The sequence below is a fragment of the Sturnira hondurensis genome, unplaced genomic scaffold (genome assembly GCF_014824575.4).
Source record: "Sturnira hondurensis isolate 20B ecotype Veracruz unplaced genomic scaffold, ASM1482457v3 Scaffold0013800, whole genome shotgun sequence".
Lineage (NCBI taxonomy): Eukaryota > Metazoa > Chordata > Mammalia > Chiroptera > Phyllostomidae > Sturnira > Sturnira hondurensis.
Window position 1 is genome coordinate 175744 of NW_028086431.1, and position 288358 is coordinate 464101.

Genomic DNA, 288358 nt, shown 5'->3' on the forward strand with positions numbered 1-288358 from the left:
GTTACATTAAGGTGATGAAAATGCTCTAAAATGGACTTAAGGTAATAGCCACACAACTTGGAAAGTTTACTGAAAACCATTGAATTGTACACTTGAAATGGGAGGATTATATGATATAAAATATACATCAATAAGGTACATTTAAAAAGCTAGTGGCTGTTAGGGGTGTGTAGTAGTTACTGTTATTGTACTGCCCAGATTTTCCCCTATGATATCGTGACACAATAAGAAATATACATTTACACCATGGTTGGTGTGGCTCAGTGGATTGAATGCCAGCCTGTAAATTAAAGGGTCACCAGTTTGATTCCCAGTCAGGGCACATGCCTGGGTTTTGGGCCAAGTCCCCAGTAGGGGCACATGAAAGGCAACCACATATTGATGTTTCTCTCCCTTTCTTCCTCCTTTCTCCTCTCTAAAAATAAATAAATAAAATTTTTCTTAAAAAAGAAATGTATATTTGGTCTTCCTCATGATTCCTGGCATAGACCTCATAAAACCTTGAAATTTTTGAGGAGAGAAAGAGAGATTGAGGTATTTTTTGCTATTCACAATAATCCCTGCAAAGCACACCTTGTTTATCTTAATGAGGTGACTTTAGGAAAGCTGCTAAGGGTGGGGCTTTGCCAGGGAAACCCATCATGTGATTAGAGGATTAGACGTTTCTGACCCACCCTCCAACCTTCAGGGATGGGAGAGACTAGAGATTGAATTAATCACCAGTGGCCAATGATTTAATTAATCATGCCTATCATGCCTAAGTAATTCTGAAGCCTCCATAAAACTCCCAAAGGATGGTTCAAGGAGCTTCCTTGTTGGTGAACACATGGAGATGCAGGGAGACTGGTATGCCCCGAGAGGGCATGGGAGCTCTGCATCCCTTCCTACATACCTTGCTCAATGCATCTCTTCCATGTGGGCTGTGGATGTTCCTGAGTTGTATCCTTTTATGAAAACCAGTAATCTATTAAGAACACTGTTTTCTAGGCTAGCAAATTAATAAACTCAAGTACAGGGTCATGGGAACTTCTGATTTATGGCCGATTGGTGAGAAAAACAGGTGACCACTTGGACTTGTGATTAGTGTCACGTGGGCACTGTCTTGTAGGACTGAGCCCTTAACCTGTTGGGTTAAAAAAAGACTATTTTAAAAAAAGATTTTATTTATTTTTTCAGAGAGAGGAGAAGGGAGGGAGAAAAAGAAGGAGAGAAACATCAATGTGTGGTTGCCTTTCGCATGCCCCCTACTGGGGACCTGGCCCACAACCCAGGCATGAGCCCTGACTGGGAATCCAACTGGTGACCTTTGGGTTCACAGGCCAGTGCTCAATCCACTGAGCCACACCAGCCAGTGTGACACTGTCTTTAGAGTATCAAAATTGAGTTATATTATAGGACATCTTGATGGTATTGCAAAATTGGAAACCACACACACACACACACACACACACACACACACACACACACACATTTGGTGACCAATATTGAGAGTAGTGAATGTGTAAAGGCATAAAGGAGTGTGTTTTTCTATATAATTTGATCCCTTTAACAATTCCTGATTACCACTCCCTCCTGGCTTTTGTGTGTGTTTGCTTCTCAGGGTGCTCACCTATGCCTCTCTAATTCTCTTGGAAGCCTGTTTTTGGGTTAATGGAGCTGCTTTGCTTGCACACACAGACAGCTGGCAATACCTATGAGTTTACAATCACCCTTACCCACCTCCTTTCCCTCCTCACTTGCAAGCTGTGGACAGCCTTTAACCAATGTGAGTATGAGAAATTAGTTCCTTTGTGTCAATCAGGGACAAACTCTGAGGCAGAATTTACACTGTGTTCCCTTGTTGGGTCATGCTGAAACAACCTCAACAAGATGTTGCCAGAAATTACACAATTGCTTAGCTTCTTCCCTTTCCTGTCCTGCTTCCTCCCGTCTCTCAGGTTCTCCTGGGAGCACTTCCTTAAATTAATTACATGTACATGAAACCCTATCTCAGCAGCTGTTTCTGGGGGAATTTAACCCAAGAAAAGCAGGTTACTTATTCCTTATTCCCCCAGTTTTCAGGTGGAGGGACATATATTGAAGTAAATACTGCTGCTTTTATGTTTCCCTCACTTCCCATCATGAGAGAAGTGACATGCTGAACTTTGAGTTTGAGACTAGGAATATTGATAGGTCAGATACTCTGACCTATCAAATAGTGGTGGTGGCTGAGTCCTTGTGGACAGTAAAGGCAAATTCACACTTGGCATAGGCATCTCTCTGTCAGAATGAACCCCTGAAACAAATGGAAAGGGTTGAATATAGTCATTTTGACACCATGTGTCTTGTTGATATCCTCAAGGGGCAGTGCCATACTGGGGACTTGGTGTCAGTCTCTGTTGCTGGAAGCATTTTGTCACAGAAATATGTATATGAATCTTGATAAGAGGAAGCCCATGCTGTTGGGCCAATGTAAAACTTTCATCTCTGCCATTGTGGCTACTCCATTGTCTAAGCACTGGAATGGGAGAGGACAAACTAGCTGATATCAACTGTCCAGGCCATCCTGTCTCCTTGATGGTTTAATGACACTTCTGTAGTGGATGATCTCTGGTGGGCATTAATGCAAGAAAACAAATACCTTCACTTTCTATCTATTCCCCCAAGTGCACCCACATGCCTCTACCTCAGGCCTCCTTGACCCCAATCTTTCCATCTTCCCTTTTTAAGCCCCTGACCAACCAAGCAAGCCATTTACTGTTGCCCATGAATCAATTTTAGAACCTGAGGACACTTCTTCCACACAAAGCGGATGACTAAATGCACCACCAAAAGTTCTACCACTATTTTTCAAGGGTATCTTTGAGAGGGGCCATAGGAAAGCAGCTGCACATTTTCAGTTTGTACCCAAACACAAAGTCAGACCCCATCCATGAAATGTTTGAGGTCTTTCCTTTTATGTCAGCAAATCATAAGGGATGGTTACCCTTCCATGTGCCCATAGGTGTGAGTTGAGTGAGAGCCACCAGTGAAACAGTGGTGGGTGAAACAGCTGTCTGGACCACCTGCTCCTACTGCTTACTTGTGCCCCCTGTACCTGCTTGAGTCCAATCCTGCTAATGTACCACTTTATCTCACAATTAAATTATTTTGGGCCTGCCAAAACTTATGACTGGGTAAAACACACAGAACCCAACTCATGATGGGCAGTTCTGGGAACATATTCACGTGGTGTATTAAGTTCAGGTGCTAAATCTCTAGCAGGACACAGTAGCATGCCAGGAGATCTTTTTCAAATGGTACACAGTCTGTGCTTCCAAATGTCATATCCTCACTCCAGAACTCTAAGGGTCTTACTGTACTGTTCCTATTTGGACTAGTCAGAGACCACTCATCATTTGTTTTTCTTTTCTTTTCTTTTCTTTTCTTTTCTTTTCTTTTCTTTTCTTTTCTTTTCTTTTCTCTTCTCTTCTCTTCTCTTCTCTTCTCTTCTCTTCTCTTTTCTTTTTACTACAGATACCTCTAGTATCATGGCTCTTTCTGAATCAGATGATCTAAGTGTCAGTTTTGCATTTACTATAGTTTGTACTCACTACAGAACCCTTTCTTGCTCTGGGCCAATTCAAAACTAATAGCCTTCCATGTCATTCAGTAAATGGACCAGTGTAGCATTCCCAAGAGCAGCACATGTTGCCTCTGAACCTAAGGAGGCCTACTTTTATTCTCTTCCTTAAAGTTAGGAGGTTCAAAGTGCAACAATATGTCCATCACTTTGGAGCAAGTGCCCTGGCATTTCTCAGACCCTAGTTCTCTGAAAATGTAACTCATGTGACTTAACCCTGAATCTTTGTAGAGTATTCTCTAACTCTGTAGAATGCATATGTCTTATCATGGCATCCAGGGTACTTTTGCTTCTTGTTCATCTGGTCCAGTTAACATGATTCTATCAGTATGGTGGACCAATATGGTATTCTATGAACTATCCAGATGATTTAGGTTCCTTTGTGCTATATGATGAGAGAGAGGAGAAATAACATAGCTTTGGATTAAGAATGAACATATATTTGTGTCTATCTCACGTGAATGGAACCTATTTTTTATTTCTTTCCTGATGGGTATGTAAACAATATATTTGTTCAAATCTGTACTCACTTACCACCTACCAGAGGCTGTGTTAACCTGCTCTAGTAAAGATACCACATTCAGCTTGGTAAATGTAGTTGGGATGATTACTGGGCAGATGTCAGACTGATTAAATGGAAATACAATGAGGACCATGATTCTTGCGTCATTTAATGTTTTGAGGGTGATACTAATCTTTATTGTCCTCACATCCAGGGTTGTGATATTGTTTTTTATTTAATGTCATGGCCATTGCAGGGTTCTTTGGCGGAGAAGAGTTTCAGAGGCTTCCATGGGGCTTTTCCTATTACAATAGCCCTTACTTTATACATCAAGGAACTGATATATAGATTCTGCTAACTGCTAATATATTCATTCTAAGTATTCATCTGGGAGTCAGGTATATGACTACTAAACCTACTGTGAAACAAATCAAAGCCAATTCCCTATTTTTTTATTATTACCTGATCCCCATAAAGCCCTCTCTAACAGGGCAGCCACAGTTGAACTCCTGGGTATCAGTGTCTACTTACTTCCTGGTTCCAATAGACCACAAAGTTCTGGGTATTTCTCTTTCCCCAGATATTTGAATAAAGAGTTATGGATCCTTTTAGAGAAGGAATGAAGAAATCACTGCCAGATATACTTATCATATTGTTGTAGGGTCCTTCCCTATGGGGACCTGGCCTCTCCTTCATTTTATGGGTTCTGGGGTCTGAAAACTTAGTTCTGGAAATTGGAAAAGAGTAGTAACTTTCTTTTCTTAGTTCACAGGCCCGTGCTCAACACTGAGCTACACAAGCCAGGGCTCTTTCTTTTTTTAAACATTAAGCTTCAGTCAGAAATATATTTCTTATTTTAGGGTACAGGATTGAAGGACAAGATGATACAAGTAAAGAAAATCTACAAGAAAAAAATGACAAAACTTTTTCTGTTAAAGTATTGTAACATTCAAACTTGAGTTGAAACTTAACAAAAGAAACAATTGCATTACAGTGGCCTTGTAATACAGTTTGATATCAGGTATTGTGATCCCTCCTACTTTGTTCTTCTTTCTCAAAATTTCAGCTGCTATTCAGGGTCTTTTATGGTTCCATATAAATTTTTTTAAGTGTTTGTTCTATGTCTGTGTAATATGCCATTGGTACTTTAATAGGTATTGCATTGAATCTGTAAATTGCTTTGGATAGCATGGACATTTTGATGATGTTAATTCTTCCAGTCCATGAACACGGTATATGTTTCCATTTGTTTGTGTCTTCCTTGGTTTCTTTCTTCAGTGCTGTGTAGTTTTCTGCATACAGGTCTTTTACCTCCTTGGTTAGGTTTATTCCTTGGTATTTTATTTTTGTTTTTGCTATATCGAATGGGATTTTTTTCTTGATTTCTACTTCTGCTGCTTCATTGTTGGTATACAAAAATGCCTTTGATTTCTGGATATTGACTTTGTATCCCGCTGTTTTGCCAAATTCATTTATTAGTTCAAGCAGTTTTTTGATAGAGGCTATAGGATTTTCCATGTACACTGTCATGTCATCTGCAAACAGTGCCAGTTTTGTTTCCTCCTTTCCGATTTGGATGCCTTTTATTTCCTTTTCTTGTCTGATAGCTGTGGCTAGAACTTCTAATACTATATTAAATAGAAGTGGTGAAAGTGGGCAACCTTGTCTTGTTCCTGATCTTAGTGGAAAAGCTTTTAGTTTTTGCCCATTGAGTATGATGTTTTCTGTAGGTCTTTCATATATGGCCTTTATTATATTGAGGAATGCTCCCTCTATTCCCATTTTGCTGAGTACCTTTATCATAAATGGGTGTTGTACCATATCAAAAGCTTTTTCCACGTCTATTGATATCATCATGTGGTTTTTGTCTTTGCTTTTGTTTATGTGGTGTATCACATTTATTGATTTGTGAATATTGAACCATCCTTGCATCCCTGGGATGAATCCCTCTTGGTCGTGGTGCATGATGTTTTTGATGTATTGTTGGATGCGATTTGCCTATTTTGTTGAGGATTTTAGTGTCTATGTTCATCAGCGATGTTGGCCTGTAGTTTTCTTTCTTTGTTGTGTCTCTATCTGGCTTTGGAATCAGGGTGATGCTGGCTTCATAAAAAGAGTTGGAAGCAATAATGCTTCCAACTAGATGCCCATTGGTAAATGACTGGATCAAAAAGCTATAGTACATTTACACAATGGAATTCTATGCTGCAGAAAGGAAGAAGGAACTACTACCCTTTGCAACATCATGGATGGAACTGGAAAGCATTATGCTGAGCGAAATAAGCCAGGTAGTAAAAGACAAATACCATATGAAATCACCATTAACAGGAATCTAAACAACAAAACAAACAAGCAAGCAAAATATGACCAATAACACTCAAATACGGAACAGGCTGACAGGGTCCAGAGGGGAGAGGGGAGAGAATCATAGGGGAAAAGGGGATGGAATCACATGAAGAAGTATAAAGGACACATGAACAATAACTAAAGGTGGGGAGCGGAAATGGGAGGGAGGTGGGGAGCACTGGGCGGGGGGGGGGCGGCTGGGCTGGGAATATAAGACCAAAAACTGAATTTGAACAAGAATTAAATTAAAAAAATAAAAATAAAAATAAAAAAGAAACAATTGCAAACAAAAATGTCTCTAGATTTTTCAAACATAAATAAATACTGTTTAGCTCATGCTGATGGATAGCAGGAAGTATCAGAGTGTAATCTACTTGGAAAAATTACTAGTGTACAAATAACAAACCCAAATTATGACTACAGCAGTTAAATCATCACTGCCATTTTTTGCTTACATTTGTTTTTAAAATAAATTTATTGATTGTGCTATTACAGTTTTCCCAATTCTTTTCGCCCCTTTATCCCCACTCTACCATGTAGCCCCTAACCCTCTGGCATTCCCTCCACTAAGTTCATGTCCTTGGATTGTACATATAAATTCTTTGGCTTCTCTGTTTCCTATACGATTCTTAACCTCTCCTAATCTATTTTATGCCTACAAATTATGCTTCTTATTCCCTGTACCTCCCCCCTACTCTTCCCTTCCCCCTCCCCACTGAAAACCCTCCATTTTACCTGCATTTCCCTAGTTCTGCTGCTCTTCTAGTTGTTCGCTTAGTTTTTGTTTTCATTTTTTTAGGTTCAGTTATAGATAGTTTTGAGTTTGTTGTCATTTTACTATTCATAGTTTTTTATCTTCTTTTTCTTAGCTAAGTCCCTCTAACTTTTCATATAATAAGGGCTTGGTGATGATGAACTTCTTGAACTTGACCTTATCTGGGAAGCACTTTATCTGCCCTACCATTCTAAATGATAACTTTGCTGGATAGAGTAATCTTGGATGTAGGTCCTTCCCTTTCATGATTTTCAGCTAATAGTCTTATGGGCACTCCTTTGTAGGTAACTCTCTCCTTTCCTCTTGCTGCTTTTAAGATTCTCTCTTTATCTTTAATTTTGTGTAACTTAATGATGATGTGCATTCCTCCTATGTTCCTCCTTAAGTCCAACTTCTTTGGGACTCTCTGGGCTTCCTGGGCTTCCTGGAAGTCTATTTCCTTCACTAATTGGAAAAGTTGTCCTCCATTATTTCTTCAAATAAGTGTTCAACATTTTGTGCTTGTTCTTCTCCTTCAGACACCCCTATGATTCTGATGTTCAAGTGCCTAAAGTTGTCTCAGAGGTTCCTAAGCCTCTCCTCATTTTTTTGAATTCTTTTTTTTAAAAATATATTTTATTGATTATACCATTACAGTTGTTCTATACCCCCCCTTCATTCCCCTCCACCCTGGTCAACCCCTCCCCCACCATTCTCACCCCCCCCTTAGTTTATAACCACGTGTCTCAAGTTCTTTAGATTCTATATTTCCCCTACTATTCTTGTCCTCCCCCTATCTATTTTCTACCTACTGTCTCTGCTATTTTCTGTACCTTCTCCCCCCTGCTCCTCCTCCCACTCCCCTGTTGCTAACCCTCCATTTGTTCTTCATTTCTATGGTTCCACTCCTGATCTAGCTGTCCTCTTGGTTTGCTTTTGTTTTAGGTGTGGTTGTGAATAACTGTGAGTTTGCTGTCCTTTCACTGTTGATATTTTTCATCTTCTTTTTCTTATATAAGTCCCTTTAGCATTTCATATAATAAGGGCTTGGTGATGATGAACTCCTTGAACTTGACCTTATCTGAGAAGCACTTTATCTTTCCTTCCATTCTAAATGAAAACTTGGCTGGATAGACCAATCTTGGCTGTAGGTCTTTGGATTTCATGACTTGGAATACTTCTTTCCAGCCCCTTCTTGCCTGTAAGGTCTCTTTTGAGAAATCTGCTGACAGTCTGATGGGTACTCCTTTGTAAGTGACTGTCCCCTTATCCCTTGATGCTTCTAGAATTCTCTCCTTCATTTTAGTCTTGGCTAATGTAATGATGATGTGCCTTGGTGTCTTTCTTCTTGGGTCCAACTTCTTTGGGACTCTCTGAGCTTCCTGGATTTCCTGGAAGTCTATTTCCTTTGCCAGACTGGGGAAGTTCTCCTTTATTATTTGTTCAAATAAGTTTTCCACTGGTTGCTGTTCCTCTTCCCCTTCTGGTACCCCTAAAATTCAGATGGTGGAATGTTTAAAGATGTCCTGGAGGTTCCTAAGCCTCTCCTCATTTTTTTTTGAATTTTTGTTTCTTCATTCTTTTCTGTTTGGTCATTTTTTCCTTCCTTCTGGTCAATTCCCTTGATTTGAGCCCCAGTTTCCTTTCCATCACTATTGGTTTCCTGTGCATTTCCCTTCATTTCAATTAGTTTAGCCTTCATTTTTTTTCTCTAATTTGTGACTAAAATCAGCCAGTTCTATGAGCATCCTGATCACCAGTATTTTGAACCATGCATCTGATAGGTTGGCTATCTCTTGGTTGCTTAGAAGTAGAGGCTCTGGGGCTTTGAGCTGTTTTTTTTTTTGAGCCATAATGTTTTGGTCTTTTTGCACCTGTTACATATGAGAGGCAGAGCCTTAGGTGTTCATGACGGTGAGGCGACCCATTCACTGGGTTGTGATGCTGTATGTGGGGGCAGGGTCAGAGAGGGGCCATGACATTTGTTCTGCTCTCTCTCAAATTCTGGTACCCTCTGTTGCTTCCTGCAGGTAAACTGGGCCCCCCTTGTGCCAGCTCCCAGGTGTGTGGGCCTATGAACCCTCCAGGACTCTGTGGGTCTCTCCAACAAACTCTCTGTGAACCTGGAAGCCTCTCCTGGCACCTTGACCCTGAAAGTTCTTCCAACTGGTGCTTTTAGACTGTATTTCCTGTCATTGGGGCCCTAGCCTGGGTGGTCTGTCTCACTGCTTTCTCCTTGGCCTGGTTTATCTGTGTGCAAATGTGTGACCGTGGTCAGCCAGCTGCCTTTTGTCCGCACTGGGTCCACCCATTGCCACCCCATGCTTGGGGTCTGCCAACGGCCCCTTGCACACCTGGGTGGGTCTGGCTGCTTTTTCCTGCGCGACCCCACTCTACCAGCTGCTGATTCCGCCCTTCTTACCAGTCTGGCTGAATGGTTCATTGCTGTCAGACTTCCATACAGTTCAATTTTCTGTGTTTTGGTTGAGGTTTTTGTTACTAAAACTTTGTTGTCTTTAGACTTGGTTGTGTGAGGAGGCACAGTGTTTCTACCTATGCTTCTATCTTGGCTGGAAGTCCAACAAACTCCTATGTGAGCCTGAGAGTTTTTCCTGCCTTGACAACCCCTGCAGTAGTTTACAGCTAGCTTTGAGTCTTTAGTTTCCCGTTCAGCCAGCTCCACCACACTGGCCCAGTCTGCTGCCTTGCAATGCACCCTTTTCACTCAAGGGCTGGTCTCTTGTCTCTGCCTCTCCTACTGGTCTGGGTGAATGTTTCTTTTTTGTTCGTTTGTTTTGTCTTTTTAAATTTTTTTTGTTTTTTTTTTGTTGTTATTCAAGTACAGTTGTCTCCATTTACCCCCTACCACTCCCCCCACCCCAGCCATCCCTCCCTTCTTCCCCTGATCCCAGCCCCCTTGGCTTTGTCCATGCATCCTTTATACACATTTCTTGACAACCCTTCTCCCTTTTCCCCCATTATCCCTTCCCACTTCCCCTCTGGTTACTGTCAGTTAGTTCTTTATTTCAATGTCTCTGGTTATATTTTGCTTGCTTGTTTCTTTTGTTGATTAGGTTCCACTTATAGGTGAGATCGTATGGTATTTGTCTCTCACCGCCTAAATTATTTCACTTAAAATAATGCTTTCCAGTTCTATCCATGCTGTTACAAAAGGTAGTAGCTCCTTGTTACTTTCTGCCGCATATCCATCGTGTAAATGTACCTTAGTTTTTTGTTGTCAGAGTTACATGCAGTTTGATTTTCTGGCACTTTTGGTTGTTTATTGTTTTTAGATTGGTTGTTATTCTATTTTTGGTTGTGCAAGGAAGCAAAGCATTTCTACCCACACCTCCCTCTTGGCTGGAATTCTCATCACTGCCATTTTTTGTTCCAAAATAAAGCCTTGATTAAACTATTAATATTTTATATTACTTATATCTTAACTTCAGAGATTGAGGACTATATACAAATGCATTTATTTTTACCATAGGGGTAACATATTGTACTTCTTTGCCAATGTTACTTGAAAACTTTCCATCTCAAAACAATTTGACAGCAGATATAAACAATCCAATAAATACGCAATGTCCATTGCAGTCCTTTTAAGATGCATTTTAATTTGTGCCGTTAACTTAGATCACAGTTCATAGAATCCAAATAGAAATGATTTGGGTAACTTTCAAAGTACAGTAATGTTGGATCCCTCACTTTAATTCAGTCCCATTACAACCAGTAAATTCATGTCATAAGCCCTATCATGCATTAATCATCAGGTGGCAGGAGTTAATGAAAATGTTTCCTGTTATGATATTCATTGCTGACACTGAATATCCTGAAACCACCAAGAAAGTCATTTTTAGTGCATGATACATGAGGACCTGGAACTGTTCCAAATGCTTAAAAAATAAAAAGTGATATTATGTTTGACATTTCCTGACATCTACATTAATACTGTTTGATTAATAAAAGCATGTCTATTTCCTGGACCGAACCAGCAATCAACATGCACCCAGAATGCACAGAAGAAAGTATTCTTCATTGCATATGGGTTACTTCTAGTCAAAGGTTAAAGTTCAAATACTGGATGATCATTTTTTCAGCAGGACTATTCTTCTAGGAGTATGATAATATTGGCATCAACACATATCGCTATGATACCACCATTTTGTTTTCTTTGGATTCTTGTTACATTTTTAACATAAAAAGAATTAGCTACTAGTTGTGTCTTTGCAGCTGTAAAGTATGCTGATAATACTGAGACGAATTGATTTTACCGACAGCACTGGGGACCAGTCTTTTGTTAGAATGGATAAACAGATATAACCATTGCCATAAACATGAAAATAAATGGAGATGTTTTCACCAATAAACATGACCTGAAGGGAGTCAAAAAGGTATGGACTTAAATTGAAAATTTCCTTCTTTATCTAAGGTACCTGAGACACCTTCCATATATACAATCCACTGTGTAATTAAACTTTGTTTTTTGTTTTTGTTTTTTTATATTTTAATCTTTTTTAAAATATATTTTATTGATTATACCATTACAGTTGTTCTATTCCCCCCTTCATTCCCCTCCACCCGCACACTCCCTCCCCCACAATTCTCCCCCCTTAATTTATAACCACGTGTCTCAAGTTCTTTGGATTCTATATTTCCCCCACTATTCTCGACCTCTCCCCTATCTATTTTCTACCTACCATCTATGCTATTTTCTGTGCCTTCTCCTCCCTGCTCCTCCTCCCACTCCCCTGTTGCTAACCCTCCATGTGTTCTTCATTTCTATGGTTCCACTCCTGATCTAGCTGTCCTCTTGGTTTGCTTTTGTTTTAGGTGTGGTTGTGAATAACTGTGAGTTTGCTGTCCTTTCACTGTTCATATTTTTCATCTTCTTTTTCTTAGGTAAGTCCCTTTAGCATTTCATATAACAAGGGCTTGGTGATGATGAACTTCTTGAACTTGACCTTATCTGAGAAGCACTTTATCTGTCCTTCCATTCTAAATGAAAGTTTTGCTGGATAAAGCAATCTTGGATATAGGTCTTTGGATTTCATGACTTGGAATACTTCTTTCCAGCCCCTTCTTGCCTGTAAGGTCTCTTTTGAGAAATCAGCTGACAGTCTGATGGGTACTCCTTTGTAGGTGACTGTCCCCTTATTCCTTGATGCTTCTAGGATTCTCTCCTTCATTTTGGTCTTGGCTAATGTAATGATGATGTGCCTTGGTGTGTTCCTTCTTGGGTCCAACTTCTTTGGCACTCTCTGAGCTTCCTGGATTTCCTGGAAGTCTATTTCCTTTGCCAGACTGGGGAAGTTCTCCTTTATTATTTGTTCAAATATGCTTTCCACTCGTGGCTGTTTCTTTCCCCCTTCTGGTACCTCTATAATCTGGATGTTGGAACGTTTAAAGATGTCCTGGAGGTTCCTAAGCTTCTTCTCATTTTTTGAATTCTCATTTCTTCATTCCTTTCTGGTGGGATGTTTTGTTCTTCCTTCTGGTCCATTCCATTGATTTGAGTCCCCGTTTCCTTTCCATCACTATTGGTTTCCTGTGCATTTCCCTTCATTTCATTTAGTTTAGCCTTCATATGTTCCTCTAATTTGTGACTTTGTTCCTCTAATTTGTGACTATAATCTGCCAGTTCTGTGAGCATCCTGATAAATAGTGTCTTGAATTGTGCTTCTGTGAGGCTGGCAATTTCTTGGTCGCTTAGAGTTATTGGGTCTGGGACTTTGAGTTCTTCTCGCCCCATCTTTCGGGTTGTTCATGCCTGTTCCATAGCAGGATCAGAGCCCTAAAGTGTTCACTAGAACAGGGCAACTAAGTCGCTGGGTTGTGACGCTGTATGTGGGGGCGGGGTCAAAGAGGGACTCTGGCGTCCCGTGTGCCGCCTGCCGCCTGCTGCCCCGGCCCTCACCGGTGCCGCAGTTGCTGCAGTCACCGGGCCCACGCGTTTCGTCCCAGTGCACGTGAGTGTGCCACCGCCGTCAGCCCTCGCCCCCTGGGGCCTGCGTGGTCTGTCTCACTGTTCGCGAATATGCGCCCGAGGTCTGCCCCGCACCCCAACTGGTTCCCATCTGCCTACGAGCCTGGGTCGGGGGCCCTGTCCTGCCCGACCCTGCTTGCTGCTGGCTCTGCCCCTCTTACCATCCCCGTTGAACGGTTAGATGTTGTCGGACTTCCGTATAATTCAATTTTCTGTCCTTTTGTTGTGTCTTTGTTTCTCCAGACCTTTGTTGTATTCAAACTTGGTTGTGGAGAAGGCACAGTGTTTCCACCTATGCCTCCATCTTGGCGGAAGTCCCACTGGGTAATTAAACTTTGAACACTCTTTTCATTCAAAGTCATCCTGAGAGGTGGGTTATTTTGCAAAGCCAACAGTTTTTTTTTTTCTACAGTCACTTCTGCATTGATACTCTGATGAAACCACCTCTGCCAAGGGAGGTTGTGACTTTTCCCTGGGACAGTGGACCTCTGTCTTATTCTATTTTGGCTACTGTAACAAAACACCAGAGACTTGGTGGCTTGTAAACAATAAACATTTATTTCTCACAGTTCTGGAGGCTAGGAATTCCAAGATCAAGTTGATGGCAGATTCCCTGCCCAGTGAGAACCTGCTTCATGATTCACAGAAGGCCCTCTTTTTGCTGTAACTTCACATGGTGGAAGGAGTGAGAGAGCTCTCTGGGGCCTCATTTATAAGGGCACTAAAACCATTTATGAGGGCTCCACCTTGATGACCTACTCACCTTCCAACATATAAAATTTGGGAGGGACAGAAACAATCAGTCCATAGGAACCTCAGACTTCTGCCTTTGTTAATATAATGAGAATGGTTTGTGTGACATTGATGTAACCCGATAGTCAGGGAGAGTGGACTGGAACGCTCATGCATGAACAATGATGACTTCACTATACTAGTCAGTGGGGGCAATAGATGCCATTGAGTGAGCATGTGTACTGTGTGGCCATTGCATTCAAAATTACTGAGTGAATAGAACAATGAATCTGCATCAAATTTTGCATTAAGTTTGAACATTCCTCTGTGGAAACTATTTGGATGATTGACAAGGCTTCAGCTATGCACAACTGGTGATTGGCAGCTTCATCATAATAATGCATCCTGTCATGCATCATGTTTTGTGCAGAGGTTTTTGGAAAAACATCAAATCACTCAGGTGGCTCAGCCCCTATACAGCTCATATCTGCCACCTTGAGACTTCTGGCTTTCTCCAAAACTAAAATCACCTTTGAAAGGGAAGAGATTTCAGACCATTGATGAGATTCAGGAAAATATGATGTGGTAGCTGATGGCGATTGGGTGAACTGTATGAGGTCCCAAGGTGCCCACTTTGAATGGGACTGAAGCATCATTATTCTATATACAGTGTTTCTTGTATCTTGTATCTTCTTCAATAAATGTCTTTATTTTTCATATTACATGGCTGGATACCTTCTGGACAGACCTTGTATATTGGCTGTTCTGTCTTGCTCCCTAGGAAAACATTGTTCCATGAGTTATCTCATCTCATTAGGACCTGTGGGTCAGGCATTCCTTGGTGATATTCCAAACTTGCTTTTTACTACAGTAATTATGCCAGCTTTGCTTCTGATGATTAAGTACTACCACTTGGCCTCACACATTACAGAATCCTATAATTTCTATTGCCACTAGGGAGCCTAGTCCTATAATAGCATCTCCTATATAGGACTACTCTTGTAGTAGTCCTCCTATTATAGGACTACATCTCCTACTCTTGTCAGCAGCCTGGCTCACATTCCTCTCTTCTTTCCTCCCTGTCTCTCTCCATCCCTCCCTCCCTTACTTTCTCTCTCTCTCCCTCCCTCTTTTTGTTTCTCTAGTGAATAAATTCAAATTCTTGTTCATTTCTTCTTTTGAAGGAATTTTGTATTTATGGCAAAGAATTTCTCAAGGGTGTTTAGATTTCCTACTGATTTTTTCTAGTCATTTAGAGAAAAACTTAGAGCAATTTGTTTCACTAGAGGGATCTATAATTTTCAAAGTGTGAGTAGTTTGCTGGTGGCTTCAGAAACCAAACAGCAAAGTAAAACTGATTGATGCTTTGGCTTTATTACAATTCTTTGCTTTAAAAGGGAATAAGGCCTCACTAGACAAATTGCAGTATTGCTTATCTGAGCTAAAATATTTAGGGCATCTGTTGTCAGCTGTAAGCCACAGAGTATGACAATCTAGGAGTCAACACATTTTGCAAGTCAAACAGCCTATAAAAAATCTTAGACAATTGTGAAATAGACAGTGGATTCCAGTTTTTTTTTGCAGTGGCTAAAACCTCTGATGAAGCAATTTCATGATAATCCTCCAGAACTCTTGCTTTGGTCCCTAAAATCTGAAGAAGCTTTTGAACAAATGAAATTGACTATGGCCTCTTTCCAGCTTTCAAGAGTCCAAATTTTGAAAACTTTGACCCGAATTATATGGTATTCTTGTTCAAAATGCAGATTTAATATTTAACAATACACAACATAGTGTGGCTGAAAGTGGCCCACTTAAGGTCTCCTATGCCGTAATGACTTATATAGCTTTGGAAGCTCATATTTTGCTTGAAGTTTACCCTGTATAAGAAAGACAAGTCTAATACCAGTTATAAGAGCTGTAATTCTTGGTTCTGGACTTACAATAAACCTCAAATACAAATTACTAATAAATATATGTTTGGTGTTTGTGATGCAACAGGACAATTAAAACAAGAGATAATTTTTACTTTATTAAAAACTAAATGTAATTATGTGGGAAACTGATACCTGATTGTTTAGGGGATTTATAGCTACTTGCTTGGATACCAGTAGTTAATCTTTCTGACAGAGCTGCAAAAGCTATTGTTAAAATATGACAGACTCTAAACTTAGAAGCTTCATTCTTTTTAAAAAAGATTTTATTGTCCTGGCTGGTGTAGCTCAGTAGATTGAGCACGGGCCTGTGAACCAGAGGATCACGGTTCGATTCCCAGTCAGGGCACATGCTTGGGTTGCAGGCCACTTCCTGGCAGGAGATGCACAATACATTGTGTGTCCTTGGCAGAGGCAACCATACATTGATATTTCTCTCCCTCTCTCCTTCCCTTCCCCTCTAAAGATAAATAAATAAAATATTAAAAAAAGATTTTATTTATCTATTTTTAGAGGAGGGAGGGGAAGGAGAAAGAGAGAGAGAGAAACATCAACTGGTTGCTTCTCCCATGCTCCCAACCAGGAACCTCTCCTGCAACCCAGGCTTGTGCCCTGACCAGGAATCAAACAAACAACCTTTCAGTTGGCAGGTCAACACTCAATCCACTGAGCCACATCAGCTAGGGCAGAAGCTTCATTTTTAAAAAAAGATTTATTAATTTATTTTGAGAGAGGGGAAAGGAGGGAAAAGAGGTGGAGAGAAATATCAATATGTGGTTGCCTCTAGCGTGCCCCCCCTGGGGACCTGGCCTGTAACTCAGGCATGTGAACCAGGTACATGAGCTAGATTGGGAATCAAACCAGCGACCCTTTGCTTCACAGGCCTGCATTCAATCCACTGAGCCACACCAGCCAGGGCAGAAGCTTTATTCTTAATAAGAAATATTTTTTCAATTGTTCATTAAAATATGTGTTTCACAAAAGGAAATAGGCAAATGGATTGAAAAGGGAGCTAAATCTGATGGGGCTAACAATAATCCTAATGCCCCAGTCAGTGTGCTGTGTCATCAATGAAACCATCTGAATAAAAAAGGGATTTTAAAGGCACTAGACTCTTACTACCCAACAAAAAGATGAATTTTTCAAAACATATTAAAGAGATGTGCTAATTGTCAGCAAAATTTTTTATAGGCAACTCCATTGTAAACACAGGAAGATCTCTTTAACTGACTTGACTTGACAAGGAACCTGATGGCAGTTGGATTTCATAGAATGTATGCTTGTAAAAGCTAAAGGGTTTTATATCCTTATGGTATGTGTGACATTTGGATGGCCTGAAAACTTTCCCACTTCAAAAACCAATGTTCAGGCAGTGATAAAGCCTTTTTGATACACATAATTCCCTCTTTGGGGGTATTAGAGTACATTGACAAGCACAGAGGAAATAATTTTATTTTTCCTTTTATCCAGGAATTATGCAAATGTTTGAAGATTCCTGTAAGCCTCAATCTTCTGGATATGTACAGCAAATGACTCAAACTCCTTGGCTAAGATTCAATAATTTATCAGATTAAAATGACCTAGAATCATAAAAATTAGAATGAACCCCTGCAACAAGCAGGGAAGCTTTCCCTCTGAACTTAGTTTGACAGGTTGTGAATTTTGGTCTGATACCAGGTACTGTAACTCATTTAACTGAATCCTCTCACAATCATGTTCATTACTTAGAAGGGCTCCTCTCTTCTCTAGGAATCTTAAGACTTAAGGTCACAGTACCTGGAAAGTTGCCTGAGGAAGTCTGCCACCCCTACCAACTGGGAAACTTCATATACATAAAGATATTCCAGGAGAAAGATAGCTGTTACCCTCAGAGTTGAAAGGGGTACTTTCAAGTGCTGCTGATTACCAACAGAGTTATCAAAGTAAAGGAAAAATTCAGCTGGATTTATACTTTTCATATGAAGCCAGCACAGCATGAAGACTGTACTGTGGTCCTCACAAGTGAATTTTATAGAGTAACAAATTTTGATACTGAACTCACCTGAAAAGTGATCCTGGAAAGTGGATTACTAAGAAAACAAATGTTGTTACATCATTTTTCCTTTCTGCTCTCCAACCACATATTTCCAACCAGCTCTGAATTGTGTTTCTGGAATGGACGTGATTTGTATTTATAAATACAGCAATCTGGTAATTAGCAAAGTACAAGTGTAACCCTCATTACCAGTGATTTGTAACAAAAGAAAAGTAGTACACATATAGGTACTCAAGTCTAAATTGAACACAGAAATGTTTTGTTAACTGATTTTATAGAAAGGTTGATGGAGAAAAGAAAAACATTTAATCTGTATTAAAAGAAAAGCATTTTTATCTACAGATCTGCCATCTACAGATAAAAACTGCAGAAGACAGGTTTGATATCACTAGATTAACATAGGGAGGCAGGTTCTCTCCAGTCACAGTATAGATGGATAAACAAAGGTGGATGATTGTTATTTACAGAGATTCAATTGACTGTTATAATAATATAAGTATTGATTTAGACCAATGTGAAAGGTGGCCCATAGAATGGGATTGCCCTTAAGACTTAAAACATTAGAGCCATGTACATTAAACACTGGGACTTCTGTCCGTATTCTTGAACTGGAACCTCCTAAGAAGACTTTAATTCCAGCTCTGGCTGGTGTGGCTCAGTGGATTGAGTGTGGGCCTGCAAAGCAAGGGGTTGCTAGTTTGATTACTAGCCAGGGCACATGCCTGGGTTGTGAGCTGGGTTCCCAGTAGGGGGTCGCACACCAACGTGTGATTTATGTTTCTCTCCCTCTCTTTCCTTCCCCATCCCTTCTAAAAATAAATAAACATTTTTTTCGAAAAGACTTTGATTCCAGATGATGTACAGGGACATTTTTGTATTTCACATCTAAAAAATATGTGGAAAGATGAACAATTACTAAAGTACCTAAGTTACCATTTAAATATGATGTTACTTATATGGCATAATTGATGGAACCTTGGGAGAAATTTATGGGCCTTAAAGGTAAACTCTTTTTTTTTTAGCTCCAGACATGTTTTATTAGAATCTTATACAGTCTACGTATATTTGAAATTGTACTGATTTGGGTTCAGTTATAACATAACATAATAAAAATCAGCTCTGACTGGTGTAGCTCAGTGGATTGAGTGAGGGCCTGCAAACTAAATGGTCAAGGGTTCCATTTCCAGTCAGGGCACATGCCTGGGTTACAGGCCAGGTCCCCAGTAGGGGGCAAACAAAAGGCAACCACATATTGATGTTTCCCTCCCTCTCTTTCTTCTTCTCTTCCCTTCTCTCTAAAAATAAATAAATGACATCTTTAAAAAAATCAAAGCACTGGGCCTCTGAAATAAAGTAGGCAATCATCATTAAATAAACACACTTGATTTATTTTGAATAAAAGGGCTAAGTTTACTTCTGGCCAAGATGGAGGCGTAGGTGGAAACACTGTGCCCCCTCCCACAACTAAATTTAAAGACAGCTAAGTTTTAGAAACAAAAACACAGCCAAAACCATGAAAATTGAACTGTATGGAAGTCCAACAACAACAAACCACTCAGCCAAACTGATAAACCAAGTGAAGGAGCGAACAGTGAGACAGACGGCTCAGGCTAGGACCTCAGTGACTGGAATTAGAACCTGAAAGCACCAACTGGAAAGACTTTCTCAGGGTTGAGGGGCCAGGAGAGGCTCCCAGGCCCACAGAGAGTTCACTGGAGAGACCCACAGGGTCCTGGAGAGTACATGGGCTCACACACCCAAGAACCAGCATCAGAGGGGCCCAATTTACTTGTGGGAAGCTGCAGAGGGGAACAGAAATCTAAGAGAGAGCGGAGTAAAGCGCAGCACCATTTTTTTTCCCTCTCTGACCCGGTCCCCAAATACAGCGTTACAACCCACAGCCCTGGTGAACACCTAAGGCTCTGCCCCTCATACCTAACAGGTGCGAACAGACCAAATATTATGACTCAAGAACAGCTCAAAGCCCCAGAGCCAATACTTCTAAGTGACCAAGAAATAGCCAACCTTTCAGATGCACAGTTCAAAATACTGGTGATCAGATGCTCACAGAATTGGTTGATTTTAGTCACAAATTAGAGGAACATATGAAGGCTAAACTGATTGAAATTAAGGGAAATGCACAGGAAACCAATAGTGATGGAAAGGAAACTGGGACTCAAATCAAGGGAGTGGACCAGAAGGAAGAAAGAAACAACCAAACAGAAAAGAAGGAAGAAACAAGAATTCAAAAAAGTGAGGAGAGGCTTAGGAACCTCCAGGACATCTTTAAACGTTCCAACATCCAAATTATAGGGGTACCAGAAGGGGAAGAGCAAGAGCAACCAGTGGAAAACTTATTTGAACAAATAATAAAGGAGAACTTCCCCAATCTGGCAAAGGAAATAGACCTGCAGGAATTCCAGGAAGCTCAGAGAGTCCCAAAGAAGGTGGACCCAAGGAGGAACACACCAAGGCACATCATAGTTGCATTACCTAAGATTAAAATGAAGGAGAGAATTCAAGAAGCAGCAAGAGATAAGGGGACAGTCACCTACAAAGGAGTTCCCATCAGACTGTCAACGGATTTCTCAAAAGAGACCTTACAGGCAAGAAGGGGCTGGAAAGAAGTATTCCAACTCATGAAACCCAAAGACCTACATCCAAGATTGCTCTATCCAGCAAAGCTTTCATTTAGAATGGAAGGGCAGATAAAGTGCTTCTCAGATAAGGTCAAATTCAAGGAGTTCATCATCACCAAGCCCTTATTATATGAAATGTTAAAGGGACTTATTTAAGAAAAAGAAATAGGCCTTGCCTTTTGGAGTTTACTTTATTACTTAGAACAATTTGCTGTAGTATCCAAAATGTGGCAGTTATTCATCCAGATGACCTCAGTGGTCTCAAGCTTTTCTTGGACTAGGCTGAGTTCCTAAAATTGCTCAGGGTTCTTTGATTTTTATCAGAATATGTGAGTGATTCCTCATAACCCTGCCAAATTTACTTGTCTGTAGAGTACAATTTTGATGAGTAGTTGTAAAAACTGTCAAAATGACATATAAAAATATGTTTAAGCCTGTCAAATTTGGGGATTTCATTTACCAACAAATGGATTTTGTTTTTATTTACATTACTTAGACTTGACCATATGTCAAAATTCAATTAAAGCTTTTGATTGATTATATCTATTTTGCTTATAAGTGTAATTAGATCAAACCAAACATTTGGAGGTCAAATCTTTGTTATAGAATTACTGACAGATACAACAACATGAATGAATCTAAAAAGGATGATGCTGATTGAAAGACCCCAGACCAAAAAAGGTACCAAACTGTATGCTTCCATTTACATAAGATCGTAGAAAATGCAAAATAATCTATAGGAATTGAAATCAGATTAGTGGTTGTCTGGAATTTGAGGTGAAGGGAGGGCAGAAGGGGTTAAAATGTCACAAGGCCACTTTTGGGGGTGAATCAGGGAGTCTTTGGTTCAATCCCCTGTTGGGATGCATGCCTGGCTTGCAGGCTAGGTCCCGAGTAGGGGTTGTGTAAGAGGCAACCACATGTTGATGTTTCTCCCCCTTTCTTTCTCCATCTCTTCCCCTCTTTAAAAATAAATAAATAAATCTTAAAAATAGGTTGTTTTTTTTTAAGGTAGTGCTTCTGCAACTTCTGGCCAAGGTGGAGGTGTAGGTAGACATGCTTCATCTGCTCGCACAACCATAAGAAGGATCACAACCAATCTCAAAACAAAATACACATTTTCAGAACTGCCAGAAAATCAAATTGTATGAAAGTCTGATAACCAAGGATTTAAAGAAGAAACATTCAACCACATGGGTAGGAGGGCAGAGACACGGAGCCCAGGCAGAGAGGATGTGGTGTGGTGGCAGTGGCAAAGCAGCAGTGGCAATGGCCAGCAGAATTCCACATTCAAGTGTGGCAGATATAAACCTGGAGGGACACCTGGGGAGTGAGTCATCCCAGGCCAGAGTGTGCAGCCCAGAGTTCCAGTGTTAGGAAAATAAAGCCTCATAACTTCTGGTTGTAAAATCCAGTGGGGGTTGGGTGGTGGAAGAAACTGCCAGTATCTCAGGAGAGTCTTTTTAAAGAACCCACATAGTCCTAGAACACACCCACTCTGGGAACCACCACCAGGGCAACAGCTAGAAGGGCACCAGTTGCATACAGGAAGTGGGTGAAGTGACTGGGATTGGGATGAGAGCAAGTGGCATTATTTCCTCTCAGACTTCTCTCCCACATACAGTGCCACAAAGCAGTGAAGCAGGTTGCTCTACCCTGGTGAATACCTAAGCTCTACCCCTTACAACATAATAGGTGCACCGAGATGGAGTCAAAGCAGCTCTACCCAATACACAGAAACAAACATAGGGAGGTTGCCAAATTGAGTAGACAAAGAAATATGGCCCAGATAAAAGAACAGAACAAAACCCCAGAAAAAGAACTAAGCAAAATGGAGATAACCAACCTTTTAGATTCAGAGTTCAAAACACTGGTGGTCAGGATGCTCAGAGAAGTCATTGAATATGGTGAAAGCATAAGGGAAGAAATGAAGGCTACACTAAGTGAAATAAAAAAATATATACATGGAACCAATAGTGAAGGGAAGAAAGCCAGGGTTCAAATCAGTAATTTGGAACATAAGGAAGAAGTAAATAGTCAATCAGTACAGAATGAAGAAACAGGAATTTAAAAAAATTAGGAGACAGAAACAGGACTCTGGGACATCTCCAAAAGTGCCAACATCTAAATCATAGGAATGCCAGAAGGAGAAGAGGAAGAGCATGAAATTGAAAACTTATTTGAAAAAATAATGAAAGACAACTTCTTTAATTTGGTGAAGGAAATAGACATACACGTCCAGGAAGCACAGAGAGTCCTAAACAAGTTGGATCCAAAGAGGCCAACACCAAGGCACGTCAAAATTAAAACGCCAAAGGTTAAAGATAAAGAGAGAATCTTAAAAACAGCAAGAGAAAAGAGATAATTTCCTACAGAGGAATTCCCTTAAGACTATCAGCTGATTTCTTAAAAGAAACTTTGCAGGTCAGAAGAGACTGGCAAGAAGTATTCAAAGCGGTGAAAAGTAAAGGCCTACAGCCTAGATCTCTATCCAGAAAAGCTGTCATTTAGAATTAAAAGTCGGATAAAGTGCTTCCCAGACAATGTAAAGCTAAAAGAGTTCATCATCACCAAGCCCTTATTATATGAAATGTTAAAGGGACTTATTTAAGAAAAAGAAGATAAAAACTATGAACAGTAGAATGACAACAAACTCACAAGTATCAACAACTGAATCTAAAAAAAACAAAAACAAAAACAAACTAAGCAAACAACTAGAAGAGGAACAGAATCACAGAAATAGAGATCACATGGAGTATTATCAGTGAGGACAGAGAGGGAGGAGAATAATGGAAAAGGTACATGGAATAAGAAGCATAATTGGTAGGTACCAGATAGACAGGGGGATGTTAAGAACAGTATAGGAAATGGATGACCCATGGGCATGAACTAAGGGGGCGGGAACTGCTGGAGGGAGGAGAATGCAGGGCTGAGGGGAATAAAGGGAAGGAAAAAATGGAGCAACTGTAATAGCATAATCAATAAAGTATACTTAAATAAATAAACTTCATCTTCTGCATCTGTAAATTTTTTTTTTAATTCTGAAGCTTAAGAAGACCATATGTATGAGGATGGGCAGTGATGGTAAATTTCATGCATTTACCAATGTGAGGCAGCTATACTGTTAAAGTTGGCTTTACCATAAATTTTCCTGTAGTATGACTATTTTACCTGCTTTTAAAAATGTTCAAAAAAGTAAATATTTGTTCTTATAAACCAGTTTTTTTCTAGAGAAGCATTTTTAATGCAAAGTGCTTATTGTTGGGGAAACATCAACCTTCCAGATTGTAAGATAGACAGAAGACAAGTGCTCTTTCATTCTCAAAAGTTGTTTTCAGGACTTCTGACTAAGATGGAGGCATAGGTGGAAATACTGTACCTCCTTGCACAATCAAAATTACGGGCAACAAAGATTTAGAAACAAAAACCCAACCAAAACAGACAGAAAATTGAACTGTACCGAACTCCAACAATGAACCATTCATCCAGACCGGTAAGAGGGACGGAGGTGGTGGGTCACAGCAGAAAAAGTGGTGGCTGCCAGACCAACCCAGGCACACAGGTGGTGGTTGGCAGACCCCAGGCATGAGGTGGCAACAGGCAGACCCAGTGAGGGCACAAGGTGGCTGGCTGACTGCGGTCACACATTCACACGCAGATAAACCAGATGAAAAATGGACAGTGAGACAGACCACACAGCACAGGACACCAGCACCAGGAAATAAAGCCTAAAACCACCAATTTGAAAAACTTTCAGGGGTTGAGGTGCCAGGAGAGGTTCCCAGCCTCACAGGAGAGTTTGTTGGAGAGACCCACAGGGTCCTAGAACATACACAAGTCCACCCACGTGAGAACCAGCAACAGAAGGGCCCAATTTGCATGTTGGAAGCAGCAGAGGGGACCAAAATCTGAGAGAGAGCAGAACAAACACCATGCCCCTCTCTGACCCTGCCCCCAGTCACAACCCAGTGACTGGGCTGACCCACCCCAGTGAACACCTAAGCTTTTTCCCCTCATACGTAACAGGTGCAAACAGACCAAAACATTATGGCTCAAGCAGAAGAACAGTCAAAGCCCCAGAGCCAGTACTTCTAAGTGACCAAGAAATAGCCAACCTATTGAACGCACAGTTCAAAACACTGGTGATCAGGATGCTCATAGAACTGGTTGATTTTGGTCACAAATTAGATGAAAAAGCGAAGGCTACACTAAGTGAGATGCAGGAAAATGCACAGGAAACCAATAGTGATGGAAAGGAAACTGGGGCTCAAATCAAGGGAGTGGAGCAGAAGGAAGAAAGAAACAACCAAACAGAAAAGAAGGAAGAAACAAGAATTCGAAAAAGTGAGGAGAGGCTTAGGAACCTCCAGGACATCTTTAAATGTTCCAACATCCGAATTATAGGGGTACCAGAAGGGGAAGAGCAAGAGCAACCAGTGGAAAACTTATTTGAACAAATAATAAAGGAGAACTTCCCCAATCTGGCAAAGGAAATAGACCTGCAGGAATTCCAGGAAGCTCAGAGAGTCCCAAAGAAGGTGGACCCAAGGAGGAACACACCAAGACACATCATAATTGCATTACCCAAGATTAAAATGAAGGAGAGAATTCTAGAAGCAGCAAGAGATAAGGAGACAGTCACCTACAAAGGAGTACCCATCGACTGTCAGTGGATTTCTCAAAAGAGACCTTACAGGCAAGAAGGGGCTGGAAAGAAGTATTCCAAGTCATGAAATCCAAAGACCTACAGCCAAGATTGCTCTATCCAGAAAAGCTTTCATTTAGACTGGAAGGGCAGATAAAGTGCTTCTCAGATAAGGTCAAGTTCAAGGAGTTCATCATCACCAAGCCCTTATTATATGAAATGTTAAAGGGACTTATCTAAGAAAAAGAAAATGAAAAATATGAACAATATGAACAGTGAAAGGACAGCAAACTCACAGTTATTAACAACCACACCTAAAACAAAAGCAAACTAAGAGGACAGCTAGATCAGGAGCAGAACCAGAGAAATGGAGATCACATGGAGGGTTAGCAACAGGGGAGTGGGAGGAGGAGAGGGGAAGAAGGTACAAAGAATAAGCATAGACAGTAGGTAGAAAATAGATAGGGGGGAGAGCAAGAATAGTATGGGAAATGTAGAAGCTAAAGAACTTGTGACACATGGACATGAACTAAAGGGGGGATGGGGGAGGGGTGTGCAGGGTGGAGGGGAATGAAGGGGGAAATGGGACAACTGTAATGGCATAATCCATAAAATATATTTTTAAAAAGTTGTTCTCAACTGTTTTTACCCTCTTATATGACTCTTTATGAGCCTTTGCTAAGGATACTGCAGCTGGATTGTGTAGTGGAATCAAGTCCAGAAAAAGAATTGCTAAAGAATGCAAGTAAACAGGATGTCAGATGTTATCCTTAGCCTATTTCCCTAAACATAGCTTTTTGGCTGCAAAATAAAATGCCATTCTTCTAGCTTCTGCTTATATACAGTGATGGCTGACAGCAGGCACAATAGGTGCAATAGGCACAATATTCCTTTGCTTGGCACTGTGTCACCATGCAACTCAAAGTGATTTGCAAGGAATGATCATGATGCACTATCCATGTGAGACACTTTGAGGACATCTGGTCATTTTGTAGAAGAATTTTCGGAGCCTACCTTCTTTGAGCCATGTTGTGCTGGTATAACTCCCCACAAGGCTCAGACCTATCTAACATAACAGACATTTATCATTTTCCTCCTGACAGAAGCTAGATTTTCACTGAGGCTAAAGTATTTATTGACAGCATTTTCCCAGACTGACCCAACAGTGTTTCATTTCCAAGGTTGGGGCTGAAGTGCTAGCTCACCTCTGTTTTCCAAGAGCACTTGCTTCCTTCTTTCTCCTCCCTCCCCAGCATCCTCCTCACTTCCTTCCTTTACAGCTTCTTGCACTGTTGTGTGTGTGTGTGCATTTCTTCTTTTTTATTCTAATGAATTTGTTTTGCAGATTTTGGAAAAAAAAAACAGTGTTATCCAGATTTTTACATTCATTCTCTTTCCACATCTTTGAGTGTGATCTCTGTGGCTTTGAAATCCCATGATTTTAGTGGGCTCCACCATTGTCTAAGAAAAGTTGTTTTAAAGCTTTGCTCTGCAAGCACCAGAAGAGAACTCATAAAAAGGAAGACAACAGCAGATGCAATCGCGGATGTGGCTTAGTCCTTGCAGCTGCCCCAGAAAGCTGTTCGGAGCACACAGTCCTCAGTAATGAATCCAGAAGAGCAAATCGTAACATGGCTTATATCCTTGGGAGTTTTAGATTCCCCCAAAAAGACCATCTGTGATCCAGAGGAGTTCTTGAAGTCTTCACTGAAAAATGGGGTAGTGCTGTGTAAACTGATCAACAGACTGAGGCCTGGTTCTGTAGAAAAGGTAAGAAACATTTGCAGTATCTTTGGGAGTGCTTATGACGAGAGAGCAATAATGTAACTCTTGAGATTTTCTATTGCCTTTTTCCTAGGACTCTCCTACTTTAATTTCTTTCTGAAAGTTAGGCATTCTTTCTTACTGTTTTTATACTTTGAAAAAGTCAGAAAATGAAACATTATCTTTTAGTAATTGGCCACCAAGTATTAGTATTATAAAACCTGTTACAACATGGATACTAGGAGCAAGGAGAACACCTATATCACAGCTTGGTCTATCATAGAGATAAGTGTTACACCTCTTTGTGTACCAAGGACATGTTTTGAATTTGGGGTGTATATGAGTCTGTGCAGTAATGGGATGATTTATAACAGATGTTGATAATGTTCAGTGACAGCTTGACTAAAATCAATGTAGATTTTCTCAAACAAATAAAATATCCATTGAAAGAGAGACTATTTAGCAACTAGGAGAAATAATCCCAAATGTCACATAGGTTTGTTAAAAGAATAAAAACCAAATATATTTCAAGTGCAACATGTTTTCAAAGTGAAACTACTTTTATTCTCTTTTAAAAATCAAAAATTTTTAGTGTTGGAAACCTGTGATCACAAGATGGATAATTTCTAAGACAGACACCTTAAATGAGTTTAAAATTAAAGTCCTACACCCATATTCTTAAGGTTGGCAGGCAGTGTGTCCGTGAGCACAGTTCTTTTGCCTTCATGAAACAGTTTGTTTTTTTATCAAAGAAATTGATTTACTTATAATTTCTTAAACTTGAAAACCAGTGAGAAAAGGGTAGTAAAAGGTATCGAAATGCGATAAAATGCAGAGAACAACAAAGGGGAAATATACTTGAATAAATTATCATGAAGAGGAGGGAGCAAGGAAATAAGTTGAAAGCAAAACCAAGCTCAAAAAAATGTCTGGGTTTCTCTGATTTGCTATCACCACACTTAGGCAAAAATAACATGAGAAAAATTTTATAAGTAGAGATAGCTTGAGACTAAGGTTTGGTGACATTTGAAATAAAGACTAACCGTTTAGATTTTTGCATCACTTCCTTTAGTGGTTATTTCTCTTCCTGGATTGACAGCAGTGTTGCTCCCTGCCTCAAAACACCTGTCTATGTAGTTGTTAGTGAATGGCATATATAGTACGCTCGGTATGAGATAACAGATTCCAAGTGACATTTGACTATGTTTCTCTAGTACTGTTTGGAGCCCCAAACAGAATCTGACTGCATCAACAACATCAATTACTTCCTGAAAGGATCTGCAACCCTTCAAGTGGAGGTAAGCCCACCCAGATTGCCTTCCTTGTTATCATTGGTTTTTCACTCTGCTAGTGAAGGTGGTGTTGTAGTAAAAGTCCTTGGTTTATTTTCTCTGTTAAACAGAAAAAAACATTTTACAGAAACCATGGTTGAGATTGGTGGCTCCAGTGGAAGCTTCCTAGTTTGGCTTTTCCAGGAAGCATTTTCAAAACAGAACAAAACTCAAAACACGGTATCTTTCAGATAGAGCATCCAAGCCTTGAAAGCAGGCTTCTGGTGACAGAACTTTTGTGGTGTGCTTTTCTACTAAGGGGAACCAAAAGTGGGCCAATGGCTGCTGTAGAAGTTCACTGCATTCTGCCTGAGTTGGGAAGAGAGGAAAGTCTATTGTTATTTTTCCCCATTAACAACACTCTAGAACAAGGGCTTTGAAAAGCTGAGAGAACCTAGTACTGAGGTAGAAATTGTATATTAAATTTATGTTACATTATTTTATATTATATGAATCCTTACTGTACATATAGGGGATTTACTGAAGCACAGTTGGTATTTTTGCCTGTGTGCAAATTTACTTAACTTCTCTATGACTCTGTGTTTTTATGGGCACAATAATAGGTACCTCGTGGGGTCGTTTTAAAGATCTAATGAGATACTGCATAATAATTTAGAATTAAGAACTCCAACCTCAAAAAACAACTATGAGATAATGTATGTGGAGTGAACAGTACAGGATCAGAGACATAAGAAGTGTAGACATACATTAATAGTATTATTTGAGGAGGAGTATTAATAGTAGTTTGAACATGGACTCTGACTGACATTAGACTGGCTGAGTTCAAATCTCAGTTCTCTCTTACTAGTACCTTTGTGATCTTTGACATGTTACTTAACAATGCCTCTATGCCTCATTCTCCTTAGCTGTAAAGTGGGAATAATAACAGCACCTATCTCGTAGGATTGGTATGAGATTTCAGTGAATACATGTTCATTGAAAAATGCATGACACATAGTATTCTCCAAGTGTTAGCTATTATTATTAATAGTAGTACAAGTAGCTTTGCCCCCACATAAACATTGCTTGCTTTAGAATTTTCCCCATAGCATCAGAATATTTTGCCTCAGAATATTTTATTCCAGGTTTCCCTATTGCCCAATTTTAGCTCTCTCTGTGTGTGTATGCACACACATGTACATATGGGCACATGTGTGTGTACACATTGGCTTTTGAGGTAGGTAAGGCCTGAGCCCACTTTATATCCCTTATAGAATGATGGTTACCACGGAATATATCATGGTATTTTCATTTTTACTAGTCAAATGAAAACATGGTGAAGTTGCCAAAGACTTCTGTGCTCTGAAACTGCCAGAAGGTATACTGAGCTGCTTTGCAGTTCTGAGAGTATTAGATAATACAGAAACACATTTTGGATTTGGCAATGCTGGAGAATGAGTTGTTTCACAAAAGTGGATTTTTTCTAATAAGTAATGCTTACTTCTTTAAGCACTAATGCTTAAAATATTTTATCTACTTTGATAGAAGTATTTCTAAAAAGTATATCATAATTTTCATTTTCTTAATGAAGGCACTTGTAATGTTTTTATCTTTTTTTGATAATTCAGGCTGGCTTGAACCTTATATGTATATTGTAATAAGGAAATATTGGCACCATGGTTAAAAACATACCTTCTCCAATTTGACAGACCTGAGCCAGAGTCTTGGCTTGGTCAGTTAATGACTATGTGACTCTGGGAAAAGTTACTTGGCCTCTTTTCAGGGTAGATGGGCGGAGGTGCTGAGGTCTTACTGCTTATTCTGGCTTCTTCAAACTGCTCTTGGAATGCATGAGCAGCTCCCTGACAGGGAATTGGGAAGAGTGGGTATTGGTAGCTGCTAGCTACAGTGCTAAAAGAGAAAATAGACTAAATTAACTTTGAATAGACTCCAGCGCTCTTAATAATTACATCAGACAGATTCTGCCAGTACAGTTGCCATCCAGGTGGGAAAAAGGATTCCTAGTGTTTCCCAGACTTCCCAGAATTTTCTCTCTAAATCAATTATTCATTTGTTTATTTTGGGGAGAGGGGTCTCTATTACAAACAAGGTACTGTCCTGTGCACTGGAAATAGAGTGATGAACAAGAAAGTTACTTGGTCTCTTTAAGCTCCAGTTTCTTCATCTGTATAGTGCAAACATTAATAATATCTATTGCATAGGACTTTTTTAGTTGTCCAATGAGAAAATACATCTAAGGCACTTGATATATCACTGTACATAAGGCATACATTATAACTGCTCAATGTTACTGTTATTACTAGGCAGTACTGTATGCAAAATTATGCCTGTAAAAGGTATGTAAGAGCCATATTGAGGCACTTCTAGAACACCTAGGAAAATTTAATAAAATAAATACGTGAGACTGAAAACTGAGCAAGTGTTCACCCAGCAACCAAGAATACTGACCATACAGTCTCGAGATCCTAGACAGGCTTAAAATCTTTGCAAATTAAAAAAAATAATAACTTGCCCTGGTTGGTGTGGCTTGGTGGATTGAGTGTGGGCCTGTGAACTGAAGGATTGTGGTTTGATTCCCAGTCAGGGCACAGGCCTGGGTTGCAGGCTAGTCCCCAGAGGGGGACCCACGAGAGGCAACCATACATTGATGTTTCTCTCCTTCTCTCCTTCCCTTCCTCTCTGAAGAAAAATAAATAAAATATTAAAAAATAACTTATTTTTATCATATTTTATGGATTATATTATTACAGTTGTTCCAATTTTTCCTTTGTACCCCCTTACTCCCTCAGGCAATTCCCCCACCATTGTTCATGTCCATGGGTCATGCATATAAGTTCTTTGGCTACTCCATTTCCTAAATGGTACTGTACATCTCCATGACTATTCTGTAACTACTTAGTAACATTTCTTTTTTTTAAACTTTATTTTTTTATTTTTAAGTATTTTTATTGATTATGCTATTACAGTTTTCCTAATTTTTCCCCTTTATCCCCCCTCCACCCTGTATCCCCCAACTCTCCAGCATTCTCCCCACTTAGTTCATGTCCATGGGTTGTACTTATAAGTTCTTGGAGTTCTCTGTTTCCTATACCATTTTTATCTCTTCCCATGTATTTTATGCCTACTAATTATGCTTCTTCTTCCCTGTACCTTTCCCCTCCTATTCCTCCCTTCCCCCTCCCCACTGAAATCCCTCCATGTAATGTCCATTTCTCTGATTCTGTTCCTGTTCTAATTGTTTGTGTAGTTTTTGTTTTAATTGTTTTTCTTTTCTTTTAGGTTCATTTTTTGATAGTTGTGAATTTTTCATCATTTTGTTTATATTTTTGAACTTCTTTTTCTTAGATAGGTTCCTTTTATATTTCATATAATAAGGGCTTGGTGATGATGAACTCCTTTAACTTGACCTTATCTGTGAAGCACTTGATCTACCCTTCCATTCTAAATGAAAGCTTTGCTGGATAGAGCAATCTTAAATGTAGGTCCTTGCCTTTCATGACTTGGAATACTTCTTTCCAGCTCCTTCTTGCCTGCAAGGTATCCTTTGAGAAAGCAGTTGATAGTCTAATGGGAACTCCTTTGTAGGTAAATGTTTCCTTTTCTCTTGCTACTTTTGGATCCTCTCTTTATCTTTAATCTTGGCTAACTTAATGATGATGTGTTTTGGTGTGTTCCTCTTTGGGTCCAACTTCTTGGGGACTCTCTGGGCTTTCTGAACTTTCTGGACATCTATTTTTTCACCAGATTGGGGAAGTTTTCCTTCATTATTTGTTGAAATAAGTTTTCAATTTCTTGTTGTTGTTCTTCTTCTTGTACCCCCATAATTCAGATATTGAACATTTCAACCTGTCCTAGAGGTTTGTAAGTCTCTTCACTTTTATGAATTCTTGTTTCTTCATTCTGTTCCAGTTGGATGTTTATTTTTCCCTTTTGTTCCAAATTGTTGCTTTAAGTTCTGGTTTCCTTTCTGTTCCCTGAATATTTTGCTTTATTTTGGGGGGGTATCTTTCATTTGTTTCTTCATTTTTCAACCAAGCTCAATCAGTTCTGTGAGCATGTTGATTACCAGGGCTTTAAATTCTCCATCAGATAGGTTGGCTATCTCCTCATTGTTTATCTCTTTCTGAGGTTTTGCTCTCTTCATTCATTTGGCCATATTTCTTTGTCTCACTGCATGTGTTAAGTTGTAAGGGAGCAGGGCCTTAGTTATTCACCCAGGCTGGGCAACCCTCTTTGCTGTGCTGTGGCGCTGCCTGTAGGGGAGGGGCCAAAGAGGGAACAATGCAGCTCACCTGCCTGACTGTAGCCCACTTTTCAATAAATTCTCATGTGAGATTGGGCATTTCTCCCACCACAACAACTGCTGTAGTCCACAGTCAAATCTGAGTCTCAGATTTGCCTTTAGCCAGCCCCACCTGAGCCATCCACTGTCTTGACATGGGTTCTCACTGGTCTGGTTGTTCTGGTTGACTTTTCTTTAATTCCTTGGCTGTCAGAGTTCCATGTAGTTTGTTTTTCTGGCACTTTTGGTTGTTTTTGATTTTAGATTGGTTGCTATCCTCCTTTTAGTTGTGCAAGGAAGCAAAAGGGTTTCTACCTGTGCCTCCATCTTGCCTGGAATTCTACCTATTGGAATTTCTTAATCTCCCCACCTCTTCACCCATTTCTCCACACCCCCTCCCATCAGCCAACCGTCAAAATGTTCTCCATATCCACGATTCTGTCTCTCTTCTTCTTGTTTGCTTAGTTTGTTTTTGAGATTCAATTGTTGATAGATATGTATTTATTGCCATTTTATTGTTCATAGTTTTGATCTTCTTTTTGTTAAATAAGTCCCTTTAACATTTCATATAATAATGGCTTGGTGGTGAGGAATTTCTTTATTTTTTTTCTTGTCTGGGAAGCTCTTTATCTGCCCTTTGACTCTAAAAGGCATTTTTAGCTAAGTAGAGCAATCTTGGCTGTAGGTCCCTACTTTTCATGACTTTGAACATTTCTTTCCAATCCCTTCTAGCCTTCAAAGTTTCTTTTGAGAAATGCACTGACAGTCTTTTGGGAACTCTCCTGTAGGTAACTAATTTCTCTCTTGCTGCTTTTAAGATTCTCTCCTTATTGTCAACATTTGGCATTTTAATTATGATGCGTCTTACAGTGGGCCTCTTTGCATCCATGTTGTTTGGGACTCTGTGCTTCCTGGACTTGCATGTCTCCTTCCTTTACCAAATTAGGGAAGGTTTCATTATTTTTTCAAATAGATTTTAAATTTCTTGCTCTTTCTCTTCTCCTGCTGGCATCACTATGATGCAAGTGTTGGAATGCTTGAAGTTATCCCATAGGCTGCTTACACTATCTTTGATTTTTGGACTCTTTTTTCTTGTTTTGATTCCTTATTTCATGCTTCCTTATGTTCTAAATCATTGATTTGATTCTCAGCTTCTTCCACTCTACTGTTGTTTCCCTGTAAATTGTTCTTCATTTCAATTAGTGTATCCTTTGTTTCTTACTGGATATTTTTCATGCTGCTGAGGTCTTCGCTAAATTCCTTGAGCATCCTTATAAACTGTGTTTTGAACTCCACATCTGATAGATTGCTTATCTCTATTTTGTTTAGTTATTTTTCTGGAGTTTTGAGCTGTTTTCTCATATGGGCCATGTTTTTTTCTCTCCTCATTTTGGCAGGCTCCCTGTGTTTGTTCCTATGTATTAAGTAGAGCTAATTTGATTCTGTGTCTTGGTAGTGTGGCCTAATGAAGTAGGTGTCCTATAGGGTCTGGTGGCATGGCCTCCCCTATCACTGAAGCTGAGTACTTGAGGTGTACCTTTTGTGTGGGCTGAGTATTCCCTCCTCTTATGGTTGAGCCTTGGTTAGTGTCAGCAGGTCAATTGGAGGGATTTACCCAGGCCAGTCAGCTGCTAGGACTGCCTGTGCCCACTGCCCACCAACCTCTGCCCTCTGTGGATGATCAGCTGTGCAGGGGTAGGGTGGTGGTGTTCCAACATGGCCTGTAGCTGTTCACTGGGTATGCAGGTTCTGGGGTGTCCCAGGTGGTGTAGGCCAAGGTTAGCCTACTCTTATGTTTCACCCAGGGCCACTCTGCATGAGCTATAAAGCAATCTGAGATGGCTGCTACATGTTCTGTTCTTGGAGATTTCCTTGCAAAGCCAAGCTGTGAATCTAGGCTGGCTGCTGCTAGTGCTGGGCCTGGTGCCACTTAACTAAAGGTATAGGAACTAGGAGCTTACTGAGGCTAGTTCTCAAACAAGCTTTTGCTTGTTTGAGAGGATTTAGGAAGTTTTGAAGCACTAGCCAAGACCAGCTATTAATATGGAAAAGTCACTGTTAACAATTTGGGTGGGCCCATAACTTGGATGGAATAAAGTCTTCAGGGATCTCCAGGGTGGGGCCTACAGTTTTAGCCAGGTTGATGGAGTCTCAGATACGGCACTGGCCTGCTTGTTCTGTGACTCTGTTGGGGGAGGGCTCAGGAAAGGGGCAATGGCCTTTGTCCATCTTTCTTTCTGGGACAAAGCTGTCCCCCAGTTCCTGACTTGATGCCAGGCCCTTCAGTTCCTCCCTGTATGCCACTGGTGTCTTTCAAGCTGCTACCCCAGTGCTGGAGCTGAAAGGGAGAGTCTGAGTAAGTCTGTGTATGAGTTATTTAAGGGGAACTGCTTGGGAATCCAGAAGTTTCTTCCACTGTCTAGATCCCTGCTGGTTTTTGCAGTCAGAAGTTATAGAAACTTATTTTCCTGGCACTGGAACCCTGGGCTGGGGGTGTGGTATGGGGTTGGGACCCCTCTCTCCTGAGATATACCTCCTGAATTTTTATCCACGACACATGGATATGGGACCACCCTGTTCTACATCTCTGCCTCCCTTACCAGTCTGAATAGATGTTGTTTCTTTAATACTGTCATTGTCAGACTCCCATTCAACTCAATTTCTGATGGTTCTAATGATGTTTCTTCTATATTTTAATTGTAATTTTGATGTGGTTGTGTGAGGAATTGGGCCATGTTTACCTATACTACCATCTTGACTGGAAATCTAAAAAATTAACTTATTTTTAACTGACCATATTTGACATACAACATTGTGTAAATTTAAGGTGTACAATGTGTTATTCTGATACATTTATATATTGTAATATGATTGCCCACATTATGTAGTCATAGTACAATATTGTTGCCTATATTTATTCTACTGTGCATTCAATCACTATGGCTTCTTACTACTCATTGCAAGTTTTTACCCTTAAACATCAATTTTTATTCCCCCACCCCATTCTCTAGTGACCATTATTCTTTCTTCATTTTTTTCAGATTTGACTTTTTTTAGATTGCACTATAAGTGATATCATACCCTATTTGTCTTTCTCCGACTTATCTCTCTTAGAATAATGTGCTCAAGGCCTATCTATTGTTGTAGATGGCAGGCTATCCTCCCTTTTCATGGGTGAATAATATTTCATTGTATATATACATCACATGATTTTATCCATTTATCCATTGATGGGTATTTAGGTTGTTTCCATATCTTATCACTTTATATAGAATATTTCCCAGGCCTGAAATACTTTGCACAGTACCTGGTATAGATTTTTATTGATGCTATAAAACTGTTAATATACAAAATACAAAAAGGACAAGGCTTGACTATTGCCCAGAACCCACTACTCTTTATCTAAAAAAAAGTATCCACTTGAAATGATCAGTTTGGATATGCAGAAAAATGAAGCCAGAGATGCAACAGTGCACTGACAATTTGAGTATTGGCTGTGGGACATTGTAACCATGTTAAAGAACTGCTGCCTGTAACTCTTTGACTGGCCAGTTGGTCTCTCCAAGTGACCTCCATCTTTGTGTTCTCATATGCTGATGGTGTCCTAGGGTCTCAGAGGATCACACAGCTAATAACTGGTCAGGTAAGTCTGCTGAGACACCTGGGAAAGAAAGCACTCTCTGAAGCACCTCCCCAAATTTGATAGTATCCTATGAAACACAATTTATTTTTTAATTTTGATAAAGCATAATTCACTTATTTTTTCTTTTGTTGCTTGTGTTTGGGTATTATATCTAAGAAACCATTGCTTAGTGCAAGGTCATGCAGATTTATTCCCATGTATTCTTCCAAGAGTGTTATATTTTTAGCACTTATATTTATGTCTTTGATCAATTTTGAGTTAATTTTTTTATGTGGTGTGAAGAGTCCAAGTTCATTCTTTTATATATGGGTATCCAGTTGTCTCAACACCATTTGTTGAAAAGACTATTCTTCTATCCATTGAATTGATTAATGTAATTTTGTAGTAAGTTTTCAAATCAGAATGTGTGAGTTTTCCAACTTTATTCCTTATTTTCAAAATCATCTTAGCTATTCTGGATGCCTTTTGTGCCCATATGGATTTTAGGATCAGCCTGTCCATTTTTGCAAAAAGTCAGCTGGAGTTTTGGTAGGGATTGTGTTCAATCTGTATATTACTTTGGTGACTAATGCCATTTTAACAATATTTTTGGGTGGTTAAAAAGATCATATTTATTTGTTCTTAGAGAAGGGGTAAGGGAGGGAGAAAGGGAGAAAGAGAAACATTGATCGATTGTCTCTTGCACACACCCTGATGGGCAACCCAGGCTTGTGCCCTCACCCCAAATCAAAACAGCGATGTTTTGCTTCACTGGATAGTCAGGGCATTTCTGGTTTGTTTTTTGTTTTTATTGTTGTTCAAGTACAGTTGTCTCCATTTCTCTCCTTCCACTCGTCCCACCACCCCAGCCATCCCCACCTCCCACCCTCGATCCTATCCCCCTTTGTCTTTATCCATGTGTCCTTTATACGTGTTCCTTGACAACTTTTCCCTCCTTTCCCCCTGTAATCCCCTTCCACTTCCCCTCTGGTTACTGTCAGTTTGTTATTTATTTCAGTGTCTCTGGTTATATTTTGCTTGCTTGTTTGTTTTGTTGATTAGATTCTACTTATAGGTGAGACCATATGGTCTTCTGATCCACAATACAGAAGACATTTCTATGTATTTAGGTCTTTTAAAATTTTATTCAACAATGTTGTGCAGTTTTCATTGCACATGTCTTGTACCTCCTTGGTGATATTTAATGGCTTTTATGCTTATGTGGTGTAATAAAATACATTCGTAGTATTTTATTCCTCTTGATGCTATTGTAAATAGAATTGTTTTCTAAGTTTTACATTTGTATTGTTCATTGCAAATGTATAAAATGAAATTGACTTTTGTATACTAATCTTTTTGAAGTAATATTTGTATACTTCAACCTTGCCGAGCTTATTTATTAGCTATACTAGTTTTTTACATTTCTTGTGGTTTTCTTGTATATCATGTCATCTGTGCATAGAGATAGTTTTACTTCTTTCTTTCAAAATTGGATGCCTTTTATGTCATTTTTTTACCTAATTTGCCTGGCTAGAATTTTCAGTACAATGTTGAATAGAAGCAATGAGAATGGACATGCTAGTCTTTTATGTTTGTTTGTTTACTTATTTATTTTTAGAGAGTGGGAAAGGAGGGAGAAAGAGAGGGAAAGAAACATCGATCGGCTGCCTCTCCCACTCCCCCAACCCTAATGGTTCACAGGCTGGCAATCAACCCACTTAGCCACACCAGCCAGAACATGCTAGTCTTGTTTTTGATCTTAGGGAAAGTTTTCAGTCTTTCACCATAAAGTGTGTTAGCTGTGGGTTTTTCATAGATGCCCTTTATCAGGTTGAACAAGTTCCCTTCTATTCCAACTTTTTTGAATGTTTTTAATCATGAAAGGATGCTGGATTTTGTCAAAGGGTTTTTTTTTTTTCTGCTTTTACTAAGATGGCCATTGATTTTTGGCCTTTATTATATTGATATGTGGTATTATATTGATTAATTTTATATGTTAAATCAATCTCGCATTCCTGGGATAAATCTCAGTAGATTATGTTGGATATGCATATAGAGATTTGTGCACACCTGTGATTATTCTTGAAACATCTTCCTTCATAAAAATACAATTACTGTGTCAAAATTCTATAGAAACTCTCAAATTCCTCTACAAAAATGCTGTACAAAGTTCTACTTCCACTAGTAGTATAGAAAGTGCCTTCTTACTCATGTCTTTGGCAGCCCTCGATATTATCTTTAATGTTTGTTAAATTGTTGGGTGAAAATGGTATTTCATTTATTGCTATATTTTTGTATTTCATGATTCCAAATGAGTTTGGGCATCTTATTACTCTTTTTTATTCCATTTGTATTTCCTTTTCTGTGAACCAAATATGTATATCTGACCTATTTCTTTACAGAATGGAGGAGGCGGGGAGGACACACAGATCTCAAGATAAAATCTTCCAGAACATATGAAAAAATCCTCAAGTCTAGGTAGAGTGTCACTAGTGTGACTAGGAAGTCCCTTCACAATAGTAGTCTAGACATGGTAGTTTTGGTTTTGTTCTGCCTTTGAGCTTGGTAGGAGTTGGGGATATATACAGTTCTGGTTGGTTGGAACTGTATGTCCCCAGAGTGGCCTGGTTGGTTGGTACATCTATGACTGCATTGTTCCATGACTGGTTTTCTTTTCAGCTAGGATTCTCCCACCTCACTTCCAGCAGGTTCTCCTACTTTGTCCCCTGTCACCCTTACTACCAATCCATTTCTAAGGACTCCTTACCATCTCCTATTGTCCTGCTGGCCCAAGCCTACTTTGTAAAAAGATGTTTTGTTCATGAAGGATTTCATTGAATACATATGAGTATATCTATATCTATATCTATATCTATATCTATATCGATATCGGCTCAGTTAGTGCCTCTTTTTTCTCTCTTCTCTTCTCTTCTCTTCTCTTCTCTTCTCTTCTCTTCTCTTCTCTTCTCTTCTCTTCTCTTCTCTTCTCTTTTCTTCTCTTCTCTCTCTCACCAGCTGGTATCATTGTGGCTTTTTCTCTTTGCCCTCACCCCCTCACTGCCTCCTGTCTCCCTGACTCACTCCATATGCCTTGTAACTGGAACAGCATGGGTGCCCTCCCCAAAGTGAGGCCTGTGGGATAGATGCTTTGCCATTTCCCAGGGGCTGCTCTGAAGGGAAGCAGTTTTGGAAGGAATGCAGATCTACTAATGATCATAAATCAAGGCTAAATCTCCCACAAAAGAGCTCCAGCTCAAGGAGAGTAGAACTTCCCTAGAGGAGTGAGACATAAGGCCAGGCAACTACCCAATAGCTGTAATAGGTATCAGCAGCTTCAAGCCCTGAGCCTGCCTTCACATGTGTGAAGTCAGAGTCCCCTTCTCTACACCTCTGTTGACTCAGTAGTAAAATGAAGAGTGTAGAGTAGGGATTGATAATGTCTAAGTGTTAGACACTATTTTTAACTTGTCCCTTTCCATCAGTTTCCACTGGGAAAAGCTTTGTGTATTTAGCTGCTCAATTTGAACTAGTAGGAAGACTAAAGAGGATTTTCCTTTTCTGTTGAACAAATCTGGCACCTAGAGCATTCTGTGAGTTACATTAAATGACACCCAATGACTCTGGTTATCCTAATATTTTACTGAATGAATGTATTTCTTTAAATGAATTGTGTTTCTTTAAAAATTGGATTTCAATAATGTTGTAAATATTTCCCATCTATTATGAACCTTTTTTATTCTCCCTCAAAGAGACTATTTGATTTGGAGCCTGTTATCAGAGAGCCCAGGAAGGGCATCCAGGATAGTTCAGGGAAGGGAGGCATGTGGAAGGCCACTGTAGAATGCTTCTTTCTTTGGGTGTTACACCAGCTCACCATAGACCTTGGGTCCGGGGGATGTCGGGGATTTGAGGAGGAAGCAGGCCACTAAAGCAGGCTAGTTTGTGAGGTCAGACCAGGCGCCCGCAGCCCTGAACTCAGGGCTGAAGCAGACGCCAGCAGCATGCGCAGTGTGGCCGCAGCCGCTACACCGGGGTTCTGCTGCTGCCACAGCTACTCGGGTTGCTGCTGCTGCTGCTGCTGCTGCTGCTGCTGCTGCTGCTGCTACTGCTACTACTACTACTACTACTTCTCTGCCCTCTGCCTCTGTCACTTCCAGTTCCTACTTGGGTGATCCAAGTCCGGGTCATTGCTTCCCCGCTGCTGGCCCAGTCCCTCCAGGCCAATCTTTGTCCCAGGCAGGAGGGGGCCAGTGTGGTCAGCTGAGCAGAGTCCGGAGGAACCACAAAGGCTCGTTCCCCAGGCAGCTACTCCCAGCCCAGCGCCTCCCCGTGAGCCCTGGCCCAGCTCGCCTCCAGCGCACCTAGTCAAGCGGGTCTCCAGCCAACACCTTCCACCACCCCTTTATTGACCCGCAGTCCTCCACCCGAGGGGTACAGCTCTGGAGGCAAGAACTTGAGGGCAAGAATCTGGTTCCTTTTTATGTTAAAAAAAAAAGGCATAAAAAATTCCTGGACCGGAAAGGTTACAGGCGCAGCACGGAGTTTGGAGTCGGGCGCCCCCTCCTCGCCCGTGTCCAAGACCAAAGTTGCAGCTGCCCCTCCCTGCCCCACGGAGCCGAGCCCAGCTCTCCAGTTTCACCCTGGTGACAGCAGTGCTTAGGGCAGTGTCCCAGCTCCGGCTGTGTTGAACGATTCCCGCAGCCTTGGCACAGGCTAGCCCACCCGCTTGCCTGCCCTGTGACTCTGGAGGACGAGCTGCTTCCAGGAGGCGGCGGCGGTGCGGCTGGAGTGAGCAAGCTGCAGGAGGACAAGCGGGCTGCGGCGGAGCCAGGTGACTTGCCTGGGGGGTGGGGGTGGAGGCGGGCAGCGGGTCAGGGGAAAGGAATAGCGTGAGGGCTAAGAGTGGTGCCCCAGGACCCCCCCCCCTTAGAGAGGAGCCGCCCTTCCTCCTACTGCCTTAGTTCCCAGCCCTAGTCGGGGTTCCTTCTCTGCCAAGGCCTCCCAGTGCCCTAAGATCCGGGGTGCCCGGAGGGGGGTAAAGAGACTGAGGGCTCAGAGGGAGGACGCGACAAACTTAGTGGTGAGTTGTCTGGCTCTGCTCTCAAGGTTTGCATCATGCCAGATTCCTCTTACCTCCTCCCCAACCAGAGCAAGGAGTCAACAGTTCTATTTTTGATACTAATTTGATGCCTCCCCTTCCCATCTCCAGCATCCGTACATTTGGGGATATTTTCAGCAATGAGTACACAGGTCTGTCGCAGAAATGGTTTGTGGATGGGGAAAGACCTGTATTCTATAAGACATTCCAATGTGTTCATAGTTATTTTTGAGTTTTCATTTTCCAGTCACTTAAAAACCCAACAGGTATTTGAGGTATTCGTTTCTTATCTGTAGAGTGAAGAGTCCTTAGGTTGATCTCTGTCTCTTAAAAAATCTTATGTTTATATTGTTAATTTGTTATTGGTTTTGGCTAGAGGTGATTCACATGACTTTTTTCTTAATGTGTAGTGGGAATAAAAACAGAGTAAAGGAATATATTTTCTATCCAGCTGAATATATTTTTGTCAATAAAAGCTTCACATAAAAATATACAATTGAATAAATTTCAGTTGATGTTTTGTAAAGTGTTAACAATTTTTAAAGCAAGATTCTAAGGTCTCAACTGCTTTTCTAACATATATTTGCCTTACAACCCCACAATTTGTCCTTGGACTTCCTATCTTAATTCTGACATTGACCATGGTAAGAGGAGCTCTGATGACATCATTTGCTCCAGCAACAGTTCTGGTGTTCCGTGACTGAGAGCACCTTTCTCCAGAACATAAGGTCTGGGCCTGCCCTTGTACTTCAGCTGAGGCATTTCCAAGGATTTCTTTTAAGCAAAATATTATACTACATGCCAGCCAATGCTGCATTCTCTTTTTACATAAACAAGCTTCAGGCTATTGTAGTCTCTGGGTGTACTTGAAGCAGTTAATATCAGAGAGTTCTCAGTCCTGGGGGGCAATGGTGGTTGGTGATTGGAATTTGGAACAAAGTAAATTTCCAGCTAGCATTCTCATCTTGCATTTCTTCGCTGCTTAATTTTTTTGGAATGTCTTCTGCTTATCTGCAACTCACCAGGCCTTTGTAAAGGATGTGGGAGAGATGGCATTGCTTTCATTTGACAGAAAAACAAAAGTTTAGTTCAACAAAGTCAGGAAGCTAACCAGTGGTAGCATCAAAACTCTGACCTGGATCTCCTGTTCTCAGCTCAGGGTTGTGTTTGTTTGTTTGTTTGTTTTTACTAAAACATGATATTTTATCCAAAAGTATTCCATTTGGTATGTGTTTTATAGATCTTTCGAGCTACTAATATATTTTTCTTTTCTTTGTGCCAACTCACATCTTGACCTTGTCTTTGCACAGGGCTGGCTCTATTCTTAAGTGATAGCACAGGGGCAAAGCTTTCTGAAGGAGGGTCTGTGGTTTGTATTTTCCACCATCAGCCTCCTCTTCATTCACCTTCAAGGATAAAAGGTACTGAATAGAGTGAGTCACTAGGGCACAGAAATGTCCGATATTGGTCTGATATCCCTAGTTCAAGTATAGTATTACTTCAGTCTTTACAAAAAAACAAAAACAAAACCTCGTTCAGGAGGAGAAATTGGAGAGTGTGATTTTGTTCATTTACAGCAATCTGCTCATCACTGTATTTAAGGAACTTAGGTGCAAAAAAGGAAGGAGAGTTGAGTACCCACCATTTCTCAAGCATCTACAATGTTCTAGGTACTGTGCTAGATGCTTTAAGTATATTATTTTATTTAATACCCCAAACAATCCTGGGACAGAGGTGGCATTGTGCCCATTACACAGTGCTGGTCTAGGGATAATCTATATAAATGTCTAATACTACTAGTCTCCCAGTGCCAAAATGTTATCACTCATGTAAATAGTCCAGAAATCATTATGTTTGCCATGTGTCAAGCTGTCTCTCCAAAGGAACTGATGATATACAGGAACACCTAGCCCCTTGGTTTTCAGACATGGCTGTAATTAGAGTGACATGCTGTGCTTTTGAAGGATACAAATATTGGAGGGGTCCTTCCCACCAAGCTTCTGTGTAAACTGGTCTGCAGTGTGGCCAAAGCCTTGGTGTCTCTTTGTATTTTAGCATTTAAGTAAACTTTATATTAACTATAACATGAATTCAGAACACTTCCATCTCTCTCCAAAATTACACTCTTCCCCTGGCAATCACTGACCTGCTTTCTGACCCCATGGTTTTACCATTAAAGGATGTCATATAAATGGAATCAGAGTGTGTATTTTTTTGAGTCTGGCTTCTTTCATGTATCATCTTGCATTTGAGATTTCATCTGTGCTGTGGAGTGTATCAGTAGTTTGTTCCTTTTTGTTGCTGAGTAGTATTCCATTGTATGAGTATACCACAGTTTGTTCATTCATTTTCCAGATCAGGTACATTTGGGTTGTTCTCAGGTTTTGGTGATTAATAAAGCCAATGTAAATATTCATGCACAGGTTTTTGTGTGAACATAAGTCTTCATTTCCCTTGGGTAAATATTTAGGAGTGGGAAGTTACCACACAGTAATTTCATTTTTAACTTTATAAGAAACTGCCAAACTGTTTTCTGAAGTGTCTGCACCATTTTGCATTATGATGGTAGCATCATTAGAGACTGAAACCTCAATAAACCCATGTCCCTGAATGACTATTTGGAACAAAGGCACGAACCAACATTCACTGGACAGATAATGTAAGAAATAAACTTCATTTTGTTAAGAAAAAAATATATAACATAAATTTAGGAAATTGCACAAATTCCAAGTATATAGTTTAATCGATCTGTACAAATTGAACACATCCATATACTCAGCACACCAATTAAGAAGCACAACATCATCAGCACCTAGAAACTACCCTTGTGCCCCTTTCCTGTCACTACCCCTCACCAACAGATACCACTGCCCTGATTTCTAAGACATTTGATTCTTTTTTCTGTTTTGCAACTTTATATGAGTGGAATCATACAGTATGTAGTCTTTTGTATTGTATAAGGCACAGATAGCAAACACAAGGCCCGAAGGCTAAATCTGACCCTCCATCTTGTTTTATCCGGCCTGGCACCATGTTTCTACCTGGTAGCAATGCCGCTCTTGATTAACTGTTAAGGAGTAGTTACATTTAAACAGTCCTAAAATTGTTTTTTTTCCTCAGTAGCATACTATTACTGTTTATTTCTATGTTTAAACTGGAATATGTTAAAAATCCTTAAATCTCAAGTTGTTAAATTGCTGTATGATATATTTCCCTGAAAAGCCATTGTAATATCACTTTGTAGTGACTTTATATTTCTTTTTTTTGTATAAGTAGTGCAGTTTTATTTTTATTTATTTATTTATTTATTATTTAATTCTTATTCAAGTACAGTTTTCTGTTTTATATTCCCTGCCCTGCCCCCCCTAGTGCTCCCCACCTCCCTCCCATTTCTGCCCCCCCCCACCTTAGTTATTGTCCATGTGTCCTTTATACTTATTCATGTGAGTTCCTTCCCTTTTCCCCTATGATTCTCTCCCCTCTCCTCTCTGGACCCTGTCAGGCTGTTCCGTCTTTGAGTGTCATTGGTCATATTTTGCTTGCTTGTTTGTTTTGTTGTTTAGATTCCTGTTAAAGGTGAGATCATATGGTATTTGTCTTTCACCGCCTGGCTTATTTCGCTCAACATAATGCTCTCTAGTTCCATCCATGATGTTGCAAAGGGTAGGAGCTCCTTCTTCCTTTCTGAAGCATAGAATTCCATTGTGTAAATGTACCATAGCTTTTTGATTCAGTCATTTACTGATGGGCATCTAGGTTGTTTCCAACTCTTGGCTATTGTAAATTGTGCTGCTATGAACATCGGGGTGCATAGGTTCTTTTGGATTGGTGTTTCAGGGTTCTTAGGATATACTCCTAATAGTGGCATTGCTGGGTCAAAAGGCACATTCATTTTTAGTTTTCTTAGAAAGTTCCATACTGTTTTCCATAGTGGTTGTACCAGTCTGCAATCCCACCAACAGTGAACTAGGGTCCCCTTTTCCCCACAACCTCTCCAGTACTTGTTGTTTGTTTCTTTGTTTATGATAGCCATTCTGACATGTGTAAAGTGGTATCTCATTGTGGTTTTAATTTGCATTTCTCTGATAGCTGGCGATATCGAGCATCTTTTCATGTGTCTCTGGATCCTCTGTATGTCCTCCTTGGAGAAATGTCTGTTCAAGTCCTTTGCCTATTTTTTAATTGGGTTGCTCATCTTCTTTGAGTGGAGTCAAGTGAGTTCTTTGTATATTTTGGAGATTAAATCTTTGTCTGAGGTATCATTGGCAAATATGTTTTCCCAAACTGTTGCTTCTCTTTTTATCTTGATACTTAAACAGTCCTAAAATTGTATTCAGCCCTTTGAAGGCAACTGCAAGGCTGATGTGGCCCTTGGTGAAAATGAATTTGACACCCCTGTAAGTTTCCTTTCACCCAGGGTAATGTTTGTATAAGTCACCCATGCTATTGCAGATAGTAGTGGTTTATTCATTTAAAAAACTTTATTGTTTTTCAAGTACAGTTTTCTGCCTTTTCCTCCCTACCCCATCCATCCCCACCACCCTCCTTTGGTTTGGTCCATGTGTCCTTTAGAGTTGTTCCTGAAAACCCTTCACCCTCCCCCCCCACATTGTCCCCTACCATCTCCCCTCTGCTTACTGTCAGTTTGTTCTTAATTTCAATGTCTCTGGTTATATTTTGCTTGCTTCTTTGTTTTGTTGATTAGGTTCCAATTAAAGGTAAGATCATATGATATTTGTTTTTCACTGCCTGGATTATTTCACTGAGCATAATGCTCTCCAGTTCCATCCATGCTGTCTCAAAGGATAGGAGCTCCTTCTTTCTTTCTTCTGCATAGTATTCCACTGTGTAAATGTACCACAGTTTTTTGAACCATTCATTTATTAATGGGCACTTCGGTTGCTTCCAGCACTTAGCTATTGTCAATTGTGCTGTTATGAATATTGGGGTACATTAGTTCTTTTGAATTGGTGTTTCAGGGTTCTTAGGATATAATCCTAGCAGTGGAATTTCTGGGCCAAAAGGCAGTTTACTGAGGAAATTCCATACTGTTTTCTGTAGTAGCCGCACAAGTCTGCATTCTCACCAACAGTGCACTAGGGTTCTTTCTTCTCCACAACCTCGCCAGCACTTGTTTGTTGTTTTGTTTATGATGACCATTCTGACCAGTGTGAAGTGGTATCTCATTATGGTTTTAATTTGCATCTCTGATGGCCAGTGATGCTAGGCATCTTTTCATATGTCTCTGGACCCTCAGTATGTCCTCCTTGGAGAAGTGCCTGTTCAAATCCTTTGCCCGTTTTTAATTGGGTTGCTTGTCTTTCTAGAGTGGAGTCCTGTAAGTTTTTCATATATTTTGGATTCCATCCATTTTTATTGCTAGTAATATTCCATCATGTGAATGTGCCATTTTTTTCTCCATTCACCTGTTGATGGAGATCTAGGTTACTTCTAGTTTTTGGTTGATATGAACGATGCTACTGTGAATAAATTTGTGCATGTTTCTGGTGCACATTTTTGTTGGGTTTGTGTATATGTTCACATTGTGTAGGTACTTTCCAACAGTTTTCAATAGTGTCCATGTCTTGTTATTATTTCATTTTTGAAATCTCCCCAAGTGATTGTAATGTGCAGCCATAGTTGAGAACCATTTCACTGCTTAATCTATTGAGTTCAGCAATCTAGCAACCTCCAGTGTCTGCCACCTAGTTGAGAACAACAAAGAGATAACAACTTCCTTCTCAGCCTCAGATCTTCTAGAAAATTTATGCTGAATTGACCTGCTATTGACCATTTTCTCAAAATTCCTTGTGCCAAGCTACCTTTATGTTTTCTGCTCATTCTCACTATGGTAATCTGTAGACACCTTTGTCTCTCCACTAGTTTTGGGACTTCTCAAAGGCAGGAACCAGAACTTGATCATCCCTATAACCCCAATACTCAGTATTAGAATATGGCACATAGCAGATGCTCAGTAAATATTCATTTCATGAATGATTCATAGAATTACTGAATGGTCAGAGAAGGTCTGGGCTGCTAACGAGATGCTCGATTTTTGAACTAAAACTAATGCACTTTATTCCTAGGAGAGTGCAGTAAAACCCTCACTTGGAGCCTAAATTACTTTTACTTATCTAAATGTGTTAGAATTCAAAACTGATTAGAAATAATAAATTAGATTTGATAAAATAAGGTATGTGTAAGCACTTTGTACAGTGGAAAACAGCATATAAATAAGAACTTGTGATAAAGGGAGAAGAGGGGCTCCTATAGAATAGATGTACTGGCAATGAAAGAAAGAATATATATCTAAGTATAGGATGGAAGAAGTGAAATCAACATCATGTCAACAAAGAGACAGAACAACTATAAGAAGCAGACACCCAAACATATAACCATATGGAGCCTTTCGGTGTGGGATCAGGCAACCAGATACATCTTGTGTGTTTGGTCTAGTGGCTAGAATTCATGACTTTCCTGTCTCGTTCTGGGTTTGATTTCTGGTGAAGGAAACCTTGCTCTTGAGAAGTAGCATAGTACTACAGTGGCTAAGAGCTTGAGCTTTGGACTTCAACTGACCTGGGTTAGCCAATTATTAGGTATATTCTAACTTCCTTGCTGGTAGTAGTACATAATATTAAGTATCTGGTACTTTATTATTAGGTATACGCTACCTCTTAATGTAAAATGAAAGAAGGCAAAGCACTTAGCACAGTGCCTGGCACTGGGTAGGCTCAATAAAATTTAGTTCCTAATTGGAATTTTAACATATTTCAGTAGGCTAGTGTTCACAAATGATAACATTGTATTATTTTAAAAAGTTCACTCAGTACAGTTATTCTAAGCAAGCTCCATTTAAGAAGTGACTCATGTTTTATAGAAAAATTGCCTTTTTAAATCTTAACATTAAAGAAAACTTGGGTACAAGAAAAAGTAAACTGTGGATCCTGTGAAGTGATGGCTTCTCCAAGGTTTCTGAGGTTTCACACTATCTACATTAAGAATTTAGATAGGGATAAAACTTAAAATAGGGGGGAAATACAGCTATCTTGTTTCTCAGTTCCAAGGTTTATTTGGTAGAGACCATTTGTTCTTGGAAAAATGTTCTTAAAAAATGAAGTTGAAGGTAAAAACCCTACACATTTTCTAATACTTAACACCTGTCTTCTGAAAGACAAAACAAAGTTAATTGTTTCTGGGAATTTTGGATGAATAGTGGTGGCAGACTTAGCCTCTGTTCTCATATTAACAGCAGAAATTAATTTTTCAACATTATTAACATGTTTCACTCACAAATTTAAGTGCTTTTCTATTAGACTTGACATTCTTAGTACTTCGCATCATAGAAAATAATTTGAATTTAGTTGAGATGATGTCAAAACATGCTTAAAATTATTTGTGTGATATTTAACTTGTTTATACCTTCTATTTGCAAGGCTATATAAACAGTGTAAATTTCAGTGCTATTGTAGCCCAGTGACATCCATGAAACAGAGATTGGAATTTTTAACTGTAATTTCTGACAATAAATGTGTAACCTTAAGAGTTTTATGAATTGGTTATAAAAGTTCATGTTAAGTCACCAGCTGATTGTTTTGCTGCTGTTGTCAATACTTAGCATGGCCAATTTTGAACTGATGAAACTATTTGCATATAGTTTTCTTTATAACAAGACTAGAAATATGTTTGGAGATCCAGTTGAAAAGAGGAACTGGAGTAGACAAAGCAACTGAATTCTTCAGAGACTATGAATTATTCAGTTGTTAACCACAGTAACTTCTTCAGCTACCATTTTGTGTGCTAATAATAGAAACAGTTTGGTTAGATTCTTGGAATTGAAAAATCAAGAAAGCTTTTCATTCTTTTTTTAGTCTTTGCATAAAGTAGAAGAGTATGAAAATTTTTCTCATGTTTATCTGGATAAAATAGTTTAATAAAATAGTTTAATCTTTATGTCTTTTAAAGCAAACATGTTTATTTTATATTTATGATAGCTTAAGATTTAAAAATATACCCCAGAGCAAGATGCCTGTTGTTTTAGTTAAACAATTCCACAAAAATTTATTTTACTTTTGCTGATAACCGACAAAAACATTCTCTCTTTCCCCCAGGAAAATTAGTAATAAATCGGTTGAATTGGGCATAATTGAGGGGAAAAATAAAAAATCAATTGTCTCCATACAAAAAACACAGTATGTAAAACTTGAAAAAGGAACAGGTCATTTCTGAATGGGTTGAATGTATGTTGATAATACTAAAAGAAGTATATTTTGTTAGAAAATTTAATCAATTGAATCTTCCTTGCAGAAGATGTAAAGGTTATGTTGTTCTAAATCTAACTCTAATTTAGTTTTAATATTGTATTTAATCTAGGCTGTTTCTGGGGGCAATGGAGCACAATATATCTCTTTATTAAAACCTCACAGTCTTGACCAGCTATTCCTACTTCAGCCCCATGCTAATTTGGTCATGTGTTATCACTGAGGCAGCCCCCAAGGATCAGTTTGAGAGGTGAAGAGTTGCCAACATAGCATAAGGTCTGCAGAGCCATTGGTGATGACATTGGAGTTAACACCAAAAGATAGTGCAAGGTCTGGCCTTTGAATTGCAAATGAAGAAATGTGAGGGGCCTTGCCAGTTTTAGGGCCTTTGCTTACCAAATTTTTACAAAAGGTATATGTCCACTTAGTCCAGAAGCTGCTCCATTTCTGCATTTCAACATTGATATTGCCACTTCCTCTGCTGTCATCTGGAAGAAAAACACAACGCCAGACATCTGATTGGCTCCAGGCATTGTCATACCCTGGCTGGCCAGACCCTAAAACACAGAGGGCTGTGTGGGTTTGAGATGTGGATCATCCAAAATAGCATATACTCACACTTCATTTCTATTTGACTTTTGGCAGAAGATTTACCTTCCTAATTAATTTCTGCTTAGACAAATAGAGTAAAATTCCAACTTTATACTTTCCTGGCGACTTGAATATTATTACAGAGATCAGACACATCAGTTGAGGGATTGAATAGGGCAACAGGGAAAAGAAGGAATTAAATTAAAGTGAGACAAAATACAGCAGTTTGCAAAGAAGTGAGTTGTTCAGGAATTGTCTCACCCTAAACAATAACATACAAGCTTTTCTACTCCTTGGAAGCATGGGCATTATTTTAAGAGGTATCATTAAGATGTCAAGCTCTTAATATCTTTTAGGAAGAGCCCAGCCTTTGAAGCAGGCTTGACTGCTAAAGAATGTTCTATCTTGTAATTTGTCTGTTCTTCATGGCTAGGTCTCCAGCAAACTGGGGATATTTACCAATGATTTCTGAGAAATGTATGTGAATAAACAGATTTATAAACTTTAAAAATTTTAGTTTAGAGAGAAAGAAGGGGAGGGAAAGAGAGAGAGAGAGATTTGTTGTTCCACTGATTTATGCATTCATTGATTGATTATTTTATGTGCTATGACCAGAGATTGAACCTTCAACCTTGGTGTATTGCGTATTGGGACAACCCTCTAATCAACTGAGATACTGCGCCAGGGCCCTCAGAGATTTACTTAGGCATAATTAGTGTGCAATATCAAGAGAATATAGCATTTTACTAAAATAGAAATTTAACCACTTCTTTCAGGAAATGTATGTTGCAGATGTGTGAATAAGCATTTGTACTATAATATAACCAGTTTGCATTCTTCGAAGACATGCTGGTGTTTGAGAATGTGTTGTGAATTGGGGAAAATCTTGATTTAGCATTTAAAAAGTGACCTTCAAGGAAAGACAATAGAATGGAGAACAGTGGTTGACAGTTTGTGCACCCATAAGTGACTTTTTTATATAGCAGTTTTTTCCTCAGCTTAAAACAAGTGTTTGTGTCAGTTGCCTGCCATATGCCAGAAGATTTGTAAATATTTGTTGAGTGGATAAAAACCAGATGAACCTTAAACAATTTATTTTAAATAGCTTGTATATCTAACAGTCTATATGTAGATTATCAAGAATTGATTTTGTTATCTGTGTACTTTGGGGGCCTGTGGTGTTCTAGGCAGGATATCCAAGCTTAGGGTTTAGTCCCCATTCTTCTCAGGGGGATCAAACAGGCCACTTAATTTTCCCTCCAGTGCTGCTGCCTGTGGGCACCTTGCCAGCCCTCTCAAGTCTCCACCGCACTCCCTACCAGACAGGTTGTGCTGAAACTAATTCTTCTGTCTGTTTGAGGTTATAAGGCTTCTCTCTTACTCTGGTTCAGTTTTTTTTTTTTTTTTTTTTTTTTTTTTTTGTTCTGGGTGATTTCTCCACAATTTAGTTGTAATCCAACATTGATTCCAGGGGGAGGTTAGTATTCACCCCTCTTTCCCTCAAGGGGGAGGGGCTTGCATTCACCTCTCTGCCATCTTGCCTCAGCACTTTATTTATGATGTATCTTGGTGTGGGCCTCTTTGGGTTCATCTTGTTTGGGATGTTATGTGCTTCTTCAACTTGGATGTCTCATTCCTTCACCAATCAGGGAAGTTTTCTGTCATTATTTTTCAAATAGGTTTTTAATTTCTTGCTCTCTCTCTCTCTTCTCCTTCCAGCACTCCCATGACACAAATATTGACACACTAGAAGTTGCCCCAGAGGTTCCTTAGACTATCCTCATGCTTTTGGATTATTTTTACTTCTGCTGTTTTGATTGGGTGGGGTTTTTTGTTTGTTTCCTTATATTCTAAATCACTGATTTGATTCTCAGCTTCCTCCACTCTACTGTTGATTCCCTGTAAATTGTTCTACATTTCAGTTAGTATATCTTCATTTCTGATTGGTTCTTTCTTATGGTTTTCACATCCTTTTTTATGTTCCTGACATTCTCTCTGAGTTTATCTGCTCTTCCTCTAAGTTCACTGAGCATCCTTACAACCAGTATTTTGAACTCTGCATCTAGTAGATTGCTTGTCTCCATTTTGTCTAGTTCTTTTTCTGGAGTTTTGTTCTATTCTTTCATTTGGGCCATGTTTCTTTGTCTTCTCATTTTGGCAGCCAATGTGTGTTTGTTTCTTTTTATTAGGTAGAGCAGCTGCAACTCCCAGTCTTCATAGAGTGGCTAATGAAGTATGTGTCTTGTAGAGTCCAGTGGCACAGCTACCCATATTACCTAAGCTGAGTACTTGATATGCATCCATGTTGTGGGCTGTGTACACTTTCCTGTTATAATTGAGCCTTGATTGCTATTGTCATGACTAAGTTCAGCTGCCAACAGTGTTCTGTCTGGGGTCATACAGCCTAAGCTACAAAGCAATCTGCAGATGGCTGCAACTTGTACTGGGCTTGGAGGTGCTCAGGAGAGGCCAAGCTGTGAACCAAGGCCAGCTGCTGCGAGTGCCAGGCTTGGGGCAACTTAGTGAGAGGTATGGGGCTTGCTGAAGCCAGATGCTGCTTGTTTGCAAGAATTTAGGAAAATCTGAAGCATGGGTCGAGACAAGCCATTTATGGAAAAGCCAGTGGAAACAGTTTGGGTAGTCCCAAAAGTTGGGTGGGGTGGAGCCTCAGGCAATCACCAGAGTGGAGCAAACAGAGAGAGCCAGGTGGCTGGAGTATCAAATATGGTGCCCACCTTCTCACTCTGTGGTTCTGTGGCTCTGTGGGGGGAAGACTCAGAAAAGGAACAATGGCCTCTGCCAGCATTTCTGTCTGGGAGAAAGTTGACTCCCAGCTCTTACCTTGGTGCTGGACAATTCAGTTCCTCCTCATATGTCTCTAGTGCCTTTCAAGCTGCTGCCATGGTGCTGGAGCTCAGAGGCAGTGAGTCTGGGTAGGTCCATGCACAGGCCTTTTAAGTGGAACTACCTGTGACTCCAGAAGTTTCTGTCTTCCACAGCCTCAGTCCCCACTGACTTTTACAGCTTGAAGATATGGGAACTTCTCTTCTTGGCACTGGAAACCTGGGGTGGAGGCTCTGGTATGGAGCTGGGACCCCTCATTCCCAAGATATCCCTTTGCTTTTTATCTACCACATATGGTTGTGGGTCTAGCTTATTCTTCATCCCCACTTCTCCTATCAGTCTTGAGGTTTATTTTTTCTTTAATTCCATAGTTGTAGGATTTCCATTCAGCTTGATTTTGGATGGTTCTTAAGGATGATTGTTCTCCAATTTAGTTGTAATTTTGATGTGGTTGTGTGAGGAGGCAAGTTGTGTTTATGTAGCCTGTTCTCTTAGCTTTCTCTGTATGTTATTTTTAGATAATACATTTCCTGGAAAGCCACATGGAATTTTTTTCTTCCTTAATAATATATAGATGTATTTATTTCAATTTATTTATTTAGGTATAATTGATACACAACTCATAATAGTTTCAGGTGTACAACAATATTATTGACTACATTCCCCTTTCTGTACATTGCATCCCCATACCTTAATTATTTATAATGGAAAGTTTGTACTTCTTAATACCTAAGATCTTATGATTTTACCACTCATTTCATCTCTGTAACCCCCTTCTCTTCTGGAAACCACCAATCTTTCTTGTGTATCTATGAATCTTGGTTTTCTTTTGTTAGCTTTGTGTTTTAGATTCCACATATAAGTGAAATTATGTGGTGTTCATCTTCTGTGTATGACATTTCACTTAGAATACTACCCTCAAGGTCCATACATGTCACAAAAAAATCTAATTCTTTTTTACTTTACTGTAGTTTCAGCAATACTTTTTCTTCAATTATAATTAATCACATATTGGTGAGAACTTCTAAACTTTCATTAATCCATCAAATATTTATCGAGCATCTACTAAATCACAGGTATTCTTCTAGACACTGGGAGTACAGAGGTGAAAAAAATTTTAAACTGTCTTCATGGGGCTTATATTCTAGGAACAACTTAAGTTTTTCTGATAGTATATCCTATTGATCAGCCAATGAAAGGTTTTTATCAAAATGCCTTATATATGTTGAATATTGGGCTAGGGCTGCAGGGGCAATTTGGACTTCCAAGAGTCTGTCTTCTAATAGGAAATCCAAGACTAATCTTAACACCCACACAAAAAATAGAAAATATCACAGCAGTGAATGATTGAGGGCTTAAATGTGCAGTATCTATACAGACTTTAAGGCTGTAACACTCCAGAAGTAAACAAACAAACAAACAAACAAACAAACAAAAACAATGAAGGTAAGTTCAACGGAAGACTTTAGGGAAGGCTTCAGATGAAATTGCCAGAGAATCTTCTGCTTAATACAACTGGCAGGGGATCTTTTTATCATTGTCATTCCCCCACCCTAATTTTGTGTGCGGTTCATTTAACACCAGTCTCTCCTGTATATGGAAGTCATAGTGAAGCAGTTGCTTCCACTAGACTTACAGGTTCTGACCACAAATCATAGTAGGATCCTAGAAAAGTGGGGATTGCAGGAGCTATCTTCACAGCTGAATTTCTTCCTTAACTGCCTGGACTGTTTTATAGGCAGGAACTGTCAACTATTATAATTTCTGAGGGTATTCTCATAGTTTTCATACAAATTGCTTGATTCTCTCATTATGAAGAGTTCTAAAGTAAATAGCACTTAGAGTGTCTAGGGTATTTGTTCATCCTTTATTTTACATTACAAGGAAAAACTAAGGATGTGGACATTGATTTGGGACCATATATTCAGGCCTTCTTCAATATAAAAAATGGATTATTTTCCAAAAGTTCATTTGTAAGTTATTGTTAGGAACACAGAAAACATTTTTCCACAGAAACTAGGTTCTACATGATTATTATATTTTCTTGCTGGCTCACAACAGCCTGCTTAATAACTAATGTGGCTAACATAGAACTCACAGAAACTAAATAACAGGTGTGATGGTATGTCTCTGGGAAAATGTGTTCTGCATTCCAATTTGGAACATTAGGAAGTAAATCCCCTTCTCTGAAGGCTGGGCTGAGGGTTTTGAGGATGACACCCCAAGGTCTGGCACACAGATGCTTCAGCAGCTGACGCATCACTTCTCCACCCACTACTCCTCAAAATTGTCAGCCAGTATGGCTCCTGTAGGGACTCTAGCGACAGGAGCACAGGAGGGGAGGGGTGGGCAGGCCGCATTGGCTGGTTGGCTGAGGGGAGCTGGTTCTAGGCCTACCACTTCTTATCCGTGGTTTGGCAAGCATTATTTATAGGTTTTATTTTTTCCCTTTCCTTTATGCCTATTTTCTTCTTGGTGAGATTATCCAAAGCCAATTGTTCTCTCTCTTTCTCTTTTTAATACTCTGAAGGTCCCCACCAAGATGCGGCTATCATTCTTCATTCATTTCCCTCTTTCCAGAAATTTAATACTCAACTAGATAAATCTTTGTTGTGGAGAAAGTGTTTTTTTTTCTCTTAATGGAATGTAGCAAGGAAGAATGGAAGTCATAGTGTGTGATCTGTTAATGTTAGTCATGCTGATATGGCCATCAGGGAATGGATTTGGTGACTTTGCAGTGAAGAGTGAGCAGTGAGGGATTATGCTTAGATCTTTGCTCCTGTCACAGAAGCTCTATGGAGCTGAACTTCCTAGCTTTGAATTCTGTGAGGTCCAAGTTATCTAGAAGCATGTAGTGGTTATGTAAGGTGATTATATTAAATCCACATAGACAAAAGAACACAGATGGTTAAAGCCATCTACAGTAACAATCCAAGTCCCACCAGGCAGGGGCAGAAAGATAGAGCCAAAATTTGTAAACAGGTCTTTTTAAAATGATACTTTGAAAAAGTCAACTTATAAACAAGTAACAATTATGGTAGGCTTTGCTTTGATTCTATACTATCTAACAAATTTCCAATTTTAATTTGGCTTTCCATGTAGAATTCTATGTTGGGGAGAGAGTGATCTGGTCATGAAATTGGAGTGTACAATCTTCTTTTTCTTTTTTAAAAAATTGTTGTTCTATTACAATTGTTCAAATTTTCCCCAGTTGTTCTCCCATGTCCTGTCCAATCTTTCTTTCTTTCTTATTTATTTATTTATTGTTAAATTTTGTTCAAGTACAGCTGTTTCCGTTTTTTCTGCACCGCTCCCTCTGCCCTATCCTACCCTGTCTTCCACCCTCAATCATTTGCCCCTTTGGCTTTGTCTGTGCATCCTTTATATATGCTCCTTGATGGCCCTTCTCCTATTTTGCTGCATTATCCCTCTTCCTCCTCCCCTCTGGTTACTGACAGTTTATTTATTTTAATGCCTTTGTTTATATTTTGCTTGTTTGTTTTGTTGATTAGGTTCCACTTATAGGTGAGATCATATGGTATTTGTTTTTCACCACCTGGCTTATTTCACTGAGTATAATGCTCTCCAGATTCATCCATGCTGTTGCAAAGGATTGGAGCTCCTCCTTTCTTCCTGCTGCATAGTATTCCATTGTGTAAATGTACCATAGTTTTTTTATATACTCATTTACTCATTAACTGTTCATTTTTAAGTAAAAATTAGCAAATTGGTATTTTGGTTTATGCATTGATTTTCTGTGAACTTGGTGTGAGTCCATTTTCAAGAGCTGTGACATTTGAAGACCAGATTTTGGACCTTGGGCACATAGCCAAGGAACTGCATTTGGGAGCTCCTATTCAGATGCTGGGCCAGCACATGTCTCATTTTCTAGATGAGAAACAGCCACAAAATGTCAAGGTCTTCTGACCCTCACAGCAGTACTCTCTTCAATACACCAATGTTATTGCAGCTACATGCACATGTCAGATTTTTTCTAAATTGCTGAAATGGAGAGAAAGGAAGGAAATGAGAGTTGAGAGTAGGGTTTGCTTTCTTAAGTTTGCTCCATATCAAGTAGGAACTGTTATTATTCAAAACCAAGCAGGTACAAATACCATCCACTGCATTCTAGTAAGTGGAATACCAGTGGATAGTTAAAAGCATTCTTTGTTGCTGACTTTGTGACTACTTTTAATAGGGGCTATGTGGAAGCATCCCAGGTTTCATTCACAGAGCTAGGAACGGTGCCACACAGTGAAATATGACTAAGCAGCTCAGATATGCTTGTTCTGTTGCACTATGTAATGACATTTCTTCCAAAGTTCAGGAGTTAACAGAGGCAGAGTGCTTAGCTATGAGAATTAGAGAATGTGATTGAAAATGGCCTGTTAATTTGAGATTTTATTCAGTAGGAACAATAAGAACAAGGAAGAAATGGAATATTCCTAAAATATATGTATTTGGAATCTTTTCTTTTTAATGGGCCTGAAACAGCCCTGACCCATGTTGTTCAGTGGGTTGGATTGTATATTGTTCCACAAAGTGAATGGTTGTTGCCTGTTCCATTCCTGATTAGGGCACATGTGATTGCAGGTTCAGTCCCTGTGGTGTGTGTGAGAGGCAGCCAATTGATGTTTCTCTCTCACATTGATGTTTCTCTCACTCTCTTTCTCTCTCCCTTCCCCTATTACTATGAATAAATAAAGTCTTTAAATTAAATTAGTAAGACTGAAACATGTAGTCCCACTGAATTCCTTGCTTTTCAATTGAATAGATTTTGATAGTTGAGTGATGGAAACTATTGTGATTACTTCAGATCCTAAATCAACTTTTTAAAAAAACACGAACAAGTATAAAGGACACATGGACAATAACTAAGGTGGGGGCTGGAAATGGGAGGGAGGTGGGGATCACTGGGGGGGCAGGGCTGGGAGTATAAGACAGAAAACTGTACTTGAACAATTAAATAAAAAATTAATCTTTATCGTATTTTTTATATTGCCTTGTAGTTCCCTTATACATCCTTGCCCCCAGAAATCACCACACTGTTGCCCATGTCCATGAGTCCTTTTTCTATTTTGTTCAATCCCTCTACCCCCTAACCTCCCCACCACCCACTAGCTGTTACCCTGCTCTCCATCTGTGAGTCTGTACCCATTTTCCTTGTTAGTTCAGTTTGCTCATTAGGTTCCACTTATGAGTGAGATCATATAATATTTGTCTTTCTCTGTCTGGCTTACTAAATTAACTTTTAAAATGGAAGTCAATTGAGTAGGACTGTAGCCACATGACATCACTGACATCACCCAGTTCTGAACTAGTATACAATGACTTCTTTTAACAAATATGTGGCTGGGCTGTGATTGTTAACTTAAGTGGTTAGAGCATGATGCCAAGGAAAGGTTTAGCTTGGTCCTGTGACAATGGGCTGAACCTTCCCCCCCAACCAGCACCTCACAAATATGGATGGTGGCTTACAAGGTGGAATCAGATGGACAAATAAGAGTAGCTCAGTACAGCCTTTCTCAGCTTCTGGCAAAACGTGCCTGCTGGGTCAGGGCCAAACCTTGAAAGTCAAAGGACTGCACAAGAATTAGGAAAGATTCCTGTGGTGACAGTCTTGTCATGTGGAGATTTTCTCTTTGCTGTGATTCATTGAATTGGTCATGTTCAAGGTTATAACAAACTTGCTGTAGATGGTACAGATGCTGTGTGTACTGACAGCAGCAAAGGATTTTATTGTGTGTAAACCCCATGGATTCCATTTTCATTTTCTAAAAAACATTTTCTTTTTTTAAAATATATTTTATTGATTATGCCATTATAGTTGTCCCACTTCCCACCTTCATTCCCCTCCAACCTACACACCCACTCCCTCCATTCCCCCCTTTAGTTTATGTCCATGTGTCACAAGTTCTTTAGATTCTATATTTCCCATACTATTCTCGCCCTCCTCCCTTGTATATTTTCTACCTACCATCTATGCTATTTTCTGTGCCTTCTCCCCCCTTCTCCCCCTCCCACCCCCCTGTTTCTAACCCTCCATGTGTTCTTCATTTCTATGGTTCCACTCCTGATCTAGCTGTCCTCTTGGTTTGCTTTTGTTTTAGGTGTGGTTGTTAATAACTGTGAGTTTGCTGTTCTTTCACTGTTCATATTTTTCATCTTCTTTTTCTTAGATAGATCCCTTTAACATTTCTTATAATAAGAGCTTGGTGATGATGAACTCCTTGAACTTGATCTTATCTGAGAAGCACTTTATATGCCCTTCCATTCTAAATAAAAACTTTGCTGGATAGAGCAGTCTTGGCTGTAGGTCTTTGGATTTCATGACTTGGAATACTTCTTTCCAGCCCCTTCTTGCCTGTAAGGTCTCTTTTGAGAAATCAGCTGACAGTCTGATGGGTACTCCTTTGTAGGTGACTGTCCCCTTATCCCTTGATGCTTCTAGGATTCTCTCCTTCATTTTAATCTTGGCTAATGTAATTATGATGTGCCTTGGTGTGTTCCTTCTTGGGTCCACCTTCTTTGGGACTCTCTGAGCTTCCTGGATTTCCTGGAAGTCTATTTCCTTTGCCAGATCGGGGAAGTTCTCCTTTATTATTTGTTCAAATAAGTTTTCCACTTGTTGCTGTTCCTCTTCCCCTTCTGGTACTCCTATAATTCGGATGTTGGGATGTTTAAAGATGTCCTGGAGTTTCCTAAGCTTCTCCTCAATTTTTTGAATTCCTGTTTCTTCATTCTTTTCTGTTTGGTCATTTTTTCCTTCCTTCTGGTCTACTCCCTTGATTTGAGTCCCAGTTTCCTTCCCATCACTATTGGTTTCCTGTGCATTTCTCTTCATTTCACTTAGTTTAGCCTTGATTTGTTCCTCTAATTTGTGACTAAAATCAACCAGTTCTGTGAGCATCCTGATCACCAGTAATTTAAACTGTGCATCTGATAGGTTGGCTATCTCTTGGTTGCTTAGAAGTACAGGCTCTGGGGCTTTGAGCTGTTCTTCTTGAGTCATAATGTTTTGGTCTGTTTGCACCTGTTTGGTATGAGGGGCGGAGCCTTAAGTGTTCACCGGGGCGGGTTGACCCAGTCGCTGAATTGTGACGTTGTATGTGGGGGCAGGGTCAGAGAGGGGCAATGGGGTTTGTTCTGTTCTCTCTCAGATTTTGGTCCCCTATGTTGCTTCCCGCAAGCAAATTGGACTCTTCTCGTGCTGGTTCCCAGGTGTGTGGGCCCGTGTATTCTCCAGGACCCTGTGGGTCTCTCCAATGAACTCTCTGTGAGCCTGGGAGTCTCTCCCAGCACCTCAATCCCCGAAAGTTCTCCCAGTTGGTGCTTTTAGGCTTTAATTCTCAGCGCTGGGGCCCTGGTTTGCATGGTCTGTCTCACTGTTCGCTTCTTTGCCTGGTTTATTTACATGTGAATGTGTGACCTTGGTCAGCCATCCACCTTGTGTTCCCACTGGGTCTGCCCATTGCCACACCATGCCTGGAATCTGCCAACCACCATCTGTGCATGTGGGTTGGTCCAACAGCAAGTGCTTTTTCCTGCCGGGACCCAGCTCCATCAGTCACTGACTCCGCCCCTCTTACTGGTCTGGCTGAATGGTTCATTGCTGTCGGACTTCTGTACAGTTCAATTTTCTGTGTTTTGTTTGCATTTTTGTTACTAAAACTTTGTTGTCTTTAAACTTGGTTGTGCAAGGAGGCACAGTGTTTCCACCTATGCCTCCATCTTGGCTGGTCTTTTTTTTTTCTTTTATATATTTTTAGAAAGGGGGGAAGGGAGGGAGAAAGAGAGGAAGAGAAGCATTAATATGTGGTTGCCTCTCACATGGCCCCCACTGGGGATCTGTCCTGCAACCCAGGCATGTGCCCTGACTGGGAATGAAACCAGCAACCCCTTGCTTCACAGGCCCTCACTGAATCCACGAAGCCACACCAGCCAGGGCTCCTTTTTCATTTTTTAAATGTCTCATCAAAACATAAAGTATACATGCAGGGCTAAAATGCCCTTCACATCCCGTTGCTCTGTATATTTATTGGCTTCATCACTTTCTTGCTGTGTGACTTAATTACTTTGAGTCTCAGTTTACTCATCTATAAAATGGGGGAAATAATTTTACTCACATTACAGGCTTGCCAGGAGAATTAAGTGCAGTGATGGAGATCTATCTATCTACCTATCTATCTACCAATCATCTATCATCTATTATCTCCAAGCATGGTGTTAGCTTGTAACACACAGCAAGGGCTCTGTAAATCAGTAAATTGTGGCTATAAGATTAGTGAGGGAATTAAACAAGGGGTTGTGGAAGTTTCTTCTCATGTGCTTCCTTGTGGTTGTCACTTTAGGAAAAATGTCATGAAGCAGCATACATGTTGAAAGTGAAAACTAATCTGCCCTGGCTGGTGTAGCTCAATGGATTGAGCGTGGGCCTGTGAACCAAAGGATTGCAGTTCGGTTCCCAGTCAGGGCCCATGCCTGGGTTGCAGGCCAGTTCCCAGCAGGGGACACATGAGAGGCAACCAAACATTGATATTTCTCTCCCTCTCTCCTTCCCTTCCCCTCTAAAAATAAATGAATAAAATCTTAAAAAACAAACAAACAACAACAACAAAAAAACTAATCCAAAAGGATCTATATGTAAGCCCATAAAAATATAGAGGTAGGCACATACTTGTGCCTTATAATTGTGAGTATGTGAAACAGTTTATTCTTATGCTATTATTTATTAATTATTATTTATTTGCATCACAATTACATATTATATATAATTCTATATATATTCGGGTAGGGCAAAAGTAGGTTTGTGGTATATTGTTCATACAGAAAATAACACATTAATAGATGGCAGCTAAATGGTATTTGTAGCATTTTTATCATACAATAGATTCCATCCATTCACTATACGTTTCTGAGTTATCCTACATGCAAGTATGTTTTTAATGTTCTCTGTCTTCTGTGCTATTCCTGTAAGTTTGCTATTAAAATGCATTAAACTATAAAAAAGAATAACACAAGAATAAACTGTGTGTTTTGCATACACACAACTGTAAACCTACTTTTGCCCCACTTTGTATTAACTTCTGTACAGTTTATACTGGCAGATCTTCAACATTTAAGAATTAACAGCTGGTATTTAGTAGATGGAAAATAGGTTTTGCTGTAATTTTAGATGTCTAAAATGGAAAAATGTGGGGAAATATTTAAAAATTAAATGCTTTGTCTGATTTGAGCTGCTGATGTAGGACTGGCCCTTAGAAGGGCTGTATACATAAATACTTTTTAAAAATCTTCAATGAAATTTAATCCCTGTTTCTTCCATGGCTACCCAGAGTAGAGTAAATATTTTTGCTGTTCTTGCTATTATACTTGAATCTTGCCTCATCCCATTGCAGGAGTGGTACCTTGAAACCATCTAGCAATAGTCTAAGAAGCAGTCCTTTCTTGTCTGCATCACAGTCATGGTAGATGGAAGGAGGGAATCTTGCTGTTCACCTGATGTTCACAGATCCAAATGGAACTAACCAGCTAATTTCTGGACCAAAATAGATATACAGAAAATTTAGTTTCATACCACATTAAACAAGCTAGTGAGGCTTGCACAAAGTACCAGTAAATGAGTATCATCATATACAGCATAAATGTGCAAATTTGCATTAACTTTTAACAAGCCCCAGAGTGCTTTGCAGATAGGAAAGGGGAATTGGCTTTTTATTTTGTATGTATAAATTATAGTCCTAGGCAAACATCCTGTACTGTAACCTATTTTTCCTTGTTCTTACATTCCTAACACTGATGGGCTTTCCTTAGCTGTTTCCCAGTTGGGCACCAGTGACCTTGGCTTTTTCCACATGTTCATTTCTAAACTTGATTTTGTGCTCCTTATTTCCACTAACATATAGAAGACTAATAATGGATGATATTGTTGTGCACACTCCAAATAATATTTCCATTTTAACAGGGGACCAGTCTCAAGTGCATTGAAGAAAGGTCTGGGGTGGAATTTTCAATAGCATTCAGTTTGGGGCTTGAAAGGGTGTGGTGCAGTGGAGAGTGTTCATGGTTATATATAATTTTCCAAATGCTCTGCAGTCATAATCCTTAGGCGTTGCCTTCTCTACTAGTCCCTAGAGACCTCTTCCAACTTTTTCCTGTGTAGTTACTAGTAGTACAGAATAGGCTTGCAGTGAGAAGAACAGTGTCTGTGAGGAGACTCTAGTTTTCTGAAAAAGGAACTGTGCCTAGTCCAGGCAACTTCCCCCAAGCAGACATAATGAATCTTACTGATGCATGTTTTAATTTTCCATCAGTTTATTGTTTTCATATTTAGTCAGGTACTGATACAAGTGAATAATGCTATGCCACACATAGGCAGTCAATTAACCTGGATAGGAAGCAGCATAAAAAAGAGAGGGATGTATTTATCACACCTTTTGCTCTCATGCCTTATTCTGCTGATATTTACCTTTGCTTATTATTTTAGGCTCCACCCATATTCACCACACCTATCCAACACATGCATTCATATACACATACATATTCACACTTCTGTGAGAAATTCTGAGCTAAAAACAAATAATGTTTTTGCCTTGTTACTCTTTTGGTATACATGTCACTAATTCTTTCCTATTATCATTGTTATTTTTTAACATATATATTTTATTGATTATACCATTACAGTTGTTCTATTCCCCCCTTCATTCCCCTCCACCCTGCACACCCCCTCCCCCACCATTTCCCGCCTTTAGTTTATGACCCCGTGTCTCAAGTTCTTTGGATTCTATATTTCCCCTACTATTCTTGCCCTCCCCCCATCTATTTTCTACCTACCATCTATGCTATTTTCTGTACCTTATCCCCCCTTCTCCTCCTCCCACTCCCCTATTGCTAACCCTCCATGTGTTCTTCATTTCTATGGTTCCACTCCTGATCTAGCTGTCCTCTTGGTTTGCTTTTGTTTTAGGTGTGGTTGTTAATAACTGTGAGTTTGCTGTCCTTTCACTGTTCATATTTTTCATCTTCTTTTTCTTAGAGAAGTCCCTTTAGCATTTCATATAATAAGGGCTTGGTGATGATGAACTCCTTGAACTTGACCTTATCTGAGAAGTACTTTATCTGTCCTTCCATTCTAAATGAAAGTTTTGCTGGGTAAAGCAATCTTGGCTGTAGGTCTTTGGATTTCATGACTTGGAATACTTCTTTCCAGCCCCTTCTTGCCTGTAAGGTCTCTTTTGAGAAATCAGCTGACAGTCTGATGGGAACTCCTTTGTAGGTGACTGTCCCCTTATCTCTTGCTGCTTCTAGGATTCTCTCCTTCATTTTAATCTTGGGTAATGTAATCATGATGTGCCTTGGTGTGTTCCTTCTTGGGTCCAACTTCTTTGGGACTCTCTGAGCTTCTTGGATTTCCTGGAAGTCTATTTCCTTTGCCACACTGGGGAAGTTCTCCTTTATTATTTGTTCAAATAAGTTTTCCACTCGTGGCTCTTTCTTTTCCCCTTCTGGTACTCCTATAATTTGGATGTTGGAATATTTAAAGATGTCCTGGAGGTTCCTAAGCCTCTCTTCATTTTTTTGAATTCTTGTTTCTTCATTCTTTTCTGGTTGGATGTTTCATTCTTCCTTCTGGTCCATTCCACTGATTTGAGTTCCAGTTTCCTTTCCCTCACTATTGGTTTCCTGTGCATTTCTCTTCATTTCGATTAGTTTAGCCTTCATTTGTTCCTCTAATTTGTGACTAAAATCAACCAATTCTGTGAGCATCCTGATCACCAGTATTTTGAACTGTGCATCTGAGAGTTTCTCTATTTCTTTGTCGCTTAGAGTTATCTGCTCTGGGGCTGTGAGTTCTTCTTGAGCCATATTTGGACTGTTTGTGCCTGTTACATAGCAGGATCGGAGCCCTAGGTGTTCACCAGAGCAGGGCAACTCAGTTGCTGGGTTGTGATGCTGTACGTGGGGGCGGGGTCAAAGAGGAGCAATGGCAGTCCTGTCTGCCGCCTACCACTGCTGCTGCTGCCACCGTAGCTGCCACTGTCACTGGAGCCTGCGCATTCTGTCCCACTGCACGCAAATGTGCGACCTTGGTCAGTCTGCCCCGCACCCTCACTGGGTCTGCGCTGCTACTCCAGCTGCCTGCGCAATGCTACCCCAGCCTCCTGCACACCTGGGTTGGGGGAACTTTCCTGCCTGACCCTGCTCCGCTGCTGGCTCTGACCCTCTTACTGGTCCCGGTTGAATGTTTCGTTGCTGTCGGACTTCCGTATAGTACAATTTTCTGTTCTTTGGCTGTGTCTTTGTTTACTAAACCTTTGTTGTATTCAAACTTGGTTGCGGGAGAAGGCACATTGTTTCCACCTATGCCTCCCTCTTGACAGAAGTCCCCTATTATCATTGTTAAGGGAGAGTCAATAAGTGTGGAATACCTTGGAATGCTAGATATTCTTACCATAGTCAACTGGATCTTCTTCACCCAGGCTTTGTCCATCAGTTTATTCCTGGAAAACTTTAAAATATACAGTAGCATTGAGAAACATGTTAGGACTGTAGTATAATTCACTTTAATAATATTAGCATTAGCCCTTTACTAAAAGTATATTAGTGTATCATTTTTAGATGTGAGAGCATTTTTTAATCATTTTAAGTTTCAATGCAAAACATTTATTGATTTAATGAATAGGACTTCCAGCCAAGGTGGAGGCATAGGTAAATGCACTTTGCCTCCTTGCATAACCAAAAGGACAACAACAAATTTAAAAACAAAAACAACCATATCTGCCAGAAAATCAGACTGTATGGAAATCTGACAACCAAGAATTTAAAAAAGAGGCCTTAGCTAGAGTGGCTCAGGGGACTGAATGTTGGCTTGTAAACTGAAAGGTTGCTGGTTTGATTTCCAGTCAGGGCACATGCAGTGCACAGGGTTGCAGTGCCAGGGTTGCAGGCTAGGTCCCTGGTTGGGGACTTGTGAGAAGCAACAGATTGATGTATCTCTTGCACATAAAGGTTTCTCTCCCTCTCTTTCACTTCTCTAAAAATAAATAAATAAATAAATATGTGATAAAAAGTATAAAATTTCACTTTAAAGAAAAAGAATTTAAAAAAGAAGCATTCATTCAGACTGGTAGGAAGAGCAGAGATGGGCAGCTCGGGCAGAGAGGAGGTATGGCAAGGCAGTGGATGGAGGACTAGACAGACAAGGTGGTGGCTGGCAGTCTCACATTTGCACGTGTATAAACCTGGAGGAACAACTGGGGAGCAAGACAGACCATGCAACCCAGGGTTCCAGTGCATGGAAAGAAAGCCTCAAAACCTCTAGCTGTAAAAATCTGTGGGGATTCTGGCAGTGGGATAGACTCCCCCCCTCATAGGAGAGCTTGTTGGAGAGCCACAGGGTCCTGGAACATACACAAACTCACCCACCAGGGAATCAGCACCAGAGAGGCCCAATTTGCTTGTGGGTAGTGGAGGAAGTGACTGATAGCCAGCTGAGAACCAAGCAAGTGGCATTGTTCCCTCTCTGACCCCTTCCCCACATATAGCATCATAATCCACCAATGAGAGTTGCCCCACCCTGGCGAATACCTAAAGCTCCACCTCTTACAATAAAACAGATGTTCTGAGAAAAAGAAATATGGCTCAAATGAAATAATAGATCAAAGATCCAAAAATAGAACTAAGCAATAAAGAGATAGGCAACCTATCAGATGCAGAGTTTAAAACACTGGTGATCAAGATGTCCACAAAAATGGTTGAGTATGGTATGAAATAGAGGAAAAAGTGAAGGCTATGAAAAGTGAAATAAAGCAAAATATACAGGGAGCCAATAGTGAAGGGAAGGAAACTGGGACTCAAATCAACAATTTGAAGCAGAAGGAAGAAATAAACATTCAACCAAAACAGAATGAAGAAACAAGTATTCAAAAAAGTGAGGACAGGCTTTGAACTTCCAGGTCAAATTTATACGTTCAAACATCTGAATCATAGCAATGCTAGAAGGATCAGAGGACGATCAAGAAATTGAAAACTTATTAGAAAAAAAATGAAGGAGAACTTCCCTAATCTAGCAAAGGAAATAGATGTCCAGGAAGTTCAGGAAGCTCATAGAGTCCCAATGAAGTTGGACCCAAGGAAGCACACACCAAGGCACATCCTAATTACATTCCCCAAGATTAAAGAGAAGGAGAGAACCTTAAAAGCAGCAAGAGAAAAGGAGACAGTTACCTACAATGGAGTTCCCTTAAGATTGTCAGCTGATTTCTCAAAAGAAATCTTAAAGGCAAGAAGGGGCTGGAAAGAAGTGTTCAAAGTCACGAAAGGCAAGGACCTACATCCAAGATTACTCTATTCAGTAAAACTATCATTTAGAATGGAAGGGCAGGTAAAGTGCTTTCCAGAGAAGGTAAAGTTAAAGAAGTTCTTTACTACCAAGCCCTTATTGTATGAAATGTTAAAGGGACTGATCTGCAAAAAAGAAGACAAAAAACATGTACAGTAAAATGACAACAGACTCACAAGTATCAACAACTGAACCTAAAAACAAAAACAAAAAGAAAAACTCAGCAAACAACTGGAATAGGAACAGAATTACAGAAATAGAGATCACATGGAGGGTAATCAGTGGGCGGGGAGGGGGGAGGTACAGAGAATAAGAAGAGTAATTGGTAGGTACAGGATAGACAGGGAGGTTAAGAATATTATATGAAATTGAGAAATGAAATAACTTGTATGTACGACCCATGGACATAAATTAATTTGGGGGAATGCTGGTGGGGGGTGCAGGGTGGAGAGGAATAAAGGGGAGAAAATGGGATAACTGTAATACTATTATCAATAAAATATACTTAAAATAAATAAGTCAATGAATGAATAGCAGAGCTGGTGATTCCAGGGTAGACAGACTTCTATAGGCTCACACTTACATATATTATTTACATAGATGCTCCCTCATTTGAAAAAATGGATGCCATATATTTTAATTTTAGAGATGGATTTTAGATCTTCCAGAATATGTAAACCAAAAAGATAAAACATTGTCTAGACATGACTCCCAAAAAACAGGCACATTAGGAATGGAGCAGTAGCTCTACTTAAGGGGAAGACATCCTTCAAAACATTGCACCCTCTCATGTCCCACATGAGAAGGTACATTTTTTCCCATCGCAACATTTAGGGGGTAAAATACAAACACAGACATTTTGGAACAAAATTATCTTTTTAAAAAGATTTTATTTATTTATTTTTAGAGAGAAAAGGGAAGGAGAAAGAGAGGAAGAGAAACATCACTATGTGGTTGCCTCTAGTATGTCCCCTACGGGGGCCTGGCCCACAACCCAGGCATGTGTCCTGGACTAGGAATCAAACCATCGACCATTTTATTTGCAGCCCAGCATTCAGTCAACTGAGCCACATCAGCCAGAGCTGGAACAAAATGCTTTTAGTAGGTGAATTTCCATCTAGAAAGTGGGTGTCTGGTTACCTATAGGTATATGTATCTACATCATTGGCTGGCAAATTAATAGGTTGTGTCTGTATTTGAGAATACTTCTAGTTTCAAATGCATATATGTGAGACTAGAAGAAGTTTCAATGTATTTTAATAGATTAAATTGTGTTTTAAAATTAATAAATTTTATTTAAAACTACAACTGCTTGGTATCTTCACTAAGGACAGTGGCATATCAGAACAATGGTTGAGACTGGCAAAGTGAAAATGTATTTGTTTGATGTTTTGTTGCTGAAGTTGAATAGTATCAGAAAGGTCAGCAGTTATATCTAGAAAAATCATTTAAGGCTAGGAAGAATCTCTAAGCTCAAGTAGGCAGAGGTTGAAATCCAATGAGCTGAGGGGGTTAAGGTCAAGCAGCAGAAACCAGAAACGGGCTGGGAGCAAAAAGCAGATCTGGGTGCAAAGTTTGGGCAAAGTGTAGTTAAGATCATAGGTGGTTGGGACCCAGTGGGTGGCAATGGAGAGGACAAGGAGCAGAGAGAAAGGCATAGCTGACAGTGCCCTTACTGAGTGCAATGAATAAACTTTACAGATGAAAAAGCGTCAAAAAGGCTCCATTTCCTTTTCTGACTTTTAAGGACATTCTGTAGGTGATGCGTATTAACTATAACCCATGCATATGAGTTTCCTGTAACTGGGCTAAGAGTATTGATATGTTCATGTCAGAAGAGTGGGCCTGAGTAGGCACTGCATTTCCTGGTGGGCCCTGCATTCTCAGTTTGGCTCTCATTTCCCATTACTGCTTTGCTCTGACTCACTGATGGCCTGCCACATGTCATTAGGCGGCTCAGCTGCTGCTTTCATTTCTCCCAAAGGCATGCAGAGGTTTTGGGTCTTGGCTTTGACATTTTTTTTCTTGTAAGAGCTAAAGGAAATGGTCTTTTGATAGGTGGGTTTGTTGAGTTGGATTTCTTACAGGTACAATTTATTTTCTCATAGGTATTTGATCCTGATGATCTTTATTCAGGGGTCAATTTCTCCAAGGTTCTGAGCACTCTTTTAGCTGTCAGCAAAGCAACAGAAGGTAAGCAGGGTTTGTGATTTATGAGTTCTGGGTGACATGTTTGGTTCCACATGTTTCTGATTACCTAAGAGCCAGCTATAGCTAGGATTGTTTGGTGCAAAGTTCCCCCTTCCCTACAAATAAACTCCATCAAGTGATGTAATTTATGTAATTTTCCATAGTTTAAGATCAATTTTTTATTTTAATGTATTGTATTGTTTTTCATTACCATCATGATTTAGGATTTAAACATGCTTATCACAGATGACATTCTAATGCCCTTAATATAATGATAAAAACCAAGAAACTGTTTCATTGAAAGCTGTTGAATAGGCAGCTGAGTGTAACAAGACAGAAAATAAAAAGAAAAAGATCAGTTCCCTTTTTCATAAAGTTTATAGACTATAGATGTTACTTCCCTTTCTCCACTAGAGAAATTTTTCTCATAGTTTGCTATGTATCTTTGTCCATGTAAAGAAACTCCCCACGAACTTTGCACTGGAAATGAAACCTCAGGTTTTTAGTCAGTGAAAAGAGTGTCTTTAATTTAAATATTAATACCCACAATATTGGAGATATTAAATATAAATTCTAGTAATTGCAAAGAAAATGATGATTACCTTAGTGGAATAATTTTCAACCTTTTTCATCTCTTGGCACATATAAACTAATTACTAAAATTCTGTGGCAAACTCTAATGGCATGGATAATTGTAGTAATGTGGGAAGGAGGGAGGTTGTGTAGGTGGGATAGGGTAAAAGGGGGATAAATGGCAATGGAAAAAATACAATAAAAATAAACTATTAAAAATAAAATAAAATTTTGTGGCCCAATATAAATATTTTTGCTGATCTGACAAAAATAGGTATAATTTTGATTGATTTACAAAAAAAGTAATGCATACCCCTTTTCTTCCAGAGACTTTTTAATAAAAATCAGGTGCCTATACTTGTATATAAAGATTTCTGTCTGGTACCAAGAATTAACCAATCACATGCAACCTGATTATGTGATGTGACCAATAAGATACAACTCTATTTTTTAAAAAAAGATTTTATTTATTCACTTTTAGAGAGAGGGGAAGGGAAAGAGAAATAGAGGGGGAGAAACATTAATGTGTAAGATGCATCAATCAGTTGCCTCTCATATATCCCCTACTGGGGACCTGGTCCACAACCCAGACATGTGCCTTGACTGGGAATCAAACTGGCAACCTTTTGGTTTGCAGGTCAGCACTCAATCCACTGAGCCACACCAGCCAGGGCAAGATGTAACTCTATTATAAGACCTATGTATTTATGGGTCAAGACAGGGCATTTACACCAGACAGTTATTATTATTGTGTTGGCTGTTGTCATTTTTCTATTTGACAGTCTAAGGGAAAAGAGGTCAGTGCCCTTGACTAAATAGTTAGGTATTGCATGTTTTTTTAATTGTTGTTCAAGTACAGGTGTCTCCATTTTCCTGCCACCACTTCCCCCCCTCAGTCCTTCCCCCTTTGTCTTTGTCCATGGGGTCCTTTATACATGTTCCTTGATAATTGGGGGGAGAGAAGGGGAAGAGTTGTCAAGGTATTGCATGTTTTAAAAATTCTTGTAGCACACAAGCTGAAAATTGCTGGCTTAGAGTAGAACTTCTCTCTTTTTGTGATATAGTATCTTACCTACAACTCGGCAGTAATAATTATAGTTAAAGTGCTTTAAGTCATTACCATGGGTCTAGGCTGTCTTATGACCCTTAGGTAGTCTCATTAAATCTTTGAAACAACCCTGGGTTTAAGTATTATTATTAGGATTATATTACAGATAAGGAAAATCAGGCCCATACTTGCTCATCTAGAAAGTAAGTGACAGAGCTGGAATTCAGACCCACATCTGACTGACTCCAGTGCCCTTATGCCCAAACATGGGTCTTGCTGCTCCAGCCATTAGAAAGTCAGCAGACTGTGTGCCCAGCACTGCCAGGTGCTACAAAGGAAATATAAGATATGGTCCCTGCCTTTGAGAAAATTACCATCTATTTAGGGAGACTCAACTTACCCACGTGAAACAATTAGAGAAGAAAAACAGACAATATAATCAAGTGCCAAATAGGATGGAGCATCTAGGAAGCTATTAAGTAATTATAGTTTTAGTCAAAAGAGCTGTTTATAATAGCAATAAATGTAAAAATACTTCTTCAAAATTGTTCTTTTGCTATTTGAAAAAAATGCTTTTGAGCTATTGCAAGGCATTGAGCAGAAAGTACAGCTAATTCGAGTAACTATATTTAACACACATGACAACTCTCTGTTTCTGGGCAGGGAGAACCGTATAATTCTAACATTATGCCATACAAATTATACATTCTTTTGCCAAACTCTCCTAGCAAGTTTTAAAGTCTCTTATAAAATACAAGAAGGTGAAAGTTAAAACTCATAGCATCAAGGAAACTACTTGGACACTGAGCTTGTCGCCTAGGGAATGTTTGGGCTTTAGACTTTTGCAGTTTATATCTTTTAAAAATAAATGGAGAGGAAAAGAACCTTCATTTGAGTTTGTCAAGAAGCCTGTTCCTCTCTTCAGTACACTCTTAGCATACTGAGAACATCCAGCTCAGCACTGGTATGATCGAATTTCACAAGGTTTCAAAGAAGAGAGGACTCGAGTTTGATTTAAGAAATTATTCTAGTGTTAAGATTGAATCTTTCCCAGACACACCCAGTCTCTCATTCTCATTCTTCTCTCCCCTACCAGGCAAAGAGAGATTTTATGTGATATATGCCACACACATTATTACATGTGAGGAAGAAAAGAACCACTCAGTTATAGACTAAAAAACAAAGAGAGAAATTTGAAATATTTCAAAGTAATAAGAGCCACAAACAGCTGTTTGGTACCCAATATAGTTCTGCCTGGGATAACAGTGCATACTGTTGCAACTGGCTCAGGAGGGAAGAGCTGTAGGGAAATGGGTTAAGAGAAAATGTGGTTCTGTCGCTGTTTTTCATTCTACTGGAGAGCAACGGCCAGTAAGGTTAAGAAAAAGGAGTTGGCTGCCAAAAAGGGAGGGGGGATGAAATATACTTGGCACATTCATAATTATAACGGTTAAATTACAGCCAGGTTGCCTTTGATAATATCCCATGAAAGATAATGTTATGTTGTAGATGTTTTTCTGACATGAGTGGTTCCCTTTACAATGCCTTTTCCTCTTTTCACAGATCAGTTATCAGAAAGACCATGTGGACGTTCCTCTTCTCTTAGTGCTGCTAATAGTTCCCAGACAAACCCACACGGAGCAGTTTCTAGCACAGCTCCAGGGCTGCAAAGACAGTCAAAGGCAGTGGTAAGTATAGTCCCCAATTCCCCCTGCCTGTTTTAAAATCCGTGAGATTAGATCAGTTATCCCAGTTGCATTTCCGTATGTAGTAAGATAACCATCCTGTTGTTTGGGGTGTCTGGAGAAAACTAATTTTAATCCTAGAACCAATTCAAGCTAGCCTTTGGGAACAACCTTTTGGTTGTTCGGGGTTGGAGAAAATTTAGGAAAATTTGGGTTGAAGTCCAGAATTGTCTCTTCCTAAAATTGAGAAAGTTTTTCAACTGAGAATGCTATGCAACTATGTCATTATGGCTACTTCCTGATGGCAGTTTGCTATTATTTCCCCCATTCTTCCATTTATTGGAACTAAATAGAGCCTGGTACACAATAGGTAATCAATATTACTTGCTATTATCATCGTTATTGCCATTTTCTCTTTGTATTTATATTGGGCTTATGCTGAGCCCTATATTGGATAGCCCAGTTATCTTTGAATTTGGTCTTACTAGAGCTTTTGTTTGGGAGGGAACATCCTATCTTCTGCTCTTTTGAGACATCATTTCTTGTCAAAACCACCTGCTTGCTTTAAGCCATCATATTATTTCTAAAGCACTTAACCGTTTGACATCACAGGTTCCTTTGAGAAGCTGATGAACACTATGGTTCCACACTGCTTGGACCCACTCAGACTGTATGCAAAATCTTCTTTGTATGAACTTATGGGTTTATGTATTTTAGGTAAAGTTCAGTTGTGCTCATCAGCTTCTCAAAGGGGCTTGTGACAGATTAAGAACTTCTGACTTAGTAACTATGGGGTATTTGATCTTTACATATGACTAAGTCTTAGTCAATTTAGGATATTCTTAGTAATTGGAATGTGGGAGGCAAATTTTATGAGAGCAGGTTAGTACCTAATCTTGGTCATATAATTACATAAGATAAGCTTATGTGTTGGGTAGAAGCAGAAAGGAGTAGTTTATTGCTCTACTTTGTTTCCTGCATCATTTAAATAAGTATCTTTAGACAACTGGTAGGGGGAGAGGGAAATAAAAATTATGACTCCCTCCAAAATACACAGTCTCACAAATACCAAAGTTTGCATAGTTTCCAGGGATTTATTAATCTCTCCTCCCAGAGGCTTATCCATGTTAAGCTCACTCCTAAATTAAAAAAAAAAAAAACAACTCAAGACTGAGATAGACCTGGGGTTTTATCCTCGGTAACCCCACTTAATTTGCCTAAATTCATATAATTTCTGCCCCTGCTTCATTTGGATAAGTGCTTCTTCTGGTGTGACTTTTGTTTCTCTAGGAAATGACGGAAAATGGAAGTCACCAGCTGATTGTAAAAGCGAGATTTAACTTTAAGCAGACTAATGAAGATGAACTGTCAGTCTGTAAAGGCGACATCATCTACGTCACTAGAGTTGAAGAAGGAGGCTGGTGGGAAGGCACATTAAATGGGAGAACAGGCTGGTTCCCTAGTAATTATGTCAGAGAAATTAAATCCAGTGGTAAGTGAATCTTTTGAAAGCCTTTTTGAATGTGACTCTTACTTTCTTGGTATTTTACTAAAAATCTTGTAGTTTTAATCAATTACCAGAAACTGTTTGTACTTGTATGTATATGCCCAAAAATAAGACTAGAACAGAACTGGGAAAAATCTGTGATTAGATATTTTGAAATGAAGTATTTATATTACATCCAGGCAGCAAAAAACTAAAAGAGCAAAATAATTCAAAGCTCAGACAACTGTTCCACCTTAACTATGTCCCTTCTGTATACTAATTCTAGCCCATGTAACATAGTACGTAGTCATTTCTGCTAGTCTAAAAATCACCGTGGCAGAATACAATAATAAGAGAACCCATGTGCTAACTTCCTTTTTTAGCCATAATCTCTTTAAGCAGACTTAAGTCTTAATGCCTCAGAGATGTTTTTGAGAAATAGCAAACATTGGACTACAGGAAGTTGTCTGGCCACTTTGATTCTAGAAAAGATTGCCCTTAACTCATTATATACTGCTAACTGCTTATCTGTTTTCCTTATAATATCCAGAGAATGAAATGTAATTGCTGTTTAGTAGGTTTTTAGAACTTTCTTGGATAACTTACTTTTTATTATTTAAGAAAGCAGGCCCTGCCTTTATTACCAACCCCCCCCTCCTCTGATATATAGAAATATGTCATGACACAGATAAAGTAGTGTTCGGTTATTCACATTTTTATATATCTTCACTTTTCAAAAATTTTTACCCAAGGGCTTCATTGAATGGTTAGTTCCTCAGTGCATTTTTGTATGTGTCTTTAATATTTTTTTAAAAAATTGCCTATCTTTTAAAATATTTTATTTTTAAAAGTGGGGGAGAGAAACACCAATTGGTTGCCTCTTACACACCCCCAAATGGGGACCTGACCCACAACCCAGGCATGTGGTCTGACTAGCAATGGAACCGATGACCTTTCAGTTTGCAGGCCAGCACTCAATCTACTGAGCCACACCAGCCAGGGCTTTATTGCTTTTTTAATGCCTCAAAATTAATACTACTAATTAGTAAAATTATAGGCTCACTATAAATAAGTTAAAACATTACAGAAATATATAATGTAGATAATAAAAACTTCTCTCTTCCTTGTTCCCTTCCACAGATAACCACTGTTAGGAGTTTTCCCTAAGCATTTAAGATAAAATTTACTTTGTACACTTTTTTTGTGTTGTGTGTTGGGTTAAGGGGAGGGACATCTCCTTTAATAGAATAAATGTTATCAACAGATTTATAATTATATATGCATGTATAGACTTATTAGAATTTTTTGTTACTGGAAATCAAGAAGTTTCTGTTGAGCCCTGAAATAATTTCACAGGCGTTGCCTGGAATTTTCTTGGTCTAGATGATTTTCACAGCTGGTTTTTACCCCTATACTATATCTTTCATTTGGTATAATCTGGTTGTTAGGATCTCTAAATAACTTTCCAGATTCACTCTAACTTTGTTCTCTGATTCAGTGTCTTTACCTACAAAAGGCACAGCATTTGCTGTCTTTCCTTGGGTTGTGAGAAGTGGATAGATAACAAACCTTCATTATAATGTCCTTCGTTGACATACCTTGTAGCACAGTCTGGCCACTCCTTTGAGGATTGCTCTGGGCTATTTGTCCTGGTTTTTGGACCCTTTCCTTCAATTTCTCCTGTACTCTCTTTGGTTTAGAACACAGCTAAGGACTCACATCACAAGCTCTGACTCTGCTTTGAGCACCTAAATTAATCCCTAGAAGCATTTTACACAACTGCTAACGTTAGGTCTGAATACCTGGGGCCAGCTGAACTAGCCTGATAGTCAGGGAAGGCTAGGACTAGAAGTAAATGGAATTAAATCTCTCAACTGGCTTATTTCAGTAACATTCCTTTCTCTTCTTTTTTCCCAGAGATTAAAAAAAAGCATTTATTTGAGTAAAAAGAAGCTGAAGTCCAGGAGACACAGATTAGGTAGCTATTTATCTTGTGTTGCTGCAGCGGCTTTCTAACTGGTGTCTCTGCTGCTGTCCTTGTCACTCCCAAAATCTAATTTAAACTCAGTAGACAGAGTAATTCTTTCAAAATGTAACCTGGTTAGTGGCCACCCATCTTAAAAATACTAAAATCAAGGTCATCCTAATAGCCTACAGGGCCCTACAAGATTTGGCCTCCCATTGCCCCTCTGACCTCCTTCCTCTCTGTGCTCTCTCCCCCTCACTCATTCCACTTCAGCCACACTGGCCTCCTGGTTGCCTATGCCAGACAGATACCTGCCTCACTTGCTATCCCTCTGCCTGGAACACTATCATGATGGAATCAGATCTTTGTTTACTTATCAGCTCCACAGCAGGGTCTTCCCTAGTCACCTGGGAGAAAATTCAACCTTATCCTCACTACCCCTCTTCCCCTTCCCTGATTTATATTTTTGTTTACCATTTTCCTCCATCTAAAATGTATGCATTTACTTATTTATTTCATTTAATATTTGTATCTTATCATTAGAATGTAAGTGCTATAAGAACAGAGATGGCCTTTTGTTTGGTTTATGTTCAGTAAATATTAGTAAAATAAATGAATATTGTAGGGCAGGTCATTAAATTCTAGTCAGCTTGTTTATCGAGCACCTCATAGGCACTGGGGTGGGGGAAGCATGGACCCTGCTTCCAAGGACCTGTCAATGTAGTAGTAAAAACAGGTGTGCACACAATTAACTGTAACAGGATAGGAGAGAATGAGTAACACAGACAAAGCTCTAAGTCTAAATAACATGCTGTGGGAGTGGTAAAGAAATGACTCAATTAACAATAACCTAAAGGGGGGAAATGCACTTGAATTGGATCTTGAAGAATGGAAAAAAAGCTTCTGACTGCTAGAAGGTTAGAGGGTATTAATAAGATAAATCATGGAAGTAGGACAGACTGGAGCAAATAGGATGATTTGAGTTGAGAGTAAGGTGACCAAGAGGAGTAGGGCCTTGAGCTGGAGCTGCATTAAGAGGGGATGTCAATGCAGGGAATAGCACGTGGTTTAGAAAGATCTTTCTAGAGGTATTGTGGGGCCTGGATTGCAAGAAAGTGGTGAGAATAATTAATGAGGGTGTGTGAAAACCAGTAGAGATGACTGCTGAGATCCAGGCAATCCAGGAAGTAGTGTTTGCTACTCTTCTGAGAGTGGAGAGGAAGAGAAAGTGGATGGATGCAGAAGATATTATTAAAATAGAATCAAGAAAACTTGTTGATGATTATTTCCAAGGAAAAGAGAAGAGGTGAGGATGACTGCAATTTTAGGGGTCCAGCTTAATGGTGAGCTCTTTAGGGACATGCAATGTTTTCCACCTAGCCAGCCAGCAAAGGTTTATTCACCATAACTAAGGTATCAGTCTTTGTCCTGGGCACTGTTAAGGCGGAGAGAGCTAAGCCATGACTCTTGCTTTCATAGTACTCATAGTCTAATGAGGAGGAGATAATAATAAGAATGCAGTGTGAAAGTTTAGTGATAGGGCTAAATTTTGGGTATTTTGGAGGTGAGCAGAATAGAGGTGTCTTATCCTGACAGGAAAGTCAAGGGGAACTAATTCATCTTTGTATACCTTTATGTACCCATAGTGCCTAATGCAGTGCTTTAGACATTGGAAATATTTGCTACTTGCTGACTTCTATTAACAGGCAAGATTGGGAAGATAGGGAAAATAGGAGGGGTGTGCGTGTGTGTATATGTGTTGCCTGGGTGGGTGGTTGCCACCGAAGATAATGAAGTGTGTTTTGGGCACATTGAGTGAAGGTGCCAGCAAGTAATAGTCCTGAAGATTTTCAACAGGTAATTGGCAGTATGAATTTAGAGCATGGGTGAGAGAGACAGGCTGAAGATGAAACCAACAACTGACAGTATAAAGTGGTACATGATGAACATAAAATATATAGCAGATCATCAGTGGACAAAGAATGCACTGTGGCTGGAAAGGTTGGGGAAGGCTTCATGGAGGAGGTAGGGCTTCAGTTGATCCTTCAGAGTCATGTAGGCTGTGGGTAGACCCAGAAGAGAGTGGGGGACAATCTAAGTCAGTGATTGATCAGGGGGAAAAAACCCCACAAAGGATCTGCAGTAGAACTGAGCAGAGTGAGCTCGGGGGACAGTGAGGGAGATAAACTTGAGGTAATGAAAATGTCTTGTTGGGAAAATTGGTGTTAAGTTTTTGTTGGCTTGAATTCTTTCCCATCCCAACTCTTGCTGCCTTCAAAAATAGTGAATAGGCCAAAACCTATCTAGAATGCTGCTGAGGAACATTTTAAATGCAATGCTGTGCTGTTTTATGTTTGATCTAGAAAATACCAATCAATTTTTATTTCTTACAATGAACTTCATACTGATGTATAAGCTTGGGGAAGAAGATTTGTCTTTAAGGAGTTTTAAAAAATGATTCATAGATTTGTCCTGGCTGGTGTGGCTCACTGGATTGAACGCCAGACTGCAAACCAAAGGGTCAGTGGTTCAATTTCCAGTCAGGGCACATGCCTGGGTTGCAGGCCAAGTCCTCAGTTGGGGGTGTATGAGAGGCAACCATACATTGATATTTCTCTCCTCTTTCTCCCTCCTTTCCCCTCTGTCTAAAAAAATTAAATAAAAATCTTTAAAAAATGATTCATAGATTAAATGCACATCTCACTGAAATGAAACTTTCAATATAAAGTTTTAAATCCCATTACCATACAACCTCTTGAGTCATTTACAAAATTGAATCAGGCATGGAACTAAGAAACTTCTGTGATCTATGTCTGCTTACTATTGGGTTAAATGTGTAACACTGAATTCACTCGAATAGTCAGTAAACCTGACAAAATCATTCATGATAGCCAGGGTACCATTCAAACTGACACTACACATTTTTTTATATTGTCTTAAGACCAAAACAAAGCAATCCCAGTCCAGTACAAGCCTCACCCTGCAGACTACTGTGCCATGGGAGTCCTGTGCACAGTTTTCTTTCCTGGAGCCTGTTGTTGACAAGATTTGTCCTTGGGGAATAGCATTTTAAGTTTTAGATTTTGTCTAGAGTCAATTATAGCTGAAGCCCTGGGAAAAGCTTCTTCCTTCTTTCATCAGGAGGAGGCTAATATCAGAGGATTTATGAGACCACCAAACTAATACTATAGAAAGTTAAGAAATATTATAGAATGTTTGAGTTCAACACACACAGACACACACACACATTCTCTCTCCTTTCAACATGAGTTTGAGGCTGAAGGTAGAATAGATTTTTGTGACCATGGTGATAAAAGCCTTTCACCAAGGATATGGAACCCGGACACTGGTGATATTATGAATCCATTGTTACTAGTCCTACTGTCCTACCATCTGCTTTGTTGTTACATGAGAAAAATAAAACTCATTTTGAGCAAAAATTTGTTATCAAAGATTTTATTTCATGAAAAATGCATGTATGAATAACTTAGTCATTATATGAACTAAAGAGGGTATATTACGGGCCTTTGCTCCTTTATTTCACTTGAGTCAGATACATTATAAATAAGAAAATTAGCCATTTATACAATTTCCAGTCCTTTTCTTAACATCAGTTGTAACATATAAGTTAATATGTTACTTGTGCATCAAAATAATTTCTGCCAGTACATCAATAACATAGTAAATTATATTTCTTTTAAAAATTTTGTCTTTGGTACCAAGAAAAGCTAAGGGTTTTTTTCATGCCAAGGAAATGTTGAGGTAAATATGGTCAGAGTAGACATTTTAAGAAAATTCTGTTTTCTGCAACTGATTCAATTAAGGAGTCATGAAATCCTTCTTCTAAAACTTATTAGCAGGTAAATACAGATATCAAATGAAGGGATTAGCTAGATGACTAATTCAATTTGTATTAAGGAAGATTAAGAAATAACTCTACTAATTAATTATACACCAAAACTAAGTTTGAGCTTTATATTTAGACTTCCTGTTTTAATCCCCTAGGTATATCACAAAGATGTTTCATATCCAGAAATACCAGTTGTCACTAGATTTCTCTTTGTATTATCACCACCAACAGGCACTAGGAGTTTGTACATCAGCAAGGGAAGGGAAAAAATCAAAAGTTAATTGGAAAGGGATCTTTAGGTCAGGATTGGAAGAGCTTCTTATATATTAGTTTGACACTGTTGTTGTTTGGGATATATTGTGCCAAATTATCCATTTGAATTCTACATTACATTGACTGATGTTTTTTCAGTGATTGAATTGAATTGATCAATCTTTTCATTGCCTTAGAAACAACACCTAAAATATTTATGTATTGATGATAGTTCTGGTTAGGTCATTTTAAACTACCCCCAGGGACTGAACTTGTCTCCTCTGAACCACCACATCTTTACCACATCTTTACTTCTTCTCTGCATGTTGCTGAGTGTGGGTTTCAGAAAGAGCAGCACATGGTAGGAGTAAGAAGTAGTAGGGGTGGGGGTGGGAGGCAAAGGGAAATCAGAGGTAAGAAACTGCCACTAAGGCATAATGCTGGTGTTTTTCTCTTTGTAGCCAGTCGATTTCTTCCCCACAGTGGGGCCAGTCATTTATGAGGGCTACATTTTTTTAGACTTTCCAAGTTTGTCCTTCCAAATCTGTCCTGCTTTTTGTTTTCTTTCTTTTTTTTTAAGATTTTATTTATTTGTCTTTAGAGAGGAAGGGAAGGAGAGAAGGAGAGAAACATCAATGTATGGTTGCTTCTTGTGAGTCCCCTGCTGGAAACTGGCCTGCAGCCCAGGCATGTGGCCTGACTGGGAATCGAACCGCGATCGTGTGGTTTGCAGGCCCGCGCTCAATCCACTGAGCTACACCAGCCAGGCCTACTCTTTTTGTTTTCAACACCCATCCTACAGCAAGCCTGCCAGAAGAGGTAGAACTTCCAGCACTTTGCTGAATAAGAGTGGTGAGATGGGTACCAGACTTATCAGGGTGGTTACTTGGTAATTGATATGAATTTATAATCACCTGAAACTAATATAATATAGTATGCCAAACAATCAAAAAATAAATCTTAAAAAACAGTAGTAAGAATAGACATCCTTGTCTTATTTCTGATTTTAGGGGGAAAATCATTCAGCATTTATTTATTTATTTATTTTTAAAAATATATTTTATTGATTTTACCATTACAGTTGTTCTAGTCCCCCCTTCATTCCCCTCCACCCGCACCCTCCCACCCCCACCATTCTCACCCCCTTAGTTTATAACCACGTGTCTCAAGTTCTTTGGATTCTATATTTCGCCCACTATTCTCGCCCTCCCCCTATCTATTTTCTACCTACCATCTATGCTATTTTCTGTGCCTTCTCCCCCCTTCTCCCCCTCCCACCCCCCTGTTGCTAACCCTCCATGTGTTCTTCATTTCTATGGTTCCACTCCTGATCTAGCTGTCCTCTTGGTTTGCTTTTGTTTTAGGTGTGGTTGTTAATAACTGTGTGTTTGCTGTCCTTTCATTGTTCATATGTTTCATCTTCTTTTTCTTATATAAGTCCCTTTAGCATTTCATATAATAAGGGCTTGGTGATGATGAACTCCTTGAACTTGACCTTATCTGAGAAGCACTTTATCTGTCCTTCCATTCTAAATGAAAGTTTTGCTGGATAAAGCAATCTTGGCTGTAGGTCTTTGGATTTCATGACTTGGAATACTTCTTTCCAGCCCCTTCTTGCCTGTAAGGTCTCTTTTGAGAAATCCGCTGACAGTCTGATGGGTACTCCTTTGTAGGTGACTGTCCCCTTATCCCTTGCTGCTTCTAGGATTCTCTCCTTCATTTTGGTCTTGGCTAATGTAATTATGATGTGCCTTGGTGTGTTCCTTCTTGGGTCCAACTTCTTTGGCACTCTCTGAGCTTCCTGGATTTCCTGGAAGTCTATTTCCTTTGCCAGACTGGGGAAGTTCTCCTTTATTATTTGTTCAAATACGTTTTCCACTCGTGGCTGTTTCTTTCCCCCTTCTGGTACCCCTATAATCCGGATGTTGGAACGTTTAAAGATGTCCTGGAGGTTCCTAAGCCTCTCCTCATTTTTTTGAATTCTCATTTCTTCATTCCTTTCTGGTGGGATGTTTTGTTCTTCCTTCTGGTCCATTCCATTGATTTGAGTCCCAATTACCTTTCCATCACTATTGGTTTCCTGTGCATCTCCCTTCATTTCAATTAGTTTAGCCTTCATATGTTCCTCTAATTTGTGACTTTGTTCCTCTAATTTGTGACTATAATCTACCAGTTCTGTGAGCATCCTGATAAATAGTGTCTTGAATTGTGCTTCTGTGAGGCTGGCAATTTCTTGGTCGCTTAGAGTTATTGGCTCTGGGACTTTGAGTTCTTCTCACGCCATCTTTTGGGTTGTTCATGCCTGTTCCATAGCAGGATCAGAGCCCTAAAGTGTTCACTAGAACAGGGCAACTAAGTCGCTGGGTTGTGATGTTGTATGTGGGGGCGGGGTCAAAGAGGGACTATGACGTCCTGTCCGCCACCTGCTGCCACGGCCCTCACCGGTGCCGCAGTTGCTGCCATCACCGGGCCCACGCGTTTCGTGCCACTGCACGCGAGTGTGCCACCGCCGTCAGCCCTCGCCCCCTGGGGCCTGCATGGTCTGTCTCACTGTGTGCGAACGTGCGACTGCGGTCAGTCTGCCCTGCACCCCAACTGGTCCGGGTTGCCTCCGTGCCTGGGTCGGGGGACCTGTCCTGCCCGACCCTGCTCGCTGCTGGCTCTGCCCCTCTTACCGTCCCCGTTGAACGGTTAGATGTAGTCGGACTTCCGTATAATTCAATTTTCTGTCGTTTGGTTGTGTCTTTGTTTCTCCAAACCTTTGTTGTATTCAAACTTGGTTGTGGGAGAAGGCACAGTGTTTCCACCTATGCCTCCATCTTGGCGGAAGTCCCATTCGGTATTTAGTGTTTAACTATTATGTAGGATGCTAGCTTTAGATTTTCATAGATGCTGTTTATTAAGTTGCAGAAGTTGCTCTTCATTTCTATTTTTTTCTGGAAGTTGTTTTTCTTGAATGGATGTTCAGATTTGTTGTGTGCTATTATCACATGATTTTTTCTCTTTAGGCTATTATTGTGGATTACACTGATTAATTTTTGAATATTTAACCAAGTTTTGATCCCTAAAATTGGTATGAACTACAGAGTATACAAGTCTTTTAAAATTTTGCTGAATTATATTTGTTTTTCTAAATTTAATCTTTATTTTTCACATTACCATTTAATTCCCTAACACCTCCCACCCTCCAGCAGTCACCACACTATTGTCTATGTCGATTAATCATTTTTGCTTTTTACTCAATACCTTTACCCCATCACTTCCCCCGCACCACTAGCTGTCAGCCTGTTCTCCATCTATGAGTCTGTTCCAATTTTTCTTGTTAGTTTGTTCATTAGATTCCACATATGAGTGAAATCATATGGTATTTGTCTGTTCCAATTTTTCTTGTTAGTTTGTTCATTAGATTCCATATTTGTGGAATCATATGGTATTTGTCTTTCTCTGATTGGCTTATTTCACTTAGCATAATGTTCTCCAGGTCCATCCATACTGTTGCAAAGGGTAAAACTTTCTTCATTTTTATGGCCAAGTAGTATTCCATTGAGTAAGTGTCTCACAGTAGTTTTATCCACTCATCTATTAGTGGACACTTGGGGTGATTCCATATCTTGGAAATTGTAAAAAATGCTGCAATGAACATAGGGGTGCTTATGTTCTTTTGAATTAGTGTTTTGGGTTCTTTTGGATATATTCCCATAAGTGAGATCCTGAGTTGAAAAGCAGATCTATTTTTAATTTTTGTGGTATCTCCATACAGCTTTTCACAGTGGCTGCACTAATCTGCATTCCCACTAAAGGTGCAAAAGGGTTCCTTTCCCTTTCCCCACATCCTTGCCAGCACTTGTTGTTTGTTGATTTATTGATGATGGTCATTCTGACAGGTGTGAGATAGTATCTCATTGTGGTTTTAATTTGCATCTGTCTAATGACTAGGGATGTTGAGCATCTTTTCCTATGTCTATTTTTTGTGCTATCTTTTTCTGGTTTTGGAGTCTGTTTAAGAGTGACTATAAAATTAGTTGGAAAGTGGTCCCTCCTCTTTTATTTCCTATAAGAGATTGTGAAGAATTTGTATTGCTTCTTTCTTAAACATTTGATGGAATTCTCCAGTGAAATTGTTTGGACATTTCTTTTTCCAGAGATTTAAAATTATAGATTCAATTTTTTAATAATTATGAAGTTATTCAAATTATTTCATATTGGAGACTTGTGCCCATTTTTGTTTTCTGAGGAATTGATTCATTCCACATTTAATTATCAAATTTATGTGTGTAGACTGTTTTGTAGTTATTCTTTTATCTTTTAAAAATTTATTTATTTTAATTACTGTTCAAGTACAGTTTTCTATCTTTTATTCCCATCCCAGGCCACCCCCCAGTGCTCCCTACCTCCTTCCCATTTCTACCCCCCTAAGTTTTAATCCATGTGTCCTTTATACTTGTTCCTGAAAACCCTTCTCATTTTCACCTAAAATTCCCTCCCCTCTCCCCTCTGGTTACTGTCAGCCTGTTCTCTATTTTAGTGTCTTTGGTTATATTCTGCTTGCTTCCTTGTTTGTTTTGTTGTTTTGGTTCCTCTTAAAGGTGAAATCATATGGTATTTGTCTTTCACCACCTGGCTTATTTCATTTAGCATAATGCTTTCCAGTTCCATCCATGTTGTTGCAAAGGGTAGGAGCTCTTTCTTTCTTTCTGCTGCATAGAATTCCATTGTGTAAATGTACCATAGTTTTTGGATCCATTCATTTACTGATGGGCACCTAGGTTGCTTCCAGCACTTGGCTATTGTAAGTTGTGCTGCTATGAACATTGGGATGCATAGGTTATTTAGGATTGGTGTTTTAGTGTTCTTAGGATATAATCCTAGCAGTGGAAATGTCGAGTCAAAAGGCAAATCTATTTTTAGTTTTCTGAAAAAATTCCATAGTGTTTTCCACAGTGCTTGTGCCAGTCTGCAAACCCACCAACAGTACACTAGAGTTCCCTTTTCTCCACAACCTTTCCAACACTTGTTTGTGCTGTTTTTGTGATGGCCATTTTGACTGGTGTAAAGTGGTATCTCATTGTGGTTTTAATTTGCGTTTCTCTGATAGCTAGTGATACTGAGGATCTTTTCATGTGTCTCTGGATCCTCTGTATGTCCTCCTTGGAGAAGTGTCAGTTCAAGTACTTTGCCCATTTTTTAATTGAGTTGCTTGTCTTCTTAGAGTGAAGTCATGTGAGTTCCTTATATATTTTGGAGATTAACCCCTTGTCTGAGGTATCATTGGAAAATATGTTTTCCCATATGGTTGGTTCTTTTTTAAATTTTAATACTGTTTTCTTTAGCCATGCAGAAGCTTTTTATTTTGATGAGATCCCATTTGTTTATTCTTTCCTTTATGTTCCTTGCTCTAGGGGACATATCAGTAAAAATGTTGCTGGGTGAAATATCTGAGATTTTCCTGCCAATGTTCTCCTCTAGGACTTTAATGGTGTCATGGCTTATATTTAAGTCTTTTATCCACCTTGAATTTATTTTTGTGTATGGTGTAAGTTGGTGCTCTAATTTCATATTTTTTTTGCATGTAGCTGTCCAGTTCTCCCAACACCATTTGTTGAAGAGGCTATCTTTACTCTATTTTATGTTGCTGCCCCCTTTGTCAAATATTAATTGACTGTAGAGACTTGGGTTTATTTCTGGGGTCTCTGTTCTATTCCATTGGTTCATGTGTCTGTTTTTATGCTAGTACCAGGCTGTTTTTGATTACAGTGGCCTTGTTTTTTTTTTAAATATATTTTATTGATTATACCATTACAGTTGTTCTATTCCCCCCTTCATTCCCTTCCACCCGCACACTCCCTCCCCCACCATTCTCCCCCCTTAGTTTATAACCACGTGTCTCAAGTTCTTTAGATTCTATATGTCCCCCACTATTCTCGCCCTCCCCCTATCTATTTTCTACCTACCATCTATGCTATTTTCTGTGCCTTCTCCCCCCTTCTCCCCCTCCCACCCCCCCTATTTCTAACCCTCCATGTGTTCTTCATTTCTATGGTTCCACTCCTGATCTAGCTGTCCTCTTGGTTTGCTTTTGTTTTAGGTGTGGTTGTTAATAACTGTGTGTTTGCTGTCCTTTCACTGTTCATATTTTTCATCTTCTTTTTCTTATATAAGTCCCTTTAGCATTTCATATAATAAGGGCTTGGTGATGATGAACTCCTTGAACTTGACCTTATCTGAGAAGCACTTTATCTGTCCTTCCATTCTAAATGAAAGTTTTGCTGGATAAAGCAATCTTGGCTGTAGGTCTTTGGATTTCATGACTTGGAATACTTCTTTCCAGCCCCTTCTTGCCTGGAAGGTCTCTTTTGAGAAATCCGCTGACAGTCTGATGGGTACTCCTTTGTAGGTGACTGTTCCCTTATCCCTTGATGCTTCTAGGATTCTCTCCTTCATTTTGGTCTTGGCTAATGTAATTAGGTTGTGCCTTGGTGTGTTCCTTTTTGGGTCCAACTTCTTTGGCACTCTCTGAGCTTCCTGGATTTCCTGGAAGTCTATTTCCTTTGCCAGACTGGGGCAGTTCTCCTTTATTATTTGTTCAAATACGTTTTCCACTCGTGGCTGTTTCTTTCCCCCTTCTGGTACCCCTATAATTCGGATGTTGGAACATTTAAAGATATCCTGGAGGTTCCTAAGCCTCTCCTCATTTTTTTGAATTCTCATTTCTTCATTCCTTTCTGGTGGGATGTTTTGTTCTTCCTTCTGGTCCATTCCATTGATTTGAGTCCTAGTTACCTTTCCATCACTATTGGTTTCCTGTGCATCTCCCTTCATTTCAATTAGTTTAGCCTTCATATGTTCCTCTAATTTGTGAATTTGTTCCTCTAATGTGACTATAATCTACCAGTTCTGTGAGCATCCTGATAAAGTGTTTTAAATTGGGCTTCTGAGAGGCTGGCAATCTGTTGATCGCTTAGAGTTATTGGCTCTGGGAGTTTGAGTTCTTGCACCATCCTTTGGGCTGTTTGTGCCTGTTAAGTAGCAGGAACGGAGCCCTAGGTTTTCACCAGAGCAGGGCACTCAGTCGCTGGGTTGTGATGTTGTATGTGGGGGCGGGGTCAAAGAGGGACAGTGGCTCTCACTGGTATTGCAGGGCAACTAAGTCGCTGGATTGTGACGCTGTATGTGGGGGCGGGGTCAAAGAGGGACTATGGCATCCTGTCCGCCGCCTGCTGCCATGGCCCTCACCGGTGCCGCAGTTGCTGCCGTCACCGGTGCCGCAGTTGCTGCCCACGTGTTTCGTGCCACTGCACGCGAGTGTGCCACCGCCGTCAGCCCTCACCCCCTGGGGCCTGCATGGTCTGTCTCACTGTGCGCGAATATGCGCCCGCGGTCTGCCCTGCACCCCAACTAGTTCCCATCTGCCTGTGCGCCTGGGTCGGGGGCCCTGTCCTGCCTGACCCTGCTCGCTGCTGGCGCCGCCCCTCTTACCGTCCCCATTGAACGGTTATATGTTGTCGGACTTCCGTATAATTCAATTTTCTATCGTTTGGTTGTGTCTTTGTTTCTCCAAACCTTTGTTGTATTCAAACTTGGTTGTGGGAGAAGGCACAGTGTTTCCACCTATGCCTCCATCTTGGCGGAAGTCCTACAGTGGCCTTGTAATACAGTTTGGTATCAGGTATTGTGATCCCTCCTACTTTGTTCTTTTTTCTCAAAATCACAGCTGCTATTCGGGGTCATTTATGATCCCATATAAAAATTTTTTAAAGATTTTATCTATTTATCTTTAGAGGGGAAGGGAAGGAGAGAAGGAGAGAACTATCAATGTATGGTTGCTTCTCATGAGTCCCCTGCCGAGAACTTGCCTGCAACCCAGGCATGTGCCCTGACTGGGAATCGAACTGTGATTGTGTGGTTCGGAGGCCCGAGCTCAGTCCACTGAGCTACATGAGCCAGGACCCATATAAATTTTTGAAGTGTTTGTTCTATGTCTGTGAAGTATGTCATTGGTACTTTAGTAGGTATTGCATTGAATCTGTAAATTGCTTTGGTTAGTATGGGCATTTTGATGACGTTAATTCTTCCCATCCATGAACATGGTATATGTTTCCATTTGTGTCTTCCTTGATTTCTTTTATCTGTGTTGTGTAGTTTTCTGCATACATATTTTTTACCTCTTGAGTTAGGTTTATTCCTAGGTATTTTCTTTTTTTCCTATATCGAATGGGATTGTTTTCTTGATTTCTGCTTGTGCTGTTTCATTGTTGGTATAGAAAAATGCCTTTGATTTCTGGATACTGACTTTGTATCCTGCTGTTTTTCTGAATTCATTTATTAAGTTGAGCAGTTTTTTCGCAGAGTCTATAGGATTTTCTATGTACACTATCATGTCATCTGCAAACAATGACAATTTTGTTTGCTTGTTTCTGATTTGGATGCCTTTCATTTCCTTTTCTTATCTGATTGCTGTGGCTAGTACTTCCAATACTATATTGAATAGAAGTGGTGATAGTGGACAACCTTGTCTTGTTTCTGATCTTAGTGGAAAAGATTTTAGTTTTTGCCCATTGAGTATGATGTTGGCTGTAGGTCTTTCATATATGGTCTTTATTATAGTAAGGAATGCTCCCTCTATTCCTACTTTGCTGAATGTTTTTTATCATAAATTGATGCTGTACTTTATCAAATGCTTTTTCCACATCTATTGATATGATCATGTGTTTTTTGAGTTTGCTTTTGTGTATGTGGTGTATTACATTTACTGATTTACGAATGTTGAACCGTCCTTGCATCCTTAGGATGAATCCCACTTGATCATGGTGTATGATCTTTTTAATGTCGTTGCATGTGGTTTGCCAATATTTTGTTGAGGATTTTAGTGTATATGTTCATCAGTGATATTGGCCTGAAGTTTTCTTCCCTTGTTGTATCCTTATCTGGTTTTGGGATTAGGATGATGTTGGCTTCATAAAGAGTTTGAAAGTCTTCCATCATTTTGAATTTTTTTGAATAGTCTGTGAAGGAATGGAGTTAGTGCTTGCTTAAATGCTTTGTAAAATTCTCCTGTGAAACCACCTGGTTCAAGGGTTTTGTATGTCGGAAGCTTTTTGATTACTGCTTCAATTTCAGCAGCTGTTATTCATCTGTTCAGGTTTTCTGTTTCTTCTTCATTCAGTTTTGGAAGATTATAGCTTTCTAGAAATTTATCCAATTTTAAAAGTTCTTGGCATATAGTTCTTCATGCAATTTCTTACAATAGTTTGTATTTCTGTGGTATCAGTTGTAATATCTCTTTCATTTCTGATTGTGTTTATTTGGGTCCTCTCTCTTTTTTTCTTGGTGAGCCTGCCTAGAGGCTTGTTGATTTTGTTTATCTTGTCAGAGAACCAGCTGCTGGTTTTATTGATCCTTAGAATTGTACCTTTAGTCTCTATGTCATTTAATTCTGCTCTGATCTTTGTTATTTCCTTCCTTCTACTTGCTCTGGGCTGTCTTTGTTTTTTTTTTACTCTAGTTCTTATAGGTGTAGTGTTAGTTTGTTTATTTGGAATGTTTCTATCTTTTTTAGGTAGGCCTATATTGTTATGAACTTCCCTCTCAGGACTGCCTTCGCCTTGTCCCATAAATTTTGAGTTGTGAGTTCATTTTTATTTGTTTCCAGAAACTTTTTAATTTCTTCTCTAAATTTATTCTTGACCCATTTATTGTTTAATAGCATGCTATTTAATCTCCATGATTTTTAGAGAGGAAGGGAAGGAGAGAAACATCAATGTATGGTTGCCTCTTGTGTGTCCCCTGCCGGGAACTAGCCTGCAACCCAGGCTTGTGCCCTGACTGGGAATTGAACCGCAATTGTGTGGTTCGCAAGCCTGCGCTCAATTCACTGAGCTACACCAGCCAGGGCAATCTCCATGATTTTGAGTTTGGAGTTTTTTCCCTTAGAGTTGGTTTCTAGTTTCATTCCCTTGTGGTCAGAGAAAATGCTTGGTATGATTTCAATTTTCTTGAATTTGTTGAGGCTCGTTTTGTGTCCTATCATGTGGTCTATCTTTGAAAATGTTCTATCGACTTTTGAAAAGAATGTGTATTTAGCTTCTTTGGGATGAAGGGCTCTATATATATCAGTTAAGTTCATTTCATCTAGGGCATTATTCAATGCCACAATGTTTGTTGATATTTTGTTTGAAAGATCTGTCTATTTTTGACAGTGGGGTGTTAAAATCCCCTACTATAACTGTGTTGCTGTCAATATGTTTCTTGAAGTACTCTAAGATTTTCTTTAAATAATTGAGTGCTGATACATTGGGTCTGTATATATTTACAATGTTTATGTCTTCTTGGTGGATTCTTCCCTTGAGTATTATGAAGTGGCCTTTTGGGTCTCTCTTTATGCTCCCCCCCTTTTTTTAGTCTATTTTGTCTGAGATGAGTATTGCCACCCTGGATTTTTTATCCTGTCTGTGTGCTTGAATAATTTATTTCCAGCCCTTCACTTTTAGTTTGTGTAGGTCTTTTATCCTGAGGTGGGTCTCTGGTAGGCAGCATATGTGTGGGTCATGCTTTCTTATCCATTCAGCTATTCTATGTTTTTTTTCAATTAGAGCATTTAATCCATTTACATTTAAGGTTATTATGGACAAGTACTTATTCATTGTCATTTTCTTACCCGTGTTTCTCTCTCTTCCTTCCTTTCCTTAAAGCAGTCCACTTAGTATGTCTTGCAGAGCTGGTTTGGTGGAGGCGTATTCTTTTAGACTTCTTTTGTCTTGGAAGCTCTTTATTTGGCCTTCTATCTTGATTGAGAGCCTTGCTTGGTAAAATAGCCTTTGTTGTAGCCCTCTGGTTCTCATTACTTGGAGTATGTCTTGCCATTCTCTTCTGGCTTGGAGTTTTTCCTTTGAGAAGTCAGCTGCTAACCCTATTGGGGCTCCCTTGTATATTATTTCCTTTTTCTCTCTTGCTGCCTTTAAGATTCTCTCTTTGTCTGGAAATTTTGCCATTTTAATGATGATATGTCTTAAAGTGGGTCTCTTTGGGTTCCTCTTGATTGGGCCTCTGTGTTTTCTGGATTTGTGTGACCTTTTCTCTCATCAAATTAGGGAAGTTTTCCATCATTACTTTTCAAATAGGTTTCCTATCCCTTGCTCTTCTTCTTCTCCTTCTGGTATCCCTATTATTTGAATACTATTACATTTCATATTGTCTTGCATTTCTCTTAATCCCTCTTCATTCTTTCGGAGCCTCTTCTTTTTCTTGCTCTTTCTAGGTGATTTTTTTGTAGTTTATCCTCCAGCTTGCTGATCCAATCTTCTGCTTCATCTATCCTGCTTTTGATTCCTTCTCCTGCGTTCTTCAGTTCAGATATTTTATTCTTCATTTCCTCTTGGCTCCTGTTGATAGTTTCTATTTCCTTTTTCATGCTGGTATAGTTTGCAGGGAGTTCATTGTTGTTTCCCTGTAGTTTCTGGTAATTTGCTGTGAGCTCATAGAGCTTCCCAATAACCATTGTTTTGAACTCAATCTCTGATGAGTTGTTTCTATTTTATTTAACATTCTTTCCGAGGCTTCCTCCCTTCCTTTCATTTGGGGATTGTTTCTTTGTTTTCCCATTGTTTGTGAGACTCTTCTTGTTAGCCTCAGCTTCTTAAATTGATCTGTTCTGATTTCCTGGGTTTATGGTGTGAACTTCCGTGGTAGAATACCTGTTAGATTCAGTGGTGTAGTCTCCTTCGGGTATCCTGGTGTTCACCGCTTCCACCTACTCTTTTTTGTGATCAGTTGGAGGGGAAGGCAAAATGGTTTAAGAAAGCAAGAGAGTATTCTATGCTATTTACAATAGCAGCTGGTAGGGAAGAGATAGGAGATCCTTTGGCTATGTATATTGTTAACCATTTTATTCCACCCAACTAGCCACTTTTTAAAAAGGATAGAAAGAAGATAAGACTCTTCTTGGGGAGGTAAGGATTGTGAGATGGATCTAGAAAGCAGAGAGGTTTTGGGAGTTCAGATTCTGAGGTAAGGTGAGAGTAAATGATAGTAAATAGGTGTAGTGTGTGAGAGAACAGAGTTAACCACTACAGTAATAGAGTTTAAGAATCTGTGAAGTGGGCTAAGACCTGGGAGGGGTATTGTGTAGTAGTTACATTTTATGGAACAGCTATTATTTACAATAATATTAGAGCAACAATCATATAACATAATCTATGAGATCTAGATACCAAGAATAGGGAGTATCAGACCTTCAGTATTGTGCTAATGGAACACAGGTGAAGTGAAGGACAGTAAGTTAGCAATGCACTATGAATGAGAAAACAGGGGAAACCTGTCAAATGATACATTATGACCAGCCAAGCAAAGAAGACTAAACAGAAAGGAGTACAAAAATATTATCCAAATAAAAGATGTAAGAATAATGGAAAAAAATAATAATAATACAGATATGCAATATGTTGCAGGTTCTCTGTAATAGCAAAGTGAAATTTTTCTCTCTGTCTCAGCTGTTGGGATGCCCCCTCTTTGGGACCACCTCTGCTCTTTTCACAGTTCTGAGTTTTTTTTGGTCTCATTTGCGGGTATTTAAAAAAAACAGACTAAGGAAGGTAGAAGATATAAAATTGAAAAAAAGGAAGAAGGAATAATATAAAAAGGAAGGAAAGAGCAGCAAAAGGAATTGATAAAAAATAACAAAAATAAATAAATACATAATTACTTAAAAATATCAAACAAATAGACAAACACACACACACAAACACAAAAAACCTCTTGCTGGTTTCAAACTGGCCAAACTGGTTTTTCTGTTCTTGTTGGTTGAAGCAGGGTGAGGGGTGGGTTTACAGATGTGGGCAGGTCTCCTGAGGCATGTGATCACTCCGAGTTTACTGGTGTGGTCTTCGAGTCTCCAGAGGCACGCACACTCTCTCTGGTCCTTGGGTATGGTCCCTGTGTGTTCCACAAAGCGCTCTTTCCCCAAGTTTCAGGCACTGCACCCAGCCAGGCCACCTCCAGTCACATGGGCTCTGGCACAGACTCTTCCCAGGGCTATGCATGGGTATTCACAGCCCCCTGTGTTTGCCACTCAGTCCTTACTCCCCTCTCTGGGACTTCAAGTAATCAGGTCTGTCCTGCTGCTGCTCAAACCCTGATTGATTAGGGAGGGAGTGCCAACCCAGCTCTCACAACAGCTGTGTGGCTAGTCCAGCAGCCCCGGGCCTGGGCCCCCAGGCTCTCTGGTCCCTGAGCTGATCCCTGGGCCCTTATTGTCCTGAAACACTGTCCTTACCATCTGTTTTTTCAATGCCTGCTACAATTTTTGACCTCCTATTTTAATATGTGCTGTGGTACTGTTGGCTGTGTGCTCTGTTACTCCATAGATCAGCCAGGTTTCTCTCTGGTGTGTACGGGGAAGTGGAATCTGCTCCTTCTTACCTATCTGCCATCTTCTCTCTCCCTCTTTTATCTTTTTGATATTTCTGAGGTCTGTAGTGATATCCTGTTTCACTGCTGATATTGGTAATTTGTGTCTTCTTACTCTTTTGTCTCTCAGTCTTGCTACAGGTTTGACAATTTTATTGACCTTATCAAAGCAGCAGCTCTTTTTACATCATGTTCAGCCATCCACAGCAGCCACTTCTTTGTTTTCAAGTTATGATTCTCAGTTTTAGTTTACATAGTTAACATTTTGCTTCAATTACAATGATCCATTCCTATGGCCATCCCTTTCCTCTTCTATGTCTTGGCAGGTTCTGCATTACTGTTTACCCTTCTTTTGGCCTTGCTTTCAAAAGGTGACCATGTCTTGCTGGTATATCTAGAAAGTTTTATTTTTATCAAGACTGGTTTACATCATAATTCCACAAAACAACTGAGTTATAGGTAGAACTATTATAGCTACATTGTAGAAAACTTGCCTAATACAAAGCTATAACAATTTGACAAAACCATGCTATACTGGAAGAACAACTGGTTTGGCAGTACAATAATACTAAGGTTCACATCCTGGCTCTGCCACTTACAATCTCAAGTAATAAGTAAGGTGGTTATATGTTGCTCAAGTTTACCCAGTAAAGCCTTGTGAAAGGCACTATTAGGGTCCAGACAGATCTTTTATTTTGATTTTTGATTTTAGAGAGAGGGAAGGGAGGGAGAGAGTAAGAGGAATATTGATGTGAGAGAGAAACATTAATTGGCTGCCTTCATTAGTAGCACAACTGGGAATGGAACCTGAAACCCATTCATGTGCCCTGTACAGGAATCAAATCAGCAACCCTTTGTTTTGTTGGATGACCAACTGAGCCACACCAGCAGAGGGGCGGGGCGGAATCCGGGTAGATCTTGAAATGGCATAAACCTTCCCCAAACTGACCATACCTCACTTATCATCACTGGGAAGTGACTGAATTGGGCCACATTGCTGCCTTGTTCCCACTAGGCTGAGCCAGGCACAGCTGGACAATTCTCCATCACTGAACAGTCCTGCCTTGAGGACTGCTATTTCTATAGCTGTGCTTCTCAAATCTCCCCTGACTAGAAAAGTATCTTCTATGCTTGTTTGAATTCTAGCCACCTTCCAGGGCTGATTATATATTCTCTGCCCAAAAAGGTCTTCTCTCACCATCCTAGTTCAAGCTGATGGTCCCTCTGAACTCTAGTAGGAACAACTATCCATTGATTGAGACCTTCAGTAGCTTTATTTCTGGACATCATATTGGTTAGAATCACAGGCTTTTGTGAAGACACACCTGGACTTTAATCTTGGTTCTACCATTTCCCAGATTTATACCATTAGGCAAGTTACACCACCTTTCTGAACCTTAATGACCTTCTTCAAAAAATTAGATAATTTATTCCTGACAGGGCTGTATAAAGGTCAAATAAAATATCTTAAAAGCTATTACATGCCAAAAATAAGAAACATTTTAGAAATAATAATAATTAGAAATCAAGGTTAAATAGGAAATTATTCTTGAAATAATGTTGTAATAGGAGAATTACAAAACTGTTGGTAAAGTAAGAAAGACCCATGTGTGTGTGTGTTCACAAACACATATATAAAAAGAGTGAGAAGACACATTTCAAAATGTTACTGTGCATGACATTTAGCTCTGGGTGATGGACCTATCATTGTTTTGTTTTTTAATTTTTTTTATTTTGCATTTTTAGGATGGACATGTAATAGACTTAAAATAAGGAAATATTATTTTTACAAATCAAAGCCAAGGCCAGGTGTTATATTATTTGGTTATTTACATTCCCCCTTATTTCAGAAACAAGTTAAAGCAGCATACAATATAGCAAGATAAAAATGGAATATAAAACAAAATGAAACAAAAGAGAAAATGAGGGTAGAAAAGATAGTATGTAGTAACACTGTATTGGCTTCCTTCTTTTTAAAAAAATATTTTTTATTTATTTTTAGAGAGGGGAAAAGAGTGAGAAAGAGAAGGAGAGAAACATCAATGTGTGGTTGCCTCTGGCACGCCCCTCACTGGGCACCTGGTCTGCAAGCCAGGCATGTGCCCTGACTGGGAATCGAACCAGAGATTCTTTGGTTCTCATCCAGGCACTCAATCCACTGAGCCACACAAGCCAGGGCCCTTCCTTTTTGTAAAATTATATTTTGTTGGTTATGCTATTACAGTTGTCCTGATTCTTCCCCCTTTGCTCCCTCTCCGCGCTCTCCACCCAGCACCCCCCACTCCCTCAGGCAATCCCCCCACCATTGTTCATGTCCATGTGCCATATGTATAAGTTCTTTGGCTACACTATTTCCTATACTGTACTTTACATCCCCATGGCTATTCTGTAACTACTTATTAGTACTTCTTAATCCCTTCACCTCTTTACCTATTTTCCTCTCCCCGCTCCCATCTGGCAACCCTTTGGTAAGTAGTTTCTTTTATTTTGCTTTTAAGAATCTCTTTAACTTTTGACCTTTTAATAGTGATGTGTCTTTTGCATCCATCATAATTGAGACTCTCTGCACCCCCTGGATGTTCATGTCTATTTCCTTGACCAACTTAGGGAAGTTTTCTTTCATTATTTTTTCAGATAGATTTCCAATTTTTTGCTTCTCTTCTCCTGGCACCCCTGTGAGATGAATGTTGGACCCATTAAAGTTGTCTGAGAGGCTATTTATACTACCCTAATTTTTTTGGATTCTCTTTTCTTCTTGTTCTGTGTGGTTGTTTTTTGCTTTCTTATATTTCAGATCATTGATTTGATTTGTGGCTTCATTTACTGTATTGTTGTTTCCATGCAAATTGTTCTTTATTTCAATTAGTGTATCCTTTGTTTCCAACTGGGTCTCCTTTATGCTGCTGAAGTCTTCACTAAGTTCCTTGAGAATCCTTACAAACAGTGTTTTGTTTTTTTGGTTTTTTTAAATATATTTTATTGATTATACCATTAGTTGTTCTATTCCCCCCCTTCATTCCCTTCCACCCGCACACTCCCTCCCCCACCATTCTCCCCCCCTTAGTTTGTAACCATGTGTCTCAAGTTCTTTAGATTCTATATTTCCCCCACTATTCTCGCCCTCCTCCCTATCTATTTTCTACCTACCATCTATGCTATTTTCTGTGACTTCTCCCCCCTTCTCCCCCTCCCACCCCCCTGTTGCTAACCCTCCATGTGTTCTTCATTTCTATGGTTCCACTCCTGATCTAGCTGTTCTCTAGGTTTGCTTTTGTTTTAGGTGTGGTTGTTAATAACTGTGTGTTTGCTGTCCTTTCACTGTTCATATGTTTCATCTTCTTTTTCTTATATAAGTCCCTTTAGCATTTCCTATAATAAGGGCTTGGTGCTGATGAACTCCTTGAACTTGACCTTACCTGAGAAGTACTTTATCTGTCCTTCCATTCTAAATGAAAGTTTTGCTGGATAAAGCAATCTTGGCTGTAGGTCTTTGGATTTCATGACTTGGAATACTTCTTTCCAGCCCCTTCTTGCCTGGAAGGTCTCTTTTGAGAAATCCGCTGACAGTCTGATGGGTACTCCTTTGTAGGTGACTGTTCCCTTATCCCTTGATGCTTCTAGGATTCTCTCCTTCATTTTGGTCTTGGCTAATGTAATTAGGATGTGCCTTGGTGTGTTCCTTCTTGGGTCCAACTTCTTTGGCACTCTCTGAGCTTCCTGGATTTCCTGGAAGTCTATTTCCTTTGCCAGACTGGGGAAGTTCTCCTTTATTATTTGTTCAAATACGTTTTCCACTCGTGGCTGTTTCTTTACCCCTTCTGGTACCCCTATAATTCGGATGTTGAAATGTTTAAAGATGTCCTGGAGGTTCCTAAGCCTCTCCTCATTTTTCTGAATTCTCATTTCTTCATTCCTTTCTGGTGGGATGTTTTGTTCTTCCTTCTGGTCCATTCCATTGATTTGAGTCCCAATTACCTTTCCATCACTATTGGTTTCCTGTGCATCTCCCTTCATTTCATTTAGTTTAGCCTTCATATGTTCCTCTAATTTGTGGCTACGTTCCTCTAATTTGTAACTATAATCTACCAGTTCTGTGAGCATCCTGATAAATAGTGTCCTGAATTGTGCTTCTGAGAGGCTGGCAATTTCTCGGTCGCTGAGAGTTATTGGCTCTCGGACTTTGAGTTCTTCTCGTGCCATCTTTTGGGTTGTTCGTGCCTGTTCCATAGCAGGATCAGAGCCCTAAGGTGTTCACTAGAGCAGGGCAACTAAGTCGCTGGGTTGTGACGCTGTATGTGGGGGCGGGGTCAAAGAGGGACAATGGCTTCCCACCTGCCCCCTGCCGCTGCAGCCACCACCATCACCAGGCCCATGCGTTTTGTTCCACTGCACGCGAGTGTGCCACCGCCGTCAGCCCTCCACCACTGGGTTCGTCCCCTGGGGCCTGCGTGGTCCGTCTCACTGTGCCCGAATGTGCGACTGGGGTCAGTCTGCCCCACACCCCAACTGGTTCCAGGCTGCCTGCTCCCCTAGGTTGGGGGATCTGTCCTGCCCGACCCTGCTCCGCTGCTGGCTCCGCCTCTCCTACCAATGGTTCGTAGTTGTCGGACTTCCGTATAATTCAGTTTTCTGGTCTTTGGCTGTGTCTTTGTTCTCCAAACCTTTGTTGTGTTCAAACTTGGTTGTGGGAGAAGGCATAGTGTTTCCACCTATGCCTCCATCTTGGCGGCAGTCCACAAACAGTGTTTTGAACTCTGCATCTGATAGATTGCTATCTCCATTTTGTTTAGTTATTTTTCTGGAGTTTTGAGCTGTTCTTTCATTTGGGCCATGTTTCTTTGTGTCCTTCTTTTGGCAGGTTCCCTGTTTTTGTTTCTATGTATTAGGTAGAGCTACTTTGATTCTTTGTCTTAGTAGAGTGGCCTAATGTAGTAGGTGTCCTGTAGGGTCCAGTGGCACAGCCTCCCCTATCACTGAAGCTGGATACTTGAGGTCTACCTTTTGTGTGGGCTGAGTACACCCTCCTCTTGTAGTTGATCCTTGGTTGCTGTTGGTAGAACAATGGGAGTGATTTAACCAGGCCAGTTGGCTACAAGAACCGGCTGTGAGCCCTGACCACCAACCTCTGCCCTCTGTGGATGATCAGCTGCACAGGGGCAGGTGGCAGTGCTCCTGTGGTCTGTAGCTATTTACTGAGTGCATTGGCCCTGGGGTTTCCCTGAGTGGCACAGACCAATGTCAGCCCCTACTTTATTTTTTGCCCAGAGCACCCTGCCTGAGATGTGAAGGAATCTGAGATGGCTGCTATTTGTTTTGGGCTTGGAGATTCCCAGGTGAAGCCAAGCTGTGACTCTAATCTAGCTGCCACTAGGGCTCACTCAAGCCAGCTATTGCTTATTTGTTAGGACTTAGGAGCCAACACCAGCCATCCTTACAGAAAAGCAGTTTGGGTGGGTTTGTAAGTTGGATGGGGTAGAGCCTCCATGGATCTCCAAGATGAGTCACACAGAGTTTAGATAGGTTGATGAAGTCTCAGATATGGCACCAAGCCTACTAGCTCTTTGTGGGGAGGGCTCAGCAAGGGGACAATGGCCTCTGCTTGCCCTCATGCCAAATACTTCAGTCTCTCCCTGTGTAACACTTGTGCCCTTCAGGCTGCTACCCTAGTGCTGGAGCTCAGAGGGAGCTAGTCTGAGTAGGTGAGTCCATGTGTGGGTTCTTTAAGAGGAAATTCTTAGGGCTCCATTGGCCTCCTCCAATGACTCAATCCCTGCTGGTTTTCACAGACAAAAGTTGTGGGGACTTACCTTCCTGGCACTGGAACCCTAGGCTGAGTGGACTGGTGTGGAGCTAGGACTCTTCACTCCCAAGATAGCCTTCCCAAATTTTTAACCACATGGGTGTGGGGCCAGCCAATTCCACATCTGTGCCCTTCCTACCAATCTGGATGGATGTGGTTTCTTCAGTTCTATAGTTGTCAGACATCCATTCAATTTGATTTCTGATGTTCCTGAGTGATGTTGTTTTATATTTTAGTTGTAATTTTGAGTAGTTGTGCAAAGAGGTGACTCATGTCTGCCTACATAGCCATCTTGACGAGAAGCTCCTGGCTTCCTTTCTTAAAGACATATTAGATTGTCTCCTGGTCATGAATGTAATAGGTAAAATTAACTTTGTAAAAGAAAGGCAGTGTTTGTAAAAGAAAGGCAGCATTTTGTGGCAAAATGTATTAGTATTAAAATGATGATCCCTGACTGGTGTGGCTCAATGGATTCAATGCCAGCATGTGAACCAAAGGGTTGCTTGTTCAATTTCCCATCTAGGGCACATGCCTGGGTTGCAGGCCAGGTTCCCAGTAAGGGGCATGGAAGGCAACCACACACTGATGTTTCTCTTCCTCTCTTTCTCCCTCCCTTCCCATCTCTTTAAAAATAAATAAATATATTTTTTAAAAAATGATGAGTAAAAGAGTGAAGAGTTTTCAGTGTATTAAATATTGATTATTTTGTTTTTGTCACAGTATATAGTCCTAATAATCAATGGTTGGAATTATTTATATTATATTGGTAAGTTGCAAGTTACAAATATGTATTTGGTTAACATTGGCTTTGCTTATTTTCTTTGAATAAATTGAATGAAACAAGTGCAAACTGAGAGTGAAGTTCTTGTCCCAGCCCTACCATTAAGTAGCTTGACTTTAACTGCTGGGATTATTCTTCCCCTCAGAAGTTGAGAGGCCTGGACACGATCTAACTTTGATCATGTATAGTTCATTAAAATTATAGTTTCTTGTTTAGGAATGTACATTTCCATTGATTTTTCCACTTGAAAATATTGATAGTATGTTCGTTGGCCTATGTTGTAAAATGTTCATCTTAGACTTATATAATATTAATATAATTAAAATTTTTTTCACAGAGAGACCTCTCTCCCCAAAGGCTGTCAAAGGATTTGAAACTACTCCACTTACCAAGAATTATTATTCCGTGGTGAGTGATGAGATGATGAACAAAATTTTTCTTGACTATATGGAACCACTTCACTTGTCAAACCACCGATATGTTGAGGTGACACAAATGAAAGACTAGATAAAGTTACATTATAAGGGTCTAATGTCAGCTGCATTACAATATATATGTCCACTGTACTCAAAAAATCAAGTATAGCACAAAGATTTAGACCACAGGTGGCAAACACAAGGCCCACGGGCCGAATCTGATCCTCCACCTTGTTTTATCCAGCCTGGCACCTTGTTTCTACCTGGCAGCAGTGCTGAGCTCTCGCTTAACTGTCAAGAAATAGTTACATTTATACAGTCCTAAAATTACATTCAGCCCTTTGAAGGAAATCATGAAGCTGATGTGGCACCCAGTAAAAATGAGTTTCACATCACTGATTTAGAGCAAAGCTTATTAAATTGCAGTGAAAGGGAAATTGCAGACATAACAGGAAAATTTAGCAGTTTGGTAGCCAATTTTGCACAAATTTGTCACTAAATAGCCTTCCCACATATTTAGAAGGTAAGTTCCAAAGTTCCTCTAATCCACTACATTTTCAGTGATGGCATACTGATTTTTATTTTAGAATCAATCAATTCATTATGATATTCTATGAAATATTACTAACTTTGTTCTTGAGAGGAGCCTAAAAGGAAGGCTGTCCTTTGGTACAAAGGGAGGAATTAAATGGCTCTAGCTTGAACACAGATATATCAAAATATATTAGTTATAAATAGGGCATGTGCAATACTCAAAATAAGTACCTGTTTGAAAAAGAAATAATATCCTTTTCCTTAATCTGCTCTCTGCTTTCTTTCATGTCTCCTTTCCTGACTTGGCCTACTCACTAATGAAAAGGTCAAGTCATGATAACCTCTGAGTTTCCTTGACTGGTAGTCACATCACCCCTTCCCCTGCCCTGCAGAAGTACAGTTTCACTTTTTACCCAGTGTTCCATATGCATTTGTACTACATGTTCTTTTCATTTTGTGCATGGATGAACAGTTTTTATTTTATTTTTTTAAATTTATTTAATTATATTTTAAGTACAGTATTCTATTACTCCCATCCCATCCCGCCTCCCGTGCTCCCCCCTTTCCTTCCATTTCCACCCTTCTCAGTTGTTGTAAAAATCCCTCCCCTATTTCCCCTGAAATTCCCTCCCTTCTGGTCACTGTCAGCCTGTTGTCTATTTCAGGGTCTTTGGTTATATTTTGCTTGCTTGTTTGTTTTGGTGTTTAGCTTCCTGTTAAAGGTGAGATTATATGGTACTTGTCCTTCAACACCTGGCTTATTTCACTCAGCATAATGCTTTCCAGTTCCATCCAGTGCATGGATGAACAGTTTTTAAACATATTTATACACTTGGTTTGAAAAACTGAATTTCACTCTTCAGTGAATTTGCTTCATAATGATGACATCACCAGTAGCTGGTATGAAAAAAATAAAAAAAAGAACTTCATAACGTAAGGGACAATTTTGTCACTATTTTTCCCCTTACATTTCTGATGTATATATATATATATATATAAAATTACTCAGTACAGCTAGGCTCCCTTATCTTTTCCATGCTAACCACTTCTTTTAGCTTTCTGGTGACCCCCAATGATTTAATTTCTAAAGAAAGGATGCATTCAAATGGTGGATGCAAATGTTACTGTAGCTTCCTCTCCCTGTGGATCTGGAGCATACCATCCATCATTCTGCCTTAGATCTCTCTCTGCCTCTACTGATTCTACTGATATAAAATATTGTTGGGATTATCCAAGGCAAATTAATCTCTGTGATTCTTACAGGTCTTATGTAAATCATGTATATACCATATTCAAATTCTATTTTTATCACCTACCTCCTATTGGGGTTCATGTTCACTGTTTATACTACTATAAACAATCTAGCAGTAAACATCTTATATGTGTAACTCGGCAAAGTATATAAAGATTATTAGGGTAGATTCCTAGAAGTTAAATAGTTGGGTCAAAAGATGTATATGTATATTTAAAAATTTTTATAGATCTTATCTCAAACCTCAAGCTTACTAAACAAAATAGAGAATTCTGGCCAAGATGAAGGCGTAGGTAGACACACTGTGCCTCCCTGCACAACCAAAATTAAGGACAACAAAAATTTAGAAACAAGAAAACAACCAGAATTGACAGAAAATTGAACTACAGAAGTCAAACAACCATTCATCCAGACCGGTAAGAGGGGCAGAGTTGGTGGCCAGCAGAGAGGGGTCACGGCAGGAAAAAGTGGTGTCTGATGGACCGGGGGTGCAGGAGGCAGTTGGCAGACCTGGGCACACAGGCAGCGGCTGGCAAACCCCAGGAGAGGGGAGGCAACAAGCAGACCCACTGGGGCAAACAAAGCAGCCCCCAGTGAAAACCAGCAGTGAGACAGACCACAGAATCCAGGGCCCTAGTGCTGGAAAATAAAGCCTAAAAGCTCTGATTGAAAACACTTGTGGGGGTTGGGGTTCTGGGAGAGACTCCCAGCCTCACAGGAGAGTTAGTTGGAGAGACCCACAGGGTCCTAGAATGTACACAAGCCCACCAGAAGGGCCCAGTTTGCTTGTGGGAAGTGGTGGAAGGGACTGAAATCCCAGAGAGAGCAGAGAAAGCTCCATTGTTCCATTTATGACCCTGCCCCCACTTACAGCGCCACAACCCAGCAACGTGGGTTGCCCTGCCGTGGCAAACACCTAAGGCTCTGCTCCCTCATATGTAACAGGCATGAACAGACCCCCCCAAAAGGCTCAAATAGGAGAATAGATCAAAGCCCCAGAGCCAATACTTTTAAGTGGCCAAGAGATAGCCAACCTATCAGATGCACAGTTCAAAGCACTGGTGATCAGAATGCTCACAGAATTGGTTGAATTTGATGGCAAATTAGATGAAAAAATGAAGGCTACACTAAGTGAGATGCAGGAAAATGCACAAGGAACCGATAGTGATGGAAAGGAAACTTGGATTCAAATCAAGGGAGTGGACCAGAAGGAAGAAAGAAACATCCAACCGGAAAAGAATGAAGAGATAAGAATTCAAAAAAATGAGGAGAGGCTTAGGAACCTCCAGGACATCTTTAAACATTCCAACATCCGAATTATAGGGGTACCAGAAGGGGAAGAGCAAGAGCAACCCGTAGAAAACTTCTTTGAACAAATAATAAAGGAGAACTTCCCCAGTCTGGCAAAGGAAATAGACTTCCAGGAAGTCCAGGAAGCTCAGAGAGACCCTAAGAACTTGGACCCAAGGAGGAACACACCAAGGCACATCATAATTACATTAGCCAAGATTAAAATGAAGGAGAGAATCCTAGAAGCAGCAAGACATAAGGGGGCAGTCACCTACAAAGGAGTTCCCATCAGACTGTCAGCGGATTTCTCAAAAGAGACCTTACAGGCAAGAAGGGGCTGCAAAGAAGTATTCCAAGTCATGAAAGGCAAAGACCTACATCCAAGATTGCTCTGTGCAGCAAAACTTTCATTTAGAATGGAAGGGCAGATAAAATACTTCTCAGATAAGGTCAAGTTCAAGGAGTTCATCATCACCAAGCCCTTATTATGTGAAATGTTAAAGACACTTATCTAAGAAAAAGAAGATAAAAATATGAACAATGAAAAAACAGCAAACTGACAGTCATTAACAATCACACCTAAAACAAAAGCAAACTAAGCAAACAACTAAAACATGAACAGAATCACAGAAATGAAGATCACATGGAGGGTGCAACAGGGGAGTGGGAAGAGGAGAAAGGGGGGGAGGTACAGAGAATAAATAGCATATATGGTAGGTAGAAAATAGGCAGGGGAAGGCAAGAACTCTATGGGAAATGTAGATGCTAAAGAACTTATGACACATTGACATGAACTAAAGGGGGAAAATGTGGGTGGGAGGGTGTGTGTAGGGTGGAAGAAGAATGAAGGGGGTAATGGGTCACCTGTAATAGCATAATCAATAATATATATATATATATATATATATATATATATATATATATATATATATATAAAGAGAGAGAGAGAGAGAGAGAGAGAGCGAGCATAATGGCCTTTGAAGGAGCTGTAGAGCTTTTTTGTAACTAGTCCTGAATTATTGAGACTAGTTAGACACATTGCTGTAACTAGATAGGAATGTGAAAGGATTTGGGTTGGTTGTTGGTGTTTTGTTATTTCACATTTAAGCAAATTTTCAGAGGCAATTAATTCAAAATATGTTTCAAGTTTTCTGATTATTCTCCCAATTTGTTGATTCGTTTAGACAAATCAAAAAATTCTAGCCCATCCACACTATTTGGAGACCTGAAAAACCAAGTTTCCCACATATAAGTTATCCCTATATCTTTTTAAAAATTACATTTTATTGATTATGCTATTGCAGTTGTCCCAATTTTCTCTTTTTGCCCTCCTCTATGCAGCCTGCCCCCACTCCCTCAGGCAATCCCCTTACTGTTCTCCATGTTCATGAGTCATGTGTATATGTTCTTTGACTACTCTATTCCCTATGCTATACTTTACATCCCCATGGCTATTCTTTAACTACAAATTTGTACTTCTTAATTCCTTCATCTTTTCCACCCATTCCTTAGACTCCCCTTCCATCTGGCAACCATCAAAACCTTCTCTGTATCGATGACTGTTTCTGTCCTGATCTTTTGTTTATTCTGTTTTTTGGATTAAATTGTTGATAGATATGATATGTATTTATTGCTATTTTATTGTTCATAGTTTTTAGCTTAAAGAAGACCATTTAATGTTTCATATAGTACTGGTTTAGTGGTGACAAACTCTAGCTTTTCCTTGTGTGAGAAGTTCTTTGTCCTTTGGCTCAAAATATCTTTGCTCAGTAGAGTAATCTTAGCTGTAGGTCCTTGCATTTCATGACCTTCAGTGTTTTTTTTGTTTTGTTTTTTTTTTTGCCAATCTTTACTAGCCTGCCAAGTTTCTTTTCAGAAATCAGCCACCAGTCTTTTGGGAGCTCCCATGTAGTAAGCATGAAAACTGCTTTTTTCTTGCTGCATTTAATATTTTTCTTTGCCTTTAACCTTTGGCATTTTTATTGGTGTGTCTTGGTGTGGACGTCTTTGGGTTCATCTTGTTTGGAACTCTTCCTGGACTTGTATGTCTATTTTTTTCACCAAGTTAAGGGAGTTTCCTGTCATTACTTTTTCAAATGGGTTTTCAATTTCTTGCTTTTTCTCCTCTCCTTCTGACACCCCCATGATGTGAATGTTAGTATGCTTGAAGTAGTCCCAGAGGCTCCTTACACTATCTTCATATTTTTTTGGATTCTTTTATCTTCTTGATCTTCTGATTGGTGGTTTTCTGCTTCCTTATATTCTACCTCCCTGATTTGATTCTTGGCTTCATCCACTCTAATGTTGATTCCCTGTAAATTGTTCTTTATTTCAATTAGTGTATCCTTTGCTTCTGGCTAGATGTTTTTTAGTACTATTGACGTCTTCACTAAATTCCTTCAGCATCCTTATTCCAAGCGTTTTGAACTATGTATCTAGTACATTGCTTATCTCCATTTCATTTCATTCTTTTTCTGGAGTTTTTTTCTGTTCTTTCATTTGGGTCATATTTATCTCCTCATTTTGGTAGCCTCCCTGTGTTTGTTTCTATGTATTAGGTAGAGCTTCTATGTTTCCTAGGCTTGGTAGAGTAGCTTAATGTAGTAGGTATCCTGTAGAGTCCAGTGGCACAGCCTCCCCTATTTCCCAAGCTGGCTATTCAAGGTGCACCCATCATGTGGGTTGTATACACCATCCTCTTGTAGTTGAGCCTTGATTGCTGTTGGCATGTCCAAGGTCAGCTACCAACTGTGTTCTTCCTGGAGTCACAAAATCTAAGCTACAGAGTGATCTGCAGATGGCTGCTACTTCTGCTAGTCTTTGAAGTGCCCAGGTAAGACCAAGATGTGAACCATGGCCAGCTGATGCTAGTACCAGGCCTGGGGCAATTAGGGAGAGGTATGGGACTTGCTGACGCCAGACGCTGCTTGTTTGAGAGAATTTAGGAGAATTTGAAGCATGGGTCAATACAAAACATTTGTCTGGAAAAGCCACTGGAAACAGCTTGGGTGGGCCTGAAGTTTAGTGGGTCAGGGCCTTAGAGAATCACCACGGTGGGGCAAACAGTGTGAGCCAGGTTGATGGAGTCTAAGACATGGTGCCCCCCATCTAATTCTGTGGCTCTTTGGGGGAGGGCTCATAAAATGAACAATGGGTCCTGGCTGGTGTAGTTCAGTGGATTGAGTGTGGGCCTGCATCAAAGGATTGAGGTTTGATTCTGAGTCAGGGCACAAGCCTGGGTTGCAGGCCAGTTCTTGGTAGGGGACGCATAAGAGGCAACCATACATTGATATTTCTCTCCCTCTCACCTTCCCTTTCCCTCTAAAGATAAATAAATAAAATCTTTTAAAAGATTTTAAAGATTTTAAATCTATAAAAGATTCCTTACCGTATGTCTCTGGTGCCTTTTAAGCTGCTTCCCCAGTACTGGTGCTCAGAGGGAGGGAGTCTGAGTAAAGACTGTGCTCTGGCTGGTGTGGCTCAGTGGATTGAGTGCTGGCCTGTGAACCAAGGGGTCACTGATTTGATTCCCAGTTTAGGGCACATGCCTGGGTTGCAGGCTTGGGCCCCAGTGAGGGGCATGAGAGAGGCAAACACACATTGATATTTCTTTTCCTCTATTTCTCCCTTCCTTCTCCTCCCTCTAAAAAATAAATTTAAAAAATTGAAAATGTTACAAAAAGAGGAACTGCTTGAGAGTTCAGCAGTTTCTGTCTTCCACAGCCTCAATCTCCACTGGCTTTTTACAGCCAGAAGTTGTGGGGATTTATCTTACTGGCACTGGAGCCCTGGGGTGGGGCACGTGGTGTGGGGCTGAGACTCCTCACTCTTGAGATATCCCTGTGATTTTTATCTACCACACGTGGGTATGGGACCAGCCCATTCTGCTGGTTTCACCCCTCCTACAAGTCTCAATGTGGTTTCTTCTTTAATTTCATAAATGTTTTTTTCCTTTTTGAAAGATTTTATTTATTTATTTTCAGAGAGGGGGGAGGGAGGGAGAAAGAGAGGGAGAGAAACATCAACAGGTGGTTGTCTCTCACATGCTCCCTTTTGGGGACCTGGTCTGCAACCCAGGCATGTGCCCTGAGTGGGAATGGAACCAGTGATCCTTTGGTTTGCTGGCTAGCACTCAATCCACTAAGCCACACCAGCCAGAACATAGTTGGTTTCTTTAATTTTGTAGTTTTAGGACTTCCATTTAGCTCTGTTTCTGATGGTTCTGAATGATGTTTGTTCTATATTTTAGTTGTAATATTTATGTGGTTGTGTGAAGAGGCCAGCCGTGTTTACCTAGCCTGCCATTTTGACTGGAAGTTCCCCTTATATAATCTTATATTAACTCTTCTTCCTCCTAAGAGTCATTAGTAGTAGACATTTTTGTTACTAGTTTTATAAGAGCATTATATGTCCATTTTTAAAAACAGAACATTTTTCTGATTATAAACACTATATAAATATTTTTTTAAAAATAAGATAATACCAGAAAAAGTATAAAGGAAAGAAGAAGTATCACCTGTAATCCCACCACTCATAGATAACCACTATTAACATGTTGGTGAATGTTATGCCAAATTTTCATTGAGGTAGTGGTGTGTGTGTGTGTATGTGTGTGTGTGTATATGGCCTGTGATATATATGTGTATACTTATTTATATATTAAAAATAAAAATAGTAACTATGTATTTTTATTATTTCTCTTTCATGGATATTTTTCTACCCTCACACTCCTACCCTAATAATACTTTTCTGACCAAACATGTTTTAATACTCTTTCATTCAATGAGTCCTTTAAGGTCCAAATACTACATTTATGTTTGTCCTGTGTATTAGCAAGGGTTCTCTGGGGAAACAGAACCAATAGGATATATACAAAGAGATTTACTATAAGTAATTGGCTCACACAATTATTGATACTGAGAAGTTTCACACTCTGTCATCTGCAAGCTGGAGACCCAGGAAAGATGGTGGAGTAGTTAAGTTTTTGTCCAAAGGCCTGAAAAACAACAGAACCAATGGTGCACATTTCTTTCTGAGGTCAGAAGGCTGATGTCCCAGCTGAAGCAGTCAGGTAGAGAGAGTGAATTTTGCCTTCTTCTACCTTTTTGTTCTATTCAAGCTCTCAACAGATTAGATGATGCCCACCCAAACTGGGGAAGGCAACTCGCTTTATTCAATCTACTGATTCAACATCTCATCTGGAAACAGCTTCACAGACACAACCCAGAAATAATGATTGATCTGGGCACCTTGTGAACCAGTCAAGTTGACACATGAAATTAACCATCACACCCTATAAACTTGGGCAGGGTAGATAGCCCTTGGTATTTGCAAGTGTACAGACATTCTCCTCCACTTTCCAAGGGATTATCTTCTAATTTCATGCTCATTCAGGCCCTGTTGTGATTATGATGGTACATCAATTTTGAAATGTAACAAAACAAACAAATGAGTAAAATAGAACCAGAGACATGGAAATAAAGAACAAACTGGCAGTGACCAGAAAGGAGGGAGGATGGGGGTATTGGGGGAAAGAAGGGGAAGGAGTAAGCCAAGAAACACAGATAGAGCACTCATGGGCATGGACAATGGAAGGGAATGACTATGGGAGTTGTGGGGGGCATGGTAAGGGAGAGCAATGGAGATAAAGGTGGGACAACTATAACTGAACAACAGTGAAAATTACCATCAATCAATCAATAAATGTTCTCCAGTTTGATCAAAGCAGCTTTAGACACCCAGCTCAGACCAGCATCTGCCATGAGGCATGTTTAATATGTCTGACTGAGGCTTAGTCACTCTTGGTCTGTTGTTTTGAATGGGAGTTTAGCATCCTTTAGGGACATGGCAGCCCAGAGGAGGCTTTTGCTGCCCATGACCTTGGCTCCTTCAAAATTCAGTGTCATTTGTCAAACTTATCTCACTATTGGGAAAAAAACATTTGTCTATTAATTATTTTTCTAATAATCTTCTCTTCATTGTCCTTTTTTGTCCATTGTACTTTGATGTTATGTGCCAAGAGGCATTAAAAAATAAAAAGAACAACAACAACAGAAGAAACATTATAACAATGTGAGGTTATGGATGTGTTAATTAGCTTGATTATAATCATTTTACAATGCATGCATATATCAAAACATCAATTTGGATACCTTAAATACATACAATTTTATCATCAATTATATCTCAACTATACTGAAAAAGTAAAGAACAGAAAAAAGAATCTATATAGTACAGCTTAGTTATCAAGTTTATTTGCATGCAACACTTAGCTCTTAGCACCCATAGTCACATTGGGAAGACAGTACAGACATGATAGTGTAAGCCACATGGCAGAGAGTGATGTAAATTTATAAAGTGTTTTAAAATGAGTTGCTTCAAATGCGGTTGAGGAAGCTTCCCCCTACTACCCCAGAGCTTGTTAAAACTGTAGAACCTCGGCCCTACACCACACTTGCTACATTAAAATCTCTGGCCATAGATACCAGGAAAACAGCTATGTCAGCACTTTTCTCACCCCTCCAAGTTGAATCTGATGCTCACTGAATTAAAGTTTGAGACCCAATAATGGGATAGGTTGAATGGAGGACACAGGTTTCTATGTGTTAGGACTTGTATAATCAGAGAAGAGCTGAAAGAGAGTTCAGGCAAGGGGACTATATGAGAAAATTCACCCAGGCAGGAATGTACATGCCTGTAATCTATCTCTGCAGGTCATAGTGTAGACTGTACTCTATTCTTCCCGCATCCAAATGTTCCTCTGAAGGTGGAATTCTTTATTCATTGCAACTAGTGTAATACACTTTCAGGTTGCTGTCCTTAATGCAGCCGCAAATAAGCCAGACTCACAGACTAATACTCAATTCAGGGAATGAGCACCTGTCTACAGAGTGAGAGGTGATATTTCTCTACACCCAAATAGAAAAATAATCAGTATTACTTCTTTCTTTCTAACTTTCTTCTACTTTGTTGTAACTTGTGGCAAATGCCTAAGGGGTATGTCTTACAGAACCTATATGCAATTGGAAAGGTGGGAAGAAGTCTGTGGCATGCCAAGTTATATAAAAATCCCAGGAGACCTCCTGTAATGCTTACACTTGCCACCCACCTTCTTCTTACCCCATCTTCTCTCTCACTCATTTATCTACCCACTTACTTCTACCCTGAATTTTCTCTACCTTTTTAATGCTTATGAGCACCCTTAAAAAAAAACTTTACATTTTTAGAGCAGTTTTAGGTTCACAGCAAAATTAAGAAGTTACAGAGATTTCTCATATGCTCCCTGCCCATGCACATGCACACTCACTCTCTTCCATTGTCAACATCCTGCCCCAGAGTGGCACATTTGTTACGAATGAGAACTCTACACTGGTACATCATTATCACCCAAAGTTTACATTAGGGTTTACTCTTGGTATTTCACATTCTATGGGTTTGGACAAGTGTATAATGACATGTATCCATTATTACAGTATCATATAGAGTATTTTCACTGTCCTAAAAATCATCTGTATACCCACTTTAAAAAAAAGATTTTATTTATTTATTTTTTAGAGAGGGGGAAGGGAAAGAGAAAGGGAGGGAGAGAAACATCAATGTGTGGTTGCCTCTCATGTTCCCCCAACTTGGGACCTGGCCCATAACCCAGGCATGTGCCCTGACTGGGAATTGAACTGGTGACCCTTTGGCTCACAAGCCCGCACTTGATCAGCTAGGACATGTGCACCCACTTTTAAAAAAATTCACCAACCTAAACTATGATACATGTCTATTCATTTATTCCTTATTTGTGTTCCCTTATTCATTTTTTACATACCCATTTTCTCTCGTCTATACATTTCTTCTGTATAAGGGATGGAGGTAGAAAGAGAAGATAACAGTATTTTTCAGAGTGTATCTGTCAATAATGGGGGATAGAGGTGCCCTTGTGACAGCCAAGGACCTGGAAGTGTGAAGTTAGTCACTGCACTTGAATGCAAATAGGTGGCTCTACTGGAATATAAGTCAAATATGACATAAAATTATATTAATATATTGCCTTTTAAAACCTCATAGGGCTTTACCAACATTAACTTATTTTTACAGGCATCGTAATCATTTTAGAAATCCTATAATATGATGGTTTTGCTTTGATTTAAGGTTTCCTGGAGCCATTATAGTCTTCCTTTATCATTGGCTATATCTCTGTTTTCAGCCTTTGTTTGTGCATGCTAGGCCCACAAAATAATGTTTTCATCGTTTTATGAAACTTTCCCTTTGGAAAACGGAGTTATAAAAATGAACACACTCTAAAGACTTTCTTTTTTTCATTTCTTAAATTTTAATTGTTGTTCAAGTACAGTTTTCTGCCTTTTACCCCCATTCCAGCCCACCCTCCCAGCACTCACCACCTCCCTCCTTTTTCCACACACCCCCATGTATTGTTCATGTGTCCTTTACACTTGTTCCTGCAAACCCTTCCCCCTTTCCCCTGAAATTCCCTCCTCTCTCCCCTCTGGTCACTGTCAGCCTGTTCTCTATTTCAGTGTCTTTGGTTATATTTTGCTTGTTTGTTTGTTTTGTTGATTAGATTCCTGTTAAAGGTGAGATTATATGGTATTTGTTTTTCACCGCCTGGCTTATTTCACTTAGCATAATGCTTTCCAGTTCCATCCATGCTGTTGCAAAGGGTAGGAGCTCTTTCTTTCTTTCTGCTGCATAGAATTCTATTGTGTAAATGTACCATAGTTTTTTGATCCACTTGTTTACTGATGGGCACCTAGGTTGCTTCCAGCACTTTAGCTATTGTAAATTGTGCTTCTATGAACATTGGAGTTCTTTGGGATTAGTGTTTCAGCGTTCTTAAGATATAATCCCAGCAGTGGAATTGCTGGGTTAAAGACTTTTCAGGGAACATAGGAAATATATTTTACTGGAAAATCAATAGCTTATGATGGAGGTACAAAAAGCCTCAACCTCTTTTGCTATGGCTTTTCACCATCTGTTTTATTCTAAATTTAGTCAAAGTTTAATTGAACAAAAGGATACTCAGTCATTACTGTGAAGACTGTCAAGGAAGCAAAGGCAATGTCTAGATGCAGTCTATTTTAGTAAATTTGAATGGATTCATCTCGATCAAATTGTACTGCTCTGAAATTTGTTGGCTTGCCAAACTGCTTGCCTTCTGACTCACTACTGAGGCCTTCTGTTTGGGAGCACATAGCTTTCTCTGTCTGCTTCTCTTTTTATCTTTTTACAGTAGATGCCCTGTGGCCTGAAAAATAAAGAACTAGTCTCACAAGTTCATCAGTTTGGTCTTTTGAGATTGAAGAAAGCAGTAAATATCCAAGTGAATTTGGGAAAGAATCCCAAACATTCACACTGATGAGCATGTCTACTTCTCAAACCACAGCATGGACATTATTATTATTATTTAATGTACTACCATTAAAAATGTTTTACATTATTTAATGAAGGACTCATTAATTACCCTTATCAATTTAGTTTTGTAAAGTCAGTATTCAGCCACACTCAAAACTGGCAAGAATATGAATTTAATATACACTTTCCATTTATCTCTCAAGAGCTCACTCAAAGATACAGAAAGTGTCTCCTTACCTCACCTTTGCCTTCTGTGTTTCTCGTGCTAGTAATTCCTACAGGGATGGAACTCCTCAAGTGTGCTGCCTCACCTATCAAAGAAACCCACTGGAACAGGACAGTTGGCACCTTTAAAAATCTTAATGATTTCTTTTACAGGAGCCACAGATAGTACACCTGAACTAATAGAAAATAATATTGAATGTCAATGGTAATTAAAAAACAAAATTAAAAAAGGAGCTCAATTATAGCATTTTTAAAAAGATTTAATTATTTATTTTAGAGAGATGGGGAAGGGAGGGAGAAAGAGAGGGAGTGAAACATCAGTGTGTGGTTGCCTCTAGAACACCCCATACTGGGGATATGGTCTGCAGCTCAGGCATGTGCCTGACTGGGAATCAAACCAGCAATGTTTTGGTTCACAGGCCTGCATTCAATCCACTGAGCCACACCAGCCAGGGCCTCAATGATAGTATTTTAAAGCAAGTTAAAATAGCAAAGCTGTTTCAATGAGGAGAGAGAGGTTGAATTATAGCAACCATGGAATTATAGCAATATTGTTAAATTGTTTTACAAATCACATTTTAAAAAATATGTCAATATGATTTAAAACATTTTTAATTTTCAATTACAATTGACATACAATATTATTAGTTTTAGATATACAACAGTGATTACACATTTACATTCCTTATGATGTCATCATTCCAATAAGTCCAATACTTACCTGATACCATACATACCTATTACAATATACAAATCACATCTTATGATGTAAATAATATCTATGATTTTTCTATTTTAAAAACTCCCTTCAGGCAATGACTTGGTTTTTTATTTTGTCTTTCTTTTTTTCAACAGAAATTATCATTTGGGTAATATGACAGTTATTGACATATAGATATCAGTACTTGAAATGAAGGTAAAGATGTAGATGGCTTATTAACACACAATCCTCTTAGGAAAATGTGAACAAAAAGAGATGATTAGATAACTTCATTCCAGCTGAATATAAGTTAGAAAGCATGCCACTATCTCTTTTCCTCAATCCAGATACTATAGACAAATAAATATTGTTAATAAAGCAATCTGCATATGAACTTTACCTCTTACTTAATACAATATGGTACCATTGAATTATAGTGTGGTTATTTTCATTTCCAATAATAAAAAAAATGAAAACTAGTGCTGAACATGAGTATAAGTGATTACTTGAGGTACTGCAGTGAAAAACAGCTCAGCAGGGCAGAGAGCTATAATGTGGACAAATCTGACTTGGAAGGACACTGTACTGGACAAAGACTTAGAGTCAGAAAAAACAAATTTTTATCAATAGATGAGAACTTTGTACTTTCATTTTTTAAATAACAGGTTTATTCACATATAATTCATATACCACAAAACTTACCATTTTAAAGCATACAATTCATTGATTTTTAGTAAATTAACAGAGTTGTGTGATCACCACTGGCTTATTTTATAACATTTTCATTATCCTGATAAGAAACTCTATACTCATTAGCAGTCATCCCCTCCAAGCCCTTGGCAACCATTAATCTTTTCGTTTCTATGAATTTTGCCTATTCTAGACATTTTATATAAATTGAATCATGCAGTATTTGTTCTTTTGTGTCTGGCTTCTTTCACTTGAATAATATGTTCAAGCTTCATCCATGTTATATGGATATGTCAGTATTTCTTTCCTTTTTATGGCTGAATAATCTTCCATTGCATGGCTTTACCAGATTTTGTATATTCATTGATCAGTTGATGGACCTTTGGATTATTTCCAATTGTTGGTTATTATAAATAATGCTGTTGTGAAAATTCATGTGCAAATTTTGTGTGGGCATATATTTTCATTTCTCTTGGAGTGGAATTGCTAGCTCATTTGGTAACTTTATGTGTAACTTTTTGAGGAACTGTCAGACTGTTTTCTACAGCACCTACACATTTTAATATTCCTACCAGCAATGTATGAAGATTCTAGTTTCTCCACATCCTTACTAACATTTGTTATTGTATGTTTTTTCTTTTCTTTTTATTATAGCTACCCTAATGAGTGTGAAGTAGTACCTCATTGTGATTTTGATTAACATTTCCCTAATGGTTAATGATCAGTATGTTTTCCTTTGCTTGTTGGCTATGTGTATATCCTCTTTGGAGCGATGTCTATTCAAACCCTTTTCCAAATTTTAATTATTTTTATCGTTGAGTTGTAAGAATTCTCTAAATGTTTGGATACTAAATCTTCATTGGATGTATAATTTGTAAACATTTCTCCCAACCTATGGGTTGTCTTTTCACTTCCTTGGTAATACCCTTTTCTCACACAGATTTTTTAATGTTCATAAATTCTAATTTGTCTATTTTTTCTCTAGTTGCTTGTGTGGTTTTTTTTGTGTGTGTGTGTCATCCAAGATTTCATGCTATAATCCAAGGTCATGAAGATTTCTTCTTTGTTTTCTTCTAACATTTCGTGGATTAAATCTTAAATTCATTTTGAGTTAATATTTCTATATGGCATGAAGTAGGAGTATAAATTCTTCCTTTTGCATGTAGATAGATATCCAGTAGCCCCAACACCATTTGTTGAAAAGGCTGTTCTTTCCAGCCTTTCCAGACTTTTGTTGTTACCCTTGTCAGAAATCAATTGATCATGGGTTCATTTCTGGGCTCTCAATTCTATTCCATTGATCTACTCTCTGCCTATAAAACACTCTCTTGTTACTGTAGCATTGCAGTGAGTTTTGAAATTGGAAAGTGTACACTCTATGTTCTTCTTTTCCAAGATTTTAAGAGTGTGTGAAGGATTGGTGTGCATTTGTTAAACTTTTGCAGCCGTCTCATCCTGGGCTTTAACTTATGGGAAGTTGTACTTAATAGTAATTCAGTCTCTTTATTTGTTATACATCTATTCAGATTTCACAGGTTAGTGCAAGTACCTTATAATAAGAAAATATTCCTAGTTCCTTTTTCCCATCCCTGTATCATTTTTTCACTCATTTCACTTAAATATAGGTGTGCATCAGCATTATTTATAAAAGTATAAAATCTATTATTTTTATTTCTATTATTATTTTGAAGAGAATTATCTGTTAGACCGATTAAGAATGAGAAAAATACATGGCCCTGGCTGGTGTGACTCAGTGGATTGAGTGCTGTCTGTGAACCAAGAAGTCACCAGTTTGATTACTAGTCCAGGGCACAGGTCTGAGTTGCAGGCCAGATCCCCATTATGGGGTGCATGAGAGGCAACCACACACTGATGTTTCTCTCTCTTTCTCCCTCCCTTACCATCTCTAGAAATATAGTAATTAAATATTTTTTAAAAGAATAAGAAAAAGAAAAGTTTTACATTACCTTCTCTTATTCTTTCTTTCATGCTTTCTTTCTTTATGTAGATTTGAATTTCTGACCTATTATGTTTTCCTTGTCTCTGAAGAACATTTTAAAAACATTTTTTGCAAGGCAGGACTTGTGTCAAAAATTTTCCTCAATTTTTGTATAACTGAGAAAGTCTTTATTTCTTCTTGATTTTAAAAAAAAGTTTCACAAGATACAAAATTCCAGGTTGGTGTTTTTTCTTTCCCCTCAGCACTTTAAACATTTCACTCCACTTTCCTCTGCCTTGCATGGATTCTAAGGAGAAGCTGCTATAATTCTTACCTTAAATCTTCTATAAGTAAGCTGTTTAGCCCCTCTGGCTTCTTTTAATATTTTTATTTTTAATTTTCCTAGAATTTGAAAATAATATGACTAGGTATTGGGGGGGTCAGGGAGCATTTATTCTGCTTGGTTTTCTCTGAGCTTCCTGAATCTGTGGTTTGGTGTTTGACAGTAATTTGGGTGAATTCTCAGTCATTGTTGTTTCAATGACTGCATCTATTCTTTTTTCTCTTTCTTCTGGTGTTCTGATCTCACATGTGACATCTATAGTATTTGTCCCTGAGTTTTTAGATATTCTGTTCCAATTTTTTAGTCTTTTTTTCTATTTGCTTTTCATTTTTGGAAGTTTCTATTGATATTCTCAAGCTCAGAGATACATTCCTCAGTGGCTCAGCCTACTAATGAATGCATTAAAGGTATTCTTTTTTTTTTCACATTTTAAAATTGTTGTTCAAGTACAGTTTTCTTCATTTTTCCCCACCACTCCCCCCACCCCAGCCATCTCCACTTCCCACCTTTGAACCTACCCCCCTTTGGTTTTGTCCATGTGTCCTTTGTACATGTTCCTGAAAACCCTTTCCTCTCCCCACCCCGTTAGTTAGCCCCTCCCACCTCCCCTCTGGTTACTGTCAGTTTGTTCTTAATTTCAATGTCTCTGGTTATATTTTGCTTGCTTGTTTGTCTTGTTGATTAGGTTCCACTTATAGGTGAGATCATGTGGTATTTGTCTTTCACTCACCACCAGGTTTATTTCACATTGTGTGAAATAAACTAAGTGAAACTAATGCTCTCCAGATCCATCCATACTGTCCCAAAGGGTAGGAACTCCTTCTTTCTTACTGCTGCATAGTGTTCCATCATGTAAATTTACCATAGTTTTTTTTTTTATCCATTAATTTACTGATGAGCACTTAGGTTGCTTCCAGCACCTAGCTATTGTGAATTGTGCGGCTATGAACATGGGGGTGCATAAGTTCTTTTAAATTGGTATTTCAGGATTCTTAGAGTATAATCTCAGCAGTGAAATTGCTGGGTCAAAAGGCAGTTCCATTTGTATTTTTCTGAGGAAATTTCATACTGTTTTCCACAGTAGCTATACCAGTCTGCATTTCTACCAACACTGCACTAGAGTTCCCTTTTCTCCACATCATCTCCAACACTTGTTTGCTGATTTTTTATGAAGGACATTCTGACCCTCATGAAGTCGTATCTCATTGTGGTTTTAATTTGCATCTCTCGGATGGCTAGGGATGCTGAGCATCTTTTCCTATATCTCTGGGCCCTTTGTATGTCCTCCTTGGAGAAGTGTCTGTTCAAGACATTTGCTCATATTTTTAAAGATTTTATTTATTTATTTTCTAGAGAAAGGGGAAGGGAGAGAGAAAGAGAGGGAGAAAAACATCAGTATGTGGTTGCCTCTCACACATCCCCAACTGGGGATCTGGATCGCAACCTAAACTTGTGCCCTGACCGTGCACCCTGCTTGGGGACTGAACTGGCGACCTTTTGGTTCACAGGTCGGTGGACAATCCACTTAGTCACATCTGTCAGGGACATTTGCCCATTTTTTAATTGGAGTGTTTGTCTTCCTGGAGTGGAGTCATGTCAGTTCTTTATATGTTTTGGAGATCAAACCCTTGTCCAAGATATCACTGGCAAATATATTTTCTCATATGGTTGGTTCTCTTTTCATTATATTGCTGTTTTCTTTAGCTGTGCAGAGCTTTTTATTTTGATCAGATCCCATTTGCCTATTCTTTCCTTTATGTCTCTTGCTCTAGTGGACATATTGATGAAAATATTGCTGCATGAAATATCTGAGATTTTCCTGTCTATGTTCTCCTCTAGGACTTTTATGGTGTCATGACTTATATTTAAGTCTTTTATCTAACTTGAATTTATTTCTGTGTATGCTGTAAGTTGGTAATCGAGTTTAACTTTTTTGCATGTAGCTGTCCAGATCTCCCAACACCATTTGTTGAAGAGGCTATTTTTATTTCATTTTATGCTTCTGCCCCCTTTTTTGAATATTAATTGACCATAGAGACTTAGGTTTATTTCTAGGTTCTCTATTTTGTTCAATTGGTCTATGTGTCTGTTCTAATGCCAGTACCAGACTGTTTTGATTACAGTGGTTTTGTAATATTTGATATCACGTTTTGTGATTTCTCCTACTTTGTTCTTCTTTCTCTAAATTTCTGTGCCTATTCAGGATCATTTATGGTTCCATATAAATTTTTGAAATGTTTGTTCTATATCTGTGAAATATGCCATTGGTAGTTCAGTAGGGATTGTGTTGAATCTATAAATTGCCATAAATTTATAGATGGAATCTACAAATGTCCATCTATAAGTGTATGGACATTTTGATAATGTTAATTCTTCCAATCCATGAGCATGGTACATGCTTCTATTTATTTGTGTCTTCCTTAATTTCTTTCTGCGGTGTTGTATCATTTTCTGAGAACAGGTCTTCTACCTCCTTGGTTAGGCTTATTCCTAGGTACTTTATTTTTCTTGTTGCTATATCAAATGGGATTCTTTTCCTGATTTCTGTTTCTGATATTTCATTGTTGGTGTACAAAAATACCTTTTATTTCTGAATATTGACTTTGTATCCCACTGTTTTGCCAAATTCATTTATTAGGTTGAGCAGTTTTTTGGTGGAGTCTATAGGGTTTTCTATATATCATGTCATCTGCAAACAATGGCAATTTTGCTTCCTCCTTTTCAATTTGGATAACTTTTATTTTTATTTATTTATTTTAGAGAGGGGAGGGGAGAGAGAAAGAGGAGAGAAATATCAATGTGTATTTGCCTCTCTTACAGCCCCTACCTGGGATCTGGCCTGCAACCCAGGCATGTGCCCTAGACTGGGAATTGAACCGGCAGGCAACCCTTTGTTTTACATTCTGATGCTTAATCCAGAGTCACACCAACCAGGGCTGTATACCTTTATTTTTTTTTTCTGATTGCTATGGCTAGGACTTTGAATTTTATGTTGAATAGAAATGGTGAAAGTAGACATCCTTGTCTTATTCCTGATCTTAGTGGCAAAGTGTTTAGGTTTTACACATTGAGTATGATGTTGGCTGTAGGTGTCTCCTATGTGACTTTTATTATGTTGAGGAATGCTCCCTCTATTCCATATTGCTGAGTGTTTTTATCATAATGGGTGCTGTACCTTATCAACTGCTTTTTCTACATCTATTTATATGATCATGTGGTTTTGGTCTTTCCTTTTGTTTATGTGATATATTAAGTTTATTGATTTGTGGATATTGTACCATCCTCGCATCCCTGGGATGAATCCCACTTGATCATGGTGTATGATCTTTTTAATGTATTTTTGGATGTGATTTGCCAATATTTTGTTGAGGATTTTAGCATTTATGTTAATCAGCAATACTGGCCTGAAGTTTTCTTTCTTTGTTTTGTCTTTATCTAGTTTTGGGGTTAGGATGATGCTGGCTTCATAAAAAGAGTTTGGGAGTCTTTGCTCTTCTTGGATTATCCTTCTGTGAAGGAATGGGTTTAGCTCTTCCTTAAATGTTTTGTGATATTCTCCTGTGAAAACTTCTGTCCATTGCTTTTGGGTGCTGGGAGTTTTTTTTATTACTGCTTCGATTTCATCAGCTCTTGGTCTGTTCAGGCTTTCTTCTTCATCTTCATTCAGTTTTGGAAGATTATATATTTCTAGAAATTTGTCCATTTCACCTAGATTTTCAAATTTCTTGGCATATAGTTGTTCATAGTAATTTGTTATGATCATTTGAATTTCTGTGGTATCAGTTTTAAAATATCCTTTTTCATTTCTGATTGTGTTTATTTGGGTCCTCTCTCTTATTTTCTTGATGAGCCTGCTTAGAAGCTTATCTATTTTGTTTATCTTTTCAAAGAACCAGCTCCTAGATTTATTGATCCTTAGAATTGTGCTTTTAGTCTCTATGTCATTTAATTCTTCTCTGATCTTGGTTGTTTCCTTTCTTCTACTTGCTCTGAGCTATCTTTGTTGCTGTTCCTTCAGTTCCTGTAGATGTATGGATAGGTTGTTTATTGGAAATGTGTTTATCTTTTTCTAAGGTAGGCTTGTATTGCTTTGAACTTCCCTCTCAGGACTGCCTTCACTGTTTCCCATAAGTTTTGGACGGTTGTGAGTTCATTTTCATTTCTTCCCAGAAACTTTAATATCTTCCTTGATCTCATTGTTAACCCATTCATTGTTTAATATCGTGGTATTCAATCTCTATGACTTTGAGTGTTTTGGGTTTTTTTCCTTGAGTTTGGCTTCTAGTTTCAGTCTCCTGTGGTCAGAGAAAATGCTTGATATGATTTCAATTTTCTTGAATTTGTTGAGGCTTGTTTTGTTTCCTATCATGTGGTATATCTTTGAAAATGTTCCATGTGCATTTGAAAAGAATGTGCATTTTGCTTCTTTGGGATGAAATGTTCTATATATATTAGTTAAGCCCATTTGATCTAGGATATTCTTCAATGCTGCAATATCGTTGTTGATACTTTCTTTGAAAAATCTATCCATTTTTGACATTGCAGTATTAAAACCCCCTACTATAATTGTGTTGTTGTCAATATCGTTCTTGAAGTCCTCCAAGATTTTCCTTATATATTTGGGTGCTCCTATGTTGGGTGTAGATGAGTTTATAATGTTTATGTCTTCTTGATGGATTCTTCCCTTGAGTATTATGAAGTGCCATCTGGGTCTCTTTTTATGGCCCTTCTTTTGAAGACTATTTTGTCTGATATGAATATTGCTACTCTGGCATTTCTTTTTCCTGTCCATTTCTTGGAATATTTTTTTCTAATTCTTCACTTTAAGTCTGTGTAGATCTTTTGTTCTAAGGTTGGTCTCTTGTAGGCAGCATATGTGTGGGTCATGATTTCTTATCTATTCAGCTATTCTCTTTTGATTGGAGTATGTAATCCATTTACATTTAAGATTATTATTTATAGGTACTTGTTCATTGCCATTTTATTCCCTTTGTACCTGTTTTCTCTCTCTCTCTCTCTCTCTCTCTCTCTCTCTCTCTCACACACACACACACACACACACACACTGTTTTTCTTCCTTTTGTAAAGCAGTTCTTTTAGCATATCTTGCAGTGCCAGTTTGGTGGAAGTGTATTCTTTCAGCCTTCTTTTGTCTGGGAAACTCCTTATTTCATCTTCCATTTTAATTGAGAGCCTTGCTGGCTAGAGTAGTCTTGGTTGCAGGTCTTTGCTTTTCATTACTTGGAATACTTCTTGCCATTTCCTGCTGGCTTTTATTGTTTTTATTGAGGAGCCAGCTACTAGTCTTATTGGAGTTCCTTGGTATGTTACTTCCTGTTTTCCCTTGCTGCCTTTAAGATTCTCTTTTTGTCTTGAAATTTTGACATTTAATTATGATGTGTCTTGGAGTGGGCCTTTTGGGGTTCCTTTTGGGGTTCCTTTTGATTGGGACCCTCTGAGCTTCATGGATTTGTGTACCTTTTTTCTCATCAAATCAGGGAAGTTTTCCATCATTACTTTTTCAAAAAGTTTTTCTATCCCCTGCTCTTCTTCTTTTCCTTCTAGTATCTTTATTATATGGATATTGCTACATTTCATGTTGTCCTGCAGTTCTCTTAATCCCTCTTAATCCTTTTTGAGTCTTTTTTCCTTTTCTTGCTCTTTCTAGTAGTTTTTTTTCTACCTTGTCCGCCAGCTCACTAATTCAATTCTCTGCTTCATATAGACTGCTTTTGATTCCTTCTACTGTGTTCTTCAATCATAAATTGTGTTCTTCATTTCATTTTGGCTCTTGTTGATAGTTACTTTTATCTTTTTGATGTTAATATAGTTTGCCATAAGTTCCTCATAATTTCCCTGTAGTTTTTGGTAATTCTCAATGAGCTCATTGAGCTTCCATACTTGCTTTGAAATCAATATCTGATAGTTGACTTGCCTCCATTTCGTTTAGCATTCTTTCTGAGGCTTTCTCTTTTCCTTTTATTTGGGGTTTGTTTCTTTCTCTTCCCATGTTTGTGAGACTCTTGTTAGCCTCTGCTTTTTAAATTGATCTGACTCCCTGAATTTGTGATGTGAACTTCTATTGTAGGAGACCTGTGAGATTCAGTGGTGCAGTCTCTTTGATCTATTGAAGTTGCTGCTCTTAGGATGCCATTTATGTTGGATCTCTGAATATAATTGCGTTTTGATTGTTGTTGGGTCATTCTTTGGTGGTCCCTTCCCTCCAGCTGGTTGAATGAGGGTCGCTGTGCTCATCATGTCTTGTATGCTGTTGTACAGGTGCTGCCAGAGGAAAACCACAAAGCCAGGGAACAAACCCACATCTGCAAAAATATCTCTTCCCCGTAATCTCAGTATTAACAGCAAACGAACCAGTAGTAATCATGGTGTAAAGAGATTAAGACTATTAAAAATAGAAATAAGCTATAGTATAAATTTTAATGAATTAACAAGCACAAACTTGGTGGATGTTAAAAAGCTATGCAGGAAAGAAAATATTGCTAATCATAGAGAAAACCACAGCAGATTTCATCTTGGTAGCCTCTAGTATTTACCACTGTCTTTTCTTTCTGTGTCTGCCTCTGTTGATGTCAGATGTTGACTCCATCTGACCTTAGGCAGTCTGCTCTGAGACTGCCAAAGATTTGCTGTCTGCTGTTGTCTCCTTCAGTTGTTAATCTAGTCACTTTGTATTCAGCAGTCAGGCTTAAGCCCCATAGGGCAGGACAGAATTCCTCCCAGGGTTGGGGCTATTATTTCCCTTCAGGCTGCTACAGCTTGGAGGGGAGTGGTCTGCCTAAGCAGGATGGTTGCTGTTGTAAGGGTGATGACTCCTCAGCACCAGGATCCTAGCAGCTGCTCTCTCAGCTCTCTCCTCAAGGCCTCTGTCCCCGGTCTCTCCTCAAGCATCTCTGGTCCATTCTGCCCCCACCCTTTGTCAGGGATCTACTGTCTCCAGCTGTCTCCTTTAGTTATTAATCTAGCCACTCTGCACTTAGCAGTCAGGGTTAGCACCGCAGAGCCTGGGCAGAGACCTTCCTCACTTGGGCTATTGTTTCCACTCAGACTACTGCTGCTCAGAGGGGAGTGGTCTGCCTGAGCATGATGCTGCTGCCATCTGGGGGATGACTCAGCACTGGGATTCTAGGAGCCACTGTCTCAGTTCCCTCCCCAAAGCCTCAGTCCTTATTCTCTTGGGACGGGGCTAAACACCATATAACTTCAGAGAGACCACTCTTCTGTCCTCCGAAGTTATATGGCTTCTCTCTGGCTATTGCTCAGTTGTTTCTTGCTTTTGCTTCTTAAATTGATCTCTTTTGACTTCCTGACTTTGTACTGTGAACTTCTGTGGTGGGAGGCCTGTGAGATTCACTGGTGCAGTCTCTTGTATCACCTTAACTTGATTTTCCTGGGATGCAGGGCCTCTCTCTTGGGGGCAGGGTTGTTGTTTCCCTTCATGTTGCCACCATTCGGAGGGGAGTGGTCTGCCTGAGCATGATGGCTGCTGCCACTTGGGGGATGACTCAGCTCCAGTAACCCTGCAGCTACTCTCTCAGCTCTCTCCCCAAAGCTTCTGTCCCCAGTTTCTCCTCAGGCATCACCAACCCACTGTGCCCTGTCTTTGCCAGAGCCCAGGGTAAGTGGCTGCAAATGATAATTTGTACATTGGCCCTTTAAATGGCTCTTTACATCTCCAGCTGTCCATCTCTGACACAGAGCAACTGTTCTGCTTTTTGCCACTGGTTGTTATCTGTGTACTTTCTGGGCTCTGGTGTTCTAGGCTGGGGAATCCCCGTTTAGGATTTAGACCCCATTCTTCTCAGGGGGATCCAACTTGCCACTTAATTATCCCTCTGGTCCTGCTGCTTGTGGGCGCCCAACCAGCCCTCTTCAGTCTCCACCACACTCTTTACCTGACAGGTTGTGCTAAAGGTGATTCTTCTGTGTCCAAGGTTATAAGGCTTCTCTTTCTATTATTCAGTTGTTTGTTCTGGGTAATTTGTTCACAATTTAGTTGTAATTCCACATTGGTCCTGGAAGGAGGCTACTGTAGCTTCAACTCACTACTCCGTCATCTTGTTGAAACCTAGCATTTCATCCTTTAGTGATTCTTAGTATTTCTCTCTACTTATGATACCCATCTGTCTTGCATGTTGTCTACTTTTTCCATTACATGTCTTAGGATATTAATCACAGTTACGTGAAAATCCTGTTCTGATAAATCCAACATTCCTGCCATGTTTGGCTCTTTTTCTAATGTTTGCTCTGTCTCTTCAAACTGTTTTTACATTTTGGTATGCTTTATACTTTTTTGTTGGATCAGACATGATGTACTAGGTAAAAGGAACTGCAGTAAATAGGTCTTTAGTAATGTGATGGTGAGGTGTGAGGAAATGTTTTAAAATCTGATCATTAGGTCTCAGCCTTTTGGTGAGCTTATGTCCCTAGGTTGTGAACCTCACCAGTGCTTCTCAGGTTTTTTCCTTTTCCTCCCTTAGGTAGGACAAGAAGGCTAAAGGGAGCCAAAGTTGGGTATTTCCCTTCTTTTAGGTATTAGCCCATGATAAAACCCCAATAGGTTAGGTTCCATTAAAATTATTTCTTGAGAGCAGACCTTGTTACAAAGAACAGAATACTCTAGTGTGTTTTAAAATGGTTAGTATTCCTGTCCTTCTTGTGAAGCATGAGTGAGATTGTCCTTCTATCTTCATTGTGAGGACCCAATAGAGCGACTGGAAGCAAAACTCACTGAGCCTCTGGTTTTTAACTTTCAGATTTGATTTCACTAAGCCTCCAGCTAGTCATCATTTCAGTTCAGGTTTTTTTTTACCTGAGTACTGATTCCCATGGGTGCTTCTACTTCTGGATTTCTGCTCCAGCAAGATTTTATTATTTGTATCTACCTGTCTGCATCTCCAATTTGGGGAGTAGCATTTCTCCTGTGACTGCAATTCCCTGAAAGATATAAGAAAAGTTTTTTCCTCTTTGTTCAGCTATTTTTCTGTTGTTAGAATGCAATAACGACTTACAAGCTCTTTAATTGCAAGACCAGAAACCATAAGACCTCTTCTTATTATTTGATATAAGCATTTACAGTTATATATTTGACTCCTAAGTACTACTTTAACTGTATCCCATGTTTTTAAATATATTTTTATTGTGCTATTAGATTTGTCCCAATTTTTCCCCATTGACCCCCTCCACCTGGTACCCCCTACTCCCTCTGACAATCCCCCCTTAGTTCATATCCATGGGTCATGCATATAAGTTCTTTGGCTACTCCATTTCCTATACTGTTCTTTTTTAAAAATACATTTTATTGATTATGGTATTACATTTTTCCCAAATTTTTTGCCTTTGTCCCCCTCTGCCCAGTACCTACCTTTCCTCCAGCAGCCCCCCCTTAGTTCACATCCATGGGTCATCAATATAAGTTCCTTGGCTTCTCCATTTCCCAAAGCATGTATCTACCATGCTTCTTATTCCTTGTACCTTTTCCCCCATTCTCCCCCTCCTCCCCCCCACTGATAATGCTCCATGTGATCTCCATTTCTCTAGTTCTGTTCCTGTTCTAGTTTTTTGCTTAGTTTCTTTTGTATTTTTTTAGGTTCTTTTGTTGACAGTTATGAGTTTGTTGTCATTTTACTGTTCATAGTTTTTTATCTTCTTTTCCTTAGATAAGTCCCCTTAACATTTCATATAAGAGCTTGGTGATGATGAACTCCTTTAACTTGACCTTATCTGGGAAGCCCTTTTTCTGCCCTTCCATTCTAAATGATAGCTTTGCTGGATAGAGTAATCCAGGTCAGAGGTTCTTGCTTTTCATCACTTTGAATGTTTCTTGCTAGTCTCTTCTACCCTGCAGTTTTTTTTGAGAAATCAGCTGACAGCCTTATGGGAACTCCTTTGTAGTTAACAATCTTATTTTCTCTTGCTCTTTTTAACCTTTGGCATCTTAATTATGTTGTATCTTGGTATAGTCCTCTTTGGTTCCATCTTGTTTAGTACTCTCTTTGATCCCTGGATTTGTATGTCTATGTCCTTTGCCATATTGTGGAAGTTTTTTTTTTCATTGTTTTTCCAAATAAGTTTTCAATTTCTTTTTATATTTTTAAATATATTTTATTGATTATGCTATTATAGTTGTCCTATTTCCCCCTTCATTTCCCTCCACCCTGCACACCCTCTCCCACCCACATTCCCCCACTTTAGTTCATGTCCATGTGTCATAAGTTCTTTAGCTTCTACATTTCCCATACTATTCTTGCCCTCCCCCCTGTCTATTTTCTACCTAACATCTATGCTACTTATTCTCTGTACCTTTTCCCCCTCTCCTCCCACTCCCCTGTTGATAACCCTCCAAGTGATCTCCATTTCTGTGGAGTTGTTTGCTTAGTTTATTTTTGTTTTTGTTTTAGGTGTGGTTGTTAATAACTGTCAGTTTCCTGTCTTTTTACTGTTCATATTTTTCATCTTCTTTTTCTTATATAAGTCCCTTTAGCATTTCATATAATAAGGGCTTGGTGCTGATGAACTCCTTGAACTTGACCTCATCTGAGAAGCACTTTATCTGTCCTTCCATTCTAAATGAAAGTTTTGCTGGGTAAAGCAATCTTGGCTGTAGGTCTTTGGATTTCATGACTTGGAACACTTCTTTCCAGCCCCTTCTTGCCTGGAAGGTCTCTTTTGAGAAATCCGCTGACAGTCTGATGGGTACTCCTATATAGGTGACTATCCCCTTATCCCTTGATGCTTCTAGGATTCTCTCCTTCATTTTGGTCTTGGCTAATGTAATGATGATGTGCCTTGGTGTGTTCCTTCTTGGGTCCAACTTCTTTGGGACTCTCTGAGCTTCCTCGATTTCCTGGAAGTCTATTTCCTTTGCCAGACTGGTTAAATTCTCTTTTATTATTTGTTCAAATATGTTTTCCACTCATGGCTGTTTCTTTCCCCCTTCTGGTACCCCTATAATTTGGATGTTGGAACGTTTAAAGATGTCCTGGAGGTTCCTAAGCCTCTCCTCATTTTTTGAATTCTCATTTCTTCATTCCTTTCTGGTGGGATGTTTCGTTCTTCCTTCTGGTCCATTCCATTGATTTGAGTCCCCGTTTCCTTTCCATCACTATTGGTTTCCTGGACATCTTCCTTCATTTCAATTAGTTTAGCCTTCATATGTTCCTCTAGTTTGTGACTATAATCAACCAGTTCTGTGAGCATCCTGATAAATAGTGTCTTGAATTGTGCTTCTGAGAGGCTGGCAATTTCTCGGTCACTGAGAGTTATTGGCTCTGGGACTTTGAGTTCTTCTTGCGCCATCTTTTGGGCTGTTTGTGCCTGTTCTGTAGCAGGATCGGAACCCTAAGGTGTTCACTAGAGCAGGGCAACTAAGTCGCTGGGTTTTTCACGTTGTATGTGGGGGCGGGGTCAAAGAGGGACTCTGGGGTCCCGTCTGCCGCCTGCTGCCGCAGCCCCCACAGGTGGGGCAGCTGCCACCATCACCGCAGCCACCACCGTCACCAGGCCCACGCGTTTCGTTCCACTGCACGCAAGTGTGCCACCGCTGTCAGCCCTCCACTACTGGGTTCGCCCCCTGGGGCCTGCATGGTCCATCTCACTGTGCACGAATGTGCGACTGCGGTCAGTCTGCCCCACACCCCGACTGGTTCTGGGCTGCCTGCGCGCCTAGGTCGGGGGAATCTGTCCTGCCCGACCCAGCTCCGCTGCTGGCTCCACCTCTCTTACCGTCCCTGTTGAAGGGTTTGTAGTTGTCCGACTTCCATATAATTCAGTTTTCTGGTCTTTGGGTGTGTCCTTGTTCTCCAAACCTTTGTTGTATTCAAACTTGGTTGTGGGAGAAGGCACAGTGTTTCCACCTATGCCTCCATCTTGGCGGAAGTCCAGAATAATGATCCTTTGTTAGCTGAGACCTGTCTTGAGGATAAAATGATTTAAAGCACACAAAATCATTCTCAACAGTACTGTGTAAAATCTCAAGGCCCTTCCAGTTATGGGTAACTTTGAAAATTTGTATTTGAGTCATGCATTATAACTAGTTGCGATGCAATTACAAAAGTAGTCTGCTAGAATGAAATAAGGTACATTCAGATTTTGTTCTTCCTACTTACACTGCTAGCCTGAGTAAATGGGACTTTTTCCTAGTAATTTGATTAAATGATCTAAAGGTATATTTTACCTTGGACTGTCCTGACAATTATAATACTTTGACCTTTGTTTTTTCACAGGTGTTACAGAACATCCTGGACACTGAAAAAGATTATGCTAAAGAAATTCAGTCTCTTCTTGTCACTTACTTAAGACCCCTGCAGTCCAATAACAAGTAAGGTTTATATTTGAAACTCCTCACTAAATAAAACAAGATAACATCAGCATATGGAGTCATTACTCTCATGTCACTGAATAATTGATTTTCCCTTTAGAAGAATTTCCACAGATCTCAGGTTGCTAAGAACATGATCAAGTCAACAGAAATTATGCAAGATGTTGCTTTTGGAGAGGTTGGCTTTCTTTCTTTTCTGGCTGTGGAAGGGATGGGAAGATCTGCATTTCTGCCTGCCACCATTTTTATCCTCTAGATTTTTAAAAGCTCTACATCTGTTTTTACCTTACAAGAAAAGGACCTGCTGGTGTTTTTATGCAGAAAGCACATAAATTGAAAATTCTTGTGCTCACTCTGACCTTTGCTTGCCAGGGCAAAAACTCTTTCCCATGCTCTGAGAGTGGAAAAAATGTGGCATTTTGTGAATGTTCATAAGAGTAATTCAAAGCAGTGTTTTTCCCAGGCAACAGTGAATGATAGAGAGATGTAAAAATGTTTTTTTAAAATAAAATATTCAAACCTTATTCTGATTTACATATCTGAAGTCATTGTCTGACATGTGAATTGAAAACAATATTCACAAATGAAAAATATTGGCTATTCATTTTTCTGTGCTTCTAAGGCATGATATACATAACAGATAGCGGCTAATTATATTAGTTTGTGTTTTATGTTAATGGATTAATCTTTACTAGAGATTATGATCTATACATCAGATAGAAAACTTAGCAGTTACACATATAACAGAGGACAAAATCCTTGTCTTTTACTTAGTAAGAATTTATTTTTGCTGGACAGTTGCCTAAAGTATTGACTTCTGGCTTAAATAAGTTTAAAAATGTTTCACTACTTTTCTCCTTTTTTTCCAAATTATGTTTGTGTAGACATATCTTGCTAAATTTTCCCCTTGGTTATTTTTTTTGGCACTATGGAAATACTTCAGTATGAAATATTCTGTATTCCTGTGTTTTGAAAGAGTTTAAACATAATCAACAACAAAGTGTCTTTTGTCATTATTATAAAATATAAAGTGTTTTATGAGTCATAGTTCTTAGAGCTGAGTGAACCTCAATGAATCATTAGACCTAGTGCCCTGGAAGAAATTACTATCCCCATTGAATAAATAAGAAAACTGAAGTCCAGAAAAGCTTTCTGCTGTACCCATCACATAGCCAGTCAGCAGCCAGAATGGATCCTCTGTGTCTCTTACCTCTGAGTGAAATGTGCCTTTTTATTTTCTGGAGGTGACAGGCAGAGGAGGAGAGGGAAACTGAAAGGATAACCCTGGGAGGGGAGATGGTAAGATTTCAAAGGAAAGCGTGACTGATTAGTAATCAAGAAACAGTAAGAGGAAAGGAAAGGGAAAAAACAAGGGCAGAGAAGGTGAGAGACATTAATTAGAATTGCATTGTTCCCAAGTAAATTAAAAATTTGGTTATATTAAGTTTCCATTGGTTTTGTCTTGTAGACTCCAGAGTGATTTGAGGCAAACCAGATTGTTTATTATCTGATTCTGAAGGGGCCAAAGTCAGTTTCTTATGGCTGTGAGAGAGTAACAGGCAGGGAAACTGGCTGAAGGTTTCACTTTTGGCACCAATAATAGGGGTTTTCCAGCTTGTGGTATAGGAGGATATTACAGTAGAGGAACTGGGAGCTTTTTATCCTCTAGGGGTTACTGGTAATGTTTGTTAGGGTCTTCCTTTTCTTTGTCAGCAAAGTTACTCTCTTGGAAATATTCCCATAGTGTTATTATATTAAGGAGAAAGGACATACAGCACTGTTCTTTCAAGTAAATCTTCAGCAAAGCTTTCACCCCAAAACCAGTTAAGAGTGTGGACTCTGGAGCTAGAATGTTTTGATTCAAATTCTGGCTTTGCCATTCACTACCTTTGTGACTTTGACTGATTTGCTTAACCGTTCTGTGCCTGGATTTCCTTACATGTAAAATGGAAATGATAGTACCTACATCATAAAGTTGTTGTAAGTTTCTAATGAGCTATTATTTTTTAAATGCTTGCATAAAGTGCTAAGTGCCATATGAGAATTGTTGACTCTTGTTGTTACTATCACCTACTAATATTTTTTAAATTTATTCAATTACAGCTTATATTCAATATTATTTTGTATTAGTTTCAGGTGTACAGCATACTGGTTAGACAATCATATACTTTAGAGAGTATTACCCTGGTATTTCCAGTACCCACCTGGTACCATACATAGTTATTACAATATTATTGACTATATTTTCTATGCTGTACTTTACATAGCATCACTATTCTGTAATTACCAATCTGTACTTCTCAATCCCTTTACTATTTTCACCCAGTCCTCAAACCTCCCTCCCTTCAGATAGACCATCAGTCTGTTCTCTGTGTCTATGAGTCTGTTTCTGTTTTGATAGAGGAAGAATGAATGAGAAAATTCTCAATATAGAGGCCCTGGATAAAATTGCTCAGTTTGCATTTGTTTGACCCCATTCCACTCTACAAATAAACAAACAAATCAGTACTATTTTTTCCTCCTACTTTCTCTCATAAAGATTTCTTTTACTTCATTTATGAACATTTTAATTTAGGAGAAACTAGATTTTCATATTTTCTACTGTGCATTATGTGAGCATATACACTACTTTTCATTTACTTTCCCAGCTCTACTAGAAGAGAGTGCTCAAACTTTTATTTTAGTTTTAATAATGTATTTTATTTAACATGATGTGTCCAAATGATAAATTGTAATATGTAATCAATATATACATTATTTTAAATAAACATTATTAATGAGATATTTTATATTCTTTTGTTATACTGGGTCTTTAAAAATCTGTTATGTACAGATTTGACATATAGCATATCTCAATTTAGACTAGTCATCTTTATTTTATTTTATCTTTTTAACCAGGCACCCACATTTTATTATTTTTACTTTATTTTTATTGTTTGCACTATTACAGATGTCCCCATTTCTCTTCCCCTCTGTTCACCTACCCCTGCCTTTGCCCTATCAAAGTTTTTACATTCATCCCCACCTATGATGTATTTTACTTGTTAGATGCTGATTTTTTAATTGAGAAATAATTGATATATAACATTGTATTAATTTCAGGTGTATGGCATTATGATTTGATTGATATATGTATATATTGTGAAATGATTACCACAGTTAAGTCTAGTTAACAGCTATCACCCTACATAGTTACAGAAAAAAAATTTTGATAAGAACTTCTAAGATCCACCCTCAGCAAATTTCAAATATGTAATACAGTATTATTAACTATAGAAATATGCTGTATATTACATCTCCATGACTTATTTATTTTATAACTTAAGTTTATATTTTTTGACTCCCTTTATCTATTTTGTCCACCCTAACTCCCCATCTCTGGCAACTACCAATCAGTTCTCTGTGGATACTTAGATATTAAATATTCATTACTCACTCATTGGTTTGTAAAATACCTAAGAAACACCTATAAAATACCTTACAAATATTTGTTTTCTTTAGGATCATTATTCTTATTATAGAAAAGGGAAATCGAGGAAAGAAGCTTTATAAAGTTGCTTAAAACCAGAGCTAGAATAAATTAAAAACTAAAAGTTCAAATATACAGATTACTTCCCTTATCTCATTTGCTATGTCTTAGCGAATTATCAGCTCACTGGGCTATAGAGAGATAACTAGAGTGATCCTCAAGTTTTATTTACTGACACTACATGTATATTTTTTCAGTCTGAGTACCATTGAGTTTACATCTTTATTGGGAAACTTCGAGGAAATATGCACATTTCAACAGACACTCTGCCAAGCCTTGGAAGAATGTTCAAAGTAAGTGTCACATATTGCTGTAAGAGTAGCCAGCAACACATTGTTTTTTACCTTTTAACTGTTGTCTTAAATGAGGGCACTTTATATGTGTGCATTTGATACAGCATAGATAAAGTGTCCCAGATCAGAGAGAATGCACCAGGTGGTGATACAGTGTCAAACCACTAGTTGTATTTTTTGCTTCATTTACAAATCATATTGATTTGCTGCTTCTGCTCAGTATAAGACACAAATAACATCTCAATTGACCAGGGGTGATAACTTTCACATCAATTATATATTTTATATTGTACATTGTGAATTACTTGGAAAAGTTACTCAGATCATTCATTCAGTTTCACAAGTTTCTTTTTCTCCTTTTATTACTCTTGGTATCATGTCTATTATGTTAACAGTAGAAAGACATTAAAGTGGGGAAAGGAAAAGTGTATCTTTATGTAAACCAAAACATGTATTTGATGGCTAGCTAGATTGTTGAGTTGTTCAACTTCATACTACAGAATGAACTGTAATTTATCATCAGATAGTATATTTCTGTAGCAAGATTAATTATCCAAGCAATGTATTTTTGAGAAGTTGCTGACTTTAATCATCTATAGAGAAATTGGGGTTATTTCCCTGTTTCTTCAGCTTTATGGGACACAGATGGTTGTCCAAGGGAGGATATGGTAAGAGCCCACACTAAAGAGACCTGAGCAGCCACTCCAAATGCTAACAATGATCCAGATTATTCATATGGAAAGATAATCAATAAGTGAGAAGAGCAGATTACAAACTCGATTTGTGATCCTTATTTTCCATTTTATAGAGAAACATGTAGAAGAAAGTCCAATGAATATGACAAAATTGTAAGAGTAGATATCTCTGAATGGTGAAGTTCTGAGTAAATTTTTTCTTTTTCGTGTTTTTCTGATTTTTTCTATAAATGAAAACAGGTGGCTTATAATTTAAAGATTTTTTTATTTTTTGAATATCTTTTATTTTTATTTTTTAAGATTTTATTTATTTGTCTTATAAAGGGGAAGAAGAGAGGGAGAAAAACATCAATGTGTGGGTTGCCTTTCATGTGTCCCCTGCTGGGAACTGACCTGCAGGGAACCAGCCTGCAACCCAGGCATGTGCCCTGACTGGGAATCGAACCGTGATCCTCTGGTTCACAGGCCTGTGCTCAATCCACTGAGCTACACCAGCCAGGGCTTTAATTTAAAAAGCTAATTTTAAAAATTATGAGGCCACCCTGCCTAGCAACCACGAGGCTACCAACTTAGAACTTCTTTTTTTATTTGATTAGTTTATCTGTACTTGAACTTCACCTAAATTAGCCCAGAGTATTTTTAACTTGCTCAGCTAAAAAATTGGATATTAAAATTTGAACAAGCATTTTAGAAGAAAACCCTACCTACTGATTCCATATAAGTAATATCTCATCCTATGTATTGGCCTATATTTAGTGGCAAAGTTAAAGCAGTAGTCAAGAACTTGTATTTAATGTATAAAATGGTTGTAATATAGTTTCTCTTTTAACTTTGGCAGAAGAATTTGAAAGGTTAGCATGTTCTTGGGTTTAATTAGAATTCTCTTCTCCTATTTCCTATTTTACATTCTGTGCCTCACCTATTTTTCCTACAGATTTCCAGAAAACCAACACAAAGTAGGAGGTTGTCTACTGAGCTTCATGCCTCATTTTAAATCCATGTATCTGGCTTACTGTGCAAATCATCCTTCAGCTGTAAATGTACTCACCCAACACAGGTAAATTGTTAACATTTCTCCCAGATAAACTGTTTTATAATGAGATCCTTTCTTAGGACCACATCATTTGGAAGTCCAAGGTCTCTAGTCCAACTCTTAATTATTCCCATTCATTTTGCCAGAAATTGACTCATTGTTACATACATTGATTGACTATTAATGCAACAAATAATTTACTGAGTACCTAATATGTACAGGTCCTGTACTAGCTGGTGGGCATATAGTAGTGAACAAGTAAGAGAAGTTCTCTGCCTTTATGAAGCATGGAATCTTAATTTTACCGGCATAAAATTAAACAATGTAAACATGTTGTATACAAAAGGGTAATTAAAAAGGATGTTGTGAGACTTTGCAACACATATCATCTTAGTGTGGGGTGAGGGAAGGATTAAGGAAGACATTTCTGAAGATCCAATAGTTTAGCTTTCTCCTGTCCCAATGAATGTTTCATCTGAGATGCTGACAAGTAGCTAAACTGTCTAAGTTCATCTCTCTTTTTTCTTTTTTTAATTATTATTTTTTATTTTATTGTTCAAGTACAGTTGTCTCCATTTTCACCCCACCACTCCCCCTGACCCCAGCCATCCCCACCTCCCACCCTTGATCCTACCCTGCTTTGATTTTGTCCATGTGTCCTTTATAGTTGTTCCTGAAATACTTTCCCCTCTTCCCCCCATTACCCACTCCCACCTCCCCTGTGGTTACTGTTAGATTGTTCTTAATTTCAACGGCTTATTTCAGCTTTCCTTTTTCTGGTAGAGGAAGTCTCAGACTGTTATGGCTAAAAGGCAGCTATTAACATGTAAAGGTGGAAGGAAACTAACATGGTAAACTGTGTAGCAGATACTTTAAGCAAAGGATTCATAATAATTACACACTGAATGTAAATTGTTTCTGTTCCATGGAAATCAACAGAATACTCTCCTGTTAGAGTCCTTGCAAGAGGCTAGGATAAATCTTCCACCTTCTTTTACCTTCTGATTACCAATCCCTGACACATTCACCAAGACATTTATCTGGGCCAGAACACTGTATGATAGGCTTAAAGATGCAGTTTTAACTTTGAAATAATGTGCTAGAAATTCAGGTGGTATAATAACAAGAACAATACACACAGGCTCATAGGACTTGACCTGGAGACTAGATTCACAATGGACACAAATTCTGAAGGCTGTTCAAGAATGAAAAGAATATTCTTACCTTAATGTGGCCCAGACTTCAACTTCCAGAGCCAGGCTAGAACACTGGTTGGTACCAACCCTCAGAAGTGGCAGAAATTTTTTTCCTGATTTGTTATGAGCTTTATTGACTTTATAGAGCTATTCTATGAGGATATCTTCAATGTAGAACATTAAGTCCTACTGAGTCCTATTTTATTCTCCTGATCAAACTTGTGAATTCTTATGGAATAGTAAATACAGAAGTTGAATTAAAATAAAAAGAAGCCATGACTCTGGATTATTTAGGCAAGTGGCTCAATTGCTTAAAGTTCACACTGTGCCAGGCATATGCTTTATTTTTTAATATATTTTATTAATTATGCCATTACAGTTGTTCCATTTCCCCCTTCATTCCCCTCCACCCTGCACACCCCCTCCCCACCATTCCCCTCTTTTAGCTTATGACCACGTGTCTCAAGTTCTTTAGATTCTTTATTTCCCCTACTATTCTTGCCCTCCCCCATACCTATTTCTAGCTACTGTCTATGCTACTTATTCTCTGTACCTTCTCTGCCCTTCTCCTCCTCCGACTCTCCTGTTGCTAACCCTCCATGTGATCTTCATTTCTATGGTTCCACTCCTGATCTAGCTGTCCTCTTGGTTTGCTTTTGTTTTAGGTGTGGTTGTTAATAACTGTGAGTTTGCTGTCCTTTCACTGTTCATATTTTTCATCTTCTTTTTTTAATATAAGTCCCTTTAGCATTTCATATAATAAGGGCTTGGTGATGATGAACTCCTTGAATTTGATCTTATCTGAGAAGCACTTTATCTGCCCTTCCATTCTAAATGAAAGCTTTGCTGGATAGAGCAGTCTTGGCTGTAGGTCTTTGGATTTCATGACTTGGAATACTTCTTTCCAGCCCCTTCTTGTCTGTAAGGTTTCTTTTGAGAAATCAGATGATAGCCTCATAGGCACTCCTTTGTAGGTAACTCTCTTCTTTCTTCTTGCTGCTTTTAAGATTCTCTCCTTCATTTTAATCTTGGCTAATGTAATGATGATGTGCCTTGGTGTGTTCCTTCTTGGGTCCAACTTCTTTGGGACTCTCTGAACTTCCTGGATTTCCTGGAAGTCTATTTCCTTTGCCAGATTGGGGAAGTTCTCCTTTATTATTTGTTCAAATAAGTTTTCCACTCATGGCCGTTTCTTTTCCCCTTCTGGTACCCCTATAATTCAGATGTTGGAATGTTTAAAGATGTCCTGGAAGTTCCTAAGCCTCTCCTCATTTTTTTGAATTATTGTTACTTCATATTTTTCTGTTTGGTCATTTTTTTCTTCCTTCTGGTCCACTCCCTTAATTTGAGTCCCAGTTTCCTTTCCCTCACTATTGGTTTCCTGTGCATTTTTCTTCATTTCAATTAGTTTAGCCTTCATATGTTCTTCTAATTTATGACTAAAATCAACCAGTTCTGTGAGCATCCTGATCACCAGTGTTTTGAACTGTGCATCTGAGAGTTTCACTATTTCTTGGTTTCTTAGAGTTATTGGCTCTGGGGCTTTGAGTTCTTGAGCCATATTTTGGACTGTTCGTGCCTGTTAACTATGAGGAGCAGAGCCCTAGGTGTTCACCAGGGTGGGGCAATTCAGTCTCTGGGTTGTGACGCTGTATGTGGGGGCAGGGTCGAAGAGGAACAATGGCGGTCCCCTCTGCTGCTTTCTGCTGCTGGGACCTGCTAGGTCTGTCTCACTGCTCACTCCTTTGCTGTTTTATCTGCGTGCAAATGTGTGACCATGGTCAGCCTGCTGCCTTGCGTCCTCACTGGGTCCGCCTTTTGCTACCCCCACACCTGGGATCTGTCCACAGCTGCCTGGGCACCTGGGTCGGGGGATCTTTCCTGCCTGACCCTGCTTTGCTGCTGGCTCCGCCCCTCTTACTGGTCCCGGTTGAACTCTTCGTTGTTGTCAGACTTCTGTACAGTTCAATTTTCTGTGTTTTGGCTGTGTTTTTGTTTACTAAACCTTTGTTGTCTTTAAACTTGGTTGTGGGAGAAGGCACAGTGTTTCCACCTATGCCTCCATCTTGGCAGAAGTCCCCAGTCTGAAAGTCCAGGCATATGCTTTAAAAGCCTATGAGGGAGTTATAACTCTGCTTTACAGCTAAGACATTGAAAGTTCAAATAATCTGCCCAAGAACTCAGAGCCATTAAGTGGTTAAGCCAGAATTAGAATCCAGATCTGCCAGACTTCTAAAAATATTTGTATTGATACTTTCACTACAAAGAGAATAACATAAATGCAGGTTTAAAGAATTATAACAAAATGAACTCCCATGTACGTGCCACACCCTACTTAAGATATAAAACATTACCATTTCCTTTTTGTATAACCACTTAATGAGTTAAAATTCACATATGAAACAATTCACCTATTTAAAGTGTTTTGCTGAATTATTTTCAGTATATTCAGACTTATACAACCATCACAACAATCAGTTTTAGAATATTTTTGTCATTCTCCAAAGAAACCCATATATATTAGCAGCCACTCCCTATTGCCAGCCCAAGTCATCCACTAAAATACTTTTTGCTCTGGATTTGCTATTCTGGATATTTCATTTAAGTGAAATCACACAACATATGGCATTTTGTGTTTGCCTTATTTTACTTAGCACAATGTTTTCAAGGTTATTCTGTGTTGTAGCACTTATCAGTATATTGTTTAAAAAATTAATATAGCCCTGACCAATGTGGCTCAGTTGGTTGGGCATCATCCCGCAAAAAGAAAGGTCACTGGTTTGATTCCTGGTCAGGTCACATACTTGGGTTGTTGGTTTGATCCCTGGTCAGGGCACATACAAGAGGCAACTGATGGATATTTCTCTCTCGTGTTGATATTTCTCTCCCTCTCTTTCTCTCTCCCTTCCCTTCTCTCTAAAAGTAAATAATAAAATCTTTAAAAATTTTTAATATAGCTAATCTAGCTATCTTTTGATTGTTGCTAATATATCTGTTTTAATCCCTTTTAATCTATCTGTGTCTTATAGACAACATAAATTTGAGTCTTGTTTGTTGAATATACTCTTAAAGTCTCTGTCTATTAATTGGCATATATGGACTATTTATATTTAAAGTAATTATTTATATACTTGGATTAACATTTACCATATTCATAAATGTTTCCTATTCATTACACTTGTTCTTTGTTTCTTTATCACACCATCTTTTTCTGCCTTCTCTGGTTTTAGTTAAACATTTTCTAAACGTGTCTTTTATTTATTTATTTTAAAAATACTTTATTTATTTATTTTTAGACAGAGGTGAAGACAGGGAGAAAGTGAAGTAGTGAAGGAGAGAAACATCAATGTGTGCTTGTCACTCGTGCACCCCCTACTGGGGATCTGGCCTGCAATTCAGGCATGTACTCCAACCAGGAATCAAACCAGCAACCCTTTGGGTCACCAGCCAGCACTTAGTTTACTGACCCACAGACAGCCAGGGCTAAACATTGTATATGATTTTATTTTTCTTCTCTTATAGCATATTTTTCTTCTTCTAAAAAAATTAGTGTTTTTCCCTCAAGTTTATGACATCCATTTACTACTAATCTATAACACTTTCACATAACACTCTACCATTTTATAGGTAGTCCACGTACCTTATAAGAGAGTAGTCTCAATTCTTCTTCCTCATCCCTTATGACAGTGTTCTCATTTATTTCATTTGTCAACAAGGTAAAATCACCCAATATATTGTTACTATTGTTATTTTGAACAGTTATCTATTAGACCAATTAAAAATAAGAAAAATAAAACATTGTATTTTACCCGAATTTATTATTCTCTGACACTCTCCTTTTTTATGTAGATCTATGTTTCCTTCTTTCTGAAGGACTCAACAATTTTTGCATAGCTGGTCTATTGGCAACAAATTCTTTTCCCTAAGTTTTTGTTTATCTGAGAAAGCTTTATTTCCCCTCTACTTCTTTTTTCCCTTTTAATTTTACTGTGGTAAACAAATAAAAACATATGACACGAGATTTATCCTTACAAATTAAGCATTAATTTACACTTAACAAATTAAGTATATAGTATCTTAAAAGTATAACCACATTTTTGTACAGCAGATGTCTAGAACTGTTTCATCTTTTATCATTGAAACTTTATATTTATTGAACAGTACCCCCCCCCATTTCCCTTTTGCTCCAGCTCCTGCCAACCACCATTTACTTTCTGCATCTATGAGTTTCATTATGTTAGATACCACATATAAATGAAATCATGTAATATTTGTTCTTCTGGGACTGGCTTATTTCACTTGGCGTAATGTCCTCAAAGTTCATCCATGTTGTCACATATAACAGTATTTCCTTTTCTTTAAAGGCTGAGTAATATTACATTGTATTCATGCACCACATTTTCTCTATCCATTCGTCCATCAGTGGACACTTAGGTTGTTTTTACAACTTGACTATTGTGAATAATGCTGCAACAAACATAGGAATGTGAATACCTTTTCAAGATCCTGGTTTTAAAATAAAAAATACCCAGAGGTGAGTAATACCCAGAGGGGTATTATCTTGTGAAAATGCCCAGAGGTGAGATTGCTGGATCATATGGTAATTCTATTTTTAATGTTTTGAGGAACCTCTATAATATTTTATACATAGTACCTGCACCATTTTACATTCCCACCAACAGTGCATTAAGGTTCCAATTTTTGCACATCTTTGCCTTTATTTCATGTTTTTTTTTTAAAAAAATGATGGCCATCCTTTCTTTTTAAATGCACATGGAATATTTTCAAAGATAGACCACATGATAGGACACAAAACCAGCCTCAACAAATTCAAAAAAATTGAAATTATATCAAGCATTTTCTCAACCACAAGGGGCTGAAACTACATGCCAAACTCAAGGAAAAAAACACAAAACACTCAAACTCATGGAGATTGGATACCATGATATTAAACAATGAATGGCTCAAGAATGAGATTAGGGAAAAAATCAAAAAGTTTCCGGAAACAATAAAATATCTGGGAATAAACCTAACCAAGGAGGTTAAAGACCTGTATGCAGAAAACTACACAACACTGAAGAAATAAATCAAGGAAGACACAAACAAATGGAAACATATACCGCGTTTATGGATTGGAAGAATTAGCATCATCAAAATGTCTATACTACCCAAAGCAATTTACAGATTCAATGCAATACCTATTAAAGTACCAATGGCATCTTTCACAAACATAGAACAAACACTTCAAAAATTTATATGGAACTATAAAAGACCCCGAATACAGCTGCAAATTTGAGAAAGAAGAACAAAGTAGGAGGGATCACAATACCTGATATCAAACTGTATTACAAGGCCACTGTAATCAAAACAGCCTGGTACTGGCATAAAAACAGGCACATAGACCAATGGAATAGAACAGAGAATCCAGAAATAAACCTAACTCTCTATAGTCAATTAATATTGGACAAAGGGGGCAATAACATAAAATGGAGTAAAGAAAGCCTTTTCAACAAATGGTGTTGGGAGAACTAGACAGCTACATGCAAAAAATGAAACTCGAGCACCAACTTACACCATACACCAAAATAAATTCAAGGTGGATAAAAGACTTAAATATAAGCCGCGAAACCTAAAGCCCTAGAGGAGAACATTGGCAGGAAAATCTCAGATATTCCACGCAACAAGATTTTTACTGATACATCCCCTAAAGCAAGGGACATAAAGGAAAGAATAAACAAATGGGATCTCATCAAAATTAAAAGCTTCTGCATGGCTAAGGAATACAGTATCAAGATAAAAAGAGAAGCAACAGCTTGGGAAAACATATTTGCCAATGATACCTCAGACAAAGATTTAATCTCCAAAATATGCAAAGAACTCAATCAACTCCACTCAAAGAAGATGAGCAACCCAATTAAAAAATGGGCAAAGGTCTTGAACAGACACTTCTCCAAGGAGGACATACACAGGATCCAGAAACACATGAAAAGATGCTCGATATCACTAGCTATCAGAGAGATGCAAATTAAAACCACAATGAGATACCACTTTACACCAGTCAGAATGGCTATCATAAACAAAGAAACAAACAACAAGTGCTGGAGAGGTAGTGGGGAAAAGGGGACTCTAGTTCACTGTTGGTGGGATTGCAGACTGGTGCAACCACTATGGAAAACAGTATGGAATTTTCTAAGAAAACTAAAAATGGATCTCCCTTTTGACCTAGCAATTCCACTGTTAGGAGTATATCCTAAAAACCCTATAATACCAATCCAAAAGAACCTATGCACCCCGATGTTCATAGCAGCACAATTTGTGATAGCCAAGAGTTGGAAGCAACCTAGATGCCCATCGGTAAATGACTGGATCAAAAAACTAAGGTACATTTACACAATGGAATTCTATGCTGCAGAAAGGAAGAAGGAACTCCTGTCCTTTGCAACATCATGAATGAAACTGGAAAGCATTATGCTGAGCAAAATAAGCCAGGTCATGAAAGACAAATACCATATGATATCACCATTAACAAGAATCTAAACAACAAAACAAACAAGCAAGCAAAATATGACCAAAGACACTGAAATATGGAACAGGCTGACAGGGTCCAGAGGGAAGAGGGGAGAGAATCATAGGGGGAAAGGGGATGGACTCACATGAACAAGTATAAAGGACACATGGACAATAACTAAGGTTGGGGGAGGAAATGGGAGGGAGATGGGGAGCACGGTGGGGCAGGGCTGGGAATATAAGACAGAAAACTGTACTTGAACAAGAATTAAATAAAAATAAAAATTAAAAAAAAACACTGACAAAAAACATGCACAAGTTTAAACACAATCAAATAAAAGTCTGGAAATAAAAGAAAAAAATTCTGGAAACAAATGAAAATGGACTCACAACAATCCGAAACTTATGGGACACAGTGAAGGCAGTCTTGAGAGAGAAGTTCACAGTGATACAGGTCTACCCAAAAAAGATAGAAGCATTCCAAATAAATAACCTAACCCTACATCTACAGAAACTGGAGGAACAACAACAAAGACAGCCCAGAGCAAGTAGAAGGAAGGAAATAACAAAGATCAGAGCAGAATTGAATGACATAGAGACTAAAGGCACAATTCTAAGAATCAGTAAATCAAGGAGCTGGTTCTCGGAAAAGATAAACAAAATTGACAAGCCTCTAAGCAGGCTCATCAAGAAAAAAAGAGAGAGGACCCAAATAAACACAATCAGAAATGAAAAAGATATTACATCTGATACCACAGAAATACAAACTATTGTAAGAAATTGCCATGGAGAACTATATGCCAAGAAATTTTAAAATTGGATAAATTTCTAGAAAACTATAATCTTCCAAAACTGAATGAAGAAGCAGAAAGCCTGAACAGATGAATAATAGCTGCTGAAATTGAAGCAGTAATGAAAAAGCTTCCAATATACAAAAACCTTGGACCAGATGGTTTCACAGGAGAATTTTACAAAGCATTTAAGGAAGCAGTAATCCCATTCCTTCACAGATTATTCCAAAAAATTCAAGAAGATGGAAGACTCCCAAATCCTTTTTATGAAGCCAGCATCATTGTAACCCCCAAACCAGATAAAGACATAACAAAGAAAGAAAACTTTAGGCTAATATTGCTGATGAACATAGACTCTAAAATCCTCAACAAAATATTGGCAAACTTCATCCAGCAATAAGTTAAAAAGATCATACACCACGACCAAGTGGGATTCATCCCAGGGATGCAAGGATGTTTCCATATTCGCAAATCAGTAAATGTAATACATTACATAAACAAAAGCAAAGACAAAAACTACATGATCATATCAATAGATGCAGAAAAAGCTTTTGATAAGGTACAACACCCATTTATGATAAAGGCACTCAGCAGTATGGGAATAGAGGAGCATTCCTCAATATAATAAAGGTCATATATGAGAGACCTACAGCCAACATCATACTCAATGTGCAGAACCTAAAAGCTTTCCCATTAAGTCAGGAACAAGACAAGGATGCCTACTTTCACCACTTCTATTCAATGTAAAACTCGAAGTCCTAGCCACAGCAATCATACAAAAAAAAATGAAATGCATACAGACCTGGTTAATGGGGCTCTGTGGATTAAGCATCAGACTGTAAAGCAAAGGGTTGCCAGTTCAATTCCCAGTCTAGGGCAGGTGCCTGGGTTGCAGGCCAGATCCCAGATAAGGGCTGTGAGAGAAGCAACCACACATTGATATTTCTCTCTTTCTCCCCTCCCCTTTCTAAAAATAAATAAATAAAAATAAAAGAAATTAAGAAATAAAAGGCATCCAAATTGGAAAGGAGGAAGCAAAATTGCCATTGTTTGCAGATGACATGATATATACAAAACTCTATAGACCCTACCAAAAAACTACTCAACCTAATAAGTGAATTTGGCAAAACAGTGGGATACAAAGTCAATATTCAAAAATCAAAGGTATTTTTGTACACCAACAATGAAATATCAGAAACAGAAATCAGGAGAAGAATCCCATTTGATATAGCAACAAGAAAAATGAAGTACCTAGGAATAAAATTAACCAAGGAGGTAGAAGACCTGTTCTCAGAAAAATGATACAACACTGAAGAAAGAAATCAAGGAAGGCACAAATAAATGAAGTATGTATCATGCTCATGGATTGGAAGAATTAACATCATCAAAATGGCCATACTACACAAAGCAATTTATAGATTCAATGCAATTCCTATTAAAGTACCCATGACATAACTCATAGATATAGAACAAGCACTTCAGAAATTTATATGGAACCATAAACAACCCCAAATAGCAGCTGCAATTTTGAGAAAGAACAAAGCAGGAGGGATCACAAAACCTGATATGAAACTGTAATATAAAACCTGACATGAAACAAGGCCACTGTAATCAAAGCAGCCTGGTACTGGCATAAAAACAGAACATAGACCAATGGAGCAGAAGAGAGAGCCCAGAAATAAACCCAAGTCTCTATGGTAAATTAATATTTGAAAAAGGAGATAGGAGCATAAAATGGAGTAAAAATAGCCTCTTCAACAAATGGTGTTGGGAGATCTGGACAGCTACATGCAAAAAAAATGAAACTTGATCACCAATTTGTATCATACACAAAAATAAATTCATGGTAGATAAAAGACTTAAATATAAGTCATGATGCCATAAAAGTCCTAGAGGAAAACATTGGCAGGAAAATCTCGGATATTCCACGCAGCAACATCTTCACTGATATGTCTTCTAAAGCAAGGGACATAAAGGAAAGAATAAACAAATGGGACTTCATCAAATTAAAAAGCTTCTGCATGGCTAAAGAAACAACACTAAAATGAAAAGAGAATGGACTATATGGAAAAACATTCACCAATGATACCTTGGACAAGAGTTCGATCTCCAAAATATATAAAGAACTCACACGACCCCACTCCAGGAAGACCAAAAAAGTAAATAAATAAAATTAAGAATGGGCAAAATAGTTGAACAGACACTTCTTCAAGGAGGACATACAGAGGGCCCAGAGACATGAAAAGATGCTCAGTATCACTAGCCATCAGATAGATGCAAATTAAAAGCATAATGAGATACAACTTCAAACCAGTTAGAATGGCCATTATAAACAAATCAACAAACAAGTGTTGGAGAGGATGCAGAGAAAAGGGAACCCTAGTGCACTGTTAGTGGGTTTGCAGACTGGTGCAGCCACTGTGGAAAACAGTATGGAATTTCCTCAGAAAACAAAATGGAACTGCCTTTTGACCTGGCAATTCCACACTAGGCTTATACCCTAAGAGCCCTGAAACACCAATCCAAAAGAACATATACACCCCAATGTTCACAGCAGCACAATTTATAATAGCCAAGTGCTGGAAGCAACCTAAGTGCCCATCAGTAAATGAGTGGATCCAAAAACTATGGTACATTTACACAATGGAATTCTACAGAGCATAAAGAAGGAGCTCCTACCCTTTGCAACAGCATGGATGGAACTAGAGAGCATTATGCTAAGTGAAATAAGCCAGGCAGTGAGGGACAAATACCATATGAGCTCACCTTTAAATGGAACATAATCAACAAAAGAAAAAAGCAAACAAAATATAACCAAAGACATTGAAATTAAGAACAATCTAACAATAACCAGAGGGGAGGGCAGAGGGGACAATGGGAGGAAGGGTTTTCAGAAACTACTAGAAAGGTCACATGGACAAAACCAAGGGGGAGGGTAGAAGTAAGGGAGGGAGGTGGGTTTGGCTGGGTTGTGGGGGAGTAGTGGGGGGAAATGCAGACAACTGTAACTGAACAACAATAAAGTGAGTAAAAAATATATAATGGGCCCTGGCTGGCGTAGCTCAGTGGATTGAGCATGGGCCTGTGAACCACAGGATCGCGGTTCGATTCCCAGTCAGGGCACATGCCTGGGTTGCAGGCCGGTTCCTTGCAGGCTAACTACCAGCAGGGGATGCACAAAAGGCAACCATACATTGATGTTTCTCTCCCTCTCTCCTTCCCCACTAAAGATAAATAAATAAATAAAATCTTTAAAAAAATAAAGTTTATGTATATATAATGGCCATCCTAACAAGATGTGAGGTGATGTATCACTGTGGTTTTGATTTCCATTTACCTAACAATTAGTGATGTTGAGCATCTTCTCATATGCCTGTTGACCATTTATTTGTCTCCTTAGGAGAAATGTCTACTTAAGTCTTTTGCTCATTTTTAAATTGGATCATTAGTATTTTTACTATTGAGTTGTAGCAGTTTGTTCCTTATATTTGGAGACTAGCCCTTTAGCAAATATAAAATTTGCAAGTGTTTTTTCCTGTTCCGTAGGTTGCCTTTTTCACTCTGTTGATTATTTCCTTTGCTGTGAGGAAGTCTTTCAGTTTGATAGAGTTACACTTGTTTATTTTTTCCCTTGCTACGTGTGCTTTTGCTGTCATGTCCAAGAAATCATTGCTGAGACCAATGTTGTAAAGTTTTTCTTTTATGTTTTCTTCTAGGAGTTTTAAGTCTTGAACATATTTTGATTTGGCTTTTGTTTGTATAAAATAAGAGTCCAATTTCAGTTTTGTTTTGTTTTATTTTTAAGATTTTATTTAACAAGAGAGGAGAAGGAAGGGAGAAAGAAAGGGAGAGAAACATTAATGTGTGGTTGCCTCCTGTGCATCCCCCACCAGGGACTCAGCCTGTAACCCAGGCATGTGCCCTGACTGGGAATCGAACCAGTGACCCTTTGGTTTGCAGGCCAGTACTCAATTCACTGAGACCAACCAGGGCTCAGTTTTGGGGGGTATTTGACACATGAATATCCAGTTTCCCCAGCACCATTTGTTAGAAAGACTATCTTTTTTCCCATTGTATATTTTTGATACTCTTGTCAAAGATCAATTGAGTATATAAGCAGATTTGTTTTGGGGTTTTCTGTTCTGTTCTCTTGCATTGGTGTATTATTTGTCTTTATGCCAACACCACACTGTTTTAATTATCCTAGCTATGTAATATGTTTTGAAATAACAAAATGTGAGGCCTTTTTCTTTCCCTCAAGATTGTTTTGGTGCTTTAGGGTCTTTGTTTATTTCATAGAAATTTTAGGATTTTTTTTCTATTTCTGTGAAAAAGTGCCATTGGAAATTTCATGAAGATTAGAGTACATCTGCAAATCACTTTAGGAGGTATGGATAGTTTAGCAACATGACATTTTCTGGTCCATGAATATAGGCAGTCTTTCCACTTGGCTGTATTTTCTTTCATTTCTTTTGTCAATGTTTTGTAATTTTTAGAGTACAAATCTTTGATTTCCTTGATTAAATTTAGTCCTAGGTATTTTATTATTTTTGATGTTCTGTAAATAATTTTTTTCTTAATTTTCTTTTTGGATACTTTATTGTTAATGTATAGAAATGCAATGGACTTTTTTTGCAATTGATTTTTGTATGTTAGTTCACATCCTGCAACTTCACTAACTTTATTTATTAGTTCTACCAGTTTCTTTATGGGTTACTTAGTGTTTTCTACATACAAAATCATGTTCTCTGTGAACAGAAATCATTTCACTTCCTTTTCTATCTGGATGAATTTTTTAAAGATAGTTTATTTATTTATTTTTAGAGAGAGGGTAGGGAAGAGAGGGAGAGAAATATTGATTGGTTGCTTCTCGTATGCACCCCAACAGGGGACTGGGTCTGCAGCCCAGGCATGTGCCCTGACCAGGAATCAAACTGGTGACTTTTTGAGTTGTGAGATGACACTCCACCAACTGAACTATGCCAGCCAGGGATGGATGATTTTTAATTATTTTTGTGCCTAGTTGCTCTGGCTAGAATTTCCAGCATTATGTTAAATTGAAGTAGCAAAAGTGGACATCAATATTAGTATATATATTATATAAATATATATTCATATAAGATATATATACATATATTTGTATAAGATAAGAGATATATAATAAGATATATAGATATATTTTTTTCTTTTCCATTCATCTATCAATGGAAACTTTGGTTATTTCCATATCTTTTGTGAATGACTATTGTAAATAACACTGCTATAAACATGAGCATGCAGATAGCACTTACAGATAGTAATTTTGTTTACTTTGGACAAGTACCCAGAAATGAAATTGCTGGCTCATATGGTAGTAATATTTTTAATTTTTTCAAGGAACCTCTGTACTGTTTTCTCTAGTGGCTATACCAATTTACATTCCTACCAGCAGTACACAAATGTTCCTTTTTCTCCACATTGTCCCCAACACTTGTTATCTCTTATCTTTTTGATGATGCTATTCTAACGGATGTGAGGTGATATCTCATTATAGTTTTGATTTCTATTTCCCTGATGGTTAATGATACTGAGCACCTTTTCATGTACCTGTTGTCAATTTTTATGTCTTCTTTGGAAAAATGTCTTTTCAGTTTCTCTGCACATTTGTTAACCTGATTGTTATTTCTTTGCTATTGAGTTGTATGAATCAGATATATGGTTTGCAAATATTATCTCCCATTTAGTAGGCTGCCTTTTCATTTTGTTGGTGGTTTCTTTCACTCTGCAGAAGCTTTTTAGTTTGTTGTAGTCCTATTTGTTTATTGTTTTCACTTGCTGTTTGTGTGTTCTGTAAGTACTGGGCTTCGGTTTCTTTTCATTGCTTTGTTTTGTTTTGCTTTTCCTCTCTGTATCTTTGTGTTTCCTAAGAATTCCTTTTTAAATAGAGTCTGAGTCCTTTAACTATCTCAACTTTAATCCTGTTTTTATACTGGAGTCCTGCTGATATTGTGGTAAAGTGTGCTAGAGAGGATGTGATCTATAATGTTATCAATAAATTTTAGTTTTTTAGTGGACTTGTGTTCCTGAGCTTTTACTTCCAGAAGCATTCCTTAGCTTTTTTTCCTTCTCTTCTCACTTATGACAGGAAGATGAGAAGGGCTGGAGCTGGTCTCTTATTCCTTCCTCAGGTCAGCTAAGGCTCTAGCAACCTAGATTCTCTGGTAGAGCAAGTCTTTGTTATAAAGAATGTTCTAGGAGCATTTCACGGTGGTTGCTTTTATTTTCCTGACTCTGAATCACAAGGTTTTTTGTTGTTGTTTTTTTCTCAGATTTTTACCGTAAGAATCTGTGATGCAAACCCTCACAAGTGTTGAGGTCCCCAAGACTGGGTTCAGGGGAGTTTTTAACTGTCAAACTAGTTAACACTCAGACTCCTGCAATTCGTCAAAATTACCATTTTTGTTTTGCTACCAGTTATTGTTTTCAGTGGCTTCTCCTTTAAGAGAAATTGATTTCAGCTCTAATTCTCTGTATTTGCCTGTCTTTCCAGATTTGGAGGGTAGTGCTTTTCTCTGTAACTTCAATTCTCAGTGAATCTAAAAAATAGCACTGATTTTCAGTGTTTTTTCCTAATGTGAAGATAGTGATGATGACTTCTAAGGTCTTTACATATCAGAGCTAAAAACAGAAGTCCTCTAATAATTTTTTGAAAATTTTAGTGGTTGTTCTCAGGCTTTCCACATATATCTTAACTTGTCAAAATCTACTTCATATTTACACTAATATAATTCTAGGGAGATATACAATTGTTACTCTTAGTATAAATGTTTCCTCTTTCTTTTTTGTATGTATGTATGTATATATGTGTGTGTATATATATATACACACACATACACACAAACATATGGAACATTTATATATTACAAATGCTATAATATATTGTTATAGTGATTATTTAATATAATTTTATGTCTGTAAATGAAATTGAGAGAAGAAAGAGCAAGGATACATTTATAGCATTTGTGATATTAGCATTCTATTTTTATTTAATTGTTGTTTAAGTACAGTTTTCTTATTTACAATATGTTTATCTTCATGTCTTCCGGTGGATTTGAATTGCTATCTGATATCATATGCAGATCTTTGCTCCCCAAAACCTCCATTGTACTGCTGTTATAAAGTATATTACATTTCTATATGCTATAGGTCCAACAGTACAATTATATAATATTGCTTTATAATATTGATTTTTTCTTTTTTATGTTTATTGTGTTTTCCCATTACCATTTATTCTCCTAATACCTCCTCCCCCCATGGATTGAGCAAATATAATATTGTTTATATTATTTAAGATAAAAAAGAGAAATATGCATTCATGCTCTTTTATAATTGTATGATGACTTTTACTGGTACTGTATATTTCTATATGTAGATTTGTATAAACATCTATATTTACTTGCTTTTATGCTGTACGTTCACTACGTCTTTTAAGGTAGACCTTCTAGCAAAGCATTCTCATAGTTTTTATCTCAGACTGTTTTCATTCCATATTTTTTATTGTTGACACTATTACAGGTGTCCCCTATTTTCCTCCTTTTACATTGCAAATTTTTTGAAAGATAGTTTGAATGGATACAGAATTCTTGGTTACTAGTTTAGTTTTTTTTCATTACTTTGAGTGTGTCATTCCACTGTTTTCTGACCTGTGTTAATTCTGATTAGTGAAATTAGTTATTAATCTTATTCAGCTTCCCTACCCTATGATGAGTGTTTTTGCCATTTCAAGATTTTCCATTGCCGAATCCTGCTGTGATCGACTAAACTGTCCACTTAAGTGGGGTACTGATCAACGCATAATTATCAACAATTATTATGAAAAAGGCCTAGGATGAGTCCCTTATATTCAGAAGACATTCAAATATTTTTGAATGAGTACATTAATTAATAAACAAAATTGAACTTTCGGCCAAGATGGAGGTGTAGGTAGACACACTGTGCCTCCTCACACAACCAAAAGAAGGATAACAACAAATTTAAAAACAGAACAACCAGAACTGACAGGAAATTGAACCATATAGAAGTCTGACAGCCAAGGAGTTAAAGAAAAACATTCATCCAGACTGGTAAGAGGGGTGGAGATGGGCAGCCAGGTAGAGAAAACTTGCGGCAAGGCAGCAGCTGGCGGACCTGGTGAGGCAGTATCTTGCAAACTGGGCAGTCCCACATTGATGTGCAGATAAACCATGAGGAACACCTAGGGAACAAGACAGACCAGGCAACCCAGGGTTTCAGTGTGGGGAAAAAAAGCCTCTCACTGAAAACACCTGCGGGGTTTGAGGCAGCAGTGGGAGAAACTCCCAGCCTCACAGGGGAGTTCATTGGAGAGACCCACTAGGGTCCCAGAATGTACACAAACCCATCCCATAGGAATCAGCACCAGAAGGAACCAATTTGATTGTGGGAAGTGGGGGAAGTGACTGAAAACCGGCAGAGAGCAGAGCAAGTGGAACTGTTCCATCTTGGACCCCTCCCCCACAAACAGCATCACAACTCAGTGACATGGGTTGCCTCAGTCTGGTGAACACCTAAGGCTCTTCCTCTTACTACATAAGAGGCATGCCAAGACAAAAAAAATGGCCCAAATGAAAGAACAATTCAAAGCTCTGGAAAAGACACAACTAAGCAATGAAGAGATAGCCAACCTAATAGATACACAGTTCAAAACACTGGTTATCAGAATGCTCTAGGAACTCACTGGGTACTTCAACAGCATAAAAAGACCCATTCAGCAATGAGGGTTGCATTATGTGAAATGAAAAATCTACAGGGAACCCACAGTGACAGTAAGGAAACCAGGACTCAAATTAACAATTTGGAGCAGAAGGAAGAAAGAAACATTCAACCAAAACAGAATGAGGAAACAATAACTCAAAAAATGAGAAGAGGCTTAGGAACCTCCAGGACATTTTTTAAAGATTCAACTAGAAGGGGTGCCAGAAGAAAAAAAGGAAGATTAAGAAATTGAAAACTTATTTGAACAAATAATGAAGGAGAACTTCCCCAATCTGGCAAAGGAAATAGACTTCCATGAAGTCCAGGAAGCTCAGAGAGTCCCAAAGAAGTTGAACCCAGGGAGAAACACACCACAGCACATCATAATTACATTACCCAAGATGAAAATGAAGGAGACAATCCTAGAAGCAGCAAGAGATAAGGAGACAGTCACCTACAAAGGAGTTCCCATCAGACTGTCAGCTGATTTATCAAAAGAGACCTTACAGGCAAGAAGGGGCTGTAAAGAAGTATTACAAGTCATGAAAGGCAAAGACCTACATCCAAGATTACTCTATCCAGCAAAGCTTTCATTTAGAATGGAAGGGCAGGTAAAGTGCTTCCCAGATAAGGTCAAGTTCAAGGAGTTCATCATCACCAAGCCCTTATTATATGAAATGTTAAGGGGACTGATCTAAGAAAAAGAAGATCAAAACTATGAACAGTAAAATGACAACAGACTCACAGCTATTAACAACAGAACCTAAATAAAAAACAAAAACAAAGAAAACAACCAAAATAAATGTTTTTTCATATATAACATTAAGACAGTTTCTAGAGACTTTAAATGGTTGTTTTTATGGTTTCCATCAGCTATGCTTATTTTCATGGGAAATGGGTCCATGGAACATCTTCATGCCACCATCCTGAAAGTAAAATTTTTTACCACTTTTTTTAAACCCTTTTGTGCTACTCCTTAATCTCAGCATATACTGAGAACAGAACCACAGAAATGGAGATCGCATGGAGGGTTATCAGTAGGGGAGTAGAAGTAGGAAGGGGAAAGAGGGGCAAAAAATACAGAGAATAAGTAGAACAAATGATAGGTGGAAAATAGACAGAGGGAGGTTAAGAATAGGATAGGAAATGAAGAACCCAAAGAACTTATATGTATGACTCATGGACATGAACAGAAGGAGGGGAATGTGGGTGGGAGAAGGTGTGCAGGGTGGAGGGAAGTGAAGGCGGGAAATGGGACAACTGTAATGGCATAATCAATAAAATATATTAAAATTTTTTCTTGTCTTTCAGCATTTTTACTATATTTTTTTCTGTGTGTGGATCTCCTTGCATTTATTCTACTCAGAATTCATTGAGCTTGTTGGATGTGTAGATTAATACATTCTCAAGTTTGGGAAATTTTTAATCATTATTTTTCCAACTATTTTTTCTTCACTTTCTCTTTTCTTTCCTTTTGGTACTCTCACCATGCATATGCTGTTGTGCTTAAAGATGTCCCACATTTCTCTATCGTTCATTCATTTTTCATTTTTTTCCTGTTGTGTTTCAGATTGCGTTGTCTCTATCAGTCTGTTATTAGGTTCACTGATAGTTTCTTCTGCCAGTTGAGATCTATCATTGAGTACCTCTAGTGAAATTTAAAATTTAAATTATTGTACTTTTTAACTCCAGATTTTCCATTTGGTTCTTTTAAATAATTTCTCTCTACTGATATTCTCTATTTGATTTGACATGGTCATACCTTCTTTTAATTCTTTAAGCATGGTTTCCTTTTGTCCTTAAAATATATTTCTAATTACTACTTTGAAATTTTTGTTAAATTTATCATTTTTTCATGTTCACAGACCATTTTTGTTGTTTCCCCATCCCACCTCATGCCTAGGTCACATATTCCTATTTCTTTGCATGTCAGATTTTTTTGAAAACTGCACACTTTATACAATTATAGGTTTATCAACTGTGAATACTGATTCCATTCCTCCCTCTCTGGGATTTGTTTTTGTTGTTTTTATTTATTTAATAAACTGGTTAAACTACATTAGTGAAGTCTATTTGCCCCACAGTGTGTGAACTCTGATGTCACTCTTCAGAGGGCACAGCCTTGGTCATGCACATTGTCACCCTGAAATGACAGTGGGTGTACAAATGGCACTCTCACTGATCTCTATGTTAAGCTGTCTGTCCCCATTTAGTTTCATGCCCAGCTGTTAGGCTTCACAAATTTCTAGCTAATACTTCTAATGTACTTGACAGTTTCCTGGGGCATAAATTGCTCTGCCTTCTGATCCAATAAGTTCAGACAGGGATAGTTTGTTTTTATTTAAATTTTATTTTTCAATTACAGTTTGCATTCAGTATTATTTTGTATTAGTTTCAGGTGTACAGCATAGTAGTTAGACAATCATATAGTTTACAAACTGATCTTCCAGATGTTTCAAGTTCCTATTTGGCACCATACACACTTATTACAATACTATTGAGTATATTCCCTATGCTGTACTCTACATCCCCATAACTGTTCTGTAACTACCAATTTGTACTTCTTAATTCCTTCACCTTTTTCACCCAGACCCCTCCCATGCAGCAACCACCAGTCTGTTCTCTGTATCTATGAGTCTGATTCTATTTTGTTTGTTCCTTTGTTTTGTTCTTTAGATTCCACATATAAGTGAAATCATATGGTATTTGTCTTTCTCTGACTGATTTATTTCACTGAGTATAGTATCTTCTAGGTCCATTCATGCTGTCACAAATGGTAAGATTTCATTCTTTTATATGGCTGAATAATATTTCACTGTATATATGTACCAACATTTCTTTATCCACTTGTCTACTGAGGGGCATTTGGGTTGCTTCCATATCTTGGCTATTGTAAATAATACTGCCATAAACATAGGGGTGCATATAGTCTTTAAATAAATAAATAAATAAATATTTATTTATTTATTTATTTATTTATTTATTTATTTATTTTTAGGGAGAGGGGAAGGGAAAGAATAAGAGAGGGAGAGAAACATCAATCAGTTGCCTCTCACACATGCCCCAACCAGGGACAAGACCTGCAACCTAGGCATGTGCCTTCACTGGGAATCGAACTGGCAACATTTTGCTTTGCAGGACATCTTCCAACCAACTGAGTCCATCAGTCAGGGTGGGTCTATTCTTTTGAATTAATGTCTTGGGTTTCTTTGGAAATATAACCAGAAGTGGAATAGGCTGCGTCAAAAGGCAGTTCCATCTTTAGTTGTTTGAGGAAACTCCATATTGTTTTCCACAGTGGTTGCACCAGTTTGCATTCCCACCAACAGTGTACTAGGGTTCCCTTTTCTCCATAACCTCTCCAGCACTTGTTGTTTGTTGATGTGTTTATGATGGCCATTGTGAGCAGTGTGAAGTGGTATCTCATTGTAGTTTTAATTTGCATCTCTCTGATGGCTAGTGATGTCGAGCATCCTTTCATATGTCTTTGGTCACCTGTCCTCTGCAGAAGTGTCTGCTTAGCTCCTTTCCCCATGTTTCAATTGTTTTTTTAATCAAGTTGAATGAGTTCTTTATAAATTTTGAATATTAACTCCTTATCAGATGTATCATTGGTGACTATGTTTTCCTATTCTGTAGATTGTCATTTTGTTTGTTCATGGTTTCTTTCACTGTGCAAGAACTTTTTAGTTTGTTGTAGTTCCATTTGTTTATTTTTCTTTTATTTCCCTTACGAGGGGAGATATATCAGGAAACTTATTGCTAAAAGAAATATCATGGATTTTATAGGCAGGGGTGGTTTTTGAGACCAGTCTTTGAGGTTTGTTCTGACCCTTCTTAGCACTTCTTACTTGTCTCTTTCCCTGATTATCTTTAGTGACTACCTAGCATATGGTTTAGCTTGTTGCTTTTAAGTAAGAGGAGCTACCAGCCTTCTCTTATTTGTTTGCCACCAAAATCTTCATTGTTTCTATAAGAACCTTTAGGCTTACTTTTTACCACACTCTTTTTGAACTAAAACCAGTTACTTTGGGGAAAGCTTCAGAGCTCTCTGTTCCTATGGACTGTCTTTTCCCTTGAGCAAAATCTTTGAGCTACTGGTCTGGGTGCTGAGCAAGGCCATAATCTCTGGTCTTCTTTGCTTGCCTTTCCCAGCACAGAATTGCTACCTCCATATTTTTAGCCCGCCACTCCTGGGGTAGATTCTCCTCCATATGTATGGGGGCTGAGTGAAGAAGGAACCCCTGAACCTCTCTGTCACACTTGCCTGAACTTTAGGTTCTTCAGCTCAGAGTTGAAGCTGATGAGATGTGCTAGTGAGATATTGTGTCCTTGGATTGGGAGGTGGGGGGAGAGAGAGGCCTGTCTTCTTGGCCACACTTGCCTGGACTAGAGCTTGTGGCAAGCTTAGCTGAGAAGAAAGAAGTGTGTGAGAGATAACAGGTCATGGCTCAAATACCTGAACTCTCCCTGTTCTAAGTTTTAGAATATTTTCTTAGAATAAATGTGTTTTTTCGTATATCATATAACATTAAGACAATTTCTAGAGACTTTAAATGGTTGTTTTTATGGTTTCCATCAGCTATGCTTATTTTCATGGGAAGTGGGTCCATGGAATATCTTCATGCCACCATCCTGAAAGTAAAACTTTTTACCACTTTCTTTTAAACCCTTTTGTGCTACTCTTTAATCTCAGCATATACTTTTTACCACTTTTATATTTTCTCAGTTTGTAATTCTGTTACTTGGAAGCTTTGTTACCCAAGGTAATTTACTTATTTCTAAGTCATAATTGCTTCACTTGTAAAGTGAGGATAAAACCACTTACCTTTCAGGGTTGGTATGAGGATTAAATGAACTAATGTATTCAAAGTCCATGCCATAAAGTACAAAGTAGTTGTTGCTCCCTATTGCTCCTTTATTCATCTTATACCAGCTACTAGCTGTTTTTCAGGAAAAAATGTGATATTTCAAATATACATAGAACAGAGATAAAATAAAGTATACCCATGAACCCACCATTCAGCTTAAGAAACAAATTATAGGTACAATTTGGAGTCCTGTGTATACTCTCCAATATTTCCTGCTCCTCCCTCCCTCATCAGAGGGAACCACGGTCTGGAATTTGTTTCTATTATTTCCAAGAATGTTTTCATACTTTACTACTTGTCTTTAATAAAGAAAAAATGGTTCAAGTGTGTTTTTTCTCTGATGGCTGCATAAACATCCTGTATGTATAATGGCAAATTTCTTAAACCAATATAAAGAGATCTCTCTCATGTTAGCTTCCCATTTGTACAAGCACATTCTTTTCCTTTTGGTCTAAAAGCATCAGTTCTGGATAACTATCAGAAAGAAGTGGTGTACCTCAAACAGCAGCCTTTTGTAGTATTTAGAGAACTTTCTGTGCTAATTCTCTGTGCTAAAATGTTGCTGACTGAATGTACCCATATTATGAATTTAATTTTATAAATAATAATAGAGATTCATTCAAACTTTATGATTTAAAGTTTGTTACATTTGTTAATTAAAAATCCTCAAGTTTAGAAGGAATTCTACCCCGTTTGCTTGATTTTGGTTAGTGATGTTTTTTGAGACTTATACTACACCTTGAAACAGTGTAAGACTCAGTGGAGTTCAATAGAACTGAATTTTTATCTTACTGGTTGATTTACATGTAAGGGATGAAAATACTTGGGGTGTTTTCTCAGATGTGCTTTTAATATTATCTCAGCTAGTTTACATGCATCTTTAATTTATGCTGGTATAGTAGAAACGAGAACAGTTGAATGAAATTCACAAAAAATTCAGATGAAAATCTTCTGTTAGATGAAAGTTTCAGCTGAAAGTTTCAGCTGAAATAGGACATTGGTGGATTTCTGTTCTTTTCCTGATTAAGCAGTAGATGCTTACAAGCAGAAAAATCACCCTGAGCCTGAGCAAACCCGTCAGTTGAATGGCTTCCTTTTGGTCTGCAGGTGGCAGTATCATACCAGAAATGTGTGTTGCAATTGGCACCGAGAAGGCAAGCAGCCTTAATATTGCATGATTGCATGTTGTTGCATTGTAAAAAGTGCAGTAATGTTTTATCTGAATTTGGATATATAAGCAGACTCCAGCTTTGGTGTATCCTCATATTTACATATATTTGAATGACTGCCCCAATCTTTTGCTATGCCCTGGGTGAGGTTGTTTGGGATTTCCCCTCTCTCTCCCCTCTGGCTTGCTACTGTAGCTCATGTCTCTCCCTTACAAAAACACCCACTTCCCTCCGCTGATTCAGTGTGGCATTCATTCTTTTCACAATATAGAGAGACCTGGTTTTATAAGACAAGAGGAGAGAGTTAGTGCTAAGACAGATGTGGACCTCAGCCTCTCTTGCAGTAACTACAACAAACACCATGGTGTACGTTTCCTCTTGTTAGTTATATTCACTCCCTGTGACTACTGTTGTCAGCAGTAAAGAATATGGTAAAAACACAAAGTTGTGTGCTTGCTTTGGGGACAAGGAGCACAGGAAAAATTCTGAGACTAGGTTCTGTTCTGTTTCTGTCTTTGAAGAACCAGGGAAATGAGAAAATGAGACAACACAAAACAAAAAGTGGTGGAGACAAAATAAAAAGGGAGCAAACAGCCTAGTCTCTGGGACTAGATAAATGAAAAGGGAATAATAGATATCCACCCCACCCAACTGAGCAGCATCCTTGTAATTTTCCACTGGCTAGAGGCCAGGGCCTCTCAGCTCCTCATGCCTCATCTCCCCTTTCCAGGCCATAGTGATTCCCATGAAAGTTTTGTGGGGAGGGGAAATATCTGATTATTTTCTAGCTGTTCTAGGTAGAGTTATCATTTTTCAAAGTACCAATTTATGCAAAGATTTCACAGAAACACAATTACATGAAATGGTTAAGCTCTGTGGTAATATTTTAATGTAAGATATTTTCCCAGCCCAATCCAGAACTTACCCCTATGCACCATGAATTCTATGAGATAAATGTAAGTTGAGTTTCAAATAACATTTACATATTGAGAAATAATTCTGTTGTGTTATATCACATATAGAAAACATATTAAGCTTGAAAAGCAAGACTTAACTCACATTTTAAACACCTGTATAAAATTAAAAACTGCCTTTTTAAAGACAGATTGTTCTCTGATATAATAATATAAAGGGTGGGGCAAAAGTAGGTTTACAGTTGTTCATATGGAAAATAATATAATAATTAATGAATAACAATACAAGAATAAACTCTCTGTTTCATGGTCTCACAACTATAAACCTTTTGCCCCAACCTGTATATATTTTTGTATAATGATATTAATTTGTATAATGAAATTTATTGGCCAATTAAAATGTATCTTTTGGATCTATTTATCATAATGGACAGGTACTTTATTTATTTATTTATTTATTTATTTTTGACAGGTACTTTAAAGGATATTTTTGTTCTTTTGTTGTAGTAGTAAAATGTTCTTTGCTTTTTTAAAAGATTTTTATTTATTTATTTTTAGAGGGGGAGGGAAGGAGAGAAGGACAGAAATATCAATGTATGGTTGCTTCTTGTGGGTCCCCTGCTGGGAACTGGCCTGCAACCCAGGCATGTGCCCTGACTGGGAATCGAACCGCGATTGTGTGGTTTGCAGGCCCACACTCAATCCACTGAGCTACACCAGCCAGGGCTTGTTCTTTGCTTTTTTAAATTTTATTTTTAATTACAGTAATAAAATATTCTTTTCTTTTAAATAACCAGTGATCTCATGTTATACTGAAAAATTTTAAAAACTCCTGTAATATTTAACAGGCTTGAAAGTTAGAATGCTGCATGGGAAGTAATAACAGCATACACCATAATATTTGCTTTTAATTGTTGTATTTCATGTATCAATTAGAATAGAATGTTGAGGATATGGGTGATTATTTAGTCAAGAAAAAAAGACTTTTGAACAATGTTGAAAACAATTAGGAAAGTGGTTTCCTCTTAAAGTACATTTCTGCTCAAATGCAGTCTCTAAATTTGAGTTATTTTCCTAATTATATTTTATACACGATGAATTTCTAAATCTCTCTGTACATTTTATGGTCTTGATTGGAAATTAAATATCAATTGAATTTCCATTAATCTGGTAATCCCATCTTAATGGTAGTTTTTTAAAATGAGATTTTAGCAAGGTATAATATTTGCCTTGAAATGTTGATAATAGTAATAAGAATTCATCTAATGACTACTTTAAACTGTATAAAATGCTGTCCTATACAAAGACAGTGTGGTGTCATAGAAAGACCTGAGGCTTTGACTTCACACTTGGTACAAACCCCAACTTAGCCATGGTCTTATTGTTACTCACTGTTCCTGAGACTTAAGTTTTCATTTGTAAAATGAGGATAACACCTGTGTTGAAATGTGAATATTAAACAAGAACAAAGACATGCAGGAAAAAGTAGTCTTACAAACCCCAAGTATTTAATATTGACAATTTTAGTAGAAAGTAGATTTTTTTTAATATTTTATTTATTTATCTTTAGAAGGGAAGGAGAGAGGGAGAGAAACATCAATGTATGGTTGCCTTTTGTGCGTCCCCTGCTGGGAGTTGGCCTGCAGGGAACTGAGAAAGTAGATTTTATCTCTGTTTAACAGATGAGCTAATGGAGGCTAGGTCACTGATCCAGGATCACCAAATCTGTTTTATGATTTCAAATCCTGGGCACTTTCCTCCCTTCAGCTGCTTCTGGAGCAAGATTGCAGAAACTGCTAAAGTAGTATCAATTATTAGATGTGACCACTCAGATGTGATCTACCTTTCCTTAAGGCAGTGATTCTCAGCCCCTTTCCCATCTGCCATACATGTGATACTCAAGACTGCTGGGACATTAGCTGAAACTCTATTCTTTTCTTGCCTGTTAAAAAGCCCAAGGAGGAAGAGTGTACATTAATAGGGATAACTTGCAACCCATCTCATTCCCAACACTCCTAGTATTTAATAATAATAAGTTTCATTGAACATTTTACAACTTATTACAGTGCACCACAGTTGGGAACAGCATAAAATGTGTTTCAGGGAGAATAAGTCTGTCTCTTTACAGTTGAGGATTTTTGTTGGAGAGTGATGAAAAAGATTGATAGGGCTAGTAGGAGTCTAAAAGTTAGGACCCAATCTCATAGGCAATCAGAGGTTCTTGAGTAGGAAAGCAATGGGATTAGAATGGTTGCCTGCAGGATGGTTCAGATGTGAAAAAACCTGGAAGCCAAGAGACCAGTTGGTTTACTAAAGTGAACCAGATAAAAGAGCCTGAACTGAGGTAGTAGCAGTGGGAATGGAAATGAATAAACAGATACAAGACTTGTGACTGATAGGATATGCATGGGCAAGCAAGGAGGTAAAGGGGTCAAGTGATAGGCAGAAGTTTCAAATGCTGTCATTTAGACAGTCGGTGTTATTCTTTAATTACATTTTATATAAATATATATTAGAATGATCTTTCAGACTCAGAACTCAGCACCCTATTCATGGAAAAGACACAATCCACAGGGTACTAAATGACAGAGAAAGCACAAGCTCAGAATAAGACGTTTACAGGACATAGTTAATAAACTATATATACAAGTTTTCTTTATTTTTAACCAAGTTGGTTGGGTAGCTTGCTATACTGCTTTCAGAGCCTAGGTTAAGTTACTTTGTAATTAGTCAGACAAACATGCTGCTATCTGAATTTAGGACTTAATTCTGAAACATTACAACTGGGTGCCCTGGTGGTACAGAGAGCACTTGGTAAGTTGCTGCCCTTGGCATCTGACCACTCAATAACTAGAATGTTTGAAGTTACCAAGAAAATATTTTTTAAACCTGACATTGAGGGTTATCTGATAGACTATATTCGCTATACCCATAGGTGCAAGCTCCTTAAGGGTAGGGAATCTTGTTTTGTTCATAGCAGTATCCCCAGCAGAGAATGGAGCCTGTTGCTTGGTAGATGCAATAATTGTTGAATGAGTAAATGAATGTCTGACTCACCATTGTAGCCCCAAGCTCTGCATGCAATGCTAATTGTATAGAGGAACTAAATAAAGGTTTATTGAATCGAGTTAAAATGAATTGGACAGCATTTGGATTAGTGAAACAAAATTTTACTTGGTTTTATGTTGTGTGAAATACACTAAAATAATGTTCAGTTAATATTTTTATGGACTATTAAGCAGTAACAGAATTGTATTTGTTCTTTTGCTAGTGATGATCTGGAGCAATTTATGGAAAATCAAGGTGCATCCAGCCCAGGTATACTTATTTTAACGACAAGCCTCAGCAAACCATTCATGCGACTGGAGAAGTATGTTACACTCTTGCAAGAGTTGGAACGGCATATGGAGGTAAAAGAAAGTGAGCTTTTAAAAAATATATGAAAAAGAAAACTGTACTTGAATAAGAATCAAATAAAAATATAAAAATATATGAAAAAAAGTAATTTATTTTTATTATTTAATTGTTGTTCAAGTACAGTTTTCTGTCTTTTACTCCCATCCCAGCCCACATATTTTTAAAAATGTTTTTTATATTGATTCAAAATTTACCTCTTCTTAACTTTCATTTTTTAAATATTTTATTGTTCTATTACAGTTATCCCAGTTTTTCCTCCTTTGTCCTCCTCCACCCATTCTACCCTTCGCTCCCACAGTCCATTCCCACACTGTTGTCATGTCCATGGGTTATTCATACATGTTCTTTGATTAGTCTCTTCTTCTTCTTTCCACCAGTATTCCCTTCTTCTCCCCTCTAGTTGTTGTCAGACTGTTTCATGTTTCCATGCCTCTGGTTGTGTTTTGCCCATTAGTTTGTTTTTGTTCATTAGCTCCCTCTTATAGGTGAGATCATATGGTATTTGTGTACAAAGTATGTGTCTCTACTCTTGGAGGAAACTGCCAGTTTGTCTTCAGCCTAGCCTTGCTGGGGAATTCAGAAAAAGCCTTAATTTCCAAATTTACTTCATCCAATCTTCCTTCTTCCCAGACCTTTAGTTTTTTTCTTTTAATAAGAAATAAGCAAAATAAGCAAAATAAGAATGAGGCATTCTTATTTCTTTCCTTTGAAGATTCTTTGTTTTTTAAGCATTTTTAAAATTTCTTCCAGCTTTATTGAAGTATGACAAACAAATAAAAATTATACCTATTAGGTTATACAACATGGTTTTTAAGGTGTGATGATTTTATACACACACACACACACATTGTGGAATGACTACCACAATCAACTTAATTAACACATCTATCACCTCATAAAGTTACTTTTTTTAATAGTGAGAACAGTTCAGATCTAATCTCTTAGCAAAAGCATACAATGCAATGTTACAAACTACAATCACCATGAACGTATTAATCTTAAAACAGAAAGATCCCCACCCTTTACTATTAAATATTCATGATCATTCTACCTCCTCTTCTCTTAGCCTTCATCCTGTTGCTTCACTCAAATCTCTGCTAACTTGTTGACTTAGGTTTTCTTCTGCATCAGTAGATGGGGGTTCAATCAAAATTGTCCAAGAAAACTTTTGTTCTGATATATGAACCAACTTTACTGTGGGATATAGATAGGAATATTTATTTCAAGAACATTGTATGCATTTAGCTGCCTGATTCTGGATTATCATGGGAGATTCTAGTATTTCCTTAAAGATTAATAAATGGGTCCAATATTACTTTATTTCTTTGTGCATCCATACATGTACATCAAGGTCCCCTCACATTTTTGTTTATAAACTTACAATTAATTTGCCACAACTGTAGCATAACCACAATGTTTTCTAAATATTAAGACTTCAATGAGGCCTGATAATTGAATTTTTTTTACCAAGATCCCAGGTCCTCTTTTTATTTTTATTTAAAGATTTTATTCACTTATTTTTAGAGGAAAAGGGAAGGAGAGAGAGAGAGAGAGAAATATCAATATGTGGTTGCCTTTCATGTGTCCCTTGCTGGGAACTGGCCTGCAACCCAGGCATGTGCCCTGACTGGGAATCGAACCATGATCATTTGGTTCCCAGGCCCGTGCTCAATCCACTGAGCTACACCAGCCAGGGCTCCAGGTCTTCTTTTTAAAAACCAAATAACAGGGATATCTTCTTAAGCAGGACTTGCCTGATAGAACATGGGGCTTGAGGTGTGGTTGGGGGAGGCTGCAGTTACCCTACTTGCTCTTCCTGTGTCTGGGGAAAGGTTTTGAGGTTTATAAGGTTTGATTATCTTTAAAGAAAATGGTTGCACACAGCTGGTTTTGTCAGCATTTATAAGGATTGTAAGCAAATACTCTGAACAAAACTATATTCTCAGGTTATTTGACCTGCCAAAAAGCTGGAGGCAGTGGGGAGCTAGTGAGTAAAGCCTGCTGGAATGAAATTTCAGTTAGGGCTTGGGAAGGTATTGACCTCTGGATGCCTTTTTAAAAGCTAAACCAGTTCACTGAACCGTTTGAGGTTTACCCCTCCTTGCTTATCACAAAAAACAGAAACTAGTGGCCTCAGTTTCTGTTACTGCTCAGTGCTGAACTATGAATATACACTTAATTTGGGAGAAAATTCCTCAAATGCTCCTACTGCCTAGATCCTCTATCTTGGCCTTCCTTATATCAGAGCCTATTTCTACTCCTGCCTCCATTTGTTGTTGGTCACCTGCTTTTGGCTGCCTTCCATTTTCCACCATCAGATATACATACCCTTAGCACTGGTTCACCACCTGCAAGACACTTGATCCAGCTTTCTAATTGTTTAGCGTGGCTGCTAGCTAATTGAAGAGTAGAGCCTGAGCCTCATGGTTACCAGCTGATTTGGGTAAGATAAATTTAACTATAAAAGAATATAATCTTTCCTTTTATAAGCAATACTGTCCTTGTCTTGGATCAGACCTCTAGTCTGTGCAGGTCTATATTCTATCACCCAGAGCTGGTTGAGCAGCAGATTTTGTCATTCTGTTACTCCAGCTGAATTCCAAAGGTTAGGCACACATATGCCCCAAGGTTAGATACGTATCTATGCCTCGTATAGCCCCACATAGGTATACATCTACCTCTAAGAACCTCTTCTTTCTCTTCATAAACAGTTATGGAGATGTGCATTTCTCAAAGCCATTTTTGGACCTGTCTACTTTTGGGGATTCTAAGTACCATGGAATTGCAGACCATATGTAATCTTTGCTTAAGAAGGAGTATGTGGTATAAAACCTGGAATTTTTCCTGTTTGCCTTTTTGAGTCTGCTGGAAGACAATGGAGTAATTTTAGGTGAAATTGGATTGATTTTTCTCTAAACACCACTCTGTTTCCACAATTCCCTATCTCTTGTCATGTGCTAATAATGTGACTTAATGATAACCCCAAATGATTACTACTTATTAGCAGTCAAAAAAGAAAAGGGAATTTTTGCCTCAATAACCACACCTAGTATGTCGTTACCAAATATAATGATGTGTTACAAGCTGTCTTAATTTGTTTTGTTATTTGTTATTTCATATTATTTTTTTAAATTAATTTTTTCTTGTTGTTCAGTCACAGTTGTCCCACCTTTTCCCCCATTGCTCCCCCTAACCTGCTCCTTTAATCACTTAATAATTGGAAGTGCTGAGATCCCAAGTGCTCAAATGCTGTTTTACTTTTTAATTTTTAAATTAGCATACATTAAAATTGACTTTTTTCTTTTGGTGCACAGTTCTATGACTTTTAATACATGTATAGATTTATGTTACTACCACCACAATTGAGATACAGAACCATTTCATCATCCTTCAAAATTTCATCTTTCTATCTCCTTGCAGCCACACCCTCCTCCCAACCAACCCCTAACTTCTGGCCACCACTGATTTGTTCTCCTTTAATGTTGTTTTAAAATATGTTCCTTTAATAGGATACACATCCAGATCATCAGGATATTCTGAAAGCAATCATAGCATTCAAAACTCTCATGGTAGGTGATGCTCTAAAATTATAATTCTTTATTTTGTATGCTTTGTTACTAAAAGAGTAATTTGTATGTAACGTTTCTTTCCTTATGCAAAGGTCTTTAGAGTGGAAACAATAAGCTCTAGTGACAGTATCATTGTGATTGTTTCTTTTAATTTTGTCTTCCAAAAATCATGCTTACCTAAGAAAGGTTGCCAGGCTGAGTGTATAAAACACTCACATTTGAAGTCTCTGCCACATTAAGCATTGCTGTGTAGGTGGGGGGTTTCCTTTAGTCTCTTTATCTTTATCCCTGTGTTGCTCACCTTATGTTGATACAACTTGTCATTCACTGATTGACATTAATATTGAATTCATTTACCTATGCCAAAAGGTGTAAGTTTATTCTTTCATGTGAAAAAGAAACCCTTTCTAACATACAAAAGAAAAAATCTACTAAAATACAACTGCTTTACACAGGTTGCTATAAAAGGTACCTGTAATCTTGTGTCTTGAGAATGATGGTTAATGTCTTCTTGAACCAACTGATGTAAAACCACCTTATTGCATTTTTAAGAAGAAATAAAGCATTATTTTGGGCAATTGACTAAGTTTAGCTTCAGTATAAACATCTCTGTAACATTCCAAATGATTGGATCAATATTTAGTTATTCATTTTTGCTGTAAGGTTGTGATGCAACATTCACCATCATCTCATTTTCATTGCCGCTGAGAAAGATCAGTACATGATGTGTCTATGGTTACACAGCAAATTGAAGGCTAGAGTTAAGAATTAGGTTAAAATTGCTGTAATAGGTCAAAAACAGTCTAATGTTGGCAGTTTTGCATGGTTCAACACATGAAACCCTTGGCATTTATTATCATTTGTGTCCCTTTTATTTTTCTATGTAAATTGAATTTTAAAATACTTCTTTTTAAAAACTATATTTCTATCTAGTCATTGTATATGTATACTGTAAAAATTGATTTGATAGTGGTAGTATATTTATTCACCATATAGATGCTTCAAAATATGTGTGTACAATGAATTTATTTAATCAAGTTTCCATTTAGCTGAAAAAGACAGCATAGATTTTATAGTAAACACATTCTCCAAAATATAACTTTCATTAGGAAATAGTGGCATAACTAACCATATGCTACTTTCATATTCAATTTGAAATTAATACTGTTAAATTACTCTAAGACAACATCACACTTTCTGAAGCAGTGGTGTGTGTTTGTGTGTGTGTGTATGGTATTCATAGCCACATATTGTTTCTTGGTTTGAATTTTTAATTTGTATTCATGAAATTCAGTTGTATCTCTTTTTTCTATTCCTTTTAGGAATAAAAAGTAATTTAATATTTTAATAGCATTTACTTATAGTCCCTGAACAAAGTACAGGGCAGTGCATATGTTTTGTTATAAGGTCAATTAAATACAATATGGCATAAAGAATTAAATTTTCTCTTTTTCTATAACCTCTGGAGTCACTTTAAAAAATTAAGAATGTTACTTAATTGGAAACCGAGGATATGTTAGAAAAAGAAAATTGCTTTGTAACTAAAGCACTATATTTATGCAGATAGACAAGATTGAGAGGAGCTAGAACAACCACACCAACCAGAAGATCCAAGTCTACCAGTTGCGCTTCTGGCTCTATTCAATGTAATTCTGCTACTTGTCTTCCCATACTCTTTGTTGGGAAGAAGAAGCAAGTTCCTTCCACCATTTTATCTTATTTTGGTAAAATAAAAAGTAGCTCTTCCTTGCAAAACTTTTGGGGGCTCAAAGCTAGAGATTTAGAGTAGTGGATGTTTCTGTTTGTCAAGATATTGGTGATGGGATTCATGGGGAATAGGGACTCAGTGGAAGTCTATGAGAGTCAAAAGCCACATCTTACTTTGGTCTGTTTTAGGTCAATTTCATAAGAATTTCTATTCCTTTGTTTTGATTCTGTAGGGACAGTGCCAAGATCTAAGAAAAAGAAAACAGCTGGAGTTGCAGATACTTTCTGAACCTATTCAGGCATGGGAAGGAGAGGATATTAAAACCTTGGGAAATGTGGTTTTTATGTCACAAGTAATGGTGCAGTACGGAACATGTGAGGTAAGATGTTTCAAATTTCAACACTATTTTTCCATCTTTCACATTTTTCTTTCTTTATTTTTGTTTCCATCAAGGTCAAGTGCTTGGACATTCAAACAAACTGAGCACCTAATTTTTCTCCAGCACTGCTACCTGCTGTTAGGGATAGGAAAAAAGAAGACACAATGGTCCCTGCCTTCAAAGCACCCCTTAAGAACAGATTAAAACATAAGCTACAAGTAGAAAACAAACCAAAATAATCAATGCCTGTTTGTGTGATCTCAACAGTAGATTCTACTGGAGTTCAGAGAAGGAAGAGAGCGAGAAGATTTTTATGGAGATAAGACATGAGGAGAAAGGCCATGAAGAGAAAAGGGGAGAATTTTGTAAGGTAGAGGTCATTCTTATTTCAGAAGAGAACAAGGACATGGCTTTTTTTCTGCATGACATTAAGGAAGCCAGCCTGATAGGAGCAGAGGAAGCATGTTAGGCAGAGTAAAAGAGAAAATTGATGGGGTCAGATAGGGTCAGGTTACAAAGAACCTTGGATGTCAGGCAAGCGTACTTCAGACTGATGAAGCAAGCAATAGAAAACTATGAGTCCTGAGTAGTAGAGAAACACAATGAGACAAGTGTTTAATCTGACAACCGCATATGTCAGGTAAACTGGAGGGGATGGAAATAGAAACAGAAAGGGCAGCTGAACCGGAAAGTGATTAGTTCCCCCGACAAAGGTAGTGGCAGAGAGAATGAAACTTAAGGAGCAAATGTGAGACATGTTTAGAATGGAAAGTCTATAGGAAGTGGTGACCTATGGGCTAGAGGAGATGACAAGTGTAATTTTATACCTGTTAACTTTCAAGTGACTGTATGTATCCAAGTGGAGATCTAGGCAGCTGTAAAAGCAGTAGATATGTGAGTAGAAGGTCAGAGTTAGAGGAAGAGACTTGGATGTCCCTGACAGATGGGCCTTCTTAGGAAGTAAATTTCCAGAGAGAAGCAGAGGGCTGAAGATGGGTTGTGTCTTTGAGGAAGAGGGTAGAGTAGGGGAGGAAGGTTGATTATATCAACAGGTATGATTTATCAGGTGTTAACATTGTCTTCCCCCTCTCAAAACATCTTCCTATGCTCCCTGATAGGTCTCTGTCAGATATTCATTACTTTGGGTAAATAAGAAATGCCATTTAAAATGTATGTACCCTGGGGGGAGATTAATGTAGAGAGTTTATCTATTAGATGTTCACAGTCTTGGATAAACTTCGGTGAAGGAAGGAGAAATAGTACCACAGAGAAAAGACAAAGAGAAAGATAGAGGAGAACTGGGGGGGTGTGGTGTCATGGAAATTCTAGGAGGAGCATTTGGAAGTGATCAGCCTGCTGAGTGCTACAAAAGGTTCAGAGGTCAAGGAGCATAGAGGCCAAGAAAAACTATTGGATTTCACCACAAGGCAGTTACTGGTGACTTTGAGAGAACAAAGTGAGTATGGAAGGATCAATAGAGAGAAAATGAAGGCAGCAAGTAATATGGCAAGAAATGTCAAGAAACAGTATTTTGTATAGATAGTCAGAGGAACAAGTGAAGGCCTGTTAGGGTAGGAGATGTGCATATGTTAAAAGCAAAAAGGAAAAGCTGCTTTAATAGGAGAAGCTGCTGGAAGAGGAGGGAAGAGATGAGAAGCCTATATAGAAGGAAGCCAAGTAACAAAAAGATGTGAAAGGATAAAGAATCTTTCTTAGAAGTATTAGCCTCAAAAGGTTGCTCTGCTCAAGTGGAAAGAAGGAGATGGAGATAGGATAATTGTACCTCTGATGGCTGGATATGTAAGCTGAATGTAATTGTTTGCACCTACTAATTGCATATCTGTTTAAGGAGTTCAGAGAAGCCCTTCTGTATAAAATTTCCTTTAGTGCCATTTTAAAAGAATCATTTGCTTTTTTACATGAGTACAATAACTATCTTGTTATTGTGCTCATGTTACTGATTAAAAGCAATTTTATAAATAAAATTTAACATACATATAGAACTAAATAAATTTCCTATCACTGGAAAACACCTTTATTTTGCCACTTTTCCTTTTTGTGAACCTACTTAACTTGTGCTCTGGCTGCAGCTTATATAAGAAGGCATTAACTGTGTGACTTCTCAGGCTTACATACTTGGGAAACAAGCATGGTTATTTGTATTTAACTCTGAGGTATGGGAAGGGGAGAGATAGACTGGATTTATATACATTTCTAAGTAAAATTCAACTAGTTTTGTGCTTTTAAGTTGGGTATTTTTAAAATCACTGTTTATGTTTCATTGCCTTATATAAGATCTAAGTTACAAAAACTGATTCCAGAAATTCTTAACAAACAAAAAGTCCAATATCTATTCTCTTTTTAAAAATATTTTTAAAAAGATTTTATATATTTATTTTTTAGAGAGAGGGGAAGGGAGGGAGAAAGAGAGGGAGAGAAACATCAATGTGTGGTTGCCTCTCATGTGGCCCCCACTCGGAACCTGGCCCACAACCCAGGCATGGGCCCTGACTGGGAATCGAACTGGTGACCCTTTGGTTCTCAGCCTGGCACTCAATCCACTGAGCCACACCAGCCAGAGTTCTATTCTCAATTTAATATTTTTCATTCCCCTTCAGGAAAAAGAGGAGCGGTACCTCATGTTATTTTCAAATGTCTTGATAATGTTATCTGCAAGTCCTCGGATGAGTGGCTTCATCTATCAGGTTGGTGGATTTCATATAAAACAAATAGCAGGACCCATATTGAAAAGAGGTTTCTATCTAGATGCAATATTTTTATTGTACTATTAAAAGTTCTAGCCAGAAAAGGCAGAATGTTATGACTTTTCACTGTAATTAGATAGTTTATAAGAACATATGTTCTTTAGATCAAAGACCTTTGCATTACTATAGCGAGTATATCCTGAATGTCCACTGCTCTGGGTATAAGCTAGGTTATGAGTGTATAAACAGAAATATAAATCTGTAACCAAATCAATTAGGAACATAATTTTATAGGTCCATATTATATTATTATTGCTGAAAAAAATATAAAACTGGTACCTGCTCCTACAGTCACATCACATGATTTGGTGTCTGAGATACAAGTCATCAAACTCCTTAAGAAATTAAACTTCCTTCATTCTGCTCCCAAAATATGGAGTATTATAAATTACTGTTGCCTCTTATATCTTGGCCTAGCAGCTACTAGTTTTCATAAAATTTGAGTTTTATTTACTGATTTTCATGAAAATGTGTTAGAAAAATAAACTGTTTGAAAGTCTTGACCTTATGGTTTAGGGTGTGTTAGCAAAAAGCACAACCCACTTTTCCCCCTTACTTTCTTATCTGATTAAAATTTAAAGCAGGGAAACATTATCTATTGATAGACCAGAGAAATATGTCTAGCCATAATTCAGCAGTGATTCCTGACAGTGTCAGAAAATGTAATAGAAATAAGCAGATGTGAACAACCACGGAATTAATGGGAATGTTTTTTTCTGGTAGGGAAAAATACCAACGGGAGGAATGGTGGTGACTAGATTAGATGAAATTGAAGGGAATGACTACACATTTGAAATCACAGGTAGGTAAATTTCTCTTTTTCATGTAGCTACTTCAACTCCTTTTTGGATAGAAGTGGGATTTAAATAAATAAATGATATTATTTTCTGTTATATAGTCCATGATCAAGTTTTACTTGGGCATGGCAAAGTACATTTTATTTCCTGGGATAATTGAGGTACAGCAGTAGAATAGAGAAGTCTCCTCGTCATCTGAAAGCTTCGGTTTTGCCATTAGTTTCAATTTTCTGTTACATAAAAACTACTTGTTACAGCTAAGAAATAACAAAATAGACTGATGTGAATTTGCTCCCCTTTCTGTCATCTGTTCCCTTGTGATAGAGAAGCCAAAGGTGTGAAATTTTATCAGTAATTTTATCATCAGCCTATGAATTAGCAAGATTTTATTATATTTTGAAAAAGTGCTGAGAAGCCATAAACTTTTTTCACAAATTGAGAAAATGCCAGGCCTCAATAATGCTCCCTGACATTTTGGCTTGTTTTCACTTTCGTCAGGCTGGTGTGGTTTACATTTAATGGTTGTACTGTTTGCACTGATAAGGTACAATGGCTAACAATGGGATAATGGCCCCAGGCTTTACCCACTTCTTTCCCAATAGGGAGCCCACAATTTGATGTTAGATCTTCTTTCAACTTTAATATTGGGTGAAGCAATACTATATTCTCATTTTAGACTATGAACTAAATTGGACTCTATGCTTAAATTTTTGGATTGTGAGTTTGTTTAAAGTGAAGTTTTATACTATTTCTAAGATTCTGTAAGTAGTAGAAATTAAGAACAGTCTTATAAATTAGGTATGACTGTTTATTTATTTATTATCACAGCTTATCTGTTCTTGATATAGAGGTTTTAAGAGGGTTACCCACAAGTATAAAAATTCCTGAAAATACATGTAGACACCCAAGTCTGAATTGTATGATGTTATTATGACTGAGGCAAGCTCAAGGTTCTCCTTGCCTTTTGTTTCCATAATTGTTGCTCATAATTGGATGATGCAGGTCACATACTGGAGAGAATTGTGGTCCACTGCAGCAACAACCAGGACTTCCAGGAATGGCTGGAGCATCTGTACAGACTGATCAGAGGACCTGCCTCCTGCAGTTCATTATCCAAGACATCATCCTCATCTTGTAGCGCTCATTCTGTAAGTAGTCCATTTGTTCTATCCAGGGATTACTGAATCTCTCATCAAATCCTGTCTCCTGAGGATTTATTAGAACCTGTAAGCATGCCCTTAATCTTTGCCATAGTCTACATCTGTAAGTTTTCAAGTAGAGTTGAGCCTCACTAATTCTGATCTTTTTTATTTATTTTTATTTATTGATTGATTTTAGAGACAGAGAGAGGAAGGGAAAAAGACAAACATTGCTGTGAGAGAGAAACATTGACCAGTTGCCTCCCATATGCACCTTCAAGCAGGGAGCAATCCCACAATCTACACATGTGCCCTGACTGGGAATCAGACTGACAACGTTTTGGTTCACAGAATGACACTCCAACCAACTCCACAGGGCCATGGCACAAGTTCTTTTTGTGGTTGTTGTTCTGGATGGAGGTTCATTGAAATTCATACAAAGTTTTAATTAAAGGTGTGCAGTTTAGTTTGACCATAACTTGGAGCATCAACTAACTGCTAGCGAAGTTTTTCTTACCAGAAGTCCTACTAAGATGTTTTAATGATAAGCAAGATGTATTTTAATTAGCAACTGTTATTCTCATATTAATAATGTGCTAATTCAAAACCAATAGTTTACCTTCATAAGTATTTAAGCATCTCTACATAATCTCATTTATACTATTATATTCACTCAGTGACTTTTACGGATAAACTTTTAGCGTTGTCTTCTTCCATGTTATCATAAATGTAGCAATTCATGGCATTTAAATTAATGAGATTTCATTGTACTTGCTGAGTGAGATCAAAGATATGCTGTGTTCTCTGTTAACACTCAAACTTGTGATACCAAAATTCCACTTCAGGGCACTGTGTGCTGTGGTAGGAAGAATGAGGGCTTTGCCATAAGATCTGGGTTCAAATCCTAGCTTTGCCAATTGCTAGCTAGTTACTTCATTTTGCTACAGTTTGTCTTCAGTTGTTCTGATTAAATAATCTATTTAAGCATTTAATAGAGTGCCAAATACATAACTGAACTTATTAAATATTGACTGTTCTCCATTATACAGGAAAAAAATCGTGACTTAAATAAAATGCAGAAGAGAGAGCAAGGGCAGGATTATGGGATGTTGAGTCTGTGTAGTGCTATTCCTTAGAGACCTTATAATCTTGACTGGAAAGTGCCAGTTCTCAAACTGCAGACCTTTGTTTTTCCTTCTTTACTTTTGTATGGCTGGCTTTGCTGATCCGATGAAGCTATTGATGTTCTTTCACTGTAGGGAACAAGGTTGGGTTCAGATGGCAAATTGCCAACATCTCATCAGACATTTTCCTAGTCTTTTAGTTCTACTGGACAGCCCCGAGGACCGTTGGAACCTCCTCAAATTATAAAACCATGGAGTTTAAGTTGTCTAAGACCTGCACCTCCACTTAGACCATCAGCAGCACTAGGTTATAAAGAGGTAATTTTGCTCTATATGGTATAAAATGCTTCTGATAAGCTAATTTTGTAGCTTATTATAAATAGGTCTATGGGAATGTGTTAGAATTTATAATAGGTGATACATCATGTCAGTCTATCCTGAATTGCTAGACTCATTTATTTTTTTATTTCTTAATTTTCTACTTCCTCATTATCCATCTACAAATATTTATTGGATATCACCAGAGTTTCCTTGACCTCTTCCTAAAGTGCCTCTGGTTTACCTTTGTAATGATATGATAATTTATAAATTGGTAGTGATATACACACATCTCAAACAAGAGGTGCTTCATTAGAGGTGAATTTCCAACCCAATTCTGCTGTTTAGATCATTTTGATGTATTAAACCAATCAATAAAGTCTCATGGGAACAGCAATGAGTCTGACCTATGAAAGTCTGAACTATTTGCTGCAGTTGAAAAGGGAAAAGGAATGTAATGAATGGGATATCTTTTAAGAAGATTCTTCTAAATAACAACCCTAGAGGACATTTGATATTGGGTAGTGTGGGGATTTCAAGGCCTTTTTTTTTCCTTCTTGAAGCTGCAGTCAAGAAATATCAGTCACTAGCTTCTGTAATTGTGCGGAGTATTACCTTTTCCATCCAAATAGTTAGGGTTTTTTGGTTTGTTTGTTTCTGCCCCCCTCAATGGTTTGCTCATCATTTCATCTTTCAGAAAAAATCCTCATTTATTAGTAACTGTTCTTCAGATAGGTTTTACTGAGTGAAGATTTAAGTTTGTGACAGATGTGAGCCATGTCAGAGTTTAATGCAAAGTCAGCATATATTTTGTATATCAAATGTATATTTTAATGACTGATGCAGACTTACCTGAATTCTGAGTTTGTTTTTATTTAAAACTCTATGCTACTGTTTCAATTAGTTGTTGCCTCAACTTTTTGGGTAATAAAAATGGAATGATATTTGGATACTAGAGGATTTTTTGACACTTTTGACCCAATATGATAGGAAAAATAAATCTTGAGGTGAATTTTCATTATGTACCTTGAGCAGAATTTAGCCAACAAGAGTCCCACAGATTTGCTTTGAAAATTGACCTGTGACATACTTGTAAATACTTTACATTTTTTTACCCTTAGAAGTTTGAAACCTCTTAATTTTATCTATTCTTTATGATATTATTCAGACAGAATAGTTTTATTAAGGCCTCATTTTAAATTTTATTTAGATTTCTCCAAGTTATAAAAACTCTTTTAAAAATGGGAAAAAAGAAAGAAAATTAACCTGTAATACTTGCAATCCTCCATTTTTTTCTTTGATCACCAAAACCAGGAATGCTACTTCATAGTTATATAGGTCTCCTTTTCAATGATGAATATTGCATAATTGTCAGTTACTAAATTCAAATTCAGGTGAGCTTTGAGTGAATTGACTTAATCCTTGACAGAACTAATCCATTAAAACTAAAGCATGATTACTCTTTTCCTGCTAGGATAAGAAAGTTATTAATAAGTCTTTACTGTGCAGTGTGTATTTTAGTTATTTTCAACATTTGTTATTCTACACAGAACTGTATTCCTTGGGTTTTTGCATGATGATATTACATCCAAAACTAATGTGGGAATCGTGATATTCTCTCTGCATAATTTATGATAACACTAACATTTCAAATATTGTTTTAGAATTATTGATAAATGGATTTGGTCATTGTAGCCATCGATCTCTCACGCTCATCTTTTCTTTCTTTACATATTCACTTTAGAGGATGTCTTATATCTTAAAGGTAAGGGTAGAACACTATCTTTGCCTTACAGTGATATCATAATGTACTGCAACCTTCTATGAATGAAGCTTTCCTTTATATTTGTTTTTTCCCTTGTTATTATTGGTGGCTAAAATATGAAGATGTAATTCTGACATGTAAGTATTTTCTTCAAAAAGCAGGCACTTGTGAAATATGTATGAAATGTTATCTTATAATGCCTTAAAACTGTTTTTCTCTATTTTAAAGCTGTTTTTTCTATTGTTTTTGTCACATGTGAGTTTTTCATGTCTGTTGATTTATTCACATAGTCAAAGCAAGTTGAATAATTAGTGTAATTCATAGTTTTATCTACTAATTATAATATGACTTTAGATATGTATATTTAGCTTGGCTGTAAGAACATTACTCCTAACCCCAAATTATTATTAAGAAGTCCTTCATTATTAAGAAGTCCTTTATTATTAAGTCTCTCCTCTCTTACCATGGGGAAATTACATAAATTTCTTTGCCTTAATTATCCCATTGGACAAATGGAAATTGATATTTTTTGTTGTGGGACTGTTGCTCAGGAAAATTTATTTAAATAGTTTTCAAGTTCCTTGAAAAAATGTGTATACTACAGTAGTAGTTACAATTGTTATTTAACTCCCTTAAAACTGTATCAGTGGGGAATATAAACCAAGTTATAAATACTGTTATTTCTCTAGCATTGATATCCAGTACTTACTCTGTATATGGTATCCTAAAGGCATTTGACCTCCTGGGGAATCTGTTGAATTTTTAGTAGGCACAGTCCATTCTTATACCCATCCCTATGGCAATTGCAAAGAAACTGTCATTGCTTCTGTTTTATTAATCTTTTAGAGTTTATTTAAGCCATTTTTATTGTGTATGTATTTTTGTATGTATAGTATGTATTTTTGATGAGCTCCTGAGACTGTCAAAATAAGAGAGAGCCATTCTATTTCATTTGCTCTTTTAAATTTGCTTTTGGGGCAGAAGTTTAATTCATAAAGAAAATTCTATTCTTATAGGAGTCTAGTAAAAGCCCCAAAACCATGAAGAAGTTTCTTCATAAAAGAAAGACTGAAAGAAAACCATCAGAAGAGGAATATGTGATTCGGAAAAGTATGTGTTTTGTACTTATTGAAAGTTGGTAGTGGATTAAACAAGAGAAAGATATTTAAAAAGCAGATGATTAGAGCAATTTGTTCTTGGCATCATCTGTTATATAATGACATGCATAGAAATGTTTGGTTACCTCTAAGGTTTTTTGACTAAGCTGCCTCCTGCTACAGTTCATTTCATCTGAGGCAGAAACAATTTGTATGATCTTCATGTTGAATATTTTGCCCCACCTGGTTTAAAACCAGGGAACATTTGCTATAGATACATTTTTCCCTCTTAGTTTCTGATGATTCAGATATTTTCCTCTATTGAGATATACTAAATAGAGCTGAAGGTTGAAATCCTTATGGAAGTCTAAGGCTCTGTGATATTCTTAGTTAGCCAAGGAATCAGCCTGCTGACATGTAGAAACATGTCTTGATTTAGGCACAAACTGTAAATTTGGTCAGCTATCTGATATATACTTATTTACCTCTATGGCTGGAAACAAGGTACTTTGGGAAACATGTGGAAGAGTAAGTGATGTCTCACAAAAGGGTGACAGAACTGTGTGTATCAGTCAAAAATATAGTCTCTATAAGTCTATGCTTGACTCTAGTTTCTGCATCCTGCACATGCCACCCCACACTTGGATGTACACATCAGCATATTAACCGGGTTCTGCCCTCCAGTCATTTCAAGAATGAGTTGGAGGGGGGTAAAGAAGAGGAGGGGGGGAATCAGTGACTGTGCTGGCTGGCTGGAAAAATTGGTGGGGGTTAATGGGGAAAGTTTCCTAGGGAAAGTGAGCCTTGAAATTTTAAGAAGAGGAAAGATGTGTTGTATTGGGTGAGAATTGAGGATAGCATCAAGTCCAGTGCTATAACTGTGGCCTTGAAGAGGAGACTGACAGGACTCCCCAGTTTAGACCTCTTGATGGGCTTCAGGAGCATGCCACTCTTTTTTTAAAGATTTTATTTATTTATTTATTTATCTTTAGAGGGGAAGGAGAGAGGGAGAGAAACATCAATGTATGGTTGCCTTTTGTGCGTCCCCTGCTGGTAGTTAGCCTGCAAGGAACTGGCCTGCAACCCAGGCATGTGCCCTGACTGGGAATGGAACCGCGATTGTCTGGTTTGCAGGCCTGCGCTCAATCCACTGAGCTACACCAACCAGGGCTGAGGAGCATGCCACTCTTGATGCTGAAGTCACTGGTGCTGACCCCAGAGCTTGATACCATCACTCTTATTTCATTATGAAAATTGGACAGATTTTGCTCCTGCCATTTAGAAACACCACTGGTCTAAGAGCCAGTTCCTGGCAGTGGAGTTTACTGCATCACTTGAGGATCTACAGGCACATATTAATATGAAAAGTAATTATTAATTAAATTTGACAGGTACAGCTGCTCTGGAAGAGGACGCTCAGATTCTTAAAGTGATTGAAGCCTACTGTACCAGTGCAAACTTTCAACAAGGCCATGGCTCAAGTAGGTTCCTGCAAACCACTTTCTCTAATAAGTAATGTTTCTTTTTTACTTCTCACTGCCTCTTAGTAGAAGAGAAAAGCAACCCAAACTGGTGCAGGGTGTGTAAAGCAGGTGATTTGGTACAGAGGAACAGTACAGGACTACATCTTTCAGATAAGATGGTTTTAGCTACCAAGCGGTTTGTTTACCAGTTTCTTCTCACTCAGAGAGAAAGAGAGATGCAAGAGTAAAAAAGTTGGAGGTGATAGAAAAGAAAAAAAAATTGAAGTCATTCTCCTTTGAAGTACACAGATACCTTCATCAACACAAGTTAGGAATTAAAGAGCCCAGAGAGTTCCTGTGTCTGTGAACTGATGCTAATCTCTTCTTATAGGCAGATTTGGAAAGGAAGTCAAAATACTATCTTTGATCAGCTGCATATTTAAACGAACAGTGCTTCACTAAACTCAAGTTTCAAAGTTACTCTGAAAATCTGGAAATATAGCTGCTTAACAGTGGCTGTTAAACATGTAGACAATTTATTAGGGAGCTTTTAGGTGAGGGTATTTCCCCAAATGACTTTCAGGCTACAAACTGAAAGCAAGATAATGTTTTCTGATTCATCTTTGTGCTTTTTAAAAAGCCAGGTCACATCAATTATGTGTCTTGCCTCCCATTATTATAGATTTTCAGGATACATTATGTGGGGATTTTCTATCTGTGTAAGAAATGAATTGTCCATCATGCTCCATTTTGGATAGCCACTGACTCATCACCTGAATGTGGGACAGGATTACTTAGGTGGACTGCCTTGACATATGCTTTCAAAAAGTTCCTACCTCTAAGACTGTCATGAGAAAAACTTTCAATGTGAAAGTTGACACATTTGACAGTTTCCATGAAGAGGAAACTGTCACAACTTCTGCTTCACAGACAAAATGTGGCTTTGGGCATGCCCAGCTCTAATAACAAGTTTCAAGGAGCCAAGTAAGGGAAGTGAGAAAACTAGGAACGTGAGGGGGACAAAGAGACACCAGAAGAAACATCCTTCATATAAAATCTGACCTTGTCTCCTCCTCTCATCGCCTCTCTTTACATCAATAAAGTCAATAAATCTAGTTGGAGGTGCAGGCAGGTATTCTGACCTAAAGAGTCACAGATTTGCCCCTCCTCCCCAGCCTACCTTTTACATGTGAAATAGTGTCTAGCACAGTTCTTTGCACAAGTAAGCCTTTTAGCATCATAGTGATCTACCACCCTTTATCCTTCTCCAGCCAGAAGTCCTGTTTTCCTAGAACTGATTGTTATTATTTCTTGCTGCATTCAGTCTGTTGGTCAGTCAGTTAGTGCATTATCCATTTATTAAGTACCTATAAAGTGCTGTGAGGTAGAGACATATCCACCTCAGGAAAGGAGAGGTGACCAAGTGAAAGCAGTGAGTATTCAAAACTTAAAGAAGCTTGACTTAGAGAAAACCAGTGGCTCAAGGAGACTGAAGATTAAGGGCTGTGCTCTGGGATGAAGAATCTAGAATCTAGAAGTGAGGGGGAGGTAGAATGTGCAGGAGAGCTATTTGGTTCAGTGTTATATCTGTTCTGTCACCCATTCTATTCCAAATCCTGGAGATAGTCTGAGCGCAAAGAAATAAGGATGCCTGCATTTTTGTTGCTGAAGTGATAATCTCCCAACCCTGACTCTGCCCTTGATCAAAATGGTCTCAACTGACCTTACCCTACCCTACAGGACTGTAGAGAACAATTGGGAGTAAGTGATACTTCTGAAGTTCTTTAAGGACGTTGTGTCCCAATGCACTGTTGCTCTAAATTTACTAAAATTATATGTCATAAGCATAGGATGTGGTGTGCTATTCCCTGGAGTTGAGCAGAGACAGAATGATCACTGGTAAGCTTTTTGCTTTGGAGGAGGCAAAACAGGAAACAATGGGGTCTTCATTTAGGGGAGGTATCACAGTGATTTTTTGCATTATTTTTCTGTGTACAAAATGCTCTCCTTCCCAAGACTGAATCAATATATTTGGTCATTTAGAATTTGGTCAGGTTAGGAAGATTTAGTCATTAAATGTTACATGATTGTTCTCTGGGTGCACAGTTGTAACATGCTATTAACAAAGACCCTTCAATAACAATAAAAGAAAGGAACTAACACCTATAAATAGTCCTTACTAGTAACTCTTCCCTCTCCACCTTTTTGCAACCCTTATTTGTAGGTACTCGCAAAGATTCAGTTCCACAAGTCTTACTCCCTGAGGAAGAGAAACTCATCATCGAAGAAACCAGAAGCAATGGCCAGACCATCATTGAAGAAAAGTGAGTAACATAGGCTAAACCTTTTCTGACTTGAATGGGAGCTGGAAAGAAGATTCTGGCAGAGCAATGTGGCTTTTACAAAGCCTGCACTCAAGGACTGTTCCTTCTCATCTGAGAATGTGGTCCTCTGTTTGCTGATCATGCAGTTGGGAGCTTAGGGAGGGCTGCCTCTCAGTAAAGGGAAGGGAGAAGAAAAGGCACCAGGGGTGGAACTTTCTGCGTGGTGGCTACCCCAGAAGCCCACTCCCTGATACAGTAAGGTGTTTCCTGGCATAAAAGAATATGATTCAATATGGGGGTAGGAGGCTCCTGGGAAGGCCATGGCACCAATTGCCCTGCCCAGAGGGATGCTATTGAGTAAAGCACTGGACTTTCACTGATTTGGCCTCATTTAAAATCCTACAGCAATACAATGAGATAAGCGTTTTTTCACCACTTTCACAAATGAGGAAACTAAGGTTCAGGATGATTATGTCCCTAGCCTACCTTTGTACAGTAGTGAGGGTGACCTAACAGGGGTAAATCAGGTTAAATACCTTATGGCTCATAAAATAAATACAAAGTGGCCAAATAATTCATTTGTTTAAACTTGAGTCATTTCTGAAAACAAGTTTAAATTTGCAGCAGACAGCATATTTCAAAGTGTTTGGCATCATAAGTGTACAGTACTTTTCCATCTGGTGTACAAAGTGATACAGCTAAATGGTAAATCATTTGGGCTTATGAGAACAGTCCTGATTCAAATCCTAATTCTACTACTTGTTGGCTGTGTGTCCTGGGCCAAGTTCCTTTATCTATCTGTGTTTTAATTTCCTCATCTTTAAAATGTGTGTGATAGTAACACGTTCAGTGTTGTTGTGAGCTAAAATGGAATAATAAATATAAAGGTTTGTGTATGATAATCATACAGTAAATGATTATATTACATATAATTGTAATATAAATGATGATTTTACATTATAATTATATAATTATTTAAACATTTTTTCAATTGCCATTGACATTTAATATTATATTACTTTCAGAAGTACAGCATGAACACTTATATAACTTATGAAGTTGATCCCCAAAGGTCTATTACTCATCTAGCACTATTCATAGTTATTACAATATTATTGATTATATTCCCTATGCTATACTTTACATCCCCATGACTATTTTGTACCTGCCAATTTGTATTTCGTACTCTCTTCACATCTTTTACCCAGCCCACAACACCCCTCCCAGCTGTCAACTATCAGTTTATTCTACTATCTATGAGTTTGTTTCCCTTTGTTTGCTTGTTTATTTTGTGTTTTAGATTCTATACATAAATGAAATGATATGGATTTTGTCTTTCTTTGTCTTATTTCACTTAGCATAAATGCTCTAGATCCATATATGTTGTCACAAATGGTAAAATTTCATTTTTATGGATGAGTAATATTCTATTGTATATATGTGCCACTTCTTTTTTAAGCTATGTTACATTATATTTTATTTATTAATTGTTGTTCAGTACAGTTGTCTCCATTTTTACCCCACCACAGCCACCTGTCCCACCCATCCCACCTCCCACCCTAGAACCTACCTCCTTCGATTTTGTCCATAGGTCCTTTATTCATGCTCCTTGATGACTCTTCCCCATTTTTCCCATGGTATCTGCCTCACATCTCCCCTCTGGTTACTGTCAGTTTGTTCTTTATTTCAGTTTCTCTGGTTATATTTTGCTTGCTTGTTTGTTTTGTTGATTAGGTTCCACTTATAGATGAGATCATCTGGTATTTATCTTTCATTGCCTGGCTTACCTCACTTGCCATAATGCTCTCCAGTTCCATCCATGCTGTCCCAAAGGATAGGAGCTCCTTCTTGCTCTCTGCTGGGTAGTATTCCATCATGTAGATGTACCATTGTTGTTTGACCCACTCATTTACTGAAGGGCACTTAGGTTGCTTCCAGCACTTGGCTATTGTAAATTGTGCTGCTATGAACATTGGCGTGTATAGGTTCTTTTGAATTGGTGTTTCAGGATTCTTAGGGTATAATCCCAGCAGTGGTATTCCTGGGTCAAAAAGCAGTTCCAAGAAAACTGGGCCCTTCTGGTATTGATTCCCAGGTGGGTGGGCTTCTGTACATTCTAGGACCCTGTGGGTCTCTCCAACAAACTCTCCTGTAAGGCTGGGAGTCTCTCCCAGCACCTCAACCCCCACAGGTGTTTTCAATTGGTGTTTTGAGGCTTTATTTCCCCATGCTGGGATGAACTTATGACACATGGATATGAACTAAAGGGGGGAATGTGGGTGGGAGAGGGTGTGCAGCATGGAGGGGAATGAAGGGGGGGAAATGGGACAGCTGTAATAGCATAATCAACAAAATATATTTTAAAAAACGGCAGTTCCATTTTTAGTTTTCTGAGGAAATTCCATACTGTTTTCCAAAGTGGCTGCACCACTCTGCATTCCCACCAACAGTGCACTAGGGCTCCCTTTTCTCCACACCCTCTCCAACACTTGTTGTTTATTCATTTGTTTATGATGACCATTCTCACCAGTGTGAAGTGGTATCTCATTGTAGTTTTAATTTACATCTCTCTGAAGGCTAGTGATGCTGAGCATCATTTCATGTGTCTCGGGATCCTCTGTATGTCCTCCTTGGAGAAGTATCTGTTCAAGTTCCTTGCCTATTTTTTAATCGGGTTGTTTGTCTTCCTGAAGTGGAGTTGTGTGACTTTTTTATATATTTTGGAGATCAAACCCTTGTCTGAGGTATCACTGGCAAATATGTTTTACCATATGGTTCAGTTTCTTTTCATTTTAATGCTGTTTTCTTTAGCTGTGCAGAAGCTTTTTATTTTGATGAGATCCCATTTCTTTATTCTTTCCTTTATGTCCCTTGCTCTAAGGGACATAGCAGTGAAATGTTGCTGCATGGAATATCTGTGATTTCCCCGCTTATATTCTCCTCTAGGACTTTTATCATATCACAACTTACATTTAAGTCTTTTATCCATCTTAAGTTTATTTTTGTGTGTGGTGTAAGTTGGTGATCAAGTATCGTTTTTTTTTTTGCATGTAGCTGTCCAGATCTCCAAACACTATTTGCTGAAGAGACTATTTTTACTTCATTTAACGCTTCTGCTCCCTTTGTTGAATATTAATTGATCATAGAGGCTTGGGCTGGTTTCTGGGCTCTCTCTTCTGTTCCACTGATCCACATGTCTGTTCTTATGCCAATACCAGACTGTTTTGATTACCATGGCCTTGTAATATAGTTTAATGCCAGGTATGGTGATCTCTCCTACTTTCTTTTTCTTTCTCAAAATTGCTGCAGTGATTCAGATTCATTGATGGTTTCATATAAATTTTTGAAATGTTTCTTCTATATCTGTGAAATATGTCATTGGTATTTTTATTAAAATTGGGATTGCACTGATCTATAAATTGCTCTGTCCCTAGTCTGTTCTCAGGTCTCTCTAGTCCACTCTGTCCCCACTTTGCCACGGATCTACTGTCTCTGGCTGTCTCCTTCAGCTATTAATCTGATCACTCTGCACTCAGCAGTCAGGCTTAAGCACCACAGGGTCCGGGCAGAGACCTTCCTGGACTTGGGCTACTGTTTCCCCTCAGACTACTGCCATTCAGAGGGGAGTGGTCTGCTTGAGCATGATGCTGCTGCCATTTGGGGGATGACTCAGCACTGGGATCCTGGCAGCCACTCTCTCAGTTCTCTCCCCAAAGCCTCAGTCCTTAGTCTCAGGCATCACCAGCCCATTCTGCCCCACCTTTGCCAAAGCCCAGAGTAAGTGGCTGCAAATGAAAATATGTGTGTTCGTCATTTACACAGCTATTTGCAACTCCAGTTGTCCATCTCTGGCAGAGAGCAACCCTGCTGCTTCTTGCTACTGGTTGTTATCTGTGTACTTTTAGGGCTCTGGTGTTCTAGGCTAGGAATCCTATCTTAGCGTTTAGACCCCATTCATCTCAGGGGCATCCAACTGGCAGCTTAATTATCTCTCCAGTGCTGTTGCCTCTGGGTGCCCAGTCAGCCCTGTTGAGTCTCTGCCATACTCCTTACCAGACAAGTTGTGCCAAAGCTGGTTCTTCTGTCTCTCCAAAGTTATATGGCTTCTCTCCAGCTGTTGCTCAGTTGTTTGTTGCTTTTGCTTCTTAAATTGATCTCTTTTGAGTTCCTGACTTTGTAGTGTGAACTTCTACGGTGGGAGGCCTGTGAGATACAGTGGTACAGTCTCCTGTATCACCTTAACTTGATTCTCTTGGGATGCCCTTTATGTCGTTTGTGCTGGTTCTCTGGAGGTAATTGGGTTTTGATCATTGTTGGGGTTTCCTTGTTTATGAATTTATCTTAATATTTTATTTGAATTACTTCTTTTTTATTTTTTAATATAGTTTATTGATTATGCTATTACAGTTGTCCCATTTCCCTCCCTTCACTCTGGACACCCTCTCCCACCCACATTCCCCCACTTTAGTTCATGTCCATGTGTTATACTTATAAGTTCTTCACTTTCTACATTTCCCACACTATTCTTATCCTCTTCCTAGGTAGGCCTATTTTCTATCTATCATCTATGCTACTTATTCTCTGTACCTTTTCTTCCTCTCTCCTCCTCCCACTCCCCTGTTACTAACCCTCCATGTGATCTTCATTTCTGTGGTTCTGTTCCTGTTCTACTTGTTTGCTGAGTTTGTTTTTGGTTTTGTTTTAGGTGTGGTTGTTAATAACTGTGAGTTTGCTGCCATTTTGCTATACATGTTTTATCTTCTTTTTCTTAGATAAGTCCCTTTAAAATTTTATATAATAAGGGCTCGGTGATGATAAACTCCTTCAGCTTGGCCTTTATTTGCCCTTCTATTCTAAAGGATAGCTCTGCTGGATAGAGCAATCTTGGATGTAGGTCCTTGTCTTTCATGACTTGAATACTTCTTTTCAGCTCCTTCTTGCCTGTAAGGTCTCTTTTGAGAAATCAGCTGCTAATCTTATGGGAACTCCTTTGTAGGTAACTGTCTCCTTTTCTCTTGCTGCTTTTAAAATTCTCTTCTCTTTTTAAAAAGATTTTATTTATTATTTATTTTTAGAGAGGGGAAGAGAGGGAGAAAGAGAGAGAGAGAAACATCAATGTGGGGTTGCCTCTCATGTGGCCCCCACTTGGAACCTGGCCCACAACCCAGGCATGTGCCCTGACTGGGAATTGAACCTGCGACCCTTTGGTTCGCAACCTGCACTCAATCCACTGAGCTACACCAGCCAAGTCTTAAGATTCTTTTCTTAACTTTAATCTTGGGTAATGTTATTACGATGTGCCTTGATGTGTGTTTCCTTGGGTCCAACTTCTTTGGGACTCTCTGAGCTTCCTGGACTTCCTGAAAGTCTATTTCCTTTGCCAAATTGGGGAAGTTCTCTTTTATTATTTGTTCAAATAACTTTTCCACTTGTGGCTCTTCCTCTTCTCCTTCTGGTACTCCTGAATTATAATTCAGATGTTGGAACGTTTAAAGATGTCCTGGAGATTCCTAAGCCTCTCCTCATTTTTTTTGGCATTCTTGTTTCTTCATTGTTTTCTGTTTGGTTGTTTCTTTCTTCCTTCTGATCCACTCCATTGATTTGAGTCCCAGTTTCCTTTCCACCACTATTGGTTCCCTGTACATTATCCGTCATTTCACTTATTGTAGCCTTCATTTTTTCATCTGATCTGCAACTAAATTCAACCAATTCTCTAAGCATCCTGATTACCAGTGCTTTGAACCATGCATCTGATAGGTTGGCTATCTCTTCATTGCCTAGTTGTATTTTTTCCTGGAGTTTTGATCTATTCTTTCATTTCAGCCATTTTTTTTGTCTTGACGCACTTGTTATGTAGTGAGGGGCAGAGCCATAGGTGTTCACCAGGGCAGGGCAACCCACGTTGCTGGGTTGTGACACAGTATGTGGGGGAGGGGTCAGAGAGGGAACAGTGGCACTCACTCTGCTTTCTGCTGTATCTCAGTCACCTCCGCTGCTTCTGCCAAGCAAACTGAACCCTTCTGGTGCTGAGTTTTGGGCAGGTGGCCCTGTGTACACTCTAGGACCCTGTGGGTCTCTCCAATGAACTCTCCTGTTAGGTTGAGAGTCTCTCCCAGCTCCTCAACCCCCACTGGTATTTTCAATCAGTGCTCCAAGGCTTTATTTCTCCACTCTGGGGCCATGGGCTGTGCAGTGTGTCTTGCTCCCTAGTTTCACCTGGTTTATCTGCATGTGAATGTGGGACTACCCAGCCCACCAGCCACATTGTGCGCTGCAACCCTCCACAACCACCGCTTTGCTGGGTCCACCTGCTACTGCCTTGTTCACCAGGGGTCTGCTGGCCACCACTTTGCCCCAAGCACTCTCCACCTGGCCACCCAACTCTGCCCCTCTTACCGGTCTGGATGAATGTTTTTTAACTCCTTGGTTGTTGGACTTCTATACAATTCAATTTTCCATCAGTACTGGTTGTCTTTTTGTTTCTAAATTGTTGTTGCCCTTATTTTGGTTATGCAAGGAGGCACAGTGTGTCTATCTATGCCTCCATCTTGGCTGGAAGTCATTGGGGTTTCTTTAGTGGGTCCTTCTCTCTAGCTGGTTGACTGAGGGTCACTCTGCCCACCACCTCTTGTGTACTCTTGTGCACTCTTTTTTTAAAAATATTTTATTTATTTATTTATTTATTTTTAGAGGGGAAGGGAAGGAGAGAAGGAGAGAAATATCAATGTATGGTTGCCTCTCGTGAGTCCCCTGCTGGGAACTGGCCTGCAACCCAGGCATGTGCCCTGACTGGAAATCGAACAGCGATCATGTGGTTCGCAGGCCCGCACTCAATCCACTGAGCCACACCAGCCAGGGCTCTTGTGCACTCTTGTGAAGGTACAGATAGGATGTGCTGATGCTGATTCTTCTCTCTGTCTGTGGTTATACGGCTTCTCTCTTGATATTGCTTAGCTGTTTGTTACTGGTGGTTTCTCCACAATTGAATTGTAATTCTAGATTAGCCCTGGGAAGAGGTTAAGTGTGACTTCTATTCACTCCTGTGCCATCTTCCTCTGATATAATATTTTTTGATGGGGTTGTTAGGATGGATGCAGCTGAGGAAAGAATATCTGAGCTTGACAATGTCACAGTAGAAACCAGCTGGCTATAAGTAGCTCCAACTGTTTGGTCTTGTTTGATTTTATTGTCTCAGTTTTCCCATTCTTCTTGAGCAGGAATTTTTCTAGCTTTTTACTATCCCAGGGCTCTGGCAAAGGCAGGGACAGAGTGGGCTGTTGACACCTTAGGAGAGAGTGAAGATGAAAGCTGTGTGTATCTTTTAATCTGAGATGGGCCTCTTAGAGGTAGCAAATATGAGTCTTGTTTTCTTATCCATTCAGCCACCCTCTGTCTTTTGGTTGGAACATCTAGGCCATTTACATTTACGGCGATTATTGATAGATACATATATAGTGCCATTTTATTGTTAAACTGCTTTCCTCTTTTTTCCTTTCTCTCTTCCCTTCTCTCTGTTTCTTTCTTTCTTTCTCTCTCTCTCTCTCCTCCTTCTCCTACATATGTAGTGCCATTTTATCATTAGACTGTCTTCCTTCCTTCCTTCCTTCCTTCCTTCCTCTCTCTCTCTCTCTCTCCTCCTCCTCCTCCTCTTCCTCCTCCTTCTTTCCTTTTTTCTTCTTCTTCTGTATTCCAAGCCCTTTAACATTTGTTGTAGTATTGGTTTGGTGTTAACAATCTCCTTTAGCTTTTTCTTGTCTAGGAATCTGCTTATTTATCCTTCAATTTTAAGTGATAGCCTTGCAGGTAAAGTAGCCTTGGCTGTAGGTCCTTGCTTTTTATTACCTTGAATATTTCACGTCACTGCCTTCTGGCCTGAAACGTTTCTGATGAGTAATAAGGTGAAAGTCTAATTGGTGCTCCCTTGTAGGTAACTACCTGCTTTTCTTTTGTGGCTGTTAGGATTTTCTCCTTATCTTTAAGTCTTGTCATTTTAATTATTATGTGTTTTTGTGTGGGACTCTTTTGGTCCAACTCTTTTGGCACTCTTCGAGTTTCCTGGATTTGTGTGACATTTTACTTTACCAGAGGGAAGTTTTCGGTCATTATTTTTTCAAATAGGTTCTCAATCTCTCACTCACTCTCTTCTCCTTCTGACATTCCTATGATGTGAAGATTCTTTTCCTTCATGTTGTCCAAGATGTTTCTTAAGCTCTCCTAATTTTATTTATTTATTTTTTGTTGCTCTGCCTGATTATTTTATTCTATCTTGTCTTCCCAAACACTGATTTGATGTTTGCTTCATCTTATCTACTGTTTATTTTTTCCAGTGTTTACTGTTTATTTTTTCCAGTGTATGATTTATCACAGATATTGCATTCTTTATTTCTGACTGATCCATTTTTATGGTTTCTATGTCTTTTTTCATGCTGTTGATTATCCTTATAATCATTACTCTAAACTCTCTGATAAATTGCTTGCCTCCATTTCATCTATTTCGTCTGGAAATTCTCTTGTTCTTTCATTTAGGGTCTGTTTCTTTGTCTTCCCATTTTGGCCACTTCTTTGTATTTTCCCCTTTAGATGTTAAACTAATCTGCTGTTAAACAAATCAGTTGTTAACCTAATCTGTAATAAGCAGTCAGACTTAAGCACCACAGGGTGGGGCAGGAATTCCTGTGGACTAGGCTATTGCTTCCCCTCAGGCTGATGCCATTCAGGGGAGAGTACTCTACCTGAGAGAGATAGTTCCTGCAGTATGGGGAATGACTCGGCACATGGGTCTTGGTGACTGTTACCTCAGTCCCCTCCCCAGAGCCACCAACCCCAGTCTCTCCTAGACTGTCTCTAGTCCATTCTGCCCTCCCTTTACCAGCACACAGAGTAAATGGCTACAAACAAAATTTTGTGCTTTAGCCCTTTAAAAGGCCTTCTCCATCTCCAGCCATCTCTCCCTGGTGAATAGAACACATGTTCTTTTCACAGCTGGATGTTAACTGGGTTTCTTTCTGGCTCTGGTGCTGTAGGCTGAGGAGCCCAGCTTGGGGTTTAGACCTCATACTTCTCAGGGGGGAACCACCCCCCAACCCCTGAAATATCCCTCTGGCTGCTCAGCTGTTATTGTGGGAGACCAGCCAGTCCTCTCACATTTCTTCACACTCTCTACCAGTCATGTTGCAGTGACATGTTTTCTCCTGTCTGTCTGTGATTATAAGGCTTCTCTCCAGCTAGTGTTCAGTTGACTATGCAAAATGATTTCTTTAAAATTTAGTTGTAATTCAAGATTGGTCCAGGGAGGAGGTTAGTGTTGCTTCCACTTACCCTTCCACCATCTTGGATCCAGAATTAATAGTTTTGTAATTATTGCAATTTTATTATTTGTTTTTGCACTCCCTCCCCCCATTATCTTGTTCTAGAAGAAGTCTCAACATTTCTTGTACTACTGGTTTGGTGTCAATGAACTCCTTTAGTTTTTCATCTCTGGGAAGCTCTTTACCTCACCTTTGATTCTAAATGATAGTGTTCCTGGGTAGAAGAAATCTTGGTTGTATTTCCTTGTTTTTTGTCAGTTTGACTATTTTGTGCCCATCTCTTCTGGCCAGAAAATTTTTTTATTGGGAAGTCAGCTGACAGTGTCATGGGAACTACCTTGTAGTTAACTGCTTTTCTCTTGCTGCTTTAAAGATGCTCTCTTTGTATTTAACTTTTGCCATTTTAATTATGATGTGCCTTCATCTGGGCCTCTTTGGATTCATCTTGCTTGGGACTCTCTATGTTTCCTGGACTTATATGTCTACTTCCTTTACCAGTTTAGGGAAGGAAGCTTTCCATCATTATTTCTTCAAATAGCTTTTCAATCTCTTTCTCTTTCTTCTCTTTCTGGTACCCCTATGATGTGAATGTTAACATTTGATGTTGTCCAAGAGGTTCCTAAAATGATTCTCATATTTTTAAGTATATTTTATTGATTGTGCTATTACAGTTTTCCCAATATTTCCCCTTTATTCCCCTTCCACCCTGTACCCCCAACCTTCCAGTATTCCCCCCTTAGTTTATGTTCATGGGTTGTACATATAAGTTCTTTGACTTCTCTGTTCCCTATGCCATTCTTAACCTCCCCCAGCTCTTTTATGTCTACCAATTATGCTTCTTATTCCCTGTACCTTTCCTGCTCATTCTTTCCCTCCCATTCTTTTTCCCCCACTGAAAACCCTCCATTTGATGTCTATTTCTCTGATTCTGTTCCTGTTCTGGTTGTTTGCTTAGTTTTTGTTTTGGGGTTTTTTGTTTTAGGTTCAGTTGTTGATAGTTGTGTGTTTGTTGTCATATTATTGTTCACAGGTTTTGATCTTCTTCTATTTCTTAGATAAGCCCCTTTAACATTTCACATAATAAGGGATTGGTGATGATGAACTCCTTTAACTTGACCTTATCTGGAAAGCACTTTATCTGCCCTTCCATTCTAAGTGATAGCTTTGCTGGATAGCTTTGCTGGATCTTGGATGTAGGTCCTTGTCTTTCATGACTCTGAGCACTTATTTCTACCTCCTTCTTGCCTGTAAGGTTTCTTTTAAGAAATCAGCTGATAGTCTTACGGGTACTCCTTTGTAGGCAACTCTCTCCTTTGCTGCTTTTAAGATTCTCTCTTTATCTGTAATCTTGAGTAACTTAATAAGGATGTGCCTTGCTGTGTTCCTCTTTGGGTCCAATCTCTTTGGGACTCCCTAGGCTTCCTGAACTTCCTGGACTTCCTGGAAGTCTATTTCCTTCACCAGAATGGGGAAGCTTTCCTCCATTATTTTTCAAATAAGTTTTCAACTTATTGCTCTTTCTCTTCTCCTTCTGGCACCCCTATGATTTGGATATTGGAACATTTAAAGTTGTCCCAGTGGTTCCTCAGCCTCTCCTCATTTTTTAAAATTCTTGTTTCTTCATCCTGTTCTGGTTGGGTGTTGATTTCTTCCTTTTGTTCCAAATTATTGATTTGAGTCCCAGTTTCCTTGTCTTCACTGTTGGTTCTCTGTATATTTTGCTTTATTTCACTTTGGGTAGACTTCATTTCTTCCTTCATTTTGTGACTGAGCTCAATCAGTTTTGTGAGCATCCTGATTACCTGTGTTTTGAACTCTGCATCAAATAGGTTGTCTATCTCTTAGACATTTGTCTATCTCTTCATCTCTTAGCTCTTTTTCTGGATTTTTGATCTGTTCTTTCATTTGGGCCATATTTCTTTGGCTCAGTGCACCTGTTTTTTGTTTTTTTTTTTGTAAGGGGGCAGGAACTCATGTATTCACCAGGGCAGGGCAAGCCTCTTTGCTGTGTTGTGATGCTGTCTATAAAGGAGGGGTCAGAGAATGAACAATGTGGCTTGCTCACTCTGCTCTAGCTCCACTTTCCAACAAACTCTTTCATATGAGACTGGGAGTTTCTCCCACTGTGGCAACCCCCACAGTAGTTTACTGCTAGCTTTGAGTCTTTAGTTTCCTATTCAGCCAGCCCTGCCCTGCCTGCACAGTCTGCCATCTTGTTGCAAGTACTTTTTGCTCCTCCTACTGGTCTAGTTGACTATTTCTTTAATTTCTGTGTTGTCGGAGTTCCATGCAGTTTGATTTTCTGGCTCTTCTGGTTTTTTATTGTTTTTGTATTGGTTGTTACCCTTCTTTTGGTTTTGTGAGGAAGTGAAACATTTCTACGCACACCTTCATCTTGGCCAGAACTCTCTGATTCTTGCATTTTTATTTTTTTCAAGATTTTATTTAGTATTTTTTGTTTGTTTTTAGAGAGAGGGGAAGGGAGGAGAAAGAGAGGGAGAGAACATCAATGTGTGGTTGCTTCTCACATGCTCCTGACTGGGGACCTGGCCCACAACCCAGGCATGTGCCTTAACTAGGAATCGAACCAGTGACCCTTTGGTTCACAGGCCAACACTCAGCCACTGAGCCACCATCCAGGGCCAATTCTCATATTAAAAAAATGTTTTTTTGCTATTTCTATTAGGAGTTTTCTGCTACCTTGTCTTCAAAATCACTGATTTCATTCACCTAATCCCTTGTTGATTCCATTTAATGTATTCCTCATTTCAGTTATTGTATTTTTCATTTCTGACTTTTTAAAATGTTTTCTATCTCTTTTTGTAAGTTCTCACTGAGTCCATGTATTCTTTCCTTAAATTCACTAAGCAGTCTTTTAATCAGTGTTTTATATATATATATATTTTATTGATTATACCATTACAGTTGTTCTATTCCCCTCCACCTGCACACTCCCTCCCCCCCATTCTTCCCCACTTAGTTTATAACCATGTGTCTCAAGTTCTTTAGATTCTATATTTCCCCCACTATTCTCGCCCTCCCCCCTATCTATTTTCTACCTACCATCTATGCTATTTTCTGTGCCTTCTCCCCCCTTCTCCTCCTCCCACCCCCCTGGTTTAACCCTCCATGTGTTCTTCATTTCTATGGTTCCATTCCTGATCTAGCTGTCCTCTTGGTTTGCTTTTGTTTTAGGTGTGGTTGTTAATAACTGTGAGTTTGCTGTCCTTTCACTGTTCATATTTTTCATCTTCTTTTTCTTAGATAAGTCCCTTTAGCATTTCATATAATAAGGGCTTGGTGATGATGAACTCCTTGAACTTGATCTTATCTGAGAAGCACTTTATCTGTCCTTCCATTCTAAATGAAAGTTTTGCTGGATAAAGCAATCTTGGCTGTAGGTCTTTGGATTTCATGACTTGGAATACTTCTTTCCAGCCCCTTCTTGCCTCTAAGATCTCTCTTGAGAAATCCGCTGACATACTGATGGGTACTCCTTTGTAGGTGACTGTCCCCTTATCTCTTGCTGCTTCTAGGATTCTCTCCTTCATTTTGGTCTTGGCTAATGTAATGATGATGTGCCTTGGTGTGTTCCTTCTTGGGTCCAACTTCTTTGGGATTCTCTGAGCTTCCTGGATTTCCTGAAAGTCTATTTCCTTTGCCAGACTGGGGAAGTTCTCCTTTATTATTTGTTCAAATACATTTTCCACTCGTGGCTGTTTCTTTCCCCCTCTGGTACCCCTATAATCCGGATGTTGGAACGTTTAAAGATGTCCTGGAGGTTCCTAAGCCTCTCCTCATTTTTTTGAATTCTCATTTCTTCATTCCTTTCTGGTTGGATGTTTTGTTCTTCCTTCTGGTCCATTCCATTGATTTGAGTCCCAGTTTCCTTTCCATCACTATTGGTTTCCTCTGCATCTCCCTTCATTTCAATTAGTTTAGCCTTCATATGTTCCTCTAATTTGTGACTACATTCCTCTAATTTGTGACTATAATCTACCAGTTCTGTGAGCATCCTGATAAATAGTGTCTTGAATTGTGCTTCTGAGAGGCTGGCAATTTCTTGGTCGCTTAGAGTTATTGGCTCTGGGACTTGGAGTTCTTCTTGCACCATCTTTTGGGCTGTTTGTGCCTGTTCCATAGCAGGATCAGAGCCCCAAAGTGTTCACTAGAACAGGGCAACTAAGTTGCTGGGTTTTGACGTTGTATGTGGGGGCGGGGTCAAAGAGGGAAAATGGCTTCCCGTCTGCCGTCTGCCGCCTGCCGCCGCGGCCCTGGCGCCGCAGCCACCACCATCACCAGGCCCACACGTTTCTCGAGTTCCCCTGCACACAAGTGTGCCACCGTCATCAGCCCTCCACCACTGGGTTCGCCCCCCTGGGGCCTGTGTAGTCCGTCTCACTGTGCGCAAATGTGCAACCGCGGTCAGTCTGCCCCACACCCCGACTGGTTCTGGGCTGCCTGCTCCCCTAGGTTGGGGGATCTGTCCTGCCCCACCCTGCTCCGCTGCTGGCTCTGCCTCTCTTACCGTCCCCGTTGAACAGTTCGTAGTTTTCGGACTTCCGTATAATTCCGTTTTCTGGTCTTTGGGTGTGTCCTAGTTCTCCAAACCTTTGTTGTGTTCAAACTTGGTTGTGGGAGAAGGCACAGTGTTTCCACCTATGCCTCCGTCTTGGCAGAAGTCTTAATCAGTGTTTTGAACACTATATCTGGTAGGCTGTTTCCTCCATTTTGTTTAGTGCTTTTCTGGAATTTTGTCCTGTTATTTCTCTTTTTTTTGACATGTTTCTTTGTCTCCTCTTTCTTGCTGCCTCCCTGTGTTAGTGTCTATGTATTAAATTGTGGATATGCTACATCTGCAAATGTTGGCAGGGAGACCTTATGTGGTAGGTGTCCTCTTGGGCCCAGTGGTACAGCCCCCCTGGTCACCCAAGCTGGGTGCTCCAGGGATATCCCTTGTGTAGGTCATGTGTGGCCTCTGGTGGTAATTGAGCCATGATTGCTGCTGACACATCAGTGGGTAGGATTGATCTTCAGACTGGCTGAGAATGACTACAGTGGATAAGCTGTTGTTAATGGGCGTATTTCATGGAGTAGAATTTGCATTATTGAAGCTCTGGTGCCTGTCAAGTCCATCCTTTGATTATGTCATTTTTTGAGCTAATTGGGTGGTAGTTTTATGTGGCTTGAAGCTGGCCACTGGGTGTGTTGGTTCTGGGACCTCTTGAGAGTGTCTCTGGTGAAGGCCAAGGTCATCCAATGCCTATACCTGACCTTCAGCCACCTGGTAGGAGCTACAAAGTGATCTGAGATTGGTAGCTTCTTGTGCTGATTGTGGAGGTACTTGGGAGAGGCTGTGCTCTGAAGTGAGGTTGGCTGCTACTAGTACTAGGCTTGGGCATACTCAGCAAGAGGAACAGGAAATGCCAAAACTAGGTGCTGCTTGTTTGGGTTTGTGGACCTTTGATAGATTTCAGCTAAAGTCTGCAGTGTGGGCTGATGCCAGCCACATATGAGGAACAGCTGCTGAAAGATGTTCAGGCTGGTGCTCAAATTGTTTGTGGTGGGGCCTCAGGGAATCAAGAGGGTGGAGTGAGCAATGTTTGCCAGGTTGATGGATCTCAGACGTAGAGCCCACCTGCATCTGCAGACTGGGTCAGAGGAGGGTGTATACAACAACTTCATTACATTTTCAGTGGAATATGGTTTTATCCCTATTTTGTACATGAAGAAAGTAAGACCAAGAGAGGATGAGAAGTAAGCTTGTTACTGAAGTTTTGAGGTCTGGTAAGTGGTAAGTTTAGATCTGGAACCCAAATCTCTAAAGTCCTTGTCCAGAGAGAAAGTCAGAGAGGAAATGATTGCTACACAACTCAGCTAAGGTACTTTATCTTTTTCTGGAATATATGGGATCTTCCAGAAATAAGGTTCTTGACTTTTTGTCATATAGAGTCACCTAAGATCACATAGGTGAGAAGAGCAATGCTATAGCACAGACATTGTAGGATTGTAGGGCCATTGTAGGGCCCTGTGACACCTCATTATATTAGGTGGGTGTTCATATCTACCCCAAAGAGAGAAATAAAACCTGGTAATAAGTCCTAGGCTCTTTTTGTTGTACTTACTCAATCTGGGAAATGTGTGGCAAAAGGAAGTACAGAAAAGGTACAATGACATGGTGTTTCCCTGAGCATGGGTGGTGGTGGTGGTGAACAAGGACCATTAATAGCAGTATCTCTTCCAATTAGCTGGAAAATCCACTGCTTTCCAGGATCTGTATTTCTAAAAAGCTGCTTTTCTTGTTAAGTGTTACTTAACAGTACTTCAGTACCAGCTATTAATCTGTGAACTTTATGTTTTAGGAGCCTTGTTGACACTGTTTATGCCTTGAAGGATGAGGTGAAAGAACTGAAACAGGTAATGAAATATAGAAGTCTTTATTTCCAGATCATAACAAGACTAATCACTTTTCTTATCACACACTAGTAGATACTCTCGGGAAAGGTCTAGGACCAAAGTGGTGAGGTGAGGATTTTTATCTTCCTTGTGTCTTCAAGGTGGGTTTTTTTTTATTTTACCATGTGGCCTTGGGATGAAACTTCTAAGACTTGCTTATATACATGTTTAACAATCTACAATAGTGTCCCAAACTTAGTTGTAACTTTCATGCTTCCTAACATTTGTAAACAGAATTTAAGAAAAAAATAAGTCATTTGTGAACATGTAAGTTAACCAGAATCATAAATTATAATTGGTGGGATCCTGCGCAGATACAATCCAGTGTTTAATGATGTATACATTTCCTTGTGTTTGAGGACTGACTATATCTGGTGACAGGGTAAAGAATAGGTTGGAAGTGAGGGAGATAAGATGCTGGAAGACCGCTTACGAGGTTATTACAAGCTCAGGGAACATGATGAGGTCCTAACCTAAGGCAGGGCTACTGAGGCTGCAGAGGAGGAGAATGAATATAAAGGAAGGCACACTGCAGAATTAGAGCCTGTAGAAAATGATGACTTGATGTTGGGATTAAGAAAGAGCCAGGGATTAAAGATGAAGTTTATTACCTTGGTATCTCTCTTGATATGGTGATGTCCTTCATAGAGATCACTAATCACAAGAGGAAGAGAAGTTTGGGGTGACAGAGATAGGCTTGACTTTAAGACATAATGTGTTTGAGGGGCCTGTGACACATGTAAGGGGAAATACCAATTTGACATTGGGATCTTTGGACCTAGTTCTCATGAGACAAGATGAGGTAAGTATCAGAGAGATTTCAAAGGTTTCTTAATAGATACTTGATTTGAAAGAGAATAGACACCAAACAAAAATATTAAATTAGCAGAGGGCCAGAACCAGAGCCTTAAAGAATGCTTCAAAGAAGCATTTCAAAGAAGAAGATTACAAAAGATTGGTCAGAGAGAGGTAGAAAATCAGGAGGCTGCCAAGAGGATGATGAGCAGTAGGGACCCAGAGAAGGGGTTCCTTTGTTTGGTAATCAAGTCTTTTCCATCATAGGAGAACAAGAGAATGAAGCAATGCCTGGAAGAAGAATTGAAATCAAGAAGAGACCTAGAAAAGTTGGTCCGGAGGTTGTTGAAGCAAACTGATGAGTGTATTCGGGCTGAGTCCAGTAGCAAGACCTCCATTCTCCCATAACATCACTGTGCACCTGGGCAGAGTGTGCCTTCAGTGCTTTTTGAAATGTCCAGTTGAATGATTTGGTTCAGTTTGCTTACTTCTTTGGTTTTTATTTTGTATTTGAATCAGCTCCCTTCCCTCTGTTTGCCTGAGTGTTGTTGTTTGGATATTGGTTGGTTGGTTACATTTTACTTCAACAGGGGTAAAAGCAAGAGGTGGTGGTAGAAGTCTCCTCAGTGTTTTTTTCCATTCAGTAACAAAAGGAAAATTAATGTAGGCAAATGACTTAAGTGATCTTCTGATGGCCTTCAATTCATAGTGCCTCTTTGACAAAAATTACTCTTTGGGCGCTGGCTGCTATCCCAAAGCAGCTGTCCATGACTTATTAAAGGTGAACTTGACTATCCCCAATGCTTTCCTGTACCTGGAAGCCCCTTAGTACCTAATTTACTGATGACAAAGGTTTTTGAGCTATGACTAGAGTAGAGTGAAAGACAAACACATTAACACAGTGATTCAGCTGCTCTACCCTGGACCATCATGTGCCAGCCCTCAACACACACTGTTTTTTATTACTACCTGATATACTCTGTAAGATCAAAAAGACAGTAGCACCCTTGTTTCTTTTGTGTTGGTTTACATTTTAACTTTGTGGGTCAAAAGCTCTGATCATTCTTGCCAACACCAAATTCATTAGCAAATTGTACTAGACGGTACTTTCAGCAGCAGAGTTGACAACCTCTTCTCCAGTACATAATAGGATTTTCCTCTAGCCTTCTGCTAAGTGCACTAGTTTTATATTTCCCCAGTGCTTTTAACCAACCATACCAAGTGGTGTGTAAACTAGTATGTGTGTGCTTTGCTTACTTTTTAAAACTATAGACTGTGAGAAGGTACGTTATTCACACTGCATATTCAAATTGCAATTTCTCATCTTTAAGACAATCTGTCATTGAGGACATATTGTGCCCTAGTAGACACAGCTTTAATTCAGTTTATTGCTCTCCCATATATGCTATGAGGCACTGTAATGTTCATCAGTCTCTAAGCATTATTTGTAGAAATGTGCTGTTGTTCCAGTTTGTATATCTGGACAAAAAAGAGGGCCCCTCTAGTAGCTGTGTGCTGGCTAATAGTGAAGCTGATTATTGGGAACTGGTTTACTCAAGTTGATAATTAAATCAAACCATTGCCTTCATGAGTCAGAAATTAGAGCTGTGAAAAACCAGATTTAGAAGATGGTTGCAGAAGAGCAGCAAACATCCAAATTCCTTCCAGTTGAAAGTCAGCCAGAAGTTTTCTTTCTCAAAAAGGTGAAATGTGGCTGTGTGGGGAAGATCACTGGAATAAGAGGCAAAGGGCCAGTGGACTGATCAAATTTTTCTACCAGATACATTTGACGGGTGCCTATAAATGTGGGTTTTGCAAATATTGTTTAGAAACCAAACTTGAAGCTTAAACTGTTCCTCAGCTTGCTAAGCCCTTTCTCTTTCTAGTGCTGGGGGGTATGAAGTTCTTATTGCTACATGATACAGTGCTGTTTCCTTTCTGTACAGCAAAAATTATACCACTCACAGGAACTGGCCTATTCTTACAATCCACCATCAGCCAACCACACACAGCTATCTTTGGAAGCTGAAGAATGAAGAAGATTTCTAGGAATTGGCTGTTGTTCTGTATTTAAGCACAGCACTATAGATAAGCCATCCTTCACCTAGAAATTAAAAACAACACAGATCTTAGGATTTGCTCTGTCTGTGGTTAATCAATGGCTTGCAATAAATGTGTGAACTATATCCATAGGAAACAGTTCTGCAATTACAAAATACTTTAGTTGATAAGGTATAGCTTCAAATATTGAAAGGTCTTTATTTTGGAGTGACATGCATATATGCATGTTTCGGGGACTTTGCCTTTCTGATGAGAGGTTCTCGGTACTCTGGGTAATGAAGCTTGAGCAGAGTGGTGTCCACACTCACACACTAAACAATAATATAAAGGAAATGAAGCCATGTTAACCCAAGAGCAGTGTCTCCATAGTTGTGTTGTTTACAAAACTGTATAAATGGGTTTCTGTTACCCTGTAATTAAACTATTGCCCTTAGAGGCATTTCAGTTCTGTCATGTTCCTTCTTACACAGGCTCAAATTTTCTAACTTGTTTTTATTTTGAAGACTTTTAAAATTGAAATTTTCAATAAATAAGAATAACAATCCTTTATAAAACTAGTGCTGTGTTTCTTTTCATATCATTTAATTAATTAATTTTGCTAGCTGGTATACAGAAAGATTTCTCGTGTTATAGCAGCTTCCTTTTCTATATCCCTCATCATCAGGTGCCATAGCCAGCTTTGATGCTTTTTACTAGTGAAGTAAAAAGCATTTTTAATCTTCCCTTTACAGGGAAGATGATATTTACTCCCCACTTTATATAAATAATACATGCCATGAGGTAGAACCTTCACACCTCCCCTTCTGGCCCCAACCTATACACTGTCTGTATTTATTCTCTCCATTTTCCTTCCAATGCTAGAGAGATATCTATTTTCCTGATCAAGCTTATCCTCCATCCTTACTTATATGTTGCAGGGTTTTGTCAATCAGTGATATCTTATATTTTGACCACAGTTGGAAGGTTGGTATCAAGAGTCAGGAAAATGTATTTGCTCCCTTTGAAGATAGACAATCTGGATATTATCTATTCCCACTCAGCATCAATTCCTACCCCCTTTTTAAAAAGATTTTATTTATTTAATTTTAGAGGGGAAGGGAACGAGACAGAGAGGGAAAGAAACATCCAAGTGTGGTTGCTTCTCACACACCCCCTAATGGGAACCTGGCCCGCAACCCAGGCATGTGCCCTGAGCGGGAATCAAACCAGCAACCCTTTGGTTTGCAAGCTGGTGCTCAGTCCACTGAGCCACACCAGCCAGGGCCCATTTTTGCCCCTTTTATGCTCCTCCTGGAAGACTACAAGAAAAAAATACATATTCCAGACTCCCTTGCAGCTAAGGTTTTGGATACAAAGTGGGTTCTGATACATTTTTAGTTCTGGCAATGAGATGCTTTTGCACAATATTTAGAAGACTCAAGTTAGGTAGAGGATATCTTCCTGGGACTTGGCAACTGGCAGGCTTTTCCAAGGATATGTTTGTGGTTCCTGTACTCTCCATTACAGTGTGTGTGCTTACAGCTTTTTGGGTGGGAAACTGTAGTGGCTGCAGTGCTGATGATAGAAGCAGCTGCACCTTCCTAAACTAGATTTGGATCATAACTACAATAACATGACCTTGAAGCCATTAGTCCAATGGCAGACCCCTAACTTCTGTTTCTGTAGCCAACAATTTTGTAGGCACCTCATATTACTTTCCTGATGATATATCTTTAGCAATTTATTTTTCTTATTCTGAAGCAATAGTTGTAACATTGCAACTCCTGTATATCAGGCTCTGTAGTGAGTGTTTCACATGGTTAAGCTCATGTACTCCTCACAACCCTATAAGATATTCACTGTTGTTAACCCTATCTTGTAAATGAACTGAGGCACAGATGTTAAACAAAATGCTAGTATATATGGAGCTAAAACTTGAAATCCTAGTCTGTCTGGCTATCATATCCATTTTCTTCCTTCCTTCCTTCCTTCCTTCCTTCCTTCCTTCCTTCCTTCCTTCCTTCCTTTCTTTCACTATATACGAACTCCTTATCAGATATATCATTGACAAATATGTTCTTCCATTCAGTGGGTTGTCTTTTCATTTTTCTTTTTTATTGTTTATTCTATCAGAGTTGTCTCAATTTTTTTCTTTTTCTCCCCTCTACGCAGCCCACCTCTCTCTCCTACAGCCAATCCCCTCCCCGTTTTCTATGTCCATGAGTCATTCATATATATTCTCTAACTAATCCCTTCCCCTTCTTCCTTCATTCCCCTCTCCTTTCTCCCCTCCTACAGCTATCAGTCTGTTCCATGCTTCCATGTCTCTGATTATATTTTTCTCAGTAGTTTATTTTGTTCACTAGATTCAAGCTATAAGTGAGGTCATACGGCATTTGTCTTTTGCCAACTGGTTAATTTCACTTAGCATAATAGCTTCCAGTTCCATCCATGCTGTTGTGAAAATAGGAGTTCTTTCTTTCTGCTGCAGAGTATTCCATTGTGTAAATGTGCAACAGGGGTGTTTTTTTTTTGTTTGTTTTATTTCTACCATTTGTATTTGGTTGTATTGAGGCTAGCATTACAATAAACAAGCTAAAAGTACTTACATTGGACTCATTTTCAGTAACTGTTATTTACAGGAATGTACTAGAAATGGCACTAAAATTTTTAAGAAAAGTTATGATAAACTGGCATGGTCATCATACAGAAAAATCACATTTTAGATATGAAAAAAGGAAAACTTCCTGGAAGTGTTACATATGTTAAGGAGCATCCCTACTCTGGGTGTGACAGATCCATATCATGGGGGCTGTTTTTCCCCAAACAACAGTAAAAGATGTGAATTTGTGAAAGAACAAGAATGAAAACAAAAAAGAAAATGTGTCTCACAGTGTGTAAGCAAGACAACGCCTGCTGCCCAGGATGAGCACACCTGCAGCCTTCCCCCTTGGTCCATGTAGTCAGAGTCACCAAAAGTGTTTCCGAAGCCATTCCCTATGTGTGGCCAACCTACTGAACCTTTCCCCTTGGAAGCAGCTGAGGCACACTGCCTTTCATTTCTGGGCACTGGAGCCCTTCTGTTGTCTGGCCACAGTCTTCCCAGGACAAATGAAAATGATCTACAGCCACAGGTGAACTCAAGGGGGTAGAAGGTGCTCCAGACCAGAGGGAGATCAGTGTTGATGTCTGGACAGAAAGCCTCAAAAACTGCAGTACCCACGACTCATAGCTGCTCAGTGTGGACGGCAGCCCCCAGGGAGCTTTTGAAGCCAGCAGCCTCTGTTAGGGCAATGAGAAATCTGAGAATCCACCATGGTGCATGGAACCAGTAGACAGAGACATGCTCTGCCTCCCACTGTGCTCACCTGGAGAGCCAAATGCTTTTCCTAAAGGGTCACATAAAGGTGACCCTTTATGCCCAATGCTGGACAGATGCTCCACAGGAACCTCCGCCCTAGGCACCATGCTGGGGTCAACTTGTTACCGGCTGTGCACTGGCTGCAGATGCCCACGTGGTCCCCCTGTGAGACCCAACCAGCTGTTGTGTACCAATTCCTTAGTCATAGCTTAAATATGCCATTAAAAGACCTGTTTAGAAAACACCTTTGAAAAACAAGGGTAATTTTAAAATATGGCAAGTTAAAATCCACTTACATTTTTATTATAAACAAAACTTAAAAGTTTAATAAACTGCTTCAAAACTCACCCAATGTCAGGATCACTAGCAGTTAAGAACAATGGCACTCCTCCATCCACTCCCTCACCAGAGTTGTATCTCCATCAAGATACTCATAGCCATAAAAGTCGATGTAATCTGAATCGATGTCACATTTTTTTCTAAATTGCCATCTATTAGGAGGCTGCTGGGTAGCCCCTCTATCTGAACAGGAGTGCAGAAGGAACATGCCACCAGACAAAAGGCCAGGTAGGCCTCCACCTCAACTGAGGTGTTCACAGGCACGTCTGGGAGAATGCCCTGTTTCAGCCATTTCTGCACTACATGGGAAAAGCTTGGGCAGGGAGTCCTGTGTGGTCCTCAGGCAGAAACTCTCCTGGGCCCAGAGCCTCTCAGCCCCTGGAGACAGACATGCCCACCAGTTTTTTGATCCCCTCATCTACTGATGGGCACTTAGGCTGTTTCCAACACTAAGCTATTGTAAATAGCACTGCTGTGAACACAGGGGTGCATAAGTTCTTTTGGATTGCTATTTCAGGATTCTTAGGGTATATTCACAGCAGTGGAATTCCTGGGTCATAAGGCAGTTACATTTTTAATTTTTTGAGGAAACTTCACACTGTTTTCCACAGTGGTTGCACCAGTCTACATTCCCACCAACAGTGCACTAGGGTTCCCTTTTCTCCACAACCTTGTCAGCACTTGTTTGTTGGTTTATGATGGCCGTTCTGACTGGTGTGAAGTAGTATCTCATTGTTATTTTAATTTGCATCTCTCTGATGGCTAGTGATTCTGAGCATCCTTTCATATGTCTCTGGGCCCTCTGTATGTCCTCCTTGGAGAGTTATGTGACGCTTTTTTGTTTTTGTTTTGTTTTGTTTTGCTTTGCTTAGCAGATTACTCTGCTTTGACTCCCTGTCTTCATGGGGTGGCCTTCTGTTGTAGGAGTTCTATGGGCTCAGTGGTGTAGTCTCTTTGATCTTATGAAATGGATGCTCTATGGATACCCTTTATTCAGTTTATGTGAGCTCCCTTATTGTACTTGGGCTTTGATTATTGATGGCTTCTTCTTTTAGTGGGTTCTCCCCTCCAGCTGGCTGACTGGAAGCCACAAACCCTGCCATGTCTTGTAGGCATTTTGCGTAGCCTTCAGCTTGCTAGCCATGCTGGGCTGGGGCTAGAAATCCCTTTGCTGTGCAATTTTCTGATCTGCCAAGCTGTATTCAGTGGGAGCAAACTGCAATTTCAATCTTGTCTCTTTGCTGACAGGGCAGCTGCACACAGGGTCCCTGCCCAGCATGCATCAGGTCCCCTTTAAAAAAGTCTCCTTGTGGCACCTCACTGCAATACAGAGTCACTGTCCAGTTCTCCACTCATACTACCTCTCCAAAAACCCAAAGTCTCTCATAATGAGGGCTGGCAGCAGCCTGCCTCCATCTGACCCAGGTGTAGCCTGATCATTTCGGGAAATAGAGTCCCTCTGTCTTTCTCTGGCACTCTTCTGGTTGCTTGTTACACTGCAACTATGAATGTGCTGCTCACTGTGTGTGTGTGTAGCTTGGATCTCCCTGACTCCATATATCTTCCAAAGTCTCTCCAAACCAGGGTCTGGGGTTCCCTGCATGGAACTGAGGCCCCCTGCCCTGGGAGGGGTGGAAACCACAAAGCTGTAATTTCTTTTTTTTAAAGATTTTATTTATTTATCTTTAAAGGGGAAGGGAATGAGAGAAGGAGAGAAGTATCAATGTGTAGTTGCCTCTTGTGAGTCCCCTGCTGGGAACTGGCCTGCAACCCAGGCATGTGCCCTGACTGGGAATCAAACCGCGATCGTGTGGTGCGCAGGCCCGCACTCAATCCACTGAGCTACACCAGCCAGGGCCAAAGCTGTAATTTCTGAGTAGTCTCTCCACAGCTGCAGACATCACAAATGGGATATTTCCCCTCTGACTTATAAAATCTTATTGCCCATTGTGAAGCATCTGCTGTACTCCTTGACTTCAAAACTTCTTATCAGCTAAGATTCTGTTGATTGTTCGGGTTATTTCATGGAAGATCAGCCAAGAATTTGAGTTGGGGGCAAGAGCAAATGGACTCAGCTTCCACCTACTCATCTACCATCTTCTCCCCCTCTTTTCATTTTATTGATGGTTTTCTTTGCTGTGCACAGAATTTTTAGTTTGATGTAGTCCCAATTGTTTATTTTTCTTTTCTTTCCCATGCCCAAGGAGATATATTAGAAAAAATATTGCAACAAGATATGTCCATCATTTAACTGGTTATGTTTCCTTCTAGGATTTTTATAGTTTTGAGTCTAACTAAAAATTTAAGTCCTTAATCAATTTTTAATTTATTCGTTTTATGTTTATTTTTATTTATTTTTATTTTCATTTTTAAAGTATTTTTATTGATTATGCTATTACAGTTTTTCCAGTTTTTTCCCTTTATCCCCCCTCCAGCCTGCCCCCCAACCCTCCAGCATTCCCCCTCCTTTAGTTCATGTCCATGGGTTGTATATATAAGTTCTTTGAGTCCTCTGTTTCCTATACCATTTTATTTCTCCCCACCTCTTTTATGTCTACTAATTATGCTTCTTCCCTGTACCTTTTCCCTCCTATTACTTCCTCCCCCCTCCCCACTGAAATCCCTCCATGTAATATCTACTTCTCTGATTCTGTTCCTGTTCTAGCTGTTTGCTTAGTTTTTGTTTCCATTGTTTTCCTTTTTCTTTTAGGTTCATTTGTTGATAGTAGTGACTTTGTTGTCATTTTACTGTTCATATTTTTTATCTTTTTCTTAGATAAGTCGCTTTAATATTTCATATTATAATAGCTTGGTGATGATGAACTCCTTCAACGTGACTTTATCTTGGAAGCATTTTATCTGCCTTTCCATTTTTAATTTATTCTTGTGTGTGGTGTAAGAAGGTGGTCTGGTTTCATCTTTCTGCATGTATCTGTCCAATTTTCCAACACCATTTATTGAGTAAAGTATCTTGATCCCACTGTACGTGTTTGTTTCCTCTGTTGAATATTAATTGACTGTAAAGGTGTGGGTCTATTATTTTCCATTGATCTATGTGTCTGTTTTCATGCCAGTACCACGATATTTTGATTACTATGGCCTTGTAATATAGTTTGATATCAGGTAGCATGAGTCCTCCAACTTTGTTCTCCTTTCTCAAGATCACTGTTGCTATTCAGGACCTTTTGTGATTCCATGTACATTTTGGTATATTTTTTCTGGTTCTGTGAAATATTCCATTGCCATCTTGATAGGAATTTCACTGAGTCTATAGATTGCTTTAAGTATTATGGACATTTTAATGATATTAATTCTTATTCCCTATGAACAAGCTTCTACTTATTTGTATCTTCTTCAATTTCTTCATTCAGTGTCTCATAATATTCTAAGTATAAGTCTATTACCTCCTTTGTTAAATTTACTCCCAGGTATTTTAAAAAATTTATTAAATATATTTTATTGATTATGCTATTACAGTTGCCCCATTTCCCCCCTTCATTCCCCTCCACCCTACACACCCTCTCCCACCCACATTCACCCCTTTACTTCATGTCCATGTGTCTTACGCTCTTTAGCTTTTACATTTTCCATACTATTTTTGCCTTCCTCCGTCTATTTTCTACCTACCATCTATGCTACTTATTCTCTGTACCTTTACCCCCCTCTCCTCCTCCCATTCCCCTGTTGCTATCCCTCCATGTTATCTCCATTTCTGTGGTTCTGTTCCTGTTCTAGTTGTTTGCTTAGACTGCTTTTGTTTTAGGTGTGGTGATTAATAACTGTGAGTTTGCTGACCCTTCACTGTTCATATTTTTTATCTTCTTTTTCTTAGATAAGTCCCTTTAACATGTCATAGAATAAGGGCTTGGTGATGATGAATTCCTTGAACTTGACCTTATCTGAGAAGCACTTTATCTGCCCTTCCATTCTAAATGGAAGCTTTGCTCGATAAAGCAATCTTGGCTGTAGGTCTTTGGATTTCATGACTTGGAATACTTCTTTCCAGTCCCTTCTTGCCTGTAAGGTCTCTTTTGAGAAATCCGCTGACAGCCTGATGGGGACTCCTTTGTAGGTGACTGTCCCCTTACCTCTTGCTGCTTCTCTCCTTCATGTTCATCTTGGCTAATGTAATTATGATGTGCCTTGGTGTGTTCCTTCTTGGGTCCAACTTCTTTGGGACTCTTTGAGCTTCCTGGAATTCCTGGAAGTCTACTTCCTTTGCCAGACTGGGGAAGTTCTCCTTTATTATTTGTTCAAATAAGTTTTCCACTCATGGCTGTTTCTTTCCCCCTCCTGGTACCCCTATAATCCGGATGTTGGAACATTTAAAGATTTTCTGAAGGTTCCTAAGCCTCTCCTCATTTTTTTGAATTCTTGTTTCTTCATTCTTTTCTGTTTGGTCATTTTTTCTTCCTTCTGGTCCATTGATTTGAATCCCAGTTTTCTTCCCATCACTACTGGTTCCCTGCGCATTTTCCTTCATTTCACTTAGTGTAGTCTTCATTTTTTCATCTGATCTGCAACCAAATTCAACCAATTTTGTGAGCATCCTGATCACCAGTGCTTTGAACTGTGCATCTGATAGGTTGGCTATCTCTTGGTCACTTAATTGTATTATTTCTGGAGCTTTGATCTGTTCTTCTGTTTCAGCCATTTTTTTGTCTGGTCACGCCTGTTGCATACGAAGGGCAGAGCCTTAGCTGTTCACCAGGGAGGGGCAACCCATGTTGCTGAGTTGTGACAATGTATGTGGGGGCAGGGTCTGAGAGCGAACAATGGTGCTTGCTCCTCTATCTCTCGGATTTTAGTCCCTTCTGCCGCTTCCCCCAAACAAAATGAGCCTTTTTGGTGCTGATTCCCTTGTGGATGGGTTTGTGTATATTCTAGGACCCTGTCGGTCTCTCCAATGAACTCTGGGGAGGCTGGGAGTCTCTCCCTGTGCCTCAACCCCCTCAGGTGTTTTCAATTGATGTTTTGAGGCTTCATTTCCCAGCACTGGGACCCTGGGTTATGCAGTCTATCTTGCTTCCCAGTTATCTGTGCGCAAATGTGGGACTGCTGCCTGGTCAGCCAGCCACCTTGTACACAGTGCCTCACTTCACAATCGCCACCTCGCTGGCTCTGCCCACTGTTACCCTGTGCCCAGGGTCTGTCAGCTGCCTGCTGCAGGGTTCACCCTCTGCTGCCTTGCATGCCTGGGGTGCCTTTGTGTGCCTGGTGTCACCACTTCTTGTGCCTCAACCCCTCTCTACCTGGCCATCCGACTCCACCCCGCCTACTAGTCTGGATGAATGTGTCTATTTCAGTTCCTTGGCTGTCCAACTTCCATACCGTTCAATTTTCTGTCAGTTCTAATTGTTATTTTGTTTCTAAATTTTTGTTCTCCTTATTTTGGTTGTGTGAGGAGGCACAGTGTATCTACCTATGCCTGCACCTTGGCCAGAAGTTTTCTCTCTCAGGTATTTTTTTGATGCATTTGTAAATAGGATTGTTTTCTTAATTTTTCTTTATTATAATTTATTATTTGTGTATAAAATGCAAGTGATTTTTGGATATTTATTTTGTATCCTGCTACTTTATAGAATTCATTTATCCATTCTAGTACTGTTTGGATGGAATCTTTAGGGTCTTCTGTATACAGTATCACATTGTCTGTAATTACTGACAGTTTTACTTCTTCTTTTCCAATTTGTATGCATTTTATTTCTTCTTCTTGTCTGATTGCTGTGGCTAGGACTTCTAGCACTGTGTTGAACAGGATTGGTGAAAATGGACATCCCTGTCTTTTTCTAATTCTAAGAGAAATGCTCGTAGTTTCTGCCCATTGAGTATGATGTTAACTGTGGGTTCGTCATGTAGAGCATTTACTATGTTGAGGTATGCTCTTTCTATTCTCACTTTGCTGAGAGGTTTGTCATAAATAGTTCCTGGATTTTTATCAAATGCTTTTTCTGCATCTATTGATATGATCATGTGGTTTATTTTTTATTGTTGTTCAAGTACAGTTGTCTCCATTTTCACCCCATCATGCCACCCCACCCCACCCATTCCCTCCTCCCACTCTCGAACCTACTACTTTTGACTTCGCCTATGTGTCCTTTATACATGTTCCTTTATGGCCCTTCTCCTATTATCCTGCCCCCCCCCCCCCGTTACTGTCAGTTAGTTCTTTATTTCAATGTCTTGGGTTCTATTATGCTTGCTTGTTGTTTTGTTGATTAGGTTCCTGTTAAAGGTGAGATCATATGGTATTTCTCTTTCACTGCCTGACTTATTTCACTTAGCATAATGCTCTCCAGATCTGTCCATGCTGTAGCAGAGGGTAGGAGCCCCTTTTTTTCCTTTTTGCCATGTAGTATTCCATTGTGTAAATGAACCACAGTTTTTTGATGCATTTATTTACTGATGGGCTTTTAGGTTGCTTCCAGAACTTTGCTATTGTAAATTGTGCTGCTACGAACATTGGGGTGCATAAGTTCTTTTGAATTGGTGTTTCAGGATCCTTAGGATGTAATCCCAACAGTGGTATTGCTGGGTCAATGCACTGTTGGTGGGAATGCAGAATGGTTCAGCCACCGTGGGAAACAGTATAAAATTTCCTCAGAAAACTAAAAATGATTGTGTGGTTTTTATCCTACATTTTGTTTATGTGGTATATCACATTTATTGGTTGCAAGTATACCAACCTTGCATTCATGAAATAAATCCTACTAGATCATGGTGTATGATCTTTCTGATGCACTGTTGTATTCTGTTTGCTAATATGTTGTTGAAGATTTTAGCACCTATGTTCATTAGGGATATTGACCTATAACTTTTCTTCTTTGTAATGTCTTTGTCTGGTTTGGGAATTAGGATAATGCTGGCCTTTTGAAATGAGCATGGGGAGGTCTTCTCTCCTTTTGAAATTTTTGGAATAGTTTGAGAAGGATAGGTGACTGTGTTTTGGTAAAGTTCACCTGTGAAACTATCTAGTCCAGGACTTTTGTTTGTTGGAATTATTTAATTTTTTAAAATTTATTTATCTTTAGAGGGGAAGGTAAGAAGAGAGGAAAAGAAATATCAATGTATGGTTGCCTCTTGTGTGTCCCCTGCTGGGAACTGGCCTGCAACCCAGGCATGTGCCCAGACTGGGAATCAAACCATAATCCTTTGGTTTGCAGACCTGTGCTCAATCCACTGAGCTACTCCAGCCAGGGCTGTTGGGGATTATTTTAAATTACTGCTTCGATTTTATTAGTTATAAGCTATCCATTCAGATTCTCTGATTCTTTCTGGTTTATTTTTGGAAGAGTGTATGCTTTTAGGAATTTATTCATTTAGTCTATAGTGTTCAATGTGTTGACATATAGTTGTTGGTTTATTTCCTTAAAATTCTTTATAATTCTTTTAAAAATATTTTATTTATTTATTTTCAGAGTGGGGATGGGAGATAGAAAGGAAGGGATACAAATATCAATCTGTGGTTGCCTCTTTTTTTTCAATTTTTTTTTATTTTTTAATATATTTTATTGATTATACCATTACAGTTGTTCTATCCCCCCCCTTCATTCACCTCCCCCCGCACACTCCCTCCCCCACCATTCTCCCCCACTTAGTTTATAACTACGTGTCTCNTCACTGTTCATATTTTTTATCTTCTTTTTTAGGTAAGTCCCTTTAACATTTCATATAATAAAGGCTTGGTGTTGATGAACTCCTTAAATTTGACCTTATCAGAGAAGCACTTTATATGCCCTTCCATTCTAAATGAAATCTTTTCTGGATAGAGCAATGTTGGCTGTAGGTCTTTGGATTTCATGACTTGGAATACTTCTTTCCAGCCCCTTCTTGCCTCTAAGATCTCTCTTGAGAAATCCTCTGACAGCCTGATGGGTACTCCTTTGTAGGTGACTGTCCCCTTATCTCTTGCTGCTTCTAGGATTCTCTCCTTCATTTTAGTCTTGGCTAGTGTAATTATGATGTGCCTTGGTGTGTTCCTTCTTGGGTCCAACTTCTTTGGCACTCTCTGAGCTTCCTGGATTTCCTGAAAGTCTATTTCCTTTGCCAGACTGGGGAAGTTCTCTTTTATTATTTGTTCAAATAGGGTTTTCATTCATGGCTGTTCCTCTTCCCCTTCTGGTACCCCTATAATTCAGATGTTAGAACGTTTAAAGATGTCCTGGAGGTTCCTAAGCCTCTCCTCATTTTTTTGAATTCTCATTTCTTCATTCCTTTCTAGTTGGATGTTTTGTTCTTCCTTCTGGTCCATTCCATTGATTTGAGTCCCAGTTTCCTTTCCATCGCTATTGGATTCCTGGACATCTCCCTTCATTTCAATTAGTTTAGCCTTCATATGTTCCTCTAATTTGTGAGTATAGTCAACCAGTTCTGTGAGCATCCTGATAAACAGTGTCTTGAATTGTGCTTCTGAGAGGCTGGCAATTTCTTGGTCGCTTAGAGTTATTGGCTCTGGGACTTTGAGTTCTTCTTGCGCCATCTTTTGGGTTGTTTGTGCCTGTTCTGTAGCAGGATCGGAGCCCTAAGGTGTTCACTAGCGCAGGGCAACTAAGCCGCTGGGTTGTGAGGCTGTATGTGGGGGCGGGGTCAAAGAGGAGCAATGGCGTCCCGTCTGCCCCGCCGTCTCCTGCCGCGGCCTCCTCAGGTGGGGCAGCTGCCACCGTCACCGGGCCCACGCATTTCGTCCCACTGCACGCAAGTTTGCCACTGCCATCAGCCCTCGCCCCCTGGGGCCTGCGTGGTCCATCTCACTGTGCACGAATGTGCAACTGTGGTCAGTCTGCCCCGCAGCCCAACTGGTTCTGGGCTGCCTGCTCGCCTAGGTCGGGGGATCTGTCCTGCCCGACCTTGCTCGCTGCTGGCTCCGCCCCTCTTACCGTCCCCACTGAAAGGTTAGATGTAGTCAGACTTCCGTATAATTTAATTTTCTGTCCTTTGGCTGTGTCTTTGTTCTCCAAACCTTAGTTGTATTCAAACTTCATTGTGGGAGAAGGCACAGTGTTTTCACCTATGCCTGCATCTTAGCGGAAGTCACTACCCCAGCTTCTTTTCACTTTCATTTTCATGAAATATGTTTTCCATCTCTATTTTTTTTTCTGTGTGTATCTCTCCTCCTGAGGTAGGTCTCTTTTAGACAGCATATATATGGGTCTTGTTTTCTTATCCATTCAGCTACCTTCTCTCTTTATATTGAGCATTTAAGCCATTTACATTTAAAGTGATTATTAATAGGTGCATACTTATTACCATTTTATTCCTTCATCTTTCTTCTTCTTCTCCTCCTCCTCCTCCTTAAAGCAGGCCTGTCAACATTCCTTGTAATACTGGTTTGGTGGTAACAAACTCCTTGTTGTTTTTTCTTTATTTCTCCTTCAATTTTAAATGATAATTTTGCTGGGAAAATTAATGTTTATAGCAGGTTCTTGCTTTTCATGATTTTGAATATTTCATGCCAATCCCTTTTGGCCTGAAATGGTTTTGTCAAGAAATCAGCTGACAATCTTTAAGAGAGCTCCCTTATAGGTAATTAACTATCTTTCCCTTTGGCTTTTATGATTCTCTTTTTCTTTTTTTAATTCTCTCACTACCTTTAACCTTTTCAATTTTCATTATGATGTGTCTTAGTGTATACCTCCTTGAGTCCATCTTGTTTGGGACTTTCTATGCTTCCTGGATTGTGTATCTTTTTCCTTCACCAAGTTTTTGGGTTTTATTTCTTCACATAAGTTCTCAATCCCTTCCTCTCTCTCTTCTTGTATCCACCCTTATGAAGCAGATATTGTTATGCTTCATGTTGTCCTAATGGTACTTAAACTATCCTCATTTTTCAAAGTTCTTATTTTTGCTGCTCTGATTGGGTGTTTTTTTTACATTGTCTTCCACATTGCTGATTTGATCATCTGCCCCATACAACACACTGTTGATTTCTTTCCGTATATACTTCATTTTGGATATTGTATTCTTTATTCATGACTAGACCTTTCTATGTCCTTTTACATGATGTTGAGCATTCTTTTAATCATTACTTTGAACTCCATATCTGAGAAATTACTTGCCTCTATTTTATTTAGCTTTTTTTCCTATTCTTTTATTTGAGGACTGCTTTTCTTGTCTCCTAATTTTGGCTGTCTCTTTGGGTTTGTTTCTATGTATTAGATAGATCTGATATGACTCTCAGGCTTCATAGGGTGGTTTAATGTAGTAGGTTTCCTGTGGAGTCCAGTGGTGCAGTCTCTTTGATTACCTGAGATGGGTGCCCCAGGAATGACCATTGTGTGTATTATGTGGGCTCCCTTGTTGTAATTGACTTTGATTACTACTGGCCCACTTGTTCACATAGGATCAACCTTCAGGTCAGCTGACTGTGAGCCTGAGCCCCAACCACAGTGTGTGAGCTGCTGTGCAGGTGCTGACCACAGAAAACAAAATTTGCTTCAGCAGGGTTTGGTGTCTGCCTAGATTTTGCTTTAGATATGCTGCTTGTTAAACTAATTGAATCCTGCTCTGATGTTGTCTGAAGCTGGCCTCTGGGTGTCTTTGTTCTGTGCCTCTTGGGAGGCACTCTGGTGCAGGCCAATGAAAGACAGTGCCTGTGACTGGCCCTCAGCAACCTGTTTGAAGGTAAAAGCAATCCAAAGTTTGTGGATACCTCTGCTGGTCCTGTGTGCACATAAAAAAGTCCAAGCTGCATACCAAGGTTGGCTTTTAGCAGGAGTGGGTCCAGGGGCAAGTCTGCAAAAGTCCTAAGTCAGTGGATGAGATCCACCTTCGTCTGTTTCCACCTGCTGGCTGCCTGTTAAGCTCAGTCACTGAAAGAGCCTCTGGTTGTGCCCCTCAGATGGACATAATCTCCCCAGGGTAATATGAAAAGGATTCCTGAGGATGGGGCTATTGCTTTGCCCCAAGCTGATGCTGCATAGGGGGCAGGGCTCCATCCAAGGAAAATGGCATCTGAGGTATGGCAGATTGACTCAGTACAGGGATCCTGACCCCTGTCTCTTCAGCTATATTTCCAGAGCCAGAAACCCCAGATTTTCTTTATATAACTGCAGTCCAATCTATCTTCCCTCTGCTGGTGCCCAGGGTGAGTAGCTGCCAATGAGGTTTTGTGCATTGCTTTTTAAGAGGGTGCCTGTGTCTCTAGTGGACTCCCACCTCTCCCTGGTGGACAGAAACCCCACTGATTTTCACAACCAGTGAGGTACCTCTGGTTATGTGGGTACCTCTTCCTGTCTCTGTTGTTCTGGGCTGGTAAACCTGGCTTGGGGTTTCGACCTCATGTTTCTCAGGGGGAACTCCTACAGTTGAGATATTCATTGGAACCTCAGCCACCCCCTGTAGGCAGCCCTTTTTGCATCTATGCTCTTCCTACCAGTCTGCAAATCCTTGGTTATAAGACTTCTCTTCAGCTAGTCTTCAGTTGATTATTCAGAATGATTGTTCTATAACTTAGTTGTAATTCCAGTTTGGTCCTGGGAGGAGGTGAGTGTAGCATCCACCTACTCCACCACCATCTTGGACCGTCCAAATGTTAAGTACTTTACAAGGAGGAATTGACTCTTTTCATCCATGTAAATTCAGGGCTTGGTACAAGGTTGAAACCACAGTCCCTACTCAAAAACTATTTGTGGAATGAAAGGTATACTGGATAATTTCGGGCCTCTGCTATTTGTGTGAGGAAATGTGAAAACTTGCCTTGGTGCCAATAACATAAGTCAGCTGGTTCTCTAAGTTTTCTGCAACCTCAAAGCCTACAGGGTCCATCCAGTCTGTTACCCAGCCTCCTCATCACCTTTCCCATGACATGCATGGCAGGCTGCCTCAGCTACAATGTAGTGCAAGATGCTATGGAACAAGCCACTCTTGGAAAGCAGGCCAGGGGGCAGTTTATTTCTGCCACATGAGCACAAAGAGTCTTGTTATATCCAGCTTCTGCATGTGCTGTTTGGCCTATACACCAAGATTTGTTCTCACACAGGCCCTCTATCAGCTGACTTCTCCTGTTCACTCCTCTGAACTCTTTACCCATTTTCATAACTATGTTTTTACATGCTCTGCTCTATCCTTTGTAGACTACTTTCCTCCCTGTTGCCCCTCCTCCCTGCAAGACTTAATCTATGCCGCCTCTCCTGGAAAGTTTTTCCTGACACCTAACTTCCTCTGCTTGTCTGTGTTACGTGTTCTTCCAGTGTGTTTCCTGTAACATCAGTCCATACCCCTGCTGCAGCACTGACACTGGACTTTAAACATTTGTATGCCTGTTATACAAAAAAGTGTAAGCTACTTCAGGGCAGAGAATGGATCATATTAATCTCATGCCTAGCATAGAACCTATAACTTTATTCAGTGTTGGGTAGGTGGGAGAATGGATTAAAAAAACTTTTAACTCCAAGTAACAGGAAACGTGAGTGAAATCTACGATGTGTCACTTACTGGATTTCAAAGAGGCTTATGGTCAGAGAGGTACCCAAGATAGGAATAGAGTTTGTGACCAAACACTGTTGGACTTTAAGTAAGGTTACATTAGCAGGAAAAATGTGAACTATAACTAAGTTGAATTTCAGGAATGCAGAATGGAGAACTATGTATTTAACTAGTTTTTTTAGAGTTGCTGGATTGTCTATTGGCATTGCTCAGATACAGGAGTAGGTTTGTGTGATCGTGTGTTTCAGGTTGCAAATCAGTGATCATAAATTTTTAAAGAAAACTTACCTAAAGATCCTAAATATAGAACTGTTCAAACTTACTGTAAAATTTGGCTATGCTAAGCCTCTAGTGCTTGTTTTCAACAATGAAACTGTAAGAAAGAATCTTTGCTACCCATAGATCTATTCTAATATTAGGTATATGTTTTAACCTTGCCTTTTTTTTTGCTCTCACTTTGCTTTAAATTGGGTGTGGTCTTTCTTCTACTACATGAGAAAGGCTTTTATGTGTACCTAAGCTGCCAGACATTCTTCTTGGTCATCGAGGTTTCAACCATTTTAAGATGCCATTCTATCTACTTGCACTGCTGAGTGCAGACTAGTGTGCTGGTGCCATCTGGAGAGCCACCTTAGTGCTCCTTATATAATGATGTGCTCCAGAGAGCAGTCTCTACTGGCAACTTTCTATGAATGATCATCAAATCCTCATAAACCTTACAAAACAGGTATTCTTATCATCCCCACTTCACAGATGATGACACTGAGGGCCAGAGGAAGTGAAATTACTTGCCTATGGTTATAAAGTTGGTAAATAGTGGATTCTAAACTAAGGCTATTTCTGTCTCACTCCAGATTTAACCACTACATTACAATTAGCATTTCTGATTTTGCTTTTTAAAATGGAGTTGTAGTTCACAGAGGAAAAGAATATAATGAAAATCATACTTAGTTAAATTTCCCATGTTTCTATGTCTTAGAGTACTTCGGACTGCTCTAAAGGCCTATGGCAGTACAGCTTCCAACACAGTGGCATCAGGCCCTATAGAAATAGTCAAATTCAACACATAATGTGTTCCTTCCTGGACCCCAAAAGTCCATATGTTGTTTCCCATTAACTTGGGTGATCTGTACTGGCAGCTTGCTAGGGTAGAGTTTGCATTTTGTAGACACTTACATACCATCAGGTAACAGAGATAGTAATGCTTTATACTTAGTTCATTTTCTCTTTATCTGGAAATAACAATTATTTGTCCTTTCAGTCATTCCTCATTTTGATCAAATGCAAAAGTGACATGTTTATAAAATTATTATTTATATAACTTATGATCAGAATATTATAGGTAGATCAGAAAGGTAGTAGAGTCCTCATCATTTATTGGAACAACTTTGAAAATGTTCAAGTGAAGTATGAATCAAACATCATGTACTATTTTGCAAATTATTTTGAAATATAAAATATATTATCTATTTTTATCTACAATATAATTCTCAGTCATTCTCTACTCCCTGAATACATTTTTATCATACATGTTTTTGACATAATGAAGGTTTATACAATATTGCAAATTTTCCTGACTTATAAGCAGCTGCATTTATTCATTCATTCACATCTTCATGCAATGAAGAAAGGGCCAATTCTATGGCAGGCCCTGTAGTAGATACTGAAGTTGCCATGGTGAACAAGACAAGGTCTTGGTGTTCAAGAAAGTCACAACATAGTATGAAAAAACCCACCCATGATAAGTACTGTAAAGTTAAAGTGCAACATGTGATGGGGAAAGGGAATGGGTGTCACAAGAAGACATGCCTGTGTCCTAAGGCAGAAAAGAAAGAATTTGTAGCCTTTCTTAGCTGGAACTAGAGGTTAGAACTTAAGACACTGGGAGAGGTTTTGGTAGGAGATGAAATAAGTTCATTATCCTGGTATTTATTGTAAAGTCAATAAGAAGCAAGGAAGTGGTAAAATCAGAATCGTATTTAAGAATTCACTCTGGCTGTGTGTGAATAATGGATGAGAGGTAACAAGGGTGGAAGCAGGGAGTCTAGAAAGCTATTGTAGTATTCAAGAAGAAAAATGACAATAGTTTCAACTAAGATACTGGGGGTAGAGAAAAGAATAAGTACATTCATTTAAGAACTATTTAAAAATAGGGCTGATGTGTATAGGCTGATGGAATTGGACATGGGGTGAGGACAGTAAGAAGTCAAATCAGGTTTCTGGTTTGGGAAGCCTAACAGATGAGGCTGTCATTCACTGGAATTAAAAGTACTGAAAGTAGATCCTATTGAGTGGGAAGAAAGTTTAAGAGTTCCATTTGGATGTTTTCGATCTGAGGACCTGGGCCTACCATTTGGAGATTTAGGCAGCCAGGTACAGACTCCAGGGAGCAGGTCAGGACTAAAGGCATGACATTAGTAGCATGAAGGTAGTAGTTAAACCCATGAAGGAGTAGGAGGAAACAGCCCACTATGATCACGTAGCACAGGAAGAGAAGAGGGTGAAGGATAGGGCCTGTAGTTGTTGGGAAGGGCAAGATACCCCCAGTGAGGAAGCATTCTGAGAGGTTGAAGGCAGTTGGCAATTTCAGGCTCAAGCTTAGGGGAAAGTTCTGGGCTGGAGCTATAGCAGATGGCACTTATAGGGTAGTAGAAAGCATGGGAGCAGAGAAGATAGCCTAGAAGATGTAGTTTTTGTATCATACTGTTACCAACTTCATTACTAGAGGTAGAGATAGTCTGTACGATAATCATTTCTAAAGAAGAAGAATCTGGGGTAAAATGCAAGGGCAATGTTTAAATCAGAGGATGTGAATATATAAAGACTATGCAAAATGTGTTCAGGCTAGACCTGGATTCCCTTTCTATGAACCCTACTAAAGAGGTAATGCCTCTTGCTCATCCTTACTGTAAACATATTCCTCAGTGAGTCCATGAATCAACAAATGTCACCCCTGCTCCTACCTTAGTTTTCTTGTTGGAAAAAGTATGTAACCAGGCAAGTTTGTCTAGCATGATTTCAGCCTTGTGTTAGAAAGGCATGGTCCAAGGTCTTCATAGTCATTCAGCCAAGAAGGAACTGTGCTGTCCATAAGCCTGAAGAGCAGGGGCAGTTGCCAATAGATGACATCATCTGTTCTCACTTTCTTTTTTCTATAGTAATAGTTTTCTGCTTGAACATGTGGTGTTTGTTTTAAGCAATGCATTCTACCAGTGTAGACAAAAAGCTACTCTGGGTTTCTTACATGAAAATCCCTGAATTGGAGATGACAAGGAATAGCCCCCTTGGTTCAGTGGACGACTGAGGGGCAGGTACTTCCCCTCAGGCTGTCCCAGCTCCATTCATTCTTGTCTAAGGTGGAACCATCCAGACAGCTGTTAAAAAGATAAGCAACTGCTTCTCATTTAAGGCCCTCCCTCCAGCTTCACTTAGCTGTGATCAATAATAAAAAAAAAAAGTCTTCCTTCAATTTCCTGAAACCTTTCCAGATCAAGCTGGAAATAAAGACCCAGATAATTTTCCACTGAATAAGCTTTCATGTTATCCATCAAAGGCTATCACAGACTCCAGTGAGTGTGCTGTCACCAAGATATTTTGTGGTGCAACAAGCTTTAGAACGAAGTTTATCAAGTTTATGAACACTTGACAAAGGTTGGGAAAAATTCCCTCCAAATGAGTCAGTTATCCTCCCTGAATCTGGCCTAGGGTTTTCAATGCTGAGTAACAACAATAACATTAAAGGATCTTTATTATTCAAAAAAATAAATAACAAGATAATGACAAGTTCACTGTGGAAACAATAGATTCTGCAGGTAGATACAATAGATTTCCTTTAAATACAGCCACTTCTTGAGGAGGAATGGTCAGGCTCAGAGCTGCTCTCTCTGTTACCTCTCCCATTTACAGTGGTAGAGATAGGGGCAGGGTTGATATAACTGATTAGCAACAGCCTGACACTGTGTGTGTGTGTGTGTGTGTGTGTGAGAGAGAGAGAGAGAGAGAGAGAAAGAATGAGTGTTGGGGGGCAGTAGGGGACAGGGTTTTTCAGTTCTCCACTGCCTTAATCTTTCTAGAGCCTGTCCCCTTTATCAGTGGCACAGGGACCCAGAGTCAACCATACAACTAAATGTGAGCTAAGGCTCCCTATTTCCCTTCTGCACCCTAACTGATAAATCAAATACATTATCCACTGAGAGACACTGCAGGCAAAAAAAAACCCTAAACTTACTTATTATCTGCTGTTTACTCATAATTCAATCTGTGCATAATGGCCTTGTCTTTTCACAGGAATCTCTGGCTGTCTGCATCAATCAGGTTGCTGCTTCAGAATATAAGCTCTTATGGAACAGGGCCTCTTTGGGTTTCACCTACCCCATAATTCACTTAATGCAGCCCTACATGCCTTGGGATGTATAATAAATAGTTCTCCATGAGGAGGATTGTAGGGTTATAAATAGGCAGTTCAACAGGGGGTGGTCTTAACTGCTTTGCTGTATTATGAAGACTACCAGCATCAGCTCAGTGGCAGCCTGTAAGGTTACACTGTTCAGAGTTTCAGTAAGCCAAAATATGTGAAGCCAATCCCATGGCTCACTTGGCTTGGATCAGTCACGTTGACAAACACTGAAGCACCTGGTTGCAATTCAAATACTCCTCCCAAGTGAATGGATTGTTGCCCGCAAGGTTTGGAGGAACTGTGGGTGTTTGCCGCTCTAAGTAAGATTCTCTCAGATCCACTTGTGGACCTCAGGCAGAGGCTGGCTATAAATGGAGCTTGACTCGAAGTTTCCCGATTGGAACAGAAAGTGACTTGGGCATAGATGTAATAGAGTCCTTGTCTTTTAACAGCCAGCTGTTTCCCATTTTCAAGAGTTACCAAGTTGTTGCTCATGGTGTAGTATCCTTTTTGGGCCCACTGCAGAACTGTAATGGAGAGGAGAAAAACTTGTAGTGAGATGAAGCATAGCATGGTTCACACTTTAACACAATATAGTTTAATGTTGAAACTAGTTTCATATATGAATAAAAGGTTTGGGCATAAGTGACTTTTAAGGACCCATTAAGTCTATGAAGGAGCTATGGCTGACAAACTAGCATGGGCTGTACAGTGAGATAAAGCTCAGCTCCAATCCAAGCTTTACTTAAGGTTCCACAAGTCAATCTCCCTGAGTTTTAGTTTCTCATCTGCAACATTGGGCTAATATCACAGCATCTGTCTAAGACTTGTGCAGATTAAATAAAGTAATAGAGCACAGTGATCTTCCTCCTCCCTTTAGAGTTCTTAAAGCTAAATTGCCCTTGAACTTAAGAAAGTGTGAATGATTTCAAAATTCCACATCATAAATTGTGCATGCCAAAATATTCAAGCTAATTCCTCACTAATATTAACATTGATTTCTTCCTTTCCTTAAAATTTACAAAGTCAAAAAAGTTGTTAGTCCACGTAACTCAGCCTCAGCACAGAGAAAGGAAAAACCCCATTTCTCCCTACCTGATCAAGCTGTTGCAAACCTGACATGCCTCCCACAACAAGGACTAAAATTAGGCAAGGAAGTATGAAAATAAACCTGTCATTTTACTGTGTGTTTTGATCTCCCATTGTAGTGGGCGCCGCAGACTTGAAACTATCTGTATTCTTGTGGCTAAACCGGAGTACCCACCAACAGTGTGCCATTTTCTCGACTGAGATGTTGAGTGGGTTCAAAGTAGTGTGTGCACCTGATTTCAAATCTCAGCTCCCACAGAGAGCTACATTGCTAGGATGGGGGTTGGGAAGAAGTGAAAGTAATTGATGCATTTGCTTCCTTGAGATTTTGAAAAAATTCCTATTCGGTGGTCTTAGGCCTGTCAGGGTGCAAGATCCAAGCTGTTCAGACTCATCTTTTAGTAACAGGGAAGGCATCTGAAATGTCTGACATTTCCTGGCCTTCCAGACCACTCCAGAAATGACACTCTATTATGATGTTTTCACTTTTGACCAACTAATTGAGAAAACAAGTGCAAGTTCCCTATATTTTAGTCCACTAAGTTTACTTTTGTAAGTCCTTACCTAATTTTCAGCCTACCTGTGGGATATAGGTCAGGCCTGTGGCAGCATTAAAAAAAGCAAGAGATTTGGGACTGGGGTGGGGTGAGGAATATTACTATCTTTCTACCAGATCTCCTGGAAACCTACTGTGATGCAAACTATAAAATATACTAGGATGAATATCAATAATGGGCTTTTTGGCAGAGTCTGAGCATTATAAAATATATTCAAGGGCAAGGATTTATATACAGGTTAGCAAAGACCAATGGGAATTTATCCTTCAAGGAGATGTCTCTGTTGCTATTATCCAATTTGGATGAGAAGGTGTCATGTGGATGGCCACCCTGACATGCCAATATAGTTGTGATATTCTCCTGTAAGTATATTTTCTGAGAAAGCGGTACTTAGAAAATTATTAAATATTGTGGGAATACTGGTATTAATAAAGGACTTTATGTCACTCTTATGACATCTAAGTCACCATGAATAAAGCGAAGCAATGTCACCTTACATTTGTATTGCACTTGACAGTGTAACTTTCTTCCAGTTTAGGTGATTTGATGCTCAGAGTCATTCCGTAAAGTGAGGCCAGAAACTGCTGCATAGATAAAGGTACTTGCCCAAGGTCACCCAGCAAGTGGTAGTTGTGGTTCTTAAACCTTAGTATCCAAAACTTCCTATATAGTGCTCTTACTTCCCTACCATGATCTGTGATAACCATGTATATGGAATGAGAAGCCCAAACCCCACCTCAGATATGAAGCTGTATCTCCTCTCCTCTCCCTGTCTCTCTCCTCCCCTCCCTTCCCCTCTCCTTTCACCTCTCTCTCTCTCTCTGTGTCTCTCTGTCTCTCTCTCTCTGTCTCTGTGTCTCTCTCTCTCTCTCTCTCACACACACACACACACTCTGTTTAGAATTTCATTCCAGAGCACTGTGCTAAACTTTTTCAGACTGCTCTGATGCTCTCAAACTTCATTTATGTAGATGGGGGATTTTATGCTAGCGTCTGTGTTTCCATGCATTTATCAGATGTGACATATTCTCCAGCACCAGCTATCAGGAGGTACAGATTTGGGAAAAAAAAAAGATCTAAGGGCTAGAACAGTGGCAGGACGTATATGGAAATAATATCATTCAAAGTTGAAAAGATTACAGTATGTCATCTGTTGTTACTTCATTGGAAAATTTAATGTGCTGGCACCTACTGATCTTTGTAGAATGATTTTACCTTTAATTTCCTTGAGGTTTGCCCCAGTGGGGCTGGAGTAATCATACATGGAATGACAAATAGCAGGAAATACCCCCTCACGTACATTTACACACAGTGAAGAGGCATTAGGATAAAGGATGTTCCCAGTCATCTCTTCTGTTGTCAGAATAAGGGTCCCTCCACCCAGTAATGCACCATTCAGGATCAGCCATTGAGCAAGAACATAATTAGAACACTGGGATTGCTTCCCACCTACTTTTCTCCCTCCAAATCCCATCCGTACATTTAAGCTGACTTTGAAGACAAAAGAAAGCATATGAGAGCTATATGAGTAGGTTTGTAAATTAGGGCCCAAAGAAAGAGAGGAACCTAATCACTGGGCAGCACTGCATCAAAATCCCAACCTTCCCCCTTGTATGGCTAATGCTCAGATGATTTTGAACTTACCAGATGCTGTTTTACTACTGGTCTCACTTATGACATGTGCTGCAATTTGAGGATCCTGATCACCTGAAATGAAAACAAAAGCTAACTATTAGGCCAAAGTAATACAAAACTAGACATGGAAATATTTAGTCCAGTTCTACAGCTCTGCACTAGAGTGTGCTTAAACAAGTTATGTAAAAGGAAGGATGCAATGGTCTGAAATCCTTCCCAGAGTGATAAAATTTGTTTTTTAAAGTCTGAATAATTGAATTGGTTATTTCCACTAATCCTATTTTTCTTATATTTGTTCAGTACTCAACTGACTCCACTTTACATAGATTGATATAGACTAAAAATACTGGTCTTCGTTAAACATATTTGAATCTTGCTTTTAAGAACAACTTCCATCCATTGGGAACCTTAGTGAGCCCAAAGGTCGTGTCTGCACAATTAACTGGTAAGGTGCTTATGGTGTCTGATTTGGTCAAACAATTGGTCAAGCTATTGTAGCTATCTGTAATTGTTTCTCATGTAAAAGGCTTGCTTCTTAATCAAATGCACTGATTTTCTAAGTGCAAAGACTGAGGAAGTTTCTTTTTTTTCCCCAGTAATGAGCCATGTTGGACACTTCGTAGGTGTCCTGCAAATATTGAGTCAAATTACATGATCTAAATTGCCAGTTCTGATAAGTTTATTATTTACTGAAGACTGCTAGGCAGTCTGTATGATTAACCTCAACCTCCACATGTTTCCTCAAATTTCACTGTAATTAACAGATAACATAGTTCCACTTAACATATCTTACAGCCATCTGAAGACAAAACCTTCATGGAAATCAGATCACCTTTTGCATCTAGACCAATAGTTAACACAACCTCTGAGTATGCTCTTTGCCTCAGAAAATAGTATCTGTATTTCTGTATGTACACAGTGGTACAAAAGTAGGTTTATAGTTGTTCATGTGGAAATAATACAAGAACAAACTGTGTTTCATGTATTCAAAACTATAAACCTACTTTTGCCTCACCCTGTATGTGTATATGTATTTGTGTGTATTAAATTTACAAAACCCAAAGTGTCAGTTTCACCAACTTTGTGATAGAGTAGTGTGTCTAAAAACACCCATCTACCAACACTTTATCTTTCCCATACTCAGCTACTCATGTCACTCCAGACATTACTGTATTATGTTTGGGGTGCTATATTCTAAGAGGAACAGGGAAAGTTAAAGTGTCATCCAGAAAAGCAGGTAACTAGGAAAGGAAACAGTCTAGAAATGTTCATAAGAGGAAGAGTGTAAGGTACTGATGAGGTTTAGCCTGGACAAGAAAAGGCTTCCATGATTGCTGTTTTCAACATTTGTACAGCTGTTGTGTAGAAGAGGAATTATACTTTGTTTCATATGGCTCCACAGAGCAGAACTGTGTCCAATGAGTGGAGATTACAGGAACAAACTTCAACCCCAGAGTAGAAAAAATTCCTCTCATATAGTATAGTAAACTTATTATAATTATTAGAGCCACTCAAAGATGGGCCAGGCTGCTTTATGAGATGGAAGGTACCCAGGCATGTTTGATTACAGGCCAGATGATCATTGCTGGTGTGAAGAAAATTTGTGCCCTGGGCAGGGTGTTGGATTTGAGAACCATCAAGACCCCTTCCAACCATGAGGTGTCCAAGATGCTCTGACATCAAGAACAAGGCAAAGTATAGAATATTGTCACACTGACTCATTCCTTGATCCTAGAGGCTCCACTGGCCATGGTTCCCCATAAAAAACTGCTATTGAGCAGTAAAAGCCACTGCTACCAAATGATGATTTTCTTATCTTATCCTCTGTAGGTGGTACTAGGCCGTATGATTGCTTTGATTAAGGTATCAAAAATAATGAAATTCAGAAAATAAAGAACAAACTGACAGTAACCAGAAGGGAGGCAGGGGAGATAATGAGGGAAATAAGAGGAAGAGGTAAGCCAAGAAACACAAATAGAGGACTCATGGGCACGGACGATGGGGAGGGATTGACTGAGAGTTGGCAGGGACAGGGCATGGGAGAGCAATGGAGAAAAGGGCAGAGCAACTGTAACTATACAACAATTAAAATGCATAATATTAAAAAAAGAAAGTAATGGAATTTCTTCATACATGGTACTGTCAGCATCAAAGGAACCCAACCAATTGTGTTTCAGTTTTATTTCCAGGGCTAAACGTTCCCTGATTCAACATTGGGTTTTTCAATGTGCTCGACCTTATAAAGCTTCATTTTACTTTTTAGGTATGCATAGAAATTGATAAATAGCATCGTACCTTTTTGCATTTCAAAGGTTTTTTCTTTCTCCTTCACTTCATTTCCCATTATATCCTGAAATAAGAATCATTGCAAAAGGTCATTTTGACAGGAACTCTAGTGTGGGGTTTTAGAGGTATCATTTATTTGGCATCAGTCTTTACTTCGTTGCCTAGTTCTGGTGAGGCTTATCATATAGACTCAGATCCTGTCATTAGTTCCATCTTGTTGATTGGGAGCCCATGGCTCTGATAGATGAGCTGATAGTCCAGAAAGCCCAGGGGTGGACCTGAAAGCAGAGTCTGGGATTCATTATTTCCATTCTAGCACACTTTCTACACTGGAAGCTGCAATACTGACTGTGTTTATGACCCCACTGATTTTGACAGGTATTGACAAATAATGCTGAATCAGTAGATGATTCTACCTAGGGAAAGGGCATATAGAGTATTATTAAACATAAGCATGGTATATATCTATTAGAATAAAATTTGTTTGAAATCTCTCAGAAAATGGTAACAGTAAGTTTTATCTTGGGAAGGAATCCCATAAAAAACCCTCACATATTTTTAAAAAAATTTTGTTGTCTCTTTCAACGGGCTGAGGAGATTCTCTTGTTGCTGGTTGTGTGCCCTTGTGTGGCCAGCATTTACTAATAGAATAATCAGCATACATATAGGAAACACAGGTAATCTTCCAATGTTTCTGATGTTCAAAGACAAATGCAACCCTTCTTTGGGGGTTTCTTCTCACTTAGCAACGGAAGAAAGATTCTAATATTTAAAAATCTAACAGGGACTGCAGTTGACACAGGTTGAAGGATAATAAAGGCTACTGCTTAAATATACTGAATATTTAAGTGGCTACTGCCACTTAAATATACTGAATAAATGATCTTGAGGGCTTAACTGGCTGGCATGAGGTCACCCAAAGAGACTGAGGCTGAAGCAGAGTCAAAACAGTGAGATCACCTTCGTAGGTCAGGCTTAAATCACACCATCAACATGTACTCTGAACACAAGAGAGGAAGAGAGAAGTATTTTCACATTTTCTGAGAATCAAAGTCTTGTTCTCCTTCCCATTGCTAGAATCAATTTTCTACTGGGCCCTTCCTTTTTATCCACCCTCTAGAAGGAATTAATGTTGTGACTGTTGAGCGTCTTCTTTTAAGCTCAGCTCAGTTGTCAGATGTGAGGGTGTAAATCACAGAGCCTAAAGGGGAACCTGCACCTTGAAATGCTTACATGGGCCGCAGGGCCTCAATTTTCCATTTAAGCTGAAGTGTGGCACTGTGAAAGTGCGGCAACAGGAAAATGTTTGTGAGATAACAAGTAAACAAATGAGTATTTAGTGTCTTTTCAAAATATGGAGTGTGATGATCGAGGTTGAGATACTTTCAAACTAGGTGGTTACACTGGTGTCAGAGCTTAGCCAAGATGAAAATGTGAAGTCAGCAATGTTTGTCTTTTATGCACCCGGCCTTGCCTTTTCGTGAACTTTCCCCCAGCCACACTACCTAGAGCCCTTTTTTCTTGCTTTGCCCCACACTTTAACTGAAAATATTTTTAAAGTTGACTTTCAGAAAATCTTGGATTAGATATTTCTCTCAGTGGGAACCCTTGTGGTAGTTATGGGAAGAATGACCTTTAACTTGAAAAGAAAATTCTTTGACCCTACCAAAGACATCGCACAAATTGGTGGGCAAACAATCATGGAAATGATCATTCTAGCAGAGGGTAGGGTAAGGACTAAGTTTAATGTGAAATTACACTATTCACAATGCTGCATAATTCCTGAATCCTACCTTCCCCCCAAAGTGACAGCTTGATGCAACCTGCCTCAGGAAATAATAAGTTTCTTGTTATTTAGAGGTGTTCAAGCAGAGATCAGGAGACAGCTAGGTAGGAACTGTGAGGGAAAAATTGAAGTTGTGTGTTGATAATTGGATCTGATGATTTCTAAGACCTCTTTAAGTTTTATTTCAGAGCCCCAAAATTCAAACCCTAAGTTGCTCTGGACCAGTCAGACTGTGATGCAGAAAGAAAGACTGTTAACGTTAGCTAAAAATATAAAAGTCCAATTTGGGGTTATTATGCAGCTGACTTGTTAAGTTAAAAAGTCCAAATATTATTTTAGAATTAGAAATTTGGGGGGGATGGATGTTAGAGAGTGGTTCAGTCTTTGGAGAAAAATTGGGCACTTAGAGTGCTTTGTGTCCCCTATCATGCATATCATAGGTACAGATAACATTGACTTGGATTCCACTCCTACTGCAGCAAAAGCAAGGGAATTCTTCTGTTGCATGTACGGATTTCCAGTTGACATGCCTTACAAGTTCTGCTTTTTTAGGATATGAAACTTTGGAGCTGCTGCTTTTTTTATGCAAGCATAAGCAGAGAGGCCAAACCAACTGTTTTACTAACTCCTATTCTGGGTAGCTGATCTGGGAAGCTTTACATATCTGACCTGAAATAAAGCCATGAAGAATTGGCGGTTGAACTGTAAAACTCTCAGTAAGAAAGAGAGAAGGGAAAAATCAACAGTAACTCTCACTGACTTTGGAGGGAACTGAAGGCTGATTTCGTAATTACAGAATGTTAAAGTTTGTAGTATCCTTACAGATAATCTCAGCTGTCTTATTTTATAGATAAGAAAACTGAGGTCTAGATAGGTAAACTCATTTGCCTATGGTCACACAGCCAAGCACATTATATATGTTATTGGGATTATTAACCACTGTTCTGAAAGTGGCTTTATTTACATTTAAATTTGCAACACCTCCCAAAACCCTGTAATATTTGCCAGAAGCCTCAAAGAATCCGAGAAACTCAAATATTTCATACCTCGCAAATAAAGAGTTAGGAGCTTTTATCTAAAACCTCGGCTAGCATAGAGAACCTAAAAGCCAGCAACAGATTTGAGCTGCATTCTGATTCCCATAGGTGGCTCAGGAATAGGGAAGATCTTGGTCTTCACTGCTGGATTAAATTACACATTGGGGGAAGTATAAGAGGACAGGAATAAACTCAGAAATAAGATCTAAATCTCTTCAGTCTTGGGTTAACTCACATATCATCTATATGTGAGAACTAATTCCTCTTAGTTTACCCAGATACCCAACAACCTGGAACAGTGATGCCCTCAGTGTGGAGTGCTGCCTCCTATTCATGACCCCAAAGTGGGCTGAGGGTCAAGGGTATATGACTCAGTATTCTGACAGAGAAATAGGTAGAAATATTTCTTGATATTCTGCTTCAAGAGAAAGAACCCTTGCATCCCTTATCTATGAGAATAAAATTAATGCAGGTGCATCCTCAATAAACATTCTAAAAATCTTGTTTTAGGTGCCCAATATATGACTTCATGCTGGGTTCCAGCTTGTTGAGTTAGAACCTTCAAACTCTACCCCAGGTCTTGACTGGCCCTAGAGTGAACTGGTTTCATGAGCAAGTGGTAGCATATGGTGTCTGGTTTGAGCGGTACTGAGAAGGTCGATCACCTATTCTTCACATCTCTCCTCACAATAAAAGAAAAATATTTCACTTTCATGGCACCTGAAATTCCATCATAAGAGAAGCATTCCTTCATATATTAGAATGTAGCACTTTTTAGAAGTCCTTATGACCTCCATTAAAGGTAATATCTTAACCTGTGGCCTCCCAACACTGCAGCGGCCAGTGGTTATCACTTCTCTGGGAAATGGAACCAGACCATAGATCCACAGTGAGAAATCATCAAGGTTTACATGGGAAAATAAGAAAATGCAAAAACCAACTTTGGTGTAGTTAAAAATTTTTTTCAGAGGCAGCTGCATGTATGAGCTCATGTGTGTGTGTGTGTGTGTGTGTGTGTGTGTGTGTATGAATGTGTCTATGAGATGTGCTTTTTTCCCTGAGAATCTTTTTTTACTCTTCTTGAGAACATTCCTATGAATGTGAATGCTTCTAACTTTCCATACTCTTTAACATAGGATTTTGGCTTCATTTTTTTAAAAAAATACACATACCTATGTACATATATGATGTATAAATAAGTGTTTAAACTTTTACATGGTCATATTTCAGTTTCCTGGCATAAATACTAAAATTTTCAATGACACTTTGACCAATAACTGAGTTTCTTACCTTGACAAAGTTTTCAAACTGGCTCCTAATTTCCTCACAGTTCAATAAGGATAAGGACCTCTCTCCTTTGTTGCACCTCTGTATCATTTTCATGAACACAAAATCTTCATGAAGATTCCTTTCATCTTCTATCTATTTGTGAAATAACAGGGATATGAGAAATGCAATTCTGAAGGAGAATGGCACTGGTGATGTCTACCTCTACATTCACTTCCATGTCATCAACAATTGAAGGGCTTTGCAGATATAAATGGGGAATAAAAATTTACTCTGGATTATCGATATTTGGTATTAACAGTTTAAAAATCTACAAAAGCCAGGAACTAAAATGTCATATTATCTGAAAGTCTAGGTAAAAATCACAACTACTCTAATAAAATTTCATCACAAAGTATACATTTTTAAATGTATTATAGTAGAACATTCTATAATTGTCATATTTCCCATTGTTCCAGTAATAATTGTTCATTATAAGTGGTCTATAAGATAATCTTCTGATGAGCTAATTTTCCCACTTCATTTTACTGTTTGTGATGAAGACGTTAATTTTCAATGTGTGTCAATTAACCCAAGTTCTAGTTCCATCTCTCTCTCTTTTTAATTTTAGTATTTGCAGAAAACATTTGAATTTTTAAAGAAATAATCTTTCATTTCCAAAGTTAATGAGATATTTTATTTTCCAATGTCTTAGAATGATATATGGAATTCACTTGTATAATCAACTAATTATTTGCCATTTCCTTGTTTTAAGACTAAATTTTTGGATTCAAAACCAGATGCAGTTAGCTGGTGGATTTCACTGACATTAAGAGCATGCTTAAATGCTCTGAAAAATCTGAGTCTACCCAGGCCAATATTTCCCCTGTAGAGGGTAGGCTTATGTCCAGGCTTTGATTGACAGAGCCCATCAGGCCAAACACAACCAAACCCAGAACCACCCTTCTCTTTTCTCTGCAGTAAAACCTAAAATTTGAGTAACCCATGAAATTGCCTCAACCATCACTGCCCCCCAACCTTATGCTGATAGAAAACCTCATGGCCTTAATTCTAGCCTGACAACCCAATAGAGGGTACTTAAACAACCCCGAGAAAATGCAGTTTCCAGATATTGTACATCCACAATTCCCACATCCAAACTTTTAGGAATGACCAGATAATTGATCAAATATCTCCTTTTCATCTATGATTGATATTTTTTCAACACAGCCAATGATGCCCCTTAGAGAAAGTGGGTGAGCATATCAGAACAGGATAAATTCTAATGGTTATATTTTTCTGGGAATGCAAAACAACCTGCTAAGTTACTCTACTCTTTTGTTCCTATAAGTCCAACTAAAGAATGTAAAACATCTTAGAAAAAAACTGGGCAGCTTGCAACAACAATCAACATTTGACTAATTATACAAAGAATGCCACTTTTATTAAAAGATTGCAAATTCTGAAATTTATACATGTCTATGCTAATCAGAAGCACTATGAAATTTCAGATCAAATTGATGTTCTTCTGTAGTTGAAAATTTAGAAGAAAAATTTTGTCTCTAAGATAAAAAAATAGTTTATTTTTTAAACAAACGCTTAGCAAATAATTGTAGCTAATGCCTACATAGTGTTTACTTCATGCCAGGCTTTGATCTACACTCATTACAAGACTAAATTCATTTAATCAATGAGGTGAATACCATTGTCATTCCTATTTCTTGGATGTGGAAACTGAGCCATATAAATACAAAATAACTTGCCTAGGAACACAGAGCTAGTAAAGGGAAGAGTCAAGATTTGAACATAAGCAGTCTGACTGCAGAGCCCAAGCTCTTGACCAGAGACAAGAATAGGAAGCTTCACTAACTAGACAACAAACATGCCACAAGACCACATATCTATTTGGGTTTCTACCATTGTCCATAATTTGGGTAAAGCTAAACCAACCAACCCACAATCTAATAAGTACCTCAAACTTACTTAATAAAGGCATTATCTTACCTTGTCCAATCTTCTGTGAAGATACACAGCAAAAAGTGCGGACCCAATCATCTGAGTGATAAGAAAAACAGTAAGTAAATACATAAAAATTTTCATACTGACAGGTGGTCCACTGGCCACAGATCGGGGAGAAGGTTGGCTGTATGTTTCGATCATGCTGTGTTAGAGTTGAAATATCTTCTGCCCGAGAAGGTGGCAGAGGCAGCATGAGAAGACTGTCAAAGTGGCCACCTTACTCAGGATTAGTTAAGAGCGCACAATCGTCGCAACCCACACTTCCTGGAAAATGTGCTTCGTAGTCTTCTCTCCCAGCAAAAGTTACGTAAAGGTTTTTTTTTTCTTAAATTATACCCATATCATTCACTTCCAGGCTTTCCCTTTTGTTAGTAAAGAAGAAACAAGTTTCTTCTTCCATACATTCATTCTTGCCTTGAAATGTCATAGACTTCTTAACAGACAATGGCAGTATTTTCCTATTGCTGTCTAAATTTTTGGTTCACCAGTTTCAAGGAAAGTGATAAATTAATCCACCAGCAACAGACATATTTCATTTTCATTCTTACTAATGTAAAGCGGGAACCTGGTATGTGGGGAAAGAAATAAATGTCAACAAAAGTTTGGATTGATTTTATGACTGGTGTGTCACTAGCTAATTGCTTCTCAAAATTCCTTTAACCTTTAAACTCAATAAAATCCCAGCAGCTATTTAAGTCAAGACTACATGGCATAAAGCAGAAAACAGTGATGATAATTATTAAATGGAAGTTAGCTGAAGAGATAATTTAAGAAAAATATATTTCTCAAGGATCAAGAGAAGTAGGGTTTTAAAGGAAATCAAGCCAAAACTCTGTCTGTGATTGAGTTTAAGGTAGGAATACTGGCTTGACTTAGTCAAATTGCTTGTCTGCACTGTTCCAATCCAGCAGATCATTGACAGTGCCAATGAAACTGTTCAGAAAAGGAAAAATAGGCAGCGGTTCAGAGACCTGAATTCTGGTCTTTGTTCTACCAAAAAATTGCCATGGACCTCAGGCAAATCACTAGACCTTAGTTTCTTCATATCTGAAAGGGACAGTTGTACCTGACTTGCCTATCATATAAGTTATTGTAAAGATCAAAAAAGATGTGCATGAAAGATCTTTGAAATATGTTAAGCACTAGACAAACAACTTTCATCCTGAATGTTTAAAAAATCTGTTTAGCCCAAGATATGAATTTTTCAAATAATTGCCAACTCTTAACATACTAGTAACAAACAAAAGAACAATAACAACATCAAAAAACCCAAAGTTTGAAATACAAATGGAATCATTAAGGTGTGTAGGATTATGAATTTCTGAATGGCTTTTGCATAGTTTTATCAGATTGCTTTAACAATAAAAGCAGCCGTGGAAGTCCACACCCCATATCCCAACCTGGTCTAGAAACCTTAAGCTTGCTTTGATGAGTCCTATAAAATTGTTTTCAGAGACAAATAGGAAATGTAACAAAATGCTCTGATAGGCATGCTATCTGTAGAGTTAGCACCTGCTCTCTTATCCTCCTACGCCTCTGCATCCTGTCCTGGGCTCAGATCCGTGTAGCTTTTCACTACATCTGCCAAGTAGGTGGCTTCAGTGCACGTGATAAACTTTGATCAGTCAAGTCAGAGGCTTCGGTTCTTAGACAAGTAACCTTTGTTCCACTGAAGGAAAATTATCACGACAGCAGGCTCGAGGACTTCTCCAAGGCCAGTTTCATACAACTACAGAATGCCACAGCTACCCATTGAAGGGATCACAGAGATACAGACAATGTCAGGATTTGTTCATGTGACCAACTTCAAAAAAGATTGTCCAGTCTCCCTCCTTCAAGTTCCTGATCTCCAGCCTCCAGCAATCTGACTTCTGCCTGCAGTATTCCCCTGGAGCTGCTCTCACCATTATTAGTTTTATAGGTTTTGCTGAATTCTTTCTAGAGTTCATTCTTAGTGACCTTTCGATTAGTCTGTTGACCTATTATTCTGTTGTCATCCTTCTGAAAACTCTCTTCTCTTGCCTCTCAGAAAACTTCTTCATAGATTCTTGTTTTTCTTTGCATCCTTTAAAACTTTGGTGTTCCCTATCCTCATTCTTCAGTCACCACCTCTCCTCCTTTCTCATCTCTTCTTGCTCTACGTGTTTTCCTTGGGTGAGTCCCATCCATGTTCATAGTTTTTAGTATGACCTTCAATGTGACAAATCCCGAATCTATAACTGTAACCCTGAACTCCAGATTTTTAGGTGTGGCTACCTCTGAATATTTCTACTTGGATATCACAAAGCCACCTCACATTTGGCATGCTCAAAACTTAATTCAGCTCACCATTCCACTCAACCCAGGTCTGTTCTCTTTCAAGGGTCTCTCTTATCTCAGTGAGTGGTACTACCACATACACCTAATTATCCATGTCACAGACCTGGGAGTCATCTCTAATCCCTCCCTCTCTCTTGCCCAGATTATTCCCCAATCCCAGTGGCTACTTTCTCCCCAAATCTTCTTGGTTGGCACCAATCTTTCCATCTGCTATGTCAACATTCTAGTCCAGGACCACATTTCCTCTCCGCTAGATTAGTGGACTGTGCTTTCTAATTTATTTCCTTGCTTCCTTTCTGCCCAATCCCAACCATCCTCCATACTTCCAGCAGAATGTTAATTATAATAGTTATAACTGACCACATCATCTAATCTGATTTGAGCCCTCAGACTCTGCACCTCCAGGGAAGCAGATTGACAGAGTGCCCTGATGTGTTTAATGTAAATGGAATTAGCTCCATAATCACCTGCTTATATTCAGTATTTCATTTCTTGAAACCGTCTCTTTCTCCCATTCTTCTTCTGTCTGGTCCTCTAGGTTGATGCAGCAGTTGACTATCTTTCTAGCTTCCAAACTTTATTTTCTGATTTCTGATTCTGTATCAGATGTCTTTTGTGTCAGGATCTTCAATACCTGCCCCAGCCCCAACAAGAAATGGCCTGGTCCTGGTGTTATACCCCCTTTAAAAATCTTGAGCTGCCTAATACATCCAAAAGTGGTTTTCACATTTAGTAACCAAGAAATTTGTAGATCTATGGAGGAGTGCACCAAAGTGCCTGCAGCCAAAGTCAAATATTGAGCATGTTTTTCTTGGTTCACAGAAAGAATTAATGGATTGAATTGTTTCAATTTTTCTTTTTATTGTTGTTCAGTTACAGTTGTCCCAACGTTCTCCCCATTGTTCTCCCCTGCCCTTCCCACTCCACTCCCTCAGTCAGTCCCCACCCTGTTGTCCATTACCATAGGTCCTTTATACATGTTCCTTGACTAAACCCTCTCCTTTCTTTCCCCTGTTAGCCCTCTCTGTCTCCCCTCTGGTCACTGTCAGTTTGCTCCTTGTTTCCATGTGTCTAGTTCCACTTGGCTCATTTGTTTGTTTTGTTCATTAGATTCCACTTATAGGTGAGATCATATGGTATTTGTCTTTCACTGCCTTTTTCTGAAATCTGCTACCCTTTTCTACTACTGCATTTTTTCTAGCTAGTGATGGATCTGCAGTAAATTAGTATTAAGAGAAAACTAAAAAAAACACAGCAGATCATACTTCAACAGCTTGTTTTTAATGTTAATGAATCTGTTTGTGGTTGTGATTTTTATTGATAATCTAGATCACATTCATAGTTTCTGCTAGGAAAATTATTTCCAGTACATATGAAAGAGTTAAATATATCATTTTGTTTGTTCTACAAAGGGCCTCACAAGGACTCTTTTCCCTGAACATGTCTGGAAAAACCTTGCTTAGAGGGCAGTATATCCATTGTTAGCACAGCACATGATCTGGCCGCTACCCAACTTTCTGTCTTCATCTTTGCAACTTGTTCATGCTCAGCCCTGTTCATCAACCATACCAAGCAAGGCTTATTTTCCAAAATATGCTGTGCATGTTCAAGCTGCATCCTATGAGCATACTGACTCCTTCCTCTCTCATTTATTATTAATGTTGAAGAGACAACTTTCTGCAAAACATCCCCATCAAGTTGATGTGTCCTCTTCTGTGCTTAATCTATCATAGCATTTGCCATATCACATAATTGACTTGTCTGGACATTTCCACACCATTAGCTTCTATAGGAAAGAGACAATTAAAAAAATCTCAGAACCCTTGCTTCCTGACACAGTATAAAGTATATAAATCTTTGCCAAATAACTAAATTTTCTTTTAAAGGGAGAGAAGGGGAAGCTGCAACACATTCTAATCTGGTAGAATAGCACTGGTTCCCCTCTCTACTGATACAAATCAGAATATATTTAAGTTTTCCTCTATTTCTTTAATTGTCTCTTTCCTCTGGGATCAATTCCATTTGTTTATTTTGGTCATTCTCTTTCATGTTGTAGTTTCCCTCAAATATCTAATGACCCTAAATTGTCTGGTCACATTTATGAATGAAAAATGATGTTAGGTTTTATGAGTAGATGGCACAGGTTTCCTCTGTAATTGTGTTGATCTGTTTCCCCCACAAACCTCTCTCCGGAATCGGAGGGCTGACTGTGGGTTCTGTTTAGGTGGGTTGGGCCTGTCAATAGTCAGGCTTCCCTTTATGTTATGTGGGTAGAGAGGTAGGAAGGACAAGGACCACCACAACTGATAAGGTAAGGAGGGTTTTCTTTGGGGGTGGAGATCTGTAGAGGTTTTCACTCTTGACTGATGCAGGTTTTTCTTTTGTTTTCTTTTTCCTATCTGTTGCAAAAGCCTGAGGACCCTCCCTAGAGCCCTCTAAAAGCAACTTCAGCCTGAGAGCAAAGGCCAAATATTGCTTCTGACAAGGGAACCATTGGCAAAGGGAGAGAGGGAGAAAAGTGTCCATCTGCCCCAGGTGTTTCCACCACAGCTCTGTAATAAGGGTTACCATAATGATTACCTCTCAGCCTACTCCTGCTCTTTGCATTTATTGACTCTGAGATTGGTGCCTTCTTGAAAAAATCCACTCTTCCCTCTGATTTCTTGAATTGCCATGCTTTCTGCTCTGCTTTCTCTGTTACTCCAAATTCATTGGCTGTCTTGTTTTGTCATATTACTCAAAATTCATTTCATACTGATGTCACCTTTTCTTGTTTTCCCTGGTGGTTGTGGTTTCAGTATTTTTACATTTACTTTTGACTAAGTAGTACATTCACATAGTTACAAATATAAATGATACAAAACAGTGTTCAATGTACAGTTTTTCTTCCTCCTCTTCCTCCCAGCCATCCATTGTAAACCAGTGTTGTCAGTTACTAATGTATCTCTCAGAGATGCTTTTATGTGAATTCAAGAAAATGCACAAATATTCTCTTCTGCCCATTTTTTTTTACACACAGCAGTATGTGATGCACTGTTCTGCATCTTTGCTTTTTTCATTTAAAATATATCTTGGATATTATACCACATCAGCAAAGTTCTTCATTTTTTAACAAGTGCATGAAAAGCATGCTATAATTTATTTAAGTAGTCCTGTATTGATGAACATTTAGATTGTTTTCAGTCATATGGTATTAAACCAAAAACCTCATATTTATTCCTTTTAAAATTTTCTTTTCCTGGCTGGTGTGGCTCAGTGGACTGAGCACCAGACTACGAAGAAAAGGGTTGCCAGTTCAATTCCCAGTCAGGGCACGTGCCTGGGTTGCAGACCAGGTGCCCAGTAAAGGACATGTGAGGGGGCAAGGACACATCAATGTTTCTCTCCCTCTATTTCTCTCTCCCTTCCCCTCTCTCTAAAAATAAATAAATAAAATCTTAAAAATGAAGTTTCTTTTCAGACATTTCCATGGGATCTGGAAGGCAAAAAAAATTTTTATTAAAATATATTTTTTTATTTTTAGAGAGCATGGAATGGAAGGAGAAAGAGAGGGAGAGAAATATCAATGTGTGGTTGCCTCTCACATGGCCCCCACTGGGGACCGGGCCCACAACCCAGGCATGTGCCCTGACTGGGAATCGAACCATGACCCTTTGGATCACAGCCCGCGCTCAATCCACTGAGCTACACCAGCCAGGGCTGGAAGGCAAAAAAAATTTAATATTACCCAATCAAATATTAACCTGAACACATCACACTCAAAAGAAAATAATTTAAAAATTATTGTTTATTTTCCATTAGTTGGCTCAAGGCATAGTGAATTATTTGTGTTATACATCCTCTTCAAAGCCAGGTGTTGCATTTCAAAGTTCCCAATGCAAATTCCAATCTGGCATTGAGGACTTCAGTTGTACCATGGGGGATTTTCCATGTAGGTCTGCAGTAGCAAGTCAGAGATATAATATAATCTCTAGTGCCTCCATCCATGATGTTGCACTTGTTGGTTAGAATGGTAAGAAGCAATTTCAGGAGACATTTCTTTCAATCAGTTCATTTGCCCAAATCAACATTCACTGAATGCCTGCTTGTGGGCCAGATGCTGAGCTGAATGCTGGGGATACAAAGATAAAGATGACAGTCCCTACTTTGACAGGTACTTCCAGTGTAGAGAAGCCAATCAATACATGAGCAGACAACCATAAGACAATATGTAAAATGCTATGGTAGAAGTTAAAACAGAATGGGAACGTTAAGAAAGAGTCCTATCCTACCCAGCCAAGAAAGTAGGATAGAAAGAATATGAAGAAAGACTCCCTAGAAGAAGAGATGCCTGTCATAACTTTGTATTCTGACTTCTAGCATTCCACTGACAAATCCCAACATTAGTGTCCACCTACTATCCTTGGTTTTTCTAGTGCAGAATCTTCTACCTCTTTTCATTCTGCAGCAATCTATTAGTTGGCTATATTTACTGTGATACTCCAAAGGCTTAAAGAGGAATAATATAGGAGGGGATTGGAGATCATTATTTCCAGCATACATGAATGGGTTGGGGACAGGGCTGTCTGGTGTGTTGACATGGTTTCAGGTATTAGCTTTTTAAATAAAAGTTAATTGAAATAGGCCCTGGCTGGTGTAGCTCAGTGGATTGAGTGTAGATCGTGGTTCAATTCCCAGTCAGGGCACATGCCTGTGTTGCAGGCCAGTTCCCATCAGGGTACTCATGACAGGCAACCATACATTAGTATTTCTCTTCTTCTCTCCTTCCCTTCCTGTCTAAAGATAAATAAATAAAATCTTTAAAAAATCTTTTAAAAAGTTAATTGAAATATATTTGACAAACATTATTATATTAGTTTCAGGTATATAATATAATTATCCTTATACTTTATAATGTGATCACCATGGTGTCTAGTAACCATCTATCTCCATGCAATAATATTGTAATATTATTGAATATGTTCCCTGTGCTGTATATAATATCCCAGTGGCTTATTTATTCTATAAATGGAAATGTGCCCCTCTTATTCCCATTTACCTTTTTTACTCATCCCCCCTCCTTTATGGCAATCAACAGTTTGTTCTCTGTATCTACGAATTTGTTTGTTTTGTTTTGTTTTTTAGATTTCACTAAGAGTGAAGTCATATGGCCTTTGTGTTTCTATCTGACTTATTTCATTTAGCCTAATACCCTCTGGGTATACTTATGTTGTTGCAAATGGCAAGATTTCATTCTTTTATATGACTGAGTAGAATTCCATCATATGTATATCACATCTTCTTTATCCATTCATCTATTGAAGGATACCTCAGTTACTTCTATACCTTGGCTATTGTAAATAGTGCTACAATGAACATATATCTTTTCAAATTACCATTCCTATTTTCTTTACATAAAACCCAGAAGTGCAATTTCTGAGCCATATGGTGGTTCTGTTAAATTTTTGAGGAGTCTCCATACTCTTTTTCATAGTGATTACACTATTTTACATTCCCGTGAACAGTACACAAGGGTTCCCTTTTTTCTATATCTTCACCAACACTTATTATTAGTTGGCTTTTTATTTTAGCCATTCTGACAGGTGAGAGGTGATATCTCACTGTGGTTGTGATTTACATTTCCCTGATAATCATTGATGTTGTGCATATTTTTATGTCTGTTGACCATCTGTGTGTTCCCTCCAGAGAAATGTCTATTCAGGTCCTCTACCCATTTTTAAATCAAATTGGGTTTTTAAATTTTTATTTAATTATTTTTCAAGTACAGTTTTCTGTCTTTTACTCCCATCCCAGCCCCCCCCCCCACTGTGCTCCCCACTTCCCTTTCCTATCCACCCCCCTTAGTTGTTGTCCATGTGTCCTTTATACTAGTTCCTGTAAATCCTTCCCCCTTTTCCCCTGAAATTTCCTCCCCTCTCCCCTCTGGTCGCTGTCCCCCTGTTCTCTATTTCAGTGTCTTTGTTTTTATTTTGCTTGCTTGTTTGTTTTGTTGTTTAGCTTCCTGTTAAAGGTGAGATCATATGGTATTTGTCTTTCAACACCTGGCTCATTTCACTCAGCATAATGCTTTCCAGTTCCATCCATGCTGTTGCAAAGGTTTTTTTAGATATTAGTTTTGAGAATGTAACTAGAATCCTCAATCTCTATTTAGCTGCCTAGATCCATCCCAGGTCTCCAAGGTGAATTTTCTTAGCAAATGACCACTCTTTGTTTCTGACTTGTGGACACTATGACTCCACTCCAAGTTTGTGCGAGAAAAAAGGTATATGTTTATGTGCTTTGACAGACAAAAAACACAGGTTACAGTAATTACCACTTGGAAATAGAACTGTGGTGGGGGGCAAATTTTACTTTTTGATGTATACTTTCTATGCTCTTTGCATTATTTTTACAAAGAACATATTTTACTTGATCTCAATAAACTTTTTATTAAAGTAAACCTTTATGTACAGAAAATACACACAAAAATAAGCTTGATAAATTTTCATAAAGCAAACACATTTATTGTAATCATCACCCAGATTGGAGACCTCTGAAGCCCCCCTCTTGTCTCTTTTCAAACACCTCTAGTTCTCATAAAGGTAACAAGTATTCTGCCTCCTGTCACTAACGATTAGTTTTGACTGAGAATTCTAGTTGGTCCTTACCCTTGCTAACACTTGATGTCAGCAGCACTATTTATCTTAGCCTTTCTAACAGATCTATAGTATTAACTCATTCTGGTTTTAATTTGTAATTTCCCTTGTGGCTAATAATGTTAAACATCTTTACATGTGCTCACTTGCCATCTATATGTCTTCTTTGGTGCTAACATCTTCCATAAATATAGAAATGCTCATTTTTAATTGCTTGAAAATAATAATACCGTTAACCTGAGTATAGAACCGTCTTTGAGTGTAACAATCATTTTGAGAGGCAGATTTAAGTGGTAGAAATAGCCAGAATTTGGTGGTAGATATTCCAGACTACTCTACTTGCTGTGGGATCTTCAGCAAATTATGTAAACTCTTTATGCCTCGGTTGCTTTGTTTTTAATGCAGGAATGATAATAGTTCCAGCGTCATAGGGTTGCCCTGAGAATTAGATGAAAAAATTATGTATGCCTTTATGCAATGTGCCTGACAGGGTAAATGGTCATCAGGGTCTATCTGCCCTTTTGGAAACGGCAAGAAAGAGAGGGTTGTCCTTGAGGCAGTCAGTGGCTTAGTTTCTTAGGGAGAATTGGTGAGCAATTCCTTTTTCTCTGACTCTAAGGAAAAAATTCTCCAGAGTTGTGCCCTGAAGGCAGGATTCTGTCACCTCATTCCCTATTTTCCATCCTACTTCCCTCCACCAAACACAGCAAAATCAGCCTGCTTCTAAGGAAATTTTAGAAGAAATTTCTGGTCATATCTGGGTTCTTTGATGCTGCTTCACCCTTTATGTAATTTTAACACCTACTGTTATGTGTCCAGCAAAAAGAAAATCCCCACAACATCTCTCTGTATATGAGTAATTCCCAAAGGTTCTCCCACTAATGTTTCAAGCAAGAGTCCATGAGGGCCTTGTGTTTGACATCAAGTATTCAATATCAGATAAGCAAATATTTGCTCCACACTTAGCAAGCACTAGATTGTCTGACAGATCTGGGGAATCAAAATGGAAAAAAAAAAGAACTGCTATTTTATTATTTGACCACAGGGCACTGAGGGAAGCATTACAAGAGAGCAAGTGCAGCAGGCTGCAGGAGGTGAAGTTATGAGAGGGTCAGGGAAGGCTCCTGCAAGAGACAACATCAGAGCTCTGAAGAAATTTTCTGGGTGAGGGAAGAATTCATTTCTGGTACAGAGAATAGCATGTGCAAGAACCCAGAGGCTGAAGACCAGAGGTTCTTTATTCTCTTGAGGCTGCATGCTTCGGACCAAAGCTTTGCTTTGGGCTCTGCACAGCACCCCAGGTTCTTCCAATGGTCTCTTAATTGATATTGGAACACAGGATATCAAGACTTAATAGTAAAAAAAATCCCTGTGTTGCAGGGTAAAGGGTCTCAGGGATCAAGTACTTTACAAGTGGGTACATTTTTGGCTCCCATTTTTCTTCAGAAATTAGCCTGATATTATTGTACATATAAGACTTGTCTGTGTGGTTCTAGCTCTTTTTCTTTACCTCCATAGCTTCAGTATCAGTCTGTCTTGTGTATCTCCCCCAGAGCTCCAGACGTCCAGTAGGTTGGTTCTCAGATATTATGTCCCCAAATCCTTCCACATAACCTTCCTTTGGGCCTCTTAATTTACTTCTATTCTAACCCCTCTTGACTTGACTTATTCAGAGTCTCTCCTCACTCATTGTCTCTCTCAGTATCTTTCCAACTTCTAACTGCTATCCTCCAAGCTTCCCTCTCCAATTGTGATCCCAGGATCAGACAGTCCCTATCTGATCCCTCCTGTTGTCCATCCTTAGTAACCCCTGTGTATTTCTGAAATAAGCGTCTCTGCTCCTTAACTCATCTACACATCCTCATAGGATACTGTCTTCTTAGTGAGGACCATATTCAAAAGACCTCTAATTATCCTACATTGTCTCCTAGGGCCAGCCTCACAGTTTCTTAAATGAAGAAACTGAATCTCAGAGAAAAGGAATGACTTACCAGATATGCAGCAAGTTAGTGGCAGTGCATAAACTAGCCCAGGCCTCCAGACTTCCAGTCAACGTCCTTTTATAGAAACCAGGTTGCTTCTCCCAAAGCTCAGGTCTTCTAGCCAGCATCAGCTCCCACCCACTGATGGCATAGTGCACCCATTTCTGGTAGCACTTCCTTTATGAGCATGTTCATTAAGAATGAAGGTGGCACGTCCAGGCTTCTGACTCAGCAGCCTTGCAAAGAACATCCAGCCACGTTTGCATGTAATTAAGGAAACACCGGGAGCAGGAAGTATTTTTTTTTCCTCTGGCAGAGGGTACAAAAGGAGGCAGAGAGATTCAATCAAATGGTAAATATCAGGGACCATGGCATACCAAAAGATTTAGGATTACTAGTTCAATAAATTTTGGTACAGGAGTATATTTACAACTTAGAAAGACCCTTGTGATACACTGTTAGTTCAAATATGGCAAAAGTAGCATGGTCCCATAGTTCCACTTGTGTAAAAATAAGTTGAGAGTGTCCCCAAAATTCCTCTAAGTGGTAGTTAAAAATTAGCTGTATGTTCCCTTCCATTCTCTGCACCCATGATAGTCTTTACCCATAGGTTAATAGTTGAAAATGATTACCATACCTTCAAGAGCTGTTGTGGCACAGGTGTCCACCAGCGAATAAATAGAGTTGAAAATTTTTGTCCTTTACAATATCCCTCAGTGAACAGCACCATCTTTGTAGGTATAGACTTAGAACAGCTCCCAGGACAACACATTTACTTCTAATCCAATGAGAGATTTTGATATCAAGATGTTTTTTGACTGGAAAAGATCAGGAAGCCCTGTCATGCCCTATTATTACAAGGTCACTGATGCTTGGTTACCTTTCTCTTGATATGGAGAAACCAAACACATCTGAAGCATGTTCAAATAAGCAATGGGATTAACAATTGTAATGAGTTGAATAGTGTCCCCCCAGAATTCTTGTTCACTTGGAACACTTAATTTGACTCTATTTGCAGATATTAGTTAAGCTGAGATGAAGCCATACGGAATAAGGGTGGGATCTCATGTAATGATTGGGGCCCTTATAAGAAAATAAAAATTGGGAAACAGACACACACCTAGGGAAGATTTCAATGTGAACACAGAAGCAGAGATTGGAGTTATGTTGTCACAAGCCAAGGAACATCAAGAATTACTGGGAGCCACCATAAGCTAGGGAGAGTCAAAGATAATTCTCTATAGAGCCTTCAGAGAGAGTATGACTTTATCTCAAACTTCTGGCTTCCAGAACTATTAGAGACTGGATTTATGCTGTTTTAAGCCACCTAGTATGTGGTAGTGTGTACAGCAGCCCTAGGAAACTAATATAGCTCTTCTATTAAAAATGTTACCAATTTCTGAAATACTGTTTCATTCATGGTATGAGGAGAAAAATTCTTATCTGAAGGACATACTCTCAAGCATAGGGACTGTGTGGCCCCTCTGATTATGCTCTATACTGGTCTATACATTCATAGAGAAATGTCTTGTACCTCAATAGTTGTGTCCGGGTGATAAATTCTGGGAGATTTTTTATCTTTTTGCATTAATTTGTCTGTATTTTCTAAGTTTTCCACAGTAAATATGTACTACTTGTGTAAAAATATGTATTATATCTGTCATATAGTAATCCACCTACTTATCTTTAATGACTAGTACTCTCATGCATTCACAGAACCCTTCCACGTGAAACAGCCCCATGGTACCTTCATTTCTTGTAGTCCCAAGGTTAGGAACTACTCCCTAAAAGTCCTGGCAAGGACGGGGATAAAATCATATATTTTGTATGTGATACTCTTCAAAGAGCACACTGCCATATCCATTGACCCATTCAACCTCATACCTCTCTTAAAGTTAAGGAAATTGAGGCTCAAAGGGTTAATAAAGAATTTGTCCATGGTCTCATAGGTAATAACTCATGGGGTTATGACTAGCACTCATGGTCCTGACACCTAGTTCAGTAGCAGTTTCTAGAATGTAAGATCCACAACAACAGTACATTTTTTCTATCTTGTTTTTCAAGCACTTATATCTGCAGCATATAGAATGCTGCCTGGAATATAGTAGATGATCAATACATTTTCATTTCATGAATGTGACAAAAGCAAGCTTTTCCCTTGAAGCATTTGCTGATTCTAGGAACATTTTTGTTTAAGCCAAGCTGTTGTACTCTGAAGAAGGTAGCAGAGTTATCAGAAGGAACTTTTCTCCATCTCTATCCTTCCACAACCCACTCCTTGACTCTCTACTCCTAAGGAAATAACTAATGTCTAGGGTTGGCCTTTCACATCACCTACAAGGAGTCACCTGTACAGAATGCTTAAAAGTGAGCCTAGAAAGGGCTCCTTGTTAAAAAGTAATGCCATCTGGTTATGGCAGCTGAAGAAACTCCCAGCTTCACAGGTGAGTTTTTTGGAGAGATCCATGGGGTCCCAGAATGTTTACAACCCACCCATAAAACAGCACCAAGGAAGCAGCTAGAAGAGCACAATTTGCTTGTGGTAAGTGGGGAAAGTGACTGAAAGCCAGCTAAGAGACAAGCAAGTGGCATTGTTCCCTTTCTGACCCCTCCCCCACATACAGCACCACAATGCACTGAATAGGTTAACCGGCCCTGGCAAATACCTAAGGTTCAATTCCTTACATCATAACAGGTGTGCCAAGACAAAGAAATATGGCCCAAATGAAAGAACAGATCAAAACTCCAGAAAAATAACTAAGTGGCAAGGAGATAGCCAATCTATCAGATACCAGTTCAAAACACTGGTAATCAGGATACTCACAGAAATGGTTGAGTATGGTCGCACAAAAGATAGAGGAAGAAATGAAGACTATGCAAAGTAAAATAAATCAAAATATACAGGGAACCAACAGTGAGGGGAAGGAAACTGGGACTCAATTAAACAATTTGGAACAGATGGAAGAAATAAACATTCAACTAGAACATAATGAAGAAACATGAATTTTAAAAAATGAAAGGCTTAGGATGTTCCAGACATTGAACATGTTGCCTCTGGAACATCTTTAAATGTTCCAACATCTGAATCATAGGGTTGCCAAAAGGAGAAGAGGAAGAACAAGAAATTGAAAACTTATTTGGACAAATAATAAAGGAAAACTCCTCAATCTGGTGAAAGAAAGTCCAGGAAACTCAGAGAGTCCTAAAGAAATTGGACCCTAGGAGGAACACACAAAGACCCGTAATAATTAAGCTACCCAAGATTAAAGATAAGGAGAAGAATCTTAAAAGCAACAAGAGGAAAGGAGAGAGTTACCTGCAAAGGAATTCCCATAGACTATCAGCTGATTTCTCAAATGAAACCTTACAGGCAAGAAGGGATTGGAAAGAAGCATTCAAAGTCATGAAAGGCAAGGACTTACATCCAAGGTTACTGTATCCAGCAAAGCTATCCTTTAGAATGGAAGGGCAGATAAAGTGCTTCCCAGATAAGGCCAAGTTAAAGGAGTTCAAGCCCTTATTATGCGAAATGGTAAAGGGACTTATCTAAGGAAAAGAAGATGAAAACTATAAACAGCAAAATGACAACAAACTCACAACTATCAACCACTGGACATAAAAAACAAAAACAAAAACAAAAACAAACTCAGCAAACAACTGGATCAGAATCACAGAAATGGAGATCACATGGAGGGTTATCAGCAGACTGGAGGAGGGTGAAGAATGGGGAAAAAGGTGCAGGGAATAAGAAGCATAACTGGTAGGTACAAAATAGACAGGGGAAGGTTTAGTATAGTATAGGAAATGGAGAAGCCAAACAACTTCTATGTACAACCCATAGAAATGAACTAAGGGAGGGATGCTGCTGGGAGAGGGGTGTAAGGTGGAAAGGGATAAAAGGTAGAAAAATATGGGACAACTGTAATAGCATAATTAATAAAATATACTTAAAATTAATAAAAATAAAATAATGCCACCTAACAAAAAGATCCAGGGTTGAGAGGATGGGTAAGCTTGTCGACTACAGAATGATTCATTTAGTTCTGCAACAAGGGACAGGACACACCAAGAAATATTGGCAGAGGAAAAAAGATGGCAGTAAGGTGTATGAAAAAGAGTCTCAGTTCAGGAATAGAACAAAAGAAGTACAGAAAATGCCCAAGAGTCAGTCAAGAAGGAAGACTTGTTGAAACAAATGAGAAAAAGGAAGTAGGGTGGGGTAGGCATAGACATTTCCACCCTTGTCAGTCAACCTAGCCCAACCCTCAGATCTCACACCTTCTCCTAAGGATATCCCACATTCTTCACTCAGGTGACACCTTCCCATCAGGCCTTGTGGGGCATGTGCTCCCAGAAAGCAGACTTAGTACAGGCTGCCACCACAGTTCTTTTCAAATGCAAGTTCCTAAGTATTTTTAAAGATGCCCCCTTCCCTGCCTGGGAGTGTAGGGGTGTGACTACTTTCAGTGCTGGGAACCTGGGAAGCCAGCTGAGAAATTGGGGGAGGGGAGGAAGTGCCAGGGCCTCTGAACACTAATATCAGAGAGCAGAGCTTTGGGGACCCTGTAGGATTTCACAGTTCTCTACTCCCCTGTCCTTTCTGCACAAGAAGGACAGAAAGTAGAAACTTAAACAGGATTATGAACCAATAAATTACAGGCAAGGAAGTTCCCTTAAAAAGGAAAGCTCACACTATTATCTTTATTAAAGACCATTCCTGGACAATTTACTAGATGAGAAGAGTGAGGTTTTAATACTAAAAAATTTAAAGAAATCATACATGTCTGTGTCCATGTAGAGCTGTATGAATTCTGTGAAAGGAAGTCCTCCAAGCCTTTGAACTGTATGGGAGGGGAGTTGTGAGAGTGTTTTTCTTCTTTTCCAACATTGCATACTTCTGTCACCAGCATTCTAGGGTTCACAGCATTAGTAGCCACTAAGTACAAAATGTCAACTCAGGATATCACTCATGACTGAACCCAGGATTTAATGCATTTTTTCAATAACCAATATTCAGGTTGGGGGGGACTTCCGCCAAGATGGAGGCATAGGTGGAAACACTGTGCCTTCTCCCACAACCAAGTTTGAATAAAACAAAGGATTGGAGAAACAAAGACACAACCAAAGGACAGAAAATTGAATTATACGGAAGTCCGACTACATCTAACCGTTCAACGGGGACGGTAAGAGGGGCGGAGCCAGCAGTGAGCGGGGTCGGGCAGGACAGGGCCCCCGACCCAGGCGCGCAGGCGGACGAGAACCAGCTGGGGTGCGGGGCAGACCGCGGGCGCATATTCGCGCACAGTGAGACAGACCACGCAGGCCCCAGGGGGCGAGGGCTGACGGCGGTGGCGCACTCGCGAGCAGTGGGACGAAACGCGTGGGCCAGGTGACGGCAGCAACTGCGGCACCGGTGAGGGCCGTGGCAGCAGGCGGCGGACAGGACGCCATAGTCCCTCTTTGACCCCGCCCCCACATACAGCGTCACAACCCAGCGACTTAGTTGCCCTTCGGCACCCGTGAGGGCCGGGGCGGCAGGCGGCAGACGGGACGCCAGAGTCCCTCTTTGGCCCCGCCCCCACATACAGCGTCACAACCCAGCGACTTAGTTTCCCTGCAATACCGGTGAGAGCCATTGTTGCTCTTTGACTCCGCCCCCACATACAACGACACAAACCAGCGATTTAGTTGCCCCGTTCTAGTGAACATTTTAGGGCTCTGATCCTGCTATGGAACAGGCAAGAACAACCCGAAAGATGGCACAAGAACTCAAAGTCCAAGAGCCAATAACTCTCAGCGACCAAGAAATTGCCAGCCTCTCAGAAGCACAATTCAGGACACTATTTATCAGGATGCTCACAGAACTGGTAGATTATAGTCACAAATTAGAGGAACAAAGTCACAAATTAGTGAAACAAAGTCACAAATTAGTGGAATATATGGCTAAACTAAATGAAAAGAAGGGAGATGCACAGGAAACCAATAGTGATGGAAAGGAAACTGGGACGCAAATCAAGGGGGTGGGCCAGAAGGAAGAACAAAACATCCCACCAGAAAGGAATGAAGAAATGAGAATTCAAAAAAATGAGGAGAGGCTTAGGAACCTCCAGGACATCTTGAAACGTTCCAACATCCGAATTATAGGGGTACCAGAAGGGGGAAAGAAACAACCACGAGTGGAAAACATATTTGAACAAATAATAAAGGAGAACTTCCCCAGTCTGGCAAAGGAAATAGACTTCCAGGAAATCCAGGAAGCTCAGAGAGTGCCAAAGAAGTTGGACCCAAGAAGGAACACACCAAGGCACATCATAATTACATTAGCCAAGACCAAAATGAAGGAGAGAATCCTAGAAGCATCAAGGGATAAGGGGACAGTCACCTACAAAGGAGTACCCATCAGACTGTCAGCGGATTTCTCAAAAGAGACCTTCCAGGCAAGAAGGGGCTGGAAAGAAGTATTCCAAGTCATGAAATCCAAAGACCTACAGCCAAGAATGCTTTATCCAGCAAAACTTTCATTTAGAATGGAAGGACAGATAAAGTGCTTCTCAGATAAGGTCAAGTTCAAGGAGTTCATTATTACCAAGCCCTTATTATATGAAATGCTAAAGGGACTTATTTAAGAAAAAGAAGATGAAAAATATGAACAGTGAAAGGACAGCAAACTCACAGCTATTAACAACCACACCTAAAACAAAAGCAAACCAAGAGGACAGCTAGATCAGGAGTGGAACCATAGAAATGAAGAACACATGGAGGGTTAGAAACAGGGGAGTGGGAGGGGGAGAAGGGGGGAGAAGGCACAGAAAATAGCATAGATGGTAGGTAGAAAATAGGTAGTGGGGAGGGTGAGAATAGTGGGGGAAATATAGAATCCAAAGAACTTGAGACAGGTGGTTATAAACTAAGGGGGGCAGAATGGTGGGGGAGGGAGGGTGCGGGTGGAAGGGATTGAAGGGGGGAATAGAACAACTGTAATGGTATAATCAATAAAATATATTTAAAAAAAAAAAAAAAATAACCAATATTCATATTTTTCATGCTTCCTAACAAACAACTACCACAAAATTTACTCTCAACTGAATGCAAAATCTTCATTTGCAGCTTAGGACACATACGAATTTTCCATTGGTGGGATAGTTTTGGGTAGTATCCTTCACAAAGTTGGTGAACAATGAAAATTACTGCATTTTCAGAGTTAGCTCCCCTGAAACCGGAAATGTGAACAGAGCTGACTTAGTGCTAATACTTTCTCTTACTCCTGTAAGAAAGAGGAAAGACTGTGCTCAAGGTAGCAGAGATATGCAAAAACCACAGTAGAGGTTTTGTGAAGAAGAGCAATTGTGGCTTTTGCACAAGTTATTCCTAAACCAAGGCTGAGGACAGCATATGACATTTTTCAGAGTAGCTTCTGGACTGGTATTTCACTGAAATAAATAAGATCTTTAAACAAGACCGGAAAGCCAAAAATCTGTTTCATACCTCTGCAGGAAAGTAATAGTTGCATTGTGGAACATTCTACAATGGCAGGCTCAAACCATGGCCCGGAAGAACTGTAGGCCTTTTTGGGTTGGAGTGGGGGAGGCAAAGAAAATCTAATTCCCAACAAAGGTTTTTGATAGTTTTCCACTCTGTCTCCCCATCTCCTCACCTAGTTCTTTAGCCACCTTCTATAGCACAAGGAATCTGATTCAATAACTGGGACAAAGGAAGTAGAAAACACAGAGAAGAAAATTAATGTCAATCTCAGGAAGCTCAGAACATTTTTAAGTCAAAAGTTGCCTACAAATGTCAAGAATTTGTATCATGTACCCATTGTACTGAGAATAAGAATGTTATGTACTTAGATGTAGCCCTGGAAAAAGTAGTCACAGTAAATATAATTTTTAACTAATCTATATTTGGAAAAGAAAAGAGAAAGTTGACCAGGTAAAAAGAAGGTTATCACTAATGAGTAAGTGAACAGGAAGAGCAAAGAAATGTTCTGATAGAATATATTAAATTTCTTCTCTCCATCATGGAGTTCATTGGATTGGTTAAAGCCTCTATAGAACAAACTAGGAATGTTTTTAAAAAGCTGACTCTCCAAAACAGCTTTAGACCCAGACAGGTTCATAAATGAGTTCTTTTAAATTTTCAAGGAAGAGATAATTTTGATACTTTAAAAAATGTTCTAGAATAGTGAAAAATAAGACTAGGTTTCCATTTACCAAAGCCAGCCCATCATAATATTGAAATCTGATAAAGAAAAAAGTCTAACTTTAAAACTCAAAGAGTTTGGAAAAAAACAACAAAGTCCAAAGTTAAAAGAAAGGAAATAACAAATATTAGAGTAGAAATAATTCATTAGAAAAAGTCAACAAAACTAACTTGATTTTTTTAACATGAGCAAAATTAAAAAAAAATCTTAACTAGGCTAAAAGAAGAGAAAGGGAAAATTCAAATAAATAAAATCAGAAATGAAAGAAGGGGCACTACAGCTGATGCCACAAGAAGTACAAACTATCAGAAGAGACTACTATAAGGAATTATACATCAACAAACCTAGAAGAAATGAAAAAGTTTTTAGAAACATACATATACTAAGACTGAATCATGAAGAAATAGAAAATTTGAACAGGCCAATTACAAATAAGGAGACTGAATCAATATCTCAAAACCTCCCAACAAATAAAAACCCAGAACTAGATAACTTCACTGGTAAGTTCCACCAAATATTTAAAAGAATTAACACTATTCACTGTCAAAGTCTCCAAAAATTTTGAGAAGGTAACACTCCCAAACTTATTTTATGAGGTTTGTATAATAATACCTGACACCAAAGCCAGACAAAGACAGTGTAAGAAAACTACAGGCAATATCCCTGAAAGATGTAAATGCAAAACTTTCAAGAAAATACTAGCAAGCCAAATTCAACAGCACATCAAATGAATCATACATCATGACCAAGTGAGAATTATTCCTAGGATGCAAGGATGGTTGAACATATGAAAATTAATCAGTGTGATATTCCACATTAACAGAATAAAGGGTAAAATTCACATGATCATCTCACTGGATGCAGAAAAAGGCATTTGACAAAATTAAATAATTTTTGATGATAAAAATTCTCAACAAACTAAGAATGGAAGGAAAGCACCTCAACATAATAAAGGCCATACATGATGTTCCACAAGTAACATCATATCCAAAGGTGAAAAGCTGAAAGGTTTTCCTCTGAGATAAGGAACAAGGAAATGATGCCCACTATCCCACTCCTATTCAACATAGAATTGGAAGTTCTAGTCATAGTAATTAGGGAAGAAAAAGAATTAAGGGCATCCAAATTTTTTTTAAATAAAATTATTCTTCCTTGCAGATGACATGAACTTATATATTGAAAACCTTTAAAGACAACATAAAAATCAACATACAAAAATTTGTTGTATTTCTTAGTAAAACTATCCCATTTATAATAGCACCAAAAGGAATAAAATATTTAGAAATTTAACTAAGGAGGTAAAAGACTTGTCTATCAAAAACTACAAAATCTTGATTAAAATTTTAAATAAAATACAAACAAAGACATTCTGTATTCATAAATCAAAAGACTTAATAATGTTAAAATGACCATACTACCCAAAGTGATCTACAAACTTAATGCATCCCTATGAATAGTCCCAATTGAATTATTTACAGATATAAAAAAAAATCCCGAATATCATATGGAACGAGAAAGGACCCTGAATAGTGAAAACAATCTTGAGAAGAACAAAGTTGGAGACCTAATACTTTATGATTTCAAAATATATCACAAAGCTACAGTAGTAAAAAAACAGTATGGTACTGGCATAAATACAGACATATAGATCAATGAAACTGAATGGAGAGCTCAGAAGTAAATGTATATATATATAAATTTACTATATATATATATATATATAAATTTTATATATAGTATAAATACTATTTACAATAGTATAATACTATAGTAAATACTATTTATATACTATTATTTAATACTATTTATTTATAAATACTATATAAATAGTATTTACTATATATATATAAATATATGTATACATATAGAGAGAGAGAGATCAAGGAAAAGATAGTTTCTTCAATAAAGATAATAAAGATGTTGGGAAAACTGAATATCCTCTTGAAAAGGAATGAAGTTGGACTATTATACCATATACAAAAATCAACTCAAAATTGATTCAAGATTTAAACATAAGGCCTGAAACTGTAAACCTAGAAGAACATACAGGGGGAAAACTTCATGACATAGGTCTTAGTAATTATTTCATGGATATAACAAAAAGCACAGTTAACAAAAGCAATATAAAACAAGTGAGACTATATCAAACTAAAAATATTCTATACAGCAAAAGAAACATTGAGCAGAGTGAAAAGGCAACCTACAGAATGGGAGAAAATACTTGCAAACCATGTATCTGATAAGGGGTTAGTCTCCAAAACACATAAGGAACTTCTACAACTCAATAATAAAAACAAATAAACAAAACAAAAAAAAATTTCAAGAACCCAATTTAAAAATGGGCTTAAGACTTAAATAAATGTTTCTCCAAAGAAGACATACAAATTTCAGACAGGTATATAAAAATGTTCAATCATCAGAAAAATGCAAATCAAAACCACAATGAGACATCACCTCATTCCTGTCATGATTGCTATAATCAAAAAACCATAAGGCAACCATTGTTGATGAGGATGTGGAAGAACTGAAACTCTCACACATGTTGATGGGAATGCAAAATGGTGAAGCCACTGTGGAAAGCAGTATGTATTGTCCTAAAAAAAAATAGAACTACTATCTGGTTCAGCAACCCCACATCTAGGTATTTATCCAGAAGAATCGAAATCAGGATCTCATTGCAGCAATAGCCAAGATGTGGAAACAAATAGCTATTGACTGATGACTGGATAAACAAAATGTGATGAAAATGAAATATATATAAAAGAAGTTCTGCAATGTAGAACAACAAGGATCAAAATTGAGGAAATTATGCTAAATGAAGTAAGTCAGGCAAATACAGAAAGACAGGCAAATACTGCATGATTCCATTTATACAATGTATCTGAAATGATCAAATTCATACAATCAGAGTGGAATGGTGTTTTCCAGGGGCTGAGGGAAGAGGAAATGTGGAGTTACTAATCAATGGGCACAAAGTTTCAGTTAAGCAAGATAAATAAGCTCTAGGGATCTGCTGCACAACATTGTGCCTATACTCACACTAATGTATTATACATTTTAAATTTTGTTGAGAAAGTAAACCTCATGTTAGGTATTCTCATGACAATAAAATAAAATTTAAAAACCTGACAAAGAACATGAAAAATTAAACTATAAGTCTCACACAAATATTTATTGAAACTGTGCTAAGTGAAATATAATCCAGAAGTATGTTAACATACTCACACCTTCACCAAAAGAGAGCTATTCAAGTAATGTAAGAATAGTTTAATATTAGGAAATTAAATTTATGTAGTATTGTAAGAAATAGTGAAAAAGCAAAAACTTCAACATCAATTTCTGATAATGCTTTTATTTTTCTTTTATTTTCTTTTTAAATTATATTTTATTGATCATGCTATTGCAGTTGTCCCAATTTTTTCCCTTTCCCCCCTCCACCCAGCACCTCAACAACTTCAGGCAATCCCTACACCATTGTTCATGTCCACTGGTCCTGCATATAAGTTCTTTGGGTACTCCATTTCCTGTACTTTACAAACCCAAGGCTATTCTTTTTAAAAATATATTTTATTGATTATGCTATTACAGTTGTCCCATTCCCCCCCTTCACTCCCCTCCACCCTGCACACCCCTCCCCCACCATTCCCCCCTTTAGTTCATGTCCATGTGTCACAAGTTCTTTACATTCTGTATTTCCCATACTATTCCTGCCCTCCCCCTCTCTATTTCCTACCTACAATCTATGCTACTTATTCTCTGTACCTTCTCCCCCCTTCTCCTCCTCCCACTTCCCTGTTGCTAACCCTCTATGTGATCTCCATTTCTATGGTTCTGCTCCTGATCTAGCTGTCCTCTTGGTTTGCTTTTGTTTTAGGTGTGGTTGTTAATAACTGAGTTTGCTGTCCTTTCACTGTTCATATTTTTTATCTTCTTTTTTAGGTAAGTCCCTTTAACATTTCATATAATAAAGGCTTGGTGTTGATGAACTCCTTAAATTTGACCTTATCAGAGAAGCACTTTATATGCCCTTCCATTCTAAATGAAATCTTTTCTGGATAGAGCAATGTTGGCTGTAGGTCTTTGGATTTCATGACTTGGAATACTTCTTTCCAGCCCCTTCTTGCCTCTAAGATCTCTCTTGAGAAATCCTCTGACAGCCTGATGGGTACTCCTTTGTAGGTGACTGTCCCCTTATCTCTTGCTGCTTCTAGGATTCTCTCCTTCATTTTAGTCTTGGCTAGTGTAATTATGATGTGCCTTGGTGTGTTCCTTCTTGGGTCCAACTTCTTTGGCACTCTCTGAGCTTCCTGGATTTCCTGAAAGTCTATTTCCTTTGCCAGACTGGGGAAGTTCTCTTTTATTATTTGTTCAAATAGGGTTTTCATTCATGGCTGTTCCTCTTCCCCTTCTGGTACCCCTATAATTCAGATGTTAGAACGTTTAAAGATGTCCTGGAGGTTCCTAAGCCTCTCCTAATTTTTTTTTTGAATTCTTGTTTCTTCCCTCTTTTCTATTTGGTTGTTTCTTTCTTCCTTCTGGTCCACTCCCTTGATTTGAGTCCCAGTTTCCTTTCCATCACTATTGGTTTCCTGTGCATTTCCCTTCATTTCAATCAGTTTAGCCTTCATATATTCCTCTAATTTGTGGCTAAAATCAACCAGTTCTGTGAGCATCCTGATCACCAGTGTTTTGAACTGTGCATCTAAAAGGCTGGCTATTTCTTGGTCACTTAGAATTACAGGCTCTGGGGCTTTGAGCTGTTCTTGAATCATAATGTTTGGTCTGTTCACATCTGTTATGTTTGAGGGGCGGAGCCTTAGGTGTTCACCAGGGCCAGGCAACCCAATTGCTGGGTTGTGACGCTGTATGTGAGGGCCGGGTCAGAGAGGAAAAAAAATGGCGCTTTGCATCGCTCCGCTCTCTCTCATATTTCTGTCCCCTCTGCGGCTTCCCACAAGCAAATTGGGCCCCTCTGGTGCTGGTTCCTGGGTGTGTGGGCTCGTGTACTCTCCAGGACCCTGTGGGTCTCTCTGACGGACTCTCTGTGGGCCTGGGAGCCTCTCCTGGCCCCTGGACCCCGAGAAAGTCTTTCCAGTTGGTGCTTTCAGGCTCTAATTCCTGCTGGGGCCCTAGCCTGAGCCCTCTGTCTCACTGTTCACTCCTTAGCTTGGTTTATCTGTGTGCGAATGTGTGACCGCAGTCAGCCAGCCACCCTGCGACCTCACTGGGTCCACCCGACGCCACCCCATGCCTGGGATCCACCAACTGCCTCCGCCTCTGCCTCCACTCCTGGGTCGGTTGGACCGAATGGTCTTTCCAGCCCGACCTCACTCCGCTGCTGACTCTGCCCCTCTTACCAGTCTGGCTGAGTGGCTTGTTGTTGTCGGACTTCTGTACAGTTCGATTTTCACTGTTTTGGCTGTGTTTTTGTTTCTAAAACTTAGCTGTCTTTAAATTTAGTTGTGGAAGGGGGCACAATGTTTCCACGTATGCTTCCATCTTGGCCGGAAGTCCCCAAGGCTATTCTTTAACTACCTATTTGTACTTCTTAATCCCCTTACCTCTTCACCTATCCCCTAAAACCCCCTTCAATCTGGCAACCATCAAAATGCTCTCCATATCTATGATTCTGTCTCTGTTCTTCCTGTTTACTTAGTTTGGCTTTTCTTAGATTCCATTGTTGATAGATATGTATTTTTGCCATTTTATTGTTCATAGTTTTGATCTTTTTTTAAAAATAAGTCCCTTTAACATTTCTCATAATGGTGGTTTGGTAATGATGAACTCCTTCAGTATTTTTTCATGTTTTTATTTTTTAATATATTTTATTGATTATGCTATTCCAGTTGTCCCATTTTTCTCCCCTTTATACCCCTGCACCTTGTGCCCCCCTTCCACCATCATTTCCCCACCTTAGTTCATATCCATGGGTCATACATATAAGTACTTTGGCTTCTCCATTTCCCATACTATTCTTAACCTCCCCCTATTCTGTACCTGCCATTTATGCTTCTTATTCCCTGTACCTTTCCCTTCCATTCTCTCCCCTTCCCCTCCCCACTGATAACCCTCTATATGATCTCTATTTCTGGGAATCTATTCCTGTTCTAGTTGTTTTCTTAGTTCATTTTTGTTTTTGTTTTTTTAGGTTCAGTTGTTGATAGTTGTGAGTTTGTTGTCATTTTACTGTTCATATTTGTTATCTTCTTTTCCTTAGATAAGTCCCTTTAACATTTCATATAATAAGGGCTTGTTGATGATGAACTCCTTTAACTTAACCTTATCTGAGAAGCACTTTATCTGTCCTTCCATTCTAAATGAAAGCTTTGCTGGATAGAGTAGTCTTGGATGTAGGTCCTTGCCTTTCATGACTTGGAATACTTCTTTTCAGCCCCTTCTTGCCTGTAAGGTTTCTCTTGAGAAATCAGCTGACAGTTTTATGGGAACTCCTTTGTAGGTGACTGTCCCCTTATGTCTTGCTGCTTCTAGGATTCTCTCCTTCTCTTTGATCTTGGGGGATGTAATTAGGATGTGCCTTGTTGTGTTCTCCCTTGGGTCCAACTTCTTTGGGACTCTCTGAGCTTCCTGCACTTCCTGGAAGTCTGTTTCCTTTGCCAGATTGGGGGAGTTCTCCTTCATTATTTGTTCAAAGAAGTTTTTAATTTCTTGCTCTCCCTCTTCTCTTCAGGGACCCCTATGATTCGGATGTTGGTATGTTTAAAGATGTCTTGGAGGTTCCTAAGCCTCTCCTCATTTTTTTTGAAGTCTTCTTTCTTCATTCTGTTCTGGTTGAATGTGTATTTCTTCCTTCTGCTCTAAACCATTTATTTGACTCCTGATTTCCTTCCCTTCACTTTTGGTTTCCTGTGTATTTTTCTTTATTTCACTTTTGATATCCTTCACTTTGTCCTCTATTTCATGGCTATACTCAACCATCTTTGTGAGCATCCTGATTACCAGGGTTTTGAACTCTGCATCTGATAGGCTGGCTATCTCTTCATCACATAGTTGTGTTTTTTTTGAGCTTTGATCTGTTCTTTCATTTGGGCCATAATTTTTTGTCTCAGTGAGCCTGTTACATAGTAACAGGAGCCTTAGGTATGTACCAGGGCAGGACAACCCACATCGATGAATTGTGGTGCTGTATGTGGGGGAGGGGCCCAAGAGGGAACAATGCTACTTGCTCAGCTCTCAGCCAGTTTTCAGTCACTTCCTCTGCTATCCACAAGCAAATATGGCCCTTCTGGTGCTGATTCCCAGGTGGGTGGTTTTGTGTGTGTTCTAGGACCCTGTGATTCTTTCCAACAAACCCTCCTGTGAGGTTGGGAGTTTCTCCTGCTGCCTGAACCCCCACAGGTTTTTTCAGTCAGAGGTTTTGAGGCTTTATTTTCCCATACTGGACCCTACGGTTGCATGGTCTGTCTTGATCCCCAGTTGTTCCTTGTGGTTTATCAGCACACAAGTATGGGACTGCCTTCTCTGCCAGCCACTGCCTCGCCTGGTCCTACAGCTGCCACCTTGCTGTGAGGACCTCTCCACCCCATCTCCCCTCCCCCTATTGGTCTGGATGAATGTTTCTTCTTTAATTATTTGGTTGTTGGACTTTCATACAGTTCAATTTTCTGGCAGTTCTGGTTATTTTTGTCTTTAATTTGTTGTCCTTTTGGTTGTGCAAGGAGACAAAGTGTATCTACTTACACTCACATCTTCAGGGTTGGGTTTTTTTGTCTAAAAAGCTCTTCTTCTGCTCTTTAGTTATACATATTCCAAATGATACCTTTGTTAGGTAGAGCAATTTTGGCTGTAGGTTCCCACTTTTCATGACTTTCAATATTTTTTGCCAATTCCTTCTGGTCTGCAAAGTTTCTTTTGAGAAATCATCTGACAGTCTTATCTGAACTTCCCTTAGGTAACTAAATGCTTTTCTCTTCCTACTTTAAAGATTTTCTCTTTATCTTTAAACTTTGGCGTTTTAATTATGATGTGTCTTGGAATGGGCTTCTTTGTGTCCATCTGTTTTGGGGTTCTCTGTGCTTCCTGGACTTGTATCTCTATTTCCTCTACCAAAGTAGGGAAGGGTTCTTTCATTATTCCTTAAAATAGATTTCCAATTTCTTGTTCTTTCTCTTCTCCTCCTTGCAGTCCTATGGTGTGAATGTTGGAATGCTTGAAGTTGTCCCATAGGCTGCTTACACTATCCTTGTTATGGAGAGGGTTTTTTTTCTTCTTATTGTTCTGGGTGTTTTTTTTTTTTAAGAGCTGTTTTTTTTTAAGATTTTTATTGATTTATTTTAGAGAGGGGAAGGGAGGCAGAAAGAGAGGGAGGGAAACATCAATGTGTGGTTGCTTCTCAGGCACCCGCTAATGGGAACATGGCTCAGGCATGTGCCCTAGGCTGGGAATCGAACCAGTGATCCTTTGGTTTGCAGGCTGGCACTCAATCCACTGAGTCACACCAGCAAGTGCCTGTGTGGTTGTTTTTTGCTTCCTTATATTCCAAATAATTTATTTGATTCTTGGCTTCACCCACTCTGCTGTTTTTCTGTAAATTGTTTCTTATTTCAATTAGTGTATCCTTCATTTCTGACTGTATTTTTTATGCTGTTGACATCCTCACTATGTTCCTTGAGCATCCTTATAACCACTGCTTTGAACTCTGAATCTGATAGAATGCTTATCTCCATCTTGTTTAGTTCTTTTTCTGGTATTTTAATGTTCTTTCATTTTAGATATATTTCTCTGTCTCCTCATTTCGGCAGCCTCCCTGTGTTTTTTGTTTGTTTGTTTGTTTGTCTTTACTGGAAATCCTACTTTGTTTCTTTTTTTACTGTTGTTCAAGTAGAGTTTCTCCATTCCTTTCAACTGCCCCCACCCCATACATCCCCACTTCCCTCCCCTGATCCCACCCCCCTTGTTTTTTCCCATGTGTTCTTTATCATTGTTCCTGAAAACCCTTCCCCCTTTTCCCCCCATTATCACCTCCCACTTCCCCTCTGGTTACTGTCAGTTTGTTCTTAATCTCAATGTCTCTGGCTATATTTTGTCCGTTTGTTTGCTTTGGTTTTGTATATTATGTAGAACTGCTTTGATTCCATGCCTTGTTAGTGTGGCCTAATATAGTAGATGTCCTGTAGGGTCCAATGGCACAGCCTCCTCTATCACATAAACTGGGTACTCAAGGTGTACCATATATGTGGGATGAGTACACTCCTCTTGTAGTTGAGCCTTGATTGCGTTTGGCATGTCAATAGGAGGGATTAATCCAGGCCAGTCAGCTATAAAGCCTGGCTGTCACCACTGACTACCAACCTCCACCTTCCCTGGAGGATCAGTTGTGCAGGGAGGATCAGTTGTTCCCTCATGTGATCTGTAGCTATCCACTAGGTGGACAGTTATGGGGGGTTCCCTGGTGATGCAGGCCAATATCTGCCCCGCTTTCTTTCTGCCCAAGGACACTCTGCATGAGTAATAAAGCAGTCTTCAGAATGCTGCTACCTGTGCTGGGCTGGAGGTTCCCAGGCAAAGCTAAGCTGTGAACCTAGGTTGCCAGGTGCTAGAGCCAGGCCTGGGGACTCAGGAAGGGGTACAGGGGCTGGGGTCTTGCTTAGGCCAGCTGTTGCTTGTTTGAGAGAATTTAGGAAGTTATGAAGCATGAGCCAAGACCAGCCATTTGTATGGAAGAGCTGCTGTTAACAGCTTGGGTGGGCCAATTCTCAGGGGATCTACAGGGTGGGGCTAGCAATGTTAACCAGGGTGATGGAGTCTCAGATAGAGCACCCAGCTGCTAACTCAGTGGATTTGTGGGAGGAGGGCTCAGAAAGGGAACTGTGGCCTTTGCCTGCCTTTCTGTCTGGGAGAAAGCTGTCTCATAGCTCTTGCCCTGATGCCACACACTTCAATTCCTCCCTGTATGTCACTGGTGCCTTTCAAGGTGCTACCCTGGTGCTGGAGCTCAGAGAGAGTGAGTCTAGGTAAGTCCATGTGCAGGTTCTTTAAGAGTAACTGCTTAGGACTCTGGGAGTTTCTCCTATGGACTTAATCTCTGCTGGTTCTTGCAGCTAGAAGTTATGGGTACTTACCTTCCTGGCACTGGAACCCTGGGCTGAGTGGACTGGTGTGGAGCTAGGACTCTTCACTCCAGAGATATCCTTCCCAAATTTTTATTCGCCATACGTGGGTGTGGGACCAGCCTATTCCATATATCTGTGTCTACGTGTCTCCACCCCTTCTACAAGCCTGATGGATATGGTTTCTTTAATTCCATGGTTGTCAGACTTCCATTCAATTTGATTTCTGAAGGTTCTGAGTGATGGTTATTCTATAGTTCAGTTGTAACTTGATGTGGCTGTGCAAGGAGGCAAGCTATGTTTACCTATTCCTCCACCTTGACCAGAAGTCCCTGATAATGCTTTTAGAAGAAGGAAAATAGTGACATTCTTCATTTGTAGGATAAATTTATATTTTGGTCTTAATATCTCTATAAACTTGGGCATGTCACATACTCTTTGTGTCTCAGTTTCCTAATTTTTAAAATAAGGATAATAAGTACTTCTCATTGTCATGAGAATTATGTATACATGTGTGTGTGCTATCACATAACACTCAATTCCTCCCAGTCTCTTACTACATTATTTTTTCACCTGTGTAATACTCAAATATTGTGGGGCACATGCTTAGGAAATTGATATGCTGTACTATCATGTTTCTGTCTTCCTGTTTTATTTTTATTTGTACCGGTGGGTGTAGAGTGCTTCTACTTCTGCTCTATGTGGTATTTATTCATGCATAATCTTGTGTGCAAAGTAACAACACCCCTGACCATCCCTTCCTGCTAACTTCTAGACCCAGGGTGTCAAACTCATTTTCACCGGGGGCCACATCAACCTTGTGGTTGTCTTCAAAGGGCTGAATGTAATTTCAACTCCTTAATGGTTAAGAAGTAGTTACATTTATACAGTCCTAAAATTATTTCACCCTTTGAAGGCAACCACAAGGCTGGTGTGGCCCCCTGTGAAGATGAGTTTGACACCCCTGTTCTAGACCCTTTTAAAGGAAGGTTTACCTATTGGCACTCGTTGCACATTAGAATCACCTGAGCAGTTTCCCCATGTGGCTCTATGTGGTAGCTAGAATGGCAAATTGGTGCAATAATCATTTCACTCTGAGTTATAAATACTTTTACTATTTCTACACAAATTGACATATACTTGTATGGCATTTGTTTATCAAATCAACTATTTTTCCACTTAAAAGTTTTTTTAACTTAAATTTTTTCAACTATAGTTTATATTCAATATTATTTTGCATCCATTTCAGGTGTACAGCATAATGGTTATATAATCATTTTCTTTACAAAGTGGTTCCCCTGGTATTTCCAGTATCACCTGGCAATGTATGTAGTTATTACTACATTACTGACTATAGTCCCTGTGCTGTGCTTTACATCCTTGTGACTGTTTTGTAACAGTCAATTTGTACTTCTCAATCCCTTCACCTTTTTCACCCAGTCCCTCAATCCCCCTCCCATCTGGTAACCATCAGTCTGTTCTCTGTATCTGTGAGTCTGTTTCTGTTTTCTTTGTTCAGTTACATTGTTCTTTAGATTGCACACATAAGTGAAATCCTATAGTATTTGTTCTGAAATCAGCTTTGATTCATTACTAAAAACTAATGGAATGAGTCCATCATATGGGTCCTAAAAGACCACTCATTACAAAACATGTATTTTCAGAAAGAAAAAGAACTTAAAAGAGAAGGCAAAAAGTGCTGATCAATAGTCAAGTGGATAAAAAAGGGGTGGCACATGTAACATGGAATATTACTAAGCCACAACAAAGAATGAAATCTTACCATTTATGACAGCATGGATGAACCTAGAGGGTATTATTCTAAGCAAAATAAATCAGAAGAACAAAACAAATATATGATTTCACTTATATGCAAAATCTGAAGAACAAAATAAATGAACAAACAAAATAGATCCATAGACACAGAGAACAGACAGTGGTTGTCAGAGGGGAGGAGGGTTGGGGTACTGGGTGAAAAGGGTGAAGCAATTAAGAAGTACAAACTGGTAATTGCAAAACAGTCACAGGGATGTAAAGCGCAGCATAGGAAGTACAGTAAATAATATTTTAATAACCATGTATGGTGTTGGGGGGCACTACACTTATGGGGAGGACCACTTTGTAAAGTATATGATTATCTAACCACTATGCTGTATACCTGAAACTCACAGAAAATAACATATAATGTAAAACTTTAATTAAAAAATAAAATAAAATAAAAATTTAAAATATAATAAAAGAAGGCAGAGAACAAGTAACCAAACCTTGGGAGGTTTTCAAAATTAGGTTGAGAGAGAGAGAGAGGCAAGGAGGTGTCAAAAGAATAGACAATCAGGATTGGACAGTATCAGATAAACCAAAGTGAGAAAAACATGCAAGAAAGACCAAGTTCTACTTTTTTATTTCCCATCAAACATCAGCCACCTCCCCATCCTAGGAAGACTTTTTTCTGGGCTAATTAGTGTGGCCTGATCCTCACAACTCAAACCACAGAGCTTGACTTTAAATCATAACTCCACCATTCTCTTTTTAAATTTATTTTTAAATTAGAGTTGACATACAATATTATATTAGGTGTATGACATAGTGATTAGGCATTTATATAACTTACAAAGTGATCACTCTGATAAGTCTGGTACCCACCTGATGCAGTACATAGTTATTATAATATTATTCACTATATTCATCATGCTGTACTTCACATCCTTGTGACTATTTTTACAACTGCTAATTTGTACTTTGTAATCTGCTTCACCATTTTTACCCATTCCCAGAACCCTCCTCACATCTGGTGACCATCAATTTGTTCTATATATCTATGACCAACTCCAACTTTAAATAAACACACAATATCAGGAAAGTTACTAAACTCTCTATGCCTTCATCTCATCACCTACAAAATGTGGACAATAATAGTGTCTGCTCCTAGGGTTATTATGAGGCCTAAACAAGGCACTAAGAACAGCAAATGGAAACAGTATATATTATGTTGCATGTTAGCTATTATTTCAAATATCCCTGTTGTAGTCCTTCAAAACATTATGCATTTCTTTTCTGTAACATTTGTTCCAATTGTTATCTTAATTTCTTTTGGTGACTGATTAAGTTAAATCAACCAGGATAATCTTCCTTTTGAATAATTCAGAGCCAACTAATGTGGGACCTTATTTCTATTTGCAAAAATCCCTTCACCTTTGCCATATAATATAGTTTAATTATAGGAGTGAAATTCTATTACATTCACAGGTCCTGCCCAAATGCAGTGGGAGGCATGAACACCAGGGCGTAGGCATCTTGGAGACCATCTTGGAATTAGCCAAATAATTTAATGATTATTTGATTAATCTCTCTCCCACTAGATCAGAAAGTCCACAAGGGCAGGAGCCACTTCTGTTTGTGGAATGAGTGAATGGATGAATGAATGAAAAGTGAAAAAGAACTAATGGAAAATAGTTGTGGGTGTATATGTTTTGATTTGCCAAAAGTTTCACCACTATGTTTGAGAAGCTGAGTAAGCTCTTAAAACTTCAGGAATGGTTGTGGGAAACTATAGAATATAACCCAGGAGAGCATTAAGCCTGAACCCCTCTTTTGTGCTTGCCATGTTGTCAGAGGTGATGGAGGAGTTGCCTGGGGCCTCTGCTGACCCAAACAGTTCCCAAACCACAGCGTCTCTCCACACCCATCTAGCTCCTTGCCAGTACCCATAACACCTGGCACTTGTAACATAGGGGCAACATCTGATCTCAACTGTTTATGAAGAGATCAAGGGCATCCTGAGTGAGGGAAGGAGGGGCAGAAATGGCATCTAAGGCCAAACCTAAGAACTTCAGAGAATGAATTCAAGACCTCACCTCAAAGACACCCAGACTTTTTTGTGTGGTATGTATAAAGTTTTGTCATTGCAAAATGGCCTGAACTGTACATCACTCTATTGTCCTGCCATATACCTGACCCACTTTTCTCCCAGCAACTAAGTCCATGTTCTAGGCCAGAACTCAGGATGGGCCTTGGGGATTCAGTTTCAGTATTTTTTTTCTAACACCTTTATTGAGACATTATACCTATAGAATATAATTTACCCATTGAAAGTGTATATTTCAATGGTTTTTAGGATATTCATATAGTTGTTCAACAATCACCACCCAATTCTAAAACATCCCTCCCACCCTCACTCAGTTTTGACTAAGTCAGTATCCCTGTCCCCAGTGTTCTCCCAGTCTTATGCCAGATCACTGGACTCTAGGGGTTAGAAGATCAAGTTCTATTCGTGGCTTGTCCTGACAAGCTGTGTGACCATCGTGACCTTCCCTTTTTGGGTCTCAGTTTTTCACAGATGTAAACTGAGCGGTTTGAACCATAAAACTTTCCCTGACAGACTGTGCTGCTCTTACATTCTGCCCATGAACCACTGCTGCAAGCAAGCTACTAATTTAGGCAGCAGGAGGCAAACACAAGGCCCACAGGCTGAATCCGGTCCTCCACCTTGTTGTACCTGGCCCAGCACCTTGTTTCTACCCAGCGGCAGCGCTGAGCTCCTTGCCCCCAGTTAAGGAGTAGTTGCATTGATACAGTTCCAAAATTACATTCAGCCCTTTGAAGGCAGCCGCGAGGCTGATGTGGCCCCTGGTGAAAATGAGTTTGACACCCCTGATTTAAGCTAACAGCCAAGGATCCTTATTCCCTCCATTGTGCTTCCTCCTTTATTCACATCACCTGCAATATCTTTCTCTCCTTTCATGCCCCCTTCACACTCCTCCCTTGAAGACCTAAACTCAGTTGTACTCTCTTTTATCTAAACTTCATGACAACTAAATTATCTACCACACAAATTGGCCCTTTCTTAATATATAAAAAATTGTGCTTCTTGTGGATGGCTAGGAAATGACACCAAATATTTTCACTGCATTCCACATTGTCATCCTCTTTCTCCACCCAATGTCTTATATCACTATGTTTTTGCAATTCTTTATTGTTAGACACATAGCAAAATCCTGCAATAGTTCAGAACTTTGGGTGAGACTGGGAAAGAAATAGGATGGCACTAACATGGTTTATGTACTTATTATATGCCTAGTCCATACTAAGGATTTGATATACTTTATCTCATTGGAGGCTCCCAGCAGCAGCTTGTGAGGTAGAACTGAAGCTGGAAAGGGTTGAGTTACTTAGTCAAGCTAATAAGCAGCACAAAGCAAAAGGGAATCTAAGTCTGCCTGATTCCTGTTTGTGCTTTTGACCTCTATGCTGTTATGGCTCTCATTACAGTAGGAGATGCAAGAGGGGACATGGTCAGATAAAAATCCAAATTCCTACTCTAACTAATGGTTGTTGAGGTCACTCACAACAAAAAACAGAGACCTGTGCAGCCTCGTTACATTCACTGTAATGATAGGCATACAATAGCCTCTCAGCTCCTGCTTGCTCAGGCCTTAGGAGTTATATTCAGATACTGAGATATTAAAACAGGTGTGTGGGAGGTATGACTGCCCCACTGCATGTTAGTGGAAATAAGTTTACCTCACAGAAGCTTAATTTCTGTTAAAAAGTTGCTTTTTATTAGCCAAGGGTTTCTTTTAAATTGTTCTTAAACCTGTTTTATTATTTTCACGGAGAGCTCTACATTTTAGAATGCTTCACCCACCAGTGCCTGATGAAGCTCTGGTTTTCTGATGAGAAAAGTGATAAGTAGTCATTGTGGGAAACTTTAAAATGCAGAAAAATATAAAGAAGGAAACAAAAAGCACCCACAACCCAAAGATAACCACTGATAACATTTTGGAGTATTTCCTTCTAGTCTCACTGGCTTGCATGCTCTCTCTGTCAATAAAGAAATAAATATGCATGCATTATGTATCATTGGATTCATACTGAGTATATCACTTTATACCCACTTTTTCCTTGAATATTATGTGGAGGGTGAACATTTTTCTGTTTAAATTGTTTCCAAATTTGTCCCTATTAGGAGCTGATTTTATAAATAAATAAAATGATTTTACCAGTGGGTTTCAGAGGCACATTCCATAACGATCAAATACCAAACCTAATAAACAAACAAAAACAGCTCCAGAGCCCAGAAGACACAGAGAAATTTGGATGTTGTGCTGGCGGTTAGTCTTAGAGCTCTCTTTCATTCATGTGGTACTTAATTATGTAGCACCAGACACTGGTACTTAACTGTTTCTTGTCTGCTGAATAAGCACTAGGTATTAAGCTTCTTTGGTGCACTGTCATTTCACTCCCCATTTTCTAATAAACCATTGCTGGATTAATTCAAATGTATTTTTGAGATTTTTTGTCAGTGTAGTGAGAAGCCCTCACAAAAATATTTTTGTGAATCTGGTGATTCACTTGATGGTCTGTGAAGACAAAAAAAAAAAGCTCTAAGTGGCAAATCCTAGCCACAAAGATCATTTTCCTTCCCAGGAAAAGAAGGCACCATTTGCACCAAGTGTGTTCCTTTTCCTTTTTTCCTACTTCAGGCCTATCCACATCCAGCTCAAATCAGGGACTTCCATGTATTCCTGACCCTCCTCTTTAAGGCTCAGTTTTCTGAAACCATGTTGGCAGGCTCATATAACAATGGGTTGCCCCATGGCCTCAATTTAGAGGAACAGACAGGAATGAGGTTGATGGATTTTAACCTAAGGTGACTCAGAGTTTCTTCAGGCCTACTCATTGAGAGCCAGGAGCCCAGCTGAGCTCCTCTCCTAGGCAACCTTTTTAGGACAATGAATTGCTCACCCCATTGAGATTCTCAGTTTCTAGAAGATTGAGTTCTGCAAGGGAAAAAATAAAATCATTCTTTCAACCTGGGAACTTAACTTTATAGTAACTGGACAGAAATCCTCTTTTAAACTATGAAAAAATATTATTTAATAATATTGCCCAAAAAGAAAGAGAAAAGGAATAAAATTACTCGTAAACATAACTTTCTAGCATAATTATTGTTATATTTCTTTCTAGTATTTTGTTTATATAAAGTTTTTCATGGTTGCAATTATATAATTGATGTAATATTTGTATTCTGCTTTTTTATTTAACTCTTTCAGCTTTACTAAAATATAATTGACAAAACTGTAAGGTATTTAAAGTGCACAAAGTGATGATTTGAGATACATATACCTTGTGAAAGGATTCCCTCAACTGATTAACATATCTATCACCTCACATATTTATTTTCACTTAGCCTTTTCTAATCAGCATTTTTCTATGTTGCTTCACATTTTGATAACCACCATTTTAAAAGGCAGCATAATAAAATGCTTCTTTTTGATAACATTTTGTCACTGGGAGATTATGGGTTTTCTCCTGTTTCTCTACAGAACACACAGAATAAAGAGGACTAAGACATAGCTGCTGCCCTAAAAGACCTTTTTTTCCTGGTGGAGATAGTAATTGCTTCAAAGACCCTTAAATTGGAGCCACAAGCACAAGTAGCATCAAGTTCAGGACTGTCTAAACAGGTATTCCCCCGTGAGTAATGGGATACATATGGGTGCAAATGGATGAGTCATTTTCAGTGACCCAAGTCTACCACCCTTGAAATCAGATTCTATATTGGCACCTATATGACCTACTCCTAGATAAAGAGGTGTTTCAGTGGCCTTGATGTGGGGGTTGTATATGTGGAGGCCTCTCCCACATCCTTTTAATCTGGTTGGTTGGTTTGATGAGGAGTGTGCCCTGATGTGTTTGCACCCTACATTCATGGTAACCAAGTGTGAAGATTCTAGTATCTTGGAAGACAACAAATTAAAACATCTTATGAGAAGCAGAATTTTTCTAACTCTAAGCAGCTTAGCTGATGGAGGTATCACTCAGACTCTATAGTTCTGGTAAGAGTTATTGCATTTTATCATATTGCTGAAAACTTCCAACCCTAAGCTTTACTTAAAGACCAGTAAGTGTTTTGAAATTTTAGTAATATAATTTGTGTTTGTTGTTCTGTGCAAGCATTATTAATCCAAACCATTTGATTTGTGAGTGTCTTTTATAAGTATTGGCACTCTTTAGTACCCTGGATTCCATGAAAAAAAAAAAAAGCATGATCTTGATTCAATGAAATCATCACTAGCTGCTAGTGCTCAGAAAATAAGAAGCTAACAGCATCAATGTACTCTCAAGTGAAAAGAGCCATTTGAACATTTGGAAGCTTTAGCTATTTTGACTTCTAAACAGGATACCATTTCTTCAGCCAATACTCAACTTTGTAAAGATGATTTTCTAACTCTAAGGTATGTTTTTATACTAAGCCAAAGATAATGTGTTTATGAACTTACTATTATCTTTGATCAACAGTATCCTGGACTGATTGAAAGAAGCTTATTTCCCTGAGGCACCAACCCAGGCACTGAAATGTGGGCAGTGCCTGATCATCTGGAAATCAAGGTTTAAACTTTGAGTTATAGCAAGATTGTGAAAAGAAAATTTTATAAAAGGGCCATTCAATGTCACTTCCTACAACCTATGAGAGTAGGTCTTCAATACTCATGTTTTCTCCTCTTCTTTAAGAATATATATTGGGCATTTCCCTGCTAAAATGTAGCAGATATGCCCCATTGTAAAAAGATATTTTTCCCAATTGAATTACCTATTTGCTTCCTCAATAAAATATTTCAGTAGTTTTGTCCACAGCCATTAGTCTTCTTCTAATTGCTCTGACTCAAATGGAGATTGACTGTGGTTGGAAATTTTGTGACATCACTAAGAAAGCTCAGGCAGTACCAGGACTCTTCTCAAACTCCTGTTTGCAAACCCAAGGAAAGGCCTTTAGGAGGAAAGGCCAAAATACTGATATGCAAGATAATTATGCAATATTGGGTGGAACTCAAATGATTAGTGAACCTACCCTTCTCTCTGTTGGTTTTGGTTTTTGGTTTTGGGGTTTGGTTTTTTGTTTTTTGTTTTTTGTTTTTGGTCAAAAGAACCAGTTCAAGGAAATTTTTAATGAGACTACCTACTGATTGTTTGTGTTCATGAGGGATAAACAAGTTCTGGAAAATCAAAAGCTAGACAATAACAAAAGTTTATGGTAAACTAGTAGTTTCAAAATTATTTCTCACCAAACCTTTATTTTTGCATTTTCCTTTGCTATGGGCCATCCTTTGCTGGAAGAAGAAATATGGTTTCTATAGGTAGAAAGCACTGGAGGATTCACTAACTTCACTAAGAATCAAATCAGAAGCTAAAAGTAGCAAGGGGCCCAGGTGAGAAAGTGATTCTATTTCTAAATACATTATGGGGATAAGGTAGAGTGTATAACACACCACAGATTCATGAGGTGATGAGTTTAAAGAGAACTTGGAGCTATGGAATTTGTTAAAATACAAGTTTTAAGACCCCAACACAGGAAATTCTGATTCAGTGGATCTGGGTTAGGGCCCAGGATTCTACAGTTAGCAAGTATCCCAGGTGATTGATTGTGTTGCACTTAGTTCATGCTGATTCCACCTTGAGAAACTCTGCCTTATCAGGAAAGGGGTACAATCCATTTATTTTACAAATAAAGAAAAATAGGCTCTGAGGGCTTAGGTAATTTGTTCAAGATCCTTGAAAACAAAATTAAGATGCCAGCTTTCTCCATCCAGGACCATTTCCTCTTAGCTATGTTTCTAGAGAGATCTTTTTCTTTCTTCTGGGCTCTCTGCTGGAGGCAATGCCAATGGCCAAGGCAGTCAAACTTATTGTTTCAAGTTGGGGCTGGTACCTGTTCATTACAGACCTCAGACAGGATGGGCTGTGCTGGGGCATTAGTAGAGGGGCATCCACAAAAAGTATCTGGCCCCCTTAGCTGTATTGTTTCCCATAAACTAAGTGAACAGCAATACAAACTGTCCTTGGACCAGAGTACCATGCTATAAGGACAAAATGCTGAGCTCTGTAATCACTGTTGGTTAAGCCAGCCAGCTATCTGACATCTGTGGCCCTGGGCCCTGGAATATATCTGTGCTTTTGAAGACTTGCCCCAGGATGCTTGGATCACTGACATATATAGGTTATTAAAAACTTGAATATTTGATCACCTTACCTATAAAAATTCCAATATTAGATAAGTCCCTTTAACATTTCATATAATAAGGGCTGGGTGATGATGAACTTCTTCTGTAACTTGGCCTTATCTGGGAAGCACTTTATCTGCCCTTCCATTCTAAAGGATAGCTTTTCTGGATAGAGTAATTTGGGATGTAGGTCCTTGCCTTTCATGACTTTGAATGCATCTTTCCAGCCCCTACTTGCCTGCAAGGTTTCTTTTGAGAAATCAGCTGACAGTCTTATGAGCTCTCCTTTGTAGATAATTCTCTCCTTTCCTCTCGTTGCTTTTAAGATTCTCTCTTTATATTTAATATTAATTGACCATGTATGTAGTGTACTAGTTTGTTGTGTCTGCTGTTAAAAACATACCAGAAACTGGGTGGCATAAATGATAGAATTTATTGCCTAACAGTTCTAGTGTTCCATCTGTTTGCACCTGTGTTCTATCTCCTCTTCTTATAAGTATACTACTAATATTGGATTAAGGACCACATTAGTGACCTCTTGTAACTCAATTACTCCTATAAAGACTCTATCTCCAAATACAATCATATTCTGAATATTGTGGGTTAGGACTTCAACAGAGCAAGTGTGAGGGTTACAATTAAGTCCATAACATGTTGTCTTTGTTTATTTCTACCATAAATAAAAATGAACAACTGATGGTGGAGGTGGGATGTGTAGGGAGTAGAGAGGAACAGAAGAGTGGAAACAAGCCTAAATATAGAGCTACCTAGTGAAGTGAAAAGTGTTTGTTAAGTAACAGAACTCAGATATCAAGAAGGAAAATCCATCAACTCAATAATAAAATAATGTACCATACACTTTTTAAAATTTAATTCTTATTCAAGTACAATTTTCTATTTTATATTCCCTGCCCTGCCCCCGTCAGTGCTCCCCACCTCCCTCCCATTTCCACCCCCCACCTTAAGTATTGTCCATGTGTCCTTTAGACTTATTCATGTGAGTCCCTCCCCTTTTCCCCTATGATTCTCTCCCCTCTCCTCTCTTGACCCTGCCAGCCTGTTCCGTATTTGAGTGTCATTGGTCATATTTTGCTTGCTTGTTTGTTTTGTTGTTTAGATCCCTGTTAAAGGTGAGATCATATGGTATTTGTCTTTCACCGCCTGGCTTATTTCGCTCAACATAATGTTCAGACAAAGGTTTAATCTCCAAAATATACAAAGAACTCACTCAACTCCACTCAAAGAAGATGAGCAACCCAATTAAAAAAATGGGCAAAGGACTTGAACAGATATTTCTCCAAGGAGGACATACGGAGGATCCAGAGACACATGAAAAGATGCTCGATATTGCTAGCTATCAGAGAGATGCAAATTAAAACCACAATGAGATACCACTTTACACCAGTCAGAATGGCTATCATAAAGAAAGAAACAAACAACAAGTGCTGGAGAGGTTGTGGGGAAAAGGAGACCCTAGTTCACTGCTGGTGGGATTGCAGACTGGTACAACCACTGTGGAAAACAGTATGGAACTTTCTAAGAAAACTAAAAATGAACGTGCCTTTTGACCCAGCAATTTCACTATTAGGAGTATATCCTAAGAACCCTGAAACACCAATCCAAAAGAACCTATGCACCCTGATGTTCAAAGCAACCATATACTTTTATTTGCATGAAATATAACATTTCATAAGGTAGATGTTTCATAAAAACTCTTGATATGTGTGAATTGATATATTTTACTGATAAGAATGTGTTCTTCTGAATCAAGAAAACAACACAAACATGTTCCTTTTAATTAATCTTTTAGAGCTTTCTAATATAAAATTCCCCAAATCTCTTAACTTTAAAGGGAAAAGTAGGAACAGATTATCTCAAAAATTGAAAAGATATAAAAGCATCACACATTTCACTACTGAGACAATAAATAGAGATGTTATACATCTCCTATTCAAATGCTCCTACAATGTGGTTTGTTATTGTTGACTTTGAAAAAATAGAGGTCATACATATAAAAAGTAGACTGACAAGACAAGAGAGGACATCATGAGGGTGATGGAAAAAAAGACCTAGTGATTAACAAAAGATCCACTGATCTTGGATCAGTCTTATGGATCACCTAAAAACACTAGATGGAGCTTATTTGTTTTGTGATTGAAGGATAAGGCTATTTGATTCCCACTAGCCACTTAGGATATATGTTTTACTCAATCAAAATTCAATTTGGAGAAGGTCTGGAGCCCTAGACCAATAGTTTAAAGGATATCTCTTGGCAGTAAACCCTGCCCAGTTAGGGTCATTTTAAGGGCACTGAGTGCCTTAGAGAATTGGAGGGAGCTGCTGAAGGAAGGAGTGAACGGGGCCACCCAATATATATTGCCAATGTCACCCACTATTGTGGTTTGGGCTAGTCTTGGGTTTAGAGCACTAGGGGGGAATTAGAAAATGAGCGCTTAGTCACCTACACAGACTTGCTAGAAGACAGAGGTGGGCAATTCTGAGTTTTGGTGGTCAAAGTGTGGCTTCTGGTGGGCCATAATCTGACTACTCTGGAGCTTAAAAATAAACAATAGAAAGAGGAAAGTGAAATACTTGGTGTACAGACATTTTAACTTGTAGGCTTAACCTTCAAATTGTTGCTTCTGTTTATTCTGTTTGGTGACCTATCCATGAGCCAGTTTTTTCTCACAGGATGATTTTTCACTTGAAGAAGCATAATAACTTATGCAGTGTTTACTACATGCCAAGTTCTATTTCAAGTGCTTTAGAAACTGAATCCATGCAACAGATGAAGAAATGGAGGTACACAGAGATGAAGTAACTTGTTTAAGACCATAGTGTTAACGAGTTATAGAGCCAAGATTAGAACCCAGGCAGTCTGACTTCAAAGCCTATCATGTATGAAAGGACAGTGAGAGCAAATAAATCCAACTATCCAGAACCAATGGGGAAAACTCTTTTGGGGAGAAATTCACTTTCCATATATTGGTAGCTGAAGGCTAGTCCTTTATGTGTGGGAACATACAAATTACAATGCAGTTGAATAGAAATATTTCTAAAATGTTATTTTCCAACAGAAAACTTTAAACATGTGGTTACATTTTCTGTAAGATTAAATGACTTCATTATCAATATTATTCCATGTATCCACTCCACATTTACTGACTGCTTGTGCTGTTGATGTACCCATTAATGCCAATGATGACTGTGTGGGACTCTAGCTGAAGGAGCTTTCAGGTCTGTGTAGGATGACAAATTCCCAGTACTCTACCCAAATGCTGTAATATACTTATTGGCATGTCTTTGGCTGGAAGACATGCCTTAAGATTGGCTTTGGAATCAGATAGACCTATGCTATTGATGTTCAGGTGTCCTTGCCACTTACTACTTTTGTGACCTTTGGCAAGTCAGTGAGCTTTGGTTTCCTCATCTATAAAAGGGAGATAAAGATACTTCCTACCTCAAGGGTTGTGAAAACCCAATGAAATAATGCAGGGAAATCACAGTGCCTGGCCCCAAAGTGAGCCTCATGACCACGAGCCAATCAGAAGGTTCATTTTATTCTATGCAGGAAACTCACCACTCTTAAGCACTGAGCATCATCTCAGGGGCTCTTGTGTTCCCAACTTTTTGTTCACCTATGGTCATGTGCAGCTTTTAGGCTGTCAGAGAAGTCACTGAATTAAGTAAGCCCAGACCTATCTGAATGGGAGAAATAACATGGGCCAGTGGCGGACATGGCTCAAGAATTAGGCCCAGTGCAAAGTAAGTACTCAATGAGTGACAACTTAGATGGAATACACAATAGGCCAGGTAGTTGATTTACCTCACCCTGCCTTGGCTATGCCTCACTTTCTCCACCTGCACATGGGCCTAATAATACTTGCCACCTACACACCTCATTGCTTTTGTGAGTTTTTTGTAGGCAAAGGCCATAGAGACCGGGGGAATCATTAGAAGATGTACATCTAACAAAATGGAAACCTTTGAACTTTCAGAGCCGTGGGGCTGTGGTGTGGAGACCTGTTATCTTCATCTTTCAAACTCCTCTTCAGCATTTCAATTACGTTAGAAGCCAAGTATTCCTTTCCGGCCCCAAGCTAGTGTGTACATATATATATATCCAAGAGAGTGTTCTAGCCTCTGGCAGCCAATACTCTAGCTTAACTCTTGCCAAAAGTCCCTTGAGTGATAGGAGTGACAAAATAACTGGGGCTCTTTATCACACTACCACAACTGTATGCTGTTTAGGGTACAGAGAGAACAGAAAGTAGTCTTGTTTGCCCCATAAAAATTTATGGGGTCTAAATTATCAAAACCTATGGAGAAGAGAACAATTTATTTTCAGGAGAACTCGCTTAAAATCATTTCAGTTCATTATTCTTCATTCACTTTACAAATATTTATTCAGCATCTATTATGTGGAAGACACTATTCTGGGCCCTAAAGGACACAAGAGTGAACAAACCAGACAAAGTCCCTGTCCTTATATAAATTACAGTGTTGAGAGGGTAGACAGACAATCATCAAATAAAGATATGAGTTAACTAGATAATTTCAGATAGTAATAAGGGTCATAAAGAAAACAGAAAGAGGTAGTCAGTAAGAGAATGACTAGGGTGAGGAAAATGATAATTGGGATAATTGAAAAAGGTCTCATCTGAGCTAGCTCATCTCATTCACTGGGCTTGGGTGTCTACCACTAGAGATTTTTTTAACCCTAGCTATGATTCCCTTCAAATTGTAAATACTACTTAAAGGGTTCATACCCATGACTACTAACACTTCAATGTGAACTAGGTGTCAAATTCTTTCCTCCCCATCCAGAAGGAAGAAGTACATGTGGGCCAAGGGACTGAATGGGGAGTAGGATGAGGTGGGGTAGAGAGAGAGCCCTTGTAGCCTCTGTGTCATTGTTTCCACCTTGACAGCAAGGTGTTTTACCCCTCAGGAACAATCTTTAGATGACGAGTGACTAGAAATTGGTTTGTGAGGTTTCCAAAGCCGTAGATATTGTGATTACTGTTGCCATACCTGCGTTCTTCTCTTCCTATTAACAAACACTGGAAAAGCTCTGATTCATGGCGTTGGGCTTGCCATATAAGCTTCTTATTCTGAGTCAGAGTGGAAGAGCTCAGAGGCCTTTGGTTGGTAGGGCTTAGTAATGAGGAAGGAAACGGTTACTAGGAAATGAAGACTTGTAGTCATCAAAGTGATTAGTAACCAAAGAACGGTGACTTGATTCTTTGTTACATGGTGGAATAGAAAAGAGTAGGTGTGTGATAGAACCAGACACAGATGACCCTGCACTGCTCAAAGGACCAATGCCAACTTCCTAGGAAGTAGGTGGGGACGGCCCCAATTGTATCTCCATATTGTTTACTTTTGCTTTTCCCGAAATAAGCAATTTTAATCTTTAATTTCCATATGGAAACACTCCCCACTCTCCCCTACCCCCAAAATGTGGGTGTGTAGAAGAACAAGACTTTGTGGGTGGTAATTAGTGACCTGAATTTGGAAGCTTTACTCTCAGCAGCTTTCCCCTCACCTGCCTTTGAATTGCTCTGTGTTCAATGGCTGCTCACTAAACTGGCATAGCAGCCAAAGTTGGCTGAACATTCTAGAAACATTTAGAACTCAGAAACTATAATATACAGCACTTATGTGCTTAGCTGTGTTGGAATCATTTTCTATATAATAAAACAATTAAACTTACAATAACTCCACAAGGTAGCTGTCCTGTTATTATCTGTATTTTACAGGTTAGGAAAGTGAGGCCCAAAGAGGTTAGTTAACTTGCCCAGTTATGGAATGTCATGTCAGGTAACCTTCCACCCCTGCCCATCTCTTTTTTAAAATATTTTATTTATTTATCTTTAGAGGGGAAGGGAAGGAGAGAAGAAGAGAAACATCAATGTATGGTTGCTTCTTGTGCATCCCCTGCTGGGAACTGGCCCCTGGCAGGAACTGGCCTGCAACCCGGGAATGTGCCCTGACTGGGAATCGAACCACGGTTGTCTGGTTCACAGGCCCACGCTCAATCCACTGAGCTACACCAGCCAGGGCTCCCCTGCCCATCTCTTAAATTATTATGTTATTTCTGTTTCTCCCACTATCTGTGATATGTTACCCAGCTCTGTGTTTCTGGCTTCTCTTGCATGTTTGCTTAAACTCTACCTCTGCCACTCATTTTAGGTACTATTTATCTCCTCCCCACCTACTTCCAGAAAACATCAGAGGTGGTAACTTAGCCTCTAAGGATTCAACCCACCTAGAACAAGAGTTCATCAAATGTGTACTAGCTGGTTTATAATTATTTGTTACCCACCTACACATTTCCCCCAAGTGTTTTTCATACCTGTTCCTTCCTCAGAGAATCAGGACTTTGAATTTCTGAAGCCCAAACAAGCACCATAGTCTTATCTAGAAACTATGAGTTGGGTAGGCACCATGCCCAGAGATGGCCCTGACAGACACACTACTTTTCAGAGATGACTGATTTCATTTTCAGAAAATCTGAGCCAAAGTAAAATTTTGCTGAATACTAGGATAAGAGCCCAAAGTTTAGTTATAATATATAGTTTAAAAAAATTCTGCCTGGTGCTCTTAGAGAGAGCAATTGTATTGATTACTTGGTTGGCTTAATTGCACCTGGTCAGCTGATTAAAGCAGTATGCTTATGATAATAGAGTCACGAGTTTGCTATTAGTGACATGAGTATAGTGGTTGTAGTGCCAATTGTGTCTTGCCTCTAGGGACATGTGCTGAGAAATAGAAACAGGGGAACAGACCAAAAATGAAAATAAGTGTCCAGATCTCCCAACACCATTTGTTGAAGAGGCAGTCATACATTTACACAATGGAATACTATGCAGCAGAAAGAAAGAAGGAGCTCCTACCCTTCATGACAGCATGGATCGATCTGGAGAGCATTATGCTAACTGAAATAAACCAGGCAGTGAAAGACAAATATATAATCTTTCCTACAAGCAGAACCTGATCAACAAAACAAAAAAGCAAGCAAAATATAAACAGAGACATTGAAATAAAAAACAGACTGACAGTAACCAGAGGGGAGGGGAAGAGGTTAAAGGTTAAGGGAGGGAAGAAGGGGAAGGGTTGTCAAGGAACAAGTATAAAGGATCCATGGACAAAGACAGTGGGGGATAGAGTTGAGGGTGGGAGGTGGGGGTGGGTGGAGGGGGGGGAAAGGGATGGGGAAAATTGAGACAACTGTCCTTGAAAAACAATTAAAACATAAAATAAAATGTCTATATACACAATTTAGAAAAGTGCTTGCTGTACTTTCATCCCACAACCATGTTCTCCCATCTTACACATTCCTGTACTATTTATTTGAGGTCATTCCAAGTTTACAAAATAAACTTTGAAAGTTTGAGAAAAGGAAAACAAAGTGAAAACAGGAACTAGAGAAGCACATCCTAACCAACATTTGTAGCATAATGGTATGAAATTGTCTCAGGGAGCTACGTGTCAAACTTGTACTTACTTAATATAATCCAGAAGTCAATTTCAAAGTATCTCCTATAAAGGAAAACAGTGAAACCTCAGATTCTATTTCTCCTTCTTCCACAGAGATCTCCTACCAGTCAGGTCATAGAGCACAGTTTTCTCTCCCTCCTTGACCACATTTCTATTTGAAACCTTCTTATCTTATTCCACGTTCAGAACCATAAAAACAGTTTTTTTACTTAGAGAAGGATTGAAAGCTTTCCTTATCTTCTACTAAGAGAACAAGAAGAAATAATCCTAATTTAAGAAAAGGGAGTTTGTCTGATTATCAACGGCTCACTTCTAGCATCCCCATTCACTCCTTAATTTTGTGTCATTTCAGCACTTGAATCATTAATTTCAACTTTATGACTTCACACATGGCAATCTGTTGCTTCAAGATGGCAGTGTCTGCTTATTGTTTGCTTCATTTTTTGTTTTTACTAACAAAGTCCTTTGGGGCCTCTCTCAAACCTAAGCCAGATTTGAAGCATTCAATAAAGCTGAATAGCATGAAATACAAATCTAGAGGAGTTGTTTTCAAGTTTAAGTTAGCAAAAGTTACACATTCCTATCTGGGATGAAGCTGTGCCTTGTTAGTGGTAGCAGTGGTTCTCCAGGCACATGGCAACATTTGCAGTGAGCCTTTTACACTGCTGTGTGCTCTCTAAAGCACTGAGAAGAGTCTAGAAAGCCTGAAGGGTGACACTATCTAAAGATTTTCATCTCTACTGTGTAAGAACCACCCCCTTCTCTGAACACTGAGGGAAAGGTTGCTCCTCTGAACACAGCAGGAAGTCAAATGAAAGATGCAAATGACCTCTATTCCCTAAGCACTTGCTGTATTCAAGGAACTTCACAAGGATTAATCCTTTTTATCATCACAGCAGCTCTGTAGGGTGGAAAATGTTATGATCATCCCCACTTTAATAAAAAACTGAGGATCAGATCGATTTTAAAACTCTCAAGTTCACTCAGTTTGTAAGTGGCATAGCTGGGACTCAAACGCAGGTAGTGAGAAGCCACTGCCTGTGTATTTTGCCACTGCCCTGTACTGCCCCTTTAGGTCCTCAATGCATGAAGGTGGGACTGAAATTAGACTGTAGGTACTATTTAACTACCACTTGGATTTCTTCAATCCTAATATACCATTAGTATCTTAACAAGCATCACTGGTTTAGGAATAGCTTTTGAGAAAAAATATAAACCCCATGGTTTTAGTAAATTGTTTGACAGTTGTCATAGTGAGGCTCATGAGTCTGCATACCTCTGCCACTTAATAGGGGTGTGTGTGTGTGTGTGTGTGTGTATATGACATTTTGGAGAATTTAAATTTTTTGTGTCTCAGTTTCCTCAGCTTTCAAAGAGGGGATAACAACTGCACCTAATTCATAGGGTTATAAATAAGTTAATCAGATGAAGCCTTAGAATAACACCTGGCACATGTGTTGTACATAAGTATTAATTATTATTATCATCATCACCAACAATATCATAATAATGCGTTCTGATTTCAGAAATAATGAAATGCGGAAAAAATGTGCTTTTTACAGTAAGGAAATAGAATAAAACTCTTGATCTGTTTCGATGGCTGCTGGTATGGATGGTGCACATTGCCTTATAATTTCATCATATATGTGAGGCAAGACTTAGCCACATCTGTCACATTAATGGTTGGTTTTTTGTAAAACCCTTGGGAAGGAAGTTTTGTCCCCTCACATTTACTTCTCAGTTAGATATGCACTTTTCTGGATTTGAATCTTTCCTGATCACTCTTGGAGATTCTTCTCTTCAGTGCCAAGCTTGTCACCATGTGAAGCTCCTGGACAATGGCTCTTCCTGGCATGCTGCTGCTTCTCTGCCTGGGTCTCAGCTCCAAGCTGACTCTGAAGTAGGCTTTCCTCCCCCTGTTGTCCTTAAAAATTCCATCACGTGGAGTTCTGTAGGAGTATTTGACTTTATTAGAGAGGTGAAGGTAAAGGTAAATAGAGAGAATTACAATGAGGGATATAGGATGCAAAACTATACATTCAAAGTGGCTTTTGCCATTGTGTTGAACAACATAAAAGCATGAAAGAATTAACCCCTACACAAGGACACATCCCAGTTCCTAGTCTAGCTCTTCCCTATTGAAGCTGCCATCCTCCTTTCTAAATAAGGTTTCTGTTTCCAAAGTGGGAATTACTATCTTCCTTTAAAGAAATCCCACCTCATAATAGCAAACATTGAGCACTTACTATGTGTCAGGCACTGCTATAAGCACCATATCACTATTAACTACTGTACTTTATCAATTAGGAAATGTGCATATTTCACATTTTAACCTTTCTGAAACCAGGATGTCTCAAAATTAATATTGTATAGATTTTAAAGGGTGACTTTATTATTTTAGTGATATATAAAATAATGGTCTACTCTATAACTGATAATGTCTTGGATTTGATGAGATATGTGAGCTTTGGTGATTTAAACCTCACAACTCCATTATGCAGGGACCTACTGCACACCTAGGCTGTATGGTATAGCCTATTGCTTCTAGGCTACAAACCTGTACAGCATGTTACAGTACTGAATACTGTAGGCAACTATAACACAATGGTAAGTATTTATGTATCTAAATGTAGAAAATGTACAGTGAAAATATGGTATGAGACAAAAGTGGTAACCTTGTTGAAGGTACTTACCACGAATGGAGCTTGCAGGACTGGAAGTGGCTCTGGTTGAATCAGTAAGTGAGTGGTGAGTGAATGTGAAGGCCTGGGACATTACTGTACAATACTGTAGACTTTATAAACACTGTACACTTAAGCTACATAAATTTCTAAAACAAGGTGAGATCAAATCAAGCACAACAGAAAATGCTATAATAAAAAAAACATGGTAATCATTAGGTGTATGAGTCTGCATCCAGGGTAAACACAGCATGCTCTTTTACAAAACATTTTTTGTTGTTTATGCTACTACAGTTTTCTGAATTTTTCACCCTTTGCCCCATCCCCCAGCCTTTTACCCATTGCTACAGTCAATTTCCACTCATTGTTCATTTCCATGCATGATGAATGTATGCTCTTTGTCTAATCCCTTCACCTTCTTTCAGTCTCTACCTTCTCCCACACTTTATAGCTATCAGTCTGCTCCATGTTTCTATGCCTCTGATTCTATTTTGCTTGTTTGTTCATTAGATTCCAGTTATAAGTGAAATCATATGGTTTTCTTTCTCTGACTGGCTTATTTTCCTTAGCATAATAGTCTCCAGATACATCCATGCTGTCAGAAACAGTAACAATTCCTTCTTTTTACTTCTGTGTAGTATTCCATCATGTAGATGTACCACAGCTTTTTTATCTGCTCATTTACTTATGGGCACTTAGGCTGTTTCCAAATCTTGGCTATTATAAATAGTGCTGCTATGAATGTAGAGGTGCACATATTCTTTTGAATTGCTGATTCAGGATTTTTAGGATATATTCCCAGAAGTGGAAACACTGGGTCAAAATGCAACTCTATTTTTAGTTTTGTGAAGAAACTCCATACTTTTTCCAGTGTGGTTGCACCAGTCTGCATTCTCACCAACAGTGCACTAGGGTTCCCTTTTCTCCGCATCTTTACCAGCACTTGTTGTTTGCTGACTTAGTAATGACAGCCATCTTGGCAGGTGTGAGGTGATATCTCATTGTGGTTTTTTAAATTTTATTTATTTATTTTTAAAAAGATGGGAAAGGACAGAGAAAGAAAGGGAGAGAAACATCAATGTGTGAGAGATACATTGACCAGTGCCTTTCACACGCTCCCAAAAGGGTACCTGACTCACAATCTAGGCATGTGCCCTGACTAGGAATTGAACCAGTGACTGTTTGGTTCTCAGGCCAGCCATACCAGCTAGGATTCATTATGGTTTTAATTCACATCTGTCTGATGGCTAGTGATGTTGAACATTTTTTTATATGTCTATGGGCCATCTGTATGCTCACCTTGAAGAAGTGTCTATTCAGGCCTTTTGCCTGGTTTTTAATTGAGTTGTTTGTCTTCTTGGTTTTGAGTCACGTGAGTTCTTCATATATTTTAGAGATTAAAGCAATGTATTATTGGCAAATATGTTCTTCCATACAGTGGATTCCCTTTTCATTTTGATGATGGTTTCTTTAGCTGTGTAGCAGCTTTTTAACTTGATATAGTCCCATTTATTAATTTTCTCCTTTGTTTCCAGTGCCTTAGAAGATATACCAATTGGCAAAAATATTTACAGCAAACCTTTTTATAAGATAAAGAATATATGGTAAAATCACAATAAAAATTATAGTATAATGAATATATAAACCAGTAATGTGATTGTTTATTATCATGTATTATGTACCGCACATAATTGTATGTGCTGTACTTTTATGCCACTGGAAGCACAGTAGGTTTGTTTATACCAGAATCACAACAAACACATGAGAAATGTTGCATTACAACCTTACACAGTTCCTTACACAGCTACTACATCATGAGGCAATAGGAATTTTTCAAGTCAATTATGATCTTGTGGGACCACAGTTGTATATGTGGTCTGTCACTGGCTGAAATATTATTATGCAACACATGTGCTAAATGGTAAATGTGAACCTAGGCAAAATGACTGAAGAGCCTATACCCTTAGAAGATGATCCAGTCCTCTTGGGATCAACACATTTCCGTGAGTTTCTATTAATTATTAAGGGCATTCCAGTCTAATTTAAACTGAGGAAAAGAAACATTTTCCAAAGATTCACAAACCTGCCAAGCTGGCCCTGACAAGTTATATTGTTATGCAAAGCAAGTGCCAGTGTTTTGTTTCTTCTGCTTTCAGACTGTGTCCTGGGTGGTTGAGATGGGTTCTCCAGAGGCATAAAAAGTAAACCTGACACAGATCCATCTATCCCAGGAACTGGCAGAAGTCTGAAATAGTCTCTTTTCTTTATTTTGGGGGGTTAGGTCAAATTTCAAAGGAAGGTTACCTTCTGCAATCTCTGAAAAGAGATACTGGTGGAGGATTTACTAATTCCTCTGTGTTAACAACATCTCTGGCTTAGAGAAGTAAGAGAATATGCAGTAGTAGTTCTTGTAGTTACATATATTTGTGATATTGTTATTTATTATACCTTGCCTATTAAATATGTATATTTCACTTATTTCCTACGAGCTTGTGGCAAAAATAAGTTTGATATAAAGTGCAGAGATTTATTTCTTCAAACTGTGTCTGCATCAAGCAAGCAAGAAACCGTAAGACTTCAAAGTGCGGGTGGCCTACATCAGCCCCATTTCTGAAAATTGAAGGGAAAGAGCTGCAGAATATCAATAACTCATGAGTTTTGGAGCAGTTTATTCTAAAAGTTTCCAAATACTTCCAAATGTGCAGTTGATATTCTTCTTTTTCCTACACAGATCTTTGTAAAAAAGATTTTCATATCACCACACAAGAAAAAGCAAGTTAAAGAATTACACCTGGAGTGGGGACTTCCACCAAGATGGAGGCATAGGTGGAAACACTGTGCCTTCTCGCACAACCATGTTTAAAAACAACAAAGTTTTACTAATAAAAACACAGCCAAAACACAGAAAATCAAACTATACAGAAGTCCGACAACAACGAATCATTCAGCCAGACCAGTAAGAGGGGTGAAGCCAGCAGCAGAGCAGGGTCAGGCAGGAAAGATCTCCTGACCCAGGCATGCAGGCAGCTGTGGGCGGATCCCAGGTGTGGAGTAGCAACGGGTGGACCCAGTGAGGACACAAGGCGGCAGGCTGAGTGCGGTCACATATTTGCGTGCAAATAAACCAGTGAAGGAGCGAGCAGTGAGACAGACCGAATAGGCCCCAGCAGCAGGAAGCAGCAGAGGGGACCACCATTGCCCCTCTTGAACCCCGCCCCCACATACAGAGTCACAACCCAGCGACTGAGTTTCTCCGTCCTGGTGAACACCTAGGGCTCTGCTCCTCATACGTGGCAGGCACGAACAGACCAAAATATGGCTCAAAAAGAACTCAAAGCCCCAGAGCCGATAACTCTAAGCAACCAAGAGATAACCAACCTCTCAGATGCACAGTTCAAAATACAGGTGATCAGGATGCTCACAGAACTGGTTGATTTTAGTCACAAATTAGAGGAACATATGAAGGCTAAACTAATTGAAAAGAAGGGAGATGCACAGAAAACCAAGAGTGATGGAAAGGAAACTGGGATTCAAATTAAAGGAGTGGACCAGAAGGAAGAAAAAAGTGACCAAACAGAAAAGAATGAAGAAACAAGAATTCAAAAAAAATGAGGAGAGGCTTAAGAACCTCCAGGACATCTTTAAATGATCCAACATTCAAATTATAGGGGTACCAGAAGGGGAAACGAAAGAGCAAGTGGAAAAATTATTTGAACAAATAATAAGGAAGAACTTCCCCAATCTGGCAAAGGCAATAGACTTCCAGGAAATCCAGGCAGCTCAGAGAGTCTCAAAGAATTTGGACACAAGAAGGGACACACCAAGGCACATCATAATTACATTAGCCAAGATTAAAATAAAGGAGAGAATCCTAGAAGCAGCAAGAGATATGGGGACGGTCACCTACAAAGAAGTTCCCATCAGACTGTCATCGGATTTCTCAAAAGAGACCTTGCAGGCAAGAAGGGGCTGGGAAGAAGTATTCCAAGTCATGAAATCCAAAGACCTACAACCAAGATTGCTCTATCCAGCAAAGCTTTCATTTAGAATGGGAGGACAAATAAAGTGCTTCTCAGATAAGATCAAATTCAAGGAGTTCATTATCACTAAGCCCTTATTATATGAAATGTTAAAGGGACTTATCTAAGAAAAATAAGATAAAAATATGAACAGTGAAAGGACAGCAAAATCACAGTTATTAACAACCACACCTAAAACAAAAGCAAACTAAGAGGACAGCTAGATCAGGAGCAGAACCACAGAAATGAAGATCACATGGAGGGTTAGCAACAGGGGAGTGGGAGGAGGAGAAGGGCAGAGAAGGTACAGACAATAAGTAGCATAAAGAGTAGGTAGAAATAGATAGGGGGGAGTGCAAGAATAGTAGGGGAAATATAGAATCTAAAGAACTTGAGACATGTGGTCATAAACTAAAAGGGGGGAATGGTGGGGAGGGGGTGTGCAGGGTGGAGGGGAATGAAGGGGGAAATAGAACAACTGTAATGGCATAATTAATAAAATACATTTTTAAAAAAGAATTACACCTGAAAAGAGGAGGGGACAAGTAGAAGAGAGTGAAGAGAGGATAAATGGTGACAGAAGGAGACCTGAATTTGAGTGGTGAACACACAATACAATGTATCAATGATGAATTTTTTAAATTTTTTATTGTGTTTTCCTATTACCATTTAGTCCCCTTGTGCCCCCTGCCCCTCACAATCACCACACTGTTATCCAAGTCCATGAGTCCTTTCTCTTTTTGCTCAATCCCTCCACCGATGATGTGTTATAGAATTGTACACCTGAAACTTACATAATTTTATTAACCAATATCACTCCAATAAATGCAATAAAAAATACTCCCTTTGAGCCCTGGCTGGTGTAGCTCAGTGGATTGAGCACGGGCCTGCGAACCAAAAGATCGCGGTTTGATTCCCATGCCTGGGTTTTGGGCCAGTCCCCAGCAGGGGCCAGTTCCCAGCAGGGGATGCACAAGGAGCAACCATACACTGATATTTCTCTCCCTCTTGCCTCCCTTCCCTTCTAAAGATAAATAAGTAAAATAAAATAAACATACTCTCTTTCACATGGTGATCTGAAACTTCATTTTTAATATAAAGAGGAATCTTCTGAAGAGAACACCTTGCTGTTCTTATTTTTAAATGTTTTGTGATATATACCATATTTTATATAGGATATTAATATGCATAACTTTATATTATATGTTATAGTTTTTAGTACCAACTAAAGAGATTTAATTTTTCTACTTTAGAATTCAGTAATAAAGTCTAAATCAGCACATAAATCACATTTTGATCATTCCTTTTTAGCACCAAATAATTGTGAAGAACACATTTTGCTTTCTGCTATCCACATAACTATCCTTGAGCCCATGTTGATATGCTAGCAACAGGTTATAGTTTTAAAAATAGTTAATAATTAAGTACATTCAAAAACTTCTAACAGATATTGAACAATTAAACTGAGTACTGAACAACATGAGTTTACCTCACTGAAGGTCACATTTGACAAAGTTTGTCCCATGATGGGTTCTTTCCTTCATGACACACCCCATCTGTTCTGGTCTTTCCTCTTTCTCTTGTGCTATTAGTTTTAGAAAGACAGCAGTTCTCTGCTTACCTTTAAAAATACTTTCAGGCAATATCCTGAAATTCCACAAATTCAGCTGTGATATGGCAAATCACTTATTGGTCAGTCAAACAAGTGGGTCACTATCCAATATCCAAAATAATTTCTGCCTTCCTGGCCACTACCTGTCCAACATCTAAATGTAACACTTCCCTCAAGCAAAAGCAGATTGCTCTACTGAACTCTCACAACTGTTTGGAAAAGTATACCACCATCCATGTATATATTCCCTAATGCCTTCATTCCTGAAACTTGTGTGGAAGAAGCGTGTGCTGTAGGATAGAATTTCACTACCATGCTTGACTATCTTTTGCTGGGATTTATATCTCTGTGTACTTTATGACTCACCTCGTGACAAGGAAATGTTCATTGGAAGTTACAGTGTCTAATATTTTTCCTTCACTTGAACAATTTCTCACTAGACTGATAAAAATTGTTTTATTTTTGTAGCTCAGTCATCTTGAATTTTTGAAGTATGTGATTTTTAGTATATTACCAGATATGTGCAACTACCACCACTGTTAATTTTAGAAACTTTATGACCTCATAAAGGCTTTGTACCCTTTAACTATCACTTCCCTACTCCTTAACCCACTCTCAGCCTTAATCAACAACTAATCTTTTTGTCTCTATAGATGTCTCTATTCTGGAATTTTATTTGAATGGAGTGATATAGTATGTGGTCTTTTATGCCTGGCTTCTTTCACTTAGCATAATGTTTTCAAGGTTCCTCTGTGTTGTAGTGTGAATCAGTACTTCGTTCCTTTGTATGACTGAATGATATTCTATTGTATGAATATACAATATATCGTATGAATATACAATAGAATATTCTGCATTTTGTTTCAACAGAGGGACTTAAATAGAAACAGTGGAAACCAGTGAGCAGGGGTTAGAGCAGGTATTATTAGTCCTGATAGACCTTAGGACCTGATAATTCTAGGAGCCTCTGGTGATACAAGCGTGCACGTGATTTTTATATAAGACTTGTAAAACCATGTATGTAGGTGGAACCCTTTGGTCTAGGTTTTCATCAGAATATAGTTTCCTGTTCTGCTGTACCAGAGATGCTAATAATTTGCCTGCTTATCCATAGGAAATCTGCCCTGCACATTGTTCCTGTGACCCTAAATGTCCATAAGATACCACCCTTCTTAGTCTTGTCTAATTGCAGCAATATTGGTGGGCATTTGGTCAGTGATGTCCCCTTTTTCACACGTTAGTTCCTTATGTAGGATTTCTCTGGTCTGGCTTAAGATAAGCTTGAGCGATCATACTCCTTTCTTGGGAATATGGTATTGGGAAGCTGAGAGACTGAGCCATCGTTTAGGATGGAACTTAAAGGCTATAAGACAGACTTGGAGTATCAAATGTGAGAGAACATGTAAAGTTAGGAGGAAAGCAGTCAACAGAAAGAGGAGAAGGAAGCAGATATTCAGAGAGGAGTAGAAACACTAAGAGAGAGAGGATCATGGGCCTCGGGAGAAAGAGACAGAAACTGTAGCTGTCTCACTTCCTGTTCCATGT

General features: G+C 39.0%; 2 protein-coding genes across 3 annotated transcripts; one reads left to right on the top strand and one right to left on the bottom strand.

Annotated features, from left to right (window-relative positions):
- Positions 1-26556: 26556 nt before the first annotated feature.
- Positions 26557-200165, top strand: ARHGEF6 (Rac/Cdc42 guanine nucleotide exchange factor 6). 2 transcript variants are annotated; one of them, XM_037061996.1, is made up of 22 exons: positions 26557-26941; positions 28150-28233; positions 69375-69459; positions 72641-72765; positions 74053-74254; positions 100636-100706; positions 129290-129384; positions 133111-133206; positions 134836-134958; positions 162405-162543; positions 166060-166119; positions 168060-168206; positions 170825-170911; positions 171695-171773; positions 172771-172916; positions 174224-174349; positions 176094-176114; positions 177131-177224; positions 178603-178692; positions 180899-180998; positions 196669-196723; positions 197825-200165. In XM_037061996.1, the coding sequence occupies exons 1-22, from the start codon at positions 26777-26779 to the stop codon at positions 197963-197965; spliced, it is 2331 nt and encodes a 776-aa protein (XP_036917891.1). In that variant the 5' UTR covers positions 26557-26776; the 3' UTR covers positions 197966-200165. The 2 variants fall into 2 exon arrangements, with proteins under 2 accessions (XP_036917891.1, XP_036917890.1); XM_037061995.1 differs by lacking the exon at positions 176094-176114 and having other exon boundaries at positions 26756-26941.
- Positions 200166-217222: 17057 nt separating this feature from the next.
- Positions 217223-231998, bottom strand: CD40LG (CD40 ligand). The gene is made up of 5 exons (XM_037061997.1): positions 231777-231998; positions 229797-229928; positions 225693-225747; positions 223407-223469; positions 217223-220643 (listed from the first exon to the last, which is right to left on the bottom strand). The coding sequence occupies exons 1-5, from the start codon at positions 231930-231932 to the stop codon at positions 220267-220269; spliced, it is 783 nt and encodes a 260-aa protein (XP_036917892.1). The 5' UTR covers positions 231933-231998; the 3' UTR covers positions 217223-220266.
- Positions 231999-288358: the final 56360 nt, after the last annotated feature.

Bases quoted from the DNA above. Each gene is read 5' to 3' on its own strand.
- ARHGEF6 (XM_037061996.1), top strand. From the start codon at position 26,777: ATGAATCCAGAAGAGCAAATCGTAACATGGCTTATATCCTTGGGAGTT. The intron at 72,766-74,052 runs GTAAGTATAGTC...TTGTTTCTCTAG, and splicing joins AAAGACAGTCAAAGGCAGTG to GAAATGACGGAAAATGGAAG. The intron at 134,959-162,404 runs GTAAATTGTTAA...TTCTTTTGCTAG, and splicing joins AATGTACTCACCCAACACAG to TGATGATCTGGAGCAATTTA.
- CD40LG (XM_037061997.1), bottom strand. From the start codon at position 231,932: ATGATCGAAACATACAGCCAACCTTCTCCCCGATCTGTGGCCAGTGGA. The intron at 225,748-229,796 runs GTAAGAAACTCA...TTCTTATTTCAG, and splicing joins AGTTTGAAAACTTTGTCAAG to GATATAATGGGAAATGAAGT. The intron at 220,644-223,406 runs GTAAGTTCAAAA...TCTCCATTACAG, and splicing joins CAGTAGTAAAACAGCATCTG to TTCTGCAGTGGGCCCAAAAA.